Consider the following 241,892-nt stretch of genomic DNA (forward strand, 5'->3'; position numbering starts at 1 on the left):
TTAACCGCGCCGGGTATGGACTGAGAGAAGCCTTCCCTTCCAGCGAGGGACGGCTCTTCTTCCGCCGTACTTCCCCCGCGGCTCCCGGCGGAGGCGGTGGCCGCAGCCCACGGGCTCGCCCTTAGGCGTCCGCGCCGTCCGCACCGCCCTGGCCGCCGATGGACGGGGGCTCCGCGGCCCCCCGCGGGGCAAGTTCATTCCCCGTGCGGCACGAAAACCCCCTGCGTAGGCCAGCGCGGCTGCGTTGGGCAAGAGCTGAGATCCCCGAGGAGCAATCAAAGGTGCTCCTTTGGTGGTGGTGAGAAAGGAAAGGAAAAACTAAAATCAAAGTACCCGCCTCCCCGAAGAATAAAGGCGTGGCGGGGTCGAGCAGCTCCGGACTGCTCTTGTTTTTCTTAATTTTCCTTTTATTTCTCCCCCACCCAGGGAGCGGAGTGGAGCGGGAGCCCGGCAGTCGGACCCCAGAGGAGCTGCCGGGCGATGCGCTGGACTCCGCTGGAGCGGCGGGGCTCTCCCTGCCTGCCCGCCGGGTCATTGGCAAGTTGCGCAGCAGCGGAGCGGGACAAGGGACTCGCTCCCGGCGGAGCAGCGCGTCCCACCGGTGCGCACCGGCGGGGCGGCCGTGCCGCCCCTCCCCAGTGTCGGCGGGGGCGGGCAGGCCGCGGCCCGGCCGTCCGACACCCCCTAAGCCTCCGCCGGGCGGGAACCGGGGCCGCGCCTCGGCTGCGCCCGGACACGTCCCTGCGCTGATCCCGGCACCGTCCTGCGGGCGCTGCCCCTTCCCTGCCCGTGCCCGTCCTTTCCCGGCGCTCCTGGGGCAGCAGCTCCCGGTGAGAGGTGAGCGCACACAGCTCCTGCACACGTTTTTATGTCACGTCGTGTTCGCGCCCCCCACGGGAGCTGTGTGTGTGTGGCACAGTGGCGGTCCTCTCTCCGCGGGGCTGTCGGGCCCCGGGCACCTCCGTAAGTGCCGATACCCGCACCTGTACCGGCACCTGAGCGTGTGACGCGCGTGTGCGATCCGCCACTAGCCGGGCATAGCCCGGGGCCCCGCAGCCCATCCCATCTCCTCCCGTCACCCCCGGGCTCGGGCCGGCCGGCGGCACCGCGCGGAGCCCGCGGGGCGGAGCGGCAGCGGGAGCGGCGGGAGGGCGCGGTTGCGTCACGGGCGAGGCCCCGCCCCCCCGCGGCTCCGCTTCCGCCCGGTTGCCGGGGAGACGCGTCCACAGCGCGGAAATCCCCGCGGGCGCGGAGCCCGCCCGGCGCCGCCATGAGCCAGCGCCAGGTCCTGCAAGGTAGGCCGGGGCCGGGGCTGGGATCGGGGCCGCGGGGCCGGGGGCCGGCGTGGCCCCCGCCCGGCGGCTGACCCGGCGCCCTGGCGCTGCCGCCCGCAGTGTTCGAGCAGTACCAGCGCGCCCGGACGCAGTTCGTGCAGGGGGTGGCCGACCTCGCCGCCCGCCCGCAGAGCATCGAGACCCTGCGGAGCGCAGGTACGCGGGGGCCAGCGGGGCCGGGCGGGGCGCGGCCGCGGGGGTTTGCGGGGTCCCGCGGGGCCGCCGGGGCCTTTCCTTGGTCTTCTTTTCTTTCTTCCCCTTCTCCTCCGCTGGCCACTCGGTTACCGAGGATTTATTTTCCAGATTTTTTTTTGCCGAGTCTCCCGCGGCGCGAGGGAAGTTGATTGCTCTGGTCAGCGGCGGGCGGGTGCCCCGCAGGTCTGTGCGGAGTGGGGTGTCTCTGGCTGTTATCTCGTGTTTACTTCAAGGAAAATTTCTCAGTATAACCCATTTCTTCATTTACTTCCTCTAGCTTCCAATGTAGCTTTATGTAAAGTACAGAACTTGGATTTCCCGATGAAACCAGCACTGAGTTGCCAAGGAAGTCCTACTTTAGATGAAACTATTTTTATACCGGCTTTAAAAGTTGTTCCTTAATTCTTCGATGCTTTCTGTCAGCAGATTTGTTCAGTTTGGGAGGGATTTGCTTTTGTTATATTGTTGTCTTGGGATGTCGTGAACCAAACTGAACATTTTTACAAAGACGAGCTGCAGGAGCACTTCTACCAGCTGTTGTGCTGCTGGCATCTGGCAGACCCACTCTGCTCGGCCAAAGTTCCTGAGCTTAAAAGAGGAAAAAGAGGTGCTTGGTAATCGATTATCTGAATGACAGTTTGAAAATGTGGTATAGATCAATTGTTGGTTTGCCATGTGGTATTCATGAATTGATTATGTTTTGGTTTGTCTGGATTTTGGTTTTAATACTTGTTTCCCAGATCTAGTAAAACTGTCAGTCTTTTCTCAAATACAATGGTATCAAAAAAACAAACAAAAAATGAAAGCCACTGGTGTAAATATTTACAAATTTCTGTTATTGTATTTACAACTCTATTAAAATTGTTTTATTGAATATCTATCACTTTAATTCTTGCTAAAGAAACATTTGTTTTGATTATGGGAGTGGCATGTTGACACCAAGCCTTTTGTATTACCTTGCTGTGGCTCTTGATTTTTTTTGGTTTTGTTTTGTTTGTAATCTCCCAGTGAGTTAATGCCACTGCTATAGTTTACACAAGTGATGCATGTTTACCAAAGGGACATATTGGCTATAGGAATAATTTATGTCTTATTTGTACGAAGAGGTCCCTCTGTGTCCCTTACAGTTCTGGTTTTACCAGCTCACAGAGAGAGATCCCATTTAGGCAGGCTTCTTGCAGCTCAGCATATTTAAAAATGCAGAAAGTTTCTATTTAAAGAAAGCAATCAAAGTGCCAAGCTAACTTCCATTGCATTGCATTTCTTCTTAAAATAATTATTTGATGTAATCTGGTTGGTAACTACTTCAGAACTGATGTCTTACTTGTGCAGAACAATTAATCAGTTCAGAGGCCGAAAACTTCCTTCTGCGCATAGCTGGTGTTGGTCTAAAGGTTAATTTTACAGGGATCAGGCTCTGTGAAAATGTGCATTTGTGTAGGTTATCCTTCTTCGCTCTTTCTGGTTCTGAGCTGCTTTTCCACAGGCTTTAGTTTTTCAGATGCTGGAAAAGAGGGGAGTGTCTGCAAATATGATGTTTCCTATTACAATTTGTTTGAATGGACCATAAATATTTTACCATCTTCCGCACCTGTGCCTTTAAAAATACTGTGTAGTTATATAGCTGTTAGTTTTCACCTTTTCTGGATGTGCTAGATACAGGTTTTAAAACCTCCTCCTAAATCAAATGTCATTAAGTGTTTTTTTTTTAAACCTTCCACTAAATAAAAGTGATTTGGTCCTTTTATTAAAACCCTTGTACAAATATTTTGAGACATAGCTGTCTAGCACATCACTGATGTACCTTTTATGGTCTTGAGCACTGGAGCAATGATTTAAGAAAGATGTCTGTCTATACGTATATCTCTGTATAAATCCATACATAAAGTGATTGAGGGGATTGTTTCTTATTCTGGTGAATAGGAATTCTAGCCATCCCTTATGGAGATCACTCTTTTAAGAAGATGAGGAAAGTCTTTGCTGTCATTTTATATTAGCTATAGGAGTGAGGGGCACCTTGCAGGGTTCTTTTGTTGGATCTCAAAAGTTGTCAGTGCTTAGTATTTTGCTGGCTGTCGCAGAAGGCAAGATTACAGTGACTTTTGAATTGGAACAAAATTGAGCCCTTAAGAATTCAGACTGGCAGCAGTGAAAGATCAGTGCTCAAGGAATAAAGCATCTGATCCCATTTTAGAAGTCCTCCTTATAAATACTTAATGTCTTGTAAGAAAAATAAATACTAGTTTGAGACCTTATTCTTTGTGGAGGTGTTCTGGACACCATGTTAATATCAGGAAAGATGGAAATGTATTGAAAAAGTAATTCTCTACTACGCTATAAGCCCTGCTTCTGTGGTATTAGACCAGGTACAAGCAGTGGTATTGTTGCAAATTTGGAGACTGCAGCCTGGAGGGGAGCAAGTAGCCAGGATCAGAGGCAGGAGTTCCTTACACTGGCTTGGCTGTTGAGAAACCTTAAGGTGCTGTTATTGTATGACCTGTAAAGAAAACGGCTGGGAGGCTGGAAAGAAGGTCGGAGAGGACCGACAGGAACCCCCCCTTTTTTCAGGGCATCTCTCTTCTCTCATCAAGTTCTGGAGCTGCTTTTCCCACTGAGCAGAAATCCTCAAAGTTGTTGTAATGAGGGAACTGGAATCTGTCCCTGGACTTTGACACATTTACATGGCACTGGCTCTGTCCTGGTCAGGAATGTCCTGGGGGGTTAGTGCCTGGGAGCTTAACAGCTTTCTGGTGGCAGGGGTGTTCAAGGAATGATCAGAGAAATTCCTTTGTCTTGGAATTCATTCCAGTATGTTTTCCAACTCTCTGGCTGGCTTTGATAAAGTTGTTTCTTATTATTAAATCCTACTATGAATAGTAATTACAGGGTTTGTCATTTGAAAATTTAATTAGTGGATACTTTGGAAAAAAATCTCCTCCAAAACTTCTAAAACTTTTCCATTTAGTAAATATACATGTGAAACAATGACAATCTTGTTTCTGGAGGCCTGTTGACTAATGGGAGAAGCTACTTTGATAGTAGCAGTTTTAAACATACACTTTAAAAATAAATCTATTCATTTGGCAGCTACTGCTCGTGAAGTTTGGTACTAGAATGCATTATTCAGCTCCACGCCCCCTCATCCTTCCAAAATTTAAAATCCTAGAAACAGACTATTTTCAATTATAGTGGCAGAACTTGGGAAAATTTGAGTTCTCTTTCTTGCACTGAGATTTAGGCAGCTGTCTGTCTTTTAAAAGATGCAGGAGAAAGCCTGAGCTGGTTCTAATATGTTTCTAAGAGTGGTAGTCACCGAGGGTCTAATTCTTCTTTGCCTTTTGAAGTGCAGTGAAATCCATTGAAATAGCATTTTGTTTTGGTTTTTTTTAGAGGCATTTACAATTCATGTTTAATACTTAGAATAAGACTTGAATTACATCTAGGTATTCATTTTTGACTTACCTGACAGTACCGTTTTTATTTATTTATTTTGCATTAGAATATATGGTGATGAGAATGTTGTTTTTAATATGTAAGTTATTTAAGGCCATCATTGTGATTAAGAAACAGTTTAGTCTTGCAATTTAGCCTTTGACTTTAAAGATATTACAAGATCAGCTCTTTAACCCCTTTCTTGGGGCTAATCACATTCTTAAGCATAATGGCTGTGGAAATCATAGGGAAAGCTGAGTATGGAACGTGGAAAAAGAACTCTGAAGCTGTGTGGTACAGCAGCCTGTGTGCTGGGGCCCCACACGCCTGGGTTCCCTTCTCTTTGCTGCTGCGGTGGTTTTATCATCTTGGGCAGATAACTTCAAATGTGGCTCCTCTGCCTTACCTACGTGCTGAGCAGTCTGCAGGGTTCCAAGAAAGTTCCAAAATGTCAGTGTAAAGGAAGGTCCTTTCCCAGTGAGTCTCTTCCAGCAGTCCTTCCACTCCATCAGCCCACGACCCTGAGCTGAGGTCTCCTCTCCCTTATGCTTGGTATCAAGCTGCTTCTGAGGCCTTATACTCCAAGACTGAACCCTCTCCTCTCCTTACCTTTGAGCATTTTCTCTTGTATCTGTTCCTCACCATGTTGGCAAGAGGCTATAGCTTGGGGGCAGGGCTCATCTGAGTCAGACAGGGGCTCCACCACAAACCCTTGTGGCATGGCGGATTGTCCCCTACTTTGTGGTCTGCTTTTATGTAAGTAAAGGGTGATTGGCATCAGTGTTAGGTCTCTCACGCCTTCAGAGCTAACTGGTGACAGGTTTTAAGAGCTATATTTCCACGTCTTTAGAGTCATTTTAGGAACCTTTATTATTGAGGAAAGGCTGTTCAAATCTATTTCCCCTCCTCCAGCTGAGTCTTTCTGCCCATCAACTTTTCTTTCTAGTGTACATATCTTAAATGTACCATTTTTGAATGTGATAATTGGACACTTGGCCCTGTATAATTAGGATCAGACTCTGGGAAGCAATTTTAGGATATAGTTCCACATTTTGCATAATGTTAAAGAATGTGCTTTGATAGCACAGTACTTTATAGAAAGCTTACTGGGAGCATTTGGACCTTGAAAGTGGATATGCATAACAGACTCCAGTGCCCCCATGTAGCCAGTTTCAATACTGGGGTTTGTGTCCTCTCTTGTGAAGGATGCATACAGGGTTTTTTTGTTTGGGTTTTTTTTTGGTTTTGTTTGTTCGTTTTGGTTTTTTTGGGGGGTTGTTTGTTTGGGTTTTTTAAATTATTTTTATTTGGAGTTAAAAGTTTTGCTGAGCATTGGTGACAGGAGAAGTGGGAGAGGACTGCAATGTGGCAAGAAAGGCAAAAGGTTGTCTTGGGAGTTGTAGCAGATCAGGTGTGGAGAGTGGCTTTCCCCAAGGCTTGATGACATGGTGGTACCTGATGAAAAGAAAAAGGAGGCTGTGTATTAAGGAAAGTACGAGAGAGATGGAAGGAGAAAGTAAATGCAGCTGAAGCTGGAGGACTTGGCTTTTTCTGTAACTCAATGAAATGGAAACTCAACTGCTCCAGGATTCCTCCTCTTCTCAGTCTCTTGTCCTGTTTGGAGATTTGCAAGTAAAATGTCAAAACTGGAATTTGTTAGAAACTTCAGTCTCATCTTAACAAGTGGCCATTAAAAAGAAGCAGCTCCTTGTGACCACCTTGGTTTTGGTGTGTCTGTGTAGGATTGTGTGGTGGCCACTAATACCCCCTTGAGAGGTATTTTCAGAAATTCATCCTCTTGGAACAGGATTAGTTATGCTTCATTAATGTAGAAGCAGGGTCTGGCATCTAAGGAGGAGAAACTTACTGCTCCTCAATCCTTCAGAAATCTCCAGTCATACTGTCAAACTGAATCTGCATTATGTCCCACACCATCTGGTAATTGCTGTACGAATTACTTGATTACCCAGAGTCTCTGTTACCAAACTGTATTCATGTTCCCTTTGATCTTTGAAGGATTGTAGTTGTGCTGTGCGTGGAACTGTTGCAGTGAGGAGTCCTTTCTCATGGCGAGTCACACTTGAGGAGTCTGTACTTGAGACATGCATACTGTGTTGTCTCTGGAAGAGGCTGTGTCAAGATGAGTGAGTGTGAAAATTCTCTCTTACTATTCTTCTGAGAAATTTGTTTCAAGGAGGAGACTTAAAACTCACTGCTATGCTGCTTCTAACAAAGGGTAGTTGAAGATAGGGAGTTGGGGTGAGGCAGAAATAATTTTCCATTGTATTTCCTTGTTAAATCAGCTGAATTTGACATGAGGAGCTCTGAAAAATGAAGCTGATATGATAAATGTATGAGTGCCAGTGTTAGCTCAGTAAATGTTCTTAATGTAAGAGGTAGCAAACAAAAGTGGTATGTTATCTTTGATCCAAAACATAAATTAGAAGGACAGAATCTTCAAGACAAGAGGGAGGAGGGTAGAAGTATTCTGCGTGGATTCCAGGTGATTCTCCCCAAGAAATCAAAATGACCAAGCAAAGATTGCTCTCTCCAGAATAGTGACTATTTGTTTGGCTACAGAAACTTAAAATTAAAAAAAATTTGGAACCTGCTGCTGCCCTGAGTGATTTTTTTCCCCCCAGATAGGCAGCAGCCAGCATTTGCTTGCTAAAAGAAAGTACATCGGGCCTGTACATAACAGCTCCACTTGAGAAGTGTGTGATTCAGCTTCTAAAGTGTGTCATTCTTTAAAACAAATCTGAGTGGGAAACTGAGGATAGAAAGAGGAATCGTTCCTTGCCTGAGGTCAGCCAAGGTTCTGTGATGCAAGAGAGAATATTTGGCAGTAATTCTTTGTTACTCAGTTTCTGAGTGCTAGTGGGAACTCTTCCAAAACAAATCTTGTCCAGTGGTCTAAATGCCTTATTTTGTAGTTTACTATGCGTGTGGTTGCCTTTGAATTGGAGTTAATGAATTTTCTACTTCTGTCACAACAGACTTATTTGGAAGAAGACCTAAGAGTTCTAAAGTTTCAGCAGCAAGACACTGTTACTCCCTGATCTGTACGGCCTTATTCACTTGGGTGAATGGTAAAGTAAAAGGAAGTTGTTGGAAGGTTCTTGCCTATTTTCCCACTCTAAGATAATGTTAGATAGATTTGAATTTAATTAAAAAGGTTGATAGGATTCCTGGCTTGGACCTCTTTGGAGAAGAGGGGTAGACTTTGCTGTAGACAGGATAGTTGACAGGAAGAGATCAAATAGAGGAGCTCACCAAATACAACTGTCTCTGGGAGAAAGAGCTGGGCTGGGGCCAGTGCCGGAAAGCTTCATCCTGTTTCAGGCACATCTGCCCTTTTCAGCACTATCTTCAAAAGTCATAGAAGGGAAGGTGGATATCTTTCCTGTAGATGTTTTGGTGGAAACTGTAGAATCTGTGTAGCTGTTTCCATGCTCTCAGAATTAATTCTTTTTTTCTAAGTGCTGTAAAGAAAGAAATACTAGGTTTGCTAAAGATATAAAAATCATGACAATGATGAAAACTGCTCAAGCCTTTGGTCTTAAAGAGTAGTTGGAGATGATGGATAGCATTTCAACACAGAGGAAGAAAGTGGTTTTAAGAGAAGGTGGAAAGTAAAGGTAAAAGCTTTCAATTGTGTTCAATGTGCAGGCATAATCTAGGCCTAAGCACTTCTCTCAATTCTCAGTTAATTTGATGTCAATATAAGGCTTGTACAACAACAGGAATTGATTTTTCTTCGTCTTGTTCCTCGAAAATTCTTGCTATGATAATTATTTGTCCACTGTCTCTTCTCACATTCAGACATCATTTTAAGAAAATATAGTCTCCTTGAGGATCAGCACAGTTGCTATTATTTCTAAACCTGTTTTTTTTCCTAACCTTGTTGTAGCCTCTTGTGCCCTTTCTTCAAACAGTAACTCCCATTTCACGTTTCATCTTTTTCCTCACTTTAAGCTGCACCAGATAAAATAATTCACAGTAGAACATTTTGTGCTGATGCTTAAATGTTATCAACCAACTTTACAAAGTCTATACTGCCATGAAATGAATGGTATTGGTGATGGGGAGGCATGCTGCATGGAAACATTTCCAGACTCAAGGCTTTTTAACCCGTTCTAAAAGTGAAATCTGTATCAACTAATCTTGAAAATACAAATTATATAAATCTCACATTTGGGACAACTCGAAGCATATGTATGTGTAAACTTTCTTGTATGTGGTTTTACATTTTGCAGTGTGTAGGTATGTCATTAAGACCGGAAACATGTCACATGGTCCAGACCTAGCTCCTGGGTAAAGTGATTCTAGTCTGTTTAAATTTCACTGGATTTCGAGACCATCACCAGAACTGACATTACCAGTTGGACACATCCTGGTTCAATGTCCCAGCCATCAGGCTCTTGGCTTTTTTAGGGTCAAGACACTGCACACTGAAGTGTTCCTTTCTGTCTCCATCAACCACTTCTAACAGTCTCTGTTGTATCAATAAAACTAAATATTTTTCTCCCTTTTTTTAATTTATTAAATAATCTTGTTTCATATTATATCAAGTCAAGGGCTCAAATGTAATATGTGTACACTAAATGCAAATTAACTACTTCTAACTCTTCCTGCTTTACTGAAATACCTTCAATGTACACAGAGTCAGAACAGCAAGCATGAGGTTCCCTTAGGAATTTCAGCAGCTCTTTGACCATGCAACTGATGCTAGAGGGAAGGACAAGAAATGCCCTCCCACAGAGGGTGCAGATGACTTACGAGAAGGTAATAGATGATATACAGTGTTGGCCCCAACTCGTATGTTTGTTTTTACTTTTAATTTGTCATATAAAGTACTTAGTGCATTTTTTATATGAAGCATAACTTGCTAATGAGACCATACCTGCTATTTGGGGAGTTTGTGAGAAGATGTCAATATGATGACCACATTCTGAAGTAGTGACTTCTGCAAAGTGCTAAATGCATTCATGTTGATCTTACAATACCGGAGGATCTGTCTTTTGTCAGTTGTACACGGGAGGCCTCTTTCAGCTCCCAGTGGCTTTGACAGAAGTGTGAGCAGGTGCCAGCTACATCGCAGACCTGTTCCATAGGTACTACACGTACATGTTCAATTAATGCATATTACAGAGCCCTATTTGGTACTTCTGTAGTGCTATTAGACATCACAATTTTATTTTACTTTTCTCTTTTTTCTTTTATTGTGTGCCCCCCTGAGACCTGTTTTATTTTGACTTGTGAACATGCTGGGAGGCTGTACCTCTCATGACAGTGCAGCTTTTGTCTGGAATATTGACTTTCCCACAAATTCATTAGTGGGCAGCATGGCCTCCACGGTTAGTTTTTCCACCTCTGCACTCCCAGCTCCTTCAGAGCCATGTACAGATTATTAGGTTATTTTCTTCTTTCTTGGAGCAATTGGTTTTGATGTAAAATAAAGGTGAGAATTATATTGCTGCTCAACTTACTTTTTTTCCCTTCCTTTTCAGTGTCCTTCTATATGGAAGTATGCTATGGGTGTAATTTCTTATAGCCTCCATCCCTTTGGACTATTCCCTGCTCTGAGGTCCTCAGCTTTTCTTTGTCATGGTGTGCCTGTTGAACACCTGGGTGTTACTTTCCATTGGGCAATGATCCCCTGTTGTGGGACTGTCACACTAAAAGACCTTTGCTCACTGCTAATAACCACAAGAGCCCTTGGGGAGGGAAGTCTTGCTTTCCTCCACAGTCACCCGACTAAATCTTTCCTTTTGTTACCAAAAAAAATGTAGTGGAAAGGACTGAGAAAGCTGATATGAAGATAATGTGTGTAGCTCTGAGAGTTCAGTATTCTGTTGTAGCACATCTGCATTTTCAGAGAGCTCTGCTTTCTGGCTGAGGTATAAAGTTCTAAAGTGTTAATTCATGCAGCTGGCTGGTAGAGTGAGAGCACATTTGAAGAATCACAATACAAGTGATTTTCCCTTCCCAGACCTTAGAAATCACATTTTTTATTTAACCAAGTGAATCTCATTTCTATCCTTATTGAAGAACCTTAGTTTAACTGTAGAAGGAGCTTCCAGATACAGATTGGTCATCTTGGATCATCCTTGTTGCCTTTCACTGAACCTTTTTCAGTTCTGCTCTACTGGAGGGTGTTAAATGTAGGATAGTGATAGTCTCTGCTTTGGCCTTTACCCCTTTCCAGATAATCCTGAGCACCCTGGGTACTTCTGTGGGTAAAGTTTCTTCTCTGCTACCGAGCAAGAGCTGGTATCTCCACATGTCTGCTCACATTGAGATCTTTCTTCCGGTTGGTAGTAATCTGTTTGGGGTCCATCACTGCATATAAAAGGTCGGGGTTGGGTTTCCTGTTTGAGCTCCATTTCACTTACCATTTTGTTATCCAGTAATTCAGTTTCTAGTTCCTTATAGTTCCCCTCGCTGGTACTTTCATATTCTTTATGCTTAACTGATACACTGTGAACTCATCAGTGGAAACACATCATAAAGATGATAAGAAAATCTTCGTCTCTTTTATCTGGAGTATAATATAGTGTGGATTTTGGTCTCCAAGTCATTGCTTATAACAGATGAAATGTAATTTGGTGCAATTCAATGAGAGGTTCTGCTGGCATGATAAATGAGTGACAAGACAATGTCTTCTCACTAGGACCTCTGGATGGAGTTTCCCATGAATATGTGAACATGTGAATTTTATATATGTTTGAATATACCTTATTTTCTTGTTTAAACTTTAAGACATGTATTTTACAGATATTTGAATACAACTTATTTCTACATGTGACTTTTTTATATTTCAGAATTGTTTTGTACCTATGAAAAATGGTCAGAAACAGTCAGCAGTGCTATCCAAGTGCCAACTTCATTTCAGCGGAACACCTGGATTTCCTACATGTTCTTATTACCTGGAAGAGTAGGTTTTTATGAATAAAGGCAAATGTTTAGAAAATTTCTGCTTACCAAATGGGTTCTTTTCTTCTTACTGTAACTCAGGTGTAGTGTCTTTGCTGAGACCTCTTTTGCTGGATGTTGTCCCAAGTGTTCGACAGACTGCTGCCTTGGGTCTCGGGAGACTTGCTGATTATAATGTGGACTTGGCAGAGGCAGTTGTGAAGGCAGGCATTCTTCCACAGCTCGTGCGTTCATTGCCTGAGGAGAATGTAAGGCACGATTGTTTTCTTAAGTAATATTTTTTTTTTTAAACTATTGCACAGGGAAGGGGAAATCTTTCTGTATCAGCATCTGTTGTTATTCTAATATGACATTAAATGTACTGAAGTCAGAGCAGCATGTGTGTTTGAACCTCTGCAAGATCGTGTGCCTAAGTTTGACTTCAAATAAGCTTGACTTTAAAATATCGTATTACTGTTTAATGCACTATAGGAAATACATTCATTGCACTGAAATGTTTTTAAAATGTTGAGTGATGCTTTGTAAAAGCTCTCTCTTTAAAAATGAGACAATTTGAAAGCTGGGGTGGTAATTGACTAGGATTTGTCAATAATACCAGACAATTGTAAAATACATATAAAAAGCCTGAACTTCTGTAATGAAATATTTGATATCTCCAAACATAGGCTTTTGGAAATCTGTAGCACGAGAAATATCAAACCACTGGCATAGAAAAATATACTAAAAGGCTTTCATTTTCATATTTGTCAAAACCAAACAAAGTATAGTCACAATTGCAATGCAAATACATCTAGTGGTCTCTTTTACTCCCTTTTACACATTTTTCTTCAAGCTCCATGTCTCCTCCAGCTTTGATTTTCCAGTGGTGCTAACCTAGATTAACAGAAATACTTTCTAGTAAGGTTCCTAAAAACTGGAGAGAGACAGCTGAGAGTTAAGTGCACTGATACCATGGCCATGCTAAGGTTGCACTTTTGATTTAGAAGAAGTAGGTTTTCAATGGAAATACAATTTGGAAAGCTATATATTTTAATTTTCAATCTTTTGAGGAAAACATAGATGTAAGTACTCCTTGCATATTTTTTGTGCATATAAAATCATTAATCATGGGGGAAAAAAAACCTAAAGAAAAACTTTGATGGCAAGATACTGGTGTAGTATGGAAAGAAAGTTAAGGTTTTAATTAGACAAGTTTATGAGCATTTTGATTATTTTATTTCTATTTTTAAGGGAAGAAGCGGAACACAACTACCCTCTGTGTTGGTTTGGAAACTATCCCCCCGCTACAACTCAAACCTCTCACTAAATTAGCTGGAGTACCCTGATTTATCTCTTCCATGTTACTGCCCATGCTGTCACTACACTCAGATAGCTGTAATTCAGAATTACTTGGGGCAGCAGCAAGACTAGTTTGAGGTCATGGAAAGCATAATATGCCTTGGTGACTGAGAGCAAGTGAAACTCATTATCCAGTTCATGCAGAGTTTAGCAATGCATACAGTTTGCTACTTCCCATAGGCAAAAGAAAACATTTCCATTCCACTCAATCTTAATGTATCAACATCTATATTTAAGGATGAGGTTCTTTGAGCACACAATGAATACTATTTCTACTGATTTATGGAGAACAGTTACAGGGTCACATCCCAGATCAATGTTTTATCAATTAAACAGAGCAAAATCTGGTTTTACAGTGTGTTTTGACTGTTGCCTGTGAATATGATTTGTTTGTAAATAATGTGTTTTGAATAATAAAAACAAAGAAGTGTTTTTCTTTGCCAGGAGCATAATTACTTAACAGAAATAACATACCCATATTTGCACAGACATAGACTGACATAAAACAACTATAGCTCCATTGAGTTCATCAAAACTCGGGGTATCATAAATTATGTGGGAATTTCACCATTTTTCTGTTCTGTTTCCCTTAACTTCTGTTCCCCCTAAATGAGGTCTATTGCTTTGCTTGTAAATTATATTTAATGTACCTGCTTGTAGGCCTTAACTTAGAAGACTGGATTTTTGACATTAAGGAATTCTATCATTACTGGTAAACTAAGGAAGGTAAGGCCATGTGTTTGAGCACTGGAAGATGACTGTGCTTGTTAATCATTAACAGGCTCTCTGATGTGGTTTTAGCCAATGCCAGCCATCAGACTACTCAACAATGCCTGGACATGGTTTAAAGATAACACAAGGCAGGGACAGTTTCCAGTAGCATAGACGAGGCCATTGTGCTTTGAGGAAAGAGGAGTTCAGGTGGATGAATGTCATATGCTGTGTCACCTTCCTTCAGGGCCAGGGAGTGGCCTGGGTCCATTTTGCTTCCTGTGGGGCCATTGCAGGTACTTCTTTGTTGCCATACCTTAGTGCTTTAGATCAGACTTTTGAAGGTGTTTGGGCACCTTACAGGATGCAAAAAAACACTGACGTGGTTCTTTGTTTTTCTGGACGTGATCCAAAAGGGATGTGGGCTTTGCATTGTTTAAATTTTGGGTATACTGACAGTAGGAACCTAGCACTATAAAGTGCCCAGGCTCCCTGTGCAGAGCAGGGGAGAATTGATCGTCTTGGGATGAGATCAAAGCCAGGTGGCATGTGGAGGAAGAGTCCTCTAGAGCTTGTCCATAGGGATGATCTGTCAATGGCCAGGCTGGAGACCATACTCTGGGCACATGAACATAGCAGTAGATTACTTGTATCCCTATGAATTTTGCCCTTCACGAGGGAGGAGAGCTGTCTCACAACACAGTTTTCTCTGGCTGGAGCACTTTAACCAGGCTCTAGATTTTGAAATATAAGGCAGTGGAAGAAACTTAATGTTCAGCTTCCACACCCCAATGAGAGTTATAAAACTGCAAGAGGAGACTGAAATGTGACTTTTGGGGAAAGACTTTACCTGTGCTTTTAGAAGAAACTACAACTACTGCTGCAGTTTACATGGGAACCCCATGATTGTGCAGTGTCATATATTAAATATGCATGCTCAAAACATGTATTTGGTCCAGCACTGAGGAGGATGGGCAGAACTGAGACAAGAGCTTAGACTTGCTTGCACTTATGACAGAGATGCCACAGTGCTGAGTCGTGTACAAAATGAGCTGTTTCTGCACACATGCAGGAGTAAAATTGCAGGCTGCTTGGTCAAAACGTAGGATCATTCAGTATTGGGTGTTGGAGGGATGGGTTTTCAGGATCTTAGCTCTGGACTTTAGGCAGTATTTAGGCATTTCAGGATTCAGATCCTAAACCCTTTTATTGGATCTAATGCTTTTAGTTTCCTGTTTGTAAATGTAAACATTGTTTTCTCATAGAGATGTTGTGAGGGTATCTGCATTAGAAATTGTGATACTTGCTAGTATCACAGATGGGTAGAATTATTTTAGGAGCTTGCCCTGCACAACCTGTGGAATCTGGTTAAATATGTTAAGAGCTATTGTTTTTGCAGCTCTTGTCGTTCAGTACTCACTTGAACAAACAGACTTATCTAGACTATTATCTTTTCCCCATATCCTCTTAGCTCTCTTATTTTTTCTGTTTGTTTATGCACTTACTGTAGATTTTAGATCGTGAGCTGTCTCAAAGAACTGTAGGTTTGTTGTTTGTGTGATGTCTAGTGGTCCTGATTTGGATTGGTATGAGATATTGCTGCTACTAAAAAAGTCTAATTTAGGCATGCCTGTACTGTATTATGCTTTGAACTACTTAATGTTAGTGAAAGTTTGTTTGTTTTGTTTTTTCTGATTTGTCTAGCGTTACTACAAGAAAACAGCTGCATTTGTGCTAAGAGCAATTGCTAAACATTCTCCACAGCTAGCTCAGGCAGTAGTTCAGAGTGGAGCACTGGAAACACTGGTGATTTGCTTGGAAGACTTTGACCCTGGAGTCAAAGAAGGTGCATGCTGGGCATTTGATTATATTGCCCGACACAATCCAGGTAACAAGTTTCACATGTTATCTTTCAGCTTAATGTTATATGATAATTACAATAAATTGCATGATTTTGATAAATAGAATAAGATGCTTTTTCTTCTGTTATAAAATTCTAAATTTGGGATGAAACCCTAATGTAACTGTACCATTCCTACAGTGCTGTACCTTTTGTGGGAAACTGGCATACCTGACACCAGGAGTGCCTGGTTGTGAGAAGTGCTCTAAGAGGAGATGTGTTTGGTCTGTGGCCAAGAAAGGACACTGCTTTATTCATCTTCATGAAGAAATTTCTGAATCTTTATGTATTGTGGGAGTGTTACTGAAGAACTAAGGTTCTTTTGCTTGACATTAGTTCTTACTTTATATACATAGTGGAATGGACAAGCCTAGGGAGAAGCAAGTTTCATTCAGCTTACAGCAGTGTTTGCAGGATAAATAGGCCAAATTCATTGCAGTGACTATATTATCATTAGCCAGTAGACCACACTCCTCTCTGAGAGTCAGGAATAGATCCTAGGAATCCAATATTGAGCAGTTCACTGCTGTCTCACAGGCAGTTGTATAACGCACTGGCGGTGTCATGTTCCTATTTAAAAGCTGATCCACGTGGTTGATAGTTCTTTTACCAGCTATTTATATAGTTCAAGTAAAAGTTTAGAGCTATGAATCAAAGAACTGAGGGAAGAAACTGCTGTCTGGAAGAGGTGGGAGAAATGGCTAGGGTTCATATTGTTTAAACTTAAACTAATTCTAGGATCATAACATTAACTCATGGTTTTATACTTGGCTCTAAAATGTACATAGACTGTGAAAGTGATTTTATTTCTTTAATCAATACAGACTGTTGGACTGCAGAAGGCATGAGGGATTCCCCCTTCCCACTTAGAGGGTTAAAGTGCTAAGACAGTCTCCAAAGTTGTTAGCACCTTTCTAACAGACTGCATTTTCTGGGCAACAGATTAATTCTTGGGGCACCTCTCTGGTAAAGATCTTTTTGTCTTTTGGTCACCAGGATTGAATCCCACCCTTGGTGGAAAATAATTGTTCCTTCCATCTGAAATATACTTATTTAAATATCAAAAGTGTTCATTTGTGTAAATGTGTGTAGTGTGTCTGTGTCTGTGTTACTCTTAACATAAACATTTCTGCAGTTTTGTTATGTCAGTAAATCAATATTGACTCACTTCAATTACCCTTCATGCTATTCACTGCATGAATGCTGATGGATCTTTAGGGTGATCCAGTTCACTCTGTGACAGCATTGTTTGCAAAGATGGAGGTGATGTGGGGGTATTGAAGACAACAAATTCTTCGTACAAATTTTTATTCCATGGTTATGAATAATTTATTCACTGATGGTGAATGGGTGCATACCTTATGTCAATTTACGACAGCAATAAGAACAGCATTTTCAGAAAATAGGTTGAAAATGTGCTACCGAGCTGCAAGCATGAGGACATAGACAGATCACTAGATGCAATCAGTGAAAAAAACCCAAGAAACCAACAAAAGAAGCCCCAAAAAACCCCACCGAATGATCCCTGGAAAAATTGTTCTTCCTCTGCCCAGCTACAGCTAATTTAGAGGATTTACCTTGCTTTATAACACAGTCACAGGAAGTCTCTAATATGATTATTGAAAGTAGAGGCGTTATACTGAGAAAAGATCACTCTCTGTATGGTATGTTTCTTACACTCCTACAAGCATGCCTTTGCAACAGGATATTGTTGGAGATGGGATACAGAGATAAGTGAACTTGTTCTTATCAACATCTGGTGTCTACTGTTCAAGACACTCTGGATTAGACTCAAATGCTTGTGTTGACAAAATTTGGCAGTTATAATTTTTTGTCATTAACTTTCTGTGGACACATAATGCAGCTTAAAATAAAGTTGGGTGTGAAATGGTTTTCCCTACCCATAAAAGGTTTTTCAGTTTCAAAAATTGTTTCAGTTCCAAACTGGGATAATATTGAGACTTTTTTTCTCTCTCTTGAAAAAATTGGGGGATAGGGAGATTTATTTGGCCCAGCAAGAAAAGTTCAATAATTACAACATATCTCTGCGATGTATGTGAAAGACAGATTAAAGTTCTGATCTGTGTTAGATAGGATGTGAACCTCTGTCTTCCAAAGTGCAATCAAAGGCTCCCAGCATTCAGTGATAACTGTTTGCAGTGGTGAGGGTCTCTCTGCTTTCAATCAGAAATTCCATCCATGATCTGGTAAATCTGCTGTCTAAGAACTGCAATGTATGTTCCATGAAAAGACTTCCATTTTGAGAAATCAAGGATTTTCTTCTTTTTTTATTTTTCCTGATGGAAACATTCTCTGCTTAGCAAGTTCTGTACTGACTTCATCCAGCAATCTCTTTGTTTCTGTGAACAGATGTCTCCCGAAGGCTTGTGAGATTTTAGGTCAAAACAAATATCTCATGAGATTTCAAGACACAAGAAATCCTGCCAGGTCAGATTCCAAAATTTAGGAACTGCTCTTGCAGTTCTCCTCATTCTCGAAGAGAAGAAGTTCATCTTTGAGATGAATTTCAGATGCTGATCTTAACTCCAAAGTGTACAGATCAGTGTGCTGTAATTTTGCCATTCATTATTTCTAATATTTGTGTTTAAAAAGAAGTGTAAAGTGTTTGAAATACCACCAAGTCCAGGAAAAATATTTTGTAAACTTTACTTATACCATATTCAGTTACTTTTAAAATGCAAAATTCTTTTGTTTGAAGTATGCAAATAATTTGGCTTTTCATTTTCTTTGCCTACATTATAGGTATAATTTATTAATTGTCTCACACCTGTTTCAGTATATTGTAAATTGGTAGGAAACCAAAAAACCCTCACTATTTATACTCAATCATATTGCTGAGAGCAGAGTTTTGCTCATTTTCTCTCATACAGTGGTACACTTTGGATCATAGTATAGCTTAGCTTGGAAGGGACCTTGGGAGGTCTCCAGTCTAGCTTCCTGCTCTAAGCAGCGTCTGCTACAAGATTAGACCAGGTTGCTCAGCTCATCAGTGATTTGAGCCTAACCTCCATCCTTCTCCTGCTGAAAGGTTTTTCCACTGGTTCCAGTGGAATCTTTAGCACTGTGGTTGTAGTGGCCTCCATAAACCTGTGATTTGGAAGTGCAGCCTTTGGGCTACTTGTGGGGATTAGAGTCTTCCTATGTGGCCATTACATGGTCACACAGTCCTCAGAAAAATACAGTGTTGGTGGTTGATTTGGTTAAAACATGTTGTTTCCTGTGGATACACCTGCTACCACAGCGGGGTCTGTTTGAGAACCCTGATCTGAACTGAAACTTGCACTTGCTCCCAACCAAAGGTTTTGCTGCTGCTCCACTATATGAATGTGATATTGTTCAGAGCCAATTTTCCTTCTCTAGGACTACCTGCACATTCACTTTCTCACCCTCATCTTTTTTCCCTAATATTTTTTGCTTTATCCATACTATTATTGCCAACATATTAACATTAGTTAAAGTTAGGGTTTGTTTTTTTTTAACATCTTAAAACAGTTTAGAATAATCTTGTAAGACTTTCCATTGATTTCAGTGGGTATGTAGTTAGGATCTTCACTCCTCTTTGTTAGCTTTCCACTCGTCCCGATCACATAAACTCATGATGAGGCCTCAACTTACTTTGAATTAATTTCTTAGTCCCTGATGAGTACTTTTGTATTGACACAAATCAGTGCAACCCTAGTACAACTTCTAGTTGAAGTGGTGACATCTTTAAAGACTGTCTTATCAGTCTTTCTTCTACATCCATTTCAGTCTTGTCTAGAGTGTCTCCATTTGCTAAAATCTTCTTTATTTTGATCTGGGCAAAAGCAATTAGTTTATGGTTGGTTTTGAGCCTTAATTCTCTTGTTTCTCAGCACTTTCACTCATGGAGGGAGTTGAACTTTATCATCATGTAGTTGGACAGGTTCCTTGAGCTGTACTTCAAAATGAAGTTCCAAGCCTAGGATTTTCAAAACCTTCTGTGGAATTAAATGAGGTTCATACATTAGTTTTTCTCTGCTGCCTTTCTCCTCTTCAGCTATCAGTCTTGTCTCTGCCCTTATAATGCAGCCTTGGCATAGTATTTGGAAAAGTATTTTTGTAATTTGTTCCAAATTATAAAAATTTAATTTTTTTTGGCTGAATATTTGTTTTTAAAAATTTCTTGTTGACAACTTTGTTTTCTCCTCTAACTCCTCGGCCTTCATTTTTTTCGCCCACCTCTGTCTGTGTTTGTAATTGGATGGAAAAGTTCAATGAATCCTTTGGTGTATAGTCTGCATTAAAAATGTTCTACCAAGTAGCAAGGTTAATTGAGCCTTTTCTTGAGGAAAAAAAAGAAGAATTACAGTTTATAATAGAATCATTAATACTTAGATATATAATTTTGGGCTGAGTTTGCAGGGAAATGTCACGGGAAGTTCTACATTTTCTTTTTTTCTTTAGCTTTTCTGTTTTTCTGAGAGTCCATTTACAACCTGTCTGTCTTTTGACACATGGTCCAGCCCTCCATGTGGTAAGTTATTAGCCATGAACCTTATAAACACCACTGGAAGAACAACCATTTAATTACCCATGACCAACAATAACCATCAGTATTTAAATGATATCAGACTTCTAACAGCAACAGCTGATCTAAATTGAATCAGATTTAGTTAGCTCTTTTCAAATAACTTTTATGGCTACTTTTGCATGCCTGGATGTAGCTGTGACCTTAAAGTATTGCTTTTTCTCTCCCTGCTTGAACTTCATGATTTTAGCTCATAAGGCATCAAAGAAACCCATTCTTCTAATTAGTACCATGTCCCTCTTGACCTCATATTCTTGATATTAGCATCTCCTAGCAGACTGTAGGCAACTGAGTTGGTTGGTGTGAAGTTGCTTCTGAGGCACAGTCAGATGGATTAATCTGGACTGTTGGTCAGTAGATCACAATGTATTCCACTTGGTCAGTCTACCAAAACACATCAAAACACGATCTGAAGAAATTGAGTGTGGCTTTTTTCCATGAAAAGCTGACAGTGGCTAGTTTTTAGATTTGTTTTTACGTACATTTCAGGTACATTTCACTTCAAATTTGTAAAACTGAAGATACAACATTTGAGTTTTGTTGAAATCTTACGGTTTGTATGTATTTTGAGGATGCACGTGCTAAATTTTTAGTCAAACAGTTATTTGAAAAGTGAACCTTTTAGGGTTAATTTTGTATTAGTCTAAAAATTACTGCATTATTTAATATAATGTTGTGATGTGATATTTATATTTTCTTTAAAATATTGTATCATAAAATAACATACATAGTGTAAATATTTGACTTATCACATGTGTTGCAATGTGTGGCTGTAACTCACTAATTGAAAACAAATCCGGTCTGGAATGTTATTTGGATATTAATGTAATGATGACATGACTTACAGATTTCATGAAAAACTATATTAGTCTATGTATATTTAATGAAGTATGCTGTATTTTTCTTAGTATGAAAATCTCTTTATGGATGGACTATAAATCAAAAGCTAAGTTAGAGTCTTGAAATACAACAGCCATATGTTGCCATGGTACTGTAAGTCAAGATAAATGTTAAAGATAATAATGGATATGCGTAATAAGGTGTAGCGAAACTGAATGAAGAACCTAATAGATTATTGAATCCCCTATGATTTTTACCACTTTTTCAACACTATTTTAAAATAGCACAGCTTGGTTATAATATAAATTTTGCTTCTGATATTCAGTAATTCTCATTTTAGGACTGTGATTAATGCTGCATACACAGAGAGAGCTAATGAATTTCTAATAGTGTAATTTTTGTCCATGTCAGCTAATCATATGCTCAGATTTTTTTTTCTTTTCTTTTTTTTTTTATATAAGGTGCAGTTAGTTAAGGATATTGTGCTAATCTCAGACACACAGTATCTCACTGATGATATTTCTCATTTGTCTAATTGTGTCTGATAACATTTTCATGTCATTAAAGTATAAATTCTGTCTCATCCCATGTATGGTAGCAAAGACTAGTTTGATCAGCAAGTTCCATTTTCCCAATCTTTTATGAAAGATAAATCTTTTATGTATGTTTTTTGTATTTTTGTTTTTGGCATTTGATCTATGCTAATATCTGCTTATCATTTAAAGAGGGTAAAATGCTCTCTAATTAGGTGGTCGGTAAAATTTTGGTACTTTGGCTTTCTGTGTTGTTGTTAGCCATGCATAAAATGCTTTCCTATTGATCAGTGTAGAATAGCCAGGGTTTAAACAGCTGACATCTGCTTACTTTAAAAAAAGAAAAAGAAAACAGAATAACAAACCATTTCAGCCTAATCTACCTCAAATGTGTGCATGTAAATGGGGGTCCATCTATTGACCTGCATTCTTTTCAGTTGTGGATTGGTCCACACGGTTTATGAAACCAGGAGGGCTGATTTGAAATGCAGATGTCGAGACAGTGAACTACACCCTCCCCTTTTTCCTTTGCTGTATCTGTCAGGGTGAAAAATGGCTTGCACAAGGGTCAGTCACCCATACTCACTTAATTACTTTCCTTGGACCTACAGAACTGTCACAAGCTGTGGTGGAGGCAGGCGCTGTTCCTCTTTTAGTGCTCTGTATCCAGGAGCCAGAAATTGCTTTGAAAAGGATTGCTGCTTCAACTCTCAGTGATATTTCAAAGCATTCTCCAGAGTTAGCACAGACAGTAGTGGATGCAGGAGCTATCGCTCACTTAGCTCAGATGATCCCGAACCCTGATGCTAAACTGAAGGTACATTTAATTTTTTTTAAAATCTCCATTATACCAGTCATTACTCAATACTGAATCAAAGACACTGATGTGCATATTTATTTAGAAGCTCTTGGCTTGGGTGTTAACAAAATGTAAGTACGTAGATGGTGACAAAGAGTTCTGGTCACATTCACAAATTTAGCTACTGGATAAAAGCTGCAGCTCTGTAAGGAACAGCTAAACTAGTCTTTAAAGTGAATAGTATGGGTTTTTTTAGAAATACACAGTATATAAAGAATGCAACAGATACTTTCAATAGATAAAATTTGCACATTTCAGTTACAAAAAAGGTTTTGCATACTTAAGATTATACGATAAAGCAGTTAATAGTAAATGTATTGTATTTTAGAATGTACCATCTAATGTGAATAGTTGTTGTCAAAGGTTTAATCACTAGAGTTTAATGGTTAAAAAATTGTTTCTCAATATAAATTTTCTGTCTAACAGAAACAGAAGGCAACATAAAAATGCCACTTCGAACAAATAGATAAAAAATCCTTAATATAAGATTTGACAGATTCAGCTTATACAAATAAAGATATTTTGTGTAGATTTTACTAAATTTTAAATTAAAGTATTAAATGGCATATATATATATTTGCTTTTTTAATACATAGCAAGCTTGAATGGAATAAAACAAAAGAGAAACTTTTATTCAGGAGCCAGCGAATGTTCTGTGCCATTATATTCGTGCATGAATTGACTCAGTGAATTGTAAAATAGCTGTAATTGTTTTCCCTATCCTGCTTTGTTTTCCTTGATGCAATAGATTTTTGTGTGCAGGGGGAGTGTGTGTTGTCGGATGTTTGTATACTATTGATTTTATAACAATTTTTATTTACTAGCGTCAGGTGCTGTCAGCTCTAAGCCAAATAGCAAAGCATTCAGTGGATCTTGCAGAGTTGGTGGTTGAAGCAGAAATTTTCCCAGTTGTGCTCACATGCCTGAAGGACTCAGATGAATATGTCAAGAAAAATGGTGCAACTTTAATTAGAGAGATAGCAAAGCATTCGCCTGAGGTAAAACCTTGAAAATGCAAATACAAGGTCATATCATTAGATTTTACACTTTAAATAAAATACAGGATTATTCTGTCATTTGCTTTTCGAAAGGGAGGGCAAATAGCTGTTTGGCATGTTCATTGGAAAATATGGAAATGCTTGCTGATATTATGAGATGTGTATTGAATATGAATTGGGTTAGGAAACTGGGAATCATAAAATGTATACCTACCTACTTCATTCTATGAGATATCTGCACAGAGTGGGAGTTCTAGGCTGACAGTATTGTCAGTCCTAGATATTAAAAATATCATGAGAAAAGCCTCACAGAAGTCATGATACCAGCTAATAAATTGCATGATCATCCTGTAACAATAATAGATGGTGTGTGTCTTTTTAAAAATCTTCTGGGGTGCTGGGATCACATTTTAATTATTTTTTCAATGACAGTGAAGGTCAAAAATTCTCTCATTTATTATTAAACTGATGGTAGTTTCTGTTATTAGCTTGAGTTTGTAATTTGAGTCTCAGCATTTGCACTGTTTTTGCCAATAGCTGATACAGGAAGGTCGGGATGTTTGGCAAAGTCAATACAAAATAAATAGAAAAACCAAATAATTATAACTATGTTAATCTGTCAGACCACAGAGATAATTAAAAGGCTCTAAATATGACTTTGGAATGAAATACAAGCAATGTATTTGTAGAACATGCTAATGCTGAACACAGCCATTTCAAAATCATACTAGCTTAACAACTGAGAAGTGTTTAAACATGAATATTGTGCTGTTTCTTCAGCCTGCCACTCTTTAAGCTGGCGATTAAAGGTTACACTCCTGGCACATCTGCTTTCTCTCTGTACCTCATGGGCAATGCAACTTTACTTCCTCAAAAAGTGAAGAAATTATCATTATCAAAGGGGGACACTGGAGTCAGAAGCCAGAGACCAAACTCACAAGACTGCAGGTGGAGTCGGAAGAGCTGCTAGCGCTGGATCCTCCATGCAAGGGGAATTGGCCATGCTAGCAGCTCTCCAAAGGAGCTGTAGGAAGTGACTCCCAGTGGGAAGTCACAATCTGTGTTTGACTTCAGAGTGACAGTGACCACTGTCCATCTCTGAGCAACTCTATTCAAGCAACACATGTTGCAGCAGAGGCACACTGGCAAATGATATTTCTAGAGGACTTGGCTGTGTCATTTGAGACTCGTGGCTTTTGGATCCCAGCTCTCAATCTGCATATGCAGTAAAATTCACGTGAAGGTCATCACTGGGGGGACTTAACAGCAACGGCTGAGGGACAGAGCAGTGGGGAGTGTGCTCTGTGCATCCAAGTGAACATGGCTGTGTCCAGACGTAAGACTTGGTTGCCACTGGCTGCAGTTCACAATCATATGAACAGTTTTTCCTAAGTAATAACTGCAAATTTCATCTGGCTGTTTCATGAATGAAACAATCCCCTTTTAAAGGCTCTGAGGAAAAGGTGAATTTCATGTTTATAGAAATCAGCTGGATTGGAAACTTACGTGCCTCAGTTTTGTTAATTTAATTTTGACTTTTAAGAACATATTTCTTTTGCTTTGGAATCTGTCGGGAAAATGGGATATACTTAACAATATGGAAGAAAATAATCATAATATGAAATAATTTCTATGCATTGTTGATATCATCCATACTCTACTGCTGTCCCTCAAGTGATGTGGGAAGTGATACCGTTTGGAAAAAAACCAAGGTGCATAGCTTGATTATCATTTATAAGTAAGGCCATATAATTTGGCATTCCGGGGCAGACTCCAATGCCCATCTAGTGTGTCCCCTGGACACTTCCCTCAGAGTACTCTAACATGGCAGAATGGTGCAGCCCAAGTCAGTTTTGCACATCCAGAACAGTTGTCCTTGGCTTCATGCCTCAGTGGGAGGATTCACAGAGGATTTTATGCTGCAGAGAATGCAGGTGAGAGGAAGAGTGGGCCTTTCCGTCTGTTGCTGCACAGAACATATGATGTTAGCTGGGGAATGAGTGGGCACTAATATGGAACTGGGTCAGTAGGTGCATCTTCGTGATCATTCATGTATTAGGCTGTCATCTGCACATCTCTTCTGTGTATGATAATGGAGTTGAGAATATGTCATTCATGCTGTACAGCATAACGAATTCAGAATCCTGATTTCCTTGCAGTAAAGTCAATCAAAAACACCATAGCAAATCAGCTTCATTCCTGAAAACTTCATGCTGCACTTAGTTGCCAACAGTCTGTATGATACATCGCTCTTATTCCAGCTTTATTTTGTAAATTAGGAGCAATACATTAAAAGACTTTTCTAATGTAGTGCTTTATGCCTGTTGATATTTCACAGTATCTAATCTCTTTTGTTTATCTTTTCAGCTTTCACAGCTTATAGTAAATTCAGGCGGAGTTGCTGCTGTGATTGATTGTATTGGCAGCTGCAGAGGGACTGTCAGACTGCCTGGCATCATGATGCTTGGTTATGTAGCAGCTCATTCGGAGAACCTGTCAATGGCAGTGATTGTCTCCAAGGTTAGCTATCACTTTGTTGTCTTTGTATAATTCTTCAGCAGTATTCTGAGGTAGAGATACAAATGAACATTGGCAGAGGATATATTTTGTGGCAGGATCATATACTTGCTCTTGACGAATGCACTTTCTCCTAATATTGCCACTTGCTATGACCGAAATTATGTGGCAACCTGATCAAAGTGTGTCCTTATGATGTTGACCCTTTTATAAAATATCCTGGATTAGTTTGTATTACAATGCGTGATTTTTCTGTGTTGCAATTGCATGGGTACAGAAAATAAGTCAGTGAATTTCTATAGTCTGCTTCCTCTTAAAATGAATATTTATGGCTACATCAAAACCTTTTTTGAAACAAGTATGTTTAATGGCATGTTCTTCATTGCACTAGCATGACTCTGCTAGTACCACTAGAGTATCTTGCAACAGAAATCTTCAAACTTGAAAAGACTTCAGTTTCTAGTGTTTGATTCAGTTGTGCAAGTAACATTTCAAATGAGTTAAGCTATACATTTTCAGGTTTAAATAAAATCTGCTGGGCCATGATATACAAGGGAGAGCATTTGCAATATTTGCAATAGGTGAAATTAGTGCCGATATATTAGTCTGATGTAAATCATACTAACTAATGACAGAAGGAAGGAGATATTTTCACTAACATTTTTGGCCCATTTTCACACTATGTCAGTAATTTAAAATATACTGTATGAGTGGAAACAACAAAACAAAAATGGAGGAACAGAAATGTCTTCTAGTAGGAATGCAAATTAAAAATTGAAAATTGCTACAACATAACATATAGTATGCAGGGAAGGTAGGAGTGATCAAAAATGCTCTTCTGTATTTTAAAACTAAAGAAATAGACACGTTTTGTTTGCCCTCTCTTGAGTCCTTTCTCTGGATGTGTCTGTCTCTCCACTTTCAGGATGCCTAGAGCAAATATGCTCTGGCCGTTGAGTGCTTGACATTAGGTGGGATGAATCCAGGATTAAGTTCAGGATTAAAGCCTTTAAGTATTAAATTTTTGAAGAGTACTAATGATTCCTATCATAACTGAATGGAACCGCAGTGAGAGCTTTTGTAGGGATCTGTGCAAACTTTCATGAAATTAAATATTTTAATGAATGGTCCACAAAAGCAATAACAATAAACCCAAAGCCCATTAAAAAAACCCGCTTCAGGGGAAACTAAGCTTGTGTAGTGGTACACAGTGCTGAGGACAAGGCTTGGTAAACTGGAACCATTTAAAAGAAATGCACTGTGGCATAACCACATGCAGTTACACACTGATGATGTTATGATGTAAAGTGATAGCTCTATTCTGCTGTACTCTAACCTGGAAAGGATGAATTTTGAAAAATGATTTTTGGGATCATACTGGACAAACACTTCATTGTGGTCTTCTGCTGCAGTGGTATTAGAGTGGAAGATGAAGCAGTATTGGAAAAGGGAAGTTAATCTGTTAGTAGTAGTAGTAGTGGATATGCTCCCTGTATTTGAAAAGGACTTGCAAAAAAACCCCAACCCAAACCACATAAAAACCAGAAAAGTGTGCAGAAAACACTAAAAAAGATTCATGGGATGGAGAACAAGGTTTTTACAGTAGAGTTTTGGTAGCCTTGCCTTACCTGAAGTAGCATGAAATGTTTCCTGTTGAAGCATCTTGGCATAAAGTAAGTAGCTGTGGAGAAAGGATAAAGACTGTGATCCAAACCATAAGAACTTTAGTAACAACTGGATGTGTGATGGCATTCTCCATCTCCTGATGTCTTCAAGAGTTGAAACCTTTCTGCAAATGATTGGATGAGTCAAACATGAACTACTGGACTCAAGAAGAGGTTGATAACTTGAAATTTATTGCTGTAGATAATAAAAAAGAAAGACTCAATGATTGAGCCCTTATAGTCTTAAACTACTTTCCCAGAATTATAAGCACTCAAATTATTTTTAGTTTGACAAAACTGCAACTTTTACTCAGTACAGCCTGAAGTGTGTCATGTATTCCTTTTATCCCTTAAATTTGCATGTTTGTTCAAACTGCCTTTTGACTTAGAACACTGAATCTGTTTCTCTTTCTTTAACTATATTTATTAAGATTTATTAAAAATTCTTCCTAGTCTTGATGATGTAAAAATATTACACCACTAGCATGCATTATCTTACAGGTTTTTTTACAGGAAGAGTGTAAATAGAGAAACATTTTCTAACCAGCTGTATCGGTTTCACATTGTCCTTCCCTGGTCTACATTTGTAAAGGTTGTGCTTTTGATTAATGCTACAGGGAATACCACCACTGTGTGCCTGCTTGATAGAAGAACATGAAGATCATATTAAGGCAGCAGCTGCTTGGGCCTTGGGACAGATTGGAAGACACACTGCTGAGCATGCACGTCATGTTGCAGGAGCAAACGTGCTACCCACATTGCTTGATATCTATGTGGACACACGCAGTTCAGAAGATCTTAAAATGAAAGCAAGTATATTTGTAGTATTTGCAGGGTGATTAATTAATTGTAATTAAGAGATTTAAGTGCTTAAAAATTACTAAATGCTTTGTATTTTTATTGATGTTTATCGAGTCACAGATTTCCGGGGTCCAGGGTATCGGAAGGCTGTGTGTCATTTATTAGGACTGGCTGGTTCCTAATGGGTGTGCATATGGTTCATACCAAATCATATGGTACAGCCACTGCAGTCTAGTCCCTTATTTTTTTCCCAGTTTAGATGAGAGTTGCATATACTCATAAATGCTATAATTTCTTGTGACTTGTTTCTAATTATCTACTTCTTTTTGCAAGTATAAACTCTTGTAAAAAATATTATAGTTGCTGTAGTGGTGTTTCTTACATTTTTATTATTATAATTATAATAAAACTGTAACAGCGAATCAAAGCCCTGCTCTTGAAAATATGCAACTGTTCATGTTTAGGGCCTTCCTCGTGTGGTAGCTAGTAGAGCTGTAATTTAGTAGTGTATTTTTGAGCAACAGTAAGTGAACTAACTGAAGAGTATAATACAGTGGGATATGCTCTCCCATGTTGCACTATGCTTCTGTACATTCCACTGAAATATTGCATTCCAGATCTGTAAAATAACTTTTCTGTAGTAATTTTCGGTGGTCCCAAAAATACTAAGGCCAAATTAGCTGTACCTGTAATCCTGCCCAAGAAGGTCACTACTGCTTGTAGCAGTCAACATTGAGTCTGTTTTCAGAAACTAAGCACCAATGCACAATTGTTTCACTCTCTCTTTCCCTCCTTGCCTGGACAGTACTGCACTTTGCTATCCCAGAGCAGCAGCTTCTCATAGTAAGCCACTTCTAAAATACAATCTTTTAAAATGTGTTTTGATTTAACTTTCTTATTATATTACATTACTTCAATTTACTTAAAGGGTCTACTCCAGCTTTCATTATAGTCAAAGGAAAATTGCCATTACTTTGACCGTAGATAACATAATATGATGCACTGTGGGGTTTGAGGCTTAATAAATCTAAGTAGAAAATTGATTCTTCATTAAGTGACCTGATAGATATCATAGTTTTTATTCAGAAAATGCTCATTGAAAATTCTGATCAATTTGCTTTTTTAATCAGACTTCAGTGATATATAACATGAATTCTTGTTGTTTTCATTGATGTCTTACTAGAGAAATTTTATTTTGCATTTCAATAGGCTAAAAAAGCCTTAAAGAACATTCTTCAGAAATGCACGCATCTTCCAGCACTTGAACCATTGCTGCATGATGCCCCTCCCAGTATTATGAAACATATTATTGGGCAGTTTAGTAAGGTAAGAAAAGGCTCTGCTTAATGAGTAATATGTTAATTTTTTCCCATTTAGCAAGGAACCTATCTTTCCAAAGATGAAGTCTCTAAAGTTATCAGTTGTTTTCTTTAACAGTTGTTTTCTTTAAGGATCCTCAAGCATTCCCTTCAAAAGCAGTTTGGAGCATCCTGTTCTTTTGTCTGATACAGCTGGATACTGTTTCATCTGGAATCTGCCATAATTCATTCTAAGAGTGGGAAAACAGTTGCTTATAAGCAAGGTGTTTTTTTCTTCCTTGCCTCTTGAGATTAAGTGGAATATTAACTCATGTGCAAATATTTTCACTGAGCCAATGTATCACATAAATCCCAGTCACATCTGTTTTAGATAAAGAACAAGCTGTCTGTACAGGAGTGACTTAAGTCAGGTATTTTACAATAATATAAAGGCTTCACTACTTTTATCCTCATTAATTTTCAGTCTCAAATAAGTGTAAAAATCCCAAATTTTTTCTCATCTCTCTTGAAGTTTGAAAATTAGTTGTTATTACATTGTTGATTTGAATGCAGCATGTAGAAAGTGATACAATTTAATAAAAATATTTAAAATTATCTAAGTAATTACTAACTAATCAGGAAATTTGCAATGTCTGCCGTGTTCACCAGCTGTTGGGAATCCTGCTCAGCTATACAATATCTTCTGTGCAATACTCTGCAGTGTAACATGTTAGCAGGGAGTACCTGCTCAGTTGGTGAGATGTTCTTTCTGGAAATGACCAGGTAAAACATTCTTGATACTCAGTTCTGATTATTACAGATCTAGAAGCACTGCTGTTGGTAGTGCAGATTCCTGATTACATTGCCTTGCCACAGTTAGGTTTGTCCTGTCTTCTTGCTAAGTCTGTATGAAGACTGGAGATTTCCAGAATCCAGTCCTTTTTGCTTCTGCGTGCTGACTGGAGCTATTAATGAGCCAAGTGCATAGCAATTGGTTATTCAAGGTATATTTGAATGTTGCTTGCTATTGAAGTGGTTTTGTGCCCTTCATATCAGCAGATGCTTTGTTTTGTTTTTCTTCTTTGTCTGTATGTTATTAAACAAACTATACTTGTTTACTCTTCTGAAGTATACTTTTAAAATCAAGTTCTCTGTAGTAAAAGTATTTTTCTCTCTTGTACCATATCTTGGGAATTTCCTATTCTTAGAGTTGTGGGGTATTCTGTGGGTTTATTTATAGCACAGTAAAAGCCTTATTTCCAAGCTGTGCTTCAGAGTGGGATGCTATCTATTCTTGGTGCTGGACTGTGTCATTTTAGCATTGGAGTTTCCAGGATCTGTGCTATTCTGTGCTGCCTTGGTTTGGACTGGGGGAAGGGACTGTGTCTCAGAGGTGCTGTCTGTCTTCAGGGCCTCTTCCAAGAGTTTTCTGCTGTCTTATCCAGCCTCGTAGTCACAGTGTGGAGGAGGAAGGCAGGGAAAGGGCCATATCCTGTCTCCTTGCTAGCTCCTCCTTGGCAGTTCTTGTTGTGGAGATATGTGAAAAAAGATGTCTGTTTAGTTCCTACAACAAAAAGATCGTAGTTGTTCCTGACACTTCCATGGAGCATATATTAGGGAGAAGTCTCTGTGCTCTCCTGTTTTTTCTTTACCTGTCTGTTGATTTTGTACAGCCCAGAGGGACCGCGGAAATGAAGGCTGTTTGCCTGTATGCACGGAAGAAATCTTGTCCTTTTCCTTCATCCTTTTAGGCAATCCCTTCCTCATTTGAGGCTCTTGTTTTACTCTGAAATACAGTCAAATTTATGGCCTAATCTGTCTGACCAGTGTTAAAGCTTACAAATGCTTTTGCCCTCATAGTCTGTAACTCTCAGAGTTGGTTTTAAACCCATCTGGTTTTGCTGTAGATGCAGCTGCTGTCTTGCATTATCTTTCTGTCTTTCTGTATTTTTTCCCCCCTTTTTTTTTTTTAATATTATTGCAGCCCTGTGGGGCTATGGACTACATGCTGTCATTCTCCCTTGCCTGGCCCAGCCCCCACCTTCCTCCTTCCCTCCCTCCCTCCAGTCCTCTGGACAGAGCTGCGTATTGGCATCACTCAGGGAGCACAGAATCTTATTATCTGATCATTTCTGCTTCTCATCCCCTTTGGCTGCAGAAACTTCACGTTTTTGCTTTGTGTGTGTGTGTTTGTAAAAGCCTTCCATGACTACACAGTGTGTTAAAGGATTTTAATATCTAGGAGTTTAATAGTAGCATGTAATGCTTCAAGGCTGCATTGTTCACTTGCAACAATTCTCAGTATTGTTTTCATGCACTAATCTATACTAGATCATTATAATGATATAAAATTCAGCTCTACAATTAAACTGTGGGAATTGACATAAAAGACCTGAATAACTTGGTTTAAGTGGAACAGATGCTGTTGTTATTCCATGTTAGTATTCTGTTTTTATTATCTATTTAATCTCCACGATCTTATTGTCTCTGTAGGAATAATTCAAGAAATATTATTTATGTAAGGATAAATATTCAATTCATTATTTTATATATGTTATGTATTAAAGTACATGTTAAATTATGTTGTAACCATAAAGGGCTGGTTTATGTTTTTTTCCCCGTACAACTGGGTGTTATAATACAGTAGTCATTACAGATGTTGTATCTCTGATTTTCCATTTTCTCTGTCCTCTGAATTAAAAACACATTAGCAATATTTGAGCCTAGTAGCATACAGATTCATTTAAAAGAAAATTTTCTTTTTTTTAATGTACTATTCTGTGTGTAGGTGTTACCACATGACAGTAAAGCACGTCGTCTCTTTGTAACAACCGGTGGACTTAAAAAGGTTCAAGAAATAAAAGCAGATGCTGGGTCACTTCTTCAGGAATATATCAATGCTATTAACAATTGCTATCCAGAGGAAATAGTAAGGTAGGGAAAAAGAGATTTAAAAAATTAATACTTATTATTAAATGTTTTTCACAGGACCAACACAAAGGAAGGATTTAAAATAGTAATTTAACTTTTATATGATTTTTTTGTTAATAGAATAGCTTAACATTTGGTTAACTGCCCCAGTGGTAACACAACCCCTAGACACATACATTAGAACACTTTCTCTGTTCGGATTGTATTTGGAATCAAATTTCTTTGTCTGTAAACAAAGCCCAAATAATCAAGCTCTTGCAGGAAAGTGGAAAGAAAACAGTCCTGCACTACCCAGATGAACTCTGAATCCTACTTCAGTACAACCACTCTCATAGTAATGAATGTTGTGGGAAGTTTATTTTGGTGACTTATTTATGGATTACTTAGGCTCCAGAATACAGGTATTGGTGAACCTTTGGTTGCATCCTTGACTTTCCGAATTGTGTGTCTGAACTGGTGTATTCAGAGGCTCCTTTGAAACTGCCTCTGATGTACAGAGGGTCCAGAGGCTCTCCTGCACAGTTGGTCTGCCCACAGCTGCCCTTCCTTCCCAGCCTCATCACGAGGCTTAAGTGTTATATAAAAGGACCATACACCAGCTGTCTGCACCAAGTTGAACTTTGCCCTTAATGAATACAGAAACACTATTAAATAGCTTACAGTCAAAATGTCACCATCCTAAATTGTAATAATGAGAGAAATGCCCTCCTAGATTCTAGATATCCATTTACCAGTCGTTCACTCCATCAACACATCAAAAGGATGTTGTACTCGTGCACTCCCTCTACAGGCTCTGAAAATCTGCATCATCAATTTTAATTACAGCAGCAAAATTCTTCAGCGAATAGTCACTACAAACTAAGTCACACAAAATGAAGCCCTGTTTGTCTCCACAAGGAAGAGACAGTGGCTGTCAAATGGGTAAAGGCAAAAGCATAAAGAAATTTTATCCTGCAGCTGGTACTTCAGAGGGAAAGAGGACATTTGCTTATATTTTTCTGGATATAATTAATGTTTCTTTGTTACAGCTATTTTTCCCCCTGTAAATGAAAAAATGTTAGTCATCTAGGCTGGGATGTAATTAAGAAAAAGGCCCCTTTGACCATCTCCTGCTTGCCTGTCTGTGCTACTGCCTGATGCTGGTTGTGCTGCCTGAGGCACAGCAGCTATGATAGACTCCAGCTTTGGGTTTGTCCTGCAGACCTGTCATTTTAGGCTATTTGCAGACTGAATATAGTAATGCATTGGAAAGTTAGCTTTACAATCAGAGAACTCTTATGAGTTTTAAAAAGAGCTAAATTATGTAGAAACCATCCAGAAAATAAAAATCAACAAGGTAAACAAATCTTCCCTCAATGGAAAACACTGGGGATTTTTACTTGAATATATTTTAGGCATGCATTACATGGAGGTGTGTTCATCTGTCTTTATAGCTGAAGCTTTCAGGGCTCAGAGGTGGCAATTTACATGCCTGCAAAACCAGAAATAAACTGAGATGTATGTTTTTAGAATAATACAGTAATAAATTTCAGATACTCTTAACCTGGAAAACAAGAACTAAATGCAACTTTGATGCTTGTGTATTGGAAGCATGTAGTTGGTCCATTGTGGAAAAACAGCTGGATGACAATAGGACAATAATGGCACCATAGAGTCCTACTCTAATGAAAACCTTTTGGATAATCTCCACCCTTGAGTTGGCAATAGAGAGAGAAGGTCATTGTGGTAAATTGTTTTGTTCCAGAATCAATGTCTCTCACATACATGGATGTAGACTTCCCATTAGCTTTGGGGTGTGGGCTTATGTTTGATGAACAGCAGCAGACTATTGTCATCTGGCAGCCTACAGTTCTGTGTAAACTTCTGCTTTTTTATTAAAGGCCATAATTTAAAAAGAACTTAACATCTACATTCCTTAGTAAAGACAATGCTTATGGCAGCTGAACCCGTCTAAAACCTAGCCACTTACCTACATGCCCTAAAAGAAGCTAAAACTATTTCTGAAAACCTAACTTCCAAGTATAAATGGTAATGTAAGTTGAAAAGCAGGCTCTTAAAACATTGTGGGGGAGTAACTGTAGAATTCCTTGACCAGTGTTTAATGCTAGGATTTTTTCTTAATCAGTAGAAATATGCATAGTGTTTCATTACTTTGCACAGAACATGCCTTGTAGTCTAACACACAAACAAAATGTTTCTCTTTCAGGTATTATTCCCCTGGATATTCTGAGATACTTCTGGAAAGGGTGGAGAGTTACCAACCAGTTTTATAAACTTCAATGTTTTATTAGATCTGCATTTCACATTTATGCCTTTATGACTGTAATACAAATACAGCTGTTGAAAGTCTTGCTTGATTCTGAAATCTTCTTCTACTGTTTGAACTACTGAAAGAGCTCAGCAATTCCAGCAAGCTATATTTTGTTCTTTATAAACTTGTTTGTTGCTAAGTTTTTATTCCTTTTTGTTTAACATTACTACCAGATATTGCTGTATATATGAATGGAATTTCATGCAGGGGTGATGATTTATCACAGAAGCTTTTTTAGAATCAGTCATTTCCTTTTCCTTCCACAAGAAAGGTTTGTTATTATCTCATTCAAATTTTAGCCTTCTCAGTACTGTTACCATTTTCCCCTTTTGCCTTTGCATATTGTTTAAAGCTTCCCAAGCTTGATGAGGGGGAAAAAGCTGGCCTCTCTGCGTTTTCTAATTATGGAATTCTTTCTGCACTGAGATATTTCCTACTGCTACTTTTGAGAAAGTAAAGTGATATGATTTTGCATCTCCAAACATGTTTGTAGCAGCTAAGTAAAGAAATGATCAGATCTGATGATGATGCAAGGGCTGAATGCTGCATAATATGATAGTGTGGGGGTCCTGGCATGGTAGATAATACATCTGCAAAAGTCCCCCTAATTAAGCCAAAATTCACTGTAGAGGAGAGAAGCAGTACACTGTTTGGTGTGTGTGTGTAGTTGTTCCTCTTGAAAAGGACAGAGTAAACTTCTGTGGGCACAAAAGGAAGGACCCTGGGAGCTTCGGCTCTGTGTGGGTCATCAGCACATTTGTGTGGCTCAGAAGAATTGCTTGACTGCAGGAACACTGTTCCAAAGTTCTGAGCACATTCAGAGGAAATATGAGGACACTTGAGTCCCACTGATTTGAGTGATGGGACTAAGATGACTTAGGATTTGTCCTTCAAGAGCTGAAATTGCTGCAGAATTGAGTTGAAACATACTTGGAACTTAGTCTTGAAGCTGCAGATCACATTGGGAGGTGTGAGCTCTTGCCTGTCTGTAGAACATCCTGGAACTATTTTTACCTTCTTGTGAAGAGTGAAAAGACTTACAGTTTACTTACTCCTCTGGTGTATTGCAGAAGCAGGGGACAGCAAACAGCCCTGTAGTCTTCCCTAATATGTAACTGTCATTTACCATTTTTTGTTCTAACCATTTTTTTTCCTTGTATGCAGCAGTTTTGTGTGTTTTGTCTTTTTTTTTTTCTTTCTTTTTTTTCCCCAGAAAGTAATAAACAGTGTTTCTGGAATGGGATGCTGAAATACTGGCAGCCATAAGAAAAGACAATAAGTAAAAACCTCTGCAGGAGAGAAACTTGTCTACTTTCTTAAACATATAACTGAATGAGTTTATCAAACAGGGATAGTCTCTTCTTGTGCAAGACTTGCAAAGACTTAGTTTTCAACTTATTAAGTTGAAAATTATTTACAGTGGCTTTTCTTTGCCAATTTCCAAGTGACTATTTTCTTTTATTCTTGTTAGCATATTTTTCAATGGTTCACAGAAACATTGGTGGGCTATCTGGTGTTAGGGTTTATTTCTACAGAGGGCTGTGTTCCTGCTGTGAGGTACTTGGTGCTCTCAGACTCTGCTCTTCAGGAGGAGCAGGAGATGCACAGTACCTTGCTGTATGGAGCCTAACAGAAAGAAACTGTTGGTGGCATGAGTGCTGGTATAGAAACCACACTAGCTGGGTTCTTTCCTTAGCCCACATCAAGTGAAGAGCCTTGGAACTGACTAGCTTCTACCAAGTGCCTTTTTGTTTTTTGGTTGTTATATTCTGACATTATTAACACTAGGACACTAGTAGAAAAACTTAGGTCTCTTAACAAGATTGTTGTAATACTCAATACTCAATAATTGTTGTAATACTCAAACACATACATTATGGATATTTAAAAATTAAATCTTGTACAATCCCTGAAAGAAAATGTAATAGAAGGGTTTCCAGACAGTCTTGAAGGATCTGAAGCCTTTATTTTCCCTAACAGAGCAGAAATGGTGCAGGGAGCTGAGTGCAGATGGGAGGCAGCAGAGGCATGGAGCTGTGTGTACCCATAGCTGCCGTGTGCTCGGGAGCACACCCACACCACACAATGCTAATGTATATGTTTTGTGCAGAGAGAGCAAAGAGGCTTCAGTCCCCTGACAAATGTGCTCCTGCTGTGTCATACTGTGCTACACTGTAAGGATTCCACAGGGTTAAATTTCAATGCCTAAACAATTTGTTCACAGCCTTTTCACAGTCTTTTTCTGATTCCTGACAAAGGAAATGATTGCAAAAGGCAAACCTTCAAAGCAATCTGATTGTGTAGAGCACAGTCTAAATCAGACCTAGCATAAATACATCTTTACACTGGCCAGGCAGTTCTGTCCTAGGCCAGTGGCTGTTTGTCTTCTTGTCACAGGACTCCTGGACAATGCCACATCCCATTAGGTTGTGGCAGTGCAAAGTCCTCTCCTGTGTAGTGTGAAACCCCTTCAGTTGTCCCTTGCTGGCAGGCTGCTTCCCTGCATCGCACGTACACTTTGTGGCTGGAGGCTTCCATGGAGGTACACGTCTGCATAAGGCAGATCGAGCTCTTTACAGCAGAATTATTGCTAATTTGTATTTTAGGCTTACTGATGTAACTATGGCAAGAGTTGCTTTTTAGCTGTAGTGTTTCTCTAGGTGTTTCTGCAGTGTTTCTCTTCCATTTCTTCATTTTGCTTAATTCATCATCTAAAACTATGTAATAGCTACTCTGGCAGCCTTCAAGTGTGTATAATTTGTCTCAATTTCATATAATAAAATGCAGATTTGCATTTTAATTTGTTCAAATGCTGTCTTCATGGCTAGTTTGTGACTGTGATGCTAAAGATGAACAACAGGCTCATTTTGCAGCTTGGGCCTCACACCCCCTTTGGATGTTTTTCTCAGCTTACCACTCAATGGTGCCTACTTCTGAGCTTAGGACATACAAGCATTTCAAGTAAGAGTCCTTCTCACTGAGGTGGCTTATTAAGACACACAAAGAAAATTAAGCCACTGCTTTGGCAGAAATAAATGTAAGTGGAGACAGCCCTTAAATCATGTTGCCGGTTCCTTTGATTGCAGCGTTGGGACTTTTCCACCCAAGTCTCTAAAGATCTTCTCTGGGGGCCTGAGCCATGATTTTTGTCTACATTACTACAGTTATTATTATATCTACAGATGTAAACCAGGGCCTTGAAAGAACATGTGGATGTGTAAAACTTTTACCATATTTCATTCAGTGGATGGATTAACTGGCCTACAAAAGCTCCATTCTTTATCTGAATGACTGGAAACGTAGAGGATCTGAAAAGGGGAAATTCAAGGAGTTCAACTCTTGTGTATATAATATGTTCTGCATTTCCAGAGGGATTTACCAAGGGATTGCTTTGTCTCATCTGAAGCGATCAATCTGCTGGAGATCTGCATCTTAACAAACAAATGAACAAAATGTTGAAGGAGCTGAATGGAACTGGTGGAGGAAGAAATGAATCTCATTTTGTGAAGTAAAGCATAAAGTTACTGTAATTAGGAAGTGGATAGAGTGTGAGTAGATCTTCAGTGTTCTTGATTTGGTCTAGGGGGTTGTGAATTAGCTTGGCCAAAGGGGACTTTTAGGCATGGAGGATGCCACAGGATAGCCTTTTACTTTGGTATAAACTGGAGTGCTCTGATTTCTGGGTATGTAGGGGTGGTGGACTGTTGTCTCACCAGGTGAGGAATCTATGAAAGCATGCTTGCCTCAATATCTTTCTTAATGGCTGCTTGGTTTCCAGTATCGTGGTTGTTGGAGTTTTAGATCTCCCTATGTGGCCAGGGCAGAAAGGAAATATGGAGTAGGACTGGATTGCAAAGCCAGTGGTTCCACTTCTTGCACTGACATAGGATTGCTTTTATGGTCTTGGATAATTATTACAAATCCCTATGATTCATCATCTTCATCTGTGAAGTATCTGTTATACTCCTTTGTTAACTTACAGAAGTGCTGGGAAAATTAAACTCATATGAGAGATCGATGCAGCAGAACTTAAGTTCTTTATAACTAATACCATATTCAGAAAGGAATATTGTTCAAGAACCTAAAAAAATTTACCTAAGAAATCTTGGAGATGCTGATTTTTAGAATTGGAATTGAACTAAAAGCCAGCGTATTTTGTGAGTTTCCTTATCTGACACAATTTAAAGGGATTGTGGAGAAAGAGGAAATTATTATGTCTCCTGACTATACTAAAACTATTGATGTCATTTTTGTATAATACTTAACTGATAATATTGATGCTACTATGCTTTATGCTGCAGCCAGCTCTATAATTTAGCTAGTGAAAATACTAATTACATTATTACTGCTGTACTGTATTTCTACATACAGCACAAAAGACTGAATTAGAAAATACGTATAAGCAATACTAAAGCATATTTTGATGAGAATGCTGTTTAACCAGGAAATGGTTTTGTGCTGCCTTTCACAAGAAGTTCCTCTTACTTGCCTTAAACACATTTCATGGATGTATTCCTTCCCACCCGAAGATCTGATTGCAAGGCTCGCTGAGTGCTCAGTGAAGTGCTGAGGGACCATGATTTGTAGAAGAAACCAGTTGTTGCATCAGCAACCTGTGAAGAGGAACAATGCAAAGGTACTAATGTCATCAGCTTAGCATATTTTCACAGAGATTTTGAAAGGCTTGCTTTTTCTTCATAAAAATATGCTTGTTCTTACTTCCAAATTGAGTTAAAGAATAGGTACACAGATTAACATCAGCTATTCTGTATTTTATTCTTTTTCCAGAAATAGTGTGTTAATGTATTTCTTTAAACAAAGTTTTGATTACTTTTTTGTATCCAAATCAGCAGCAAAATTTCATTATCTTGTGACAAGATCTGTGCCCTTTCTCTCAAGGAAAGTTTTGTTTTCAATGATACAGACTAGTGATGAGTTTTATCCCTGTTGTCTTATTTATAAGTAGGTCTGATGGCCTCTGTACGTGTTCATTTTTCAATATGAGGTCAGTGTTAAAGCCATTATCAGCCTAAAAGGTTGGATTGCTACCAGGATCCAGCCTTTGTTGCCCCACAGTGCTATAAATTATATTACAATCTATTGTTAAAAATTAATAATATGCAACATAGAGTCTGATGGAATCATGTTAATGAGAACACTGAAGCTTCATTGACTTGCAATATCATTAGGGCTCCGAGACAGGTTTATAGCCTTGTGCAAAGTATATTTGTGTTGGTTTAGACACACTATTTATTTGGTTACACCCAGCCAAATGTTTCCTTACTAAATTAAAATAAATGCTGGTTAGTTCAATGAACTACAAAGATATATAGTGTAATTTCAGGTTCTCAAGTCACAGAAAATAGGCCCCAACAATGGAAATCAGTAGAGGATCAAAAATTATGGATATACTGGAGTGAATATGAACAAAGAGTGAAGGGAGTTTACCAAGTTGGGCGCAGTTAATTTTTTGTTACTCAAGGAACATATAAAATTTGGAAAGAACAGCTCCCACTTGTAGTCTGCCCTGATCTTTATGTAACCCCTCCATATATAGACATACATACAAACTTGCATGAACACACAACCAAAATGTAATCAAAAAAGTCTGCTTTCACAAGACTTGCCTCTGTAAAGTGTCAGTAGGGGCTGGAGGAGAGCAGGTCATTGGCAGCTCCTCTGCTCACTAATGCCAGCTTTATGGCACTAATTTCTGTCAAGGTCAGCAGCACCCCCTGATTTCCATTGCAGTGAGAATCAGGCACTGGATCCGTATCACCTGTGCTCTGAACAGCTCTGCTTCTTGCTAGAAACAAAGCAGAGGTGATAAAAACACTTTCCTGCTTTCTTCTCCAACAGTGCTTCAAATGAGGGAATGGTAGGAAAGTCTTTCTAGAGCTTTTTGGGAATGAATCATGTTCTGTGTTTGAGACCTAGTTCCCAGCCATGCAGGGTGTGGGGTAGAATGGGAGTTTAGAAGAATCAGTAACATACTGGTGTTGCAAGTCTTAACCTGCTTTGGGAAATGGATATTAAGGAAGCTTCCAAGTTTCCCATCTCCTTTCACGGGTAACACCTCCTTGCTGTAGCTGTCTCTGAGTTTGGTCGTGGGGCTGCTTGTCTCTGCCTCCTGTTCTGGGGACACAGTGGCAGTGCTGCTCATGCCAGCCTAGGATTGAATCTTGATTCCTACAGACATTTTTATTTCATGGAAATGGAAAGGAGGATAACTTAAGTGATTCTACATGCAGTTTAACAATATGAAACTTTCTTGCTTTTGGTCACTCCAAAGCAAATCCTCTAACAGTTTATCTGTGAAGGCTATAAGGTATTGGAGCACACGAGAGACAGGGAAATCTGGTGGTAGGAGGCTGGACAGGGTTCAAGGAGAGCAGGCCTTGTACCTGTGCTGCTTGTATGTTGTCTCAACCAGAGAGGTGGAGCTGAAATCAGTCTGTCCTTAATTGCATGGATTAAGACCCCATCCTGCCTTGGAAAAGACAGAGTGTACCCATACCCAGAGCATATACCTATAGGGCTGAGAGATTATAGATTCTTCTCCCTGCCTCCATCCCATGTCCTCTTGGCAGCAGTGCACCAACCTTACCTCGCTGGCTCTGGCACAGTGAGGACTTCCACTTCCTCAGGATGTCTCAGGGGTGTTGTTCATTAATGCTTTGAAGTTGAAAACTGCTGTGAGTGCAGTGTTGTTACTGCTCACTAATGCCATCAATGTGTAGCTGACCATAACTCATTTTCCTGTGATAATTCCCGTGGTTAAACTGAAGAAAATGAACTGTTTTGATGACAATGTTTTAAGAAGATGCCATTTCAGAAGCTATAGCTGTGCCTGTGATATATCACCCTGACCAACATCAAGGGAAACCTGGCCTTCCCCCTGAGGTGTGGAGTTCCAGTTTGGACCATCTCCCCTTATTTTTGTATACTTTTTATGTCAGATGACCTACTAGTAGCAAAATCTGGTAAAATTTTTACCAGGAGTTGAATTATCATGAGGTCATGAATCACTATATTAGGCCCAGCTCTCCCCCTTCTAAGTTTTTGAAAACCCTGATTTGTGTTTATGCTAATGTAGTCGTGCAATGGGAATGTTTGGTAAAATTGCTGTTTCATTTACAATAGAAGACTGCTTTAGCAGCTGTTTTATAGCAGTTTAACTACTCTGACCTAAATGACTGTTCTTAAGAGATTGAAAAGTAATTGCAAATGTGAAAAAGTCCAGGACTGTCCTCTTTTTTTTTAAACATCTTTGAAATGGCTTTATAAACAATTTGAATTCCTCTGCAGAATTCAGATGAGAGAAGAAAGAATGTCAGCTTACTGGGAATTTTCTCTGACCACCTGAGAAAAATGAGTTTTTCATCCTCTTGAACATCATCTGGAGTTATAATAAAACATGCTCTCAGCTGGATTCCTTCTGTTTGAAAATAGACAGAGCTACATCATTGTACACCTAAAGGAAGGACACAGAACTACAAAAGCAATCTAAAATCTGGATTTTCCCTTCTTCACAGGGACCACAAGTAATTTTCTGTAATCATAATGAAAATTATTTGAATCTTGAAGGAGGGATATACCTCTCCCTTCCCCTCAGTGTGAGCAGTCCAGAGGACCAGGGGTAGAGATCCTTTTATACAGAACTAAGTCACCTGTTGGGATCATAGGTGTAAAACCCCCTAAGCAATAGCTATTGAAGGAAGTGCAAAAATCCACAAAACTAAAAGGTAATTGGTGAAAATCCACAAGTCAGCTACTAAAATTTCAGCTGAATGTTCATACCGATCTGTGGCAGATAAATGAAATGTGGTGCTAGTGTGTTGGAATCCTGTGGTGATAGACACATGAAGAATAGATAAAAGATGGTTGTTAGTTAACTAGTGCTGCAGACAGGCCATCCTACTTGTCTGGGGAGCTGGTCCTGAAAACCCTCAGCCAGGCAAAAGCTTTTGTTGATGTGAGATTGACTGTGCACTGAGGGAAGGTTCCGGGCCTGGGCATATGGCAGTCAGATGACAATGGCACAGCTCCCATGATGTGCTCTGGACTGTGGGATGAGTAGATGACAAAACTCTGCAACTTCACACAAGTGCGGTGTAATTTGAAGCTGTTCTGCAGGGAAACTGTAGGCAGCAAGTACAATTTCTAAGCCTAATATAAATTCCATCCTGTTTAACTGCCACCAGTTCTACTGCTGCAGATGAGCAAACCAAGTGAAAGAACAAAGCAATGGAGAGACTTGATCTGGCTTTGTAATGCAATTGAAAAATTCCCTATCAGAAAAGCATTTGCCATGGCCTCAAGAGCACAGAACTGAGGTCTTTGCTGTCTTCTGTTGGTGTATTGCTGTGCCCTCAGTGGTCCATTTCCTTCCTTCCATTTCTTCTGCTGAGCAAAATAGTTGTTCAGTTACTGTCTTCCAGATTTTCTTCACCTTCTCTCTCTCTCTTTCCCCTCCCTTCATTTGTTTTAACTGAAACTCACTGATACACGTATCTCCCACATATTTTATCTGCTGGAGAAATGCAGGAATCTCTACTTTAGCTCCGTCCAATGCTTTCCCAGACCTTAGATACTCCTTCTGTTCCTTGATTCCAGGTCATGATGCACTTAAATAATTTGTCCTCTGTTTTTTTTATTTTATTTTTTTATTCTTCAGATCTCCTTCAGCCCTTCTGAATTACCACTCCACACATTGCTTGCCATGGTTCACACTCCTTTTTTTTGACTTCCCTTTTTCTAAGGCTAGTTACTGAGTCTTGGTAGGATTGTTACAGGATGTCACAAACAGCTGTTTTTTGCTGTGACAATAGACTGATGTGTGCTCCAACCCAAATGCACAGCCTGCATATTAAATACTTATAGTGTTGTGACAAGCACAACCAAGTTTTTAAGTATTAAATAGAAATAAGGTGGAGATTCAAAATATGAAATAATTGAAAAGAAACATTCCCAAACTGAGGAGCAGGCATGCTTGAGATGAGACACACTGTATCATCTGTGAAGAAAATCTCTAATAAGATCTCTTGCAGTAAAAGACTTTGAGAGAAAAACACCATGGACCCCGTGATGTCCTGTGCATAGGTAATGCCTGCACAGTTCCTGCTGGGCTGTATCCAAGTAAAAGGATCACGAAGCAAATGTAGCCCCACTTACCCAGCAAGACAGGGTGTTCTTATTGTACAGAATTAATTTATTTGTTAAAAAAAAATTTTATCAGACAATTATGTCATGATCACACTGTGAGTGTATTTTAACGGCAGCTTTAGTTTAGAGCTGTGTGGAGTACACTGCTGCCTTCATCCTTCTCTCCGTGTCTTTCCTCCACCTTTCCATTACTTTTCCCCATTAATGTTCGATGCACGCTCTAAGGTATGTCTGTCGGTGGGTATTACTTTCACCAGCCTTTCCTTGCTGTAGTATGTCTATAAATGGCAGACAGCATCATTCCTAATTACATGTTGCCCCCAGATGCTCCAAGGGTGATGCTGATGGATTGCTGTGTGGGTGGTGTTGAAGGGACTGGGGGAGGGGAGCTGGGATGCATTTCCTCTAAGCGGTAGCAGAGGTCTCTCTTCGGGCTGGGCTCATCGGTCCTCCCTCGGTAAAGGGAGCTCGGGAATCTCCGAGATCGTGCATCTGGGCGTTGGAAAAGGGGACGCAAGGCTTCAGAGTATGGCCCAAACAAACGGGGAAGCGGAAGGAGCTGGGAGAGACAGAATTCACCCTTTAGCTATCGCTGCAGAAGCCACACAGCACGAAGGGCCGACAGAGTACACAAGCTGCTACATCACGCTTCCCTGATCCCGCTTCCCCAGCGCTTGCTTCCACGCCGGGCGCAGGGCTCAGCGCGCAGCGGGAGCGCGACTGCCCCGCTCCACTCCTGTCGTTAGTGGCATCTCTGACAGGGCCGTGCTGCGTGGATTCGGGTATCCCTGGCGTGGTCGAGGGCAGACTGGGCTTTGGAATTGAATCTGGCCGGTTTTGGCTGCCAGAAATGTGACTATGGAACTGATCGAGTCACTTGACTTCTGTCAGTCGCCTGCTCTGCGGCCGGGCTGTAGAGGAAAGGGGCAGAGCTTCAGCAGCCCCTGCCCATACAAAGGACGGCCCTTCCCTCAGTCCAGGGACGGGCATTCCTGCACCAGCAGGCTGAACAGGGAAATGGAAAACCGAGTGATCCTGGATTTTAAAAGGGTGCTCACCAAATCCCAGAGAAATCCAGAGAACAGTGAGGAGGTGAAATTAGAGATTTCCAGTCAAGTGTTTGTCACTTTTGCACAGACCTTAACTCTGCAGAGGCTGCTAATTGGGAAGGAGGAAGTGAGAGAGTGCACATGTGCGAAAGCACATTTGCAAGGTCTATTTCCTTCTCTCTTTAACTGTCCCGTGGTCCTTGAAGGGGTTTATATTTAGTGTGCCTAGCAGGTCAGCCTGCCATCTGGGCAGCTACTATGAAAACATGGAGGGAATAGGCAGTATTGGCTTTGAGGACTGAAGCAATGGAACTCCATGGGGTTTTACATCTCAAGCTTAGTGCCAGGCTGGGAATTTGCCACATTACAGCGTGCACTGGGACTGGGAAGTGTCTTGGGATGATGTGCAGAAGCACATTTAAGAACATAAGACACCAACTGGCACATCAGACCAATGGTCCATCCAGCCTGAGTCTGACAGGAGGCAGTGCTCCCTACAGCGAGCTGGTGAGCCTGGTCATGTTCTGCAGCTTGTCCTCTCTCTACTCCCCTAGCATCCCCCGTGGCTGGATTTGAATGTTAGAGGCTAATCCTTCTAATGTCTGCTTATAGACCCATTGCCAACTCACTCAATTTTATGAAGTCTTTCTACAGTTTCTTGCCTGAAAGACCTTAGAGTCACATACAAACTTAAGGACTTTACTCAACATTTTCAGTACCTGAACAGGAAGGTGTACAGTGAAGTCAGTCCCACCATCAATCCCACAGTGGGGAGATCATGCTCATGCCTGTTCCCCAACCTGAAAAGTGGCTGTCAGGACTTATCTTTTGCTTCATGTCCTGCCTCCAATTTTCAATCTGTAAAGAGTCTTTCTTTCCATCCCGTGGTGAGTTAGTTTATCTGATAAGCTTTGGTACAGAACCTTGTCAAAAGGTTTTTCAAAATTGGACTGTTCTGTGTCTGCTGCACCCACTCTCTGTCTTTACTGATGCACTCCAAGGACTGTGGTAGGTTGGTGAGACAGGGTTTCTGTCTGCAGCAGCCACATGCCTCGTTCCCAACTGACCATGTTTATCCTTGTCTATGGTGACTTTATTTTTTTAGATCCTACTGCCATTAGTAAGGATGGATGGCAAACTTCCTGGTCTGCAATTCCCAGGGCCCCTTCTAAAGTCCTTTTTGTGCCTCTGAGTTGCAATGGCAGCGTGCCAGCCCCTTGGCAGCCCGGTGTTTGCCATGCTGGGCTACCCTCCCCATCCGGGCAGCCGAGACTGAGGAGTGAAGATGAATAATACTCAGGGACAGAGTGGAGCTTTACTCAGGAGTGGAAAGCACCATCCAGAGAAATGTCAGTAACTCATTTGTTTTAATTTCAAAACACATTTGCTCAATTTCTGAAATGCGTACTTAGGTACCAGTTATTCTTTCCCTCTCTTCCCTCCACAGGGACAAGGCATTTTACACGGCTCCTCATACAATGGTCGGCAAAATACAGAGAAGATGTATAGAGATTAGGTGATAATACAATTTCTGTCATAGGTCTCATACCTGATATATAATTGCTAATTGGTGGCATATTCCCTACAGTGTGACAGAAATATCTACATTGGCACTTTATTGGAATAAAGGGGGAAGGGAAAGACTGTAGCTATACTCTGAAATTGTATAGATCAGGATTTAACAGAAGGCATGAGCACAAAAGTGAATAATATAGCTAAATAGACCCTTTGGGCTAGAGAAACACCACAATGAAAAGTTTTTGGCTCAACTATTAAGAAAGATATTTCTTGCATGACATCTGATGAGGGACAAATGCTGCTAAGGAGTGTCTTAGAGGATCCAGCTCACGAAAGAGACTGCAGGGCAGCAAAGATGTTTCTTGTGCCTGCTCACAAGCAACACAGTTTTGCAAGCAGTGCTCTTTACTGATCATCACCAAGAAAGGAAAATACAAAAGCAAAAAAGAAATAACAAACAGTAAATAAAAACACAGGAGGCAGCAGTAAAATGTCAGTTTTTTGTTGGCCTTGATGTGACTGCTGAGGATCTTTGTTCAGGGAAGAGAAAGTGCCACAGCAGGATGGGAATGCTTGGATTGGATGGCCTGTCATATCTGTCATCATTATAAGCATGGACAGATGATGATGATCTCTCCATTCTGTTTCTAGTTTTTCTTAGTCTCCAGAGATGCTCATCCAGCTGTTTTCACCAGAAAATTTATTCAGCTAATTTGTTCACTTGCCTTTTTTGTTTTCTTACAGTGCTTCTTACCTTCATCAAGATGGTAGCATCTTCTCTGTGCCCACTGCTACTTTAAGCCCTTCCTGTTCCTAAAGATGCTGACTACTTACTTTCCAGTGTCTGGAGGTGTGTTAGTCTTCCTCCTTCACTGGTTTTCAGCTCATCTTTCAGCAACGTGGCATCCCACATTGCTCGAGGAGGGGGAAAGATGGGGGGAGAAAAACAGGCAGTGACTGGGGGCTGTTTAAGCGATTCACTTCTCATAGATACAGGCTCTTTCCTCTCCTCTTTTGGCTCCCTCTCTTCTCCCACCCCTTGGGTACTGGCCCCACTTTTATTTCCTTGCCTGCAGCAGCAGCGTGTCTAAAACCAGGCTGCTGACAGCACAGCTTGTGAGCTCAACTACTGCTGTAAGATTTTGAAGACAAGCAGGTTTCACAAGGCTGCACCTTAAGGGAAAGTATTTCTAGAAGCCAGTTCCTCTCTAGAGTTTTCAGAGAAGGTGTGTATGATCACTGATGCTTTCCAGTCTCAGTTTTTGGTAAGTGAGTTGAAGAAAGGTAGTCTGAGTACTTTTTTTCCCTCAAATGATAACTAGGATATAGCAATCCTTCCTAATTATGTAGCTCTCTTCACCCTGAGCCTGTCACAGCCTGTGTCTGAGGAGGACCACTTCAAATGAGATTTATGTGCATTTGGTATAATTTGAAACAGACTGAAACTTAATGTTAGGGCATTTCACGACATGCAGAGCCTTAAAATTATGATAGAAGTCATCTGGGGACCTGCATTGGCAGCGTACAACCCTTCTCACTGGAGTTGTTCCTACCTGCTTACCACAGCCTGCAAAACAAACAACCACCCATGCAATTGCAGTGCAGACAAAACGCCCCTGTGATGGATGATGTCCAGGTGTGACCTTTCGCCTGTCACGGTAGCCAAAAATCTTTGTGAGAAGAGTGCATGGTGGCAGATTATGGGATAATAAAATAAAACAAGATCAATCAGGTGTAGGATTCTGCTGTTAAGAATGTATTAACTATTTTTTAAATACCCAGCTATCTGACAGGGTGGGTCACACCTGAAAGGGAGACAGGTAAAGCCCCAGTTGGCTGAAGCACCTCAGTCCAAAGGGCAGGCTGGTTGCTGGCGGGTGCAGAGCGTATCTTCAGTGAGCTGCTACAAGGGATGCAAGAAACTGAGCACACAATCTATTATCAAATGCATGGTGGAAACTTGGCGTTTCAGCAATGTAATGTGCTTGTTTTTCCGGCAGCATGAGACTAATATACTCCTTTTCTGTGCTTGATGCAGCATCATTCACATCTGAGCAAAATAAATGGGGAAGAAGACAATTTTGGTATTTATTCTTGGCACTGCTAATTTTAGTGCCTCTAAGGAGAGGGATTTTTCCCCTCCCCCTCTTTTTTTTTTTTTTTAAGGAAATATAACTAAACACATGAGTCTTAGAATAAAAATTATTGTGAAGGGCAACATCTCTGCTGTTTCTTTGAAACTGGCACTTTGATAGCTGCTGTACATCCCTTATGTTGTCTGGAATGAAAACCAGCTATCAGACTCTGACACAGTAGAGTTATGAAATCTTTCCAGCTTCTCTGAACCCCTGAAGGGAACCAGGGCTTGTTTAGAGGAAATAAATATAGAAAGACCATGAATGAAACCCTCTTAGTTCAGCACCATCAGTACCAAAGATTACATCTCTAGTCTGTGTGCAAGAGGTTTTAAATCCCAATTTTTGAATCAGTTTCTCTTTTGCAACTCCTTCTATCATTGTGGTAGTTCATAACAAAACAGATCTGTGTATCCAAGGAAAACGGTGGAGAAAGGCTTGTGCTTGGCCTAGCTTCTTTGAAATGCATGCAGACATATTTATTTCCCCTATGATATAGCTCCTATTATGTGCTTTGCATCTTTAAATGTGTGAAGCATGAGGCAGGACCCTGAGATTCAAGACGAAAGAGAGACAGGCTTTGTTTTCTCTCTCATGGAGATTTTGCTTTTGGTTTTTCTTTACCATTATGTTGGCTTGTGGAGAGAGTTAGTAAAACACCGTGTCATGTTTTCCCAGTTTCTTTACATTTTCTGTGCACAAAACGCAAAATGCAGATTTTCCCCCTGCACAGGGAAATGCCAGGAAAGGAAAATGTACAAAACCTGAGTGTGAGAAGCAGCATCTCCTCCACTGCCGAGCCTTCTTGCAGCAGACAGGCAGGCTGCACACTTGCGTTGGAAACTGCAAAACAAAGAAAATAAACTCGCAGGCACACATTCTGGAGTGCCCAAGGACTATTTCTGCTCCTTGCTAACCTGCTCACAGTCAGGACAATAACAAAGGCACTGCTGTGTGAAGGCCCCATACACATGACTGCATTTTGCACATGAGGCATTTGCCATTCAGATAGTTTCATTTTTCTACTTGGTTCATCCATATTCTAGAATACTACAAAGTAAGAATACAGTAAAAGTAATTCTTCATCTGTGGTAGACTAGTAGTTAAACTGGATGAGTGCTGATCTGATTTTGTAAGTTGTTCCACATGAGCAAGAGGGGGGGCTGCAGCCAGCAAGGATCGAGGCTTGGCTGCACCCAGTGGGGGCGGTTTTCCTGCAGGGTGACAGGTTTGGAGCCTTGAGTTTTTCAAGGATAAGTTTCCTTTCCCCCGCTCTTATGTGAGCTTCAGAAGTTGTGTGGTGGCTGCTTTCTGAGAGGAGGTGAGACTGAGGCAAGCCAAAGTGAGGGAAGCCACATTAGCATTCAGGTTTGTTTGTATGGTCAGAGGCTTACCCACGCTGTCAGTCCTCATGAGTTCACGAAGACCTTACAGCAATTTGTGGGGAGGCCTCCAGGCTTTTGCATGAGGTGTGGACTGACTGTGGTTGGAGCTGCATTCTTTTTTCCCCATGTATAAGTGACCTCCTTGGAAAATAAACCCCAGGACTCATGTCAGAGGAGTATTCTGCATGCCTTAAATAGTGATACAGCTGCGGTGTGTGTAGCTGTGTGTGTACATGAAATAGCAATGTTCATACCAACATCCTCCCTCAAGAATCCTGTTGCAGGAGGACAGTTATAAATAACTCTTTGGTCACTATAATTGTTCTGCCAGTGGAGGCTGCCAGAGAAATACATTGACTCAGCACATGCCTGAACAAGGTCCTTTCCCAGGCAGCACCTCCCACCGTATAAAGGTCCCTGCAAAGCCGTGTAGGTGCCTGGTGGAGTAGCAAGCCCCATCTGGCTGCTGCTGCAAGCTGGCATAATCCAGCACTGAATCAAAATTAATGTTTGTAAAACATACTGAAGACAAAAAAAAAGCACTGCTTAGGCACTAGTTAATATTTCTCCAATGCCCCCAGATATAATTCTATTGTTGCAAGAGCTGCAAGTGCCTTTCCCTGCAGTAGTACTCTAGGTGCTTCTTGTGGAGAAATGGATGTTCTTCTGCCACTCACACAGAGCCACACTGGTCTTTACTGAGCCAGGTAAGATGATCTTGTATGTGTTTGCTGACAAGAGGACCAAAATTTTGCCTCGTGCTGATGTTCTTAATGTCTACTTCTCCAATGGTTTTTATGCCCCTTCTACCTGCCACAGTCTTACCAAAGAAAAGTCCCAGGCCCTATACCAGGTAGGAGGCTACAGTACAATTTTTTGCTGCTGTTACTGAAAGGATATGAATTCTTTTTGATAATTACACAGGAGACTTTTTTTCTTATTTTAAAAATTACCTTCGAAATAATAATTAGGAAACTGTCATTGTTCTTTTTTTTTCAAAGCAGGTTCTACATGGAGTAAAGAACCCAGAGATGTGATTTGCTTTTTATCACTTGGAGCACCAAAATGGCTATAAGTGAATCTAAATGTAATTTTCTTAAGAAAATCATTCCTCTGTTATACACTCCTTTTTGCTATACTTCTCAGGGCTTCTTTTACCTGTGTAATTTGAAATTATTCAGGAAAAAACCCTGACTTTTTTGTTTGTACAAATTTCAATTCTGCCTTTCTATTCTGCAAATCCTATCTCTGAGACTGTTTTTTTAACTATTATTAATTCCTACAAGTAATTGTAAAAGACTTATTATCTTCAAAATATAACTCTCTAACTTTTCAAGAACCTATTTGGACATACACAGTGTATTCCCCTAACTACATGGCTCCATTTAAATCAGTTCAATAGCCTGGAGATATGTAGGTATACTAGTGTATTATTCTTACATTGTTGTATCTCTTTCCTGAAATGGTGATGGCCTAACACATACTCATGAATCATACCTTTATGTGAGTAAAATTGCATGTGCAGTAAATGTTTTACCAGTATAACTACTTTGGTAAAATTAGATTATACCCTGCCTAATTATAATGAATGAAAACCAGGGTGTAGGCCAAGACACACTAGTTAATTCTTTATTATAGTATGTTTCCAGCTGCAACAGAGTTTAAATATAATATTTTCTCTTGTGGGTTATTTTCATTTTTCCATAATGTCAAAGATTTATTATATCTACACGCAGTGATGACATCAGTTACAATGGGAACATTTTTATCTTTGCCCTGTGTTCTGTAGAGACAAACCTCTAGAAGTCAAACAGTGAGCTTTCAAAAATGAGCTTATCTCTAAGGCTGAACAAGGTGTGGTAACTCTGACATGGGGCTCCTACATAAAGAAAATGTCATTTTTCCAGCCCCTAACAGTGATCCTCATTCTGTAATGTGAAAATAGTTTTATAGATGTGTATTTACATGTTTTTAGTACCATCATATACCATGTTTTAGATGGAGATGTTATATTTAGAAGTTTCTCAAAATGTGGAGCATGTGTTAAGTTTCTTTTGCGTAATCCATCAAGACTAATTTGATTTGAGACTGGTGCCTTTTTTTTCCCCCATCTGTTTGGAAAAGTGCAGTTGTAGAGACATCAGTCATGTAACACTTTCTGTAAAACAGCTTTACTGACAGTTGGGAGTTGTCAGTAACCATGTGGATTTCAAGCTCTCAGTCTGGCTATGATGAGAAAAACCCTCTGACACATAATTTCCACAGAGTCACAGAATTTAAGGCCGGAAAGACCCAGTGTGCTCATCTAGCTGACCTCCTGCCTAGCCAACCCAGGCATAAGTCATGCTTCAAGCCTAATGGCTGAAGAAAACACTAGCTTTTGGGACAAACGTGCACTTAATTTAATAGCATTTGCTCACCAATCACCAGTCATTTATTTCTGTAGTTAACGACCATTATTTATTTCATATATATGTTGGGTACATAACTGTGGCTTGTTTCTTGTTTCAGCTGATCTAACTTCAACTTCTGACGCTTGGCAAAGCTTTAAGAGATGCTGGATTTGTGTTCCTTGTCTAAATATGCAGAGACCATACTCTGTGTTGTGTAAGGGCAGAACAGGCAGACGGACCAGGAAGCAGCAAAACAGTTCTGCAGAAGGAAAACCATGCCCTGATGCCCATGTCCACAGTCCCACTTTCAGTTTGCCACCTAGTGCTGGGGCAGAGGCAGGAGCAGGGGTTTGCAGGGCTTGGTACGGGCTTGGTGGGCTTCACATGGGCTTGTAGGGCTCTGCCTTTGTGCAGGAGGTGGAGGAAAACACCTGTGAAAAAAAAGGTACCTGTAAAAGCTTTTTTTCTTTCAAATAGGAAGCAGCAAAACTCGAGTTTTGCCCCTGTGTTGCTGAGAAATGTAGAACTGTCTCTTCAAACCAGTACAGAAATCCCCAGTATGTTCACCTTTGGAAAGCTACCATACTGAAATGTTTCCATCTCTCACTGTAAGACATTTTGTACCCTCAAGAATCTCTCCAGTTCCTTTATATTCCACTCAGGAGGTGGCCAGCAGAACAGCCCATGGAGGCCGATGTCAGAGGTGACGTAACCTACTGCATCATACTTGGCATTTCCTTTTATCTGTGTTGGTGTGCACCCATCTTTGTATATTAGCTCCTTTTGTGACAGCAATATGTTCTGCGAATTCAGATTCATTTACTGTATTTTGCAAGTCTTTTCCTTAACCTTTGCTCATCAGCATGGGTTCTCTTCTGCTGTAAATCTTTCATCCTTCTATATGTCTGAGCTTGCTCTTGGCAGCATCGGAAAGCTTATGGTTTCAGTGTTCCCATGCAAATGATCAAGTTGACTCTTTGGGGCACAATCTTTCCTCCTTGTTACTTACTGTTCCCCTGGTTTTGGAGTTTTTTTAAACATTACTAAGGAATGCATAGTTGCTTCTGGTGCAGTGCAAAAATATGAAATAGTGGATATTCAGCTACCTTTTGTAAATTGGAAATGAATACACTTGATCTTATTTATAATCATATTTTGTTTTAATTTCATACAGTTGTAATTTTAATTAGTTGCTTGTAGAATCAAGGGACCTCTGGAGTTTATCTAGTCCAACATCCTACTTGAAATGGGGCTGTGATCAACAGTGGAAGAGGTCAGCCACACTCCAGCTAAATCTTGAAACACCTGCAGAAGCAGAAGTTCCACACCTCTCTGGGCAACCTGTTTCAGAGTTACACTGTTCTCCTGGTCAGCATGTCTTCTCATGTCCAGACCTCAGTGTGTGGCTACTTTTACAGCCTTTAGCACTGAGAAGACAAGTTTGACTCTTTCCTGTATACCACCCTTCAAAGAGGTGTGGGCAGATGTTCCAGCAGCCCTTAGCCTCCTCTTGATCAGATTAAACAGGCACAGCTCCCTCAGCCTCTCTCACATTGCTCTAGGCCTCATATCTCAGCAGTGCTTCACTGGACCCTTTCCAGTTTGACACATTTGGCCTTGTGTCCTCTCTAATTCCCAACTCCTTTAACCAGGATGACTCCTCAGTGAGGTGCTTCCCAGTCTGGAACAGATCATGTTTCCTTGCTGAACCTCATAAAGTGTCTGTTGGCCCAGATCTGAAGTGTACAAAGGAGCCTCTGCGTTGAAGCTTTGCCGTTTGTCAGTCCAGACAAATTAAGTAATCAACAAATCTGATTGTGTCACCATCAAGGGATCTGATGAATCAAGGGATCTGATGAAGATACTGAACAGTGTGGATCTCAGTACTGACCCCTTGGTGCACCTCTGGTTTCTGGTGACGTGCCAGACCTGACCAGCAAGTTTTCAGCCCCTCATACAATCTGTCTTTCTAGCCCACACTCTCTAGGCTTCCAAGTGATGTTATGTGGGTGGGTGTCAAAGCCTTACTAATGTCAGGGTACATTACATCCAGCACTTTATGATTTCCACACATTCAGTAATTTCATCTTTAGAAAGCAAGCTGTTTGGTAAAAATTTGGTTTGCCATCAGAAAATCCATATTACCTGTTCCCAAATACCTTCTTGTCCTTTATGGCCTTAGAACTGGACCCCAAAAGGGACACACTCCCTGATGTAGTGACTGAGACAATCAGCAGATGGTTCCTCAGTTTCCCTTCTTGCCTTTTTAAAAATAGATGACGAGTAAGACTTTTTCCAGCCATCAGGGACTTCCTCAGTCACTACAGCTGTCAGAGACAGCAGTCTTACAATCCCACTGGCCAGTTCTTTCTGGAAATGGGTACTGTTCCTCATGTCCATCTCTCGTACGCTCCCTTTTTGCATCTGTTTTCATCAAGAAGATGCTTCTATAGCCAATTAAGTATTCTGCTGAAATTCCATCTTCCTGCACAACAGGATTGTTTTTTGCTGAGCTCTCAGTAAGTTGTCTTTAAAAATCATTTGGATCTTCTGGGCACATTTCCACTTCGTGGTTGCATCTCAAGGGATTTTATTTAGCAACTCTGTGAGTAAACTGAAGTTTCTTCTGATATTCAGAGTCATAACTCTGAAGCTTACCTTCCTAGCTTTCTTCTGGATTCTGAATTTAATTATGGTGACAGAAGATAAACCCAGGCTGATAATGTGACCACGTTCACCATTGGAAGTCAAGTCAAGAGTAACCCCCAGCTGTCTCCTTCAACGTTCACATGATGTAATATTACTTGTTCAGTATGAAGAGCTCCTGGATTGTCTGCTCAGTGCTGTGTTGCCCTTTGAGCAGATGCCTGGATGGTTGAAATGCTCCATAAGGATCAGGGCAGGTTAGAAGGACGCTTCTGCCAGTTGCCTATAAGAAGCTCTGTTTACAGGCTCCTCCTGGCTGGGTGTACTGCGAAAGGCTGCCTTGTTTTCAGCAGATCTATCCCCTCTGCTCACCCAGACTTCCCCCTGGTCTTGTCCTTCCTGCTGGAGCTTGGTAGTCAGGGAAATTCTTAACACAGAGCACAACTCATATTGTTCATGTTCAATTCACTGTGATTCACATCATCTTTATTAATTTTGAATCTCTTAATTCATATCATCCTTGTTTCCTAATCAAGATGTCACTGATCTCTAACCTCACAGTCAAATGCAGTCGAAGATAAATCTAATTCCTTTTCTTATTATCTGGGCTTGGTATAGAACTGTAATAATAATAATTACATATATTTCTTTATCCTCAAGCTCTTTGAACCTGACCTGCACAGAATTTAGTGTTCTCCAAGTCATGACATCAGAAGATGAAGTTCTATTTGCCATAGAGAACTGCATTTGCACCCTAGTAAGCTACAGCTGTGAAGGTGGTAGGTATGAGAGGGGCGTGTGAGCAAATCTTCGTGCTAATGAAAGTACTGCACCAACATTAACATCGGGCTGAACAAGCAGAATTTTTTTCTTTATTGGTTAATCCCCCAAAGCCCCAAACAATCATGCAAAAAATAGACTCTTTTGAATGAAAGTCACACATTAACTTTATGTTTTATATTTTGCTTCCACACTAGTTGAGTGGGTTTTTTCCTTCTTCTCCCATTCATTCATTTGATCAGGTTTTGGTGTAAAAGAACAGAAGTGAAGTTTGGGGGTTTTGGGTGTTTTTTTTTTCATTTGTTTGTTTTTTGGTTGGTTGGTTGGTTGGCTTTTTTTTTTTTTTTTTTTAGCAGAAAGCTTGATGCAGAACTTGGGCTGTTCCTGTAGCCAGAAGGTGCAGCAGCCTGGCTGCATGGTGACTCATGGCCCTGTGCCACATCGCAAATAATGCTCTTATTAATCTCTCCAGGCTTTGTTCTGGCCCCCCTCCTACTGGTGTCTGATTTCATGGTGTGGTGTAGCCAAAGGTCAGATAAACTACATGATGGCCAGAGTTGCTACTGCAGAAGGAAATCGGAAATGCCTCTACCAGTGGTTTCAGCAATGAGAATGGAGAGAAAAATAATTTTTTACTACTAACCTGCCTGATGTGTCATCTCATGTTGCTGTTTCAGTAGAGGAAAGCTGTGGTATAGCAGTAACCCAGCGAAGAAGCCAAGCCCAGCTGTGTTGCAAACGCTTCAGGATCTGCCTGGCTCAGTACATTTCCCAGCAAAAATGTTCGTTCTTTAGGTGTTTGTTCATTTTCAACAAATGACAATCCCAAGCTGAAAGAGATGCTGAGCTTTGTCTCTAACTGAGCTGGTGTCATTGACTGATTCATTAATTACCCACTTTTCCCCAGATTTGATTCAACATACCATTCACAAAGAGATAACCAGTCACAAATTAGTCAAGCTGAAGTTTGATGTGTTTGGCTACAAGGACATTTTTTTGTTACTAGTTTCAGATGAGTGATTACTCATGTGAAACTAGCAAGCGCTTCTTGCGAGTTGTTTTCTTTCCTCCATGGCTACCCAAAGTGTTTTTATTCAAATGAAATAGAGCCCATACGCAGTGGGCTGGGATGCTTTGTGAGCAGCTAGCATGGCCAGATCAAACATGTATGCTTACTGTAAACGTCGCGTGGTTTTCCTTGCTCTCCTTTGAACCAAGATGTCTGTGGTTTCTGGTGACTGCTGCCTCCGTGCTATAGGCTCCAGCTAACACTGACACATAGAGGACTTATCTGGAAAAAGAGAGGGGAGCAGAAGACAGCATCACTTCCTGCACATGCAGTCCTGGCCATTTCTATCAAAGGTTGAGACCTTGCCAAAACTTCTTCCATGAGAAGCTTCCTGGGTCATATTTTAATGATTTGGGGTAATGACAGAACCTGCCTTTAGCTAGACAGTTGAGGAGAACAGTAAGATTGTTCTTCTAAAGCCTCATAATTTCACAGAAAGGCATTGCAATTCCAGCCTCATATTATGACCTTCAAAATCACATTTGGGCAAGTCTGCAGCATGTGGGGCTCCATTTTTGCTGTCATGAAGAGACGTGCCAGCCCTGCTCTCCATCGCTGTGAGAGGGCTTTCCCTTGCAGCAGTGCTCCCACCATCCCTGTAGGCACAGGGCTGCTGTTGGCTGGATCCAGCAGTCATATGTTCCCACCTGGAGCAAATGGCAGTAATTGCGTAGAGTACAGAAAAGGAGAGAGACGGATCCAAGTGGTCTGTGTTAAACCTGGCCTACATGATGGTCAGGGCCAGGTGAGGCTGTGCACTGAGCAGATTTTGGGTTTGTCAGTCTGTTGCCTGCTTCTGAGAGGAACAGCTCCCAACTCGTCGCCCTGCTTTCCAGCTGCCAGCAGCTGCCCTGGGCTGAGGCCCTGTTTCTGCACCTCAGCTCACTTGCTGCATCACAAACCATGGCAGGGACTGGGGAGGTGACAGCCAGGGCCAGCCCTCCTGCCTCAGCCCCCAGTGTCCCCTTTGTCACTGCCTGTCCCTGCCCAGTCTCCGACTAAAACGATGGCTGGCTGGTGGCAAATTGTGCAGGAGCCCTGCCCTCTTTGGCTCGCTTAGCCAGGGGGGTTTATTTTGTGGAGCGTGGTTATTATTGCTCTGCTTTTGTTCTTTGTCATCAGTCCTGCCTTATTTTTATGTGCATTAACTGTTGATAATAATGTGAAGCGTTAAGCTTTGGCAACCAGCTGAGCTCTGCACAAATCCGAGGACAACACGGCTGCTGGCACAAGGCTGCTCGCTGCCACGGCGGGCGGCCGGACACACGGAGGGCTCGGTTTGGCGGCCGACACGAACGGACGCTTTCCGATGAGGCAGCGGGGGAGGTGGGAAGGGCAGCCGAGCACACAACGGCACTGGCCTGGCTCCTCTTCAGCCTGGGCTTCTCACAGCATTGCCCTTTGAGCTCCTTCCCACTCTCCCCGGCTCCTCATCATCCCTCGGGAAGGCGGCGGGAGGAGGGAGGAGCCGAGGGATGAGAGCTGGCTTTACTCGTAGATGCTGCTGCTGCAGAGGGAGGCACCACGGCGGGAATGTAGACGGACAGGCAGAGGTGATTAATAGTGATACATATTATTTTAATTGAGTCATGTTTGGCCTCTCGCTTTGTCAGTACTCAATTTTTTGCTATTGTTGCAGTGTGAATTTGGAATTAATCTAAAGTATAATAAGAATCCCTCAGCTGGCAAAAGCAGGCAAGACTGAAAATTAAAATGCTATGTAAGTCTCACAAGATTAGGGCATAAACTGCAGCAGGCAGTGGAATGGCTGAAGCTTCAAGATGCTGGAAAAGCCCCTCTCCACATTATTCCTGATAATACAAAATCAATTTACATTAAATGCATTTTTTCCAAACAACCATCCACCACATGCTATTTGATATTACTAATGAATGCAGAAATTGGATCTTAATACATTCCAGGGAAATATTATGCAGAGGTCTTATTAGTTCTAAAAATACTTCGTGGCATTGCAGTACTCAGTCATTAAAATTGCCAGGTTTTGTGATACAGATAGTGTGGAATTGTAATTAAAATGCTGAGGCGCTGGCAGTGGCAGCATTTTGTTTTGAAACCCCAGATCCTTTCGAGGGCTTTTGAAACACCGTTTATGAGATGCTGCCACCCTTCTGCTTTCAACTCTGCCATAGCTGGGAGCATGGCAGCAGGCAGCAGTAAGGCAGGATAGGAATAGTGCACAGGGACAAGGAACGTGTCAGCCAGACTCATGGACAGCACTGAACTCATACACACAGCTCAGCCTCGGGGCTGCCTTGTCCTTCCCTGATGCCCCTGAAGAAAAGGCAACAACAAACAATTAAATGAGTTTCTCTCAGTTGGGATGCAGTGAAGGCGCAGGGTCCCACCATGGCAGAATCCGTTCACCTCGTGCTTTGGGTGCTGCAGGCGCAGCAGGTGCTGACTGGGGCTGCTTCTCCCACGAATTCCAGCAAACTCCATTGAAACGAAGGCATCTAGCATGTGGAAGGCAGGAAATCCCTAAGACCCGGACAGGGAGGTAAGACCTCCAGCCCTGCTGCACACCCTGGGCTCACCATTCCTGTGATCACCGGGATGGCTGCTGAGATTCCCAGGTGCTGGCAGTGCGGCTGGATGGCACAGAGCCTCGGGAAATCAATGCCGAGCCCTCTGTGTGTAGGGCACCGGCTTCGATTTGCCTCGGGTTAGGAGGAGGTGGAAGTCCCCGTGCCTTGGCCGTTGCTTGGAGCTCCATCTGCAGCACTGATGAGGAAAGTATCATTCCTCCTGCACGGAAGCCATTAATTCCCAGCTGCAGGAGACTGATCCGGCATGGAGCAGAATACCAGTCACTGCCCGGCAAGAAAGTGCTGAGGAGAGCGAGCCTGGGGCTCCCGGCAGGTCTGTGTCACCACATTCCATTTCTGACCTGCCCAAAAGTGCTGCTTATCTCTGCAGATTAAGGCCAGCCCGAGCGTGGGGCTCCTCTGGAAGCAGGCCGCTCCATGGGGCTGGGGCGGACAGGCAGCACCCCTCCCCTCCCCTGACTCAGCTTCCTCACCTCGGGGATCAGGATAATAATATCTGCCCGTGAGAGCTTCATCACTTACAGCCAGCGGCTAAAATTGTCAAATCAAATGAGATAAAAGGGACGTGCACTGTTAGGCTTCCCATCAAGATCTGTTTTTTTTTTTCTACTTTTTATTGATAAAAAACTAAGTGAACTGAAAATGAGACACCTGGAAAAGAAAAAGAACCCCACAGGATCTAAATAAGACTCTATTTGTGTGAGGCTTCCCAGTAACTTTAACTGTTCTGTTTTGCATACAGGCAACAACCCAGCTCTGGCCCAGAGGAAGATGAAGACCCCCAAAATGAAGGCTGTCAGAGGCAAATTGGAAAGATGAGTTACAACAGCAGCATTAATACTTTTTTCACATCCTTTTCAGCTGTGGTTACAGCTCCCATTTATTCTGCTACTGATTAATTTGATCAAACATTGTGAACAAATAATTTGTATTAAAAATCCTGCGAGTTCCACCCTTCATGTAGTTGGCTTCAGGCAGGTATTTATTGGATAGCATAGTCTCAGACTAGTGAATGTTGACATTTAATTAATATGGAAGCTTAGCATTGTGAATATGAAGAACAGAAAAAGGCCCAAGAAAATCCTGTGATAATGAAAGGAGATGACAACCAGGTTCTGGTAGTCAGATATTTCTGTTGACATTGAAGGGTCAAATGTAGATATCTGGTGAAGGGCTGCAAATAACACACTGTGGGTCAGGGTTTGCATGTACAAATAGTTCTATATGATGCCTGACTTATACCTGCTCCAGCTGCTTGTGCTTACATTGGCAGTACAATGGTGGATATTTTTGTCATGACTAGACTAGGAAGATGCTACCAAAATAGGGAGAGTGGTATAACATACCAGTGAAGCACTACAGCTGTTAATGCCCACCACCAACTACGGGATTGCAATCCACAGACCACAGAGGTTTAAAAAAAAAGCAAAATTAGGCTAGTAAAATTGCATCTATGTTAGGGGATTAGGTACTGTGACCAAAAAAAGCAAAATCAGGCTAGTAAAACTGCATTTATATTAGGGGATTAGCCACCATGACCTACATGCCTACGCCAGCAGAACTCTGGAGTATCTCAAAAGTACTTGTGTCCTGTCTAACTTGTGACGGGTAATATCCACACCCACAAAAAGCAAACAAACTGCAAAGAAATTGATTGTAATAAAAAGAGAGCATTTTATCATAGAAATATATGGGAACTGTTTCTCTTGTCATGCATAAATCAGGAGCATGAGGTTGCCTGAATTTTCCATTCCATTAACTCCGCAGTTTTTGAGTTGAGATGAAAATGGTTTTGGAAAAAGGAAACATTCTGTGCTGTACTCTGAGAATATCACAAGACATGTTAAATTGCCCAGTTACTTTGTTGGGCATTAACCTACGACTGACTTCTGTTTATTTTGTGGTTTACCTTACAAAGTAATTGTGCTCAAAATCTTGTTTATTGCATGTCCAGGAAGGACACTATTTTATCCTTGCATTAGTGAGCTTTATAACTAAACCCCTATACTTTAATCTACTTCATTCTGAAATCTGACAAAAAAAAAAAATAAAATAGGTGAGAGTCTGTCTTTGTTTCATGTTTATATTCAACAGAGAGGTTTCTACTTAGTGGAAACAGATATTCCATTAAAAGTCCACTGCTGCTGTATAATTTAAGTGCTTTTTCAACACCACAAACTACCTCAAGCCAAACAGCTGGTGTTGACTAAGAACGGTGTTTCAGCCTGTTACATGCTGTGATTATTACTTCCCAAACAAGAGTTTATACTTCATTTTCAGTGAAGATTAAATTAATTAGGGGAGCAATGTGATACGAGAATAAGAAAGCAAGTGAAATTAACAGTTTTCATCTACTCTGAGGTTTGTTTAATTAACTATTTTCATTTGGAAGTGGTGGTCTGGGACTGTATTCCAGCAGTAATACTTCTTTTTGAGCAAATAGTACACTTTGCAGGTCATGCAGAAAAACAAGCTCATCAGAAAGCTCATCAGAAAATACTTCCATTTTGACTATGAATGACATACTAAAAGAAAAAAATCCTATTGAACAGATTTAAAAATCTACCTTTTCATAGAATTTATTGAAAATGAGTAGTATCCTCCCAATAAGTAGGAAGAATTGTAATGTGTGAAAAAATTGTATTCTGATCTTTTGTTATATTTGAAGAAATTACTTTCTTATGTTGCTGGAAAATTGTCACACTAGAGAAAGCTACTAATTCCTCTTCTCTGCAGTTAAATTCACTAAAATGTAGTGAACATTCTCCTAAATCATCAATATTATTGTCATACTCTCTTCACAGATCAGGGATTATTCCTCCATCATCAGTAATAAAGTTTAGTGTTTAAAATCCTAGCTCTGCATTCATAATGCATTATTGATATATATAAAAAAAATCTTCACTATTCTTACAGTTGTCTCAGGATTTCATAAGTCATTTAAAAAGAAATAAAAATGAAAAACATTTGATTTAGAGACAAATCCCTAAGAATGTGGTTCTACAAAAACGCTGGTTGCCCTCACATGCCCCTAATGACCACTTATTGACAGTAACATAACTTAAGGTTTTAATTGATGTTTTAGCCAGGCTTTTGACTTCACAGTAGTATTTGTAAAGATTCTAATTATCATGATACAGTAGAAATTAGAAGGCAATTTGTAAATGTTTAGATCAGTGTGATTAAAACAGTAAAACTAGAGCAGCCTCAACGTGTATACTGCTTTACTTAGAGAAGCAGTGCACACTTTAAAAAAATATCTAAAAATAACTGCAGATTCAGGTCTTAAGAGATAAAACACCGTCAGTCTGACCAGGTTTTCATTCCCACAGAAATGTAGTATGTAGTACAAGTTGTATTCCATTAATCCCATAAATATAATTTGAATTCCATCAATTATATAAACAAAATTAATCTCTTTTCCTATTTGAATTTCAACTGTGAATGCATATTGAGAAATCTGAATATATTTGTTATTTTAAAATATATAAGCAAGTAAATCTTAGTGTACAGTTTCTTTGTACGTTTCTGACAAGCATGTAGATATCTGAGTATTTTGACTGGACCTCAAGGAGTGTTTCTTTCCATGAAACACAGCCCTGGAAACCTGAATTTCCACCATGCACTTCAGTAAATTCCAGATTCCTCTGCTATGAATATTGTCTCATTTTTGGTTAAAAATGGTTATCTGTGACGGTCTCACCAAAATTGGACAGTATTTTGTCCCTCTGAAGCACATTTGAAAACACTGGATACAAAGGGAATGCAAACAGACTGAAAGCAAATTAATTAAAGAGCTACTGTTTTGTAGTATCATTCTAAGGCATTCTCAGCCTTCTACCTTAACAGTCACCATTTAAGAACAATTTAGAGGTTGCATTTGGTGTTCCAAACAAGTGAGAAAAACTTAGCTGTGCATTACTTACTGTTGTACAGTTCCTTAAAAAAACCAATCACTTAACATTTCCAGACCATAGCATTTTTACTCATGTGCCAATCTGTGCTCTTTGCATGCAAAAGTCATCAGGGTTTAAACACACTTCCCCCTACAATTCTTTTAAAAATTAATTTTCTTTCATAATTTTGATACAACCTGAGACACCTTTATTCCATAGAGGCAGAGAGGACAGAAGCAGTTTGTTTCTAGGCAGCACAGAGTACCTGTTTTGAGTTAGCTCTTGCTTGTCTGAATCCCCTGAATGATTCTATTGATTTCAAGGGGTCCACTTGCATGAGAAAAGTGAGCAGCAGAGACTGGATGCTCGTTTTATTGTTTCATCCAACACAGATTCATTTTCTAGGATCAGTTATTCTGCGTGATGAATGGGAAGTGCAACTAAAAAATTGAGCCTAGAAACCTAATGTTAGCAGAGAGCGTATGAAAGTCTGATTGTGAAATATGATCCAGAACACATTTACTAACAGACAAAACTCAAGACTCATTTCTCACACAGGCAAGACTGTTAAAGTCAGTAATACTTTGCTTTTCCATTACAGCCAACAGGATTTCTGCTGCACAAAGGCTAAGCAAAGCAAAGACAGAAAGATCTGGTGCTTGGAGCAGTAATACTTTCATTTACTAAGACCTCATGCATGCAGAAGGTAGAATTAATTTAATTGCAAATAAATGTCAAGAAATAGATTAATGAAATAGTACTAAATTTTGCAACAAGAATATGTTATGGGTAAGATATTCTTTTGTGTCAGTCTTCCTGAAGAGAGGGAGACAAAGGAAAATGGGTAGGGGAAAAAAAGGCTGTACTGAAAGCACATACAGAAATCAAACACAGGAAAACTGTTGGGGACTTAATAGTGCTAGAGGTAAATTGGCCACTATTCTTTCTATCAGAAAGAGACCAGAGTATTTGATTAAGTTAAACAGGAGCCATTTCTTTGTTCCTGAGAATAGAGAAAGCGGCATTTCAACCAGACAACTGAGACAGAGAACCGGGGGAAAAAAAATCTATTAAAGAGATAACAAAGGAGAAAAGCACTTATACTAATTCTGTCAAAACTCATGAAGCATCCTGAGAGATTTATAAAGATGATATTCTTCTAAGGCACGTAGACATGGCTATAGTAGAATATTTGAGGTAGGTCAAAAGGACTGGTGATTTCTTTACAAGTTAAAGGCCCAGAAATGCCTACAAAATAAGCTAAAATTCTAAAACTGTGAGGGCCAATGAAACAGCACAGCTTTGTGGCTTAGAAATTAAATGTCAGAAAGACAAAGGCACTTAACCTTTGTAACACTGAAATTATTTCAAGAGGCTCCATAGAAAGGCAGGCCAGCAGATTTGATGAATATTTTACTTGTTTCACCTAGAATAGGCAGCTCTCATGTTCTGAAGAAGGGGCTGACACTAGTATTGCTATAAATAAGGGGGCAAAAAGCTGTGATTTCTTGGTCATGTCAAATCAGTATCCTTTTATCTCTATGATAATGTATAATATTTACCAGAGTATAAGATAAAACAAACCCCTCACCTGCACCCTTATTCACTTAAATAACTGTTCACCCTCAAGCAAAGAATAGTTCTAGGCATCTACTGTTATGTATTAGTTGGATTTTCAGATGTGAAGAAATAATCAGTTATCCTGGGGGAAAAAAAAGCCAAATTCTCCTATTTCTGATAAATTCACACAGAATGTATTTTACAACAGTTTGTATATTGAACACATTTTGTGCAAATACCAAGATATTTTAATAGGGCTAACTTAGGGTAAATACTGATTTGAGAACAAAATATGGCCCATCAGCTTCCATATTTAGGTTAATGCAAAGATTTATTAGTCCTCTAGGTAAACATTGACCTTGGCTTCACCTTGGTCAATATTTACTTCTCAAGTTAATAAATCTTTATATTAACTGCAATTGAAGTCACTCTCTGCTTAAAAGATAAAGACCAAACAGGTCCTCATATGAGGACAGCATTCATCAGATAAACTCTGCAGCTTGATTTATCTTCTTGCCCACTTGTCTTAAAAAAATGGTAATCCATAGATGGTGAAAGATATTCCTCTCTGAAGGGGAAGGGGTTGGTTTTTATTTTAAACCCATAGTTTTGTGCATATTATACTTAAATTTTATGGTTATGACACAGCTTTTTGTTTCATGCACTTCTGAATCATTAGAGTTTCCAGGATGTTATTCCAAAGAATGTGACATCCCTACACAGTCTATTTACCGATGGGCAAGCCTGGAGACTATTTTACTCAGTGAACAGCCCTCTCAGTCACTGAGTTGGTTGCTATTTGGTTTCAAGAATGTGACAGGTCTAACTTTTTGGAATTCATAGTTATTTTGGAAAAAGGTGCTGACTAGGGGTGTTGAGAATGGCACTGCAATCAAACACCAACAATAAACAAATCAACTACCATGTGAGGATCTTTGAAAAACAGGAAATTTACCAGAAGAGACATCAAAGACTTGACTTAATCCAGCTACCAGGAATGGGAATCTGCGTTACTGTAAAAGATATTGTCTTGAAGAACATCTGGATTAGAAGAGGGTGAAGTACAATTAGAGATTTCCTTGAAATTACCAGTGAAAAGAAAAAACAGACAAGAACAGATTTATGCATCTCCTCTTTCCATAATTTCAAACATTATTGCAGCAATTAAAACCTCACCATGCTGTTTTCTCCATATTTAAGTTGTGCTTTCGAGAGCCAAAACAATCAATATATGTTTTGTCCATGGGTCTCTCTGGTTGACCCCAGACTAGATTATACCCTACTTCATTTTTAAGTGGATTCTGAACACTATGAAGTCTTTCTGCTTGACAGTTGTCCAAAAATTTGGGATTTGCTGAGAAATACTCTTGCTACAGAGAAATCAAAAACTGAACCTTCAGAGAAACAGAATCAAATCAGCATTAACCTTAGAAACTAAATGGCAAAGCTGTTCAACTTTTTAAAAACATATTTAAGATCTCACTTAAATAAACATCAACCACTTCACTCATGCAGGCATTCCCTTTGAAGTCAATGGGATTAGCCATGGATAGAATTCATCCTAAATTCTGTGTAGATAGACAGGTACAAAGTCACTGAATCACTTAAATCCCACAGATTTTCAGCATTAGACTTAAAAGCTGCCAAGGTTTCTGTTAGTCCTTTGGACTGGAGTGTTTCAAAATCTGGAAACCTGTGGGGCAGGATTTGTTCTCACTGAAAGATGCTTTAAGTCTCTCCAGTTAGATTCCTCTCTCCCATCGAGTTACAGTTTCAGCATCTTCTTGTTTGTCTCCATGAAGTGTTGATGAGTTTACAATGATGTTGTGATGCCTTTCTGCAGGCAGTGCAGGGAAATGTCATGAAAACTCCATTAATAAATCATCCTATTGGTATAAACTGTTTGAATGGCATAGCCAGCTCTACAATCAAGACAATGTATTTGCACGGTTGTGTGTGTACAAAAGTATATATAGTCATGTTCCAATCCCCCAAAAACCTGATCTGCATTTCCTTTTTTTTTTATCCCCTTCGTTGAAAACAGCAGCTTAGTCAGTAAATGAGGAGGCATACAAAGGGATACGAGTTGTATAAAGCCAGTGGTGACTGGTATAATGCACCTCTGACTCTCATCGTAAATGATATAACTATTCAGAGCTGTACTTTACACTGTCATTCTTATTTCTAGTTCATGAAAATAAAACACAGAATCTCAATATGGTTACCAAATCTGCCAGGATTTTTAAAGAATTTTTTAAAAGGATAAATATAAGTAAATAAAGATGGTTTCATTTTATTGGCACGTGAACAGCGTAGCTGTTCAAAGGCTATACTGCGAGCAAGTGGCAGTCCTCAGAGAGGGAAAACCAAACAAATTATGGCTGCTGACTCCCAATATTCCACTTTAATTGGTGGGGGTTGTCCTAGGGAAAGACACATGAGCCTTTCCCGGCGGCAACAGGACTTTGACATCTATAAATACAGGAGACCATTTGCGTTTGAGTCATTCACGCGTCCGCACCAGGCGTTCGCGCTGGGGGTGGCCCGTGCGCCCGGCGGTGCCGCTCACGCTGCGGTGCCCACGGCAGCGGTACCTCAGCGCTCAGAGCCACGTCTCGGGACGCGGAACCACCCCCGCAGCAGGGGCGTTTTGCCGCGGCTTTACCGACACCCACAGCCCGCCCCGCCGGGGCGGTTCCGTGCGCGGCCCACGGAGGCTGCGATGCGGGAGCTGCGCGGGGCGCTCCCCTCTCGCCTCCCGCCCGGGTGGCCCGGCGGGCGCGGAGCGGGCTCGCCCGCCCGGTTGCCATGGGACCGGCACTGGTCGCCATCGGGGCCGCCGCTCCGCGCCGGGCACCGCGGGAGGCTGCGCCCGCCGCGGGCCGCCCTCCTGCGGGGAGGGGAGCGGGCTTTCGGGGCGCTCCCGCTAATTTCAGCAGCCTTCTGCCTTTTCTCTCCCCGAAATCAGGCGGCCGAAATTATCAGGGAAGCGCCCCCGCCCCCGCGCCGGGGCTCTCGCCTTTGTTGTGCTGAGCCCGGCACAGGCGAAGGCGCCGCTAAATGAATGGCAAATTGTCTTTAAAACGCGCTGGCGGGCGATGCCCGGTCCCTGGCGAGCCGCCGGCGGGGGGCGGCCAGCGCCTGGCGCTGGGACACCAGAGGTGCGATGGGGAGGTTTCAAACACCTTTCTTTCCCCATTTCATCCCCTTCCCACCCTGTCGTGGCTGCTTCCCCGACACACGGCGTGCCGAGCGAGCCGGACACACAGAGTAGGCAAGGGCGCATGTGTGTAATTAATAAAGTAAATTAAAGGGTTTTAAAAATTAATTCTACTCATTTAGTCACCAATCTGTTAATGAGGCATGGAAAGCCCCCGGGATCGATAGTCGGGAGTAAAAACGAAGTAGGTGAAGGAGGTGCCTGCTGAATGATAAAAGGTTTATAGAGGAAGTATCCATATCTCAGGCGATATAAATATATATTAAAGGATGCGTATAAATCTTTGCTTGCTCTGGCGAGGTCTGGATTCCATCGGCGCGATGGAGGCAGCCGCCGTCTCCGTAGTTTATGGGGCTCCGAACTTTACCTCTCCCGGTACCGCGGGGCTTCAACCTTTGCCCTGCAGCATCCTCCCTGCCAAAGGAGCCTCTGGCTCCTACCATAAATATTAATACTCTGCGCTAGTGCGAGGCATAATTATCTCCCCTTAATTGCAAATTCAACCAAAAATTGAGCCTGCTGTCATTCAGGCACCTCTAAATTATTGTAATTAGGGCTTTTTTTATGTCAAGTGAATCCCCGGGCTGAATGTTAGTCCTTGTATGCAGTAGTGCAACATGTAAACCATATGCTGTGCCGCGCTGCTCGGGAAGCCCCACCGCCGGGACAGGCCGTGATCCGGGAAAGGGCTCGGCTGGAGGCAGGGAGTCCGTGAGGAGCCTGGCAGCCCTCGGAGAGCCCCGCCGGGTCTGCCGGCAGGGAGAGCGGAGTCCAGAAGCGGGGGCGATGCGGGGCCTCGGCCCCCCGGCCGCTCCGCACCGACCCCGGTCCCGTGTACCCCACGGCCGTCGGGAAATACCCTCGGAGCACCGACCTCCCGATGAGCCCGCTCCCGCTGCCCGCCCCGAGAGCCTTTGTTCGGGGCTCGGAGGGGCGCCCCGGCCGTGCTCAGGCCCCGCGGGGCCCGGGGTGGGGTCTCCGAGCCAGGCAGGACGGGCTGGGACAGCGCCAGTTCCTCAGCTGGGTGTTGAACCAGGGCCAGCTTCCAGAGCCGGTGCTGGGGCTGCCGTCTGCAGGTGCTGCCCAGACTCGAGTCTGTTCCCATTATCTTTAGGGAGTGAGAGAATGAGCCAATCTCCATCAGAAATCCCTTGAGTGGCCTGGCACTGTGTCGCAGAGACAGAGGTGAGGCTACCAGAGGGCACAGCGCAGCACCGACGTGTGCACATACGGCGTTGTAGTCCTGCCTCTTCCCTCAACGTGCCGCCTGAGCAGTGGGGTGAGTGCTCAGAGTGCTGCAGCCCTTGCCAAGGAACTGGCATCTACGTCCTTTTTCAGTCTCATGAGATAAGCTCGTCTTTCACCCCAGTTTGGTGGTAACTGAGGGCATTATTCCTGCTGAAGGACGGGCATCATTCTGGGTGAAGCTGTGGTGCTGTGCGGAAAGGAATACCAGGTTTGGTGGGCCAGTAAGACATCAAGTAAGAAGGGAGCCCAAAGTCTGTGCTGAGGACCTTCTGCCAGTATGGAGGGAGCCTGAGTCTCTGTCCCCTGTGAGCTTTATGCACTTCATGCAGTAATGCTCATACAAAATGCATAATCAGCCTTTATATTAGATGCTAGAGTTGTCCACTTGCATGTGGTCTGCCAGTGCTACCGTTTGAGTCTTAATTCCTGCCTTCCAAGCCGAAAGGGTGGTAACTAATAATTAAACATGGCATCAAGCTGTCAGAAAACTGCTTAAAACCACAAGTTTGTAAATTAGCGCTCGTGAAGTGCTCTACCACAGCATTAGGTACGTGAGCCATGTGAGTGTGCCGTGTCATCAGCCAGACAGGAGATGCCTCTGGCTCTGGTTGTGCTCTCACATTTGGTGCCAAGGCTGTGTAAGGCGCTCTTCCCCTCTTATCTCCGGTTTATTCTTTCCTGCCCTTGTGCTGCCTGTTGTGGGGGCTTGCAGAGCTATTTGTGTGGCCCTGAGTGATGAAGACTGAAGAATTGTTATGGCTATTTTTTATTTCCCCCTCCCCCTTCCACTCTAATAATTTTACTGGGAAACTGTGCATCTCTCTTCCCTAAGCACTCTCCTACACTGTGCCTTCATTATCACAAGTCACACAGGACTGACCTGTAGTTTCTGATTTCCCAGGCCAGGTGATGGAGTGAAGGATAGTTGAAATTACAATGAATGAAAAGTTTACTTTTCATGGTGCTTAGTCTTCTCAGTGGGAGTTGGTTTTTTGTTTGTTTGTTTGTTTGTTTTTTTCTGAGTAAGAAATTCACACCATAAAATACCATCAAAAGAAAAAGTACATGAAGTGGAGGAAATGACAGGATGAAACTTTTCCCTGCAAGTTAATGTGGCCTTACTGTAAAGGGCTTTTAGTGCATCTAAATTTTGAGATTTTACATCATCTTTGCTTCAAGACTCTCTCATTTAATGCAGAAGATGCCTCATGCCCTGAAAGTGAGTCTGAATTGGTTTTCAATCCCTATCCTTCCCTGGCTGTGGTGTTGTGCGGGCAGCAGGAGCAATCAGTGCATGAGGGGAAACCCTGCAGGCAGCAGCTTTGCCTCTGATGAGACAACTCATCTGTCACCTGGGCTGGCCCCTGCCACAAAGTTTTCTGATTCTCAAAGAGCAGCTGAGACCTGAACTGATTCGGGAAAAGCTTCTGTTCAAGTTGTTGAGACCTACGCTGTGAATCCGTGAAGTGCTACAAAACATGAAGATACCACAAGACCCAGCTCCCAGAGTTTCTAGAGATCCAAAACTGAGGGCACTAACATGTCTCACTGTGCCAGCCCAGCCTCACCTGGGGCCTTCACAACCCTTCCCACAGCCCAGGACCCCGTGTCAGCCCAGCTCATGGCTGTCAGTCTCTGCCCCAGTGATGCTGTAGGACAATGTAGCCCCTGCCCTGCCGGCCCTAAGGGACCAGCAAGCCCTTGTTACTCCCTGACAAAAACTGTTCAAGAGATCTAACATTTCAGCTGTAATTTTTGAATTTTGTCTTTCAAGGTCTTGCATATATACAACTAAGAGAATAATGCCACCTTGCCTCACATTGATGTAGTGCAAATAAATTAGTGTTTCTAACGAAAGGAGCTGGCAAAGTGGGAAGGCCAGAGAAAGCCTCACAGAGAAACTGCTGGCAAAGTGAGAGGCTGGAGAGCCCCCACTGGAACATGGCAACAGCAGCTCCTATTTTAAAGCAATCACATGGGAGTGAAGAACTGGATATTCATTTTACTCTGTGTTGTCTTGAGCAGCTAAATAGCTTAAAAATTAAAAAGTCCTTTGAAAGTCACAAGACATGGTAGCTGTTGTCTAAATCTGAAAACAATACTGCACTCTGTAATATTTTTCAGTCCATGGCCTGTTACTCTCTTCCTTCCAAAATTTTACTTGCCGAAGGGGTTTACAGTGGCAGAGGTGACCCTCTTCTGGCCTTATTGAAGTCAATGGGAATTTCCCCCTGACTCATGAGAGCTAGTATTTCCCACGGGGAAAAAATTTTGCATTCCTTTACCTCCTTAAATTCAGCCAAGGTCAGTGAAGATTTGGTGAGCCCTAAGTGTTACAGAAAGCTCTTTTCTTGAGGCTGCAGATACTGTCCCTGTTTGAGGTAAACCAAATTGTGTTCTAAGTTCCAATTTTAGAAGCAAACACAGATGTGATAATTACCACCTATGAGCAGGAAACCAAGATGGTGTAAATGGGTCAACATGCTGCCTGGGCTTGAGCCAGAAAAGTGTTTTATTTATGTAACAGAAACCATAGTTTGTTTAGAAGGGAAGTTTTAGATTAAATCTTAGTCCTTTAGGAACAGGGATGGTCAGTGAAGCTTGTGCTACTGCTAATTCTCCATAATTCTGCAGAGATATCATCTGGTATGTATTGTATTTGCTTTGCACATTATTTGAAATAGTGTTAATAACATTGTTTGAAATATTAATAATATAGGATTGCTGTGAACTTATACTGAACTGTGTGCAGGAAAATTATTTGGGATGGTACTTACACAGCCAGTAACATACCATCTGTGAATTTGCAGTTATTATTTATTAGCAGGTTTGGTTGGAAAGCCACTATGCAAGTCTAACTGCCCTTACCCTCGGTTTGAGCTTTGCCCTGGCAGCAGCATCCCACCCCGACAGGCAAGCAGTGCCAGCAGGAGGGATCCTGGAGGAGTCATGCTGGCTCTGCGGTGCCTGGAGTTGGACTGACAGCAAGGAAATGACACTCAGATATCTCTGGGCTGACTGGTAGTGGAGGAAGTTGTGAGGGTGAGCTTCCAGAGCAAAGAGCACACTTTTCCTGAAAATATATTTTTGTGCTGATGAAGAATTTCTGCTGAGTACCTTCACAGCATTGAACAGCAGCTAATGAGATGCAGAGCTGCTCTTTCCCCAAGGTCTCATGGTATGCACCTTGCCAGGATCCAGCCCTTGCTAGCTGTGCTAGCATAGTCTCAACCCAGATTTTCTTTGTGCCGAAAAAACTCTAATTTTGGTAAGCAAGCCTTGTGCCCCGCAGCTCAGGAGAGGAAGGCAGGAGAGGGACCGTATCCTATGGAAACTGCAGGGGGCACAGTGTCATTACTAGAGGGATGTGATAATTAGAGGCTGTAAACTTGCCTCCCCTAACGATAAGCTGAGATGGGACTGTTAGTGGCAGAAAATCAAGAGCCGACTTTGATTATGTACCCCTACACAGGTGCTGTGGTGTGATGCCAAGGCAGCACAATGCTGAAGCCGCTGCTGAACCTAGAGGCAGCTCCACGGCACGGCTGCACACTGGCAGCGAGGCCTGTCAAGAAACCCCTTGCCACGCTGGGGACACAGCCAGTGTCATCCTGTAACACAGCATTTGCTCCTGTCCTCAGCAAAAGGAGTGCGGTGAAGGGGGATGTGCTAAACACCCAGCACTGAGCATTTGAGGGAATAGGTTTGCTTCACCTTTTCAAAAATGTTAAAAAGCATTGAATACAAAAGAACTCTTGTTAATAGCATATTTTCCGCTAATACATAAATCTTTGAAATATATTAGTTTGGAAGTGAAATACATTCACTGTTACTTTTGGTGTATTTTTTTTACATGCAGTTGTGAGGCACAGACCCCTCTCACCTCTTTTGGGTCAGCAGGATGAGGGATTTACTTTCAATGTGGAGACATAGGTACTGCCATTCGAACGGTATCTGGTATTTTTTTCCCCTGCAGAAATACCTTGCACAGCTGACATCACCAGTTCAGCAATCTACGGTGCTGAATAATCGTAAACATGTTTGTCCTACTTATTCCCCTGGAGGATTTTTCCACTTAAAATATTTAAAGGAATAAATACTTGCTGTGACATAGGTCTATTTTAGAAATACTGTCAGATTATAGTAATGCTAAAGTTCACAGATTTAGTAATTATTTTCCCACAATTAAAACCCAAAATGTTTTGCCTGTAGATAAATAATTCTATACCAGCTGAAAATGTTATAATTGTCTAAGCAAAAACATTTATTTATATAAAACCATCCTCTGATATTGAATAGAAGTGTGTGAAGTGACTCTTCTGTGGTCTTAGAACTGATAAATTAACTCTAGAAACATTTCTTTCTTTGGTGTGTCATCTCTGTGAAGTACAGATGGGTAAATAAGGAGTTCGATACTGCTTGAGCACTTACTTTTTCTGTACACTTGTGATAGTGTTAAATTTTGTGAACTTTTCAACTCTAATATTTGTCTGAAGGGATCAGAACAGAAAATACAGGGTTTTTTTTTAAATTATGTCAATGAAAATGACAGCTAACAAGAGAAAGCTACAAACAAATTTGAATAAATATATAAGGATTGCTTTCTCTTATGTAAACTTAATCTTTAGGAATAAAGAAAAAAAAGAGAGAGTGACTGGGGAAATGGTGTTTCCAGAACTGCCAGGAAGCAGTTAATAGATTATTAGAATTTGTTACAGTAGTTCTTAGAATGTCAACGGAAGTACTAATACAGAGTTAATTTCCATATTTTGTGTTTATTTGGTACCGGTGTTATTTGCAGATTACCAATCAAAGAAAGTATTAAGATTTATTTAGATACTTTCCTACAAAGCTTAAGGAAGCTTTATTAAATATTATCCAAGAAATACTGTTCATAAAAGTACAATGAGTTGGACCAAACATCCTACTAGTTAAAAAAAAAAAAACCCAACAGGATTTTTCCATATATCTAGTACTTCTATATATATTTAACAACAGAAGGATACATTTAAGCCGGTAGAGATTTCACCTATATTTATGTGACTGCATTTTAAACTAGTAAATGAGTCAAATGCAGAAGAATCTGCTGAGTACTTTTCATACATGGAGTTACTTATAATCTGTTTTCAAACTCAGCAGGTTCCTGTGGCGACAGGCAACCGATCAGAGGAGGTACAGGCTGATGATTCCTGCAGGTGAAGCACTGCTCAACTGCAGGGAAGAGGAACCCTCCACGAAGTTTCTACCCTCTGACTTGGCAGCATCACCTTGCCCTGACCTGGCCTGCTCTGTCCTTGATGGCCCTGGGGCAGTTGTGCCAGGCAGATCCCTGAGGGGGGACTTTCTGCCCCTTCCTCCTCTTCTGTCCTGTCAGCATCCTTCTGCATCTGGGGCCAAGCTCTGCTATTTCTGAGGAGAACCAGAACAAATAATTCTGCTAATCTGCCTTCACCCCTTCCAGCACTTCCTACAGATTTGTGGTTTGTGATTGATTCTGGGCTCCAAGTGGAATTTTGCTGTGAGTAGATATTCACATGGCGTCTCATTTATTGCCTGTTATCTTGAGAGACTGTACTTTCCTTTGCCTTGTGCAGGGTGCTTACCAAGTCCCCCTTTTCTACCTGAACTCCTGTTCCTATGCAGATGTATAGGAACTTTGTAGCTGAAAGCAATCTGTACCCCTCTGTCAAATTTGGTTAAAGCTGACCAGAGAATTTGGATGATTACTGGATCATACACATACAGAGACACATGGTGCCTTTGCATCTCAGTTTTCTTAGGAAACAAAGTTAAAAAAGACATCTGTATCTTTTCTTCTAAGCCAACTTACTACATCTGTGTCCATGGGGAAATCCTTCCTTTGTGACTCCTGTACTTAATGGCAGAAAGTTTAAATGTAAAACTTGAAAATAATAATAGCTGACTTCATGGGAGATTCCAAAACTTACGGGCCTGGCCAGTGTCCCTGAAAGAGTTGGGTTGAAAAGGAGTTCAAGGGTCAAAAAGGACAACAGCTATCCAGCCCAGCCTAGGCATGCGTTTGTTCCATGGCTCACACTTCTACGATTTGTTTTCCAAATTTTTATCAGTTTTGTACAGCTATCTACAAGGAAGATGAGAGATTTGGAAAAGTGCGTGTCAGGACTGCACATAGTAGTGGTCTTGGGAGTGAATTGTACGGCAACAAAATCAATTCCTTTCACTCAATATTTCCATTTGCACCTTATGACACAGGCTTGTGTTCTGGATGGACTTTTCAGCTTCCCTCTGAGAAACCGATTTTCAAAGTAGTCTTCTGTCCTTCCAGCATCCTCTGCATTTCTGATTTCCATTTGATTTTTCTGAAATGTCCTGTAGAGCTGTGTCCATTTAGCAGAGTTCATAATAACATGTTCCCTTCACTACTTTCTGCAGACCCTGGTTTTAGTGCCATGTACAAGCTCTACTGACCAAGATCTTACAACTTTGAGTAAACCGTCGATGAATAGATAGGAAGGCTGAGAACTACTCCCAAAAGGTTATTCCAGGAGAGTACCTTTCAAATATTTTCTCATTACACAACATCTTACGTTTTGATATTCTTCATTAAGGGGGTTTTTGATCTATATGTGCCTTATTATCTTCATATAAAGTGAGTTTCACCAGTTGTGTGGTTCCAAGTCAGACAGCTGGAAGAGATCCAGCCATACTGTAATGGCACAGCTGTCTTCTGCCTTCTACTCAGCTGTCCACTGATGTCAGCCAAAATGGCCCATTCCTTCTGAGACATTTTTCAGTGTTTTAAAATAAGGAGGCACAGTTTGGCATTTTCTGGTACTTTTCAGGGAACTGGGCCTGTCTAGGCAGAGTTTTAAGGTAAGGAGCTTGGCATAGGACCAAGGGCTGTGGGTGGGCCTGAATCACACAGTGGAGGATGGGGCAGAAAGGGGCCAAGCCTGAGGAGAAAGACTGGAAGTCTGTGTTGATTATTAAAGCGGGGATGGGATCTATGGTTTCTAAATCTCGATCTTTTGCAAACACGAAATAGCTGAGAAGTTTTCTGGTGAGTTGTGCCTTGTGTTCCCTTCCAGTGCTGGTCCATGCAGATATAACAACCTACTCCTATTGCCAGTTGCTTTCTTAAGACATGTTTGTGGTGTATCTAAGGATGTCAGCCAAAGTGTGGTTCAGCCTTGTGGTTCAGCATCCATTCATGGGATACAATTTCTGGTTTTTTGGGGAGTTTGCTTTCGGTAAAATTTTTTCATTTGTCATGGAGGTGGTATAACTATTGTTTAATGATTAAGGTAGTCAAATGATGGTCTGGAGAACTGCAGCCTACCCTTGCTATTGCTCCAGGGCTCTAAATTTTCCTGGTCAGATTATTTAAGCCAAATCTTCTATAGGCAATCACTGTTTTCATGTTTGTGAAATAAGATCTGTGGGAATATTAGACACTCAAAGGTGGAGTTGGCATGATGAGAGCTGTGCTTTGAATCTATGAATTTCTATATAATGTCCAATACTTTGAAAAATAAGCTACTGGCATCTCAAAATTGCTATTTATTTTTTTCCCCTAGTCTGTCTCTAGTTCAGTTCATGGTCTGTAAAGTAGGAGTAATAATGGTGTCGCACATCTAACCTAGGAGAAAAATAATACAAAATTACAGAAGTGGTACATTTGATAAGCGATGAATGTCCTTAAGGTAATGAGTCATTCCCTTCAGATGGTAGAGTTTCAATAGTATGTACAAATAAAGTATTGGATTATACCTTGAATAACAGGAAGAAAACAGAATGCTAGGCTTCTGTTTGTTAAATTAACACTGTCCTCTCTGCATGGAATAACATAGAGACCTTGTGGCTGAGCAGTGTGCAATCATGTAATCAGAGATCATACATTAAAATCTGATAAACAGATATGCAACTGGAGGCAAAATCAAAGTCACACAGATCTTTAGTTCTATTACTTTCCCAAATCCAGTCTTAGCAATTCACTAATTTGTTAATTATTTTATTTCAATAGACTGCCTGAAAGATTATTTATCAGAAAAACAATTTAAATAACATCATGAGCTGTTTTGTGTGTCCATCTTCCCATACTCCCTCTCTGCCTGTTGCCATATACATGTCGTAAATCCTCTACATTGTTGCTCTCTAAGGAACTGTGCAACTGGTTCATTGTTCGTATGTCAGTTTGCATATGCAAATGGCACGGTGCCATACATTTCAGCAGCAGAAAAAGCTGTTTCTATAATCAGGAAAACTAGCAATTAATGAGGTGGGAGTAGGAGCAGAGATTGCTATAGGCAGGAACAGCAGGCTTTTGTGCCGTTCCTCCATCGCTTTTTGTGTCTCCACTTGGGTTTTAAAACTGTTACGTCGTTGAGACAGCCCCTGGTTGTTGTCTTTCTGGTTAACTCTGCTTTCCAAGGGCTCAGCACTATGTAAATACACGAGTGAATACTCATTGACTCTGAAAATGAATTTAAAGGTGAGGAGACTTGATTTGAAAAAACACCCTATGTAACTGAATAGCAAGCTTTTAGAAATCTCGTTTCCTCAGCAGATGTGTTGCTCTCCAGGCTGCCTTGCTGCTGAAGGTGGGAAAATAGGAAACTGCAAGAGTCAAGGAAAACAATCACCAGAGGTGAGCAAGTGTATGAGCTGGGAGATCCTGCCTGAAGGGACCATGGATGGGAGATGCTTCCTTTTGGACATTTGCTCTGCTGTATTTTCTGTATATACTTACACATAATCCCTGTATTTATCTAGCAGCACTCTACCTATCCTGGTATAAACCAACGTATTTTACAAATGCTTTTGGATCATAGCATGGTATTTAAAAGGAAACACAGATGTTACAGAGCAATTCAGAGAGGAAATGAAAAGAGGAAGAGCATCTGGAGACTTGAGTCTGGGCTGGAGCTCTGTTTGTTGGTTGATTTAGTACTCTAGGGTCTTTGCAATCAGATCTGGCCTTTCTGCTTTTAAGTAGGTGCCCCAAAGTATTCCCCAGCATACCTGACTTTATTCTGGGCATGGGACTACACACCATGTGAGTCTGAGGCACAGACAGTGGAATTACTTTGATGGCAACTCCAATTGCAACATTCACAACCGTGAGTTTTCAGATCTCTTTCAGATCTTATCAACCTTCTGGTAACACAGGTGTCCAGAAACAGTTGTCTCTTTTATGAATAGTTTGGCAAAGGACAGTCACCCACAGAGAGGAGGTTCTGGGGGCTCTTCTCTACCAAAGGGTTTTGTGTTTCAGTCACTGCTCTGAGTCCAGGTAAAGCTGGCAAACCTGTTCCTTTTATAGGTTTAATAGAGAGGCTTGTAAGCATCTGCACAACAAACTGTTACACCACCTGTGGCAATGATAAATATTTTATACTGTGCAGAATTTGTGTCTTGGTTACAATTACTTGCATCTTTCTGTTGTGCTTGTGTCTGCTGAGTTTGTGCAGATGGTATCTGTGCATCTGAACAGGCTTGACAGAAGATTCTTGTGTTATTCATCTTCTCTCAGGCTGAGGAATACAGAGTTCAGGAGCAGTTTTATGTTGGAAAATGTAGTGGTGCAATGTTATTGCAATTCCCTGGTATTTGTTGGGAGGGGTGTTTCCTTAACATCCCCACAGCCCAGTACTTGCTCTCCTCTCTTTGTCCTCAGTGAAATGTGAGATTTAATGAATGCTAACGCTTACATATATAGTCAGTCTCTCTTCTCAGCAACATTTTATTATTTAAATAAACATTTTTATATTTTGTACCCTTCCACTGACTTTGTCAGTGCATAGTCCTGCAGATACTGAGTGACTTCTCTTTTACTATCAGGTATGTAGTTTATGTCTCCTAATAAGTAACATAGACGTTATCTGTGTTTAATGTAGAAATTTCTTTCTTTCCTTGAGCTTCAGTGCTGTATATTACATGTTGTCTAGATCAAGTCAAACTTAAAAGCATCATAGAAGACATTTGTCAGAGATCAACCTTAAGGTCAGTTCTTTGTTGTCTTTGGAGTTTGCTGGGAACAGTGTGAAGGAAAGAGTAGAATCAGTGAGATGAGGAGGTGCAGGCTTTTCTTCTCCAGACTTTTTTCCAATTTATATTTAAAGTGATCAAAAAGCCTTATTAATGTAAATTGTAAAGACAGAAATTCTCTCTCTCTTTTTTTTTTTTTTTTTTTTTTTTGAGATAGTGTTTTCTTCCATTTTTTTTTCTGTTGGAGGGATATTTTATTCTGCTCTGGGGTATTGACTGTTTTAATCCTCTAAACACACTATTGAAACCTCCTGGAGGTTTTTGCCAATGCAGCTAATTCAGGCTCATAGGACTGCAGTGAGAGAAAAGTACAAGAATACATGCAACACTTGTGGAGGCCAAAGGTATTAAAGGGTTCAGGGAGGGGTAGGTCCACTGAGGGCTGTTAAACGTAATGGTCCAGATGCAACTCTGTTGTTAGTGGAGATGTGGACTTTAAATGCAAAATCTTTGGTTAGACTAGAAGATTTTGAAGTATTATATATATGGGTTTGGACATATTTTTATTTAACATGTGTCTGTTTTCCAGATAACAAAATCGCCTACGAGTGTTGAAGATGTATCGGCGTTGTTATTTCTCAAAGATAGAAAAGAAAATGTACCCTTTATGTAGCTTTCTTTAAACAATCTAACGCATAGGAGAGTATAATAACTTAAAATTTAGGCATGCTACACAATACTTGTTGCTGAGGGATTTATTTGTTCTTTTTGGAAATCAGTAGAATTTTACCCACATGAATAGGATTCAACCTTAAATGCTTAAAATTAGCAATGCTAAATACATGCAATTTAGCTACCACAAATTACATACGGCAACAAAAGTATCACTAGGAGAACATGGAAAGGAGTGTACATATGGATTATGGTGAGCTTCAGCATTTAGAGGAAAAATGATGAAAAGAAAGAAGAAAAGAAAGCTGCTTATGGAAATAATTTTCCAGCTATCCTGGGTCATAAATAATTTGTACCAAAATGCACAAGAAGCACTAAAAATATTTCTTCAGTGCAGGTTTGACTGTTCTAATATTGGATGAAGCAGCTAAGTTTACACAACTGCACAACTGCTGTGTGCATAGGTTGCCTATTTTTTTTAAATTGTTGTTTTCTCTCCAAGGTATAATGAAGTATCTATCAGCTAGGACACAGAAAAAAGTTCACAGCCTTTAACATTACAGAAGAAAAAAAATAAACTGCGTAGGTACAAAAAAACCTTTAATTTCTTTATAAAATCAAATTACACTATTTTTGACTCCATGTGAACAAGAACATGTGGGTTTTTTTTTTTTACTCCGCATTCATTGTTTTTTAAAGATAATACAAGTTTTGATGGTGCCTTTATGTGCCATCGTTCTCTTCATAATATGAAAAATGCTTTCATGTTTCTAATAGGGAAATGATAATTTGCAATCTTGAAGAGATTGTCACATAAAGAAGATTGCATCTACTGAACTGCATATGCTGCACAGATGAGGTAATGTCTCTGGTGCACACTTGAGATTAACCTGGTTGAAGCACAGAATACCATTTTAATGATGAATTAAAAAACAAAGGGGGGTGTGTGTGTCAACATATTACTTTGGGCAAAAAGGTGAAATCCTTCTCTAAAAAGGTTAAACGTGAAAGAAAAACACTATGCTGCAGAAATGAGCTGGAGAATTAATGCATTGTCAGAGGGATTTCGGAGAAAAAAAGAGTATCTTCCCAAGATGACATATGACTTAATGAGGGGCTAAAGAAACGTAGTGGAGGTGTAGAGGGGAAATAGATAAAAATAATTCCTGTTTCCTCTTACCATCAGACTTCCAGGTGTTACATGTTTCCTTTGCCTCTTGAGTCTAATAAAAGACTTGTGGGAGTCAATGAAAATATTTTTGACTCTGTATTCTATTTTTTCCCAATAATGGAAATTCTGAGAAAAAAAATGAAACACCATGGTAGTCCGAAAGGCCTTTCTTTAGATTGTGTAGATTGCAAATTATTTCCTTACAGGACAAGCCGTATAAACTTAGGTCATAGTTCAGCTTTTAAACCAGTTTTGATCTATTTTCACAAAATTAAGGCTTTAAGAAAAGCACTTGCCAGAACAGCTTCAAAATCTACTGACTATTGCACGTGATAAGCTATGTTAAAACATATCTTTTGGATAATAATTTAGATATGATCAGTGCATATACTACCTGAAATAAATTGCTTTATATACAAAGTGGGGGAAGAATATGTTTCATAAACTACTGCACTGAAGCTTTAGAAATGCTACACAGTATTGAATATCTAGATAATTTTTAGTAATTGCTGAGACTTCGTAGCCTAATGATTGAGAATTTTTTAATTTTCCAGATGTAAGGAATTTCAGTTGTGCAAAGAAACTTTTTGCTGTAATTATATATATTTCCTTTAAACTGAAATCATAAGCTGGTTCACTAACATGCTCCATTTGTTGTGACAGTGTTAAGAGCGCACCTTCAAAAATGGGTTTTGCATAACTGCAAAAGTGGAAAGGAAAGCCGAGAGTTAGTTTTAGTAATTGAAGAAGGTTAATCTTGTGCAGTGAACTTTTTGTGTGGATAATCACAAATGTGAGCAATACCTCAGTTGATGGCTGATGTCCTATTGCCACTAGTTACAACAATATAAATTATATTAACTGTGTGATTATATTAAAATAAAAAATCCTTAGATACATTTTCATGATAGAATATAATTCTTGATAAATAAGTGGAAGAAACACCTATACTTAAACAACTGTATATAATGTTAATGGTTTTATGCCAGCCAGTGAGAATCCTTTCCCCTAGGAAGGCAGCCAGAATACCAACATGATGTGGGTTGACAGACCCTAACTCAGGGATTAATGGCATGAAGGAGGAGATTTAGGTTGGATATCAGGAAAAGGTTCTTCACCCAGAGGGTGGTTAGGCACTGGAACAGGCTCCCCAGGGAAGTGGTCACAGCACCAAGCCTGACAGAGTTCCAGAAGCATTTGAACAATGCTCTTAGGCACATGTTGGGATTCTTGGGCTGTCCTGTGCAGAGCCAGGAGTTGGACCCGTGGGTCCCTTTCAAATCAGGATATTCTATGATTCTTTGTTTGCTGATAGAAGTCAAAGTGCAACTGACAGTGAAAAGTTATTTCAGTTGATGCACCTTCCTGTACAGCATCTAGAGAAGCGGAGGGAGGTGTTATTCCTGGATTTGCTCCATATTACATTATGGAATACAGGTTAGTCTCCTTGTGTCTTGCAGGCCTAACACCATCAGCAACGCAGCTGCCATGATGTGTTTCATTTTACAGACTGCCATGCCACACCATGCCTTGTGTGCAGGGGATTTCCCAGACAGAAATTGCTACACTTTTACTGCGTTTAGCCTGTGCAATGAGCCTGAAGCTTCTGGGAAGAGTCGGATTTACTGTAAATGTGCAATAAATTTTGCACTTGGGAAGTATTTCAGGCTTACTGTGAATGTGTGAATCAGTTGTGCACTCTATTAATGGCAAATCTGAAGCTTCCAGGCAGTGTCTGACCTATGGTGGGTGAATGTACAGTTAGAATCACAGGTTCGTTTGGGTTGGAAGGTACCTTTGAAGACCTTTCAGTCCACCCCCTCTGTCATGGGCAGGAACACTTTTCACCAGACCAGGCTGTTCAGAGCCCCATCCAGCCTGGCCTTGAACAATTCCAGGGATGGAGCACCCACAACTTCTCTGGACAACCTGTTCCAGTGCCTCACCACCCTCATTGTAAAAAATTTCTTTTTCATACCTAATCTAACTGTCCCCTCTTTAGTTTAAAGCCAGCACTCCTTCTTCTATCACAGCTGATCTGGACAAGAACTTCAGAAAATGCACTGCATTTCCACATGACAAGTAGCTGGAAAAGGGGACATGTTTGGGGAAACCTGGGCTAGGGCAGCTCAGTGCAGACTGTTGCAGGAAGACTTCAGGCTTTATCTTAGGCTTGTTGTTCCTTAAAGTGAAAATTGCAGGGTACTCAGCTCCTGTTGAGAGATAAGGAGGGCTGTGTAAGGCCAGAAAAAAAACAAAAAACCAATTTTTTTTTTCATTATGGCTTTGCATGGTCTTTCCATAAGCTATGATGAGGCAGTGATGGAGTGGCAAATGTGGAGCTCCCTAAGAGGCAGCGTGTGTGTCCAAGTTTGTTCTCCTCCTGAAAGCAAAGTGTGCTGCTGTGTACACACTGTACATGTGCTTTGCCTGTTTTAATAAATCAGCTGGAGAATGGATTTTTTTTTCTTTCACTGGGAATAATTTTGCTGGCTAGTCTTGAATCTGGAGGCTATTTTTAATTTTAAGAGGATTTCTCTCTTGATGAGGTGATAACCTAAAATGGCACGGGAGGATCTAATGCAGCATGTTTTCATTCAGGGGCTCTGTTTTACAGTCAAACCTAGTAATAGAAAAAGGAAGCTTGAAAAGAAATTTTTAACTTTATATATCCAAAGATGTTCAGTTTTTTGCACATGTGTATTTATGGTTTTGAACTTTACACTATGACTTAAATGCCAAAGAAATACTTGGATCCCATGTGGTCCTCCAACTAGTTATGTATTTCCAGAATTTTGTTGTATATGTAGAAATACACATATTGCATAAAAAGCATTCCAGAGAAGAAGCTAGGAAAAGCTGCCCAGCAGAGGACAGGAGGGGTTTTGAGGATGGACTCCTAACAAAACACTGAAAAAGATCATAGAATTGTTTCCATTGGAAAAGACCTATAAGATCATCAAGTCCAACCATTAACCCGGCACTGCCAAGTCCACCACTAAACCTAAGTGCCAAATTTACATGTCTTTCAAATACCTCCAGGGATAGGGACTCCACCGCTTCTCTGGGCAGCCTGTTCCAGTGCTGGAACAGGCTTGATAACCCCCTTGGTGAAGATTTTCTTCCTAATATCCAATACCTCCCCTGGTGCAATTTGAGGCCATTTCCTCTTGTCCTGTCACTTGTTACTTGGGAGAAAAGACCGACTCCCACATCTGATAAGCTGAAGTCTCCCAGGAGAACCATGATCAGTGATTGTGGGACTTCTCCCATTTGCTTATAGACTATTTAAACTGCCTCTTCATCCTGGTTGGAAGGTCTATAACAGACTCCCACCATGGTATCTGACAGGTTCTTAACCATAAACACTCAATCCTATTGGCACCATCATTAAGCTCCAGACAGTCAAAACCCTCCCTAACATACAGGGCTTCCCCACCTCTCCTCCTTCCTTGGTTATCTATTCTGAAGAGTTTATAGCCACCCACTGCAGCTCTCCAGTTGTGTGAGCCATCCCACCATGTTTCTGTGACAGCAAATATGTCATGGTTTTCCTGCTGCACAACAGCTTCTGGCTCCTCCTGTTTGTTGCATTGATGTGGATAGATTTGCACTGGTTCCAAGGTTAAAGCCCAAACAAAAGCAAGAGGGTAGAAGGAATGCCACCACATTAGGAAATATGCATTGAGAGCTAATACTATTGCTACAGATGGATGTTTTGGGTACAACAGCTGGTACTGTCCCAGGACCAGCACAATCGGTGCTTCTGCCCTACAAGCAGCTGGTTGTGGGTGGTGAAACTGCTCCCTTAAAATCCAGTCAGGCCATGAACATCCTTTTTCTTTGCCCTTATCTTTTCTCTCTAGAATGACTTCCAGGGGCGTCTTTAATAACCTTTCCTTGGCACATACACCAAAGGTATGTATATTTTTTTCACGTTGTTATCAGAACAGCTGCGTATTTGTTTGCAGCCCCCACCCTCACCCCGAGGACATGATAGCAAGCTGTGAACTTCTGGAGTCAAGAATTAGTCCCTTAACTGCCATAAAATGTAAAAAAAAAAAATCAATCTCAGTGAACCTTGGCATATTTTTCTAATTGATGTGAATGAGATGAAAGGGATAGCTGACTCCTGTGACCTCTGCAGGATAATTGTGTATCATGTGTTGCGTGAATAAAGGGGTGTGCCATAGCTGCAAAAATGGGAATTGACACCACTCTGCTCTTTAACAACATCCATTGGTGTGTGACATCCAAGTACATTAACAGCTGTCAGCCTTCATTTCTCTTTTGCTCACCTCCCACATACTTTGTTCATTTGCATGATGCAACTTGGTGAGTGAAAAAGTTTGATGCTTAGAATTGTTGTGACTCTTGTTCCAACTTATTTTCATAAATGCAACCATAATTATTAGTCTGCTGGCACTATTTCCACCTTTACCAGAGCAAGACAGCAGAACAGAGTCAGCAGAACAACTGGGCAGGCTCTTCTATGTCTTGCTGTATCAGAACATGTAGGAGCAGTGCATTGACATAGGTCTACATTACAGATAAGATACTTATCAAAGGAACAGGTTCTTCAGTGATGCAAACTGCCACGTACATTTTTAAGATTGAAGTCTGCTCTCCAATGTTTTTTTTCAATAATATTCTCTCAAGTTGATTTTGTAGTATTTCTTTCTCAATCAAAAATCAGTAGTATTGAAAAGGCTTTAAGCAAAATTAGTTTTATATTAAACATTTGTGAAAGAAATATTGCTCCTGTGTTTTTATTTCATCGAAGCTTTTGTGTCTGGCTGTAAACCAAGCTTCTGCCATGTCTTACTCCTCATGCAAGGTTTCGTAGCAATTCAAGCTGAAGAGCATCATCTTACTACACCATTTCAGTCCAGTCAGAGTTGAAATGGTCATGCTTGTGTTTTAAATTATGTATTTAAGCCTCTTTCTTCTGGAATTGAGAAGAAGGTCTAACACACAGAGTGTGACCTTGCCTTCCCTTCCCTTGGTTAGGATAGAGAGTTCTCCTGTTGCATAGAGAAGCTGTATGGTACTAATTACACTGTAGGAAAGCTAGCACATACTCTGCGTGTGTGCTGGAGCTGGATTTGTTCTGCTCTCATCTGGTCTGTGGGAATTTATTTGACAGTTGAAAGGATGTTTGAGCTGGCTGTTAAGTACTACAGGAGCATTAGACAAATGGGACCAAAGATACTGTTCAGGAGGTCTGCTCAAACATCTGTCTTGCTAACTAATTATACTTAACATAGTTATGCTTAGTAAATCTTTTGGTGAGAAGTTTGACTCTCCCTTTACAGCCGCACTCATGGGGTAAAGCTTTTAGTACAGATACAGTCATACTGTACAAAGCAGAATGTACTTCAGTAAGCACCTCAAATAAATACTGGGATATGAGCTAACAACATAGGTACTTTTACCATGATATATCCAGATCCATGGTAAGAAAGACTGGAAATATGAGTTTATGCTGGCGCTGTTAAAACGGTAACAACTTTTAGTTTCACAGGGACTAACTTTTGTGAGTCACTGATGATGAAAAGGTTATGCTTGAAGAACCTGCTTCAATAACTATTGAATTTAGATGGAGTGTTTCCTGGGCTTTAGATCAAGTTGTAATTTCTAACTCGAATTATTTGTAAGTTAGAAGATATTTCAAATGCCTCTGAATTTCTTTTGATGTGTTGAATGTGTTCCAAAGTGAATAATGGTTCGAAGGAATGACATATGCTTGACAGAGTGAACTTCAGAAATAGTACAACTTATTTTTTACCACTGTAAATCTTTGCTAGAGGAAAGTCATAGCTGGAGCCAAACCTGATTATAACTATACAGAGGGCAATACAAGGGAAGCAGGTGAGACCATTTTCTTCTACAGTGACTAAAAACCAGACCAGTGCCCTCTGGGCTGTGAGTTAGTTTGGAAGGTAAAATTTTGATTTGTGGAATAAACAAGAACAGACTAAAGCACTTATTGTAAGCAGCTTGCTTAGAAACAACATTTAGCTACAAAGGAGGTCTGTTTAAAACCACTTTGTTTAGCAAAAAAGCAGCAATTAGAATTAGAAATAGTTCACCTGTTAAAATCGAAAACCAATTTCCTAGCTGAAACTTCATGGCAATATCTGTATCATATGAAAGACCTAAATGCAAACATTAGTCAAAAAATGTAGAAAATGTCTGGAAATATGTTTTTATGTGATCCCTGGCTGGTTTCTGTGAACTATCTGAACTTTTCCACCTTTTATTTTCAGGATAAGCTGTGAAATGCAGCCCTCCAGTTATGGCTGCCTGTGAAATTACGTTTTCTAGGAGCTGGCAAGTCCTGTAAATCCCTTTTGCAAACTCTCTTCTTTAGTTGCCCCATGTAACTAACGAATGTACGTTTGGAAATCACAACAGTTTAAGTATATTGGTTTTCTTTCCAACCACTCCTTTCTCCCAGACACATTCCCTTGTATTTATGTGGGCTGTGGCTGCCTTAAAGAGCTACACCTGCCCTGGTGCCCATGAGGTTCAGTGAGCACAATTCTCTCTGAGCAGGGCTTCAGCAGGGTTTCTGTTTTACTCACAGCTTGTGAAACTCATTTACTCCCTGACTTGTGTTCCTGTGATCCTGTTATGTCCCAGCTGCATTCTTTACATTGTCCGTGCCTATAAAGCACGGATTAATTTAAATGGATAGTTTTGATTTATAATGCATTTAATAGCATAAAGCTTGGCTGTTTGAAGATCATCTTCAGCCTTCATCTTCTAGGCATCTGTCGTTGGCCATAGTTCACTGCGTAATACTTCCCACCCCCTCGCTCTAAATGAGGGATGTATTCTCCTCCTTACTAGGGTGAAACCTGCTTTGTTTCTCCCCTTTTTGAAAAAGCTTATTTTTTAGTTTAATATGTAATAGAATTTGACTATTAACAACAGCTCTGTAATTTCCTTCCCTCCTTTTCTGAAGCCATGTTTATCAGCAATCCAACAAATCCTGTTTTAGTAATAATCTTGCTAGTAAATGTAGTAAAAGTTGCTCAGTGTGATGCAGGGCACTGTGCCTTCAGTGCAGGTCTGGATAATGAGCCCTATTCACCAGCACAGGAATGTATGGGACAGCAGCTCTTCTCTGGAGTTTTTTAAGTACAGAAACCCATTTTGGGAAAGCATTTTGTATTTAAAACATTTGTATTTCAGAATAGCCATTCGTTTAAAGCATGAGCTTGCAATTGCAATACATACATCAGACTGAGTGACTTCTAGGATATTAGCCGTGATCTGCTCTTCCACTGCAGCACCAGTTGCACCTGATGAATTGGTGAGACAGATGATGCACCTTCCCCAAGAAGGCAAGTTAGTCCTGTTTGATAACCTAAAGGCTGGACTGAGGGTTCAAGCCTACCCCAAATGCTTGAGAAGGAGGAGGCTGCTTCATAGTGGCCCTGAAGAGAATTACAGTCTTTTCACATCCGTCTTCTCATCCGAAAAGCCTGTTCTTTATTATCAGCCCTCCCTCCTCCTTGCCCAAAAGTACCTGTGAAAACCATCTGTCTGTCTGCCAGACAACGTGGTACTCTGAATGAAGCCAAAAGGTTTGTGAGGACTGTGATGAAGAAACTGAGTTAAAAAGGTGGGAGATACAGGCTACATAATGCATGAGGAAATGTTTCTGAGTCTATCAGAAGAAAATCCCATCCAAATAAACAGTGTTTCTTTCCACAGACTGGCTTGGGTCACAGAAAGAGCTTATTTTGATCATAAAATGTTCCATGTGGCAATCCTCCTACTCAGTCTTTCCTGTATTAACATACTACTGTAAGACACGAGTTCAGCAGTTTAATTATGTTTTGCCTGGGTATTTCCTTGAAGCTGTTACTGCATTGCTTTTAAAGATGCTGGGTTTTTCTATGGGGTGCTATCATTCTGCTCTCTAGGCTGATCAGTTCTCTCTGATTTGCTCTACTTCTAATCTTACACCACAGCACCTTTCCCATTATTTCAGGTGAGAAGGGGACTATTGTAAAATGCTTTTATGGTGTTGTCAATATAATATTTTATGCCTTTCCTTCTGCATCATAATCTTTATGGTCTGAGATTTTTCTCTGCTCTGCAAGAAAAATCCATACAGGACTGTCCTCCCTGACCCTAGAGCAGCTGCAGATAATGCCAAACTCAGGGAGTATGTTCTCTGTAGCTTCTTTCTATTTTGTTTCTCGTTCTCAGGTTTATTCCCCCTATTGGCCTCAGTACTGTCTCTGCTGCTTAAGAAAAGGTTAAGCTTTTGGGTTTATGCCCTCCCCTTACCCTAAACCCTTGTTACTGCAATCTGTGATCTTTTCTCCCTAGAAGCAAATTAATCAGTTCTCTTATCAGATTAGTCCTGTCTGATTAAGCTATCAAGGAAGATAAGTGCTCAACACTCATGCTCCTGGGAAGGTGTGAACTTGGAGCAGTGATGGGACACTACTCCACAGCTTATTAGGTGTCTGTCAGATGCCATCGTTTGTGGAGGGGTTTGTGCAGGCAGGCAGTTGTGTTGGAACAGTCTTCTGACTGCTCTGTGCTTGCCCCTAGCTGCCAAATTTGGGTGGAGAAGCAGCGTCTGTGTCCATCCCCACTCAATCTTCACCAGAGGACTAAACTGGGTGGCTTTATCCACTTTGTCCTGCAATTTGGTGGCAAACAAGACACGTCCATCTGTCAGTGAAGGCGGCAGGAACAGAGGGATACAAATGCAGAAAATAACCCACATGTGCATTTTCCTAAAGCGTGGTTTTGAGGAGTGTGTCTGATGTGGAGACTGGTGTGGAAGATCAGCAGGCTACACAATGCACTAGAAAATGTTTAGAATAGATATCAAGGCAAGACTATCTATTTTCATCCACTTTCTCTTGCTCTGGGAGCTGCATTTGACAGGAGCCCCAGGAGCCCCCAGGAGCCCTGTGCCACACTTTGGTTGTCTGAGAGCCAAACAGTCAGGGTAGGCAGGAAGCTCAGCAAGGAGCTGCACTGCAGTTCAGGCCCATGGCTGACAGAGGAAGTGCCACAAGGAGTGATACAAGATTTTTTAAGGACATTATTAAATCCAAGGTGCAGTTTCAAACACCACAATTCCTGAAGTACCACTAGGTTGTACACAAGGTATGTTTTTCTCCCTCCAGACCAGGACCTCCAAAAGCACCATTGTACTGCTGGCTCCAGTTTCAAAGCTACAAATGCATACTCAGCTTTCCTCCTTCCAACCGACCCAGTGCCATCCTACTCTCCTGCATCCTGGGGTGAAAAAGCAGCACAGAGATGCTGCAGCTTGTGGCATGTGAAACACAACTTGCAAACTGCTGCTCCAGAGCGCTTTACAGTGTAATCAGATCACATACTGTAATTCTTCCTTCCACACAGACCTTTGCTGACTGAAGCACCAGAGCAGTACTAAGCAGGCCAACATGCATATCACTGTGCTTAACTAAAAGCAGATTCTTTCCATTGTACCCTATAAAAAGATGATCATCACTGCACAGTACAATTTGATATTTTAACACCTAAATAAAGAGTCTTTGGTGCAGCTGATGTACAAATAAATTTCTAAGACTTACTACTGAACTAAGAGAAAAGAGTAAAGCTCTTCAAGGCAGAAAATATTTTGTTTTCTTATGCAATTCCACAGTGTGAAGGAAGATAGGGCCCTGACCCAGTGTGTAAAGTTCAATTTAGCATTATGGGTCTGGTTAAAGTAGGCACTAATTAATCAGACCTACTCAGCAGAAAGGATTCTTATGCATCACTTGAATCCAAACTGCTGGGATAAGCAGGCATGTCTTGGGAACATGGGACTTTCTCTTAACCAGACTCAAACATGACCCTGCATGTGGTCCTCAGGTGGTGGAAGGCAAACTAGAATCGTTGTCAGCCCAGCAACTGCAGCTAGACGTTCTATCTGCCTTGGGTTGACAAATGCACTCTAGACATTAAGAGTGATCAAGATATTCTTGTAACAAAATGGCTTTATGCATCCACTTAAAAATACATAAAACGGAAAAGAAAGTGGAGTGCTTTGACCTTGGGCCACAGCACAGACCACTACACAAGAGATAATATGAAATACTAGAAATGTAATGAGTTGAATTACTTCCCAGGTTTGTATGGAAGTGCCAAACCTCTTAAAACACAAGGTTTTTACAAACGCCATTTATTCCAATAGGATGCACATTGCTACATAAAATGAGTCACTATGAATGAATCAGATTGTGTTGGAACAAGGTAGGAGCTTTTTATAAATTCAAAGCATGTTGAGCAATAACTAAAATGCTTAGAAACATTCAGAACACTGGGTAAAAATGAATTTATGCCACCTTGCAAAGACATATTTTTTGTATCTTCTTACGACCAAATAATTATTTTACGTTGGACCACTAATGGAGATGAGACTAGAAACCACAAAAAGGGAATATCATTAGAAAAGCTAAGATCATGATATTGTTTACTTTGGGAAAAGAGAAGATTTTATTGCAGTTACAGCAACAACTACAGCCAAGCAGTAGCTGTGCTCATTTTGAAACTGCATTCTCTTCAAACGGCAATTATGACAATTTTTTTTTATTAGATGGTAAATGGATGGCTAGAAAATTCTCAAAACAGAAATTCAAGAAGCACCATTTTAACTTTTTTTTAAAATTAGGCATTACAAAAAATGGAATAGGCCATTCTGCCTCACTCAAGCCATACTGATCATTTTGTTAAATAAGAAAAGGGAATATTCAATTTAATATGTGCAAAAGCTAATATTTACACTGTTCGGTACATAGAGGCAGGATCACATTAAGAGAAACTGAAAGAGGAAGAGAATAAACTGTTTTCAGGGTCCACTGTAGATAGAACAAATATTAATAGGCTTAAAGTGTAGTAATGTAGTCAGGTAAGATTTTAGAAGAAAATCTTTGTAATGATAGAGCTAGCGAGGCATGGGAAGGGATAGCACAGGGAAGTCATGTAACTACCCTCCTTGAGAAAGATTAACCCAGTTTTCACCAGTGCTTATCTACAGCTGAACTGCTCTGGGACAGACTATAACTACCTCTTCGAGTCCTTTCCAGGTCTATTTTTTAACAGTTTTAAGGAAGCTATTATTAATGATTTTAATATCACATGAATGGACTTTGCCACTTGGTATTGTAAGGGATATGCTGATATCCAGAAGCAATTCCTGCCGTAGAGAAATCAGGACAGACAAAAAGAGATGAAACAGGTTTCTCCTTTAAGTTAACTGCTCTCTGCTTTTATATTTTTTCCCCCATTAAATATATGAGTTTGAAAGAAACCAAATGGACAGCACATATAGAGCAGACATTGGATAAAAGCAGGGTATGAAGCCATCAGAATGCAACGGTCCCACTCCATGGAGGCACTTGCTAACTAGTATTACTTTGGAAAAGAAGCAGGCACAAGGGAGTGAGCTGGAAATTCAGATGATACATTTAGGTTATATAGTTGACATAAAAAATTACTGTTTCCAAGAATTTTTAATTTAAATATTTCTTTTGTCACGGTCCTTGCATTAACAAGCCAGTTGGATCTCCTACCTGGAATCACTGCCTTCAGGTTTTCTTCAGGTGAGATGGAGAGAAAATACTTCATCACAAAAGATATTCTTTTCTTATACATTGCCATATAGACACTTCTGCTAAAGACAAGGTCCTGCAGCTGCTTGCTGCCCACCGTGGCTAATGGTCCACGTAACCTGAGCAGCATTCCTTGAGCACCACGTTCACACTAAACCCTAAGCAGATGGAGCAGCTGTGTGAAGTGCAACCTTAGATTAATACTAGAGACATCATTAAGTGAGTAATTAGGAAGCTGAATCTCTCCCCTCTCTATCACTTCACCTACTTTTAACAGAACAGCTCTCCTCAGCCACCTTGTCTTTGGGGTATATCTACCTTATCATTAATTGAGTCGTGTATTTTACAGGTAAAAATACTGCTGAAAATATTGTCTTGCTACACCTGTGCAATAAACTGAAAAGTGACAAATGTATTAAAAGAATTAAAAATCAAGTCAGAATAAAGACAAAAAGACACTTTTCTGCCATTTACCCACGATGTGTGGCGTGGTCTGTATCATGCGCTGAAAGCCCTGACAGTCAAAGCCTTGAAATTCTAGAAGGCCCTCCCTCCTTCCCATGAAAGTTTGGGCTTATTCCCAAGTACTTTTTAAATAAACTGGTTTAGCATAAGATGACAGTTAGCAAAGTTACTCCAGGTTTTTTTTAAGTTTTGTCTTATTTTTTCCCTTTGCAATACAGGCATTTAACATGCAAAATCCATCTGTAAGCAATCAAAACCACAGGTGAAACACAAGAACGAAGGATTTACCTAGTGAGTCATCAAAGTGCTTTATTTTATAAAGCCTTGCTCATGTTTGGAGTGTAATCTAAGCACTAACATACACAATAATGAGTCTTCCTTGCCCTGTCCAAATAAACAGTTTATCAACAAGAATGAATGACAAAAATGCTACACAGACAAAAAGAATGCTTCACTGTAAATGTGTAAAATGGTCTAAAAATGTACACTTGTTGGCCGCAATTAAGTATGTACTCCAAGAATGTGTACCTTATTTTCACTTGAGGGTCTCCCTGTGGCCTCATACCTTCAGAAGCCACAGAATGCTTCAGAAAATGAAACCTGGGAGAGAAGATAGACAACCAGGGTGCATAGGGAGAGGACAAAAAAAAAATCAAGCCACAGTACCAACTTATTTAAATACATACAATACAAAAGTATACACATACATTACAGTGCTGCAGACATCACTAAGTCAAACATAACAAAAAATCCTGTGGGAAAGGCTGGGGAAAGGAGAAAAAAATTAGTACACAGCAACAGGGATAGTATTGCCTTTGGCCGCTGAAGAGAGTGTAATGGGTTGCTATTGTATAGACTCTTCTGAAGTAAACCACTACGTAAGTTATGCACAGTTGCAGGCTGAACAGCACTGACATTAGTTATGGAGAAGGCATGCTGGCACTCCTGATCCCACTTATAAACGACGACGGGGAGGTTTGACTTCTCTTACATTGCCTACAAAATCTAACAATTTCAATAAAGAAATTTTAAAGGCACAGCTTTAGCACAGTGTATAAGTAGATAAACTTTTAAGCATATGTAAATTTGTCTCTTTCAAGCATGGAGTCTTTCAGGGAAAAATACAAGAGGAGAAGGAATACAATGTTGTTTAAAAATTTTAAACAAGTTAAACATGATCAGCACAGTTTCAGGCAATGTACTATACAATCAAACTTGAGTAAATGGTAGGACAGGTAATTTTGATGCTGAAAGACAATCCTGGGAAAAATCCCTCTGAAATATCCTTTCTTATTTTATTGTAAAAGAGTCTATCACGAAGGTGAGCGAGACATTCACTTTAGTACACTACTGCACATTACCTCTTGGAAGATGACAAAGATTACTTCATTTGTACTGCAAAATAACTTTACATGTAAACTCAAAAGTCATATATTGTACACGGCTCTGAAATTCAGAAATATCCCTGCTTTCCTAATAATGTAAACAGTAAAATTCAGGGTTCATTTTTAGAGGGATAATCTATAATAAAATACCGCTGTTTCAATAGTACAACATAAGCATTTAAACTTCAAATTCCCAGTAAATTACAAGTGAATGGAATTTCTATCAGTGTGCACATCTTTCAGGAGGGGTGAAAGATGGAGCTACTATTGCCCAAAACTATGCGCTTCTTCAGACAAGCTTTTTTTACACTTTTAACATTATTAGTTTCCATATTGCAAGAATATAAAACAAACGAAAACTTCAGGTAACAAAGTGAAATAAGCAAAGTTTTCCCTTAACATAAGTTTACTATAGCAAAAATGTACACAGCATGAATTACATCAGCTCTTTGTAAGATAAGAGATGCCAACTCTCAGACTTCTGAGAGGCTGAACTTCCTGATGCAATGTGCTGAAAAGAAGACAAAAACAGGAGAGGGAGATAAAAAAAGGAAAAACCACAACTGCTAGGAACCAAATGGGAAAAGCCTCTGGCACCAAGGGCTATTGCAGCTGCTTTTTTAAGGAGTGCCAGTGTGCAGGGTATAAGTGTAACATTCGCAGTAAGATCATTATTATTGTCATTATCATCATCATCATCATCATCATCATGAAGAATACTGTCATGTATCTTTTTAGTTCAAAATATAAACTGATCCACAGTTTACAACTTGATATCAATATTGTAGATTTAACATGCATTTACTCTTCCCCACCCCCACCCCACACCTCTTTGCTCATTTTTATTCCGTTTCAGCTGGTAGCATCAGAGTATCTGTCACTGTGCACTCTGAGTAAGCTGTTCTATTTATTGAAATTATTTTAAATTTTTTTTTTGCACACACAAAAGAGTCAGAAATAGCTAGAACTATGCTGGGAATATCAGGCAGCTGTTAAAGCGAGTACTCCACCCCACTTCAGTCATCTTTGCCAGCAGATGTAAACAAAGGGGTTGCTTTCTGCAAGATGAGCGCTTCTCTGAGTTCCTTTTTTTCCCTACACTTGTAGCCACTGCTGCTGTCCCCAGGTCTTGTGTCTGTCCTATGTAACATGATAGGTTACGTCAAGATGTTGGCAATAAAGTCCAAGAATCGCTTTGAATACTGTTCAGGATTAACAGTTGAAATTTCTGCACCAGCCTATATAGAGAATCGGGAGGGGAGAGGAAAGAAGGAAGAACCAGTGTTTTATTTATTGTTTTGTCACCGAGGGTGTTACAGTAAATTTCATGTGTAGTCTCAGAACCAGACAATACAGAATACCAGAAATACAAATTGTAATGCTCCTCAAGCAGAATCTTACTGATGCCTTTTTAGGGTTCACACCAATACAGTGATACTTTGGTTCTCACCACTGTAACACCCGTCCTCCATTTCTGAAACACACTCTTTTTACTTTCCATACTTCTCTTTACTTTCATTGTACTTCAGTCTCCTATATGAATTTTTACTGCACAATTAACCATGCTATCCACTGATTCACCAACAGGTTCTGGTCTCTTGAGCAGCAGTGCCTTCATATGGAGAAGACTGAATTACCATACTCAGATCTGGCATGTCAACATTTGCGTAACATATATTGTTATCTGAATGTTAAATAACCTGGTTTGAAATATATGGTAACAGTTATTAACATTTTTCAACATATATGATTTTAAACCTGGACTAATTGAATAAGCTGTACAATTGCTACTTCAATGAAGTAATGATTTCATTTATATTTTTATTTGGGGTTTACAGAGCCTTAGCCACATTTTTATTCATATTTTTCCTGTTTACCAAAAGGGGTAAATTGCATGCATGCAATTAATGAATGAACTTCAGCATCAGGTGGCTAAGGGTGGAGAAAGCAAAATAAACAAAATGGTTGTATGAAAGTAATGTTTTGCAGTAAGTTCTAATCACAATCAGCTTCAATAATCATAGTTGTTATTCTCAATCTATTTCTATCCCTTATTTAAGCCAGAAGTGTGAGTTTTTAAAGTCTGCTACATTCAAGGTTAAGTAATAATTGCCAGATAATGGCTGCATATGGTCTGCATCAACTTTCAGTTGCCCCGAGAGCAAAAAGAGTAATGAGAGCATTGTTTTAGAGAGGAAAAAAACACCTTCTACAGGCCTGTGCAGGTCACATCATTCTCTACTGTAAATAAAAAGCCCTGAGCCCTTTGCTTAAAACTCCTCACATGCCCTGACCCTTTAGATACTTGGACAGAGAAGGGATTTTAGCCTCATGAACGAATATGCTCTTTTTAAAAAGTTCATGAAATTTGAACCTGAAATCACCACAGGAGTGATAATGGTAGATATAAATCATTAATTTAGAAAACTGGGCTGTTTCACCATGGTTCTTTGGTGTCTGCTGCTAAGGAGAAATTTCAGTCAAAATAAATAAATTCAAGGCAGTCAAACAGAAGTCTTCACTGAACAGTCTCTGAGTACTTAATATGTACATTTTATGTTGAATTTTGCAAATTATACTTTTTTTTCCCCTGAAGAAGTCTTGTAGAGTGAGCCACATTATATGCTGAAGAACTAACTTTCAACAGGCTGTCCTAAATAATGAAACCATCACTAAGGTCCTGCATCTGAAATAAGATTTATGACAGTTTTCATAGTGTGGTGAACAGCTTTGTTTGCATCTCACAAATTTAGGACAAAGTCCTAAAAAGGCATCTCACTAGAGCTCTTTCTGAGTAAGAAAGCTATGCACATGGCTGAAAAAGGAGTTCCACTCTCAGTATGTAAGCTGTAGCAATTTGTACTTTTTTATTGTACACTGAACTAGCAAAAAGTTCTGATCTATTTGCCCTTTACCTAGATCTACTGAATTGTCCTATATCAGGACACTAAGCAACAAAAATGCATGAATATAAATGCAGTAAGAGGAAAAAGACAACCAGATACTTACCCCATGCTTTACCGTTTTTGCAGCATGGGCAGCTTTCTTTTTTGCATCATAATGAGTAAGAATGTCAATAATGGCCATAAAGTATACTTCCTTCCTAGGTGCATCTGCAAATGGCAAACACAGGGCCGTAACAATGACTTTGGAAACATCTTAATAACGAGTCCTCCCTCTAACATAGGAGACTTTATAAGACTCAATCTAAGACAGGTCAATGTCAGTCAGAGTCAAGATCTGTGAAGACCACAGGCTCAAGCTGTCCTTAACTGAGAGTTTAACTGCATTCATATAAAATGCAAAACTCCCTAAATGACTGTAAAATAGAACACCAGCATACAGAAATAGGAATTATTGCTTAGTTAAAGTAATGTGGATTTCATCTTCCTTTGCGTAAAAACTATAGAGTTTTATCTGAAAGGTAATGCTTCTGGGTCAACAAATAAGATCATATTTTCTTTATGAATAAAACCTTGTATTTATTCATGTCAAAGCTTATTAAAAAAACAAACAAGTAGATAACTTTCCTGTCTTGAACAGCCACAGGTAACTAGTTTCATTTAGTTTCACACACTAATATCAAACCCAGTTTCAGGCTTCTTACACACTCCTTATGACAACTTTCTTAGCTGGAACACAGAAATTGGGTACAAGTGTACAAATTTTCAAAAAGCAATCAAAGAAGTGAAATATAACTTGGAATGCTGCTTTTCTCATTCTTTCTAGACTGTATTTAACAGCGATATCTTATCTGCCAGAAAAGGAACAATTATAGATACTAGATTTCCTGAAAGGGATGAAAAACCCATGAACTAACTGCTGAAGAACTGCTGAAACCAAATATCTAAGCATTGTAAGAATCTTCTGCTTTCTGCTGCACCAAAGAGCAAATTTCCTTTTCTGCAAAGTGAACTTCTGTTTTGCAGTTTACATTTGCCTTTACACGGTTGTAAAGATTTTAGGATTCTGATGCAAGAATTAAACCATCTTAACACACAAACATTTATTACTGCTTACTTTCATGGGATTTTATTCCATAAACATCAATAGCTGGATCAAATTCCCCTGGAGCCAAAGGCAGTGAGCTGTTCAGCGTGTTTCCTGGACTGTCTGGAGGGGTTCCAATGGGGTGGGTCCCATCACTTTCACCTTCCTCTTCACCATCATTCTCTTCACACTCTACTTCTTCCTGTTCAGCTCTTTCAACATCATGAATTCCAACCAGCAAGCTGTAGTCCATGAGTTTTAACTGAGCAAGGAACTAGGAAGTGATAATAAGCAATCTATCAGTATCACTGAAAACCATAAGCTCCACTTACAGACAGAAGGTACACAAAGGTGTCATCAGTTAAGAAAAACAGGCACTTCTAAGAGAGAGCAAAAGAGAGGATTAAGGGATAAAGCTAGCAAAGAGATACTTGATTAAGACATAGTAACAGCACACAGAGAAGTTGAAACTTATACTGTAGCCCACTCTCCCAAAATCCTCAAGGAAAAAGTTTTTTGTGTAGTGAAGACCAGTGTGCTTGCAAGCCGATGACAGTCACTCCTGTCTTGTGTTTCAGTTAGAATCATCAAATACACTGGGCTGGAAGTGACCCACAAGGACCATCGAGACCAGTTCCTGGCCTTGCACAGGACCACCCCAAGAGTCACACCATGTGCCCAAGAGCATTGTTCAAATGCTTCTTGAACTCTGCCAGGCTTAATACTGTGACCACTTCCCTGGGAAGCCCGTTCCAGTGCCCAACCACCCTCTGGGATACTTGGACATAATATCCAAAACAAACATCCCCTGACACAACTTCAGGCCATTCCCTCAGGTTCTGTCACTGGTCACCACAGACAAGAGATCAGTGCCTGCCCCTCCACTTTCTATCACAAGGAAGTTGTGACTGCAATGAGGTCTCCCCTCAGTCTCCTCCAGGCTGAACAGACCAAGTGACCTCAGCTGCTCCTGGTATGGCTTCCCCTCTAGACCCTCACCATCTTTGTAGCCCTTTGGATGCTCCCTAATGGCCTTTTACCTTTCTTATATTGTAGTGCCCAAAACTGCACACAGCACTCAATTTCCAGACCAGCCTCCATGCTATCAGGCGTACAGTGTGCTTTGATCTGGTGCTGAATCTGACCCCTTACTTCCTTTTAAGTCTCATTAAAGAATCATGAAAAAGTGTTCAAATATTCTTGCAGTGGAAAGCCATGAAGTTTTACACCACAAAGACATGAAATGATGCTGTATAAAATTGTGGAGTCCATGCTTATGGTATACAGAGAAAGTGGCTGAAAATAAAAACTATTTCAGTTTTTAGAAACTCTAAATGATTATAAAAAGGAAGTCAGAGCAGATCAGGGAAGAAAGGATTTAAGCCAGATTTTGGAGCAGAGGTAGTGATGGTGATGAAAGAGATGAGTATAAATTACTAGGTAATAAGAAACTACAGTTTGTCAAAATCCTGATTCTGAGAAAAAGAGACGAACCAGAGATAACAAAGTGACTCTAAATTCTAGTACTAGCAGAAACATTGTGAGATTGAGGTTTTAAGAAGAAAGAAGAAACTGTTTTTTAATGATTTCAATATAATAAAGCAAAAGACTCTTCACAAGACTAGGAGAGATCTAAGTCTGAAGGGATGACGTACAACAATATGCAACATGAACAGATGAGACTGGAGGCAATGGTGTGGAAGAACTCCAGGCATATCATTAGGCACTTGGTAAACAGAGGAAAAAATTCTACCAATACTGATACAGAACAGCACAAAAGGGAACAGACTCTTGGGGAAAAAAAGAGTGAACTGCAAATTAGAAGAGAACGGCTCTTGTAAAAAAGTGTGCTACTGCTAAACAGCAAAAAGACTTAGGGAGATCAGTGCAAGGAAAAGATAATCTGATTTAAAAGGGAAAAAATACATGCCTTTTCTTAGGACACGTGAGACACCACACAGGAGGCGGGAAAACAGAGCAACAGGTATTTGTATCCAAACAGCAGCAACAGGTATTTGTGTTTGAACACGAGAAGGGGACATTATGACTTGATTATGAGAGAAATAGAGAAGCAATATACAGAGAAACATAGAAACAAAACTTAGTGACAAACAAGAACAGATATAAAGTAATATAGCTCAGAATACTATTCCATAATATATGTAACTATAAATACTATGTAATAAGATAATCATATTCTAAGTGTTGTGTATTTCTTTTCATTGTAGCGAAATGTGAGTGTTTACACATTGGGTACAAAGTGTGTATATCAGTATATACAAAGTGTGTATATCAGTGTGTATCTTTAACCAGGGCAAAAGAAGCAATAAAAGAAAAACAAGGTTAAAGAACAGCTTGCCATTGTTAAAATCAGGAGGCACTTCCCACTAGTGGTTTACATGGATATTAAACAATTCTCTGTATAAATTTTAAATACATGATCTGGAATCTGTCATTATATTCCCAATGGTGTAGAAGATCACACACAATCCAGTTCCTGGGGTAGGAAAGTATCTTCCACATTCCTTGCACACTCTTAAGATATTATCTGCAATCTACTCACTGTAAAAGCATTAGACAGCAACAGCAGTTCATGTTAAAAGGGCAAAAATTTTAACCCAAATAAACATACCTCTGGAGCTGTAACATCCACAGAGCAGTTTTCCAGCACAATATTTTAAATACAAGTTAAAGACACATTGATATTTCACAAAAGATTTATGTTTTCATCATCATCACCACCATAAATTTCTCAGTTATGATGGAAAGTTAGACTTACTCAAAAGCAAATTATTGGGTAGATTCTGAAGTAACAGTATTTTGTTTTGTGCAGCTAATGAGATACAGATCTGAAGAACTACACAAGTCAATTCATAGAGCCCTTTTGACAGAAATAGCTGAAAGTCTTATTAACTCACAGACACATTTTGCTATCAAGTCTCTTCCAAGTCTGTGCCTTTCCCCTGAAAACAAATTTTAGGCTTTGAGTATAAAGCTGCAAAATACTGTGTTTAGTACAAAAATACACAAATTATTTTCAACTATGCAAACTAAAGGCAACTTGGGTGAACGAGTTAGTCTGATGTTTATTTTCTTTTATTAGCTGAACTAAATCAGTTATATTACATTAAATTCATACAGTAACACTTTTCTATTAAGTATTTACTATATTCAGCCAATTACAAATTTGTATGAAAGTTAAATGACTACATTATGATAATGAATCCAATTGCTGTACACAAATTACTGAAGCACTCTGCTGTTGTGATACTAAGAATGATTTAAAACTGGATTTCTAATATGAAATAAGACATGCATGGCTGTGAGTGGGGGGATGTTGTGGACAACAGTCTGTGTATGGCCTCAGCTCCGCTGCACCTCCACCTGTAAAATACAACTAACAACACTCACCTCTCTCGGGAGCATTTGGAAGTACTAGGCTTGTAAAGCGCTTAAGCACTAAGTAGTACCATCATTTTAACATCACATCATCAAGGCAGGAACAATGTATGGCAATCAGCTATGGCAGCAAGGCATTTATGACATCAGCAAAAGCAGTGATCAACTCCTGAAAGTTTAAATTGTGTTTCATTTAAAACAGTTATGCTTACAGTCTTATAAACAAGAGTTTTCATCAATGACTTACAGGTATGATTTCCCGGGATATCTGTAATTTGCCACACATTTTAATCACATTGAAGTGAACAGGCACATTCTTACCTCAACATCCTTTTTGAGTTTCTCAAGGAACATCTTTTTGTCATTCTCATCAATATGAATCTTTTGGCCATCGTTAATAAAATCATTGTCTTTGAATGTTGGCAGCTCTTTGGCCTAAAATAAACCAAAACTCCTGTAAGAGTGGGGTTGCAAAGAGGAGTGTGGTGAAGCTGTTGGCTCAAGGCAGCCCAGCTGCTGGCAGCAGCACCTCCGGAGATCCCCTATGCCCAAAAGGGCACCACCGAGCTGCCTCTTCTCCATGACATGCAGCTCTCCACAACTGTACCCGTGGAGCTCTTTCCTTAGTTTATCCCTCCTGAAATGGCCTAGAACGCATATGTTTACTGGGCATGCAGCAAATGGAGACAGGACAAAATCTCTACCTCAATACTTGATTTGCATTGAACACTGATTTGCATGAGCTTCTTCCAAGATGTGGTTTGTCAAAGTGACTGACAATAAATAAAGTCGAAACACAATCCATACCTTATAACAAAGGGCTTGCATCAGATTCTTAGAGGAAGTCAAACTGGATTGCATTTTACATAGCTACTGTGAATGTTTACAAGCGCCTCATACATATAGAAAAGCATCAAATGAACATGAATTACAAAATTCTGCTTAGAATTGGCAAATGCCAGAGAAGACTACTGCCTCTTATTCTTGATGTTGGAGCATTTCTCGATTATCTTCAACTCTCTCATGAAGTGATTTGCAACAGTGTTAAGGAAAGACAGATAGAGTAACCACTGGATTCAGTACTAAGACACCGCAAATGGGCTCTGTTTTTAAAGGGCAGCAGCTTGAAGTTTACTCAAAAAAACCAGCAAGCCAACAAGCAAAAGAGCAGTTCCTTCAGGGTATTTGGTCAAGCAAGCTGGAAGTAACAGTACCTCCTGCAATCAAAAGACTTTAAAAAATAAGCCCATTAAGAGCAATGAACAACCTTTCTTCCTTCCTCCAACCTTTAATCAATACTAGGGAAGAACAGATTTTCTTTAGAAAGAAAATGTTGCAGAACAACGAGTGCTGCAATTATCAATGGCCACGAACTAATGAATACTCTGAATAAAATAATTTCCCCTTAATCCCAAAGTCCTTCTGCTAGGAATAAAAGGCAGCTAACATCAGCCTACTGGAATGTCCTCTGTAAGTTTAACTAGTCAGACATTGCTTATAATCTCACTAGAGATGGTGTTTTTCATAAAGTTTATTTTCTTCCTATGACACAGTAAGGAAAAGAATCTGAGAGGTTCTTTTCTCTGCTCCAAAATGTACATATTGGAAAGCACAGCATTAAAATGTGAGCACCACAGTGGACTCTGAAATGCCCTTTTAAGATCTTCACAATGGCCAAAAGTTCTTTTTGCTGCTGGGCTGTGCACTGAGGTGGCAAAAATACTCAGTTCCCCAACTGTCCAAATTTATTATTTTGAGCTGGAATTTGTGAATTGCTTGAGATCCCACAATGCTGCTTTTGTTTAGAAAAGCGATCTTTTTCTTCCAATAACTGCTCAAAACCACTTAAGCAATTAGTAACATTTTAACAGTTATGCATCCATAATTAAACTGCATTCTGACACCTATGAACTCTGGAAAAGATAAGATTCTAGTCTGGCTGCTCTGAATTATTACCGTGTTGCATCTAGAACATTCTGATATATTAAAATACCCTTTAACAGAGATCCTCTATTTAAATTTATAATAAAAGGAAAAAAACCACCCAAGCAGCCGAGATGGAGCTATAGCCATTTACCCATCCCACACTCCACTTCTGTGGAGCAGTCATCCTGGAGTGCTCGCCTGATTTACTTAAAAATGATGTTGGACACTTTTTGAAGCTCACAATGAATTGTTTACTGCAATATGACTGCACAGCATGCATCGATTTTCTTTCTGGCCTCCTTACTCCACTCAGTAAGTGGTTTAGGATGCAAACGAGCAGGGGAAACATCAGATAAGCATTCCAGGCTAACAGCTGTAGAGATTATCAAACACAATCGAGCATACTGTCCCATGGACAAGAGTTAATTCTGCAGAGGCGGGACTGTGGATCCAAGGATGTTGCCAACACCGGACGATGGAATCCAGTGCGTGGGATGCTTAAGAATGGAGAGGAGATTTGGATGAATTAATTTAAGATGAAACAATAATGAAAAGAATGCAGGAAACCAAGCTCCCTTCATTTCTAGCCCAAAGTCACTAAAAAAAAAAAAATCCCCAGATTATTTTTCCACCTAGTATATCCAAGTTATTTATTAAAATAGGCAGAGGTTAAAGCGAAACAAACCCATTAACACTGAAAAAAACCCCCCCTACTAATGCTGTTTAAAGCTGGGGGATGAGCAGAGAGGAAGGATGTGCTTGTGGTTAAGATGCTGAGATGCATGTTCGTCTCTAGGCTCTGCCAGACTTCCCGCAGAGCACAGCATCAGCCAGTCAGACCGGCGGGCAGCGTGAGGGGAAACCAGCTCTGCTACTGAACACAGTCCTGTCGCTGATAAAAATAAACTTACATTACAAGTAATGTCTTTTTGGAAGATGGCAGAGCTGGTAAGCCCTTTGTGTGGGTGCCATACTCCACTTTAACCTTGTCCCTGATCTATTTTTAATAAAAGTGAGCTAGCAAAGCTGACACTGCTGCATTTCCTGCCTGCCATCACAAGACCCAAGGGGTACTCCCAAGGACGTTCAGGGCAGTGAGTCAGCTCTCCCAAAAAGCCAGATTCTTCACTGCCTGTGTGCAGGCTCCCCAGTCCTTGATAATCCCCCTGAGGATATTTATCTGAGGTCATTTTTCTTCACCCAAATGCCCATAGCTGTGAAGATTTGGCAAGTGTAGAACCACGTAAGTTAAAAGCCAGTTCTGAAGTATGTGAAGAAAAATGGAAAAGCAAAAGCAGTGGGTCTCACCTAAGAAACTGAAGCTAAAAAGCTATGTGCCAGTGGTTGCCCTCACCACATTATTTGCATGATGCCTCCCTGCCTATACTCTTCCCTCTTTCTAGGTGTTATTAGACAAAGATTTTTTTTCTGTGTGTGCTAGGCAATACTATTCTCCCTATTTATTTAAAGCTGAATAGTTCTAGGATACTGTTGCATATATTACTATGTCCTAGATATTACTAATAACAGCCAACACTAAGAGTGATTCCAGTAGTACTTTAACCGAAATTCCTGTCTTAAAATTGATTTGTGAATTTAAGAATTAAGACCTATGAAATATGCAACTAGGAGGGGCTCTTGTAGTTATGCAAAATTAATAATATATGTGTTCATGTTGAAAACTCCTACTATGTTCATTTTCTTCTTATGCACTGAAATAAATAAACAAACACAAATAGAATCATATTGTGGCAGTTTAAAACACTATCTGAATGAAAAAACTGAGACTTTGCTTTAATGAAATAATTGATATGGTTAATTTTTTATGAAGTCTCAAATATTCCAAAGAAGCAAAATCCTTGTTGGAAAAAGATTCTCCTAGAATGTAATTCATTATAATGAACATATTACTGTCATTAAAGAACTAAATATTTTAAGAGCTGCACAGGAGATGAACATTTAACTACTTCCACTAAATTAATAATAGATTTTCTTTCTGAACCACCTCCATTGTTTTTAATCCCCTACTTAAAGATGCAAGAAAGGCACAACAGGTTTTGCAGATATGAAATATTTATTTATAAAAAAAACCATGTTATTTGCACACTTCAGGTTTGCATTCCAAAGTTTGCCATGGTCACAGAGAATTTTAATGGCAGGAAGATTTCACTGCCTTTCAAAAGGCTGAAAATCAATAGAGATTTCTTAGTAACTAAGATGACAGACTGTGTAAAGCCTTATTCAAAACGTAAAATTATACTGTAAGAGCCAACTGATATTGTTTTGGTTAAAAAAAACAACCTTGGAACGTAGGTACCAGGTGAAGTTTTATTTCTATATCAACATGGAAATAGTTTTTCTATATTTCTTAACACGTCTCAATTCACCATCCTAGCCTAATGTGTTGTAATGAATATCAGCAATTATTTTTCCCCAAAAGAATTTTTTGTGCATCGTGACATCAAAAATAATGGTCATAGCTAACACTAATCCTGACATTTTGGAAGCAGCTTACTAAAACAGCTATAGGTTACGTAAGTTTCAGTGTAAGTTTTGGACTGAAAAAGGAAAAAGACTAATTGTCTTCACAACCTAACAGAATTTCTCACCTAACAAAGGCAAAGATTAGGTTGTAGGAGAAATGTGGCATAGCAGACTTATTTTTTGTTTGGAACTAGACACAAGTCATATTATTCACACAGCTAATCATGGAAAAATTTGGCTTACAATTTATAAGTCTTGAAAATGATATAAAACATCTGCCAAGAGTAAAGGTCCACACCCTGGGCTTCTTTCAGAGCAAATGCCCACATACATCTTTATTTTTCTTTTAATATCGGGTTCACCAGCATACATGGAAGGCAGTATTTGGGGGGGAAAAAAAAAGACATAATATTAAATATAGTTTGCAGTAATTTGGAACAGGTAGTTTTGAATTGAATCAAAAAGTCTGGAGTCACTAGATCTACAACACGGAAGAATAACTTCCTTTGGAAGGCTGAACACTGCAGCTTCTTCCCTCCAGTATTTCTGTGACCTGGGTCCAAACTTTTGTACAATTTGCCTTGCCCTAGACCACAGTTTCTAAACAAACAAGGGTCTGCAGCTCCACAGTGACATCACAGGTCTGTAAAGGGCAATGGAAATAGAGCTGTAACCCTAAAATGAGGTTTGAGGGGGAACACTGGAATGATTTTAGCCGTGTAACTGTGTAATTAAGCATTTTTGTAGGACAAAAATTGTGCTGGATGCTGTAGATGAGTTAGGTATTCAAGCATGCACCAAAATAGAAACTGTCTTTTCAATGCTCAGGGAAATGCACCCAGAATTATTCCTAGTGTTAATGTCTTCCTGCTGCAAAATGAACATGCAACATAAAAAATGCAACACAAAATTCCCCTTTTATTTTTTCAGCATATGGAAAACAGACTTTTAAACAAAAAAAACCCCGAAAACCAAAGGCAAACTAGTGATTTGTTTGGAAAAACAATAAGGGGGTTGATGTCATGTGAAGGCTAAATGCTGTAACAGGAATTGGAACTCTGAATGTCTATTTGTATCTTGGCAGTGTGATGTTTTGAAAGTTATAATCTCTGTACTTTGCAACCTTGAGATTCATTTCACAAAGAAATCTAAGACTTCACAGGTCTGTTGGGTAAGATTGGCACACGAAGCAGACTGAAATCACTAAAAGAAATAAGTAAAGCAACGCGGTTCTGAAATTAGCAATTTTAAAATAGCAGGAAATAATAGCTCAGACTTTGGAATGATCCACCTTGAATAAAGCTTTACATAATGACATCAAAAAGCAAACAAACAAAAAACCACCAAAAAACCAAACCTGAGTCAAGACTGATTGATCTTGTTGCGATGCTCCTATATGAAACCCCTTCTTCCTTAGGTTATACTTTGCTCTCAGAAATCAGTTAACTAAAAAACTAAAACACAAAGCTAACACCTAGTGGCATCTTCCAATCTAATTATTGCAGCTATGTATTTTGCATACAATTTAACTAAGATATAACATAACTGCCAACTACGGCAATCTTTTTCCAAAGAGAAACTCGAATATAAAATCCTTTGTTCAATTGTATTTACTATAATTTGTCTGCATTTATGCTGATTTATGAAACAACCCATACCACAGAGGTGGCAATGCAAACAGTTTTAGATTAATTTTAAAACATGTAATAATCTCTGAAATTGCTCAAGAAAGATGAAATGTGGTGGGCATCAGTTCAGTTAGGTTTTATTTTTCTTCTTAAAATTTCCTTCTGAGCTGCTCACTCACAAGCAACATGTTTAAGTTCTTTTATCAGTACAAGCAGACTCAGCTGTTACTGCTAATTTAATGTCCTACTGCAAGTATGGCATAATTGTGAGCAGGCAGACCACCAGGGGAGTTCTGCATTATCCTCATTTCACTTAAGAGGGCAAAATTGTCCAAGGAATGAATAGAAAATTCCCACTATTAAAATAATAAAAATAAAAAGAGAACTAAAGCCTAAAAAATAAAAAGGAGCAGCTGTCAGAATTTGACAACTGTTGACATGTACCATTCTTTTAAAATTCAAGACAACTGTATGTTATGATACATGTTGCCAAGAAAGCAATGCCTTCTTTATTATTAAAAATATCATTTATAACGCAAATGAAAGGAATTGTGTGTTAAGGTGAAATCCAAGGGATAGAGCTTGTCTCTGCACTGACTATCATGAAATACTGAAATGACAGCTTCAGAGCTTCTCATCAGTATGTTAGGATATTAAACAGCTGAAGACGGTCAAACAGGAGGTAAACTGAAAACAGGATGGAAAAGTACCATTCTTAAAAGTCAATCCAGACAACTTTTCTTCCTAAAAACTGATTTAAAAGAATGTTTGAATACTAGTACCTATTTTACACCATCAAACTAAAGTAGAGACATACTTTCCCCCCCAATTTCTTATATTACAGTCCACTAAGTCTTTCTGCGTAATTGTTTCTTCTTTATAAACTCAGTAAATAACAACTTGCTGTTTGATAGGAAAAAGATTCAAGAGCATCATAATTTTTGCCAAATTTGCCTTTAAAAAGTAATTTATCTAAAATTTACAGTCTGTATCAGAATGTGACTGAAAGACTTGCTCTTCTGTTTTCTGACTTCTCCAGCTTTAACACAAGTAAACATGTTATTCTTGATATTCTGGAGACCATTTGATTACTTCAACACTGGCATTTGAAATTCAATATGAATTACTTAAAAGCCTGCTTAAAACCTAGAGCATTGCTGGAAATCTTAGCCATATATTTTAGCACCAAAAGCTTCCTGTTTTATTACTGTTTCTAAGATGTGAATGGCAATAGACACCTTCAAAAATAAGTAATTAAATAATGCTACCATTAATTGAAATTATATTAGTGTAATTTCAGAATAATATTAATACATTGATGATTTAACTTGCCTCTGGCTAAAAATTAGCTAATAAGTTACTACACCAGCTACGGTTCTCAGATTGTCTGGTTTTGTTTAATCATTCAGGACAATTTCTTCTAAGATAGGAGATGCCAAAATCTCTTCAGAGAATTTGCTAAAATGTCTTTTTTTTTCCCCCCTTCCTTTTCAAGCCAAAATTTTCCATCTGTTTTAACATCTTTAAGACTGATTTGAGATTCCCAGAGATGACAACAAACAAAAAGTTTGAAACAATGACATCTACTTAAGTGAAAATTGAAGTGATAAAACATGGTATAAATCGCCAGTTATGAGTAATGGACCATTTACATACTTAGGTCAACACAGTCCTCAAGGACCTGGAATCAGTGACACATATGCAGACATACATCTCATAACAGCAGCCCTTTAGAACTGCTCAGAGTTTCAAAACAAAACTTTGCTTGTCTATTTATAGAAATATACAACACCTTTTTTATTTAACCACAAAAACTGCCTTGGAAACATCTGAGTAGCTTAGGTGAGTAAATCACTGCTGTTCTCATGCCTATTGCAGATTCAGATCATAGTGACAATGAATGTCCTGAACATCTGCAATCCACAGGTGCAGCATATTCTTCTCACCCTTTCAAATCAAACAGCGGACTCCAAAACTTAACAAAAGCCAAGTAATAAGGAAAATAATATTTTCCCCTTGCTTAAATCTCTAGAAGTATTTCTTAAAGTGTAAAATGTTGTTCCCTCAATGAACTTAGAAGTCTATCCAGTAATTCCCTTTCTTAAACATTTGTTCTGAGTGTGAGCTTGTGGCTTCCCTGCTGCACTGTTTTTGGAGGAGCAGAAAGCTGTTCTGAAAGCCTCAGACCGTCTGCTTGCAACATCAATAAGCTTTGTGCAGTTCCACCTCCAAGAAATCAAACTATTAAAATAGCAAGATAAGAATTATTTCTTTCAGAGAAGTACTCAGAATCAAAGAGGAGGTCCTAGATGTGAAGTTGATAGGAATTTTTATTTGCCTTACCAAAGTTATGATTTCACATTAAATTTAGAGAATAATTGTTATATACAGTTATACAAAACTACACAATTTAGTTTCAACTTAGCTTTAAGCAAGTTCAATAGTAATTTTGCCATGAACTTCCATGGGAACAAAATAAAGGCACTGTTTCTTTGAGGTCCTCACTTGATGTATTAACTGCACTATGTGTGTACTATTATTAATCTATTTATTATTACGAGGCATATTCCTAAAACTGCTCAAAACTACTGCACTAAATATCTGTATAGTATCAGCTCCTGTACAGCTGAATATGCAAAATATTGTTCAATTTTACATTATTATTATTCCAAGCATTAATGTTGCAACCTGAAGTAGTCCCATCGAAATAATCTGCCCTCCTCATCTCTGTCAGACTATTTCAGCACTACCAGCAGAGGTTTTCAGTGACGTAAGTTACTGTTTGTAAGACAATGAAGGGTTAATCCCTCCGTTTTAAAAACACTAGAGTTGCACTACTAAACAAGAACAAAAACAGATGACAAGAAAAGAAAGGAGACTATTCAGGACATGTTCTTGAGGGCCCTGTACAGCAAAAAGAGAGCTTATGCTGACAATCCTAACTGCAGCTGGCATTTGGGACATGGTAGTTGCCTAATGCTGGAAAAAGAATTTTAAGTGTTTGGTCATGCCTTGGGACAAAATGGAAAAACTCTGCACAGAGTTTTTCATGCAGCCAGAACCGTAGGGCTGACAGCTACTGCCATGTCCCTTACTCCTTAGTGCAGTTGTGTGATCTCTAGAAGGCTCAGAGAGGCAGGTAGGATACAACTAATGCTTAGGAAAAAAAAAAAAGATCTCAATGGAATTTGGGGACAATATAAAATAAAGTCTCTTAAGTGAACTGTTGAATGATCTCATGCTAATTCAGAAGGAATGTGCTTGGAAAAATTAAGAAAACAAGGGTCATGGGTTCATAGAATCACAGAATACTCTGATCCACAAGGATCATCAAATCCTACTCGTAAGTGAATGGCCCCTATGGGGATCAAACCCACAACCTTGGCATTATTAGCACTGTGCTCTAACCAACTGGGCTAATCTCAGGGTCATTAGCCTTCACACAAATTTGAAATCTAAGAAGTCTGAGATGATGGAGACTATGTTCCACTTTCAATTATCTGCAGAATCTTTAGACAAGCCTCTCCTAAAGCACCATCAGGTTATTTCAGTAAAACCTCAAAGAAAAACGGATTTTGAGGATATTAAATGTCTCAAATGAACCGAAGCTGAAGGTGCAGAAAAAGAAAGTGATCAATTTCCTTTTAGAGGAAAGCTTCAGCCCAGAATTTGAGGGAGACTGTCTCTCAGTATGGCTACATGTACATCTGTCAGTCACTCGCTCCTTTCTATGGGCTTTACATACCCAGGGTTCTCACAATTCAAAGTTTGGTTCATCTTTGCATTCACTTTAGACATGGTGCCACGTCACAACATTCCGTTAACTGACATGGGATTTCCATAAATATCAATATTAAAAGAGCAAGAGAAAGAAGATGAAGAAGCAGGAGGGAAGAGAACAAAGTCCTGATGTTTTCCTACCACAGGGCAGGCCCTGAAGAAACTAAGAGAAGAGAAAAAAGGAAAAGGAGGAGGTAGAGGATTGGCTCACTTACCTCTGAAATTTCAACACCATTGCAAACCACTATTCAAAGGTCTGCAGAAAATAGAGGAAAGATAAAGGAGGGATAAGGTAGAACTCAAGAGGGAAGAATATAGCAGAAAAAAAGAAAAGGGGCAGAACAGCACTGGTTATGTTTGTTCTGAGACTAGCTAGCAGGTTAGATAATTGAAAAAGAAACAGAAATGCACCATACCTTTTCTTTGTCACTGGCTTCTCGAGCCACAGTAGAGCCCTGAAACAGAAAAAATGGATCTAAAAATGTGCATATGTCAGAAACTAATTTGAAAATGTTACGATAACAGGTCAAAAAGTGGATGAACTGTATCCTTCTGAACTTGAGAGCTGTTTTAAAGAAAGGTGATACAGTAGGTAGAATGCCCAGGACTTCTGAACTGCTGCAATCACTTGAAGAAGATGTATCATGAGAGAAGAAAGATGGATTAAATCCTCAAATGCTCTACTTTATTGTCCTCCTGATTCCTGGAGCTTCTTCCTCATCTCATCCTCATTTTGAGTCTATGATCCTGGAAGTTCAGTTTGCTCGGCAGACTTCCCATCTTTTTGTGCCAATTAAGCCATGTGGTTATGGAATAGCCTATTCTACATAACTGTTTCAACATATAAAATACACATTTCAAAAGGATGTCACACAATATAAACATAAAAAATATTTAAGAGATCATAAAGTACAAAAAAGAACAATGCACCTCACAGCAACATGGAGTAAAAAGAAGAGATGAGACCAACTGTGGATTCGCAAGATTTACAGTGGTTGCCAAAGACATTTTGGATTTGTTTTTTAATCTATTTTTTATCTTAAAACCAGTAGGCAATATGGTGCTTCCTGAATAAGTTGGAGATGAAAAAAAAAAGACCATATATATTTCCTTAAAAATTTCTTGAAGCAGGACCATACTTTTAAGTACCCAGCATTTGTTTACCACATAATAGCACTGCAAGAAATAGTAGCTACAAACATGACATTTGGATATTGAAAGCTGGGTAAATTAGCTCTACTGTTTGTTGGAAGGTGTGCATCGTGTAAAGAAGTGCTGGAGTGGAGTCTTAGTATTTTAAAGAACATGAGGATTCTCAACCACATCCATGTTTTTCTTTTTTTTAAGAAAGAAACTTAAAAAACGTATGAAGGATGGAGAGAAAAGATATATGGGACAGTATCTCTTAGTTATATGTATGGCCCAGCTTTATATTGTTAACTGATAATAAAGCCTGGCAAATGCCTGACATTTTAGTTAACTGATGAGACATCTTTTATACTGCATTCTGTGCTCCAACAGACTAGTAGGCCGGAAAAAAAGATCAGCTGACAACTAAACTGAAGGGAAAAAAAAAAGATTCACAATAGTAAAAACTAGGGAGAATGCCAAATATCAAATTTGGCAAAAAAATGACACTGAAGTCATTTTAACAAAATGCCTCTGTGGCCAGGAAAATGCCTTTGAAATCCTATGCTGATCTGTGGTCTTTTTTAATTAGTACCTACACAGGTAGAGAATTGTGCTATAAGTGACTTCTAAGCTGGTATCAAAAATACTAATGTATGAAAAAGGACTCTGAACCTACAACTGCAGATGCTGTAGCAAACAATATAAATAAAAAGTGATTTATAATATATGCACTGTCACTATAAATCTGCTCAGTGAAGGAGTTTGTTTCAAAGAATAATATGATATTGATGTTAAATTTGAATTGTATGAGAAGTTAAAGCAATGCTTACAGCTGGACAAACTGAATAGAGCACAGAAGCATTCACAGAGGTAAACAACAGCAAGACCTGTTGACACCAGTGTTAAGAATGTACTGTATATAAGTACTGTTTCATTTTTAATATATTTGAACATTATGATGCTCTAGAACACATACAGTTCTCTCAAATAAAAAAAAAACCAACTTTCCCTGGTAACAACTACTGCCAGTAATACTAAATATCAAAAAGTAAATTGTTGACAATTCAGAAATCAGTTCTTATAAATCAAGTTCAGTCAACTACCTAATGAATTGCTAGGTAGAGACTTGACAGTAGGAAGGGACAGTGCAGTACATCACAGGACAATTCTCTTAATATAGAAAGATAAATGAACATTTTAAAACAAGCTTGCAGATGCACTTAGCGGTTCAGCACAAAGAAATTAAGTGTATTAGAAAGAAGTAGGTTTCTAAGGGGATACTTTAGAGAGGAAATTAAAATACAATCCCTTGGGTAGAAAGACAAACTACATTTTGGGCATTCATTGTAAGCCCTGTATATTAACTATTGGCAAAAGTACAATGAGCAGAGAAAGCTTCTGGAAAAAAACGCAAAACAGATCTTATGATAAATGCAACAGATATTTTGTTTTTTATAAGAACCTTCTCTCCTTTTCACTTGAATTATATTTAACATATTGAATGAATTGTGAAGCTTTTGCAATCGTGATGTGCTTTGTCAGTAGCATTTATTGGATTAAATGATGATATTTAGTTGTTTTATAAAAGCCCTCTGCAGAATCAACTGTGGCTGGCTTTCCATAATGTTGAAAAAAACCTATAAGAAGCAGAATTATTATTACTAGTGTGAAGTGTTTTACCTTTAACCGTTAGTAACATTCAACAAACATACCTGGTTAAATTGCTGCATTTAAAAATGCACAAAACAAATAAAGTTGTACAATTTCTATAAAACCCTCATTCAGTTTTGCTAAACCTAGGTGTAGAATTAAACCACTTAATGCTGACTCTTACGCAACACAATTTTAATATAATTAAAATTCTGAGCAATATTCAAGCATCAGAATAACCTAACATTTATAGTAAAGATTTTCATCTACTTCATCAGTCATTTCAACAGCAATTATTTCTCACCTTTAAATCATATTTTCTATAAACAGATAAACGATGGCTGAAGACATTTCTTGTAACAACCATATATACTTCAACTCCATCAACAGTAAGCCGGTACATGCCCAAAAACTGGGGAAGAAGTGTATTCCCATGGCACTCCACAATAAACTGCAGAATAAAAAGAAAAAACAGAAATAAGGGTCGACACACATAAATATGTATTTATATCACTTTAGATATAAAATTCCTAGAAATAACATGTTTATTTGCTGAATATATATTTGTGTGGAGACAAACTTTAAAAAAAAATCATGTCAAAACAAACCCCTTCATCCGGAGGTTATCTTGCTTTTAGGTCAGTGCTTAAAAATTAAAATCTTGAACTGCTTAACTTATAACTCTTGCCTTCTCACAGGAAGGGCAGACTACATTTGAGAAACCTTTCAACTTTTTTGGTCCAAAAAGCACATCTAAGCAGATAACATTTTGGTATTGATGTTGAATACCACACTGCTGTAATCTGTACTCCGTTGTCCCAGATTATATTTAATTTGTATGTTCCTCCATTCTCAGTATTCGTTTATTAAAATGAACATTTATGGTGTTGTCACAGCAAGGGGTATTATTTATCATCACCGACTTTCTGCTAGTTCCTGTGTGGTAGTAGCCTTTCAGGGTCAATAGAGCTGAGCAGTGAAGTGCAAGTTCCCTGTATTTTTTTATTTATGAATCATTATATTTCCTTAAGGTCATCATATTCCACTAGAAATGGTCTATTAACCTTAAAAAAATTTGCCACCTGCACCTGCAACCTGTCTTTTTTTTTCCAACCACTTGCCTTAAAACTAATTGTTCTGTTGGAAAGACCACTGGAGGAAGTAGAAAAAGCAGAGACACATTGAGGATGGGAAGTATTGAAGACTGAATTTTTATTCCCAGAATAAAAATGCCCATACTGTATTAATCCTAAAACCCTACTCAAACATATCAACTTTTTTTTGTGGAATCAAGGAAAAGTTAAACCACAATGATGCAAACCAGAAAAGGACTCACCAGCTTTCCTCTTTCTGTTAATACCAAGTCTCAAACTGAGGAATATGGAGAAAATTTAAACGTTCAAGCTCCAAATAGGAAACATCAAATCTACCCAAAAGGCAGCTTTTAAAGTAGAACAGCTTCTAAATATTCATTGAATACTGAAGCTGCTCTTTCTTTTGTGCCAAAGTGACCTGGTTATTAGAAATACAGACTTTAGAAGAATTTAGAACAAGTTAACTGAATAAGTCATTTGAATTTTTTAACAAATGTAGGTAGTATTTGGTAACAAATGACATAACAAAGCCTTGGAATCCTGGAGATTTTACAATTTTGGGTTCCTCTGCTAACTTTAAAGAATTTCTCTCACTAACTTTCTATTGGATTCTGCACATATCACAGGCAGACTTTCCTTTTTAATTGGCAAAATCAAAACAGAAGGATTTAAGAGTTCTGAAAACAATCCTGTCCACAAAGAAACAAAGGGAATGAACAACAAACACAGAAATTGTTGACTGTGAATTGAACCCAATTTTGACTGACAGCTCTTGACATGTGAGCCCTGATGAATCTTGCTGGAATAGTTTGGGATGCTCCTTTCTGCCTGCCCCAGAGCTCTAGTGGAGGTTCAAGCCCTGAAGCAGAGAACATGTAGTCATGACGCAGTTGTGACACTTCACCGCGAAGCGTTTTTAAGCTCAAACTGCCAAAGAATGGGCAAAACATGTAAAGGTCCTGCAGAGGCTCAGTGAATACAAATCAGAATCCTAGGAAGGAAATATGACTGTACACCCCAAAATGCAAATGAAAAGTTTGTCAGTAAAAGGCCACAAAAGCAATGTCAGTCGTGAGCAGTGCACAAAGAGAAAACTTCTGTTTAACAGATACAGAATTTTTAAGCTGGAGTTCTCAAATTGGAGGATTTTCAATCATAGGGCTATTACCAACATCACAAAGCAGTTATAACACATTACAGGATACACAGCTCATTTTGACCATCAGTCATTTCTCTTAGAGATCCAATCATAAAGTGAAATGAGAACTATTAATGGTGAGCTTACAGAAAATCTGTTTAAAGTACTAATATCTATTAGTCAAACTACATTGATTATTTTGTTATAAACACCAAGTACTTGGCATATATCCTAAGTGTAAATACTTTTCTAAAGCTTTATAGAAAGTGTAGAGGGTTGTTCCTATAAAATCATTTACTGAGACTTCTACTCTACGATGATTACATTCTGCAAGGATGATAAAAATTAATCTAGGTTCCAACAAGAGTTTAGTGTCACAGAATTTCAGGCTACTCAATTCTTTAATGGGTTCAGCCATTCCTAATCTTATGGCTTTTAACTACAGACTTTAAATACTTAAAATAAATAACTATTATTTAAATAACAATTTTCCAGACGGGGATCTGAGATGCAAAGTCTTTATCTGAAATCATACAGAGAGTTTGTGCCATGTGAAGGAATGCCAGCTAGGCACCTTGACTAATAACCCCCCACCCTTCCTCTCAGCTGTGAGCGCCAGAGTCTTGACACTTAAACTCTCTTTTCAACCCTAGCTACTGCTATCTCTCCGATTTTAACCTTTCTGATCCTGAGTGTAAAATCTGTAAAATGGCAACATCATTAACATAAGTTACATACCCACCACAATACCATAAAACAAATTCTTCTGTTAGCAGTATACAACCCCCTCCCAAACTGTTCTGTACTATGTAACAAGGACAAAAAGGCCATTAATGAGAGTTGCTTAAGTCCTATTTGTAACTTAGGGTTTGCCATTTGCTGATGCTGTTGTTTCATTTTAATACTGTGCAAACGAACCCTTCTGAAAGGGCAGTGTTACCAGCATGCAACACAGGACATGAGGAGCTCTTCTTTCTCTTCCCTTGATAAAAAGGGATGTGGCCACATTCTTGCAGGCTTCTAAGAGACCCTCTCAAAGCACACCACGTACCGCACAGTTGTTTCCCATTTGCTGCTGACTGTGGACACTTGTGCCATTGAAATCTAAAGAGAAGCCTCTAAAATTATTTCAGTGTTTCCTTAGGACAGCATTTCTTATATTGATGGGGAGGCAAAGGAAAGAGGGAGGAATGCCACTTGCTTTCAGCATCTACAAGATTGGTCTAGAACTTCCTACCTTTGAAACTATCAATCCCCCATATCTGCATCACAGAGGAGGCAAAACGTGTCATCTGTTTGGGTGGGAGTCCAGCAGGACTTGCACTGGTGACTGTGGTTGGCAGATTTTCAATTTGTCCATCTTGATATAAAGGAAGTAGCAATTTAGTCACCTCAAGGTGCTTTTTAGGAATGATTTCCTGAAGTTTCCCACTCACAGCTGGAAAAAAAGTGAGCCTAGAAAATAAGCCGGTACATTCTTAACAGGACTGCTAAATTTCAGTGAAAGAAAAGACCTTCACTCCTGTATGTTAACTTTTTCTAAGAAGAACATTAAAACAATTCTACCAGCAGATTTCCTAAATAAAACTGTACTACTTAGCTAATACATTTACAAGTCCTTATATGCAGTAACAAAATCCATCCTTTCTAAAACTAGTGTTGTAATAAACACCCTATCATTTCATTGTTATTTCAGACAATTTTAACTTTTGTGCACAGCATAAGGACACTAAGTATTACCATTAACAAGGTAAAGTAACATCAGCATATCAACATTTTATCAGCTATGCAGCACAGGTTTCAAATAAGTAATTTTCTGAGCTCTCTGGAAACTCATGCTTAAAGCTGAGTTTAGCTCATTAGCTTCCTGCTTCCCCATGGCAATGCTAGTAAGGTATCAGGATGACTAAAAGATAGCACAATATTCACCAGCAAAGAAGTTACAGTACTTTTGGCTCTTTTTGGAAAAACACAGGGTAAACTTTCTGTTCCTGCTATTTCTCCTCCATCACTTGGAGATGAAATGTGATGTCAAGTCTGTAGAATGACTTGACATCAGTGAAAACTAAATCCTGAATTATATCTATCTTGGTTCTATGTGAAAACTCAACATTCCTATTTCTCACAGCTAGTCCTGTTTTGCAAACATTAATTTAGAAATACATACCATGCTCATTCTCTGTTATCCCTTTATATATTATTTTCACAATTTTCTACAGCACACAACAGAAAGTTAAAGATTTTCAAGTCATATAAAGCTGTTTTCTTCTAGTAAGCCATGTAAGAAAGTAATTTCATTTAAAGAACTATGCAATAAACATACAGGTTTTCATATACAAGCCCTGTGATTCACACAGGGCCTTACACTTCATGTTGTTTCAGACTTGGGCCAGTGTGACTTTTACTTCTAGGTGCAGCATAACCTCAGTATTTCCACCACATGTGATTATCTAGGCTACAGATTTGCTACCAGGAACATTATTCTTGGTATTGCTACAATCAAGTCACTGTGCGGACCGACCTCTTCTGAAAAGTGCTGTGCACAGCAGCAATAGCTTACATACAGAAAATACAATAAATATACAGAAAACATCTGCTGGTGAAACCCAGGCCACAACAGAGTCAGTACGGCCAAGTTCATTCTGCCAGTTTGTGTAGTTAGATATTTACCTATGAAATTTCACATCTTCCAGTGAAGACTTTTGATGTGTTTTTCAGTTCCAGTTCCAGTCTGTGTGGTCCCTTTGTATATCAGCCTTATGCAATTCCATTTAACCACCACACTAATGAGTTTCCAATTTTCAGAGTTACCTCTCCTATAGGAAGAGTTGGCCCATTGGATGCAGGTGAAATGTAGACTGTTTGGATGAGAATGCATATATTCTCATCTCTACTTTTTCTGCTTCTCCTATTTTTTTTCAGATCAAAACTGCTTTACAGGTCAGTTATCTTAGCACAGGGCAGAGGCTGGGTTCTGTGCTGCCTCTTGATTCTCACAAGGAACTGGCTGAAAGGCTTTTTTCAACTACATTTCTTTGCAAGCCTCTGAGAAATCACCACCTCTTACTACATTAGGACATACAGAACGTCAGGGTCAGCACTACATGGCATACATCCTTCTTCATGCCCAGTTTTGTTCAAACAGTATTACATTATACTGCCTTGCTTTGCCTTTGTACCTACCCTTTCCCTTCTTTTTGTGATACATATGGATGCGGGGGTTGGGAGGACGGAAGCTGCTGATAACCTGTGCAAGTAATGACACGGAGGGAGGATGACACAAATGTAAATGTAGCTCTGCTTTAGCAACCTACCAGCTTGGTGCCAGCACATCTCAGTGCAAATTCCTAGGCACCCAGTCCCCACTTTCTTTTCTGGGATATTCTCCAGCCTATGTTGTCACCAATTCTGTGACTAAATTGGTTTTAGCCTGCAGTAATGTTTTTCTATCTATTTATGATTTTAATTTTTCTCCTACCTTCCACACAACATCCTTGTGCTATTCCTTGAGTCCTGTATAGCCCTGAACCCTGTTCTTGGAGCAATTTCCCCCCTTTTCACCTTATTGTCTAAATTTTCCCCCCTTTCATTTGCTTTCCTGTTTCTTTCAAATCTTTTTTCCTCCTCAGCAACTAAGGTCATATATTTTTCTGCTTTTGTTTTCTCTTTTATGCTGCTAATTCCCCTTTTTTGCTAATTCTATTCTTTCCTTTCTTACCATCTCCATCATTCCACTGTTTTCTGCCTCCGGTAAATGTGCAGTCTCTCTCCTTTACCATTATTCACTATTTCTGCTGGTTGCCAAGGAGACAAACAGGCAGTGCAATAGGTGTCAGTCCTGCATACAATTACCTGTGTAGGGAAGAGAACTGTGCAGTCAACAGGGACAACTGCCTATAGAAAACCTAAAAGGTACCTGCACTCACAAGTAGCTTTATACTGGAAGGTTTCTACGCTTGTATTGGGTTTGTGTGGCCAAGCTTTGGTAGTGGGGGGGCTACAGGGTTGGCTTCTGTGAGAAGCTGCCAGAAGCTTCCCCCATGTCCAGCACAGCCAATGCCAGCCAGCTCCAGGATGGACCCAGCACTGGCCAAGGCCAAGCCAATCAGGAATGATAGTAACACCTCTGTGATAACATACTGAAGAAGGAAAAACAAAAAGCTGTTGGACAGATGAAAACTGCAGCCAGAGAAGAGCAGAATGAGAACATGTGAACAACTCTGCAGACACCAAGGTCAGTGCAGAAGGAGGGGGAAGAGGTGCTCCAGGTACTGGAGCTGAGGTTCCCCTGCAGCCCCTGGTGCAGCAGGAGTGAGGCAACTGTGCCCCTTCAGCCCATGAAGCACCACGGGAGTGCAGAGACCCACACTGGAGCAGGTGGATGCTTGAAGGAGGATGTGACCCTGTGGGAGGCCCAAGATGGAGCAGGGTCCTGGCAGGGTCCTGCAGCCCCATGGAGAGAGGAGCTCATGTTGGAGCAGGCTTTACTGGCAGGACTTGTGGCTCTGTGGGGACCCACGCTGAAGCAGTCTGTGCCTGAAGGACTGCACTCTATAGAGGAGTGACCCATGTTGCAGCAGTTCATGGAGAACTGCTGCCTGTGGGATGGACTCACATTGGAGAAGTTTGTGGAGAACTGTCTCCCATGGGAGGGACCTCACGGGAGCAGAGGAAGGACTCCTCTCTCTGAGCAGCAGCAGAAATAACCTGTGCTGAACTGACCGTAACCCCCATTCCACATCTCCCTGAACCACTGTTGGGGAGGAGGTAGAATCTGGAAGGAGGGAGGGGTGGAGGGAAGGTGTTTTTAAGATTTTACTTCTCATTCTCCTGCTCTGATTCTGTTAATTTAATTAATATCCCCACTTTGAGCCTGTGACAGTAATCACTGAGTGATCTCTCCCAATCCTTATCTCGACTCATGAACCCTTAGTTGTATTTCCTCTCCTCTGTCCAGTTGCAGAGGGGAGTGAGAGAGTGGCTTTAGTGGGTACCTGGCATCCAGGTTCCCCCTTTGTTCCTCTTGTTCCTCTGCTTTGAGGTGGCTTCTCAATTTCTTTTCTTTTCTGGTTAGTTGGGTGTCAGCACTGAGGAATAATAAGTTCCTTTTGAAGTCCAATTTAATGAAAAAAGAAAAAAAAGGTGTTGAAAAGGTGTTGGTTTACCTGAGACACTCAAATTGCTTTCATTTATCTTTAAAAATTTTTATCCTGCCCATCATCTGTTCTCAAAGAGCATAGGGATCCACTTTTATACCAATTTAAGATTAAAAACAAGTTTATAAGTCACTGGAAAGGGCAGTGTGTCTTGATTCTGACATTTCAGATACCATAACAGCCGCCTTCAGAATTTTACTCAACTGTCATTGATTTCTGCCCTTGAAAATCATATTTGTAGTTTAGAAAACATCTACATATATAGTAATATCTACAATAGTACATTCTGTATTTTATATAAATTAAATTTTTGCAAAGGACAATATACCCAAAAGAAATATATAAACATAGCTGGAATATATGCTGGAACAAAAAGTTTTCCTTTAGGAGGTAGCAGGGTATTACCCATTTTTAAACAGAGGGTGAAATCCAGGCAATGCACTTATCATAGATGACTTTGCTGAACTCTCCCTTAACAATGACAAAGGGAGCAGTAAGTTTAATTCCCTTTTTCTGGTCCATGCTCTTGGAGTCAGGAGCATAGGTTTAAAACAAAACTGCACTAGATTTGGAGGTATTTCCAATGAATATTTGATTTTGCTCTCAAATACTATTTAAGTATTTAACATAAAATTGCTTGATTAACTTTCACAGTTTTAAATGGTCCAACTACATCTGTTAGCCACAGCAACAGCTTTTCTAATATATGAAAGTCTGGCCCATTTGAGTATATCAATAGTTCTGCTGCATTTCATAAGTAAATGATGTTCAGCTGAGTAATACCTAAGAGTAGTAAGACTAATAACTGATAATACACCAATAATACAAACCTACTGCAAATTATCATTAAAATGTGACTAAAAGCAGTATTTCACACTATGTATCAGAAAATATTACTGTATATAGAAACTGGCCAGCATAGAGATTCACAGAAGAATCGAACATGTTTTATATATATATATATATATATATATATATATATATTTGTATTTACCATAACACTTTGAAATCTAGCTGGTTCACACTCTAGGCCATTTTGTCTTTCAAATGCAGATAGAAGGCTGACCCATGCATGATGGACTTTATAGTCTAGTCATAAAAAACTGATGCTTTGTAACTTTAGACACAGAGAAAGGCATTATTTCCCCTGTTTGCCTGGTGTTTTGTTTTTTTCTTCTTTTAACTTTGGGAAAGAAAATAACAATCTCTAGTGTTTCTACTCAGTACTAAAAGTGTCAGACTCATCTGATGAGTTGACAGAAAGTGTCAGTGTTTAGACTGAAGTGTTCACCATCTGTCTGAGGTTGTGGGCCTGACTGCCACTAAAAAACAAGGCATCACATCAGATAGGGTAAATGAAAGAATGCAACTCATAATTTTGCATTGCAAGTATAATTTACAATTGTCAGGACTATTATTTACAATTCAACAGTTTTAATTCAGAATTGATATACATACTTATATGATGATTCTGTAGTAACTTCTGATATACCTTCAAGCCTAGTGCACTATTAGTTATTTACACATTACTAGCATGTAGCCCTAGGCTTGGAATTTGATCTTTGGTCAGATTATCTTTGATGATTTAAGAATACCAATCTAGATTTAGAATTTTTAAACTTACAAGTATTTACAGGCTATGAACTATTCCCTGCTCCTTCTGTAAACACCTGAGCATACCGACTGTGTAACTATAACCTCAGTTCCTCACAGCTCCAAAGAACAGACAGGTAATTGCACCTTCTGACAGATGGAGAGAGAAAGAGAAAGGACTAAAAGAACTGGATGTGTTTGTGAACTATACATCTCCATGATCTCCAGTTACTGATAAAATAACCTTTATTCTGACTTTCCAGTGCCAGTCTACATCTCTCTTTCTAATCCTTCGGGGACTTCACAAAAAATCACTGGTACTTGGAGTCAGATTTTGGAGGTTCATGGGAAAAGCTGCCATGTTACATTTCTCTCCTGACCACACAAGCTCCAGATGCCTCATTGGTAGTTTTGCAGTTAAAAAAGGTGTAAGGAGAAGGACAGCCTTTTTGAAATGCCAGGGATGAAAACTATTTTGGTAAATGAAGGTCATATTCAGTCTCTCACACTTCTGACTTGTCCCAGTATTCTCTGTTTCAAGATAGGTGTCCTCTGGTGTTTATTGTTAAGCAGTTCAAGCAGTCTTGGAAAACACTTGATAAGGCTTGTTTGGTCCCTAAGCAAGGACAGAGGTACTTCCAAGGTCCAGAATGATTCTATCAACTTGGAGCTGTTAGCCTTAATAAGGAAACAGTAGAGTAAATATTATGGTTTAAACGAAACTCATTCAGAGTTTCAACCTGGGGAAGGAACCTGGAATGAATTTGTAGAGATGAAAAAACAAAACCTGGAAGAGATGCTCTGTCATAAATGGTACGAATTTCACTCATATTCATGTCACAAGTAATGGAAGATAATTACTGCCTTCTTGGGCAGGTTGAAAGAGGGTGCAAGATACTGAAAGTTTACAAAACACTGTTCCTAATGGGCAGATGATGTAACTTCAGTTCCTTTGGGGCTACTTGATCTGTAACGAGGGAGAAACAGTCTTCTAAAATTCACATGAATCACCTTCCTAGCCTTCAAGCACCTGAGAAAGGTTATTCTTCCCAGGATGAGCCCTGTACTATGTAATCGGGTCTGAACATGTCTGCACACTCCCTTTCTTGGAAGGCTCAACCTTTTCAAATTCAGCTCTGTTCTCAGAGCAGACTGGCAGAGGGTATGATGCAAGGGTATGCCACTACAAGTCCCAAACTAGTCCCAATCACATCTGGGCTATGAAGCACAGCTGGGCCAGGAGTTCTCACATATCTGGTGAGTCCTGTGGCAAACAGTGAAATGAAATTGGAGAAAAGCTAACAAGCACATTTGTCCCTAAAATTCCTGTATTTGGTAATTTAGTGTGTAATTATTAACAATTAAGAAAGATACTGGACAGTAAGGTATGTAATTCAGTAGAGGGAACTTGACATTTCCTCTACTGGCAGAAGAGAGTCTGCCAAAATAAATGTGAACTCAAGAGAACTTGTTTTATTGACAAAGACTTCTACAGGAGTACCAGTACATGGCATGTGAAATGTCTTGTACTACTGCAACTATGCCACCTTACAGAACCATAAAGTTACATCCATACAAGCGAATTAGACAGGTCTTGGATTGTCTTCTGGCCTCAGTTCTAGTTGGAATGGAACAACTCACACATAAGTTATTAAGCTCTCCTCTAAAAAAGGATGCTCATATTTCAACTCATAATATTAACTCATCTAAATTAACACCTTTATCCTTGCCCAGAATTATTTAGGAGACAGCAAGCTGGCCCAAAGCAAAACCACAGTAGGAACCATTAATGAGTTCAAGTGCCAGTGGATGGCATTGCACTGTTTCTGACTAGAAAGGTAATCTAAGGTTAGTCTGTGTGGGATGACTTGGTCAAGGGAATTATCAATACCTTTCCACCAGGGCACTGGGTTCTCTAGACTTTGAAAATCAGGTAAAGACAAGCTTCATTTGTCTGAAAAACATCTAGAGAAATGGCAGGACAAACTGCTGTACATACTGATCCCAAACATTCACCTTTCAGCAGCAAAGCAGAGGACATTGTATCAGCCGTCATCAGAGCTAGTGGGATTTAATTTAGATTTTATTCAGTACATTGCTAAAGATACTGAAATTAGTTAATTTCATTGAAAAGTCCAATTATTAAACTGTCTCTGTACTTGAGTGCTTCTGCATTTACAGTTTTGTAAAGTGCTTTCAAGTTCTGAGACAAAAAGAAATACAAATTGTATGTTTATGAATCTTTTAGAGGCACCAATGAGAGCTGTTTTATATTAATGTTTTTCCAGAATAAAGTGAAATTAGATGCCTGGTAGAGATAACTTTCAGATCATTATTCCTTGTAACCTAGCCTATTATGAACCCTGACATTGGAAAGCATTAATGAAAAAAGATTCCAAATTATTAAGTTCATTCATCTTAGCACTGTCTTCATTCACACTCTTGAAAGAAGATTACTGTTTTGAAAAGCAAAATGACTTTTCAGCTGGATTAAGTCTCAAGATCTGGATCATTATTACTAGCTTCTAATGCCAAATATGAAACAGACTACAACTTTAATTCTGCTGCCTGCCTCACAGATCAAACCCTTTCAGAGCAAAGCTAAAATTGTAACTTTGAAAAGTCATAAAAAATAAACCCCAAATTACAATTAGGTAATGGTTTAAAATTTCTCTTTGGCAAAACTGTGATTAACAGATTTCTTAGAAGTATTTCTGATAGTGATATTTATTCACATTAAAACAAACACACGGTGGTCCTACATGTTATTTAAACAGAAGGACAACAAGCAGAGAGAGAAAAAGAGCTCATATCTAACTTCCTGCTATTTCCCAAGCTATTCTGGACTTGGAGGGCATTCAGAGATCTCCCTTTGAGACCCACAAAGATGGCTGGCAATACCTTCAATCCCAAGCACCCTGAAAGAATGCTTGTCTCCCTTGCACCTCAGAATTAAAACCGGTTTTACAAAAGTAGCAGTATTAAAAGAACTGCAACAAACAAGAACATTATAAAACAAAATATAAACCACCTAATCAACAACAAAAAAGCCCAACCCCTAATGTCCTGAAGTCTTTACCTGAAATCCCAATTTACGGAAGAGAGAAGGAATATGGAAAGAAGGACAAACCCACCCTCCTATTGGGTAGCATATTTTAGGCGATTTTTAGAGGCTTTTCTGACTTCTGCAGCTTTAGAACTAATTCAAACAGACCTGGGGCTAAGAAAACTAGCACTGATTTTATTAAGGGTTCTCATATTTCCCAAGTTCTGCTCCCCCCTATGCCATCCACACAAATTATACACTGGCACACTATGGCAGCTATCAAGGTTGATTTGAGGGATCTCCACTGTTCGCTTTTGACTTCACTGTTGTGTATGAAAATTCACATTGTGAATCCAATTTTTTTATTAGTAGGAATTTTACATTAATGATATTCAATTTCTCATTTCTCATACAACTTTAATTCTTTGAAATCTGTTGTTAAGTGACACACAGAACATTCAGTGATCAGATCAGAAAGAGTCCACCTGCACCATTCATACACATGTACACAGACATCTCTCTCCAAGCAAGTCCAGAATTAAGTAGCTTCAAGCCTGGAATTCCACTGGTCAAAAGAAAGACCACCTTCCTAGTAAGGCAAAGGAGCTTATGGCCTCCAAGTTAGTATCTCTGCATCATGTAGACATAACTTTGTACATAAAGGTAGCACAGATATTTAGAGAAGTGCAGCCTTGTGAATTGCAGACATACAATAAATTGCTGATGCAAAAGGGAAAAAGTCTGAAGTGACTCTTTTCCCATAATTATTCATTTAAAACTTTTAAGACTATAAAAAAGATTAGCATTATAATATATAAGAAGAGATCCCACACGCTGATAGAGTTCATGTATTACCTGATGGTATTTCTTCAGTATGTTGTGCATTTCTGCTACATCTTCACTTGTTATAGTTTTGATGATATATCTTTTGTCGTAAGATGTATGAAAGCGGGCACCACTGCGTGCTTGGGAATCATTGGCAAGGGGTGAACTTCTTGTCAATGAATTCTGTCAATTATTTAAAACAAAAAAAAGCATCAAGTCAGGCAAAAGTATGTAACTTTTAATTAGAACAAATATAAACAATTTACATTTATATTAAAATCTTGTCCAATACATCTGCACCAAACTGAATTCTGCAAAACACTTATTCACAGACTACATTATCTTGAGAAAACACTTCAAAAGTATTCCAAGAACAAAAGCATGTCTGGGGGGAAGGTATTGTCCATCAGTGGTTCAAAACTCATCCTCAACATTCGATGAGAATTTATTGCACTTTGTTATGTATACAATATCAGCTTTTGGGAAGAAAGCATACAGTAATTAAAAATCCAAAAAGAAAACTGTGTTACACCACAATAATTATAAATAGAGGAGTCATCCATAGTTACAGTATCACTTTAAAACTAGGAGGATGTGCTCTTGAGACAGTGTCATCTGGTACATAAACAATATCACAGGTAAATTTCTGAGTTCTAGTACCAGAGCTATTTCAATGATTTCATATCCAGAGTTAAGCAAATAATAATACTGTACGGTACCTCCTTTTGTAAAATAGAGCTACCTCCACACAGTCTCAAGAAGGGAAGATTAGTTAATGACTGTATAGCAGTTAGAAGAAAAACTGCTAGAGGTTAGGGACCATTTTTAGACTGAATTTTGAGATTACCTGTGCTTCAACAATAGCAAGAGAAGCCCTCTGCTTTTTTTCAGAGAATAAGAAGTATTCAGAGTAGATTTTTTTTATATTTATAAAAACAACAAAACTAAACAAAGTATAACAACTTGCTTTTGGCTGGAAACATCTTTCTTTACCAGTAGAAACTTATGCCAATTGTTATATACTTGAATTACACAATTTTTTTTTTGTTTTAATAAGTAGTAACAGCAGCAACATAGCCATGAGAAAACAAGGATGTTCTTACACCCCTTGTGTACTTCCATAAATATGGACATACACTGAAAAGGTTAAACAAGTTAATTACAGACTGCTGGAACACTTCTATGTTTATGAAACAAACTTGCAGTAACCATCTGGTATATCCCTACTGGTAGCAGAATACCCCAGCTCCTGCTATTGTCCCTCATTGTACCACACTGCACAAATAGCTCTTGGTAAATTGAAATACACCTCCTCCCTTTTCACAGTCACACAGCATAACATTCTCCCTGCTAAGTGAAAAGCCTTTTTATTTTCACAAGACGTTTTAATAAAATTTTATATATAAATGTAAACATTGCAGGTTCCTGAACAGCAAAGGTTCAGCTCCAAAAGCTATAGAATGAGATGTTTGTGTGGTTTAATAAGGCACCCTGAATTAAGTCACAAAACAGATTTACACTGGAAGAATGATGATGCTTTCAGGTAGTAATTACCAATTACTACATCTACAATCAGGTATCAAACCCACAAAAGTTTCTTTTTGTAGGACCTATGTCTTATTTGGAAGTTTTAACCATTGTTAAACGTGTTCAAAAGCTCTATGGACTCCAGCAGGAGTTGGACATACAGATTCAAGCCCTGTGACAGAAGGTCAGTAATTATTATAAATTAGTAACCTCGACCAAGAGATGAGGGCACCTACAGTCCCAACTTAACATGGCATTTGAACACATACAATTATGTCTCCATATTTTGGAGATCCATTGATTTTGACTGGCCTTCAGCACAGCTAAATTTATCCCAATTGTGGAGTGCTTTCCAAAATCAATTTTATATGAAATAAAACCATTTTCCCACCAGGTTACTCAGTTCAAGTGAAATACTCAGGAGTAGCAGGAATAACACTAAATCACCTAAAAGCACACAGTTCTACAAGGGCTTATTAGAATGAAAACCTTAATTACATGTAAGAGAAATAAATCATCTTCATCTATATTTCTAGGCTTGTATAATGAACTAGAATAATTACTAATGTCTATGATAAAAAGTGACACCTTTCTCCATTATCCTCTCTATTCACTAGCAAGAGAAAGGGCATGGGTGCTTTATAAATCAACAATTTTTTCTAGACTAACCAGAACAGAGCTTTAGGGACAACCATTGCAGACATTGCAGTTCCTTCTCTGCACTGGCTTTTGGACAGACAATTTAAACAGATTGAGTCCTGATATGCCATCACTTCACACAGTATTGAAGATAGTAGAGAAGAGAATTTAAGTATCATGGCAGTTTCCCTTGGCTGTTTTCAGATTTTTTTAATTCAAATTAATTTCCCACCACTCCACCACTGAAGTCTATTCAAGGGAACAAGTATCATAAAAATAATTACATTTTCTTAATGCTATACTTGATACCAGTACTCCATTAATTTTCAAATTGAATCATAGAGTTGTTGTTAGAAGCCATACTCTGCAGAAACTCTTTCTGTTCTACACTCAGACCTTGGTTTTGTTTCCAGGCCTGTATTTAGTAGTTCAAGATGAAGAACTGATAACAAAAGTTCAAAAACAAAAAAAAAGTGCAAATTCAGTTGCCTTCATCACAAATCAAAAATATGATGTAACATAATAATTATTTTTAATTATGAAAAAAGAAAACACATGGGTAACCATTAATGTATGTGGTGAATTAAACTACTGCTAAGTTATTAGGCTATAATTCAGTTAGTAATAATAAAGGCTACTGAGTAATTACTTGTTACTGTTCCCAGCAGAAAAGGGTGCATTATTCTGAGGTTAACTATTGCAATAAAGCAGTAACCGCAGTTTTCTGAATGTATTTTTTTCCATAGAACCCTAGTATTCAAACTGTAACCCATATGGCATAAACCTTGAAAGCAATTAACCTAGCAGGAGACCTAAGTTGTTTTCCTATAAAAAGCTGCAAAAGAGTGTGCTTGCTAGTCTGCCACCGAACCTCTGAAGGAGGAAGAAAAGAAGGAAAATGTGAAATAGGACTTGAACTCAAAATTTCAAATACTCTTAAGGTTTATTTTAATATCCTTCATCAAGAGATTTTCAGATATGAGTGGAATTCAGACCTGGGAGCACCTGGTATAAAGGAGGACCCAGTCAACTGGAGGTTAAAGAACATGATGCCCATTCACAAGAAGGGCTGAAAGGAAGATCCAGGGAACCACAGGCCTGTCAGCCTGACCTTGGTGCCAGGGAAGGTTATGGAGCAGATCATCTTAAGTGCCACCACACAGCACATGCAGGACAACCAGGGGATCAGGCCCAGCCAGCTTGGGTTTGTAAAAGGCAGGTCCTGCTCGACCAACCTGATCTCCTTCTGTGACAAGGTGACCTGCTTAGTGTATAAAGGATAGGCTGTGGATGTGTCTACCCGGACTTTAGTAAAGCCTTTCACATTGTTTCCCACAGCAGCTTCTGGAGAAACATGGCTTGGTCAGGTGTGTTCTGTTCAATGAGTAGAAAACTCTCCATATGTCTGGGCCCAGAGAGCGTTGGTGAATGGAGTTACATCCAGCTGGCACCTGGTCACCAGGGGTGTTCCCCAGGGATCAGTGCTGGGGCCAGCACTGTTTAATATCTTTACCAATGACAGGGATGAGGGGATCAAGGGCACTCTCAGTCAGTGTGCAGACACACCAAGACCAATGGGAATGTTTGATCTACTAGAGGGCAGGAAGGCTCTGCAGAGGGATCTGGACAGGCTGGATCAATGGGAAGAGGCCAGTAGTAGGAGGTTCAACAAGGCCAAGTGCCCTGTCCTGCATGGCTACAGGCTGGGGGAAGAGTGGCTGGAAAGCTGCCCAGCAGAAAAGCACCCGGGGGTGCTGGTCAACAGCAGCTGAACATGAGCCAGCAGTGCCCAGGGGCCAAGAAGGCCAGTGGCATCCTGGCCTGTATCAGCAATAGTGTGGCCAGCAGGACCAGGACACTGATTGTCCCTCTGTACTCGGCACTGCTGAGGCTGCACCTCCAATCCTGTGTTGAGTTTTGGGCCCCTCACTACAAGAAGGACATTGAGGTGCTGGAGCGTGTCCTGAGAAAGGCAACAAAGCTGGTGAAGGGTCTGGAGTACAAATCTGATGAGGAGCAGCTGAGGGAGCTGGGGGTTGTTCAGCCTGGAGAAAAGGAGGCTGAGGGGAGACCTTATTGCTCTCTACAACTACATGAAAAAAGGTTGTAGTGAAGCGGAGGTCAGTGTCTACTTCCAAGTAACAAGTGAGAGGATAAGAGGAAATGGCTTCAGGTTGCACCAGGGGAGGTTTAGATTAAGCATTAGGAACTATTTCTTCACCAAAAGGGTTGTGGAGCATTAGAACAGGCTGCCCAGGGAAGTGGTTCAGTCACCATCCCTGCGGGTATTTAAAAAACGTGTAGACAGCTGTTACACTATGAGAGTGAATGAGCTACTAGTATGTTTATCACAGTTCTTTCATTACAATTCTGGCTAGACAGGAAAAAAATACAAAAATTAGTCAGATTCAAATAGAAATTAATAAAGTAATATTTTAAATCATCTAGAAAAAAACTAGAAAAGTCACTGACTTTTTACAGATTCTTGTCGTTTCCAGCAGTAGCTTTTTTCCTAATGTAAATTAATTCTGCTTGATTGCTAACAATAATGACAAGTTAATTTCCAAATACAGCTATCATACCAAAGATGTTGCCAACAAGAGAATATAATACATCTGTAGATAATTATTTAGCTGCACTTTACTTTTTCTTAATGCTTTAATGGGTTATAAATGGTGATGCATTTATTTTTTAGTAGATGGCTATTTTATTACTAGTTATCTATATCAAGATTAATTAAGAAAGCACACAGCTATCATTTTACCACATGCATATTAATTTGTTAGAATAAACCAACCAACTTCATGCTAAGCAGCATCTTTCCATAGAAGCACAGATAACCCGAGTGCCCTCTCTACAATATTCTGACTCTAGTAATAAATTAAGATCAGATGTTTAAACATTAAACACGTTTAAATAAAAAACAGCCTCTTATTAAACAACCTCTTTGACACTATTTTTACTAAATCTCCACTCTTGTGATAACTCTCTCAATATAATCCACTTTTAAGATACAAAATGTAGTTACTTTGAACTTTGAAAGCATGTGGAACATGGAAGACACTTAATATTACTATTTTCTGTGTTTTCTTTTGAGACTTGCCTATGTTTGTTAAATTAGTATGGTTTAAAAAGCAGAAAAGAAAAATCTAATTGTATCATATTGTGCAGATTACTGGTAATTGCCAGTTTCTTGTGCTGATAAATGCATGGCTGAGTTTTGTACGTGGACAGTTTTATTTGTAATGGTTAACTGTCACTTCTGTGAATAGAGAAAAGTTAAAATTCCTTCTAAAGTAAAGCTTCCAGGTACCATGCAAAATATCCTACCTCTCAACTATACTAGTTAGATTTGTTTACAGATAGAAATCAGTCTTCAGTATAATACATCTGCTGTTGCCTGGCGATGACAACAATGACTCTTTAAGTAGAGGAATGACAAGAATTGGCCTGCACTGGTAAACCATCATTAACAAGATCAAGAAACAGCTTCACTGAAACGATCAAACTGGAAGATTTTACAGGCTTCAAAGAGTTAACAATATGGCTATTTAAAACCACTAATATCCTTCCATTTTGATGTAGGGGAAGCTAACTTACCTGTTAGACTGTTCAGAGAAAATCAAAGCATTTTGCATCTTGTGGAGCTAAGTTAGTAAGTTAATAGTACATATATTAGAATTAAAGAGATTCTTCACTGGAAAATGTTTATCTTGTAAGTTAAGACACAAAACGGTCAAGAAGACACTTAAGCCACTTTGAAGCACAGCCACCTATAACTATAACTATTAAGAAATATCAGACAAAAATATCAGTATCACCACATGTAACATCCAATTTCACTTTTAAGTTAGACTTTAGATTTATCTAGATAAGTAAAAAAGGTTTAACTTATTCTGGGGTTATCTAGCTCAAGTTTTTAAGTCGATCAACTTTATCTTAATGCTGACAATAGTAAGAAAGTTATGCAGTTTGATGGGTAGTAGTTCTGGTGTTACTACAAGACAGACTAAAAAACTGCATTTATTTGAATTGTACTGCCCTGTTGTTCAGAGTGCTATTGGACACACTGTGTAACCTTTCTCCTACTGTTGAATGCAGTTTTGTGAGGCAATACATGGTAAAACACTCTTGTGATACAGACAACTTTTGCCAGAACACACAGATAAATTTCAGTGATGATTTGTACAAAAAGTAAAATCAGTTATACTGTAAACATCCACGCACAAATTCCTTGGAAGCAAAGCTGATTGAAACTGCCCAAACAGAGCAGTGCAGGGCTTTTCCTCTGTGTCCTTGTGTCCAGCACTCAGCTAAGGGAGACCCATTGCCATCCCCAGTAACAATACCTCCTTCTTAAGAAAGTTGTCTGTAGTGGAGTAGGAAGGAAATATAGAATGAAACTCAAGCATCTCCCTTTTCCAAAAGGAAAATATAAATGGGGTTAAGGGAGGGGGAAAGGAGAAACAGATACATCATGGCAAATACCAGATTGAATTCCCTCTGGCTCTGCTTCTTTATTAGGGGAAGACTAAGTGGAAACTGAACAGATGGGAAATGAGCCACTCCTCACTTCGCACAGATCTATGAGCCACAAAGCCAGAACTGAGAGGATAACCTTCAGATAGAGACAAATAAATGCCCGACTCTTACCCTCCAAGAGATACAGGTTTCATGATCCACCAACCCCGTTACTATCACTTACTGCTACAACACAGCACTTCCATATTGTCCAGTAGAGCATGTAGGTAGCTGTACAACATTGGAGGCATTAACTTATTAAGTTAATAAAAATCATCTGCTTATGTGATAGCATTAGAGAGCTCAAAACTCAAAGAAATGAGGGTCAGAGTGCCCTGTCCTCTTCAGATTTGCTCAGCCTTCAACTCAGCCACGGTGTGCCTTGGTCCTCTGGCACAATTAAAACATCTGTCAGCCACGCATACCCTGTTCCACTTAACAACTTCACTTAGCAACTCACTGCAAGTCTCTTGCTCCAAGTGTGTATGTTCTGCCAATTCCCCATTCACTTCTCATTTGTGAAGTTTTAATCTTGTGCCTGCTGGTTTTTTGGTCTCAGGAGAAAGAAAAGGTTTTGTACTTTTAAAGTGTGAATACTTTCATGAGGTCACTTAAAGACTACGCTAAATTACTTGTGTAATTACTTATACAACTGAAGACACATTTCACATGCCAAGCTCACAGATACCTCTGCTAGATAAATATGTCTTTTACATATATCCCTCTCTTCCCCGAATAGTTTCCCTCTGACAAGCCTCACTGCTTTTACATAAATTAATATAAAAAATATCACCTCTCACTAACTAGCAGGCAACTAGAAATATCCATCTGGTCTTCAGTGCTGAGAGGCTACAAACCACAAAGAATTTGTCCCATACCATGGAATTAATTTCTGATAAAATAATAGAAGTATAGCTTTAAATATAAGTGACTAAAAGCTACACCACTTGTATTTAACTTCCCAAAGAGTTGTTGATTAAAAAAGTTAATCAGCGCACACAAATTACATGTCATAATTTCACCCAAGAACAGCATATTCTTTAGCAAATTATCTGAATTTTTAATTTCAGTATAGACCCAGTCTCTACACTCAGCAACTCTTTCCCAAACTCTCAGCAATCTGCACAGTTTTATTTCCTACAGTAAATACATACTACATAAGGAAAAAGGTTTTTTCCACAAGTGCTCTTAGGACCTGATCCACAATTCTTTGAAGTTCACAGGAGCTTCTTCTGGAGCCTTTGACAAAATTTCGTAAACTAGAATCCAACGCAACTGCTACCCATCAGTAGTAATTTCATTTCACACAGCACTTCCTAAACTGAACTCCAATGTCTGCTTTTGGTTAAGGTACCAATTCTGGAAAGACAGTCTTTAGTTTTTCCAACTTCAAAAGACCAAAATTCACCACTATAGTTTTTCTAGTATTTAATAATTTGTGTTGCTGAAAAGGTGGGTCTAATTTCGAATTTGAATTATTTTCTTTTCCAGTCATTCCTGAAGTACCTAGTATTCTTTTTCTGCAAAGATACTCACATACTGCTTACTTCTCAACTCTAATTTTTTCAAGTGCAGCAGGTCAAACTCTGTCTCTCCCAACCACATGACATTCTCTGTCCTTAAATTCCTTTGACACTATTTTTTCTATATCCAAATTTCAATATCCTTTTTTAAAGAAGACTAGCATCAAAACTATATATAGTATCAACTTCAGGTGTAAAATAAACAGATGTCAAAAAGAAGTTAGAGCTCTGTCTGATCTTATTTTTATACCTTTCAATTTATCCACCCAAGGGTGCAGTTACTCCTTCTAGTCTGAAGGTCACACTACTGCTAAATTCTTGTCCTTTTTGACCTCTTGTTCCTTCTCAGAGCTACTACCTCCCTGAACACAGCCTTCACCTCTGTAGTTCTGCGCTCCTTTTCATCCATATAAATATTCAGCTGGCTGTATTAAAAGGTATCTCATTTGGACGGGCTCGGAATGCCAGGTGATCAAAGTGGGTTTTGTACAAAATCCTTCTCTTTATCCCACTTTGACATTTGGATGGATTTTGCATTTTCTGCAATCTTTCACTACATCAAATGTCAACTGCTCATTGACAATTAAATTTTGATTGTTGTCATTTAATCATCTATTATTTATATAATTTTAATTTTTTTTAATTATAAAGCTCTACAAGAATTAGCATATTAAAATCCAAGACACAAAATATCAAGGCAAATACTTTGTAAGAGGCATCCTTAAGAGTCCTTAGAAGCCAGCTAAAATGCCACCTAATACCTTATCCTTTGGAAGTCTATTTTTACCTTGCATATTGGTCAATAAAAATAGCAGCCTGTTGTAATTAAGTAACAGTAAAGATATTAGTCATAATGCTAGTTTTACCAATACCAGATCTCAAAAAACTAAACTAATTTCCAGAGAGATTTTGATTGTTTCTAAGAGTAAGTTAAGCTGTTTGGAGCTATTTTTTCCAACTGAAACCATTTTTGTGAGGAAAACACATGGAGCAAAGCCACTAAAGTACAGGAAGAACTCGTCCCCCCACTCATACCATAATTGCAAGCTATATTTATAACTGGCAAAGTATTGCCCCCCTCTTCAAAGACAAACTGCTGGTGAGGCTCTTCCTCCGCTGCCCACTTTGCTTAAAATGTTCACAGCACGAATTTTTATCTCCACAGTGGGAGGCCAAGGATTAGCCCCAGTCTCCAAGAGGGTGGAGAGATTTAAAGGTCAATTTAATTAGCTCATTCTAATCTCTTGCACGACTAACGTAAATGTCATTGTTTTCTAACTGCTACTTTAGCAGACAAGATTGTATTTTAAAAACTTTGAACACACGAGCTACGTGTTGGATGTAATACAAATACTTTGTGTAACTAATCTAAAAAGGGAGCCTAATAAAAATTGTCATTGAGTCAGAGCTTTTCCTAAAAAAGAGAAAAAGGGCAATAGGAAAATTCTGGTGGTAAAGCATGGAGAGTTTTAGAAGAACAGTAATCTTTCAAACTGACTGGTTTAACAGCTTCTCATTGATTTAAACCTTTCCCATTTCACGATGTCTGGACAAAGGCAAACAACAGTTTCTGGCACTGTGATCTCATCCGAAAGTTGTGGAACACTAAAACAAGCTTCGCAAGCTCAACGCACCCTAAAGACAAATCAGATCACATCCCAGGCTATTTAAGAGTGCCTCTGGGCAAGCTTTGCATGAACAAATAGGCAAAAACAAGTGCACAGATGATGCTCTGTGATGACTGAAATCATAGGTCAGTGGGAAAGCCTGGCAGTTGTTCATTGCTGTTAAGAGAATGCTGTACACACGGTCTCGCTGTTCTGTGGCAGCAGCTACAATGCTGCTCTCTGGCCCATGCAGAGCTTCCCAACAAGACAAGCTTGCAGCTCCCCTCATCCTTTTTTTTCTTTTTACAAGACCTCAGGAATCACAGATATGGATGAATTAGACCTGGATTACTGATTAAGAAGCATATCAGAGAGACAGCATCATAGATGCTCCAAGGTTCTTCGCTGTAATTTGAAACAAGCAACACACTTCTCGGATGGTGTTCAGGACAGCGTTTTGTTAGTGACTTCTAGAAGGAAGAAAGGCAAAGCACTAGTGTTTTAATGTAACAACAGAAGCACCAAACCCAGAGGTGTCTGGGTTTGTCATGCAGGGATGGGTAGAGAAGACTTCTGGATTTATTTGTATGCTGGCAATGTGCACTCTTGCAATTAAGCAGGTTCTTATCTGGAAACACTGATCAGGAAACACAGATCTTTGACACTGAAAAGTGTTTAAGAAGTTTGGCCGGGATGCAAAGGATACCTAACCAGTAACACACACTACAAGCACATTCAGGGATACAATCCCCCTTCTGCCTTTGACAAATGTATGGAAATACTTCACAATGATTTCTTGTCAGCTCACGAGCACGGCTCCCAAAGGACCTATGGTGAATGTCATGGGACCTCCAAAAGACGAAAACAGGACACTACTGGTCCTGTGGTGCACTCATCTGAAATAGTGAGTCATTACTATGACCTTGTTAAGATGTGGATACACATACATTCTGAACACCTATAAACATTTATAAGCAAATTGCATTCAGGGAGTGATTACTGAGGAGAAAGACTTTGACAGAGAAAGGAGAAACACCAACTTTTTCTTTTTTGCTCTGAGCTATCCTTGCAGGAGAAAGGTTATGGGTTCCTTGACTTCGCTGAATGAGAGTTTTATGAATAAAACATGAGATTCTTTCCTAAATCAAATTATTCTTTTGAGACTGTAGATCTAGATTTGGAGCTGTCAGCTTAAGGCATGCACTTGCTTTGGAAAGAGTTAGGGCTCTTTTTCTGGGAGCCTTTTCCCTTCAGCCCCGCAAAGCTTGGCTGGATGCCTCCCTTTCAATAGCTATCTCCACAAGAACTCAGGGAGTGCCTACCAGCTCATTTTTTTGATGTTGCCAGCACACACTAAATTACTATTTTCTAGTTTGAATGCCCAGTTGTGAATGATACTTAGTTTAGGCAAGGAACGGTCAAAAGCAAGGGAAATCAAATGTTTTCTCTAGGGAAAACTAAGAGAGACCAGGGTCTCTCTTAGGGTTTCTGCTGTCATACACACTAAAGTTAAGTTCTACCATCACTAAATTCTATTTTGGCTCATACTTAAATCCTAGAACATAATCCTAGAATGTAAGATATAGATTGCAGACTTCATTTTTTACATGCTGGAAAGACCACAAAACCCAAAGTTCTTGATACTGTAGCTGGTTCAAAACCTTTATGCTGCTACTGCCTATTCCCATGTCAAACAAGATGTCAGCAGATCTGAACATCTTGTGGTCAATGCCCAGTTGGGACCCACATACTGTATACTCTGCTACAGGAATCTCATCTAACAGATGACCCCAAGAATTTTTCATGCACTGACAGACTTACTATGCTAAAATGACCAGCATAGGCATTTTCTGTTCATGACAGTTCTTGCTTCCAGGACTTCTAATGCATTTTATTAAATTAATTGAAAAGGTGATGTTTTAGGAATGAGATCCAACTCCTAACATAGTTGTTACTGATGTATTTGTTGCTGACCTCGCTGTCTGTAGTTTGATGCCAGAAGTGGTTTGTTCTGTAACAAAACAAGCGCCAATAAATGGAAGCATGAATTTCTGTGCAGAAGCAGAGAGGTCTGATTAATATTTGTTTGTCTGAAGAAACATATGATCTTAGATTGCAAAACAGTTTTTAAGCTCTTAAGATGATGTTTTAGGACTGGCTAAGTCATGCAAAATGAGCAGAAATATTTAAAGATTGATAAGAATTTTGATGATCTGAGGTTTAGACACTTAAAATTATATTAAAGGTTGACATCTGAAAAATTAATCTAGAATTTGCATTGTTTTCCTGATGTCATATTAAGAGTCTGGACTACAAATCCTCTTGCACAGAAAGCTTGAGAGATATTGAAAAATCTCATTGACACCCTTATCAGAAGAAGTGAAAAATACCAAGTTAACATGGTTTGTTATTAGGGAAAATTGCTTAAAAGCGGGAATTCTCAATTATCAATTGAGACTCAAATCAAATCAAAATCAAATTCTCAATTCTCAATTCTTCTCAATTTTAGATGTTGATCTTTTACATGGAAAAATGCTTAGAGAAATATTAATCAAATCTAAATTAAAAAGAACTTACAGACCATCTGCTAAAAGTTCTTTATTAATTCTTTGTCCTGTCCAGAGAATCTCTACAAATTTCTCCTGCAGACAGGAAAAGTCAGCTCTGAGCCTGTCACTATTCCACCAAGTACTAAAACTTCAAGGGAAATGGGTTGTGCTCTGCCCCATCCCCAGAAGAAGGCTCATTAGGTACACTGGGACGTTGGTGCCCTCTGGTATGAGCAATTGTACTTTATTGGGCAAGAACCCAGTCTCCCTCTTTTGCCTAGCAGAATCCAGATGTAGGATTCAGCAATAACTTTAAGCAAGAACAGATGTGTTGGAGCATAGTAAAATAAGTTTCCCTTTCCAGAGCAACAGCAGCAGAAGCATTTGTAACAGTAGTAGATCCTGTTTTTCTACAGATTGTTGGGGGGCGTCAGGCTAGCTGCTTGCCTGTTAATCTCTCATAATTTTGCAGTTTACAGAAGCTAATCCTATAATTCTTCTGCCAGAACTGTACTCTTGGCTTTTCTAAGATAAACTATGTCAACCAAGTCGATAAGAAACACTGATGGGTCAACAGCTACCCCATGTATTTTGTAAAAAAAATCCAGACTTTTGTAGAATAACCTTTACAGAACCAATGTCTAAAGCTGAGGGGGTGCAAAGAAATTAAAAATTATTTTAGTGCTCTAGTGAGGGACTTACTTTACAACATCTGTTTTCCAATCCATTTTTTTGTTTTTACTAGAAATAGTTAATGCTCTAAGGTATTTTTCTGTCAATGTTAGAAGGAGTCTTTCTCAATTAAATAAGAAAACACTAACAAAAAATACCTAATTTACCCTATTAAGGCAAAATCTGTCATTACTTAATGCTCTGGCTTGTGGAATTATTTTGACACTTCAAAAATCATCTTCAGTCTGAGATCCATATGTACTTGTAACATCCAACAGCACAAAATAAAACAATAGTTTCTTTCCCTTTGATAATTTATAGTCTTTGTAAGTGGTTAAAATGGTTTTAAAGTTTTTCCATCATTCAAATGAAATTTTGATTCATACTGACTGATCACCTCTTGTGTTCCCCCTTCAAAGCAAAAACAGCCAGACCAGTTTTTAATTTGGTGCAATAAATATTTTAGAAATTTTTTTTTACGTAAGAACAAAGTTTCTTAACCTACATTGAAGACTTAATTGTCATAACAAGTTTCTATAGGCAACCTTTGAATAAAATTCAAGGCTTCACTAACTTCATACTATATTTTCCACACTGCTCTCCATAATAAGGAATGAATCACAAAAAGCCCTTCACTCAGTATTAGCAACACACATGTATCTCCACCAAACTTTAATTCTAGTTTAGTACTAAATGCCTCTTGGAGATGCCCAACTAACTATGAAAGACAGCAGATGCAGGATAGATGACCAGAAACGTCTCAAAAAAAGGAGTTGGTTTTCATCATGTGAAGGAAGGGAGTCCATTCCAGAAATTGTAATTGCCATGACTAGAAATGGCTTCCTGTAAGGCATGAGCCATATACAACTTAAGGAATTCCTCTGACTCTGAAGTCACACTACTTGGAGGAAGTTCCATATATTAACCATTCCATATATGAACTAAGTCTATGTGTTAAGCAGTCCAAAAAATTACTGTACAAATTGATAAACATAATGTAAAGCATTAAAATTAGCATAGCCCAATGAGTAGAGCATACACTACCAATTTTTTCCATGAGACAGGTTATGTTTTTTTTCATGCTTACTCATAAGGAAAGACTATTTGCCCTCTGGAACAACTCATCAAGGATATCTATAGAACATTCTGAAAACAAAAACATTTAAAATGAATGTTCTTCGTGATTTAAACTGATGCGTCTGACTAATGAACAAAGTAATTGGGTTTATTTATCTAAACCAATCCTATCTTGCTCAGTAATGGGAATGACATTGTTCACAATTGATTAGGACTCCCTTCCTGAAAATCGTTATATAAGAAAAACTGTCCAGAGAAAGTTACTTGATTTTTCTTCCATAAGTTTTCCCTTACTTCAACACTGCAAAGAATTTTTCAAATTAATGTTTTGTTCTGAGTATAAGACAATCATTTTAACCAATATTAATTGGAATAACTTCCTTGAAGATAAAGATTATCTGAAAAAAAGTATATTCCATGGATCTCCCTTTGTCAAATGAGATTTCCTTCTTAAATCACAGAGACCGTAACATTAAAATGAAAGCAACTTCTACTCTTAATAGGGATAATCCTTATCTTACACATGGGGTGACATGAATGTTTTTTATCTGTATTTTTATAAGAATAATTTAATTTTGAAAGTGTGTTCAAAATACATTAATACTTTGAGCTCATAAGATTTTTTCTTTTTAATCAGACTACTCCAGATGAATAAGAATTCAGAGTGATAAACTGCTTGGGCTGAGGAAAAAAAACAATAGGCAGACACTGTCTTCCCTTGGGTTAAAATTAATATTAACTATCTTCTGTTTTTCACTAAATATACTTTAAATACTAAATACATTGAATTTTTTTTTCTAACTAATAAATAATTTTGTTGTATCAAAAACCAGGATGTCATTATATTTTCTTATGTTGGATTGTTCTTTGGTTGCATTGTCAAAAAACCCAAAATATGTAGCTACAAAGACGTATTTTTGGCTTTAAACTGAAAATGTGGACAGTTTGTCCAATGACAGTTCCTTAATGCTGTTTTATCATTGTTATCATTAGTAAATCCAAACAGCAGTGTAACATAGTTAGAATAGGAATTTTTGTTGCAGAACAGCAGTGCAGATGGAACCATTTCACTGTGCTGTGGAATGCAACATTTTTGATTATGACAAGTTTGCCAGTTTTAACTAACGACAGCATCTTAAGTCTTCTAATATATATTTAATGAAATTTAACTTTAATTGTGTAGTAATGCCAAAAACCAACCTTCTGAAAAATAGCAAGCATGAGCTGACACAACAATTTTAAGTTTAGGAGCAATCACATGTCCTTCTTTGACATTCATCCTTTTCCTTTGTCAAGAAAAAGGAAATCTTCATATAAAGGGATCAAATAACTTCCCAAATTATATGATCCTCCTTGGTCCATCAGCAAAACTGAACTAGGAATGCAACTGGACACAACTGTTTTAACTGTTGGCCTGCGTCTCAGTGTATTTCCTCTTAAAGTAAACAGGATAATGAAAAAATCACGCCATATAACCACAACAGCTGTACCAAAATAAACCAACCCAACCCTCTTCTCCACTGACTGGCAAAATGTCTTACCAAGGTTACAGTGGCTGTATCCTGAGATTCATAAACTAATCTCCATCTGCACTCCTTCAAGTGTGTTTTAACCCACCTGTGTGTTTCTAATACATTGTTTGATAGTGAAAAGGGGAAAATTGGTAGAGGATCATCGAAGGACTCAGATGTAGATTTCAGCTGCAGTATTCAGTTTGCTCTATTAGCAAGAATGGGAGCATTATTGTACAAATGCGTTTTGTACCATTTGTTTAGCTACTTAAAACCATTTATTAAATATTCTCGCAATGTATCACAGTGACAAGTTATAAATACAACTGCAGCTCACATCAAAATAGTTTAAAAAACAACATGAGAGGAAGCGGTGCTGGGTTGCACGGCATGTATTCTTTAGGACAGGACATCTTGCAGTGTGACTGCAGAAGGAATTATCCCTGTGACCCAACACTGTGCATTAGGAACCGCTAATGGAAAAGGGAACTGTCAGCGAGAAGTGGAAATCAGACTGAAGCAGAGTTCAAGGACTTTCTTTTGCAAAGACAGAAAGAAGCTTTGACTGCATGGAGCAGTTCTGCCAAATCTGGAGCAATTTCTTGGTTTGTTGTATCTGCTTTACACAAGCAATTTGTTTCTAGATCCTCTTAACAACAGGAAAATGAGACATGATGAAGCAGGATGAAGCCGGCAGGCCACAGGTCACTCTTTTCTAACCAAAAAGAGCGTGAAGGGAAAAAAGAAAAAAAAAGGCTATGGTCATTTCAAAAACCACATCTCACACAGACAGACCACTGAAGTAACTGTTATCTAAGTTACTCAGCTGAATATAGCATATCTTATCAGTAGTGTCCAGACATTATTTTTTCTCTCTATTGAAAGAAGTATTACCCTGCAGATTCAATGACATGGTTTATGACTCGGAGGTACTCTAATGGGAAACATGGAAGACCAAAGATGGCAGAAGGATAGGAATCAGAAGACAGCTAGGGCAGGCCAAGAGGTAAAACAGAAGTGTTCTGGCTGCAGGTGGGGGAATATGTAGAAAGAAAGTCTTCTTCTTCTCTTAGTTTTCCTCCAACTTACACAAAAAATCCAAAATCTTATTTCAGCACACTGGCCTGCTTGTTCACAACTGCATCATCACTAAGCTTTAAAATCTCTGTACCACCAGTTTAAGTGTTTTCAGACTGAACTTACCTGAAAGTCTTGATCATCAATTCCAAACCTCTCTCTCAGATTACGGAAAACCATTGGACAATATTCTTTAAATTTGAAATGACTTGGCATGTTTTCTCTGAAAGAATATAAAATCAAATCAACTTAATTCATGTGCATATATAACAAGTATCTCTAAAGAATTCTGTCTCAATTCTGTTCATAGAAAGCAGAGGACAAGGAGATTTACAATCTCTCTTCTAATGCTTTCTTTTTTCAAAGAGATTGGGTCTTGTTGTGTTATTTTCTTCATCTTCACAATGTTTAATAAACGTATACACATTTATTAACTTAGCTATTAGCTAAGGAGCTACAACATAAGGATGAAATAAACACAAACCATATTTTGACAACTTTGAAACATGGACTCAAAAGCAGAAAAGAATGCTTTCCCATTGCCCTAAACTTACTTCAAGGGTGAAATCTTAGATTGGATTACACAATAATTACTGTACCATCTGTGACACCAAAATGTATTGACAGTGCCAAAGCTTCGAGAAAATTTAACTCATTCAATACATAACTAATGTTAATATCCTAGTGTTAATTTTAGACTTATACAAAAGCAGAATATATTCTTGAATAAAATTCAGGTTATACATAAACAAGCATTAATAGTTTTGTATGTCTGTACATACTGCTTATGGCGGATTTATTTTTAAAAGACATAGATATTACATGAAATGACCTTAATACTTTTGAAGCTTCTATATGATTGGTATGGCTTTCTGTTATGGAATATAAAAAGCTGAACACTATTCACATTTGATATATGCTTTAGATTCTCATTCTTATTCAAATATTACATTTAATAAAAAGTACATGTGCATGAATTTATGTTTTTAAAAATATCCAAATAAAAACTTGTATCAGCCATAAATAATCATACCAAGAAAGGATCACCTTCAATATCTAAGATACTCATAAGGCAATAATAAACCATATGGAGGAAAAATTCTACCCAGCATCCTTTGCTGTTGCTTTTTAGAACAGCACAGATGGTTATGTTTATCGCAGGATTAACTTAATCATCAAAACTTCAGTCCCATGCACTGAAAAATAACAGAGTTCATAGTACTTCATAAAAATATCACTGCCACTATCCACTTCCACACAAAATTGTTACTTGTACTTACTTGTTGAAAAGGTGATTGTCCACCTTTATCTTTGAGTATGCTTTGAAATCATCTGGCATCAACATAACAGGGATTTGAACATGGCTCAGTTCATTGATCTAGAGAAAACACAATATATTTATTTGCTGATGTCTCTGCAAAGATGCTGCATATGTCTTAACTATGAAAATGTTATTCAGTCAACTATTTCTTGTCTGTCTGTCCTGGGAGTGAATGTAAGTAACAGAAGAACGCAAAAGCAGTTTTATTCTTTCCAGATTAAATGCAATCTCAAGACTGATACTTTGAAAGAGAAGAAAGACCATTCCATATTTGTACTTGTTTCAGAAAAAAAAAAAAAAAGGCTTCAAAGCATGCTTGGAGTGTACTTTTTACAGAAGGTCAACAAGGACGCCAGTAAAATGGTCTTCTATCCTAAAATACTGTTCTTGTTTCTTCAGTTGCACGATGCTTTCCAAAGATAATTCAAATTCTGTATTTCCAATTACTATTTACCCTTGTAGCTTACACAGTAGCCTTACATGACTGTGTCTTGAACTATTTATAGAAAATAAAATAAAATTTTTCATACATGTGAATGCATACACTTTGGGTTCAATAAGCACAGCTTTATTTCTCACGGTAGTGCAGAACTCAGATGAGTTTTTCTGTCACAGTATTCAGACATTTTTTTGATTGCTCAAGTTGGACAAAGTATTTAAATAGCTGGATTTTTGCTTAGAAATAGATGGGCATGGAAGTCCTAACATTTTCCTTATTTTCTTATATTTATATGGACCATCTACTCTTTCTAGCTTTCAAATTAATATTGCCAGTATTCTCCAGATTAGGATTTTTCACATATATTTGAAATCCACTTCTAACCACATCTCTGTGATAAAAGGTAGACAACTTTACCATGACCTAGTTTGTAGGCATGTTTTTATTATTGCATGTATTAATCTACCCTTACTTTAGTAAAATTTAACTAAATCGTGATAAATAAAAGAGAACTGTTAACTTGCAGTGGTGCTTCCAAACCAGGAATGAGATACTCATTACAACAACAGTCACCAAATACCCATAATATACATTTTACCTATGTTCTTACAGTACTGTACACCCTGGTCATGCATCTCTATTTACCCAGTCAAATGTTTTTGCTCATGCAAAGCACATTCTGCTTCAGCAGTTTTCTACAGGGGTTAGAGGGAAATCCCACTCTATATGAATACTAATGCACACTGGGACTCTCGGCTCTCAGCACTGCTTATCCACCACTGTTTTCCAACTAGGAAGCTGTTAGTTGCCTTTAAATGCTATTTTCTTCCAGAGAGGCTTTTGGAGAAGCCTTCACAGAAGCAGCCATAGGTTATAAATACAGGAGGAAAAAAATGCACTCCCTGCAAGTATGACCTTTTGCAGAACTGAAGTTAAACAAAGTAAGAAAACAGTGAGGAGCCTTTTAGCTCTTAAGCAGAGGAAAGAAACCAACACAGGCAGGTCAGATGCCCTTGTTACTTTTCAATATTTTAAAGTCTCAGTAATGTTCCCTGTCATATCTCATTTTTATTATTCAGATCTTTGCAGTCTACATGAAAACTGATGAAATCAGTTGAATTTACTTTAAAAAATGCTTCTTAGGAAATCCCTGAAAAGCTCTAGATAGAGGCCTGGCAGCTATATAGCAGAATGGAGAAAGGAAATAGATATCTGGAATGAGCTGAGTGTGCTCTGCTCCCTGGAGTTGTAGGGAGAATGCTCTTTTCTCCTTCCAAACAGAGAGAAAGAAGAAACTGCAGTAAATTTTTGAAAATACAGCTGTACAAACCTAATAAATCACAATGACACCTCATTAAATACAACATAACATAACAAAACACTGATCGAAAATCACTACATCCAACATACATGCTCTTTACTGAAGTTGATACTGCTGTACATCAATCTCACCCTGAAACCACAGAGTGGTTCACGAGTCTGCAGAGCTAGTGTAGCTGCTGTACAAATAAAAGTAGGGACATGTAGATATATTACGCAGAGATATGAAACTTTAGATTTGCTTATACAGAATTACCTTCTCTTTTAGATTGCCAGATCGTACAACAAATTCCACACTGGAATGAAAGCCAGCAGAAATCTACATGCATATACAGTCCAGATAAAAGTGATCCCAAGAACACCTTCTGCTGGATACTGTCAAAAATGCTGAATTCAAACATCTTCAACTATCTACAACAACAGAAAGTTTGCTTGCAAATTTGCATGTTAGATTATCAAAACTGCATTGATCAAATTTTCACGTACATTTGCTTTCTTAAATTGCTGATGTAAATTTTCTCTACATACATCTATAGATTTGCTTTCATGCTGTAAATACTTAAATTTGTGCTACAATGGCACATTTTACTTGTACCTGTAGGCCTTACAAGCATCATCTGCACAGCAAAATAATAAAGCCAAATGTGTTTGTATGTGCACACTTTTGAGATTCATCTATTTTAAGCAAAAATTCCAAAATACTTCTCCTAAGAAGTTCCAATAATATCTGAATGCACACTCCCCCCATTCCCCAATCAGGGAGAAAAATGCAGACTAACAGAATGTTTGGGGTTTGTTTGGTTTGGTTTGTTTTTTTTTTTTCCAGGGGTGCTGGTTTCTGATTTTTGGGGGCTTCTTTTTGTTTGTTTGTTTGTGGTTTTGTTTGGTTTTGTGGGGGTTTGTTTTGATTTTTTGAGATTCGTCCAACTCTGAGATATGCAAAAGTAATTTCTCTAATATTTTAGGGAATTCCTCTCTAGCAGAATAGGAAAATAAAAAAGCAGGTGATGAACACACAGTAGAAATGACCTTTGGCATAGCACACCAGCCGAGTAATGGCATGTCCCAGCGGCACAGGCCATTAATTAATTTAAACCTTTCAAGTATAAGGTCTGGTTCTTTGTGCAATAGTACATTTTTCGGACAGATTTGATGAGGCCAGACTGGAAAATGCACACAAGACAGAATGGAATACCCGTGTCATTAGATCTTGGTGGAAACTGGAACCACACTGGGGGGAGAGGGAGGGAGAAGAAACAATATCCGAAACTCTCCCACAAACAGCTCTTGAAAAGCTAAAAGAAAAGGGAAAGGTCAGAGGGATCAATTCTCTGCCATCACTGTGCGAATAACAGTCACATCTGAAAGACACCAAATATGAAACGTAAAGAAAACATCTTGAGCCCCCCAACTTATCTCAGATGCAAATTTTGCTTCTTTTTGTCTGTGTTTGAAAGTCAAGCACAACAGAAAACACATTAGGATGCATGCGATACCTTTGACAAATACTATGCGCATCTCTTGGTGTTACCCATTAAATACAGCTCCCTTAGCAATAGCAAATGAGATGCGTCTGTGAGGATGAAAGTTCATCCAATTACAACAGAAACTGTGTTACAATAGCCGTAATAATTACATAAGAAATAGCCATTTTCCTCTAAGGAGTGCTTTTGAATGTAATAAAATCATAAGCAAGAAACAATTTCCTGCAAGATAATGGCGGAGAGTAAATGAAGCAAAAAGAGCTCACTGGACAGAGAACGGACTTGTTGCTGAGGGCTCAGGATCAAACATTCATTTAACAATTATATGAGAATCCAAATGCATAGCATCTCCATGATAAATGTATGTGCATCATATTGAGAAGAAAAGTTCCTCTAGTCCTGCAACCTATGTCCTTTAGCTGCCTTGAATTATTGTTACCAATGAAAAATTTTGCTAAAGTTTGTCTTGCTATTGAAACAGACAATGCTTGCTGTATCTTTGAAGAATTTAAATCTCATATAATAGTCTTAGAGAATGTTGTTTTAAATACGAACGACTAAGATTTTAGTTGCATGGTAACCATGCATATTATGTATAAATACCTCACGTGTATTAATAATGTTTGTAAACTCATGCACACAAGATATTAATAAGTGACTCAGAAACCTCTCTTTAAGTAGTTAATTCAAATTATCTTTTGTGATATTAGTATAAACCCAGGTGGTTATGCGAGATGGAAACAACAACTTGCAAGCTTTAAGGTAGAAGAATTTTAAAAGCCTTAAGACTGGTATCGCCTCTTTAAACATATGGTAGAAAAAACTGTGGCAGTAGGGATCTGCCCAGAGTGGTAGCTTGGTCATGGTAGGTGGGAGGGGGTGAAGCAAAAGGAGGCTTTCAGGCAAAAAACGACTGATTGCAACTCATTTTGCTCCTGCAGGTTTAGGATTGAATTCACACTGTCAGGAAAACAGAGGTTGTAATTAAACTGCAAATAAGGGAATAATAAAAGCCTACTGGACATTGAATAAATAGTAAGACTCAGCTGGTAATGATTCCGAAATTAGCACACAGAGAGGTGTTCCCACAAAGCCATTTTCATATTGGTGACATTTCAAATAAGCTTCTCTAATTCATATGATTTGAAATCAAGCAATGAATATATCATAAATTGTTAGGCATTATTAACGGCCCTTATTTAATTCAGATACATTCACCCTAAACACCACATTACTAGGGCAATGCTTAATTAAGCATTAGTTTTCATTCTGTCAGAACATAAGCAGCAATAAATTGCTTGTATGCAAAGCAGACAATGAGATATTTAAGCAGCATATAATAAAGGCAATTTACAGCATATATTGCATGTTTAGTTAGGAGTCAGGACAATGATCCTGTTCTCCAACAGATATGAGCTGATGCCTATTGCTACAATGCTACATCAAGAAACCTGTGTAACACATTACAGCTGGTATTATTCATTAAAAAAACCCCAACCAACCAACCAACTATAAAATAAAAAACAAAGAAGCCATGTACAGTGTCCCAAATTTCATCCCAAGCACATCACAAATCACACTCAGACTACTTAGCAATGCCTAGTTGTTCCTTTTGAAATTCCCTTCCTATTTAAAGCCTTCATTCTATACGGGGTTCCTTGCATGTCATAGTACAGCTTCAGTATACAGCATAGATACTGTTTCCTTTTAATTTAACATATCAGCCGGCCAGATTTGCTGAAACCATGGAGGGATGAGGTGTTTTCACACCAAACAGCTTGATAAAACATCTCAATTGCAGCTATGGCTCTTGGCAGTTTCATGCACAGGAAAATCCCTGCTGCTCCCAATGCTGGATGTAGGTGAAGTTGTGCAAGTGCTACTTTCTTTTCAGCTCTGTTTATCTCTAGCTCTTTCTGTACTGAAAGTCAACTCACAGCAGTCTGATCTGCTGAGACAAACAAGCTACAACTGGCTTTGTTACTCTGAGAGAAAGTCAAGTGCATTTTTAACAAATTTGTGTATCTGTGTATTTTTAAACACAGATCTTGGAACAAGTGGGACTGGTAGAGATTTTGGAAGAAAGAAATTATTGAGGTCTAAAAATAGAATTGAACTTTTAACACCACCAGCAGTTCTGAGATTTTTATGTTCATGGTTTTACTTTCTGCATCACAGTTTCTTCTTTGGCAAAGAAACTTGCACAGAAATCTGAAGAGAAAAAATATTAAACAATACTTTTCGTTCAGACACAGAGTCACCATCTTGAGCAGGCTACAAACTTTCTCAAAGGCACAGTTAATTCATTTACTGTGAGGTTAATGCTTACAAAAGCAAGCCTATGGGCTTCCAATGGATTGCTCCTACAAAACAAGGCTGCAGAATAAGAACGCAACAGAGGAAAACTGTTTAGGGTATAAAATGTCACATTTAGGAGACTGTTATCCTTCATTCTTCCGGCACCTTCTTGATAACTGAGCACCCTGCAGGTCTTACCAGAGTGTTTTCTTCATTACTAAAACACAATCACCTAGAAGGTAAAGTTTCATAATCTAATTCATTCTATTGTCCCGTGAAAAGCCATTTCCAAAGCTGTTCCTACTTTGCAAGGAGTAGGGGTTTAGGTTAAAGCACAACGGCCGAGTGGTGACAGGCAGAGCTATAGGCAGGCATTTACATCCTCTCCTTCCCAGATGTGGAACACACTGCAGTATTGCTACCAGGACAGTAAACGCCTTGTGTTGAAGTATAAACTGAAAGTGAAGTGATTATTTTACAACTCTTTGAAATCTACCTTGAAGGGTCTGAAAAGGGTGGATGAGGTCAGCAGCTAATCAATTTTGTGGAAGACATTTGCCTGTTACAGGGCAAAACTATCATTTGATAAATGCCATTTGACAGTTTAAATTACACTCAAAGCTATCCTTGCAAGAGAAATAAAAGGTTAAGCTAAGTTCTGCTGTAGAGAAATAAATCAGCTCAGCAAAATACTCCTTAATTTGTTTCAAATGAGGTTTTCATCATTTCAATCACACAAATATTCATCTCTTTCCCCAACCTTCCCCCCACCCCCAAGGTAAAAAATATCTACCCAGACTATTTTTTTATTAACCCCACAATGTACTAGGAGTTTAAAAGGCATAGGAGATTTCTATATAAGTAATTTCCAGTTACCTATTCAAAATCAAGTCTTGAAATTAAAACAATTATATGACTAAGAAAAAAAGAGGGCAAAGCATTTAACTTTCTCCGAGTTTTTAGGATCATTTCAATTTAAGATGTATGAAGAGAAAAAAAATCAAACCAACTTAAAAGCCCACCTAGTTGCCAGAGTAATAGGCATTGGAAGTTTTATGTCCCAAAATATCTACCAGTAATTATCAGAGCAGCTTTGTGTTTTTACAGTTCAGGTGATGCCTGTCATCAGATTTTTGGCTTTCAATGAAATTCAATAATCTAATACTAGAAAAGTAGGCCCAACCAAACCAAATGTATTTTGAACTGCATAAATGTATACTTTTCCCAAAGTCCTAACCATAGAACATCTGAAATACTCTGCACAAGTATCGAATACACTTCATAGATTTAGAAATTTTGAGAAATGAACGCATCAATTACAGCTTTTACTTTTTATCAAAAACGGAGCAAGACTTTTCTGAAGTCTTATGGTCTGCTTTGGAATTAAAAAACCCAAATAAAAATAAAAAATTTCACAGCAAACCCCAGATACTTTTGTGAGACTTCTTAGCGGCTGTTTTCCACAGTAAAAGGATATGTTTGGGCAAGGAAGATCTGTAGTACATGCACCCACGTGGAAAACAGGATATTGTGACACACTCGAGACAGTTCTGAACAGGATATTGTGACATACCAAATACAGTCCCAAAACAGAGGAAAAAAAGTGGTTTTCAAAGAGCATTCAGGGTTTTTTTAAATTTGGAATATCAGGGTCCAAAATCCAAGCAAAGGGTTTTATACATTGGTTATCAATCCTGTTCAGACAGTTTAGAGTGACAGGGTTTAAAGAACCTATAATAAAAGCACCAAAATCACATTCCCTTCACAACTGTTTGGATGCAAGTTTTTAAGTCTTTCAAGTCTCTTGGACATTTGCACAATCTAGAATATCCAGAACAGCTGCTGTATACTGTCAGAGACAAGCGTAAAGTCACATTTCCACAGATCTGGTTAAACTTCCTGTGAGTCTGCTTACACCTTTCAAAGAATGCAAAAATTAACACTTCATAATGTGCCAAATAATCAAAGGCCAAAAATAAATTAAGCAGCTCAGATATAATGTCTGCCATGATAATCCCTTGTTCTGTAAAAAGCTAGGTCAAACATCATAGTAAGTACAAATATATTACTGAACATTAATGAAATGAAAAATAGAATAGAAATGTGACTTCTTTGTAGTGGAGATTTTTGACAAGTTAAACGCCTTTTGTACCAAATGGCACAGAAAAATAAAGCGCAGTCTCAGTTCAAAAGGCAATTTTAAAGCAAGGGAAATACTTCAGATTTGGAAGAGTTGTGATGCATGCAATACACATGAGCTCATCTTTGTTTGCTAATGCAATGGTTAAGAAGAAAACAAGACATGACACACAAGCTCAGATAACAATTTGCAAGCTATTAGCTAGTGGGTTTGCCACAAAACTGATAAAAGAACATTTAATTTTTTGAGCAGAAATACCTTTTTGAAACTTCAATTTGTGCTGGGAAGTTGATATACTTTGACACAATCTTTCATAGCAACAGGCATCTTCAATTATTGTTTCAAATACTGACTTAAAATACAATCACTTGTCACAAGGCCCAATAACCATCTGGACTAGATTTTTCTAATTAAAGAACAAAACCCTTATCTGGCAATAGATAAACTTTCAGTTCACTGGGCTTTGTTCTGAAAGCTTCACAAGAGAAGGACTAAAGAGAGGAAGATGCTGGAATGCACCAGGTATTTCTCAGTACACAGGGAAAGGTTTAACGAAGATGAGTATATACAAAGTAATATAAAACTCACAGATAAATGTTCTGCTGATTTTCTAAATTATCTATTTATTATGGATTCTGTAAGAAGAGTTCAACAAGGAAGAACAAAATGACTTAAAATTCACTTCCAGTCTGTGAATCATGTTACTTAAATTTGGATAAAAACCCAACTCACTAACCACCCAGAAAATAAACATTAACAAGTCTATTAAATAACAGCTTTTAAGATCACATTTTTCAAGTATAACATTTCTGAACAGGAAAGATTAATCCATGCAGTTAGACATAAAATTCCAGTAAGCAGTTGAACAAATACAGAGATGCTGTAGTATTACCTGAATACTATAACAGAAAGATGAAAATCCACAGAAAGACGACATTAAAACATGATTCCTTCTGGTAATTTCTGACTATGCATTAGGTGAAGGCTGAAGCTGTGAGGCAAATTTTCTGAAACAGCTGCAATGCCATTTGCATTATATAAATCTAATTTTAAAAGTTAATTAACTGACCAACAGTACACCAGAAGCAAGTACACAAAGGTCATACTACATGCATTTGCCCATTCCATAAAGCAGCACAGCAATTCTTGGTAACATGGACCAACAGGGTAATTGGAGAGCACAAGGGACAGAACTTGCTCTGACAGCTAGTGTAACCCTGCAGCTAAAACCTTTTTTTTTTTTTTTCCTCAACCTATATCATCCAGGAGAAGTAATAACTTTCTGTGCAGCACATGCAGCACTAGAGGTCCAAATGGGTAAGAACTGCATTTCCTCAGTTTAGAGAAATCCCTCCATTCACCTCCCTGATGCATCTTGGTTTCACCATATTCCTCTTGCATTTACCATACAATTTTTTACTTCAAAGTAGTGTAATGACTGAGGTCAGGCTAACAGGTCTGTAGACACCTGTGAGGGTTACCAGCCTTCCATGTTTTATCAGGACGCCATCCAGACAGTTTTTGTTCCATGAAGCACTGTATGGGCTCAGTTTATGAAAATGCTGTCAGAGCAAAAGCAGAAGCTGTTACTGGTCAGGACAGTGTGACAGCTCCTGGGAGGGGACATGAAAGGCCTTAAGTCCCAAGGAAACCAAAAAGAGTTCGAGCTGGGTAGCAAGCTCAGAACAGACATTTGAGTTTGTTTACGCATTATTTTAGCACTTTCCTGTCCATCTCCTGGTCACCGAGTCAGGAATCCTTACTTGTTCTTATATGTACAGTTTCTAAACACGCATTAATCATCCCTTCTCACGGACATTAATTCAGGTATATACTCTGCAGCTACTGGCTATTGAAGCAATGAGTTTATGTGCCAGTTGTTCAGTGTTTGGGAAAGAATAGTATCCTGGTGTGGTTATAACAAGGCAAGTTGCTTCTGCTCTGGATATCCTCTCTCCTCACAGAATCCTAATTTATTTTGGCAGTAACGCTATATACAAAATTTCATGAATTTATTATCATTACTTATGAGATATTAACTGCCCAGATATAACAACTGCAATGTTCATGTTGCTGCAGGTGAAGTATTTAAATTACTGCACAGTATTTTATGCCCACAGAGAGCCTACCCAACCCAGCAGAAGAAGAGAGGAGTAAGGGATGGGTGCAGTGGAGCCACCAGGGGCTCACCAGCTCCCAAGTCCCATCACCCTCCTAGTCCAATAAAACTGGGAGTTGAGATGATTATACAACTCAAGGTAAACATCTTTTTTTATCCTTTGATACCAAATAAAATATAATTTGTTAAAAGCAACATAATGTAATTGCATGACCTTTTTCCTCAGTTTACAGGTCAGAACTTTGCTACCAGAGGATTTCATGAGCTTAGGGGGACAATAGGACACGTTCAATAGGCAAGATGACATAAATCCGCTTTCTATTTTTATTTCTTATAGCCCAAAAATAAAAAGCAACTCCAGTGGTTTTAGTGCCGTTAATCTGAACATGCACTGGTGTCACAGTGCCTCTGAAAGGAGATCAAACTTCGTCATTCAGTAAGCACAGTGACAGCGAAACATTGCCTTTACTGTAAAGATAAAGACAAAACCAAACTGTAATGGTAAGAAGTTTTCTGTAGCAGTTTCTACTACACTACACATGGTAACACTGCTCCAAAATCCAGTCAAAAAGCATTTCCCATGATGAGGTAGCTGGTTCCAGTATTTGATCAGCTGTCACTCATTTCCTCCCCTGGACTCAGGAATCACATTTCCAAGACTCAGAGAGCAGAACCAGCCCACAGAAACTCCCTCTTACCACTGACATTTGACTCAGGTTAGGTACTGCTGACAAACAGTATGAGAAAGGAAATCTAGCTTTTTGATTACTTCCATACTTGAAAATCTGAATTAAAAACATTTAATAGATTTAATTTATCCCTTAGGCAAGAATTTCATATACATACATACATATTTTACATATACACATAAATAATTTAATAAAAAAACCCCTGAGCTATCAACACACATTTTCAACCATTAATGCTAATCTGAACACAGGAAATTCTCCAATGGAAATGAAAAAAAAAGTCATATAAAAAATTAGGAGTTCTGAATAATACCCCCACAGTGAGCACTACATTGCATTTTTGAAGAGCTGAAGTCACGTGGTATCAAGCCCAGCAATATTTTTGGGACCAGAGGCAGGAGCAGACTGCCTGCACAGTACAAGGGCTGGTTAACTCAACTCACAGCTGCTTTGCATCACTGCACCAGCACAGGCGATCTGGAATGTGCACCCTCATGCCCTCCACGTTCCTCTGCGCACACATACTCATTTTTCCATTTTCAGTCTTTCTAAGAAATATTTTCTGAAAAACAGTGTTACAAAGGAAATACTACCCTTAGTTTTCATTCGAATATGAAGAACTGAAAAGCATATTTAATTTTTTTTTTTTGAAAGAGAAACTCACAGTAAAAGCTACTGCAATTTTTCTCCAGGAAACCAAGACCACAAGCTGCCATACTTTGTAAAATACATCATAAGATGAGAAGTAACAGCAAACTGCACTAATGACAAGACAGCCACTGACTTCTACTGTTAGTTAATTTATACAGCAGCAGAAAGGTGGAGTAGCTTCAGGGTCAGGTGTGAGGTGGTGGCCCTCCAAGCCACCAGGAATCAGAGGGAAGTTCACAGGCACAAGCTAAGGATTGTGCTTGTCGCTTTTAATCCATCAGGAAGCATACAAAACCCAGGATGGATTTAAAAGTATCTACTTCAAGCTTGTAAGCTCAGGGTTTTTTTTCTTGTACTTAATATCCCCACCCCATTATTTATAAAAGCATTTATGATTTTGTACAAATTTGACTGAAAATGCACAGTTAAAAGTGGGGTACTTTTCCAGGAAATCTAGAAGATACACCTCTATCTAGTTACAAGAAAGGACTTAAGAGGAAAACAGGTTTAATGAGCCACAGGTGCTTTCAGAAAAACATAGAGAGGTCCAAGCTTCAAACAAGACAGTGTTGCCACCATCACCCCCAGAAGCAACACTTCTATCTTCCCCATTTTTGCCTGCTTTGGCACCAAAATTTTTCCTCTTCTGACCTACATGGGTGTGTGGTTGGTTGTGTGACAAACCAGAGCTAAAACCCAAACTAAACCTGCCATAAAAGGATTTTTGCTCATTTGGATGACTTGCCAAACCTGCTCACTGCAAGGACGCAGGGGAGTGAAGGCAGCAGAGAAATGCTACCTTCTGCAATTCCTTTAGTGTTTGGACTGCCTTAAGTGTTTGGACTATGAGCTAAAGCCCCTCAAATGGGGAGTGCTGCCTGCAGTCTTAGATGTGATTATTACAAAGTGAATAAAAATTCGTCCAAAAAAAAAGTAATTTCGAAATTTAAATGAAGTTTTAACTTCAATGCTTGTAAAACACATCACAAAATGAGAAATAACAGTAATCGGCACTAATGACCGAACTTCCTGCACACAAACCGATTTTGACATTTCTTTTTGCTGCCAGCATTTAAGTACTTAAAAAATCTCAGAGTTTACGGAACTGCAAAACCAGCTTTGGGTAACCAATTTGTTTTTCAGGTGCTGGCAGAATATTTTCTTCATTTCAGCTAACAGAGTTGAACAGATAGGTCATTCAGAGTTGAGAAACCAACCAGGAGTCAAAAAAGCAAAAAAGACTTGTTTTCCTTTGCTGGCCCCCTAATTAGAAAATGTTATGGAAGATGAGATCTACTTTAGAAATTTGAAGGCATGTTTGTGAGTTGAACTGATTTACAGTCTTCAGATAATATTTCCTTCGTTTAAAAAAAAAATTACGATATCAAGTATATGTAACTTGGTTTGATTAACTTATTTTCCACTTTGTGTATCCAGGATATTTAAGGTTGCTTTATTTAACTTAGGAAAAAAAATGCTGGTTTAGTGCATTGCTTCTCAATTTATCAGATGGAGCTTGACAAAGAAGATTTAAAAAAGGATCTCTGTTAAAAAACAAACCCTTGCCTGCCAGCCCACTGTCAAGAATCTTCAGAGATGGGCATACAGTGGACCTTCCTACTTCAAGACAGTACTGACTTCATTAAATGCAAAACAGAATTAAAATGAGATACATTAACAAAAATCAGTTGCTTATCAATTTAAGCTTCATTTAAATTTAAACTTCTGTTTAAAATTCACTACAGTCTTCTGTCTCAGCTCTGTAGCTCACTTAAGGAGAGCCTTGTTTGATGTGTTTTTTATCTCATGCTACCTTTTGGAACCTGAATGGATGAGATTTCTCTAATTCCCAAGCAAATAGAATTGCATTTTTTCACAGCAAGGATATCTACAATTGCTAAGCAGTCATCAAGAAAATGGAATAATCCTCAACACTTGGCTAAGAACTGCCACGCCTTAGCATCAACAAAACTGAAAAAGTACACATTATTTAAAAGAAAAGCATTAGATTTCTTTTTGTCTTAAAATATTTTCCTTCTTTAATTCAAGTCTGTAATGACAGGTTTTCAACATTTACACATCTTTACCAGATAAATTTACTGCCTCAATACAAAAGAAAACTCATAACAAATTTTATATATGTATCAAATACAAACCAGAAATATCCTATCTTGAACACCCAGCTATAAGAAAAAAATACATTTACTGCAGTGACTCAAAGTAAAAAAAGAAAAACTTAAGTCGAGGTTTGTAGAACTTCAAAGTTTGAAGCAACAAACAAATAGTGAAGAACACTATCTCTGCCTAGGCTTACAGTTGCAGTTATGTATGACCACAAATAAACTCTTTATCAGCCAACAAACTTTATATCACAAATATATCACAAATCTGAAATTCGAATTCAAGCAGCAGTGCAACCAAAAGCTCTGCTGAACTCTTCAGCTAGGAAGATTATCTTTCCAATTCTCATCTCTGCTTTCCTTATGCTGAAGACATCTTTGCAGGCTTCAAACACAGGAAGGCTGCCAGCACTGCAAGGACATCTTCTTGTTTTCAGGCTTTCTGTATTGTCTCCCTCCCACTTCTACTGCCTAGTAGTAGATAAGTCCAGAAGGCAAGACAGATCAACTAAAGCCAATTTTGAGGAGAGTTGCACTTGGCAGAATACAAGAATGTGTTGTTTTTCTAGGGTCATAATCCATGGGAAAAAAAAAAAAAAGAAAAAAAAAAGAGGTAAAAAAGAAATGTTTTGGACCACAGTGTGTAAACTTAATGGGATAAAGATGACTCATACAGCCCTGGCTGGTTCAAGTGACCTCAAATACTAACACAGATACCATCAAAGAAAACACTAAATAAATACACATTCTAAAATAACATACCATCTATCTGCCAGTGCTAAGAATAGCCTTGTACTAATCTCTTAAAATACTGAATGATGGATAAACAGATGCTGTCATACTGTGATCTCTCTAACTGTAGCACTGATTGCGCTTACCAGACACAGGACTGAAAGATCTAGAAGCAAGAAAAAGTATTTTGTTCCGTATTTGTTCCACTGCCTAAGAGGAAATGTCCTCCATTTCCTCCAACACAAGGGCCCCTGAGCATCACCTGCTGTGCAAATAGGCTCTAGAGGGACCCACATATAGGTATTCACAAAAAAATGAGATAATTTATCCCTCTCTGTAGAAGCAAAGGTTTTGTTTCTCAGTGACTCCTTAATGAAATAAAATATGTTAAAGAGAGCATGACTAGTTCTGATGAATCCCACAAGGAAAGCAGCCAAATTTCCTCGACAGTAAGGTGGAATTAAGGACTGGTACCAGCCAGGATGGCATTTGAGTTACTTCTTTTGAAGTTTTAGTACATGTGAAAATTGTATATAAAGAATACTGTATTCTCATATTATTTTACTTTTGTTTACCATCTGAAAATTATTAGTTTTATTCAGGTTGTAATGTAGTTAGAGCTAGCTCTGCACTTGATAGTGTCACCAGTAAACCACAAAATGAGTCTAATTTACGCCAGCAAAAAGTTACACTTCTGCCATTGTAGCTTATTTCATCTCACGAGAGCCAGAGACATTGGTACAAGCCGTTTTGGAAGGAGTGGTTTCACAAGCAAATTGAAAACACAGAACAGCTCTTGTCTATCAACTCTGCTTGTGCACCTGGGTCTTCTGCACCCAGCCTTCCATGTATTTTTGGGTGCCTACTTTAGAGTACTCCTCGCCTGGATTTCAGGAACATCCAAGTTAAACAGCTCCCACTGAACTGTGTTCAATTTTGGAAAGTCTGTGCTTCCAAGAATTAGCTAGACGATGTTTCTGACTGAGGTTTGAACATGAAGAAAAACCTTACCAGCAGAGATTTATTTAAGTCATTTTTCAAACTGAAGTAGCATTAATTGTCATTGAGATCTCTCTTAAGTTACAGTCAAAATAAAAATCCACAACAGATATAAATAAACTAGCATTAAATGATGAATTTACTGTTGACTACTGGTACTGTGCAAGACATGTTTTTTCTATAAAATATATGGCTCTTACAGCCCAAGAAAGTAATTAAAGGCCAGTGACATAAAACAGGAACAACCTGAACTTTAGAAAGTACGAATTTTCCTATTTAAAGAATCTCCTGATAGAGCAAATAGTGGAGAGTGATATGAAAATAACTGTTGTCCAATTTCCCTTTCAGAACCTCTAACCCACAAACTGTCATCAGCTTTAAGCTTTCTTTGTTTTCGAAAAAAAGGAACAATTTTTTAAAGTAGTATCACTGCAATAACTCTCTTTCAGCTCCTGAGACCATCTCAGCATACCAAACATTTCAGCTCTGTTTTAATGAGTGCCCTGAAGAAAGTAAAAAGTCCAGCCCACAACGAGGACTTAAGGCTCCACTCAGAGAGAAGAAATGTATTTGCAGTAAAATTATTGAAATGCTTATGTGGCTCTTTAACGGCATCTATCTCATCTTTATACAATTGATCATTTTAATATTTTTTGTAGCAGACTCTTTGAAAGGAGGGTGCTTAAAGGAAAACTGTTTCTGAGCTCACAAATTACTGGCATTGTTGTTTTACAGAACCTTGGGAAAAACACAAGTTTAATTTATCCTTAAAGCATGCACTTTGTTGTTAACACCTTAAAAGTATGTTGGAGGCATTTGGTGCAATAAAGAGGAATATAATATTTAAAACATTAAGTAGATTGTTTCAACAAAGAAAAATTATGTAACTTGCTTTTTACCTTACTAAGACTTACAGATTGCCTTCTTTCCTTATGCTACTAATGTATCTGAGTAGCAGGCTGAATTTGACCACAAAGTGCTTTTTAACAGTACACTTAAGTGCCCTGCTTACATTAACGCCTCCAGGCAAGCAGTAAAACCATAAGCAAATCTGGCATTCACTAGCTGAGGTGGAGGCACTTCCAAAGTGGTTTACTTGGGTGTTTTTACTAAAAAAAGAAACACCCCACACCCAAAACAACAGCAAGACACTTCACTAGCATCTACTTACCGGTCAGACTAGTTGCTTTTTCAGTTACTATCAAACATTTTCCATTCACAAGTGTAAATTAAACCCAAGATCCAACCTGCCAGAGGCTGTTACCAGCTGACAGCTATACCGTGACCATGAAGTGCCTGAAGTGTTCACACCCAGTTAAGTTAGCATCCTCTTAACCTCCTGTCTTCTTTATCCACTCCAAAATCAGCCTTTAATACTCCTGATTTACAGGAAATACAGAAAACACCTACAAATTTCTCACTTGCTTCACTTTCCTTCCTCTATCCTCCTTTAACAAACTTTGGTCTTCCCCAGGCAGAAATTACATCATTGAAGAATTTAACTGTAGTCTGCCTTAAGATTCAATGCAATAATTAAGGTTGTAAGTAATTTCTGCAACCATTAATTGAGCAAAATTCAACTGACCATGGAAATAATATGAGATGAGGCATAAGGCTCAGGGCACTTATCATGGTGGAGATCTAGTCAACAATAAACTGAGTCCAGAATGATATTGTCACGGTGAAGTGTTTAAAACAAGCCATAAGATGTTATGCCCCTAGAGCAGAGAAAGGGGCGCTTCAATTCCAAGTGGAGTTGAGTGCGACTAGTTCAGCTCTAGACATCTGCTACTGCAGAAGCAGAGAGCATTTCACTTATCATTCCTTTGCTACTCTGCTATTCAAATATTTGCAAAGCACCTACTTACTGGGAACTATTATGTAGTATGAACAATTTTTGGAGACCAAGGATAAAGATTGTTGACTCTTATGCAAAATACATTTTACCTCGCAGAGAATATAAATACAGATAGTCACACGAGCAAACAGCAAGGCGGACATGCAAAGGTGCCAGGAGAAAAAACTCAAACCAGAACAAGCAAAAAGCCTGTGAGTAGCTGCTCTTTTTGCTGAGACTAGACCTGTGCAAGCGCTTTGAACTAATAGTAATTCTCACTGCAGGCTGAGGAGAGGGAAGAGAAGGAAGAAGATGAAAAAGTAAAAAGCCTTAGTTTTGGTTTCTTAATCTTCATTTGATGTGATTTTTATACATAAGCATGTGTCTTGTCAACACCTTTGAACATGAAATATGCAGTGCTATTGACAAAAAATATTTTCCTGGTTTCAAGTCTACATCTGAATTATTAGTCATTTACATTGTAACTAGCTTAAGATCTGTTCTCTTTTTAAATAAGTGTATTATTTTTCCTGAAGTCTTAAAACAGTATTGTACAACCAGCCATGAATTGTTAACTGTTTTTTAATAATAGGACAGGTAGGGAAAAGGCAAAAAAATAAAGTAATTAGCAAAAGAATCCTAGACTGGAAAAAGCAACTAGCAAACATATTTATACTGCCAAAAACTATTTACTCTTTTCTGAAGTCTTAACCATGCCAGAAGACTTTCCACCTCACGTGGAGTGAGTCTAATTCTTTGACTAGTGTATAATTATTACCATGTGTAATTTTCATGCAAAATCTTTCTATTTCGTGCAGTAATTTGCCCCTACTTTTGCTGTAATTTTAGAAAGGCTTCTAAACACTTTAAATATAAAATCCTGGGTGTATTGTTTAACCTGTAATCACATCAATTTTGATTTAGTGAGATTTTTTTGTTCATTAGTTAAGAGATCTGAGTTACTGTAAACGAAGAGTGCTGCCACTCAAGGAGAAGTTGTGCTTTTCTTATCTGTCACTGCCTGAATGAAAATATTTGTAGCTGGAGCACTGCAAAATGGTTAATGAACTGAAGGTATTTAACCATACCTTTAGGAAGGATTTGACAGGCCTTAGATCAACTCTTTAAAAAAAGCAACACATATATCTTAAGAGCACAGAGGCAAAAACCTGCTGTCGCATTGGTGAGGAGCCATTTAGCAACATGGTGATGAACAACCTGCAAAGCAGCCTTGTGCTAAAAATATCCACTGTTTTCTTTTTCTGGAAAAATCAAAACACATTTAAGCTCCAGAAGCAGTAATTTGCCTTATCAGAAAAGGAAGAATGCAACTGATAAAATACAGTAAATATAGTTTCTATGTGCAATGTAAATAATTAACTGATTACAGGTTGGATTTGCTCTTTGAGAGGACCAGGGCAATCACAGGAAGATGCTCTGTTCATAATGTACAGTCACTTGCCTCCCAGTGTTACAGCTCCAGTAAAGATCTCTGCCTTTGGGCAAAGCAGCATTTAAGTCCAAACACCTTGATTTCCTTCTCCCCCTCCCTCTCAAACTGTGTTCTCCAGGAAGCCTTTGGGTTTGACATAAAAATCCATGGTTGTGGACATAATCAAGATGAGCAAGCAATTATTATCAAAAATGTGTAAGAGTTTACAATCACAAAAAAGATTCCTTGCAAATGCTTTTTGGCAGTCGAGAATGGGGACTCATCTTGATGGTACCTTTTTTAAATGCATGTCAGGGTCTCTTCCAAAACAATCTCTTGGTTTTCTGCTGAATCATCAGTAACTAAGGAAAGCAGAACAGATTAAACTAGTTTAACAGCAGGCTTTTTGTGAGTAGCCTTTCCCTTTCTATGAAATGCCACACCAAGACACTGGATTCATGATAAAACAAGCCAAGGCTTTTAAAACAGAAAGAACAAAACAATTCTTTCATCTAGAAGGGGGGAAAAAGCCTCTGTTGTTTGCATAACAGAATTAATGCTGATGTCAATATTCAGTTTCAAGACAAACTAATACTGCATGGAACCTGCAAGGTAGGACAGATTCTTTAAAGACAAGATCTTCAAAGTAAAGGTGCCTTTGACTGGAGTCTTAGGCATTCAGACAGGTAAGCAGTGCTGAAGAGACCCTTAGTGTTTCTGGGTTTGACATAATTACAGCCATGAGTGTCTTAGCCAAAATGTAGCAGACTGGTGTTCCCTGACACCAGACAGGATGCACAGTCATCATGTTACAAGCTCCTGCATGACTTTTCATCCCAAAGCTGGTGGATAAAAAATATCTGCAATCATGTCTGTGGAGCTCCCTCATAAACACACCGAAATAAAAAAGAGAATCAGATGCTCAGTGTTTGTCTTCCCATGTAGCCAAGAAACTGAGAGCTAGGCTGCAGAATCTGAACTACAGAAGATTAATGGAAATACCCACTGACACTGACAGGTTAATGGGAAGAGAAACCAAAAGCTGTAGAAAGAAAATAAATGAAGGAGAGTGAAACTCGATGGTAGGAAGGAAGAAAGCAAAAAAAAATCCAGGCAACCCCCAAGGTATCAGCATGACGCTCAACCTAAACTAGCTATTTTTAGAATTACAAGTTGTTCTGGACAAATCATTTGCCCAACTATCCTTGTAGTCGTGCATGTTTCTAAATAAACAAACCAACAGAAGGTTACCTGGCCTTTCATACACAGTGATTTGGAAGGGAAACAAAAGACTGAGCAATAATATGAGTAAAACGGCAATCCTACATTGTAAGTAAAGCACTGCAAATTCAACAGTGTTATTCTTGTTCCTATCTTTTCTGACCTAAATCTTATTATTGCAAGGAACAGCTAAGTCAGCTGCTTTCTGAATTAAATTTAACTGCTTTTCTATAAGCTGAACAACAAAAATTGTAAAACCTCAGTAAGAAGAAAGGACAAAAGGCCCCCCAAGTGATATTCCCTTTTTCCCTGAAAACCACTTTCCATACAAATCATTTGTTGTACCTAATATCAAAGCAATTTTTGGTGGAGAGTTGCAAAGAGCCCAAGACAATCCTAGTCCATCTCCCCTCTGTGCTTCTCCCCTCGCTCCCCACTCGCCCCCAGCAAGTCTCCTGCAGGTGCTCTGCTCTTGCTGAGCCACAGGAACAGTGACTGTGATTCCTCCTTCTCCTTTCAGTACGTTAACTGGCTGAAATGGCTCACCACTGTAACATATCAGTGCCAAAGCCAGCACGAGAGAGATGGGATGATACATGGCATGATGGCAAGCAGTGAATTAAGCAGCATATTATTCTATTGTACAGTATTTCCTCCTGAGCAGTCCACAGCACGACCCCACAAGAGTCCTTCTGTCCATTTCCAGGCTTTCCATTCATTCATTCATGCCAAATTATCAACTGGATCTGAGCAACTGTGTCTTGCCTCAGACTGAGGGGGACTTTTTCAGGAGACCAATGGGACGTGACTGTGACAGTCTAAATTGTTGGACTACAATTGTAAATAAGCAAATGACACAGCACATGCCATATAATTTTCTGAAGCTCCAGGAATTTGATGAGATCTAGCTATAGCTTTCAAAGACTGAATTAATAAAACTAATTTTTCTCAAATTATCCTGTATTGCTATGCTAGCAGTAGGTTCTAGTATTTGATTATTGTGGAATATCTTCAGTTAACCAAGAAATGTAATGATGCTTTTCCTCAATATTAAAAAAAAACAAACACAAAAACCAAGACAAACCACCAACAAAAACAAATGTTTGCAGCAAATCCCTCCATAACTTGCTTAAACAGGGGTATTTAGCGCTGTACATGGAGTCTATAGTTTATTAAATTTTTTACTTTACCTCTTGAAATAATTTCTACTTATTTGAAAGACGTAAAATAAAAATCTTTATGAACCACCACATTTATTGGTTGATATTAACTCATGAAGTAACTGCCACTGTACTACCTACATGCACCCACAATACATGATTAGTACTAGAAAAATCACATATTGTTAAAGTTATGTCTCACTGTCTGTTTAAAGGCAGCATTAACACCAAACAGTATGAAACTGCACAGTCTTGAGTAGTAAGCTACCTGTATTTCCCTGAAAAATACCAAGAAATCAGGGATTCTTATGAGAAATCCTGTATTTAATTACAGCACTAATCTTTCTGAAAGCTCTAAAATTAGTTTAAAAGTACCCACCCCCAACTTGAAAACATAAAATGCATTAAAAGCCCCTCAGCTGGCTCAGATCTTATAAATCAATCCAAATCAATCCTCAACAAGATATGGAAACACAAGGCAAGTTTTTCAAGGTTCCTCCAGCAGCAAGTGGGAAGCAAGCTGCAAAGCTGGGAACATACATGCAAGTACCTTATCAGACCTGAAATTTTACTTAGGTCTAGACAGAAGCAATAGGAGCTCACACAGGTATCTATGTAATACGCCTCGCCCACACAGCAGTGAAACCCTGCCCACTTAGAGGCCTCACCTGGGCTACAAAACCCACTCCAGCAGCTATAAAGATTGCACTTTTAGGAAGCACAGACCTAAGTATTGCTCTTGTACTTACACTACTAGCAGTAGCACGGAGTAGTCCAAGTACTCACATTACTGTCAGTCAGAATACTGTCAATGTTCGTCAGGGTATTAGAAATCTCTAACCAAGTGAGGAGAAGTCTTTGAGCTGGATGCTATCTTCCACTGATGGCTTAATCTCAAAGCAAAAAGAATGAGGACAAAAATAGAAGGGTTGAGCCTGCCTTCAACTACTGTTATTTCATTATTTTAGTACATTTTAAAAAAACCCCAATAATACTCCCTCCAACTCAAGAACTTGAAACTACACAACAGTTTTGTTCTCATGATAAATATTTTCACTGCAAACAGATGCAAGAACCTTGGAGCAGACTTTTCTAACAAGTCATTTTACTCTCGATTCAGTCGTGTTTTATCTTTTCAATAAGAGTTTCTCATGTATACAAATTGCATTAAATTTCTTGGAGATCACTGACAAAGCTAGCAAGAATTCAAGACCAGTATTTTTTCACCAGAATTGATAGAGAAGATAACATTTGTGCAAACCTACTGGAACATATTGGCACACGCTCTGCCAACTCCTGACTTTCACACATCCCTACTGTGCATTTTGAGAACTACAGGATGCTGCAGCAAAACATGCACTATGACTGAATTAAAGGTTTAAGGACTTCTTCTTAAAAGGAACAAGTGCCAAGCTTTACTAATTATCCCAAAGATTTCAAAGTAATGAAGATATATCTAAAAATATGAATAGTAAAATCACCCCACAAAATATTCTCCCTGTATCCTTGACTACAGATTAGGACTAGAGGAGACACAGTGCAAGACTGTAGAGTTTGACTATATTTCACTCAATATACACTTTCAAACTTTCAGGTGCCTGATAAATAAGAAACTGAAGATCTAGAAAAACTGTATTTTACAGATTTTAATAGATTCATATGGAAGTGCAGTTTATGAAATTTAGAGCAGGCAATATAACAAAATACTACAGACTTGTTTTCTGTCCTTACTGAGTAATGCTGATGAGGAAACTAGGCACATTAAATGTAAGAAGCTGACTGTTCATTACATGAATAATTTCTTCCACATGGAGGAAATCTCTTTATTCATTCCTGAAGCACCATCACTACTGTGGTTTGGTATCTAGGCTTTTCAGAGCTCACCCCTGTCCCATCTCTGGCTGAGTTACCAGTGAGCACAACATCACACAGCAGCAGTTACTGTGCCTATGGGCTACCAGTCTGACTGATCTTTTGTTATTCTAGGGGAGAAAGCACCATTTCCCAAACCTCTAAGCTGACTACAAATAAGATTGCTGTTCCTCCTACAGTATTGATGACAAGGAAAATGCAGTGGCTTGTGCAGCTCCTTCGAGGCTGCTGGATAAGGGCAGTTTTGGGAGATTAACTCCCACACCACCAAGCACTACAAGCTGCTGGGAGTGTTTTGGAACAATCAGGACCACTGCCACCTGCCTTGTCACTCTCCTGCAGCTAGTCCTGCTACAGCAAGGAAGTGAATCCTGACAAGGACAATGACAATATTCAGAAATTACCTGAGAGATGCAGTGACTTTTTTTAAAGCATCAGAGATGAGCGTAGGCTAACAGAAGCACACTGTGCTGCTCTGATCACATACTGCACGATGCCAGAATGAAAAGGAGCATTTTTCTTCCCCTCTGCACAATCCTGAGCTGTAGAGATCACACAATACCACAAGAATCCCTGTTCTGTTTCATGCCAACTATCATCAGCTGACAGCACGGCAGAAATCAAAGGATCCATTTAATTGCTAACCACTTGTTGTCAGATCAGCTGTAGATGCTGCTCTGACAAGGATGCATGTAATTTAAAAGAGCACACCACCACAGTGGGAATGACTTGATATTTCTTAGGAAGATAACAGTGCTTGTGTAAGATTTTTTCATCGATACTACTGAATTTGTTATTCTCAGTACTCCTTCAACCCATAAAAATAGATTTTGTATTTGTATTTTGTTTGTTCTGGTGCTTGATCAAACCATCACATTTTTCAAACACTTCTACAGAAAAAATGCAGAAGATTACCATTTTAAGGAGCCTTGCCTGTTTTTCTTTTAAAGTCTACAGCTCACTAGCAGCTTATAGCAGTATCAACACGCTCCAGCATTCTACATTTTGTCTTTGGAGGCTCCACTTACTCTGTGCAACTAGATGACTGAGAAACCTTTTTACTGGTTATTGTATCATATAAAGAAACCAACTTTTACAGACTGCGATACAAATGTATGGAAGAGTAGCAATGGGCAACAAGAAACCCAGAAGCTTGAAGCTCCTGAGGTCTACCTGCAATGAATTAAAACACCATGTTATCTCAATCTCAAATGTATCAGAGAATATAAAGAAGGATTAATACAAAGGATTAATCAGATGAAGGTACAAGTATTCAGCTCTCAAGCAATGGAGCACCTCCTACTCCTGCTACAACACAAACTACAACTAATGAGTGAGGTCTTTCTTGGGAAAGAAAATTTAGTCCTAAAACATCTACTGCTGGTAATGGTAACAATATCCTTTGTCATTTACATAATTTTTCTCAACATGCATTATTTTCTGGCAGAAAATCTTCAGACAAACAAATTAACATACTCATTTTACCCCTCAACTTCACACAAAAACTATTATAATAATAAAGCTTCATAAGGAAGGAGAAAGCAGGGCAGATAACATCATTACTGAGATATACAACTTGGTTAACAAACATTTTTAACCCCCAAAGAAACAGTAAAAATGGGAATTGAGTGCTGTTTCTAGCACCAAGAGAGCTATGTAGAAAATTTTTCTCAGGTGTTCGCTGCTAAGCAATCTTTATCTCAGAGATGCTTATAAAACGACCAAAAAAACCCCCTTATCGTTCACCTAATTCACACAACCAGGTATCAGAACAATTACTAGCATTCTTTTTATTCTTTATTATTATTATAAGAGATGGTTAGGATAGAGAGCATAAATTCAGGCCATTACTAGGATTGCCAACTGACCTGTTCACTGGGGTATATCATATGAGTAAAGACTATTTGATTAAGGAAAGACTGAAATCCCACGCACGGTCACAGCTGCACCAATTCCTGCTGCAGGAACCTGTGTTATTTGCTATTTACTTCAGAAACACACAGTCCTAAAGGACAGCATTCATTCTCTGAGCAAGCAGTAACTGATGTTCTATTCCATTTCCACGAGCTATTTAGCTCTGAATTTCATATTCCCTATGTTTTTAAGTTTTCACAGAAACTTGTAAACAAAGCGCTGCATTCTAAAAAACAAGTAACTTATTGAGTAAAGGTTATGCTACAACTGGCTCACTATTGTTTCCTCTGGGGCCTCAATATTTAGGGTTTAGAATGAGAGTTCAATGGAAATTATTGTCAATTTGAATTCTTTCATGACATCTTCAATTGCCTACTCACACAAAGACGTTTTTTCATTGTCGCAGGATCTGTACTAGCCATTCCCATCTCGGGAGGAACATGGTGTCATTAACTGTCACACACAGTGATCTGAGGCTACATAAACACCACCAGGCTGGTCTGGTTTCTGCTCTTTCTCCATCACTACAGAGGTAACTATAGGATCTAGACTAATTTACATGTTAAAATATTTAAGTGCTGGTCTGTAAGCTGGATTTCTTCTAATTTACCTGTCACAGAAGAGTGTTTTTCTAAATAGTCATCATTTACAAAAAGCATTTAAAAAGAGAGCCATGATAAAGTTGTTACAGCTGTTATTTATGATCCATTTAAAAGTCCTGCAGTATTATTTTAATCGAAATTGTAAGAAAAATGTGAAGATCAAATTCCTTTTAATACCTCAAAAGCATGCACTATGAACAGTCAGTAACAAAATAAGATTGAAATGCTTTAAAGGCAACCATACAGAACACTAATCCTCCAGTCCAAAATGGAAAATTGCAGTGTAAAGTGATTATAATCCTAAATAGAACCACAGTACAGTCTGACCCTTCTCTACTTACAGGAAACAACCCCATCCCCCATTCCAAACCTTGAGTCAGATGCTATCATAACAACTACCCTGCATGGACAAGAATTTTACAGTAAAACTCAGTAAAACAGACTATGACACTAATGTTAAGATGTAAAATTTTTATTCAGAAACACCTGGTCTATGAGCACTGACAAAACAACTTAGAACTTCTGTTTTTTAGGTTCTAATGCATGTGGATTAAAATGCACAGCTGATGGGAACTGAATATATTAAACCCCACCACCACAAACCAGTTTGCACCCGTTACTTCCCTAGATTTAAGTGGCTAAACTCTGGCTTGTGCAGCAGCACATAGACCTGATCTGCAGTGGTTAGCAGAAGTCCTGCTCTACCTGAAGACCAAAGACCTATACTGAATAACCATTGCAAAAGTGTGAATTCTCTTTCAACAGAGGCAGCAAGTCTTGAGCCTGGTGCAGGTTGTTTGATAAACCAGCTCTGTCGTCTTTCAGATTTTTTAATAAAATACTTTATTAATATGAGGAAATGAAAAACAAAACTTTCACAGCGTTGTACAGAACAATGTCTGGTGGTTTTGTTAAGAGAATTTTGGATTACTTTTTTCTTCTCATTTGTCAGTCATGGTGATGACAAACGAATAAGAATTAGCTATGTTCATCAACCATGAATAATTAGCTATGCTCATAAACCATATTTACATACTTACATATAATATGAGTATTTTTGGTTCTGCAGAAGTATTAAATACCGTTAAGTCCTTGCTTTTTAGCAAGAAAAAAAAAAGGTTATTTTCTAGAATGAGGTGCAGCTTCCCTTTCTCCCTGTCCTTATATTTGGCCATATATGGCCTATATACGCTTAAAGGATTAAGTTTCTAAGATATCTTCAAGCTTTTCTGTGGTCTAGTTTTCCTACAGAAAGGAGACACAAAACACAACACATCTTGGTTTTTCTCCTTTTGCCTCTGCATCTAAATCCTCAATAGTATATATGCACTATCTCAAGCTGAAAACCATATTTGTGATATCACACCTAATCACTTGTAATCTTGAAGCCTGTTCAGTAATAAAGCAGGAGGAGGTCAGAGGAAGAGCATATTTCAGAACAGAAGACTACTGTTGTGTAAAACAGAATGGGTACAACCTGAAGGGATGCATCAACTATGTCAAAAATCCCTTGATTTATATGAAACATATTAATCTTAATGCTTGAGCTCTATCATTTTCATTTACCATTGACTAAATATACTTTCCACTGTATTCATTTTATTTTTTTGTGTTTTGCTGTGTAATAGGGTACATGCAAGCACACATGTAAACTTGTAGAACAAAATGAAACCAAAGATTTCCCTGACTTTTCAGTATATTAGAAAATAACAGTTGACCGTTGGTACCAAAAAGCAGCTTTTTAATTCAGAATTTGTATAGCTTACTGAAAAACAGTTTAAAAATGGAAACTGGCTAAAGATAACTCCTCAAACAGTCCTGACTAATGGCTTTAGCAAAGCTACATTTTTAAGTTATCTGTGCTTTGCTACCGAACGTGGTTACTTTTAATCGCTACCTTTCAAGATTTTGGAGATAGCATATTTCACTCTCTCATACCTCAGTTTTATTCACATGTGGAATAAGAAAGGAATACTCTTGTAATTTTAAATTACTGAGCTAAATAAGCTTAAATTAAAAAAACAAACAAACAAACAAAACCCAACCTCTCGACACCTACAAATAGGCCTCTGCCAGGCAAAGCTAATTTTAACAGTCTAAAGGCTGAATCAAGATATTTGCTGCAAATGAGCTTTTATTTCCAGTTTAATATTCTGATCTTTAAAATCTGAGAAAATAATACCTTACAATACTTAAAATTTCAATTACTGTAGCTACTGACACTAACACTTTCAACTTTAGAAAAAGACTGTGACAGTGTTGCCTATTAAGTCAATTAAACACTAAAAAAACCCACACAAAAACCATTTTAAAATGGGTTTTCAACCATATTGTGTAAGAGATGACTGGTTGCTTGAGTAACTTATTAGCATAAAGGCATTAGGTGATGCCTTCATTGGCATCTCCTTTTAAAGAGATGTTTGTCTTCTCCAAAAATCATTGCCTTTGAAACCCTAGGCAAAAATCTCTATTTTTGCTATTTTTATCCTTAACCATACATTTCACTTCCTGAAGTACTAGGACAAATTCCTGTGCCTAGGTGGGGAGATGTGATGAGCACCAGATTTAAAGAGGCTGGATAGAGCACCCACCTTCCCAAGGCTGGTGGCAGCCATGGGGGGAACATGAAGCAGGGATGTACCTTCACATCTCTGCTTCAGATAAAGCAAACACATCCAAGCCACATTTTGCTTTTGCAGTCCAAACTCTGGGTCCAGACAAAGCTGCTAATAGTCCGTTTGGCAGCAGAGTCAGATCTGGGACGACAGGGGAGTACCAAAAATAATTTTTACATTGAGTTAGGAGAAAAATCAAGTCCCTTGTGTTCCCAAAGCCATCAGCAAATGGACAGAGTGAGAATCAGAACTCCATTAGGATCAGTTAGTCTTATTGATTTAACTGGAAACTAGATAAAGCCTTAGATATCTGATTCTATAACAATGCTTTCTACTGTGCTTCAGTCAAACCACGGCTTATTCCATAGGGAAGCCATAGTACACCTTCTCATAAGAATCACTATTTTTCTGTCATTTCAGTTCTTACTGTATTTATGTCCAGTAATGGTCAATACATGTTAAATGGGAGTATAAATTCATTAGAGAAAATAAGCCATCTTGATGTTCTTAGCACACTCTTCATTTTCCTATTCGAAAATGAAGTTGAGATTATTTACACGTTCAAGAAGATTTTGTTAATATTAAAAGCTCAGACTTTACTGTTATGCAATAAAGCTGATGGCAACTGTTGTTAGAAAGATCCGGGCAGTGTTGGCAATCAAGTGAATACAGACCTGCCAAAACAAACCCATAGCAAGTCCTGGACAAACCAACAACCATTGCTTGCTGCCGTTTATTTTCCTGTTGTTTTACTGTAAGCACTTACCCCTACCATCTGTTTTGTACAGTCTTCTCTTGATAGGTAACTAAAATGGTATAGCTGCAAGAGGATAAAAGGGTTACTGTCTTGAAAAAGCAAGATAAAGCCTTCTCCCCCCCAGGAAAACAAAATTGTTTCCACTATTCCAAAGATATAAAGAAAAAACCCACAATAGCTACGTACACTACACATAAAATCCTTATTTGATCCAATAACATAGAAAAATCTGTTACTATTGAATTTTCGGGTGCAGTAACACTGGTGTGAATTTAGTACCTTCTGCTAATTTGTAAGAAGCCTTATTGTAAAGTTCCAGTTTCTATGACCACTGTTGACACCTGTTTTTATGTAAGACCAAAGTTAAAAGGTCCAGTCCACATGCTTGCAGAAAGAAGTCCATATATATAACCCACAAAAGTTTGAAGCTAAAAACAATCTCTGAATGAGTTTTCTTTTTTTCCCCAGGTCTTACTTTCATGTACGTGGGAACTGGCAGTGGTTGCCCTGTTAATATTTAGTCTTTCACATTTTTCGGATGGAACTCACCAGCTGATGCTGCTCTATAGGTAGTAGGGACATGAAGTAAATTTAAAGGGAGGAACAATTTTCTTCCAGGTTTTAAATAAATGCTTATTTAAAAACTGGTCCGTTTATTTTCAAACAGCCTCTTTTGTCTTTTGCAACTCAGTCTCTCCACTAGGAAAAAGCCTGTGCTTCCAGCCACACTTGCCTCATGCATTCAGTAATTATCTGGATACAGCAGGATTAATTCTGACCCCCAAAACAACACAAGTAGGTACTACTGATTACTGCTTTGTAGTTTCAGAGAAAAGAATGGATGGAAGAGGAAAAGTGTCACGTCACATCCCACTTCCCCACCCCCCCTTCATGTGAAATCGCTCAGATTACTTCAAATCACCCTTTAGAAATACAGTTGTTGGGGACAGTTGGTTTTTTTTTGTAAGTGGGGGGGGAGGAAGAAATGAAGGGCAGGAGAAAGGCAGCAATAGGTGGTTTGTTGTTGGTCTCCGTTAAATTCAGCAGCCAAAGCAATCTGCTGGGCAGCTGCTGGTGCAGCCAGAAGTAGGATGGAAGAGGTGAGACCTTGTGATGTATTTTCTCATGGCATATGGTTCAAGTCCTTACACTATGAACACTGGTACCTAGACATTTCATACATGCATTTAATGCACTCTCCAAAAACTGAAAGCAGCCATCGGAACACTTCATCCATCTGGAAAACTGGACGGGCACACGCTGTTGAAGTCAGTGGCATGGAGGACAGATCCCACTCTTGGAGAGGCTCTTCTTAGATCAGCATCTCAGCTTACCTGCCTCTTACATCTGCCTTTATGCATTTTAAAGAAGTTTCAAGGCATTACAGAGCTCTTACATTTTCTTTTATTTTTGATGCTTCGTAGTTTGATTTTCCCTCTAGACAAGGCAGATGTATTCTTAATTTTGGGGGGGGGGAGGCACTGACAGCTGTTACTGCTGTATTTAGGCTGCAAAATATTAAGGGGAAATACTAATTCAACTCTCAAGTGAAAGTATTTGTAGACATAAAATCAGGCTGGGGAATCAGTCTTGCAATATCTTGTCCCATGCCCTTTAGCCACCATCCAGTGAGTGTATTCTACCCAATCCAGTACTGTTAAATAAAATTAAGCTTGTGTTCCTTCTAGAGAAGTCATCAGATAAGACTATATAAACAAGTTACTCCCTTTCACCTTTTTTTGATTATGATAAATAAATCTACACTAAAATGTTTTTCCTTCTAAGCAGCAGAATTAAGTCCAACACAGGAGTTCAACAGAGTTTTCAAGAATGATAGTTAATGATTGGACCAACTTTGCAAAGATAGGATTCCCTAACCAGAAAATGTTGGTAACCTTATGGATTTTCAGGAGTTTAGCACCTCCTGAAGGTGTTGCTAAAATTTGAGACCGGATATCTATCCTTAAAGAAGATTCTACTTTCTTGTTCTTTCTCCCTGCATAAATGCAAGAGATAGGTAGAAGCAAATGGAGAATAAAAATAAGTCTTGCATGTGTAGAAGCCTGTACATAAGTGATTATAAACACTTCATGTTACTGGACCTAACATGATACATCAGCATATTAATAAACTACTGGAGTCTGAACTGTAGCCCAAGTTCTTTTATATACTTTGAATCCTTAAAGCAATTTACAACAGAGAGAAGAAACACGTTCAGCTAACAACATATCACAGCAAACCTGTGTGAGGCAAAGGTGTTGTACAACCATAAATGAACTGCTTTAGAGTATGCATTAAGGGGCAAGAGCAAAGGATGAACCTCTTACAATCCTAAAACACACCCTAAATATCCCCAAATCAGACTACAGCTTAGAAGTCTAACAATGCAGACAGTATTTTTTCAGGACCACTAAATGTAACAGTTTTGCACATTTCAATAACACGTTGTGATGCCACTTCATCAAGGAACAGAACCAATGCAGTCCACATCCATGAAGCCTGATGCTGAGCAGCTCACAGATTCAACTGATGCCTTTGGTGGCCCTGATGTGCCAGGAACAATTCCCTTCATTGACAGGTAGTCAAGGAAGACAGAAGTCAAATTTTCCTTTTGTACACTTAGATGATTCAAGTTGACTAATGAAAAGTAAAAGCATTGTCTCAGTTTCCATTTGTAGACTCATCAGTACAACTTCTGACACGGAATGCTTGCTCACAGAAACAGACCCTAAAAAGCAAAATTGCAGGGCAAACCAAAGATGACAGAATATGTTCAGACTATAGTGCCGCAGTGTGTAGGCAACTTGCTTGAATTTCAAATGAAAAAATAAAAAACATAAAAAATAGGGAAAAATTACCACATAAAGGAAAAAACTTAAGTCCATTTTTATTCTCTCAGGCACAGCAACTAGAGTGACAGACTGCTGACAATTCATGGAAATTTATTTATAACTGAGACTGCATATGGTCATATCAATGCGATTTAAGAGGTTTTATATCAAGAAGTATGTCTAATTCTCAGCAGTATCAATTACTAGTTTTTCAAGTTATCTTTTCTTGTAAGCTCAGTCTAAGCAATTTAAATTATAGTTTTACAGAGCACATAAGATCTGCTTTATGATAAGAGGGCAAGAGATCACAAACTATCCAGGAACTACAAGTCCACCATGAACATAATGAATGCAAGGCATTTAAACTTCATGCTGTCATTTGAAAGCCTTTTTTAAATTAAAATATTCTAAATAATTAAAAAAACCTTTCACATAAATAAGAGTACACTGAACAGAAAGCCTTTAACTGCACATCACATATTATAGAGAAGTAGGTAAGTAGTCATTAATTGATTTCCTTTAATACTTCGATGTTCTATGTCATAAAGTCACGTTAGTAACTGCTCAAATCCTGTTAAAGCCTAAGTAAAAGCATCAAAGCAGTTTTACTAGTTTTGTTAGATACTGTAAAAAGACTACATAGTTTTCACCTCTGACCTCTCATTGTAGTGCCTTTATTTCACTTCATCATTACATTTTTTTCATTAAAATTCAAACAGAACAAGTGGCAGCTTCTGACTTTGATAAAAGGTCACTTCTCATAATTTTGTACTTCATTCATCCCCTAAAAGCTGTAGGAAAAAATTAAAATTACATCTCATTCTTATACATCTCAACACACAAAGTGAACGATATTACTCCATGCAAGACCAGATTTTAGTCACATTTTCAAAAACCAGAATGAGATGAAACTACAAGAGCAGCACAAACACATATATGCCAAAGGAAGCCAGTGGTCCATGGAAGCAGGCACCACCACTCTTGGATGACAAAGTACTCCAGGTGAAGTTTTGTAACTGTAAAATCCCTATGCTTGGAAGAAATCTTTAATGAAGTCATCTTCAATTTTAGCTGAGGTGGTATGTTGAGGACAAGAGCAAGATTTACTTTTTACAATGAAATCTTCAGCAGAGCTTTCCCTCCATCTGTCCCCTTTAGAAAGGTCATCACTTCGACAATTCAGATGGACAACTGAAAGCACCAAGACTAGATGGTAAAGCAAAGAATAAACACAGGTCTTGATTATCAGTTACCTCCCTCAGAGCAATCAATCTTTTGTACAGTGTCTAACATAAAACCAAAGTCTCACAGTTTAAACTGATGAAGAAAACATTAAGCTTTATCAGAGTAGCACCCTCTATGTGAACTTGTACAAGTAACTACAAATCAAAACATTTCTCAATCAGTACTATTTTTATTTAGATTATTTGATTAACAAATATGAAACACATAACCCAACTTTACCTAATTAGCTAGGAAAGCCTTTAAGGCAAGCAAAAGAAAAACATTAAAAACAAAAGTAGCATTATCTTTGGATTGGTTTCAAATTCACTACAGCAAAATCATTAGAATTCAATTAAGTCTCTACTGTGCTGTAATTGTTTAAAAACTAACACAGACAATATGCATTAATTTTGAACTGGAGTAGCAGCAATAACTTGTCATTGACAAAGTAGATGTCTATCACCTTGACAGTTTAAAATGCAACATAGCCAGCAAGTCTACAGTACATCACAATGATCTGTGATCAAAGATGAAATAAATATTGTTAGCTTAATCTTCTAAAGCCTTAAATTTGCTACATGAAGAACTACTGGGTGGTTTTGAACTCGGCTTCTACATCTGTCATGGAAAAAGGCAGAAATCACTTCCTACCCAGTCCTCAGTTTATTCATGGCATTTGAGACTTGTCTCCTTCAAGCATCTTTTTTCCATCTTGACAATTTCTGACACTTAATCAACTATCTACATCAAAGTTGTTCCATATCTTAGATCATCCCTCTTGCTCTCAACTGAGCTTTAAGCTCTACTATACCTTTTAGCTGGAGAGGACCATACAAAGCATTCAAAATGTGAATGAAAGCTGGATTTACACAGTAGCACAGCAACCTTTTCTAGTTTACTCTTGATTCCTCTTCTAGTAATTGACAATTGCTTGTTTGACTCCTATTGAATGATGACACAATACTAAGACCTTGCTCCTGCACGGTTATGGCCAGTTTAGCATCCACCACTTTATGCAAACTGGGGCTGCTCTAGTAGCCACCCTGACAAATAACAACACTGGAAATTCAATCACATGAGTTCTTCTGTGGCTCTTTGCAGCTGTACCCCACTGTTACTATCCCAAATAATTTAATATCAGCAGTAAGCTTTCTTCCCCACTGGTCACCAGGGTTTTTCCAGGTAATTTAGCAACATGTTAGATTCCCAGAGTTTGTCCTGCCTAGAAGTGAATTTTTCTACTGATACAGACAAGCATTTACTTCTACCCTATGTTCTTTATAATTTAAGAAACTATTTATTGACACAAAAGCCTTCCCATCTTATGCTATGGCTTACTAACTTCCTTTAAAGGTAGTGAGGGATCCTCTCAAAATTCACTTGGAAATTAGATAAACCTGAATCAATCTTATAAACATGGTTATTGACCCTTGAAAGTCTTCACAAGCTTGCAAGACAGGTTTTCTTACAAAAGTCACACTGACTTTTCCCAGGCCAAGACCATAAGAAGTAGTGGATAGCTGCATAAATAACACTACTAACTGGACTGTTTCCAGCACTTGCAAGTGCTACAATCTCCCTTACCTAAATTCTGGCATCATACCTGCCATTCTCTATACTCCTGGCACCACAGTAGAGTTATACAAAAACGTACATGCCATTGGCAATTCTGCTATTTTGAGTTTTTTAGAACCAGAGTGAATACTACCCTGTCCTCGTACCTTCCTACTGATCACATTATCAGCTACATCCACAGACTCTTCTCCTGCCTCTACTGTATTAGACCCACCAGCTAAGGAGTCCCCCACAAAGAAAAGTTCAGAAACTGAAACACTTCAGTTTCCTCCCTAATGAACAAAGACAATTTAATTTCCCTGCAAAAGTTGTATCTATTGTATGTGCTCCATTTACATCCTGATCATCAGCAATTCCTGTAGGCAGTGTGAAACTATTCTGATCTGTAGGAAGAAAGCATTATCAGTTTTGATGAATTTTGTTAACCACAATTTTTTCACTGTGTTTGTACATTTAGACTACTAGACTCATGATTTTAACACATTTGAACATTTCCTCAGCTTTTTTTTTGTTTGCTTTGAAGGCAGTTGTCTTGCTTCCAGTTGTCTCCTTCATACTACCCAGGTTCTTCTGCTCTCTTGTAATTCTGCTAGATGGCACACACTGGCACTCTGTTTCACAACTGATCTCCATCTCCTTCACTGTGCTCTAGGTCACCTTGAGAGACTTAGTCTTAAGAGCTGTTTGGTTACTTCCTTTTTAAGCAGCTTTTTTTCCCCTCCTATTTTTATAGCATCTTTTGAACAAGATACACTTTAAAATATGTATTTGATGATACAAAAAAAGACTAGAATGGCTTAAATCTTCCTTTAAAGAACACAAAATAGTCTGTTCTCACCTACCATTTCTTTGAGCCATGCTGTGTGGTGATAAGTGTGTAGCTAGTCCACACCACAGTATGTGTTACACGAGCAGACACTTCCATTGACTCAAGTTAGGTTTCAATACCCTAAAAAAAAAGAAAAGCAGGGGCAGGAACGGCAACACAAAAAAATCCAACGACACAAACATGGATTTGATAAAATTATGGCTCTCCTAAATCTCTGCCAGATTGTTTTTTGTTTTGTTTAAACTACATAGAGTGGTAGCTGAACTTTATTTGTTCCCCAACTCATTCCCTCATTTCACAATATCAGCACTGGAATAAATCCAGTTTCCACATAAGTAATTCATATGTAACTATAACATTACATTCAAATTATAAAACAAAACTTGTGCTGCACAACAACAGTTAAAGTCTACAAGAACTACAAATTGTTCATTTTCCCACCCACAGACTGCAGACTGTGCATCACTTCTTATACAAGAGATATGAATAGCTATAATTTACATCACAACATTAAATTTGCATTAGTTATAGAATCAGTTTTCTCAGTTTCTAGAATAATGGTGTTCAGAATGAGGCTAAGGCATTACAAAACAGGTGGCCTTGAAGTTCAAGAGTGTAAAGGCAGGACCTTGATCTACCCACAAGACACAATGGAGGTTCAGAAATATTAAAAATAAATTGATTTTTTAGTTCTGTAGTCTTTTCCCAAAACCTCAGTGTTTAACATAAGATTTTAGTACTTGGCATATTTAACATCCAACTGACATTCACACTTGACTTCCAAATGTTCAATATTCCTTCATGGTAGAATACACCGAAACAGGTGCATCTAACGCTCACCACACCATAGTAACTAACAAGTCACTTAACTTTACATTTTTCAGTGAAGGGCAGAACATAGCTGTCTAGTTTCACCTCCCTTACATTTAGTCTTAGTCTCAAAATAATTTAATTTTTCTAGCTCCTCTGCACAATAATCATTCCCATTTTTTTTAAGAGTCAAGATACTGTTCTGCACACAAGAGCCTCTCCTCACTTTAGACTCTTCGTTCATCTCTTCAGTCTTGCTTAAAGATACAATGCTGTAAATATTGCTGGAGTATCGCCAGAAACTCTGAGAAGTTTAGCAGGAACTTCGAAGACTTGCTACACAAACAGACTGGTGTCTATTCATTTCCAACGATTTGCAAGCTAACCAGCACAAGAAACAGAAGTAAGACTGGAGAGAGAAATGCAGAAATGCAGCAAATCCATCTTTTTTTTAATAAATAAAAAAGAATTATTTAAAATTCATAGACTTCAATAACATTGTATGTAATAGTGCCCTACAACACTGCAAATACTGCAGAATTTAACAAAACTAGAGGTATGAAAAGGCATTTCAACACCACAAACCTATCTATATGACATCACTGCAGTTACATCACTGTATTGTAAAATGACACATTAAGAATTGAGAACAAAACCTAACTAAACAAGAACCCGAAGAGTTTCTCAAATTGTTCAGATGGGTGACTTCTATTTCTCTTACAGATACAGCCTCATTTGAAGGTTTCTCATCAGCAATTCTTTAAAAGAAGTTTACTGAGGCACAGCCATTCATTTTTGTAGACACTTACGCAGTTATGTTCTTGCATTAACTGTCTATGATATTTTCCATGAAAAGTATTACCTCAGATTTTATTGCTGAATTCAATTAGATTGACTCCTTGACCTGACAAACTCGTAATGCAAAAAAAAAAAAAAAAAAAAAGGAAAAAATCCTAATGTACTTCTATGTAGAGAGCTGAAATAATCCAATATATAGCCACCTACTCCCTACGATCATACCAGCACTCACATAAATGCTACAGTAATCTACTTTCCCCTTCTCCCATTGTGGTATCAATGTAAAAAGCATTTGCAACCTTTTAACAAGAGTGCTCTAGCAAAACTAGACTTGCCTTTGACATTAGCCTAACAATTCTTATATATTTATTCTTTGGAGCCTGAAGTTTAGGAAATTGCACATTTCTTCCAAATTAAATTAAAAGAATAACCTCATCCTGCCACCTTGCTTTAATGCATTCCTCCCTTCACTGATAAATCTGAAGTATAAGGGATCACCCTATCATTCCACCTCCTCACAACAATTTCAGCTGTAGTAAAGTGGATGAGCAATCAATCCAGTGGGCTTGCATCCAAAGTACCAGCCTGAAGTCTTGTCAAGGGCCCCATCGACCACACCACAGTTCAGCTATACTAGATTTTATTTTTTGTAACCAGTTAATTATGTCAACAATAGAACAGATTTCACATAACTAATGCAGCAGTGTTTCTTTGGAAGCTGTGAGGCTGCCAGCACAAATATTTCAAAGTTTTTACAACAGCTAGTTTTCATAGGAGAGCCCTAGAAAGTGTAACGCAGTGGCCTGCTGGTGTTTCAATCTTTAGTGTGCTTAACATATAGGAGAGATCCATGTCGTGAGGATACTGTAAAGCTGCCTTTGAGTACTAAAACAGATTTTTAAATTAAATATTGTTAGAAAAGCATACATTAACACATATAGAAACAAGCAGACCAAGACTCAGTGGCCACAGTTGAATTTAATCAGAATCCACACTCCATTAGCAGCTGGAAGAATTCCAAAAGCCGCCTGTGCCCTTGGCCATCTGCCAAGACCACTGATTGTGCTTTAAGTCCCCTGAAATTACAAGGATTTACTTGAATATGGCATTCTCCACTCTTGGTATAGCATTTACAATTTTATTTTGTTGCACAAATAAAAAGCAGCTGTCTACCTCAGCACCAATACCCTTGCATGTTACAGACATGCACAGTCAGACATACTTAATGCCACCTAAACTGCAAATATGCTTGGTACTTTTTGCAAATGAGCCATAGGAAAGTCACTAGTGACACCTAATATGAACGCACTATAACTAGCACCTAAAATATGCATTACATTTACTGAGATAAAAATGAAAGTTGTCGAGCATTTACTGGCGCTATCTACAAGTATGTTAGAGCCAAGCATCGAAATTATTGTCCAAAAGTTTCGTTCAAGTCTACTGTTCATTAGAGTCATGGCATGTACTAATACATTGCTCTTACAATAGCACTGGGCAGAAAATGCTGAAAGGAGGAAGCGTTAAAACTAATCACAATAACTAAAAGTCTTCACGATTACAACATGAACATGAGATAAGTTAGTTTGGCCACATACCGAGAAATGTGGGGAGTGTAACATCTCCCAAGAACATCTGCAGATGCATGCAGTCACAATCCTCTCTGGAGACCTTCACGTGATAGTATTTTATCTATGTAAGGTATCAGAGACCATCCAGGTTATGAAAAGAAAAAAACAAAACCCAAGATAGATAGTAATGACTAAAAACTGTTGAAGAAACAATGATAGAAAGGGAAGCAGAAAACACCCCACAAAGCACAGGTTTGGTAGCAGATCCAGAATACTCTGGAAGTATTTGATGCTCATGTCCTATGTGGAGTCAACTCAGCTCTGACTTCCCCAAGCCCACACCAAGATCTGCCATCATTAAAGAAAAGGAAGAGCTGGAATATTTGCACAAAGTGGGCATATCACAACTCACACAGACTAGAAGCTTCCCTTGAAAGCATATCAGTACCTAAGTACTGCCAGGCATCAGGTTTGATGTATGGAAGCCTAACACCATAAGAAAGTGAAAATACTCATTGTCAGAATAACTCCTTCAAACTCGGGAGGCTACTGTACAATACACTGCAGCACTACAGTGTTAACTTTGCTCACCCCCTTCTCCGACTGCAGCTCCATGGCAGAGTGAGCCAGCTTGTCAGCCAGATCCAGCCTCTGACCCCTCTGGCATTCAACATGCCTTTTGTTGAGCTCAGCTGGTGACCTACCCAGCCAGTAGCCAGGAGCAAGACCAGATCAGGCTGGTCACCTTTTGCTTCCCAGCCAAGGTGAATTACATGATTTGCCACTTGGCAAGGGGGAATAGTCTTGCCTCTTTTTCCCCTTTCTACCAACCCCTTCAATCAGAAAGTGAGTCAATTCAGACTACGAATCCAGCAAAAATGAGAACAAAACAAAAGCCCAAAACATAGACTTTTTGCCAGATTAGTCTCTGGTCTTTTAGCAAGCTGAATTGATTTACTGGATGATCAGACAAACACTAGAGCCAGCATAAAATAAGCAGTAGGAATTTGGCCTCCTTTTACTAAAGCCACAGACACAGCTGAGAAGGGCTTGATCACAGTTATTTATCCCTGTATCTTAAGCCACAGATAGCACTGCTGATCTGCTGCAATTCATACTGATGGGACACAGTCTAATAGAAAGACTGCAAAAGAAAATATAAACAGGTCACTCAGGAGAGAAACCACTTGAATTTGAAGCATGTTTCTTATTGATGTGGCAGAGAGAAGAGACATCAGTCTCCGAACAAAGACAAATTAAAATCGTGTGTTGGACTGGCAGTAGATGCTGAAGGTCTTTTCTAAGAAGTCAGTTAACTACCAGATGTACCATACAAAACACACTGCAGTGCTCCATGGCTACACAAATGTATGTAATTTGAAATAGAGTTTTCGTATTTGTTGCCCATGAAAATATTATACCTGCTTGCTCAAGACATCTATAGAGTAGCACCGTTGTGAGAGTGAGCAGGGTACCCAACATGAGTGAAGTGAATGAGACTGAAGAGATGCAAGCCTGACACTGAAGCCAACAGCTTGCTCTCATCACAAGGGGACAGACTCACTGACTAGCTACCCCTGCATTCTGCCAGGCAGCTCTGCCTGTCCCTTTCACACTGGCTCAGGTACTTGTCAGATCCCACAAGAAACTAAGTACTTAATTTCCTAAAAATATCTCTTCCTCCCTAGAAAGATACTTTTCCTGATGAATGGGAAGTTAAACAGCCTGGCCAAAGGTACAATACTGCGAAGAGTGGAAAAAAAAAACAGAAACAAACAAAAAAAAGGGAAATAACAGGACCAAGACCAACAACAACTGCTGCTGGAAGTGAAGTAACATCTAAAAATGAACCACAAGTTATCCCTTCCAAGACTCCTACTAGGAGCATAGAGTCAGATTCCCTAATGACATGTAGATGCAAGCAAGCTAATATAGCATTACCTATCCAGCAAATTGTTATTCAGAGTAAGCATAAATTGTCCCTCAGGGGAAGGATTTACTAAGACACAACCCTAGACTGGAAAAGGACACAGCCACGGAGGTTTGATACACATTCAAAAATAGAAGTGAAGAGACTCCAGGCATGGAAAAAAGGATATAATTTCTTTTCTGTAAAGAAGACTCTTCATAGTCTCACATAATGCCAGGAAGGAGCCTCATCAGAGAACTAACTGAAAGAAGTAGAATAATTTTCCCATTTCTTGACAAAGACACAGGGGAATAGTTTGCTCAGGTTTCCTTATCACTTACGGCAAAACCCACAACATTAAAGACTGAATACTAAGATGGATTAAGTCCAACACATTCATTTTTAGGTTCAGCAATAAACTAAAATTAGTGCCAGTATCTCCCATTGGGACAAACAATAGCACTTTCAAAATCCCCAAAAGTCACCATGGATATGGACTACCTGTATTCCATAGTGATTTTTACAAAATCCCACAGAGATCACACCTTCATTTCCTTTACATTTTAGTTCCCTAGCATTTGCTGCAAATACATCTAAAAACATTTCCCCTAAGAGCCTGATATTTAAACTGGCAATATCAGAGTCATCAGATTTTACTGGTTCTTTTCATGACATAGAAAGCATAATATTGATTAAGTGTTAAGAGACGTGGTGTCTGTTCCTAGAGGACAAGCTCAAGAATAAAGTGGCTTATTAGGATAAGGCTGCTGGTAAAACCTAAAGGAGCAGAAACTCAAAGCAGCAGCCAATGAAGAGATTTCACTTTTTCTTCTACTGCTCCTCCCCTCAAGGATGACCATTAACACTTTCCAAGTTTCAAAATCACTAGCCTCCATGCAGGGAAACCAATACAGTCCAGAAAAGGATCTGGCTCACAGCTGGCACAGACCAAGACAGCCTTACCTCTGCAGCATGGCATCACACAGCACAAGTACCAATGTGCTCTCTTGCCTGCTGTTCACAGCAGTGCTCAAAAAGGCCACAAGAAGTCATTTTGCTCATTATTTTAAAGAGCAACTCATATCCCACTACTGTCCTTTCTGCCCCTCCCTACCTGCTTCCAGACAGAGCTAGTTTTCAGCAGGATGAGCAGCTGACCTGGCTGACCAGATATACACACACATTGCTGGCAGCCAGGCTCAGCCGTGGGAAGGACAGGTTTTAGGCAGGCCCACACTCGTGATGAAGTTTATTTAACAACAACTTGGCTAGAAATCAGAAAAATACAACTGTCTAAAAATACGTAAACCCCCAAACAAAATTCCCCTCTGTCCTGTGAAACACTCTTCCCCTTCCAGATGGAGTGATGAAGGTGCAATATCACCTTTACATCTCTGGAAATCTTAAGGAGTGAAGCTGTTACACTGCAGCATTACTGGTGCTGGGATAATTATTTCATGCTTCCTGACCTTAAGTACACCTTGGAAGGGAAAAAAAAAAAGGAAAAAGAGGTAATAAATAATTTAAATAGTTCATTAGTAAGTCGCCATGGAAAAATTAATAGGATCGTATGTCCTAGGTTTCATACTGTTGGAGCTAAGTGACAAGGAAAGCGTCACTTGTATAAAAGATATTTATATTCACACAGGAAATATTTTATATTTCCAGTAGTCATACAACAATTTTGCAGTCACGGTCTGGATAGTTGACGATGATTAACAATGTTGTGGAGTTTCCATGGTGGTTAGCTTACCTCAGCTTTTAAGTAATCTTGCATTATTTTTTGTTTCATTCCAATTTTTGGTGGCAATTATCTTTCAAAAACTTTAGACATCCACAGCATAAGCACCTCTCTGATCAGTCACCTTGTATGCTTTTAAGAGAGGATTTCGGTGTCCTGTGCCAGCAGGACTAGCCTTGGAGCAGAGCTGCAGGCTGGATTTGTTTGACTGCGCTTCGATCACTGTTCCATTTAACACGCCCCTCCAAGGTAGCTGCAAAGCTGTCTGCTCACTGGGGGAGCTGTGAAACAGGTTCCTAGTGCAACAGTGAATACTGCCAACTCCACCAGAAGCCCCATCAGATTCTCCAGAGCACCTTCCTCTGTGCATTACTTATGCAAATATATGTAAATGCACAGGATCTCAAGGCTTTAGGAAACACTTCATAAAGTAATAGGTTAATTAGGCAGGAAATCAGCTGTTCTGTCCTGAAATATACAGTAGAATTCAACAATACCAATCTTCTGAGTAGTTAATTTCTAAAAAAAAATAAAAATTAAAAAACTGCAAGCTCCCCTCAGTTATGCAGTGGCAGTGCTGTGACTCACGGCACACTGTTTATTTTATGTTCAAGGAGTCTAAAAGCCGAGCATTTTCACTCCTGGTTTGTCTGGCCCCTTTTGTTCACCCTGCCTGAAGTTCTAAGACATTAGACACATCTGAAAACTTAAATAAAACTAACTGCAATTAGTTTTGTCAGACACATGCATGTTTTTCAAAGAGTGGTTAAGAAGTCTAGCACAAATTGTAGAGAGATTGCTGTATGGCATATCTACATCAACAACTATGCTGTAACAAGGTTTAGCATTCCTGGACTAAATAAATTTCAACAACTGAGAGATCACTTCCATAAACTAAGCACCCTATATGGTTACAGCCTGCAGAATTACACTTAAAGTATTTGACATATCAAGCACATGAGGAAAGGGAAAAATGTGACTACCCAGACAACTACTACTAGCCCATATTGCAATCTGATACGGAAAAGCAGGGTGCATGAGAAGCAAGGAGCAAAGCTGCAGATATACTCCACAGCACCCAGAAAGCTGAGTATCTGCATCCCTCAGAGCTGCCTGGTAGAGGAGGTTACACAGAAACTTCTGGCAAAAACTTACAGGGCTCAATTCTTTAGTCCATCAAAAAAGGGGGAAATGGCACAAAACATAGCTAGTATGAACCTGACAAACCAATTCTGAGCTCAAACTTGTCAGCTAGGGGAGCAATAGTAAGTAGCAGAGAAAATGTAGCTCAAGGATCATGCTTTACTATCTTGGTTCTGTTGCTTCTTCCACCTACTTGAAGCCATATTATTAAACTTCATCATCCAAATGATCCATAACAGCTTGCACCACTACTTGAGTCCATTTTCAGTAGCAGATGAAGAAAACAGGGGAAGCCTTTGCAGTAAAAATACTTGTCTTCATGAGCAGCTATATAAGGTCATCTTTAGAACTCCACACAACCAAATCTATGTCCTTCCTTTAATGAATGGCCTAAGGTTTTTATTTTTTTTTAAATACAGTGCTTCCCATATAAGAGATGAGTGTGTCCCAAGTTAACACTTTTCAAAGCCTTTGACCAGCAAGTCCAATGTTCACAGAGCATTTCAAACTCTCTTTTTTTTTTTTTTTTCCTTTTTTTTGAGGAACAAACTATATATATTTCAAGAGTCTATCAGGAGACATAGATTAGCTGGGTTCCTTTCAGTTTTGCTTATCAATAGGTCACTATTGGTCAGAGTCCAAGTGTGAATGAAGAACAAGCAATCCTGAAATCTCAGTTATGTGTTCATACATGACACAGATCTCCTGGATGATGTCTTCAGTTCAAAAGGGGTCCCATGGCACTACAAATAAAAGCAAGAAGGTTACTTCAGGTGTTACTTTCCATCACCTGAGTACATGGATGTCTATGCCCTTGTATCGAGGTTTCAGCTGACACCTCGGCCAACTCAACCACACAAAGTAACACACGTTAAAATGTGATGGTTTAAATTAATTTCTTGTAAACAAAGGATCCCTTAAGCTGTGAATGCGGTTTTGAAGTGAATTTTAGCCTTGCTATTGAGATAATCACATGCACAGAGCAACAGCTACTTCAGTGACTAAATTACAGTCTGCCAGCCAGACATATTTCTATATCCCTCATCTGCCTGCTTTTAATTTCTGAACTTTTCAGCATTGTGCTACCAGAAGAATAGTATGGTATCTTGTGACAAACTCAAATGAGGAATATTTTCATGACTCTAATAACTCTTAAGACACATGGACAAACAAGTATTTTTACACACCAAAAAACACAAGCATAGCTTAGCACTTTCAGCAATACAAAGACGCCTCCAAATTACCAGTCATCACATACATATTACTGTAAAACAGAAACATGGCTTTTCAAGAAGGAGTCTCTACGTTTTAAAGGGCATTTAGAATGGCATGAACAAGACCTCAGATTAGTTAGCAAGAACAAGCCTGTTGTAAGAGTCATCATCCTTTATACCCCAATGAATCTTCATCTTTCAAGTGACCAATACATCATGCAGGAAGAACCACTACTTTCAGGCTCTTCCAGTAACTTCTTAGGTATTCAGCCTTTAATTGTGAAGCAAGTCATGTTCAGCCAGGAACCTTAGGAAGTCACTCACAGGAAAATGAAAAACTTGACCTAAATATGAAAGTCTGGGAGATTTCCTCAACAAGACAGGAATATTAAAAATATCCTATCAAATAACACCTTCCAAGGAGAAACTTGCAATAAACGTTCTCTGAAAGATTCAGCCACTAAAAAAATAATGTCTGAAGAGTGATTAGCTTGAAAGGTGAACTAAAAACACCAATACCAACCACAGAAAATTGCTGTACAATGGGAAAAAAACCCCAAAAGGTGGCAGATGTTGTGGAGAAGGAAATCCATCCCACTCCCACCAAGAAAAAGGCATAGTGCACTACCAAGATTCAAGATGTTCAATATTTCAATACTTCAATACTGTTTTGCTTTGATGTACTGCAACAGACCAAATGGAGAAGGGAAAAGGAGTGCAGGATTTTGTGAGCCCAGAGACATCTGAACCCTATTAACATCCCTGAGCCAACATAGCCCAAAGGACATTGCTCACTCAAATGAAATAACCAGCCACAACTGCCTGCAGCTGTAGGTAGGAAAGAGAAAGCAGCATTGTTGAATCAGCTGAAGCCCAAAATAACAGCTGGAGAAACTGCTATATCAGGAACAGAATGGGCAAGAGGTTCCAAAAATCAGTGGTTGCAGTGCTTTTTGCCTGCAAGCAGGTACGTGGATTTGTTGTCAAGCACTAAGGTTTTTTTTCTCTAAATTACTTTTACCACTTGTCTTCTGTGAGCCTAGGGAATATCCAGAAAGCTTTTTTTTTTTGGTCCTGTCCACTGTGTAAGCACAGGAGAAGGTTGGTTAACATACACAGACTGCAAAGTGAATCATGAGTCAGACTGGAAACTCACTAATCTGACAGTTCTGCTTAAGACCTACAAGAATAATTACGAGAAAATTTCTTTTCAGTTCTCCTCTGCTAACAGAGGGGGGAAAACACTGAGGGCAGCAGGGAGACTCCTAGTTTGCATCAACCCCAAGCCACTGCACCAGAGGGTGGTGCTGGGCTGCAGCACCTCACTGAGCATCTGACACTGCATTTCAGTTTGAGTGAACCATTTCCGAGTCCTCTAACTGCAAGTTTGCAGTGACTGAGGAGGAGGTTGGGTATGGGCTTTCCAGTAAAGTTAGCTCATCTGAGACTGCTATCTTTCCCAGAGAGACAACCAGCTCTTTTGAATAGCCAGCTGAGACAGCATGTATTGATAAGTCCTTCCTCTTCCAGAAGTAAAAATAGATATACCATTCCTCAACTCAACTGCTTTCTCAATTTTTGGTATTTTGCAATTTGCTCTCCTAAAACGAGCTCTAGATTCAGCTCAAAATACAAGAAGTTAGAAAGACAGAAGTGGGAAGCCCAGAGATTAGCTTCTGTTATGTCAATCTTCTGACCTTTCCTCAGCTCTAGGAAATCATAATGCATGAGATCTGCATGCTGTAAAGGGCCAAACAATCACATACTTAAAAGAGTATTTCTCTCTGAGCTCCTCTGCAAAGTTTTGCTCTAATCACCCAGAGCCCAACCCACCATGAGAGTCACACCACACCATAACACCAATAAACACTAACTACAGACGTGGCTGAGAGAGAAAACAAGTACACTGAACAAAGGAAAAACACAGACAGCAACATCGTAACATCAGAACCTGCTGTACCAAAAAAGCTTTTGGTACTCACATGATCTTAACAAAGGCCGACAAAACATGGGCAACATGATCAATGCATAACTCAACTCTGCAAAACAGCCTTAAGTATACTTTGCAACAGGGCATGCCATAGATGAAGGACATTATAACAGAACTGGTAGCTTAATAACAGAATTACTGAGGGTTGCCACCACAAGCTAATCAGATATTGCTCAATTTCAAATCAGTATAGTAAAACTATTAATAAGCTGCTTTCTTTAACTGGCCTTAGGCTAACCAAGTTGGTATTTTCCTTTCTTCCTCCAGCAAAAAAACAAACAAAAGTCAGTAACTGCTACAGCCACATTCTGGATAGCCTGCAAGAGAATATTTAAGGTAAGATTCTCAAGAATTGTTATTGTTTAGAAGGTCTTCCAAATGCTGGTATTTACCTCTAAAAGCAACGTCAAAAACTTCAGCCCCTAAGAAGCCATTACAACTTTTTTGAAGACACTGAGTCTCTGGATACAGAAATTACGAAGTTAGATGATTCAGCATGTTCCAAAAACCAAGACTGAAGAGATGACCAGAAACCAATGGGTACAATATAGACAGTGCTGTCTCTTTCAAAATACACAACAAATTGAAGAGGTTAAAATAATTGAGAAAGGCCTCCCTGTTTGCAAGTGCAGAATCCACAATGAGAGCTCTCTACTCAAGTGGGCTTTTTTACTGTGGACAACAGTTTAACTCAAGGTTACCACATATGAAATTGAGCTGTAGATAGGAGATCACTGGCCAGTCAAAGAGCACACTAGAGCTATATGTGGCCCTCCAACTGTCCTACAGTACTATAAAAACTCACCTTAAAGTACACATACATCCAACTCTTCCCTCCCCGCTCCCCACAGTGTTTGCAGCTCCTCTTAAGCTGGGACTGACTGAATACAGCCTTTCGTGGTATAAAACCCCTGCTCTATTCACTTTTCTGCATTAGTTTTTCCTTTAGCATATCTCCCCAACTGAACTTGCCACAGGATCACATCAGTACTAGAGAGAATGGAAACAAGTCCAGCAGCCCTAGCTTTAGCAGGCCCCAGTAGTATGAAGGCTGTGGTTTGTCTAACCCTATGCTAGCTTAAACTGGTGCTTCCTTACAAAGAAGTTACTTCCCCCATCTCTTCTGTTTTTACATCAACTCCACATTCCTTCTGCTGGCCCAGCTCTTTGCATAGCTGGACCATGAACTTCAGTGAATTATGGTCCATCTAAAAAACTCCTCAAAATGTATTATTTTTGCTGGATTATTACTGTGGAGCTGGGTAATTACTGACAAGAAAAACAGATATGGCTGAACTTGTTAACCGGGAAGACTGGAACGGCAGAGTTGATTGATAAAATGCAAACACAGGTATAGCAGAGCTGTGAGACAGCACATGACTAAGACATCAGGAGAGAGATAAGGAAAAATGAAAGACTAAACCAGTTAACTCAAGCAGCTGCAATGTGGTTCTGTAAGTCGCACCCTCACCAAGGAGCTCCACAGGCTAATAACGGCACATAAGGGAATGTGATTTTTTCAATTTTGTCTTACAATCTAGAAGAATCATGCACATACTGTGTTAAGAATATTAATGGTTGCCTTGGGAACTTACAATGCACACAAAAGAGCTGGATTAGACTAATTACCTTGTCTCAGTACACAAGGTAGCTGTTCACCAAGCCTGATGAAAAATAAGTACTCTAAAAGGTGTATGGCCATTAAGTATTTCTACTGCAAACTATTCAGCTCCACTCTTTGAAGATAAAGCTAATGTTTTCTTTTCAGTTTGAGATCCATCACTACAGCATTCAGCTACTTCAAACAATTTTCACAACACCCTTATTAAGCAATCTCTCAACACAAAACTAATTAACTTATTATAGAACAGCCCAGGCTCTACAGGAAGATCATAAGACAGATGATCACATAGCAAACCACATGCAAGAAGTCACCATCTCAACAATTAAAAGCTAACTCTTTTCACCATGTACTAGGATGCAGACCATGAAAACTATCAGGGTTTGTCATTTCCATCCCATAGCCCAGGCAGCAACTACTTACACTGCTTCAACTATTTTGCTAAATGCAAACACGTGCTCTACCAACAGTGAAAATGAGAACAGAAATCGGGACTTTTTGTTAGATATTTACATAGTAAGTATACATATGAGAAGTGGAAAAACACACAAATATACCTTGGAAGTAAACATAAAATAGTGAATTCATACTGGAGTATGAAAATAAATGTGTACTTCTTTCAAGCCTTTAAAAAATCAGAGTTAACAGCCAAGATGACTAAGCTCTTAGCAAGTCAATATATCCATAAGCCAACATCACTACAACTCTGAGTGCTTAGCTCTAGCAAGATCACACTGAAGAACTGTAAATAATGGGTGGTTTCACCTTGCTCTAAAGTTGTCATGAGGTCACCCAACATACAGGTAACCTACCAATCCCTACAACACAAGGTGTTTTCAAGGAAGAGCAGAGAATGGGACTATACAGCAGGAACTACATAATGGGGTGAGTCAGTTATATTAAACAAAGTTTGCCACCCTGAAACTACTAGGAAAATAAACATCTACTGGGCTCTGGCCAATGAGCATAATGCAAGTGTCTGCTTTAATGAGCAAAGAATTCAAAAATAATCCCCTAGAGACTCCTTCTTAAGGCATCTGGTGCAGGATACTCAAATAAGACAACTAAGTTGAGCCAGCAAAACAAATTTGTGGTGCTTATTTGCTTCACTGAACATTGTTCAGCCCTCTCTGCTGTGGTTAATGAAATTCAGTTTCAAAAACCTATAGGCAAAAACCCCACCCTAGCCTTTGGAGCACCTTTCGGAGTGGTAGAAGTGATAGAAAGCAGTTTTGAAACTGCTGTAAAAGCTCTTTCATAGCTCTTCCCCTTTCATACCTAACAGAACCTATTGTATGTGTCCCTTTCCATAGTTCAGAGAAGGACATGAAATATCACTTCCATTTGTATTTCATGCAGGCATGTTTACTAGCCTTAACCTAACCATAATAAATATTTACAATTTGTATTTTTACTAGTCCATCAACGCAGTTGCAAAAGCAGTATCAAATTAATTTCTGCAGTAGACAGCACTTGACACCCAAAAAAGAACTAAGTTTCAATAAATAGCTCTTCCTGTTCTACTTCCTTCTATATACAAACATCTGGGCTCAGTGCCCAGCTGACTTTATTTTAAAATAGTTTTAATTGCTTTATTATCTACTCTGATGTAATCAATGCTTAATACATTGTTTCTTCCTGCTTCTTAGAAAGAGCCTTTTCCCATCTAGTCTTAACATTACCTCCATTAAACAATTCATAAAGTTTTTTCTCCAAGCTCACTGTTTAAAATCTTGAGTAAACTCTAAGATCAGTAACTTCAGTTTTACTTTGCCTCAGTTTTGAAAAGCCACTTACAGCACAGTTGCAGCAGTGATGTTCTACATTAAATACAAATAGTAGCTGACAACACAAGCCCACCCCATCTCAAAACAGTTTCCAATCAACCAGTTGTGCTGACAGCCAGTGCCACAAGTCAACATTATGGTTCCATATTCTCTGGGTGTCACCTGTCTCATCATCACTTAAAAGTATATTAAAAATACAGACCCAGAAGTTATCAACTCCTGTAACTTATGAAGACATACTGCTAACAGTAAGTGCTGTGTGTTTGTTTTTGTCAATTGACCCGACCCCTTCTTTCCAGGAAACCAAGCAAATATGTAGTTTTTATTCCAGAGGGCATAGCATAGTTTGTAATTATTTAGGCTGCATCTTTCTAAGGAACTAGTCAATAACTTCCCAGTGTCATCTTCCTACACATACAGTGTTTCAGGACAGGAAGTTCTTACAAGAGAGGCTAGGTAAGTCAAGACTAAGAAATGTGATTTATGCCACAAGCAAGAGGTTCCACTCTCCAGCAACACATTAAAACATAAGGACAGGCATGAATAAGTGAGCTATTTGTGTATTTCACAGAATATTCTGAGTTGGAAGGGACCCACAAGGATCATCAAGCCCAACTCTCAAGGGAATGAATAGCCTGGCCCATACAGGGATCAAACCCACAACCTTGGTGTTATTAGCACCAGGCTCTGACCAACTGAGCTAATCTCATTTGTCTGGATAAAAGTTTGTTACAGGAAAGACAAGGATGCTAGCTAAGAAAATACCCAAACTAAAAACTGATCGTAACACAAACATTTTATAGCTTTTTGTGGAGATACAGAAGCTTTCTTAATCAAACATATCCTAGTGCATCTGAGGGGGAAAGATGCATTTACTTGTCATGCCTTTTTGTTTCCCCCTCCCAACTTCTAACTCTAAAGGTGAAGGAATCCAGGAGGTCCACTGGTAGACAGGAGTCCCACAGCTCTCCTTTTATTACTCTGTCACAATGTTGTTCCATTTCTGTAAAAAAGATCAAGCGAGATTACAACTGAGTGCAACAGTAGCATCAGGCTCACAGTGAGCAGTTGAAGAAGGTCACAGAGTTTATTATGTGTTGAATTCTTCACCCACGGAAACTACGCTCTGATGTACTCTACAGAAACTACGCTCTGATGTACTCTACAGAACGTTGGGGGTGGAGGTTTATCCATGTATTCTTGTTCCACTTGCTTATTAGGCAGCCAGTGCCATTGAGAAGTCAGGCACTGTTAAATTTTTAGATCGGCTTGTAATCATCCAAGAAACAGATGGCGATTACAGATTCCAGGGGCTGGGGGGGGTTGTTTGTTTTTGGTTGTGGGTTTTTCTTAACTTGTACAGTATGCTCAATAACTTCATTAGGCATTCATTCTCTTCTCCTAAATATATTTAATTTAATGGTTGACACAGTAGGCAAGGTCTCCAGCAGTCTGTTCTTTGCCTCAAAATTAGATACCAAAAAAATCCACTTGTATTAGTTTTCTTCCATCTTTGAGAGTGATGTTGTGAAGGACCTAAGCCTACAAATTCCCAGCTTTCCTAACAAGCTCCTAACAAAAACAGGCAACCAACTCCAGCAAGAGCAGGTTCACCATCGTTGTGCCTGGTACGATCATCATAGGATGCAGAAAACACAGAATCTGTGGGTTTCATTTTTTCACAGGAAGCAAAGATGGAAGAATTACTTCCAAAAGCACTAGGCAACATGTTACATGTTACCTACCTTCCCTCTCCTTCTTCTCACAGTTACTGGAAATCTGGCAACAGTGAGAATATAGAAGTAAAAACAAGGACATCAGTTTAAATAAAATATTACAATTATGCTAACTAGTTAAATATATAGCTTTAAGTCATACTAACCACAGTTAAAGTAAGTATTTATTTCAGTAGCACAGCCAGATTATCTTTGACACAGGGTAAAAGACCAAGATAAAATCAACTGTTAATGATGCAGATGCCTGCAAGATCCAAGCACTGACAATTAGTCTTTGCTGCTACAAGTCATCAGTATTATAATCAGATCTACAAAATGGGACACAGTTGCTTTCCCTTTCACTTAGCAGCAAGTTTCATTCCACAGCATATGTCAGAATACTGAGAAATGAATTTACAGCTCTGAATGTGAACACATTTTTTCTTACTTCATAAGACATTTGGGTAATGTTCACATGTTTTCCCCTCATATGCCGTTCGAAGTTATTACTGAATTTTACTGCATTACCAAGCAGGACTTTGCATTAGGTTTCTCTCTACTTCTATGTAAACAACAACTGAGACCACCAAAGCAAGTTGCTTACAGTTTCTTGAATGGGGGGGGGTAATTTATAAGAACCCTGGGTAACACACACCTCTGCAGATTTTTTTTTCCTCATTAAGAATTCACATCCCTTCTATAAGCCCTCAGCTTTGTGGCACCAATGCCCAACTTTTCACTTTAGAGAGTCACGTTTCCTCTTCGGACAGGAGTTAAGAGTACAGTTTTTATAACTTCTTCCTTAGCTTCTTCACACAATTACAAACTCTGAAGATACTCCACTATCTCAAATACTCAACTATAAAGTACAGCCCTAAGATTAAAAAGTTAATAAACCTGCAGAAAAATCTGCTTTTTCCTTTTTATCTGTTTCAAGTGCTTCCTTCCAATATACACAGCAACGTCAGAAACATGGGAACTTAATCTCAGCTTTACCATTTCAATATATACTTATTCCCCAAGACGGTTAGTAAGACTCAGAAACTTCTACTGTCTCATTAATTGATATACACTGCAAGCAGTCTTAAATATAATTTTTCAGATGATTACTATATTCTCAGTTTAATTACTATCACCATGAATTATGATCTATGCTCAGCTACTGGTCTAGCGTTTGCTTATGGATTTGTTTATTCTGCTAAGAAACCTAAGTACCCTTAATTCCTGTTCTTAATTAATTCACACATGTAGTTTATCCCTCAAGAAATTCTTTGTGATAAAAGAGTTCAACCATGCTGCACACATATTTTCATTTGCTGGACAGTGCCACATCAAGCATTACAAAATGACAGGAAAAGCATCTAACAGAGGAGCCTGCAACACTTCAATGCTGCACTCTTGGCCAAGGGGAGATGTTTAAATTTGGACGCATCAAATTAACTTGTTTTTTTCCCATGCTCTCTCATTCAGAGGGATTTTGCTTCTGCAGGGCCCCAAAGCGTTATTCATGCCTATACCTTGCAGCAGGGTAAAGAAATGGAATACTATCTGCAGAATTAGTCTTTGCTGTTACTAGTTATCACAACAGATATTCACACCTAAAATCATCACCTCTGTGTGAACACGAAGCCGCATTTCTCTAAGCCTGCTCTGTTGCTGAGGTTGCTCTTTGAGTCCTCCAAGGAAAGGATTTTTTGTTTGTAATTTTGAATTTTGACATGCATGAATCAATACACTTTATTACATTTTCTACTGGGAACAGCTATGTACGCCACAGCACATTGATCACAGGATGGTGATTATCACTATGGTGTTGTGTTTGTCACTGTTTACTTTGTTATTATTCATACTGAAGAGGTCTTTCCTCTAAAAGTAGTGGTATTTCCAGTATGAACACACATAGCAATGAGCTGTTGCAACAGGAAGATCTCCGTCTTCATCAGCGATCTTCTCCCTCTCTCCTCAGGGAGAGACAGCCGACAGCCAGCACATGCTGCCATTCAGTAAAAGTCTCTCACCCTGTAATTACCAGGTTGCTTTCTTTCATTAAAGAGGCCTCTTTGGGAATTCTTCTACGAATAATGCTACCCACTAAAGAAGGAGCAAAAGAAATTTGTGTATTCAAGCCCAATTCTGGCAAATATCATATCATGCACTTCCACAATTAGAGATATTTTTGCTTTGTAGACAAATAACTACTTTCTTATCAGTCCATGATATAGGATGCCACCGCTTACAACTGATCTACAGAAAACTGGAAACCCTTTGTCATCATTTCCTACCGACTCACAGGGCTACCTTAAGCAGGCTATTGAACCTCAGCAGAGGTACACAGAGCCAAAGCATCTGCCCTAGATCATCACTTCAGGCACTGGGATATTTAAACGCAGCTCTAACAGCGCTCAGTCTTGAGGCAGAGACTCCAGGCTTTGGGCAAAAACTACTGAAATGTACACAAAGTATAAAAACTTCATGGGATATGGACGTGTAGGAAACAAAAGGAATAGTGAGTTAACACTACTGGCTGCTCTGCCGGTTTCATGTGGCTGTTACAAAATTTGTAGTCTAATCTCAAATTGCACATTGACATTCTTACAGGCTCGTTACACAGCAGCACCAGTAATCCACGCAAAGCCGACGCTGGGGCGCACACGCTTCGCTCCGCCAAGAGAAGGGAATACGCTTTTGGCTCGACTGCCCTGACACCCGATTTTTGGCGATCTTTGGGCTCTACACTTCTAACTTGCCAAGGTGGCTATTTAAAGATGTAAAGCTGCGACTTTAGCCTCATAATGCCCAAACCATGTGACATCTTTACCAGGGGTCCTAATTTTAACGCAGACCAGCGCTTGGCCGGGGGCTCTCCCGGAGCCCGGGCCGCCCGTCCCCGCAGGGTGATGGAGCACTTCGCGAATGGTGCAGTTCTGCCGCCTTACCACACCAAACCCTCCCTCCTCCCCTCCCCCGCGCACACCGGCAGCGGACACCCGCCGAGGCGAACTGCACGGACACGGGACGAACTCGGCATGTTCCCGCTGATAACCAGGATTTTTCCCGACCGCAGCACATCCATGCGACGCCCGCGCGCGGTCGGCGCCAGAAGCGGGGCGGCTCGGGCTCCGCTCGCAGCCTCGTCCCCTCACGGGCACCACTCGCCCGCTGCCTCCGAGCGGGCCCGCGGGTCGAAGGAGAGGACCCCGGGTACCGGGGGCGCCGGGCACGGCCCCGCGCCCTCGGGCAGCCGGGCGCGCATCACCCCGCCCGGGCAGGGCAGGGCACCGCAGCCGCTCCCGGCAGCGCGGTCCTGACCCCGCCGGGGCGGGCGGCGGCAGCGGCGGGGGGCTCCAGGCAGCACGTATCTCCGCCGGTGCCGCCCGAGCCCCCGCAGCCCCCGGGGAGCGATGCCCTGGCGGGGCGGGCAGTCGGCGCTGGTCGAGCCGCGGGCGCTTACCGAGTGGTTGACCCCCCACATGAGGACGCTGAGCAGCGGGTCGCTAGCCCGGAACAACTTCACTTTTTGCGCCACGAAGTGCTTTTTCTTGGTCTTGGTTTTACTCGCCATGACGGGCACGATGCTGCTGGGGGCCGCCATGGCGCTGCCGGCGGCAGACGCGGAGGGCGGTGGGGGCAGAGCGACGGGCGGGCAGGAGCGGGAGGCAGGGACGGTCAGCGCCGCAGTCCCGCGGGCAGTGGGGCAGCGGGCGGGCAGCCGCGGGACGCCGGGCGCATCCCGGCCTGGGCGGCTGAAATGGCCCCGCTCGGCGCGGCGGCCCCGCCCCGCCCCCCCCGCGGGGAGCGGCCGCCGCCCGCCCGCCACGCACCGCGCGCGCGCCCCGCCCCGCCCCCGCGGGAGCCGCGGAGCGCCGGCCCCGCCGCACCACTGCGCATGCGCCTGCGGGCCGCGCCTGCGCCTGCGTCCGGGGGCGGCGGGAGGGGAGAGAGGATGGAGGGGGCGGAGGCGATGTGTGCGGGGCTGAGGGTGCTGGGGACGAGTCCCAGCGCAGCCCGGGGAAGGAGGTGGTTCTCGTTCGCCGCCCCCCCCGCCTTCACACTCATCTCCAGCCTTCTGGGAAGGAAAGCCGACCATCGCCCTGCTCTTTACCCAGCTAACCGCACACACCGTAACTTTGTGCAGTTTCTGTCATAGTTGCTCTGGTTTTCAGTTGCCCCCTCTGTGAAGGGGTCTGTGGGAGTGAGAGGGATCTCTGCGGCAGGCCTTTGCCAGCTGCCCCAGCTCCGCTCCCCGGGCACGGCGGTTCCCTCAGCCGATGAGCAACACACAGGGAGGGCTGGGTCTGCTGCGGGGGCATTGCACCCCTGTGATCTCGCTGTCCTGTTATACCCCCAGCAGAGTGTGTTTCTCGACTGCATCGCAGAGGATGTGGTCACTGACATCCTGCAAAGGCACTTCTGCCCAGCTGAGAAACATCGAACACAACGTACACTTTCTCCACTGTATAATGAGGAACCCCTATGACATCTGCCCTCACTGTTCGGGGTCAGTACACACAGGTAACGCAGAGCACACCCCCCCCCGTGCATTCACAGTAAGTCAGCCATCAGCTCCTGAATAATACAAACTGACCCGCCTGCTGTACATCTTGCTTTGTGCATCAGCTGACACTTAGCAAGGTGACCAGATCCTTAGGAAGATGCAAGAGCAGGGCTGCTCTGTGAGGGTGGACAAACCCTCATGGAGTGAAGGTCATCCTCAAGGAGTTAAAGTAAGCCTCAAACACACCGCTGAAGGTCATCCCAGTGCAGGCAGTGCCCTCAGTGACAAGGCACAGCCCCACAGGGCCTGCACTCAGTGTCAGGGCGCTGGCAACAGCACACACCAGCAGTCCCCGAGAAGCTGAGGTGATGACCCGGGTTCATCCAGGAAGGCACGATGTAGGCACAGGGTCTATCCCGGGCCAGAAACAGAGGTGCAGGCAAGCTACTTACAAGACAGGCCCAAGGTATGTCCAGGATACAGTGCATGAGGTGGATATACCTACAACATAGCTCAGACAAAGACCTAAATTGTGCCCTACCTGAGCTGAAATGGAGATCCTGGGCAAAAGGTGTTCCCAGATGTGGTTGTTCAGGGCAACCAAGGTGAGTACATGAGTCTGGGGTCCCAACACAGACTTAACACAGCTGCTCATAAATTTAAAAACTTGTTGACCTCTCCACTTCTCTTTTGCTGTTGTGATCAACACCAAAAGCATCTATCATGCTGGAATCCAAAACAGTAGTGTTTAATCTCCCTCCTGCATAGAAACAGTTACTGGGATTTATTATATGGTCCCTTTCCTGCATCTTGTGGAGAGCAGGAGAAAACAGAAAACAGAGATGTTATATTTCAGTTTCTGTCCTTTTTTTTTTTTTTTTTTAGTAGAGTTCCATAGGAGTTACAGAGAGACTAAACTGTAATTTTTGTTCTCGAAAATAGATTCAACAACAAAAACATACCTTATATTTCTGCTGCAGTCAATGGAAGCAGCTGCAGTCAGCACCTTTGAATAAAAGCAGGTCACTTAGATGCCTAAATATAGATTTGAAGTCAGACTTTCAGAGGAGTTTGGTGCCCCTTTTATTCCTTACACTGTGCTTAGAACATGACATCCGAGCATCGTACAATGCTGCACACATCAACACAACATGGTTAACATCTGTCACATACATGTCTTTCATCTTCTTTCCAGAGTAAATGCATATAGTGAAGCATTTTGGTTTATAAATGAGTAATAAATAACACACATTTTCATAGGTTTGTTATAGGGAAGGCTGAGGAAGACTTCTTTTTTCTAGAAGACTTTCTTGTCATCACAGCCTAGATTCTAAAGAGCTCTTCCCCGCAGATATGGGTTCTCACTAAGGAAGGTTGTTTTATCAGAGGAACAGATGTTGACCATTACATTTACAGCACAATTAAAAAAAACAACAAGGGTCTGGGCTATCTTCATGACAAGGCCCAAGGCAAAGATTTGTCCTCTCCAGTTTTAAGAACAAAGAACAGGACAGTTGCCTGTACCTGTCTTTCCTCTAGGAACCACTGTGGACACAGGTTTTCTACTGAACCCATGATGTAGATGCAGCTGGACACAGGGTTCGCTTGAAGAGACAAAACTTTACCCTTGCAGCCTACATTTCTCTTGGGAAGTCTCTTTCTCTCAATTGTAACCCTACCCCTTAAAATAAAACAAAACAGAGGCTGAGTCTAGGATCAGGCTCTCCAACCAGTGCCCACAGTAAAAATTTCCCCAGTCCAGTTCTTGCAGATTAGAATTCCCTTTCAAACTCCATTTAACTCCCCTCCAGCTGGAGCTCCAGGCCTCTGTCTCCCTGACCATAAGAGCAAACCTAATCTTATGCTGTCATAACACAGGGTTTCCAGTCATTGCCCACACTAAAACGTTCTCACAGCCACGTTCTCTTCACAGTCTATCCTTTCCTTTGGCATGTTCCCTTTTAAACCTCACTCCATCTGCAGCTCTAGGCTCTCTCTGTCTGAATGCCCACCTTAACACTAAAACAGATCCTTAGACCAGGATCCCCAGCCAGTGCCCTCAATAAAATATTGTCCCTGCCACATTTTCTCTGCCTCACACCCTGTGTTTTCAAAGTTCCATTCCAGCTGCACCTCCAGGTCCTCTGTGTCACTCAACTCTAACCTTAAGCCTCAAATAAACCATATGCTGGGCTTCGGACGTGGCTTCCAGCCAGTACCCACACCAGGAAGTTCTTGCTGCCAAGTTCTTCTGGCAGCCTACACTTCCCTTAGACAGTCAGTTTCTAGCCCCAAGCCAGCTGCAGCTGTTCTCTCTTTCCTTCTGTCAAACATAACTTCAAACCTCACCCTACACCTGGAAGTTATGTTGAGTCTTGGACCAGGCCCCTCAGCCAGTGCCTCCACCTACAACTTTTTGCAGCCAAGCTATCCCTGTGGCCCAGACTTTTCACTAGCAGCTGCTCTCAAGCCTCCCTCCACCTCGAGCTCTAGGCTCTCATTGACTCCCAGCACCAGCCCTAACCCTCACACTAGCTGTATGGTGAGCCTCAGACAAGGACTGCTGAGCATCGTTCACAACAAAAAGTTCTTGCAACAAAGTTTTTCCTGCACCCCATGTGTCCTAGGCCTGTTCTAACAGCAGCACAAGACTCTCTAGTGTTGTGAAAAATAACCCCAGCTGTAAGTCCAGCCATAACAGTAGGCTGAGCCTCAGACCAGGCAGCCTGGCCAAGCTCTCCTTGAAGTTAGACTTCCCCTTCAAAGCCCCTCTCTAACTCACTTCCTGCTGGAATGCTAGGCTCTCTCTTTCTCCCAGCCCTAACTATAATTCTGATGTAAACATAACTGTATGCTGCAGCCACTCAAACCAAAACATTCTCCCAGCCAAGTTCTCCTTGCAGCCCACCTCCCTTCTAACCCCACTCTCACTGCAGCTCTAGGCTCTTTCTTTTAACCCTGACCATAACCCTAGTCTCTATTGGATTTGCATGGCAAGATTTTGGTACTTGGGTGTGGGGTGTCGAGGGTGGTCGGGGGCTACAGTGGTGGCTTCTGTGAGAAGATGACAAAAGCTTCCCCCATGTCCAGTAGAGCCAATGCCTGGCAGCTCCAAGATGAACCTACTGCTGGCCAAGGCTGAGCCCATCAGTGATGGTGGTAGCGGCTCTGGGATAACATGTTCGAGAAGGGAAAAAAATTCTGCAAAAACAGCAGCTGGAAGAGAGGAGTAAGAATATGTGTGAGGAACAACTCTGCTGACACCAAGGTCAGTGGAGGAGGGGGAGGAGATGCTCCAGGCACTGCACATGGTGCAGCCCATGGTGAGGCAGCTGTCCTGCTGCAGCCCGTGGAGGTCCATGGTGGAGCAGAGATCCACGTGCAGCCTGTGGAGGACCCCACATCAGAACAGCTGGATGCCCAAAGGAAATTGTGACCCCATGGGAAGCCAGCTTCTGGCAGAACCTGTGAAAAGAGAAGCCCATGCTGGAGCATATTTTCTGGTAGGACTTGTGACCGTGTGGGTGACCCACACTGGAGCAGTCTGTTCCCGAAGGACTTGCACCCTGTGGAAGTGTCCCATGCTGAAGCAGTTCGTGAAGAACTGCAGCCTATGGGAAGGAATTACAACAGAGAAGTTTGTGGAGAACTGTCTCCCATAGGAGGGACCCCACAGTGGAGCAGGGAAAGAGTGTGAGGAGACATTCACCTGAAGAAGGAGAAAAGAGCAGCAGACACAGTGTGTGATGAACTGACCACAAACCCCCATTCCCCATCTCCCTGCACCACTGGAGGGAAGGAGGTAGATAAAATTGTGAGAGAAGTTGAGCCTGGGAAGAAGGCAGAGGTGGGGGGAAGGTGTTTTTAGACTTGTTCTTGTATCACATTATCCTACTCTGATTTGATTGGCAATAAATTAAATTAATTTCTCCAAGTTAAGTCTGCTTTGCCCATGACAGTAACTGGGGAATGATCTCTCCCTGTCCTTATCTTGACCCACAAGCCTTTCACCATATTTTTCTCCCCCTGATCAGTTGAGGATGGGAGTGATAGCGTAACTCAATGGGCACCTGGCATCCAGGCAAGGTCAACCCGCCACACAGCTGTATCAATAAACCCAACCAAAGGTTGAGCCTTAGACTAGAATTCACAAGACCAAGGTAGGCTCGGGGAAAACTATTTATTTTGTGTTGCCTAGTCTGCTCCATTTTTGTTTCTGCCATTGGTAGTAAAATTTCTGCTTTGTCCCACTTCTGGTGCAAGATGCTCTCAGCTGGAATCTGGTGAACAAGGGACAGAAAAGAATCAAAAATGATCTAGCAAGACTGTGCTAATAAATGGCTGTCCTTGACTGACGTCATCAACAGTTAGAATAAATTTTAAAAAGAGTGTGAGCTCTCACCTTGACTTTTAAGAAAAGCCTGGGATTAACCATGACTTAGCAAGCTCGCTTCTAAAATCTATTTGCTTTTTTGGATGCTTTCCACAAAGTTTTGTTTAGCATTGTTGTTTATACATAACACTAATTTGTTACTTTATTCCACTATGAAAAATATGTGAATAACTTGCTTTTTCTCTCATTAGTCGCCCAGAGCAATTCTTCTGGTGAGTTAGGGTCTCCAATTTGAAGGAAAGGGATATGACAAAGTTTGTAAGTGAAGCTTTGCCTAGCTACTGGAAGGTGATATTTCCCTTTACAATTATATTCTGCAGCTGCAAAGAACAGAAGGCTCACAGAGTTTCCCTGGGCCAACTGCCATAGAAACTAATTTCAGCTAAGGCAGACTCATAAATTGTTCCATTACTCCATAAATTGGTCTGGGCACATGTCACTTCAAGCCAAGCTGGGTTACTTTAAATCTACCCTGTAGTTCTAAAATGCTACCTCTTTTTTTAAAGAACGTGGCTTAAAGACATGATGAAAATAAATAGTGTCTGAAGTGAGTTAATATTCTACAAGAGCACAAAACCTACAAGGATGTCAAATTATTAACCATTACCATTTTTTTTGGAAATACATAAAGACCAGACTAAATATTTCGAAGACAAATACTTTCCTTCATTTGCAAAACAGAAAAGGAGAAATAGAAAACCAATATCTACTAACTATTTTAAATGCAGACTCCTTAATTGCTCTGTATTCAGAAGAACAAATACAATCTGTATGTGGGAATGATTACTGGCTACATATGTTTACAGGCAGAAAGCATCGCCTGCCCTTTTCAGATGTGCCATCAAGAGCTACAGGATTCATAGAATTTCACATTATTACAGAAGATTCCAAATAGTCTATGGAACAATTTAAAATACAAATTCAAAATGTTAAAATTAATTTAGGAAGATAAATGTAATAATTTCCTAAGCAGAAAGGATTCTGACATTTCATTTTAAGCACTACCAGTTTATTTGTGTACCTCAACAGGAAGCACAATACAAAACCAAAGCCCTCAAAGAGACTATCAGCCCCAATTTGAGATCAGGCATCTAATATAAGCGATGCTTTCTTTTTTTGTTTGGTTGGTTTTTTTAAAGGTGAAAAAATAGGCATCCCATTTCAGTCTAGGCTTGGGAAATTAGTGCAGGCAGGTGCAGCTCCTGTAATCACAATCCTAAAAACAGCAGAAGCCAGGACATCTTAATTTCACCTTGCTCAGCTCTCCATAAACAAGCCAACTGAAAGTCTCCCTACGATCAGCATCCAGCAGCAGCAGTGTCCATTTTAGTTCAAACAAAGACAGTTCTCCACAGGCAAAGAAACGCAAAAGCCCAACTGTCCCTCTCCCTCTGGGGCCCTCCGCTTCCCTTTTATGACTTCCCCGCTTCAGCAGCACAGCTGCCAGTTCCACCTCCCAGCAGTTTAACAAGCCACAACTGCCAGGTTTTGCAGTTTATATAGTCTTTAAGGGCTAACCTCTTCCTTTTTCTGTAGAGAAGGCTTTTAACCCTTTATAGGTTCACAGGGCCTACAGCTCAACCTTCTGAGTTGTTTGTGTGCAGCTTTCTACTGTAACTGGGATTTTCTAGTGACTCTCTGTTGATCCAACTCCTGTTTTATCAGGTGTAGTCAGCTAGGAAATTACAGAACTGTTCCTGTATGCTGGTACTCCGGCTGGGGGGTTAGAGGGCAGTATATAAAATAATAGATAAATACTTTTTCTTCCCAGAAAATACCTCAAAGCTAATAGATTTTACTGTTAAAATAATGATATTTTACAAATGGCATCAAATGTAAGCTTAATAAGGACATTCTGTATATGCGTCTTTTTTACTCTTCAACTTGAAAAGTGTTCTGCTCAACATCAGGTAATAAATATAACTTTGAATAATCTATTGATTGCACTCATGCCTGTATAAAAGCTTTTTTTTCCCCCAAATATACTCTTTATCTTATTGAAAAGATTTTAAGCTTCCTTTATCTGCTTTCAATAACCTTTAAAACATAAAAGGACATGCAACGTAATAACAGATTAAGAAATAAGATGTAATATTTAATTCTTTAATTGCACATCCTTTAATAAAAAATGCTTGGTGCAGAGTTTATATTACTTTGTAAAAAAAAATCACTATAGGTTCCATTTTCCTCTATCTGTTATTTTTATTATTTGCAAAATTTCAGAAGACTTTTCAATTTATAGCCCAGAAATACAGCTTCCTCGGCATGTGCCATTTTAGCATTTTGTGCTTACTGTGGTTAATCACAGGAACTGCAATAGCTGAAGAGCTGTTAGAGAACTACAGTCATGTTCTAATTTAGACAGGTGCCCCTGGAACTGCAGATTTCGTTTTGAGAGAAGGTTATGCTTGTGCACTTTTTTGGTGTTGCTTTAGGGCTTTCTAGTATTATTCTGCTGGAGACTTTAAAAAGATACTGTTGCCAACTAGGTTAGCCCTGGGAAATCTCTTGAAAGTCAGGAAAAAGTAATATACAAAGTTTTCAAAGCTCGGTTAACAAAAACATCCTTTTATTTTCAATGCGTTCATTTTGGACAGAAAACATCAGATACCAAGACCCTGGGCACTGACAATAACTGAATATTAAAGCTCTAGCAAACCTTGTGAAAATCAGGTCTTACATGTAACCAAGAGTATCTAAACAAAAGCCCTACCTACATTTAAAGAAATCACATGGTCAACCATTTCATCCCAGGTCAGTTTGATCCAGACTTCATCCATTCCAGTTCTGAAGTCTCCAAAGAAGGAAATCCTGCAACCTTTCCAGTATCTGGCCACCTGCACAGGGGAAACACTTTTCAATAAATCTAATTGAAACTCCGAACGGTCCAACTTGTGTCTGCTGCTGCTTGTCCTGTCACTGGGCTCCTCTGAAAAGAGCCTGATTCTGCCTTCTCTGTGCTCCTCTCCCATTAGCTATTTGGAAGCAGCAGTAAGACCTTTCTTTTGCCTTCATTTCTCACTGCTAAACACACCCAGATCTCTTGTCCATTCCCGCACAGCACGTCATGCAGCCCCTTAACCGTCCTGGTGGCTGTCCACTGCACTTGCTCCAGTATGTCAATGCTTTTCTTGTTGTGGGTACCCCCAGACTTGACACATCACTCCAGATACAGCCTCATAAGTGCTGAATAGAGAGAAGGGAATAAATGCAGTGGCTACACTGCATACAACTCATTTATTCTGTCCTAGATGCAAGATCCCAGATCCCATTTGCACTTGAACTTCATGAGTTTCTGTCAGATCATTCTCCAGTCTGTAAAGATTCTTTGAACTGCAAGTACTCCCTCCAATGTCATACTGACCACAAACTTGCTGAGAGTGCACTCCATCCCACCACCCAGGTCACGAATAAAGGTATTAAACAGTGCTATCCCCACTATGAATCCTTGAGGCATGCCACTTGTACAACCAGTCACCAGTTCTGCTTCATATTGTTGATTACAACTCTTCCAGCACAGTGATCCAGCTGATTTTCTACCCACGTTATCACCCACTTACAGAGTCCATACCCCCACTAATTTAGCTGTGAGGAGATAATGGGAGACCATATCAAAGGCCTTGCTAGAATCAAAGTACACAACATCCAGTGCTCCTCCCTTCATCCCAGAGCAAGTCATCTCATCACAGAAGGCAATCAGGTTGTTCAGGTATAATTTACACTTGATAATTCTTGTGCTGGCTGTTCCCAATCACCTTCTTATCTTTCCTGCACTTCAAAATGCTTGTAGGAGATTCAGTCCATAACATTCCCAGGGAGTGCAGTTCAGCTGAGTGGCCTGTACTGCTTCAAATTCTCCTTATTGTCCTTCTCAAAAATGGGTCTGAGTTTCCATTCTTTTTTCTTTATGGCTTCTTTGTAATATATTATTATTTCAATCAATTAAAAAAATTACAATGGGACTCTGACGTGCTATCAGAGGGTTAGAATCTATCAGGTCTCTCTTTTATGGAAATTTTATATTCTAATGTAAAAAACTTGCTATATTTAGGTTTCAGTATATTGTGATGTGGTTCTGCTAGAGAAATTGTTAACCTAGCTAACAATCTTGTTTAAAATTCTTTTGATTTGCATAACAAATACATGTTTTCCAAGAAATATTTTGTAAGAAAATGAAAATTAGATGTAGTAAATTCTTTAAATTGCTTTTAACTACTAAAAAAACTTTCCTGATGCCAGTAGATAATTAAAATATTATTTTATATATAATAAATGCAAACAGTCACCTTGGTAAACACCAGAATAAGAAAGGAGAGAAAGCAAATGATATGAAGAAAAACTTGTCCATCTAACTACTTTGTAATTACTACATAAAACTCAAAGGATTTCAGAGAAAATGAAAGTAATTTCTCAGGAGAGCAGAGGGAAGATTGGTGTAAGAGCTGCTTAAGCACATGACCAAAAGATTCTAGTGACATCTCCAAGGAACCGCATAAAATGCTGTAGAGCTGAATAAAGAGGAAGGTTTTTGAGTGTATCGTCATGTGCTGCAAACCTGTGCTTGAGCTCATCTTTGATAGATTAAGCAGCTGCAACCCACAAGGCCACCAGTGCTTTATGTGAGGCTGTGGTAACAGTTTTGTTCAGTTCACTAAAACTCTCCCTCTTGAACATCTGAACGTACCTGAGCATGAGGCCTGAGCTACACATTTCTTTTTTTGCTAATGTTTTGTCATTAGATGAGTAGTGTAACTTTTAATTTAAATAGTTATCCAGGTGCAGAGGTGGCTGCAGCTGTTTGCACTAAACAATTTTACTAGAAAAGCTAGGCTATTTCCTGTTCTTAGGAGAAGCTGCTACACCATAAGAGCATCTTTTTACACATATAACGTCTTCTACCCTTGTAGTGCTTTGCCTATTCTAGTTTTAAAAAGTAGGCTAAACAAAATAATTGCAGCTATTCTAGAGCTGAGGAGTAGCCTCTTTGCCCAAGGTCTCTTCCTTGGTAAGCTTTAGCAGTGGAGGTGGCACTTTCTGGCGATCATGGGGATGGTAAGATACTGCTCAGTCTGCATGTGTGTGGCTTGGTGTCAGTAACCAGAGTCCTGCTATGAGATTAATTAGTAGGGATTATCAGTGTTGTTCAAACAATGTGACCTGTGTGCAGACAAAGCTTTGATCATTATACAGTGTCATTGAACACTTCATAGCAGTCTGCAGCAGCACATGTCCAAGGTTTGTTATCAGAGCTAAGAGGTTTTAGGTTCTCTCAGTTTCACTGGGGAAGCATGATAATTTCCAGGAATTCAGCTTTGGAGAAAGCCAGTGGTCCCATGGTGAAAAAAAGAGCCATTCTAGGTTGGAGCAGTTTGTTTGCTCCAAATTCATTGTGTTAAATCACTAACAAAAATTATTCAATATGTAGTAAAGGACTTGGGAAGGCAGATGTGGCCAGGGTTAGGACCAGCACAATTTACATTGCAAATATTGTTTTGAGAAGTAAATGAAAGTAGATTTGCCCCATTTTTTGGTGGCGGTAAAAACATGGTCAACTAATATGTCATGTTTTATTTTAAAATGGCACAATCTAGTCATGTGATTTATAATAGCTTAAAATCGGACATTAGTATACTCTCTGTTGGTTTTAACTATTTTTCTTACTTTTTTTTTTTGATGTTCAAGAAGCCAGTTTGTATTTATTTTGCATGAGAGCAAAATCCAGCAATCCAGCAGAGTGGATTGACAATTGACATAACACAGAGGAAGTCAGGCCATAGAATTCTCCATGCGAGTTACTATAAGCAAAAAAGAATGTCTTTTCTAAACACAGAACACAACACCAGCTAGTTCCTTTTCTCACAAAAAAAAAAAAAAGGTATAGTTCCTTTCAAGTCAAAGAAGCTACAGTGGTTAGCACCAGAACAGCATCTTATCTGTGATTTAGCTAGACTTGGTGATAGATTCATTGTGGGGGTGAGTGGAAGAACTGAAATCACAGGTGGACAACTGATACATGGCCAAAGCTCTCTCTAAAGCATATGAGTTTATGTGTGTGAGGTGGGTAGGATTCGAGTGGCAGCACAGGGAAGCAGAAGACATACCACAAACCACAGCTAATTTGGCCCTCAGCTTTCTTGCGCTGTCACTGTTTCTACCCTTGTAGATGAAGTTGCAGCCACATTTCCTCTGCAAGGCAGGCAGAAAAGGTAGCTGAGAAGCTTTCAAACTGCAGAATAAGTGCAGCACTGCATGAGTTTTCATATTGATATAAATATCAGCTCTTTGATGTTAGGTACTGCACAGTCCTGCAGAAATTAAGGCAGAGTTCTCATCCAATGTTGAAGAAGACAACAAGGAAGCTGAGAGGTTTTGTTTTGCTTTGAAGCAAAGATAAACAGAGACTGTCTACAAATGAAATATTCATGTGTTCCAATGTGTTTTTCAGTTCCTTGAATAACTATAGTTTGTTTTGAGCTCAAGTTTAAGAAATATCTTAAACTACCACCTCACGGAAGGGAAAGGCTCCAAGGCCTAAGGGCTGTGCTCAGTAAGGAGCCAGGCTATTAGTGACACTGGACCAACACTACACTCACTGTTGCAGGTCCTACTTGTCAGTTTAGAACCAATATTTACTCAAAGAAAATAAAAAAAAAAAATCAGACATGCTTACATATTTGTGATAGGGCAAGAAATTATTTCCCTCCTGGTCGTGGTTTGCAGACCACATGGTTTCTGTTCAAGTCCTGCTGGGAAAGAAGGGGAGGAAAGAAAATCTGTGGCAGATTGTGGGGTCTCTCCTACTTCCAAAGCAGAGAAAACGCCAGTAAATATAACTATGTAACCTGATATTTTGTGTCCTTTTCTCTATTATTTTATTTGCTGAATATTGCCATGGAGAGACTTTAGCCATTCTTACACATGGCAAACAGGTCAGCTATTTGCACTAATTGTCAGGCAGAATCTATATTTCAGGATCATTATCGGACTACCGAAGAATAGCGTTAAGGCACCATTAAAAAATTACAAGAAAATATTATTCCTTGTCATTTACTGCTTGCACAACTAGGCAGACAAACACACTCAAGTACACGAGTCAGAAAGAAGGACTTTTGCAGGAAATATCTCACAAAAAGGGAAATGGAGGAGAGACAAGTACATAACATAAAGAAGAGGGAGGGAGGAAGCAGTGGGTGTTTTCTTTTCTGCACACTCTTAATTACTTTGGAGTTTTAGGCATTAGATATTAAAAAAAAAAAGAGTAGCAGAAAAACCATGAATGAGACTGTTCTTTTGAAACAAGCACTACCTTATAAATGAAATCAAATAGATTCTGCTGGGACAGCAGGTGTCATGAAGTATGCCATCAAAGTGACCTACTCTGTCAGATAGCAAGTCATGGTTCCCCTTTTGCTCAGAGAAAATAAACAATTTGAATGACTTATCATGTCAGTATTTTATTAATTTGGTTTCTCATCTGTTACTGGGATGTTTTCTATCAGTTACCAGGTTCCTCTTGGCTCTGTCCTTCATTATGTTTACTGAAAGAAAGTAGTATTAGCTTGAAGCAAATCTCTCAAGGAGAAAGATGTACTTCTCTAGGCATTCCAAGAAGTCTGAAATATTGTTGCTTCCAACAGTCTGTAAGGAAAAGTAGGAAAAAAAGCCAAGTCAGAGTATCTTTAGCATGAGGAACTACTTAAAAATATATGTAGTCTTTTACATCTTAGTTTAGTTTCTATGAAGAAAATAATATTTACATGTCAGAGAGCACAGCGTATGGTAAAGGAGTGGTCTGTGCTGTGGGTAGCCCTAACAAGCTGGAGAGGGAAATGCACCCCCCTATCCCATGCATGGAAAGCTACACTGGTCAGCTCTTCATTATGTTTTAGGAGTATCACAGACACCATTCCTGAGGCACCATTCCCTGACAGTACTTGCTGTCTAGTATTAGGGTATCCCATCTGGTGCACAAGGAAATTATGTACTAAATTCTTAACATTCTTCCAAATACCACACCACTTGTTAGGTAATAATAGCGGTAATACCTAAGTACTAACTATGAATATAGCAATATTAAGCACTGAGAAGACAAAAAGATCCTCCTATAAAATTTATAGGAGAAAGTAATTTCTCTGTACTGCAGCCCTGAGATTATTCCCAACTGTTTCAAGAACAATGCTTTAACAATTTTAGGCGATAGTATAACAAAGTGGATAGTACATTAAATATAAGATGAGAACATAGGATATATGTGAAAATTTACAGCCATGTAAATAACATGAGCATAAGGGACTAAGGTTGATGGCTGAACCATTTAAAAGCTCCAGTTTCTAAAAGCTTCACCACTGTCCTGGAGAGTTTCATAACAGATTTCCACATGAATAGGAAATTTTTAGTTTTAAAAATCTCATACTGAAAACTGTCCATAAATATGCAGACATATTTTCCATGATTTCCAGGTGAAATTTCTCAAGTTTAAAAGTAATGATCAATCTCAGAACTCAGCCTCCAATTTGAAGATTCCTTTTCTTTTTTTTCCCCCACTTGTCTCTGACACTAAAAGTTCAGCAGCACAAATGATGCCCTCATTGACTTCACCTGGTGAACTAACTGGGTTGGACCTCAATAAAGAGTTCTGGTCACATACCAGGAGTCCTTTCAGAAAGATGAGCTCTGTGCTGTAGGTGCTAGTGAAGTGCTGTAACAATATTTTAAGCACTTCTGTAAAGAGTCACCACACCAAATATACACAAAGGAGGGATCTGAGGAGTAGGAGAGTGGCATTGATTATTTTTTTATCACCAGAGTGCACTTGAAAAACATTCAGATAAAAAGAACTTCCTGAAAAATAGTTCAAACTGGTACCAAGAGAGAAGAAAATATGAATAACAGCATCTGAGGACTGGTTCTTTTGGTTTTCACTCAGGAAAATTACTTTGAGGAGAATTTTGTCCAAAGAAGCATGAGATCCACTGGATGCCTTGGGATTTACTTACACTGGCCTTGACAAAAACATTTTTGCCTTAGAAATGAAAATTAATGGTTTAAAGGAAAGGCCATAGTGCAAAAGGAAGACAGCACTGAATGGAGTCAGATACAACTAGACCTCAGTGCCCAGCAGACGACCACAGCATGGGAAGCTGCTTCAAGGGAAAAGAGAGAGCAAGCCACAGGCAGTCTTAATGTCTGAAATTAAATGAAACCATGCACCTCCTACCTCTAAGGCTAAAACCAACCGGTTTGGGCATTCTTAGCTTCCTGATAGGGAGAAATTGCCAACATGGGGGCCCTTTACAGAATGCACATTTTGCCTGCTGGGCCTTGTTCTGCTGAGACAAACCTGAAGTTTTAGCTGACAGGACACATAGAACCTGTTGTTATCTTAGGAAAAGTTTTATGAAGTATCCCAAAGGAAGTTACTAGTATTATTTGATAGATAGATGTCATATTAGCTTTTTAAAACATGGAACTGCTGCACGGCTCAACCTGGGGAGATCCAGTTCACAAAACCAACATTTTTTCTGCTTGTTTAAGTCTCTGAACTGGTACATGGATCAGATGAGCACCAGCATAAGAGAGAGGCGAGGAGGCAGGTTAATTTATGAGGAAATTACAGCCTTAGGCATGGCATGCTCTGAGGTGTCTTTTGGCCACAATAGCCAGGAGTCATCTCATCAGCTCTATGCCACTAAAATGTCATCTTTAGGAGTAAGTTCCCTTTCAATAAACATATATTCAACTTGGAGGTTTTCTGATTGCTACTGGATATGCAGAGAGAGTCAAATTTCTGAAAATTCTCTGTCTCTCTGGGAACACTGTATTTCTCTATTTCTGGATCTCTTTGATTCTACTCTGATTAAAGGTGTGGATTAATTACTCATCATTTTTGGGAATGAAATGGAATAACCTGAAATTTGCTTGAGACGGCCTCTCCTGTGAAGGACAGAGTTCAGTTCCTTCCCCTCTTTTGTCTTAGGAATAGAAATATTTTGCTGTAATTTCACTGATTTTGAGAATCACATGTCATTAAAATGTTCTTACTGTGTGGAAATTTCAGCCTTTTGAGACAACCAGCATCTTAAACATATCACACATGCCATGATGATACTGCAGTTTTAGTTTCAGAGGCCAACATGGCACACTCCCTCCAGTGTCCCATTTGTACTCTTTGAAACATTGCTCCTTTTTTGCACTTTCAGAGGCTTTCGTGCATCTCTCCCTTGCAAAGGGCCAAACTTGGACACCTCATTCTCTAAATATGGCTATTAAATTAAAAAAGTGCTAATGGCTAAACAAGGTACAATCCAAGATTACTAAATTAATGAGAACATATCCTCCACTTTTTGCAATATAGGAACCTGCTGCAATGCTGCCTACAAACATGTCAAAAGAAAAGATGCTCAAAAAACCTGAGAACCATACTGGTACATAACTAATCAGAATCTGCCTTAGCCACAACAAAACAAAGTAGCTTTTTCACGTGTTATTTTAAAGAAATGGTAAAAAGAACCACAAGGACCCCCATCACACACACAATAATATTATGCTTTAGCTTTTCTGAGGATTTGCAAAAAACTCACCAGGGAATGATTCAGTATTACCTGTCATACCCATAATGTGTATATTACTATTGAAAGGGCAGCTCACAGAGCAGATACTCAGACACGCAATGGCACCAAGGAGTTATTCATATGCTGTGTTTTTCCCTTCATATTATCCTGCACACTGGTCTCCAGCACTCAAATCATACTTCATCCTTTTGTTCTGTTCAGGTTTGACCCCAGTTTTTAAATGGAAAAATATATTAAGAGAGTCATAATCGTAATGCTCCCTCTGGTTCCATTAGCTTTGGAAGAACTGCATTTCATACATTATACGTGACCAAATTAAAAGGCACAAGTTTTTTGTGTGCAATTCCTGGCTTACAGCGGCTGGGTATAATTATTTCTTCTAGGGTATTGCATTATACTGTAATTTGCACAATGGCCCAAACGCCTTCCAGTGCGCCAGCAGAATCAAAAACTCCACCACTTTACACTCAAGTGCAGTGCTGCTGCTCTGCTTGTTTCAGCATGGGTAGACAATTAGATAAATAAAGTGGAATTAACCCCCTCATCCCCAAATGAGGGGTTGTACTAATAAATAAAAAGAAACATTGAAGTTGGAATATAAACCTATTGATCTCATTTCATCAGAAGTCGCCAACATAATATTAAGTAACATATGAAGTAATTATTTTTGAGTGTACAACTTGAAATGTTGAAGAGGTTCTACATTACATTTTCGTGCTGAAATTCATGCAGCTGTTTCCCCTGCAGTCTTTGAAAGCAGAAATCATCCTTTCTGTTCCTCTGTACATGTAAAATTAGGTACCATTGAGTCACAGCTGTCTCGGTCGACAGAAAACATTTTTATTGTGACAAAAGGTACCCTCATATGAAGCATTTTAGTAATGTCACTGTTTCAGCTGTCAGCTGACATTCAGCTTGACATTTACAAGGTGACTTCAATGACATTTCTGTAATTTGACTAACTAATGACCCTGAATAATCAAGTGATGACAGCTAAGATCAAACCCAAGCATCTGAACCACATCTTCAACTCACATTTATGTCACAAATTGCTATGAAATTTTGATAATTCTAAATATTTTTGTGGTCTGTTTAAATCTTTGTTGAATAGTGAATATCACAAAAGCAAAAAATAGAAAGAAAAATTCTTATCAAATCATTGTAGAATTTGTGCACCTGGGCTTGCCATTTACTTCTTACAGAATGGGGTATCTTATTCTTCACATCACAGACATTTTTTAATAGTTTATAATAAAGCCCAATAGTTTTTCTGCGCTCAGATTAAATTGTGCTTTCTTGAGATTAGATTATTGCAGTGAATTGTGATTTTCAAGAGATTGGTTGAAATGGAAAAGGTAATTATAGTGAAATTGTACCAAAGAAAGATACCAAAAAAGTAAGTTTAACTTTTTTCTTTGACTTGTCAAACCAATTGTTTAAGCTCTCCTTTCATGCATTTTTGAAGCAATTTCAGAGTTTCCTATTATATTCAGAAAATTATGTCAATTATTCTGCATTAGTACTTTCATTAGATATAGAAAGTAAATGCTCAGGAAAGCATATAATACTTTATATTTCACTTACTGAAATACATAATTTCATTTATATTTTCCGTTAATGTTCTGAGTTCATCTAGTACTTACTCTGCAAGTATTATTTTAAGGACGTCGGGATCTGCAAAATTAAAGCATGTCATTGCAGTGAGTTGCTGTCACTCATTCTTCCTCTTGTTAATAGCATGGCTAACATCAACATTGTGAGACATTACAGCTATTCTCTTAAATACTTTTATTCAGATATATCTATTTTCTTTTTTCCTTTGGAAGTGTTGGAATCCAAATATATCCCTCACTATTATAATCTTCGAAAGAAATGCAGTTCTTTTTAATAAGTCAAAGAATCCTGTTATTTCTTCATTTGGTCCCTCAAGTTCTTTTCCCTTCCCTTCCTTCTCTAAAAGCTTTGCTTTTGTACCTAGAAGCACTTTTTTTTTTTTTACTCAGAAGGCTTCTTCATCTGAACTAGTCATCTGGACTCCTTTCTAAGCACTGAAGATCCAGTGATCGCATCCTGTAGCAGGACAGGTGGACCATGTCTGGAAAGTTTCTGTTTCCTCTCAGTGGAATATGAAAGGAGGTTAGGATGACTTGGTCTGACAGAAACCTTTTGCTGTTGCCATGCAAAGCTAGAGATGAAGCTCTCTCAAAGCCCTACCTGTATATCAGCTACAAAAGAGCCACTGGAAACTGGCAGCTCTGGCTATGAAGAAAGATCAGACTGCTTAACAAAACCAAACCAAACCAACGCATGAGGGAAGATTTGTTTCTGATAAGGCAACCTAAAAAGAGTAATGCTGTTGGGCATCTGGCATTTGTTTCCTATTACAGGGAACAGTAAGGACGGGTCAACGCTACAACCAAGAGAAATTAATTTCCTCACAGGAAGTGTACTGGCTGTTTTTTTAATTACTTCTGTTTCAAATGCTTCCATTTTATGACTTTGAAAATATGCACTTTATTTTTATACTCCAGTGGATGATCATGTGTCTATCTGGACTGGCAAATAGAGTGTTATCTAGAGTATTTTTTCGAGGGGGGAAAAAACCCCAAACCTCACAGTATTTTGGAAAACTCAAAGTTTAATTGGTATTTGGGTTCATATTGTCATTCTGTGGAATAGTCTATATAGAGACAGAGCTTTTAGGGCATCACCTCCAACCCAATTTGGATGATTATACTAGAATGCAGCTGCTTTTATGTAGCTACTCTCATTCTTCTTGTACCTAAGTCTTTCTCACAAGTGCAGTAGTTGCCTCAACTAAGCGGATATAACCTGAGAAGAGACTCAGAAGTCCTCATGACTTGGAATGTTGTTTATAGGGCTGAGTGGGGATTTTCTGAATATACTGATTTGCCATGAAATATTCGTTTAATAAAGGAAAAAACATTTGCATGCACATTTGTACCATATTTGTAATGGTTTAGACTGCCAGTCTCCCACTTGCTTTTTAGTTGTTTTGTTGGGTTTTTTTGGTTCATGCTTTCCTATTCCACTGTGCTTTTCTGGCTCATTACCTTTGTCCACTGATGGGATACATGCCTGAGAAACCATGTGATCACAGGGCAAGCTTGCTGTCATCCTACAAGTTCCCCAGTAAAACACTCTCAGCTCTCAGTACTTCTTTGCCCAGAATTCCATGTATTTTGTTATTTATTGGGTGTTAATGGATTTCACATAGGACAGGATCAACTTCAAGTTCAGCCTCACCTCTTTGAAAATGTAGCTCATCATAAAGAAGGTTGGGCTTTGTCCCTGTGTCACCGGGTTGCAAAGATGCTCTTGTGAAGCTTTGGCAATTTTGGGAGCTGTCAAACATGTGAGTAGCCTAGGAAAAGTGGAATTTGCACATTTTTTAGTTTCAAAATGCAAATTTCTCTACTGAGCATGAGTGATTTATGATTTTACAAGAATTTACAAATCTTACAAGAAGGAAAAATTGGTTGCCTGAATTTTTTTCTATGTAAGATGGACATTTTTAGCTCAAATTGCTGGGGATGCGCAAAGCTATAAGTAACTGAGGGACAAAAATCTATAATGGAAAGTATCAGCTGACCCTGACAACTGTGCTGCTCTCTGCCCTGCCTCACAGTCATCTGCCGACCTATAGGGCACAACACAATGAATTAGGTATTTGAAATGCTGTTTACCCGTTTGCTATAGACAAAATCAACATTGTACCACCATACTAGGAGGGCGTATTACCCTGCTTCCTTCTCTTAACACAGTGAGCTGGACTTTCTCCTGCCCCTCCCTGTGATCTCTCCTCTTTTGCCCTAGTCACTCAAAGTTCAGAAGTAATCTAAGTCCCTTTCGGTGAGGACTTAAGGCTCTTGCCCCAAGCCCATCTTTTAGCTTGTGAAGTGAGAGGCACATTCGAGTCTTAGATCTGGTCATAGCAGTTTTGCATCCTGGCCACTTCAGTTGGTATTTCATGGATGAGAGGCTACACCTAACTCTGTATTCCTACAAAGTACCATTTGCTGAGGCTGGGGCTAATAAGAAATTAGTCTTGAAATCAAGGAACTTCAGCAGATCCAGCAACCCTCATCTGCATCAGGAGACTATTCGTTTACTGCCAGCATAGGCCATTTATGAGAAACGTAGACACAGAAAGGGAAAGCTGGTGTTTATGCTGATGTCATGAAGCAGCATAATATATTAATCTGGAAAAAATATCACAGCTAAAAATTGATACATTTTCAGGACAGGGATGTGTGTGTGTGTGAGTTTCAATAATGGTTTTGAACACAAATTTTGCAACTCTATTCTCCCAGCTTTTTGAAGGGTTTTTTCTAGCATGTGCAGTTTGAGGCACCACAATATAAAAATGACATTAAGCTATTAGAGAGTGTCCAAAGGAGGGCCATGAGGATGGTGAAGGGTCTGGAGGGGAAGCCTCATGAGGAGTGGCTGAGGTCACTTGGTTTATTCAGCCTGGAGAAAAGGAGACTGAGGGCAGACCTCATTGCAGTTACAACTTCGCTGGGAGGAGAAGAGGAGGGGCAGGTGCTGATTTCTTCACTCTTGTGACCAGTGACAGACTCGAGGAAATGACATGAAGCTGAGTCAGGGGAGGTTTAGGTTGGGTATCAGGAAAAAGTTTTTCATGCAGGGGGTGGTTGGACACTGGAACAGGCTCCTCAGGGAAGTGGTCACAGCACCAGGCCTGTCTGAGTTCAAGAAGTGTTTGGACAATGCTCTCTGGCACATGGTGTGATTTTTGGGGTGTCCTGTGGAGGGCCAGGAGTTGGACTTGATGATCCTGATGGGTCCTTTCTAACTCAGCATACTCCATGATTCTATGTTTCCATGTCTCACAGCCCTGCAATATCTCAATAAATCTTTATGTAAAGCCTTATAATTTCAACAAGGTCTGTTTCCACAAGTATACTCCATATTACTCCTTATTGCAACCTGCATATCAAAGCCATGTAGCTAACAGAATACTGTACACTCTTTTAGCCTTCCTCCCATACACACAATTGCATGTCGAGAAGCAACAATTTAAAGACACAATGGATGTTTGTCTACTTCTACAGAAGCCTGTACTGCTAGCTAGTAAACTGAAATCTTTCAACTACATTAATATCTCTGATAGTCTTCAGGATGTATGTTTATTACAATGGGAAATAAAAATACATTAAATTACTACCAGTGTGAAACACTGTTTGCAGTCCATGGTCTGATAATATTTTATTTGGTTAAAAAAACCCCAAAAACCATATCAAAGACTAAGCCAAATCCACCCAATAGCTCAGTGGCTCTCCACTTCAAACTTACAATTGGTGGTGTTTTACTGAGGGAGATTATGGCCTACACCTTTAATTTTGTTTGATATTAGCAGTTAGCTAATATAATATTCCATATGAAAGGATTTCACTTACATTAAGAAAAATATGTTGGGTAAAGAGAAATGGTTTTGCAAGTAAGTTAGCAGAAGTTGAGAAAAATATGAAGCTGAACATTTGTTCCTCATATTTGGACAGTGATGTCTTACTACATTTATTAATAATTTCTTACAGTTTTTTTATCACTTTCTGCCCCAGAAGCTAAATTAGTTTTACAACTATTAATTGAATTGTCTAACTTCACTACACACTGGGAGATAGAAAGGATTATTAACTCCACTTTACAGATAAGGAAACTGAGACAGGGAGAGGAAACGATTAGCTGGAGGTCACACAGGGAATCAGAGACAGATAAATCCCAGATCTCCATCCAAGGCATTAAGCGCTGAACATTGCTACTTCTCCACACAAACAGCCAGCAGAAATGAGACACATTGCAAAGAGAAACAATTAAAGCAACATTTCATCAAAGATAAAAGCTTCTGAAATTCATCCTATGCTGGTGATACCAACCATTGTTCTCTTTTGTCTCTGTCACATTGTTTTAAGTGCAGATTAACCCTCCTTCCTTGCTTCCTGCGCCATTAGGCCAGCATGTGCAGCACATGCACTCACATCTCTCCTGTAGCCCTCCTGCAAACATCTGCCCTACCTACGTACTGCACACTGCTTTGTGCTTCCACTGTAGTGAGTACAAAAGCTGATCATTCCTTAGCACTCGCAGAACATGAAGCACATGTCTGCCTCTTCAAAAAGACCAGTCTATATAAAGATGCAGGATACTTTTTCTATTAATAAGTTAATGGACAAGTTCAAAAGTAAGTTGTGTAACGTTTAACTCAGAAAGGATGGGGAGGGAGGTGTAAGAAATAAATAAATAACAATATACCTTATACTTCTGAGATTTTCTCGGCCAGACCTCACTCGCTCTGGGTGTCTAGGAGAGCTCTGGCATACTCACCTTGCACAGCATTTTACAATTTCAGCTATCACCACTCTGAATAAGGTACTTGATTAAACTAATTAAAGTGGTGTTTATTAGCTGACAGCCATTAATAAGAGAGCTGGTTAAACACTTGCCACAGTGTATCAATCAACAGATTAGAATTTTCTTTGTTTTAATTTAGGCCTACATGTCTTTGTTATAATTACCTTAGTACTTAGATCTAATACTGAAATTCTGTAAATCAACACATATGTTGCCATTAATTTCCACAGGAAAATCACCAGGATCTCTATGAAAAACATTTTATAAAGCACTGTATGTGAGCAAATCAAGTCACTATAAGATTACAATTTTGAAGCAACTTTAGTTTCTGGCTTTAGGACTTCCCTATGTTCTCCTGTCTCCACTTAATACTTGTACACAAATTATTTTCTGCATTTCTAACAGAGTGAATGAGGTCTCATGACTTTAGTTTAATGGGGCAGATCCATGCTACAGAAGAAAACAGAATTATTACATAGTAAACATTAGGGCAAGTGTGTAGACTCATATAAAACAAACCCAAAGGTTTCAAGAGGTAGCATTAACATTCAAAAAATCTTATTTAAACTACAGTATTGTTAAAAGCCATTTTTAAGTTTTGCTGTGTAAGTTTGTAAAATACAGAGTTTCTAAACAGCAGCATGGATCAAAAATCAATGTATTTTTAAAATACTTCTTAATGAGTGCTAATTCAGTGTGGCCTGTAGCCACACTGTAGCCTTCAGAATTTTTCAAAGTTAAATAAGATTATGTGCGTCTGATTGGTTTCAGTGGAATCACTGGGAATATGATCCAAGGAAGGATTTTACTAGTAGTCGAAGATTAAAGCTTAAAAAAATAATCTGGAAATCAAGAAAATTCAATTACATAAAATAAGAACAACTTACTAATCATTACTGACTAATCATTACAATGGTTATCTCTTTCTTTTGCTTTCTGTAATTATACATAGTTTTCTACTGGATAGTTCTGATGTCTCTTACAAGGCCGAGAACATGAACATATTGCAATTTACCTATGGCATTCCTCAGCTAAAAAGTATAATGCATTAAATTTTAATAGTTGATCTAGATACATAAAACAGTTTTTATTTTGTTTGTGAGGCAAATACTCCTCTTATTTGCTTATAATTGTTTTGGGGCCAGTTACATTTTGTTGGAACAAACTATAATGTGTAAAGAATGATAGATGAATACTTGAAAAACAGCCAAAGCGAGTTTTGTTTATAATAAGACTTTTTCAGGGTATCTAAGAAAGAGAATTTGTAATTAAAGACTTTTGTCTTCTTAATAACAACTATAATAGCCCTTCTTAAACTCAAAGCCACATGTTTAGACTGTAGGCCAGCTGTAGGCCATTAAACACCTGTGACCTTCTCCTAGGAGCAGTTGAAGATCTTTGAAATGGAATCTTTACCTAATGGCAACTGTTTACTAAAAGAAAAACAACCCCAAAGCGAAAAAACAACAATAACAACAAAAGCAACCAAACAAACAACCCAAAAAATTCCATATCCAATCCCAAAACTCTGCAGTGAAGCACTGGCCCCCTTCCAGGGGTCACTGCCCTTGTTCTTCCAGGATAGAACTGGGACGGGGGACCACTGGCTCGGAAGCCCAGGAAGTTCCTCCACCAGTGTTACTCTACAGAGCGAAAATTTGGATGGTGTACGATCTCATTAAATGCCTAGGGCTGTGCAAAGGCACTGGATTATCACATCTACACACAGATTAGTTTTCAAACCCATGTCCAGAAAGCCTTCTCATCTTCATCTCCCAGGTCCCAGTGCAGAGGCTTGGTCTGTTTCAGCTCCATTCTAGATGCCAAGAAGAACTGAATGTTCTGCCACAAAATCCAGGCTACAACTGCATCTATATTAGTGTTGTGTTTTGAGGCAATGCAAATCTTGACTGTCCTTATTTAGTGCACATTGGTGCAGTCTACAGAACAGTGTTTACACTAACTGGGCTTCCTTTCAGGGACATCTAACCTGATGGTGGTGCTCCATACGGCCACCAATTGCACTTCAGCCCCTACGGGGGACACGTGAGCCCATAACAGCGCTTGCTGCTTCAGAGTCCATCGACATTGCATCTTGTCAGTTCCGACACAGGAGTGCGTTTGGAGCAGATCTCCCGGCTGTCCCACTTACTCTTTGATTCACACTGCAGAGGGGTCTCAGAGAGTCTACACTGGATTCCTTGTAGGTGAAACTAAATTAGCAAATGTACCTCGGGATTTTCTCCTAGGGCACTGCAGCTACTAATGGAGATTCAGTGCATAAGACCAGATGAGATCTAATTTGAAACACCCCGCTGAAACATGGAGAATGTGGTCCTCAGCACCAGCTACTTCACTCTGCAGGCCTGCTTTTCTTACAGCACATTACGTGCTAGCTTAAACACAGCCTCAGATAGTCTCAGACTGCATGTGTGGTGACGATGATTGTGGTATTTCAGGGGACCAACTTAAAACTGCTCCAAAGTAACACCCCTGAACTGCACATAATGTAGATGTACAGGCCTCGTGATGTTCATTTCATTAACTGTTACTTTTGTTGCACCGAATTACTTGATAAGGTGGACATAGCAGAGTGCTCTTTGCCATTAGACAGGAGTCATGCCAACCAGAGGACATATTTTAGACCTATGAAAAAATATATGCAGTTTTATCACAGTTTTTACACACGAATACCTACATTTATCTCTCTGTTGCTTTAACTCTATGGCATTAGTGATAGTAAGGACACAAGTAGGGAGAAGTGGGACACCTGCCACCATGGAATGGGTTGAGAAGGACTGTTGGTTTTTATAGCTCTGTTTAGTTAAGATTAAAATTCCATCACACAGCTTTTACTGATGGTTTATTTAAATCCTGCAAATGCAGTTTTATTTTATTAATGTATCAGATTAAATTTTGTGGTGTTTTTCTTTATCTCTGTATATCATCTAGCATTAAAAGTAGAGTAACTGAAATATAAATAAATACATAAGTGAACTCAAATCCACCATAATTCTGCTGGTCTGATTCTGATTTCATGCTAGCATTAATCAGAACTAAAACAACTGAAAAAAAAATCAGAGCCATATACTTCCAGACTTAGTACTAGTGCACCTCATAGTATCAGAAGGTCATCCTCTAGCAGCACAGCAACCTCTGATATTGCAGATTGCAAATACTAAACTAAAGAGAAAATCATGATGGAGCCTAAAATTAATCTGATACAAAGCCCAAGGGACATCCTCTATGGTCCTTGCTAAAAGGGAACAAGAAAGACTTGACCAAGTATTATTGGTCAGAATTTAAAAAGTGGAAATGAAGGTTTCCACATACCTCTGACTTCTGCCTTGTGATTTCAATCTGCAATAGAATCACCCTACAAAAGAAAATAAATTATGACAGGACTACACACACAGACCAAGGCTGCTTTAGATTAAGTTCTCTGTATACATCATGGATCTGTACCATCTGTTTTGTATTGAAAAAGAATAATATTTTACAGCACGTTTATTACAATATACTAAGAAACTTAAGAGCTCTCATACTCCTTTAAAATATATATTGAAATTAAAGACAAAGTCCAACAGTGGAAACTGAGGGTCCTCAGCATCTTTCAAGAGACATTCAACAATTTCATGAGAGCACTGTAAATGGAAAACAAACCTAATATATGATTCTTGCCTGCATCCTGTAAAAATAAACACCATTACTTATACTCTGCTACTCACATACTTTACATGCATGTCCTGTAAGTTACCAAGAATTAACTTCAGTCATAATATTTACTGATAAATTTCTGTTATACAATTTTATGGAGAACTTTATAAAAACAAAGTATTTATTTTTGTTTCTTTTTAGTCATGGATGGACTTACTGAATTTTCATATACTAGATTTCAGATAAACTGGATTTATAATACATACAGCTTTTTATTTATGCACTTTATATGAAATTCACTTTTCCTATTGGACTTGTATAACTTTTCTCTTATTATTCAGATTTCACAATGTCCTTGCATTGTATGCCTCAGTGAATTCACTAATTTTGGATTTTGTTAGCAAAAAAATAATTGATGAATAGCCATATATTATCTGTGAGCACTGCAGTTACAGTTTCCTTTATACAATTTAGGCTACTTACCCACGCTAGGAGAACTCTCAGTTGTCTGTTTAAATGAGTTATCCAACATTATGGTAGATACAAAAGGGCTCTAATGGGATCTGAATTTTTTTAATGGTTCTCAGAAACTAGAGTTTACAAAGACCACCTCTCTGCAGATTCCCTGTTTTCTGGCTCTGAGTGTCAGTGCAGCAGCAGGGCTAATGCCATCGCAGGCTGCACTAGCAGCAGCACAGTCTGGCTGACAGAAGGGAGTGGTCGCTTCTATTTGACACCCACGTCCAGTTTTGGCAACTCAAGTACAAGAATGACACAGGCATACTGGACCAACTCCTGCAGGCAGACACCAGGATGTTTAAGGGACCAGAAACACAGCATAATAGAAGCTGAGGTGTCTGAGTTTGTTCAGTCTGGAGAAGAGATAACTGAGTGGGAATCCAGTTTCTGCTTTGACTAGGCTTACAGAAAAGATGAAGCCAGACTCTTCTCGGAGCTGCACAAGGAAAAGACAGGTTGCAATGAAAGAATTTCTGAGTGGATTGAGAAAGAAATTCCTTTTGGAGAGTACTTAAGGACAGGAACAGTTTGTCCAGAAAGGGCCAGAATCCATCCTTGAAGATACTCAGAATTCAGCAGGACTACAAAGTGCAACTTGAAAGCCAATCCTGCTTTGAGCAAGGGGTTGTATTTGGTGACCTTCAATAGTCCTTTCCAACTGGATTCTAAGCCTCTGTGCATGGGTTGCTACTCCCACCACAGTAATACTTATCATATCTAGCTTTTCTGCATCTATACACTAAATTTGTCATCTAGATCCTCATAATCTTGCATCCTGATTAATTCAAAACTGCTGCTTTCAGACCATCTGTTATACATATTCTCCCTCCCCCTGCCCCCCGCCCCAATTCAGTATACACAAGATACAGTGGTTCTGATATTCCCTGACCACAATTCTGACGTTACTGCATTTCTATGTCTCATCACAGCACTGCTTATCTCCCCCCACAGCACAGCGGATTTGCTTGCCCATTTGTCAGATTCTGCCACTGGGATCTGCTTGTGCTGGCAGATCTGCATGGCAAATCATGTGCCGTGACCAGTCCTTCTGAACTGGTGCAGAAATGCCTTCCAGCCTTCCACATTCTTCTGCACAGAGTTCAATTACTGTGATTTTTTGAAGAAGCTGCCAGATGATGCGTAACCAGAAGGGTCATGGTGTTTGTCAGTCTCTTTCTTTAAAATTATTATATATTCTGCATATTCCCTAATCTTCTAATCTGGTATGTCAGAAATTACTTACCTTCAATTAAATAATTACAGCAGTTTTTCAAAGCATATGAGTTCCCACAGATACTATGGGACATGCTTGGTGAAGAGTCTAGAAAACAATAACAATACTGCAAAGGATCTTAATTAATCTAAGTTGGTTTAAGTCCAGTGTTCTTTAGGTGTTTTGATGATTGGAGAGGACTGTAGGATGTTGTGCTATTATAGATATGTAAGTTTGCAAAATAAAGTCTGTCACAAAGGTTTGATTCACAGACTTGTACATAGGTACCTGGTGATGCTATTTGAGATGTCCTAGCTTCTTTAATACCCCATGGCTTCTGTCTAGGCACTATAGAAAGAGAACTAACCATACACTACATTTGGCAGCTACTAGAGGGTAGATATAGAGTACCTTTACATACAGGGAACTAAAATGGAGCCCCTAGTCCCTAGTTTGTATGTAAGTTGTAAAATAGTACAATAACAAAGGAAATAATTCTACAAAATACACTGAAATTATTAAAAGAATATTGTAAGAAATCCAGAGGAACAACAACAAAAAAATCATAATCAGGTATTCAGTTTCAAATGTTGGGTGTATCAGTACTTGGCACACTGGAGTGGAAAGAGCTTCCAGCGTTGGTGAGTCCAGTCCCTGCCATCATTGCCAAAACAATTTATAATCCTCTCCAAACTCACAAGTTTTGTCCCTGAGCACTTATCACCTACTGCTCTTTCAACTAACAGCCAAACATTGTAATCAGTTGTAACCCATAGATATATGTGATACACATATAGGTTATATTTCCCTGGAAAGATATACATTTTGATTGTTCCTCACACTCTTTCCATTCTTTTGGAGGGTGTTTAGGCCATGATTTTAAAGAATTATATCAATCAAACTGGAAATTAAGCTGCAAGTTATATAGTCTCCAACTATCTGGCTACAATGTTGTTAGAGAAAATGGAAGCACTTACCAGACAAAACCTCTATATTTTTCATGTCTTTAGGATAAAAACTACAAATAATGACATCTTCTTTTTTACTGCCTCTGCCCATTCTGGACTAACAATCAGCCATCTAAAACCTGAAATTTGGTTTATATTACTCCATAGAAAAGGAGAAGAAATAAATTCAGGACTGATACATCAACACAGAAAAATAAAATCCTCATTTTCAAAGTGGACTGACAAAAAACAGCTTCAGTAAAGGAAGATTAGTAATGCAACTAAAAAATTTGCTTTTTACTGGAGTTTCTGGTAATGGGAAGTTAGAAATGTTTGTAGTTTGTATCAAACTACACAGTCAAGAGAACTCAAACCCAATGACTGGAACTGAGATGTGGATTTGATTCTCTTTTCAAAGGAATAAAGCAGTACTAACTTCCTATATTTTTGACCACTTTTTGCCCGAAAGTCTTCACTGCAAAGTTCAAAATAAGGTAAAGGACGAGGAATACAAACTTAGTGTTTCAAAAAAAAAAGAAAAAGATGTGCTGTTCATCAAAATTATAGAAAGCTTTGTCCACCAAATGACTACAAAGTGCTACACCATAAATAACTGCATAGCTCTGTGAGTATAAACTCTGGCAAAATCTTAAATAATACTGTCTACATTGGTCAAAATATTTTCATCTTGAACTAGCCAAAATACCCCCAAATGCATCCACATAATCATTATTCAGCACAATATATTAATTACAGATTGAACTTGACAGCTATGACCAGCTTCATAAAAGCATTCTGATATGAAATTTAAGCCCTCATTGTTTTTATAGTAAAGGATTATTATCTGGATTTAGATCACTTGTTACAAGAGTCTATCTTTTCTTTTTTTTGAATGTTATTACCATATTTTTTCCTTCCTTAGCAGAAAATTTGAAAATATCTGGTGGTGTTCACTTTCCTGGTGGATGTTGCTTCTGGCATAATAAGCGCAATGTGGTTACAGCCGTCTAACTTTTTTATCCAAAAGGTATGAGTTAATGTACAAGATGTTAGTCTGTGGCAATCATATCCACTGCATAACTGAATTTAGACTTCAGACCTGCCAAGTATCTCACGGTGCTCGCAGGGCTCACGCAGTTGGCTCATGCCTGGCATTCTCTTGCAGCTGGGGATCCAACACACACACGTATTCAGCATTTACACAGATCCTTTGATTTGGTACATGAGATCATGGAGGAGGAATGAAGCTGTCGCAAGCCCATCCCATCTTAATGGAGCCTTCTGCTCACAGAGATTGTGCCAGGGAGATATGCTCTCTGGATGCAGCCCAGTTTCCCAGCTGCATGTCAGCCCATCACTCAGTGCTCCCTCTGTCCCCTGGCCTCGCACGGCATTCTCACAGGTACTGAAATAAATGAGACCTGAAAGCACCGATATCTGATACCATACAATGCACAGAACTTGCAGTTTATTATGAAGCAGACAGTGCAATAAATCCCTCTGTATTATATTTAGTAATGGTATCATTTGTGTCATTCAGGAAAGTGATCTGGATAGTTTTGTACAACCCCACGGCTTTGAATAAATCACTTCCAGAGTGAAGTATTTGACCGATGAGACACTAACTGTCCTACAGCGAGAAAATTATTCAGGCTGGGAAGATGACAGGTTCAGAGCATGAAAAACAATAAGCCATAGAAAGGCTGGAAAGAACAACATGTACAAAAGACCAAAGGGCAATTGTCACTATCCCTGAGTAATGACCATAACAACAGGTGCTAAAACATACAATACAACTATATAGTACTAGCCAATTCCTAAACTGGCAGAAAGCTCAATAGCCAAGTGAAACCCTTTATAAGCAAGAGAGTCTCATTAGCACAATGAAAGGGCCAAATAAAAATGACTAGGTTTTGTTTGGAATACCCCTTACAGTTGTCTGCAATGTGAGAGAGCTTTCTGTTTGCTATTTTTATTTGATCTCCCTATGCTATAGCTAATATAATGGTTGCCAATTGGAAAATAAGTAGAATCTGTAGTTAAAATTGTCTATGGCCTTGAAATTGTTACAATTTTTTCCTCATCTTTCTTTACAATGAGATCCATTTTACAAGTACAATATAAAACTATTCCAATTTTTCCTCATGAGGATGTTTATCCTTTCTTATCTAGCCTGCCTGTCATATCTTATTATAATTTACAGAAATCTGAAATGTGCTGTTCTGATAAATCTGTCAGAATAATAACAGAAATACATACAGTTAATCATTGTGATAGGGTTTCCATATTATTGTAAGATAGAACTGAATATTATGAATAACATTAAATGTAATTTATATGAATATATAAATCCTTACCAGTGGTTTCAATTTTCCAGTAATCTTGAAATTTTATCAGATACTAATTGCTAATAAGCATGATTCATTATGACTTACTGCGCACAGATTTACTGTTCATGACGGTGAAGTAAGACAACAGACACAGTATTCCTGAAAATGAAAAAAAAAAGTTCTAACTATCTATAGGTCTGCCAAAGATAAAGTAATACTTGTTCTACAGAATGTCAGTATGTCTGTTGGTCTTCAGTAACTATGTTACTCTGAGCCTTCTTTTTCGTATAGCATGCAGCCAGGCTGAGGTAGCTAGAGATAAGAATTGGCATCAAGCTGTCATTTGGGAAATGTTGCATCTAGATTCTTTAGATCCAATCAGGGAGACCTGAAGGGAGATTTATCTTCTCCTGTATAATCACTAATGATTACAACATTGAATTCACAAATTCTGAGAATAGAAAACATAAACCCCAGAGAATTACTTTTTTGTTTCAAAGGCACATTAGCTGTAATCCTAAGCATATGTCTCTGCCTCCTGCACAAATACAGGAAAATCCAACAGAATAAGCAATACCATTCTTTGATTTATTTATCTGCGCATTCACGCTTCAGCTTTGTCATCAAGCAATCCATTTCAGCCTCCTCCGTGCACCTTTTTTCATTTTGCTGTTTTTCACTGAAGCTCTTCTTGCTGCTACTGCCTCCAGAGTCACACACAAATAGATTTAGGCATGAACATTTAATGGCAAAGGCCTTTGAAAATTATAGAACTAATTTTTTCAAATTTTTTTTCTACTTGATAGCTTGCAGCACCAAACCAAACAGAATCATTAAATGGTTCAATGGACTAAGATCAAAGACAGACACCTGTGAGCAAAATCCTCTATTATCCTTTCACTGTCAAAAGCAATTGTTGCTAATTGAACAAGTTTGTTTAGTTGTAATATAGCTCAAGAGACCCTATCCTGAGCTGCTGGAAATAGATCTGGTTCTGCTGAAGTCAGCTCTGCTAATCTATAGCAACTGAGGAACTGTCACAAGGAAACAGTTAACCCATTGCTTAACTGCATGGGCTGCATGACCAGCTATTACAACAAAAATATGTCTCAAAACTTGGGATGAACAAGAAAAAAATTACTACATTCATCTTTGACTAATTTTATGTGAGAAGCTATTAAATACACACTTTGGTATCAGTAGACTAGATGGCATCCGATAGCATTTGATGAAGACAACATTTAAAAAACGCTGGAAGGTCTGCAAGCAGACTCCAGCCATCATTTTCTAAATGCTTTTAAAATCTGATTTCCCTTTGCAAGAAAGAAAGCTTCTCTCCTCCCTGCTCAGGTTTAACGCACAACTCAGTCAACCAGCAAGCAACAAAATGCAGTGCTAGCATATGGATTTAAATGTTTAGAAAGTAAATAATAACAAATCAAGCACATCTTCAAAGCAGTCATCTCTATAAAGAGAGCTCAGAAAAAAAGTGTGCGTTTATCTGCCACATTTTAATTCCTGGCAATTTCATACCAGTGAATGGAATAAAAACAAAATCCAAGCAATCACCCAAATGACTTCCTGTAAGGGCAAATTAGATAGAGATGGAAGATATAGGTCTGCTATACAACAGCCTGATTTTCAACAGTAAAATTATATACAAGCAATGCTTTCTGAGGTAGCAGTGCACATTAAAAATGAAAGAATGTAGTTTAGAGAGAGATTTAAAAAAATTGCAATCATAAATACAAATATTATTTCTTTCAGAATCAGTACTGGCTCATTCATTCAGCTAGGTAAGGAGAGCCTACAAATAACTCCTGTAAATCGCCAACTTAGCCCGTTTCTCTATCTGGTGCTTCATAGGACTTGCAGCAGATGACAGCTACAACGGAATGCCAGTGCAACACCGAACTGCCGTGCAGATCATCAAGTAAATACCAGCATTTAAAAGACTCCGTATTATCAAGACTGATGCAGATACAATCTGTAGAGAGATAGATTGGTGCAACTACCCAGATGTATCACAAACAGAACATCACATTGTATCATGGGCGCTAAGCGTGGCCAAATTCCACTGACTCCCCTCGCTAACTCCAATCCTATTTACTTACAAAGCTTATTTTACTATGATCATTGTTGCTTATCACTTATTTTTTATCCTCTTGCTTGAGCTCTTCTAAGTCTACAGCCACTACCTTTAGCTCTTATTACCTTGCATTGACATTGTTAAAATAAAAAATAATTTATGAAGCCATGAAGAAGGTGACATATTATAAGGACAGTCTGTTAAAACTCACTCATGCAAGTATATGGCTGTGACAGGTGCCATACATTCAGCACACATGTAAGAAGTCACTATATCCCCCCTTTTTAATAGCAAGAGACTTTCCAAACCAAGAAACATTAAGAGCCATTGCCCAAAATATAGGGCACACCTAGAACCTGCCAATGACTGAGCTAAGTGCATTCCAGGTGCTGGGACCTAGATGTAGGTGCCAATACTAGTGGTCATCGGATGGAAAAATGGACTGAGATTCCAAAGCAGGTACAGAAAGCAGAAGGTTAAACAACATGTAGCCAGTAGTAATGTAACCTAGAGATGAACAGTTTTTGGGAGAGCCCTGTCCATGAGGCACTCTTGGCACTACAAGTGAGGAAACTTCTGCTGTTGTGGCAAGAAAAACTATCTCAAACCACAAGATTTTACAAGCGTTTGTCTACTTTGATTTCATCATACAGAGCCTGAATATAGCACATGTCACAGGGAAGATAACGTAGAAAATATACAAGCAATATGAAAACCAGCAGTATTTAAACACTGGCTAGTGATTTCATCTTGGCTGTGATGGCATCTCTTACTTCACAGTGACCACATTAGAAGAGGAGACAAGACCACCTGGCCTAAAAATACCTTTTTGGTACAGAAGTCTTCATTCGCTGATGGCTTCCGGGACTGGTTAATGAAGACACCCTGTCAACTAGGCCATGGCACTGAGTGTCCAGTCCAGTCCACTGGCCATGTCCAGTCTTTCCTTAAACACCCTCAGGGATGGCAACTCCACCACCTCCCTGGGCAACCCATTCCAATATCCAATCACCCTTTCTATGAAGAAATTCTTCCTAATGTCCAACTTAAACCTCCCCTGGTGCAGCTTAAGACTATGTCCTCTTGTCCTATTGCTAGTTGCCTGGGAGAAGAGGCCGACCCCCACCTGGCTACAACCTCCTTTCAGGCAGTTGTAGAGAGCGATAAGATCACCCCTGAGCCTCCTCCTCTCCAGGCTAAACAGCCCCAGCTCCCTTGGCTGCTCCTCATAGGACATGCACTCCAGACACTTCAACAGCTTCCTCGCCCTTCTCTGGACACACTCCAGCACCTCAATGTCCTTCCTGAATTGGACATGGTACTTGAGGTGTGGCCTCACCAGTGCCAAGTACAGGGGAAGAATCACTTCTGTACTCCTGCTGGCCACACTATTGGAGTTATGGGCCAGGATGCCATTGGCCTTCTTGGCCACCTGGGCACACTGCTGGCTCATGCTCAGCTGCTGTCAGCCAACACAACTAGGTCCTGTTCTGCTGGGCAGCTTTTCAGCCTGTTGCCCTGCACAGGGTTCTTTTGGTCAAAGGGTAGAACCTGGCACTTGGCCTTGTTGAACCTCATGCTAGTGGTCTGGCCCATTAACAGAGCCTGTCCATGTCCCTCTGCAGAGCCTTCCTTCTCTCTAACAGATCAACATTCCCATCCAACTTAATGTTGTCTGTGAATTTGATAATGGTACACTCAATTCTCCCATCCAGATCATCAGTAAAGATAGTAAACAGAACTGGGCCCTACACTGACCCCTGGGGGACACCACTAGTGACCAGATGCCAACTGGATGCAGCACCGTTCACCATCACCCTCTGGGCCCAGCTGTCCAGCCAGTTTTTAAACCAGGAGGTGCAGAGAGTGCACCTGTCCAAGCCGTGGACTGCCAGCTTTTCCAAGAGTATGCCATGTGAGATGGTGTCAAAGGTTTTGCTGAAGTCCAGGTAGACTACATCTACAGCCTTCCCCTCATCCGCTAGGCAGGTCATCTGGTCATAAAAGGGGCTCTGGTCATAAAAGGAGCTCAGGTCATAAAAGGAGCCCTAAACCTGTGCTGGCTGGGTCTGATCCCTTGATTGTCCTGATACTGTATCATGTGCTGCAACAAATTTTCTGAAAATGTTAATCTATTAAGCAATCATGTCATGGCAAGAAACTATTTTAAATTATCACCAAAACAGAGAGACATACAGTTAGTAAAACAGAGAGACATACAGTTAGTAACTTCTCAGATCCTGCTCTATGCTACTGTAAAAGAAGGCTGCACACCACCAGGTTCCCAAGAACAGAAGTCCTTGGAATTGGTACAGGACCAAACCTCATTAGCTTAAACCAGGGGCCCAGGAATGCTTCGGAACACCCTGGGTTCAAGTATGCGGAGCTTCATGTGTCTTGTGTCAGAAACTAAAACTCAGGAACTCTCCAGCTTGCATCCTGCCCCTTCTCACCCCTGCTTTGGTTTCTGCAAGACAGTGCCTGAATTTGAGTGGTGAAAAGAGCAAGATCCTGAGGTAACACGAAGATAACCCTTGTTCCGTCTATGTACAGTCATTTGTGTGTCTCACTAATTATAAGGAAGGTAGTAAAACATAATTATGTATTCTAAAAGCCTTTTTCAATACCATCACCCTCTGCACTGGAAACCATACCCTCAGGTCTGGACTTACCAAGCTCTTTGAAAAGTTTCTGCTGTGCTCTATAAATGAACCATGTAAGGCAAGTGAACTGAAGTTATTGCTGCTCTGGATAACAGTGATTTTGCAAAACCACACAGCATTTAGTCCTATTCTGATTTAAGCATAGCAAAAGGTGCATTAGCATGTATCTACTCAGAAATCAGGAATGGGCAAGTACAAACCCCACAGTTCTTCCAGAGTTAGAGGGAGTGCAAGATCCAACAACCCCTAACTGAACATAGGAAAAGCAGAAGACAAAGGAAGGCTGTATTTCAAAAATATTAGTTAGCATCTTATTCAGCATCCTAAACTAAACACAACTCTGAAACAATTCTATGCAGAAGCCCTACCAAAAGCTGCTGAATACACTCTGACAAACACCTAAAATGACTGGGCTGATACCAATTTCTTAACACACAGAAATAGGTAACGTTTTGGTAGGCTGACAATATGCCAAAGTAATTTTCAACACAAATAATGCCAAAACAAGAATTGGATAGTAACCAAGCTAGGAAACGTGTGAAATGCAAAACAAGTTCGAGTAAAAACAAGACCCTGTTTCCTTTCCATGCAGTTTCAAGGTCAATGACCTAAAGCACAGCTTATCTTGCTTTTTGTGCTCCTCTTCCGCTTTGTCTAGCATTTATAGGAGCAAAACTATAACAAGAGCTTGGCTGATAGATCTAGATCTAGATCTAGATCTAATTCAAGATGCGAATTACACTATTCTAAAAATAAGGCCTGGCACTGCAACCAGGTTTCAGAGACTGCAGTGCTGGCTCCTTTCAAGTTACCCACGGGCTTACTAAGCAGTTGGCCAGCAAGATGCTGGATTCTCATATCTGGTGTGAGTCCGGTAAAAGCACTCCAAAGGAAGCATTCCTTTAAAAATTAGTAGGATGAGGGAACAAATTTTACAAAAATTCCCCTAAATGACTGTTATGGGGAAAGGGAAGAAAACAGCTTGAAGATACTTAGGTATCCCTAAATATATGTATCTGACTTAAAAATTTACTAGTATCATTCTCAGGAAAATTTTTTTGTATAACTCGTGTGTATAACTTCAAGCTTTCAAATGTTTCTTTCTTTTCTGATTTCCAAATTTAAAAAAAATTCCCCCCATATAGGATTTCTTCTCTCTCAGCTGCAGACATACTTCACCTCAAGTTTTTAAAAGTTACACAGTAAGAAAAAGGAAAATGCAACTGTAATTGCACACTCTGTAGTGTTTTCATAGCTGGGAAAGTTATGTAAATTACAGAGTAGATTAATGAAGAGGAACAGAAAAAAAGTGAAAAAATTGCTCAATTTCCCCTATGAACCAGAAAGAAACAAGGAGAAAAAGAAAGGGACAAAACCCTCAAATTCTGAGAATTTTAAATCTGTAATTAAAAGAGCAAAGACTGCTACAGTATTGAATCAACTTAAAAATATTAATTAAACTGTCCTGTATGTTTTGTGACTCTAGCCTTCAAATCCCAGATAAGAACAGACTTGTCATTCCTTGTTGAAACATAGCCTTTGGCAAGGCTTCAGAGGATCGGTGCTGTTACAAGAATGGAAACAATACAGCACAATTTGTCCTGAAGACACTACAGAATGTTTCATCTTTGAAGAGTGAAGATAGAAAGTGAAATTTGGGAAAGAAGAGTCTTGGGTTTTTTAAACACAAGCTGTGTATTCCTTCATCAGTTTAGCAGATTATGGCCTCTGAGAATACCTGATATCAAACAGTCTGTCCAGGCTGACAATTAACAGTATCCTGGAGAACTTATTCAGTTTAGCCTTTAAATCCATGTCTTGGGAAAACAAGTGATGTTTTAAAATATATTTGCTAAGAGACTGTGAAAGTATTTAGGCAGAATTATCTGATCTGTGTTGGATGTAAGGTCAAAAAGGTGAAATCTTCAGTTCCTTCCCTTCCTTCAGTCATTTCTTACAGTAAGCCATTAACATCTCTGATAACATCTACAGTTTTCAAATACCAGTTTAGATAAAAACCAGTTATTTATGTTAGCTGATGATGGTCACTCCTAATCTACTCTTTTTTAAAAACAAAAAATGTGATAGTCATGGTGACTTGAAAAGCAATCTTATTTTCTTGGGATATATATGCCCTAAGAAACAAGTGTGCCACCTATTGATTTACCAGATATCACCTAAGCATAGCCTTCCTGATTTTGTAATGCTCATATGCTCCAGTAACAATTTTTGAGAACCTTAATGAACTTCATCTCAAAATCCTCTATGATGAGGACTTCAGAAGAGCCCAGTTTCATAGGCAGAAATTCAGCTACAGAAATACTGAAGTACTTGGTCATTCCTGTTAAACAATCAAACCGGTTTCATTTCATGCAGCTTATTCAGGATTATACAGGAAGCTCTATGGTCTCAACTCCTGGCTTAAACCTTCCACTGCTGAACCACCTGTCCTCTTCTGAGAGTCTCTGCAGTTATTGGGTACATACACACACATGCACTGATGTGACATACCACTACCAGCACTCAGAGGTCTAGGTACAAGCTGTGGCTGCAAGTAATCAGTTTCTAAATAATAGCACTATGCAATTTGCCATTTGCAAATTATGATTAATACATTTGCTAAAAATAATCAATTAAATAATTTAATTTAATTTTTGCATAGAAGAAAACTGACTAGAGTATATTGGGGGGACATTTTTCAACACTCCCACACCATACACTTGGTTTAGGCAGGAAGGCTGTGAAAAATGAAGACTTAAAAATCTCACTCGCAAATCAAAAGACAAAAAGGCTTGTTCTTTTCTTTGGTCTCCTCCCCCCCCCCCCCGAAAGAGGTCCATTTACATTGATACTGAGTATTTTAATGTGTGAAGTAATACAGCAAACTGAAATGCCAAGATGTTGTGTTGTAAATTCATCACTCCCTAAGCCAGCTGCTTCTTGTCAGAAAAGAGAAGTTCCTTTTAAGTGTCTTTTGAGACTGATATAAAACAAGTTATATGACAAGACTGTTTGTACTGTATGTCATCAGGTATTTCTTAAAGCATAAATTATGACTGATTTGTTTTAATGGAAAAAAGAGTTATTTCAGACAAGCAATCCAGTGAATAGTAATTCTACTTCTGATGTTTCAGAAATGAGAAATGACTCCCCCAGTGGTACTTCCAGTAAAAGTAGACAGATAATTTCACACACCTCAACATGCAAATTTCCAACACTTAAACTCAAAAAACACTTTGAATTGGCAGTAGCTTACGCATTTAAATCCCTTTTGAAATTAAATATTTAAAATGTTGTTCCCCAATATTCTTTCAAATATATTTCTAATCCATACTTGATTTATTTTTGCAGAAGCCTTAATTTAATCAAACTGATAGGATATTTGGCCCTGTTCCTTCATAGGACAGCACACAAATTCTACAGTGGTTCTATCAAAAGTTAAGTCATGAAATTTCATTAAAATGTGTAGTTAATAAGGTCCTTGTAGCTAATAAAGTTCTTATTAATTTTATTCGGTATTTAGTCTCAGAAAGACCTTTAATTTTATAATCTTCTATCTTTAAAATGATTTGTATTATTCTGGTTTGTGTATCTTTGAATGTTACAATAAATTATATTTCAATAAAATATTGAGTTCAAGAAGCATTTGGACAATGCTCTCAGGCACATGCTGTGATTCTTGGGGCTGTCCCTTCAATGATCCTTCTGGTCCCTTCCAACTCAGAATATTCTGTGATTCTGTAGTTTCTGTCATTTGTGACTATTTGTCAGTTGTGTAGTTTCGTGACATTTTGTAACTGTTCTCCTCATTAGTCCTCTTTGCTTTCTTATCAGTATGTTATTACTTAATAAAACATCTCAGAATATTTTCGTAAAATTAAATGAATTTTTTTTCTTGATATATTTGCATAATTTTGCCAAAACACAGGTAAAAATGCTGCAATTATATGGCTGTCACACAGTGCTTGATTGCTTCTTCTCATGGCAAACACAGTTAAAAATAAAGACGGAAAGTCTTTATTCTGTCTCTGCAGAATTCATTTCCACAGAATGGTAAGACCACATTTATTTAAACTATGGAGGAGGAGGTCGGTGCCCACAACATGCTCATGGTCCTTAACTCCCAGACATACAACTGAACAGAAAGTAGCACTGGCCTGACGAACACAAGCTCACCTGTTGTGGAGTCAAAATGCCACAAAAGCACACACCTGGAGGTGCTTCTGGGTCCTGAAGGTTAGACATGTAAACATGGAACAAATAAAAGAGCTGGGGAGGGAACAGCATGCTCGACTTTCTTTTGGTCATCTGCTGTTGCCCGTCTTCCTTTCTGTCTGCTTCACAAAACAGTTGCACAGTCTTCACAAAATTTGTGAGAAGGTGCCAGCTATGAGTTTGAAACTATCTGTGCATTTCCTATCTCCATGGGATGCTTTAGTCTTCAAGGACAACTGAGCCCATTCTTCCATGAGTGTATTGAAATACAGGGTAATTATGCACCAAATTACCCTCTCCCTCTTCTTTCACATAGAGTCTGCATTGCTGTACGTTTTTTAGGTGACCATTAAAATGAAATAAAGAAAATATCTAACCAACTAATGTTTGGTTATCATGATGTTTGAAATAGTCACAAGAACTACCATTATTGAAGATAAGAAAAAGAAAAGTCTTCCCAGTCATGGAAATCTTTGGGTTTGGGATAAGTAGATCCCAAGCAGCAACTAAGCACTTGTGGGCTGCTTGCTTACTATACCCCTACAGCCACAGCAGAATAGGGGAAATAATTACAAAAACAGAAGTGAGAAAATAAGTGGCTCAAAATGAAGACTGCTTAATAAATGAAGGAAGGAAAAGTTTAAAAAATCCCCAAGTGATGCAAAGGCAATCACTCAGCACCTTCCACCAGCCTAGCCAGTCCCCAAGCAACATCTGCCTTGGGAGATCACCCCCCAGCGTTATTGCTGAGCCTGATGTTATATGGCATAAAATACCCCTTTGGTCAGTTGAGGTCAGCTCTCCCAGCTGTGTCCCCTTCTCAGCCTCCTGCCCACCCTCAGGCCTACTCTCTGGCAGGGCAGCATAGCAAACGGCCTTGACATTGTGCAACCACTGCTTAGCAATAACATTATCAACACTATTTCGATCACAAACCTACAACATGGCAACCCACAAGCTGCTAGGAAAAAAACTATCTGCACCCCAGGTAGACCCAGCACAAGGTTAAAACCAAATCTTTGCCTTTACTATTTACATCCATCTCTTACATTTATAGCACCAGTCTGGCACTGTTGTGCCAGGCTCTATTTAGAGAAATAAAGGTCCATGATGAAGTTTAGGAAGCAGGTGACTTGCTTGTACCAAAATTCTTTTTCCTTCCTTCCTTCCTTCCTTCCTTCCCTGCCAGTGTAAGCCTCTACTAACCACTGTAAGCCTGAGACATCCATTGGCCAGAATTGGTGGAGTGTCAGTCAGTCACCAAGTTCAGCGAGATTTCTTCTGTCTGTGGAGATACCAGTC

General features: G+C 39.4%; 2 protein-coding genes across 7 annotated transcripts; one reads left to right on the forward strand and one right to left on the reverse strand.

Annotated features, from left to right (window-relative positions):
* Positions 1 to 1,198: 1,198 nt before the first annotated feature.
* Positions 1,199 to 37,978, forward strand: SPAG6 (sperm associated antigen 6). Of its 2 annotated transcripts, none has more exons than XM_017817270.1 (11): positions 1,199 to 1,295; positions 1,395 to 1,490; positions 11,979 to 12,145; positions 15,651 to 15,834; positions 22,401 to 22,606; positions 23,473 to 23,646; positions 26,014 to 26,166; positions 28,445 to 28,636; positions 29,838 to 29,954; positions 32,715 to 32,860; positions 35,064 to 37,978. In XM_017817270.1, exons 1-11 carry the CDS (start codon positions 1,271 to 1,273, stop codon positions 35,128 to 35,130), a joined length of 1,527 nt encoding a protein of 508 aa, XP_017672759.1. In that variant the 5' UTR covers positions 1,199 to 1,270; the 3' UTR covers positions 35,131 to 37,978. The 2 variants fall into 2 exon arrangements, with proteins under 2 accessions (XP_017672759.1, XP_017672760.1); XM_017817271.1 differs by having other exon boundaries at positions 15,711 to 15,834.
* Positions 37,979 to 93,977: 55,999 nt separating this feature from the next.
* Positions 93,978 to 200,729, reverse strand: PIP4K2A (phosphatidylinositol-5-phosphate 4-kinase type 2 alpha). Of its 5 annotated transcripts, XM_017817256.1 has the most exons (11): positions 200,554 to 200,662; positions 180,817 to 180,923; positions 145,903 to 146,000; positions 144,749 to 144,845; positions 127,950 to 128,102; positions 115,372 to 115,518; positions 112,703 to 112,741; positions 102,790 to 102,903; positions 99,100 to 99,343; positions 98,089 to 98,192; positions 93,978 to 96,317 (listed from the first exon to the last, which is right to left on the reverse strand). In XM_017817256.1, exons 2-11 carry the CDS (start codon positions 180,817 to 180,819, stop codon positions 96,237 to 96,239), a joined length of 1,080 nt encoding a protein of 359 aa, XP_017672745.1. In that variant the 5' UTR covers positions 180,820 to 180,923; positions 200,554 to 200,662; the 3' UTR covers positions 93,978 to 96,236. The 5 variants fall into 5 exon arrangements, with proteins under 5 accessions (XP_017672745.1, XP_017672742.1, XP_017672744.1 ...); XM_017817253.1 differs by lacking the exon at positions 180,817 to 180,923 and having other exon boundaries at positions 200,554 to 200,729; XM_017817255.1 differs by lacking the exon at positions 200,554 to 200,662 and having other exon boundaries at positions 180,817 to 181,070.
* Between the last annotated feature and the right edge of the window lie 41,163 nt (positions 200,730 to 241,892).

Source organism: Lepidothrix coronata, unplaced genomic scaffold (genome assembly GCF_001604755.1).
Source record: "Lepidothrix coronata isolate B3197 unplaced genomic scaffold, Lepidothrix_coronata-1.0 Scaffold59, whole genome shotgun sequence".
Classification (NCBI taxonomy): Eukaryota; Metazoa; Chordata; class Aves; order Passeriformes; family Pipridae; genus Lepidothrix; species Lepidothrix coronata.

Bases quoted from the DNA above. Each gene is read 5' to 3' on its own strand.
- SPAG6 (XM_017817270.1), top strand. From the start codon at position 1,271: ATGAGCCAGCGCCAGGTCCTGCAAG. The intron at 1,296-1,394 runs GTAGGCCGGGGC...TGCCGCCCGCAG, and splicing joins CCAGCGCCAGGTCCTGCAAG to TGTTCGAGCAGTACCAGCGC. The intron at 29,955-32,714 runs GTAAGAAAAGGC...TTCTGTGTGTAG, and splicing joins TTATTGGGCAGTTTAGTAAG to GTGTTACCACATGACAGTAA.
- PIP4K2A (XM_017817253.1), bottom strand. From the start codon at position 200,694: ATGGCGGCCCCCAGCAGCATCGTGCCCGTCATGGCGAGTAAAACCAAG. The intron at 128,103-144,748 runs GTAAGTTCAGTC...AATAATTGACAG, and splicing joins TTGATGATCAAGACTTTCAG to AATTCATTGACAAGAAGTTC. The intron at 112,742-115,371 runs GTGAGAAATAAT...TTTCTGTTTCAG, and splicing joins ATAGAAAATATGATTTAAAG to GGCTCTACTGTGGCTCGAGA.